This window comes from Alligator mississippiensis, chromosome 1 (genome assembly GCF_030867095.1).
Source record: "Alligator mississippiensis isolate rAllMis1 chromosome 1, rAllMis1, whole genome shotgun sequence".
In the NCBI taxonomy this organism is placed as follows: Eukaryota; Metazoa; Chordata; order Crocodylia; family Alligatoridae; genus Alligator; species Alligator mississippiensis.
This window is the reverse complement of record NC_081824.1, coordinates 28,773,192-29,061,549: the sequence shown is the minus strand read 5'-3', so window position 1 is coordinate 29,061,549 and position 288,358 is coordinate 28,773,192. Positions and strand designations below refer to the sequence as shown.

Genomic DNA, 288,358 nt, shown 5'->3' with positions numbered 1-288,358 from the left:
GGTGAATGTTAAGGTCCAGAAGAGTGTGGGGACTTCAGAGAACCGCCATAGAGATACTGAGGGTGACAGCAAGGTTCCCTCTAAGGTGCGCTGGCCACGCACAACTAAAAGTGTGGCCGTGCACAGAGTTTTCAAGGCCGCACACCAGGAGAGGTTGGGGCAGGAGCCTGGCGTGGGCTCTGCATAAGGGCCGGGGAGTGGAGCACTTCCCCGGAGCCGGCGGAGCCTGCACCAGCCCCCTGCACCAGCCTCCATCCCTGCCTTGCCTCACCTCAGGGAGGAACTGCTGCCTGCCCCAAGTGAGGCTCCGCCAGCTCCGGGACACTGCTCTGCTCCCCGGCCCTGATGCCATGTGCCTCCTCACTGGGTGGAGAAGCCTGCAACCTCTGCTGCAGGGGCAGATGGGACTCTGGTAGGGAGCCAACAGGGCCAGGGGGTCTCCCCTGGCCAGGCCCCCCCAGAGGGGTTCCTCAGCCCCCTCTCCCATCATCAGGGACCAAGGGCAAGGGCAGAGGGAAGGTCTCCTCTTCAGGCTCCTCCACAGCTGGGGGTGGAAAGGGCAAGGGCCCTGCCCTGAAGCCTAGACCACCAACGCCTGAGGGGACCAGGTGCACTACACCAGTCAGCACCCCCACTCAGCCTGGCCCTGGCCCTAGCTCAGGCCCTACCAACATGGTCTCCTGGGGAAGGAACCACAGCTATGCACAGCAGCTGTGGGGAGACCTGAAGCTGGGGGGCCTGGAGCCTCCACTGCCAGCCCTTCCAGCTCAGGCAGTGGGCCCCCTTTCCGGCACTCACCTGCAGGCATGGGGTGAAGTGCCAACTGCCAAAGCTGGAGAACCTGCACTTTGAGACCTGGGTGCAGGCCCTGGCTCAGGTGGTGGGGGCCCCCAAGATTGTGGTGGCATCCCACTTTCATAGCAAGGGGATTTTTCCTTGCCTTGGAGGCCGCTGCACAAAAGGCAGTGGAGAAGGGGCTCATGGTAGAGGGCGAGTACATCCCCCTTGAGCCTCTAGAAGAGCTGGGGACCAGGGTGGTCCTAAGCTCCATCCCTCCCTATATCCTCAGTTGGGTCCCGCTTCCCCAGCTGCAAACCCTGGGGAGAGTTATCTCCCCGGTGGTGGCCCTCTCAATGGGGTGCTGAGACCCTGGGCTCCACCACATGTGCTTTTTCTGTCACCAGGTCATGATCCAGCTGGCAGCAGGAGCGCAGCTGGAGGCTGAGGGGTGCCTGGTAATTCCTTATCGGGGGTGCTGGTGAGGATTTTCTATACACTGAGGGACCTGCAGTGCTTCTAGGGCCATGCCTTGCGTCACTTGCATCATGAGTGCCCCATGGGCCAGGCGGGAAGGGCATCTGCAGGTCCCACTGGAAAAAGGGGTGCCCCTACCACCAGTGCCCCACCCCCCTTAGGCCCACCTGGCACTCCAGCCACAACTACAAGCCCACCCATGAGCTCGAGGGACCCCACTCCCCAACCAAGTTAACTGAGTCCCAGGGAGGGCACCAGCAACCAGGGTGAAAGAGGGAGCAGGGCCCCCCTGCCCCCAGTCATACCTGCATTGTGGCTACCCCACATCCCCAACCCTCACCTTCTCTTCCTGGAGTCTGTCCACCTGAGGACCACCCCAGGGCTGAGTGGGTGCAGGTCCCCTCTGGGTGTAAAGGCAAGAGGAAGACCTGGGCACAGCTGGAGCCTGCTGATGTGGAGGACTCCTCTCCCCCTCCCAAGACCACCACATGAGCGGAAGGAGTGACCCAGCCTCCAGGGGCTTCCCCAGCTGTGCCTGACCCCCCCTACCCCCAGGAAAGATCAAATGGGTGGTCCCCATGGAGGTGGCTTCAGGACCGCTAGATAGGCCTGAACAGGAGCCCATGGGGGAAGCCCTTCACTCTGCTGACCAAGGCCTACCCCCTGAAACCACCGGCACCGAGGCTGAGGCCTGCCCAAAGGAAGGCCTGGGGGCAGAGCCTCCTCCCTCTGATCTAGGTGATCCAGAGGCCCTGGGGCTCACCCCGGTGAGTTCTGAGGGAGGAGGTCCCCTTTCCCAGGACCCCGAGGCAGATGCCAGAGCCACCTTGTTGCCTGGTGGGTCTCATCCCTCTCCATCCCAGGAAAACCTCACCTACAGCCTCCCCCATAGTCCCGCACCAGAGGGGATCATGATAGGGTTCCCTAATCAATGGGCTGATCTCATTGGGGACCCAGCACAGACCCCCCTGGGACTCCAACACTACCCCAATGTCTTGTGGGGGAGCCCCACCCCCACCCTTACCCCCACCCCTGTCCCAGGGGCTGCAGAGCTCTCCCAATCCCAACCAGAGCATGGAGTTTTAGCAGACGGGGGGAGGGGGGGAGGTTCAGATGGTGCAGGAAGAACCCTCTGAGCTCCAGGTCCAGGAGGAGGTTGCCCAAGAACTAGCAGGCTCCATGGAGCCTGCAGACCTCTTGATCCCAGCAGTGCCCAGGGATGAGCTACTTGCATTTCTTAACCGTGACTACACCCTCCTGTCTGCCAGCAAGGTACAGCTAGCCTTGGATTGCTGGGGTGATTTCTGACAGCATCCTTGACACTGCGAGGGTGCTGGTGAGGGAAGGCAAGGGGCCCCAAAGCTGCAACACCTGGATCTATAGGCAGGCTGGCAGTTTCACAGATGCCCTCCATGTGTATGGGAGGGTGCTATGTGAACTGGCAGGCCCCCACACTGGGTGATGAGATGCGTGAGGCCCCTGCTGAACTGTCTACTCCACCCCTGCAGCCATGAGGTCATTTAAGATCACAACCCTCAATGTCCACGGCTGTAGGAAGGGTCTCCGGAGATACCGGGTGCTCTCCTTCCTTCAGGAGGGAGGGTACCCCATGGTATTCTTGCAGGAGACCCTGACAACTCCAGTCAAGGAACCAAATTGGTGGCTGGAGTGATTCATAGATGTTAGGGTCGGAAGGGACCTCAATAGATCATCAAGTCCGACCCCCTGCATAGGCAGGAAAGAGTGCTGGGTCTAGATGACCCCAGCTAGATGCTCATCTAACCTCCTCTTGAAGACCCCCAGGGTAGAGGAGAGCACCACCTCCCTTGGGAGCCCGTTTCAGACCTTGGCCACTTGAACTGTGGAGAAGTTCTTCCTAATGTCCAGTCTAAATCTGCTCTCTGCTAGCTTGTGGCCATTATTTCTTGAACCCCCCTTGACATCTTATGGTGAATTCTATTATTAGGTGATCACTGTCCCCCAGATGGCTACCAATCTGTAGGTCCCCTACCATGTCATCCCCTGTTGCCAATACCAGATCCAGTATAGCATTCCCCCTAGTGGGACCGTGTACCTCCTGTGTCAGGTGGAGGTCCTGTACACAGGTTAGAAACCTGCGTGAGCGGTGGGACTTTGCCATCTGTGTCTCCCAGCAGATGTCCGGGTAGTTTAGGTCCCCCATGACTACCGCCTCTTTAGCTTTTATGGTCTCCGTGAGCTGCCTCAGGAGCCCCGCATCTATTTCTTCCCCTTGATGTGGGGGTCTGTAGCAGACCCCTACCACCAAATCCCTTTCTCCTTGCCGCCCATGTAGCCTAACCCACAATCCTTCTACTTCCTCATCCTTGGATTCCGTCTTGATGAGGGTTGACGTATATTGCTCATTGACATTGAGCGCAACCCCTCCCCCCTTTTTCCCCACCCTGTCCTTTCTGTACAACCTATAACCCTCAATATGTACCGCCCAGTCGTGGGACGAATCGCACCAGGTTTCCGTTAGCCCTACTAAGTCGTAGGTGTTTTGTGCAAGCAGGAGCGCTAGTTCATCCTGCTTGTTTCCCATGCTCCTAGCATTAGTATATAGGCACTTGAGCCCTGCGACAGGTGCCTTTGCTGCCCCCCTGCTCTGAGTGGGGAGGCAAGGTCCTTTTTAATCATCTCTCAGCCACCTCATCTGGGGTGGCCACCCTGTTCTCCCCAGGCCTGCAGCTGGAGGTTCTCCAGGACATTGAGATGGTGCTGGGCTGCCTGCTGCACCTCCGGGTCCAGGTACGGGGGCTGGTCCTGAACCTTCTGAATGTGTACACCCCTGAGAAAGACCTGGAGTTGGCGGATTTCTTCCACCAGGTGGCCATATACATCAGCACCCTCAACCCTCGCGAGTGCCTGGTCCTTGGTGGGGACTTCAACATCACCCTAGATGCGAGAGACCAGTCAGACAAGGAGCAGAACCAGGCCAGCATGTGTGTCTTCAGGGAGATCCTGATGGACTACTCCCTGATGGACGTCTAGCTTGCCTGTCACCTGATTGAACCCCCTGCCTTCACTTAGGTGAGGGTGGGGGAGGAGCAGGCATGCCACTCCCGGTTAGACTGAGTTTATATCTCTTTGCTGCACTTTGCCTGGGCCCACTCCTCTGGCATCTGGCCAACCCCTTTCAGCGATCACCACCTTGCCTGGGCTCAGGCCATGCCAGGGTCTGGGCGTCCAGGTTCAGCCTACTGGCATTTCATTGCCAGCATGCTGGAGGATGTGGGCTTCAGCAAGGCTTTCTGGGAGTTCTGGCTGGCCTGGCAGGAGCAATGGACAGCTTTCCCCTTGGCTTGGAGACGGTGAGATGTGGGGAATGTGCGCATCTGGCTTTTTTGCTGCGGCTACACTCGGGGCACACCCGACAGAGAGAGGCGGTCTGGGAGCAGCTCGAGGGGGAAGTGTTAGAGCTGGAGAGGCAACTGGCCACTGACCCAACCAACCTGTCCCTCTGTGGAGAGTGTAGGGAGAGGCGGGAAGAGCTTTGTGCTCTAGATGACCATTGCGACCACAGTGCACTTATTTGCTCACGTCCAGCTCCTTCGGTAGATCTCAGCTTCCGCTTCTTCTATGCCCTGGAGAGGAGGAGGGGGCCCAAGAAGTACATCACCTGCATTCTGGTGAGTGAAGGCACCCCCTCACGGATCCAGGCAAGATGTGCCAGTGCGTGTGGGCCTTCTATGAAGAGCTCTTCTCCCTGGATCCAACCGATGCAGAGGCCTGTCAGACCCTGTAGGAGGGACTCCTGCAGGTCAGCGTGGGTGACCTGGACCAGCTGGAAGCTCCTCTCACTTTGGCTGAGTTTTCGACCACCCTCCACCTGATGCCCGGAGCCTTGTTGCCAGTCATTGATGGGCTGACCTCAGAATTCTACTGGGTTTTCTGGGACGTCTTTGACTCAGACCTTGCTGCAGTCTGGGCCAAATCTGAGGGAAGTGGGGAGCTCCCCCTGTTGTGCCGGAGGGCTGTGATGGCCCTCCTGCTGAAGAAGGGAGATCCCCGTGACCTAAGGAATTGGTGTCCTGTGTCCCTGCTCTGCACGGACTACAAGGTGGTAGCAAAGGCCATCTCACTGCACCTGTGGTCCGTGCTGATGGACATGATCCATTCTGACCAGATATACATGGTGCCCAGACATTCCATCTTCGACAACCTGTACCTGGGTCAGGACCTCCTGGAGCTAGCATGCCAGGAGGGCCTGTCTTTCGCCATCCTATCCCTGGACCAGGAGAAGGGGTTTGACAGAGTGGATCATGGGTACCTCATAGGCATGCTGTGGACCTTTGGCTTTGGGCCCTGCTTTGTGCAGGCCCAAATGTTTGGTCAAGATCAACTGGACACCTTGGCCCTGGAGCCCTTCTTCGCTCTCCTGCAGAAGCAGGTGGCGGGGTTGAAGCTCCAGGAGCCAGCAGTGCAGCTGGTCCTGTCAGCGTATGCTGACAACATACTCCTCATGGTGATTTGGTGGTAGGGGTCTGCTACAGACCCCCACATCAAGGGGAAGAAAGAGATTCGGGGCTCCTGAGGCAAATCTCGGAGACCATAAAAGCTAAAGAGGCGGTAGTCATGGGGGACCTAAACTACACGGACATCTGCTGGGAGACACAGATGGCAAAGTCCCACTGCTCACGCAGGTTTCTAACCTGTGTACAGGACCTCCACCTGACACAGGAGGTACATGGTCCCACTAGGGGGAATGCCATACTGGATCTGGTATTGGCAACAGGGGATGACATGGTAGGGGACCTCCAGATCGGTAGCCATCTGGGGGACAGTGATCACCTAATAATAGAATTCACCATAAGATGGCGAGTGGGTAAGGTAACTAGTAGGGTGAAAGTGCTCGACTTTAGGAAAGCTGATTTCAATGAACTCAGGCGATTAGTCAAGGATGCACTGCAGAGTAGGAGATTTGAAGAGATGGAAGCCCAAGAAGGGTGGCTGTGCCTTAAGGAAACGATCCTTCGGGCACAAAGCAAGACGATCCCCGAGCGAGGAAAAAGAGGGAAAGGGGCCAGGAGGCTTCCCTGGCTGACCAGAGAAATCCAGAGCAGCCTAAGGGACAAAAGGGGAGCACATAAAAAGTGGAAACAGGGAGAGATCACCAAAGATGAATATACCTCCTCTGCTCGTGCTTGTAGGGAGGCAGTTAGACAGGCCAAAGCTACCATGGAGCTGAGGATGGCAACCCAAGTAAAAGACAATGAGAAACTGTTTTTTAGATATATAGGGAGTAAAAGGAAGGCCCAGGGAGGAATAGGACCCCTGCTAAATGGGCAGAAACAATTGGTGACAGACAGGGGGGACAAGGCTGAACTCCTCAATGAGTTCTTTGCCTCAGTGTTCCTAAGTGAGGGGCATGACAAGTCTCTCACTGGGGTTGTAGAGAGGCAGCAGCAAGGCGCCAGACTTCCATGCGTAGACCCTGAAATGGTGCAGAGTCATTTGGAAGAACTGGATGCCTTTAAGTCAGCAGGCCCGGATGAGCTCCATCCAAGGGTGCTCAAGGCACTAGCCGACATCATTGCAGAGCCACTGGTGGGAATATTTGAAAGCTCGTGGCACACGGGCCAAGTCCCGGAGGACTGGAAAAGGGCCAACGTGGTCCCCATTTTCAAAAAGGGGAGGAAGGAGGACCCGGGCAACTATAGACCTGTCAGTCTCACCTCCATCCTTGGCAAAGTCTTTGAAAAAATTATCAAGGCTCACATTTGTGAGAGCCCAGCAGGGCAAATTATGCTGAGGGGAAACCAGCACGGGTCTGTGGCGGGCAGATCATGTCTGACCAATCTAGTCTCTTTCTATGACCAGGTTACAAAATGCCTGGACACAGGAGGAGGGGTGGATGTCGTATACTTAGACTTCAGGAAGGCCTTCGATACGGTATCCCACCCCATACTGGTGAACAAGTTAAGAGGCTGTGACTTGGATGACTACACAGTCCGGTGGGTGGCAAATTGGCTAGAGGGTTGCACCCAAAGAGTCGTGGTGGATGGGTTGGTCTCGACCTGGAAGGGTGTGGGCAGTGGGGTCCCGCAGGGCTCGGTCCTTGGACCGATACTCTTTAATGTCTTCATCGGTGACTTGGACGAGGGAGTGAAATGTACTCTGTCCAAGTTTGCAGATGACACAAAGCTATGGGGAGAGGTGGACACACCGGAGGACAGGGAACACCTGCAAGCAGATCTGGACAGTTTGGACAAGTGGGCAGAAAACAACAGAATGCAGTTCAACAAGGAGAAATGCAAAGTGCTGCACCTAGGGAGGAAGAACGTCCAGCACACCTACAGCCTAGGGAATGACCTGCTGGGTAGCACGGAAGTGGAAAGGGATCTTGGAGTCCTAGTGGACTCCATGATGAACATGAGTCGGCAGTGTGACGAAGCCATCAAAAAAGCCAATGGCACTTTATCGTGCATCAGCAGATGCATGACGAATAGGTCCAAGGAGGTGATACTTCCCCTCTCTCGGGCGCTGGTCAGACCGCAGTTGGAGTACTGCGTGTAATTCTGAGCACCACACTTCAAGAGGGATGCGGATAACCTGGAGAGGGTCCAGAGAAGGGCAACTTGTATGGTCAAGGGCCTGCAGACCACGCCCTACAAGGAGGGACTAGAGAAACTGGACCTTTTCAGCCTCCGCAAGAGAAGGTTGAGAGGCGACCTTGTGGCTGCCTATAAGTTCATCACGGGGGCACAGAAGGGAATTGGTGAGTATTTATTCACCAAGGCGCCCCCGGGGGTTACAAGAAATAATGGCCACAAGCTAGCAGAGAGCAGATTTAGACTGGACATTAGGAAGAACTTCTTCACAGTTCGAGTGGCCAGGGTCTGGAACGGGCTCCCAAGGGAGGTGGTGCTCTCCCCTACCCTGGGGGTCTTCAAGAGGAGGTTAGATGAGCATCTAGCTGGGGTCATCTAGACCCAGCACTCTTTCCTGCTTATGCAGGGGGTCGGACTCGATGATCTATTGAGGTCCCTTCCGACCCTAACATCTATGAATCTATGGTCCAGGACTCGGGTGACCTGGCATGGGTGGAGGTCTGCCAGGCATTGTACTCAGCAGCCTCCTCTACCCAGGTCAACTAGGTCAAGAGCAACTGGGTGACAGGTGGCAGGTGGGCTCACACCCACACATGCTTTGCGGGATCCACTGGGGCATGGGCTCACTGCTCTACTTGAGGGTCTACTCAACAGATCCCTCCCTGCCAGAGAACTGGCGCCAGCTGGAGGCAAAAGTGGTGGAGTGGCTCCGGGTATGGGCAGGGCTCCTGCAATGTCTCTCCCTGTGTGGGAGAGTGTTGGTGTTGAACCATCTGGTCCTGTTCAGCTACGGCCAGGAAGGTGCCCGGAGACTGTGGGGCCACTTTCCCCTCACTTGTCCATGCACATCTCTGGCTGGAGCACCAGTGGGTGGCATCCACTGGCTCCTTGGATGCCTTTGAGGACTTGTGGGTGTGGCCTGGGGAGCTCTGCTCGGTGTCCCCCTCAGGTGCACTTATTTTCACACTTTGACCCTTTGACCCACACAACACTACTATCCTGTTTTTTGCCTTATTTGTCCTAAGAATTCTGTTGTATCTTTCACCCATTGGCCCCACAGAGCAGGGGCTATTAGTTAGCTAGGTGGGCCTTAGAGCCCACAATACTTGAAGGATACAAACAGACAGGAGCTTGTGGGGCTCAGCCAATTGGTACCTGGGGATACTACCCCTTGTGCCATCTGGACTGCTGAAGCAGCCCTGAGAGTTCCCTGCACCCTTTACCCACTGCCGCAGTCTGGCAGTGGGGTGGGGACTGCTACCTGGCTGTGACCCAGTGTGCACCTGCCAGACCCAGATGGGGACAGCAGAGCCAGTAGAGACATCTGCCCATCTGGACCAGCTGCCAGTGGACTGTGGTTGAAGGGTTGGCCTTTGTGTGGCACTACTGCCATGTGTGCCCCCTACCTGGCCACCTGGGCAGCTATGGCCCGGAAGATGTTCTGGGTGTGGTGGCCTGCTTTGAACTGTCAAAGCATGTTCTCCTGGCCCCAACTGGCCAGGTCAGCCACAGCCAGCTGGGTCCAAGGTGCCAGCTCTGAGCAGGCAGGGTCCTGCCACTGGCCTCCCTAGCAGGAATTCTGGTGTTCCCTATTGAAAAACTGAAAAGTCCCTGATAAAAAAAAAATTCCAAAGTCACTCTGTAAAATACCCGCAAATCCATGTTCTTCCACAAGTAAAACAAGAGAGAAAGAGCGATCAGTTGGACAATGTTTTATTGATATATCTATAGTGTTAAAGCATATCTCTTATCATAATAATAAAGTGAATTCTAAATACATATTTCATGAATATATATTTTGCTGCCCCCACACAGGGGTTATGGCCCCACAACAGGAGGTTTGCCAACCCAACAGGAGCCACCACCCCCCCTGCAAGGCCCACATGCCCCACCCCCCACTCCCCCAAAACCCCCAGTGGCTGCCCTGCCCAGCCCCACCCTCCACTTGCACCTCCAGGCCTCCATGACTGCCCCCACAACCCCAGGCACCTTCATTTTAAAATAAGAAAAAAAGAAGAAAGAAGAAAATGGAAAAAAAGCCTTATTTACCCTAGAACCAGGGGCGGGGGGGGGCCTCCAGGGCTCCTGGCAGAGCCCGCCTGGGCAGCAGGGCCCAGGCTGGGGCTGCTGGGGCTGTCCCTCTGCCTGCACTGGGGTGGGGGGCAGGGATCAGGGGGGCTTGGGGGGATGGGGCCAGGTAGGGGGTGGGGCTGGGCATAAAAGTGATGGAGGGGTCAGGGGGGCTGGTGGGTGGAGGGGCCAGGCAGAAAAGTGATCGGGGGCTTGGGTGGCTGGCAGGGGGAGGAGCCAGGCAGGGAAGTGATAGGGGGAGGGGTTGGGGGGGCTGGTGGGGGGTGGGGTTGGGCAGGAAAGTGATCAGAGGGTCAGGGGAGCTGGCAGGGGGTGGGGTTGGGCAGGGCAGGGGTCGGTCCCCCCCATGGTCCCCTCCCCCTCCTCCAGCCTCCCTGACACCTTACTCACCAGTACTGGAGCCCGGGTGCTGAACACACAGCCTGGCCTGCTGTGTTTTTCAGCACCAGGGCAAGGGGCCAACCACAGAGGCAGCCAGAGTGTCTCTGTGGAGGACCCAGCCTCTGGTTGCCTGCCCTGCCTTTTTAAAGGTCAATTTTTCTAGACCCCTGGATATCCAGGGGTCTAATTTTCTCCCCACACTGCAAACTTTCATTCCTGCACGTGCCTCTTGCCCCGTCTCAAAGGCCATGTGAGCACTCATCTGGACATGCCCTATTAGGCTACTGCCTGAAATAACTGCCTGCCCCTAGACTAGAAATATCTGCAAAGTGGCTATGGGAAATGGTGCATCATATAGAGCATCGCCTCCAGGGCCTCAAAGAGTTCATCCATGCCAAAAATTGGGAAGGCCAGATTGACCATTTGTTTTTACTGTTTTTCTTTTGTTTGTTCTGCTTTTTCTTGTTTTGCTTTGTTTGCACTAGATATGTATTTTAAGCTTTTTATAGTGGGAATTGTAATGCAATATAGCTTCATTAATTCCCAGAATTTGTGCAAAGATTTGGAACAAGAAGTAAAATGGTGGCATCCTGATAAAGACCAAGTGTGCTGTTTGCACACGAAGGGCCTGACCTGTGGCATTTTTCTAGCCTCTTCCAGGATGAGGGACACTGGTGGTGCTAACCATGGCATCAAGCTATTTGATCAGTCCAGCTGGACAATGAGGAAAGCATGACCTATTGTATATCCCACTGCTCACATCTGATATTCAAGAAAGAACCACAGGGTGAAGCTTGCATACTGGCCAGGTGTACTGTCCCCCTGTGAACCCTGGAACTAGTAGATATAGAATTATTGGGGGTAGGGGGTATTTTGTTTGCCTTGCCTGCATTACTCTTATCTGCTATCGCCATGTATCAATAAAATGTTCCTATTGTTGAATGGAAGTAGTCATGGCTGGTCTGAGGGTTTGGGTTCACCTGGAACAAGGTATCTGGCTCATAAATCTAGTGCCAACAAAAATAGGTAAAGTATTTAACAAAAATCTTTACTACCCATGAAGTTTCACAGATACCAGAATGAACTGTGTTGTATTTAATATAGATTTTTAAAATGCTATTGAATAGGTTTAGTTAAGGTAGCTTTATAGCTAAGATCAAGAGATCTTCCAGCGCTAATGAACAGTACTGCATTTTTACAGAAGAGAGAACCTCCAATACACGTGCAGTCTGATACCACTGATTATCTTTACTTATTTAAGAGTTTCAGAATGCTTAGAAGTTGGACTATGGTACATCAATGAAGCAGAGTGAATTATTTAGTTCTGATACAGAGTCAGCAACTTTACAGTATCTTGCCACTGGAGGGTTATCCAAGTGTTTCACAACATGAACAGTAAGAACAGGCCCATCCTGGAGTGTTCATAAGTTTTCAAGATCAGTGATGGAACTGAAAGAGGGAGGAGGAGAGGAAGAATAATACAGTTGATTAGCCTCAGTAGTTAGAATGGGGATGTTCATGCTTCATAACCTATTGTACCTAATGGAAGTATTACAAGGATTCAAGCTTAATACTTGTACTGGCAGTTTGGAAATATACAGTGCTGTGTATTAGGGCACAATGGTATTTTGCCAAGTAATATTTGCAAGAACAGCTTGTTTCACAGCCGGTTTCCTTCATAATGAGTTCAAGGACTTTAGTTTAAAAAAACAACAACTGTATTTCATCTGCGTAGACTTGCCAGAGTTAAAAACTTTTATCCCAAGAATAGTATTTACTGGGATAACTGGACATGACAGGAGGCAAAGCTGCTGTTAATTTCAGAGATCACTGAACTGGACTTAGATTTAAAACTATGCTAAAACATTTCAAAACTGGTGCCAGTAGGGCATACGGTATAGAAGCTGAAGCTATGATTTCTGGCAATAATTTTAAATCCAGGTATTCAATTGTGCTCTCTCTGCTATTGCCTAGAGGGCATCCCCTGTAACTAGGCAGGTTCACTCCTTAATGTTCATGAGATAGAGGCAAGAGAACTAGCTTTCCATATTTTCCCCAGTGATATATATGGTAAGCCAAGTCCTGAGCTCCACCCAGTTTCAAGAAAGCTATTATATACATTACCTGAAAGGTAGTCTGCATTGTAGTGCCAGATGCATTGAGATTAGTGGGACTAAGCTTACATGCCAACTATTCAACATTACAGCATCAGAGTTCAGACTTTTATGTTTATACTTCACATTTATAACTTAAGATGACAGGTTAAAGATGTTATTTTACCACTGAATAGGATTCAAATATGAAAAAAAATATAGATATATAAGGAAAAAAAATAAATATTTTTTTCAATCAATAACAATGCTTTTGTTTAGTCTTCCAGAAAAGGGACACAATTCTGTACTTTTTTACTTTATTTCAAACAATAGGGTAGAATTACCTTACCCAGTCTGAATGCAAGAAAATTGTCATGTATTTGTACCCAAAGGAAAAATGTTATACTTTTATATATATATATTAGTTATATATGTGTATAAGTCACCAAGAATACTTATGAAACAAAAGTCTGTATTAGGATAAATACATCTGTTTTACATATTTTAATATCATAGATCTAAACAACTGAAGTTTAAAATGCAAAAAATGTGTTCTCGTCTCATCTGGTTAAAAAGCTGTCTGTTGCTGCCCACATGAACATTACTACTACAGCTGAGTGAATGATTGCATTGAATAATTTATAGCATGCATTTATCATCTTTTTTCTGCTTTTGTGAATCATCCAACTGAGATTATTCCTAATAGGTTCATTACTCACAATTGTTTCAGTATTTTGAGTGAATACGTTTCACGCTATGGATTAACTGTTTGCTGCATTTGATATTTGAGCTCACTGATTGGACACCTAAGGCACATGTTTGCCTCTATCCTTAATTAGATGACCTTACCTTTATAACCCGGAGCAGTATCTGAATAAATCAGGCTCTCAGAGGCCGTGTCCAGACAAGCATAGCTGTGTAGTATTTGATGCTGCAGACATCTGCAGCACCACATACCACACATTCAACTGTTCTCCATGCTGCAAGCTACCAGCTCAGGGGAGTGTTTTGACCCCAGGAAACGACAGGGTCAAAAAAACCCATGCAAAAAAAGAAGTGGGGCAGTGCACACAGGGACAGTGCAGGACACCCAAAACTGGAGCCTGGCCGGCTGTTGCCACACTCCAGGGCTAGGGTCAGACATTCAAAAAGCCTGAGCCTGAATTGATTCAATCTTTGCAGGTTAATCTAACCTGCCTAGGTTGAACCAGTTTGCAACTGAACAGATATCCACTCTGAACTGAAGAAATACAGGCACATGCCTGCAGTGGCTCAGGCCAGAAGCCAGGGGGTACTAAAGCAGCCCTCCTTCCCCTTCCACATTGCCGATCTGAGGGGGGGGATGGCCAGGCCTCGGCAGAAGGCTCTGATTAGGGAGGGGTGTAAACCCCCACCCTGCCTGCACCATCCCAGGCTTTTCCCCTCTTGCTGCTCAAGTGGCAGGAGTGTTGCCAGACCCCAGACCCCAGCTAGCACTCTGAGGCAAAGGGGTATGTGCAGTCCATGCATCTGTTCATGATACTGAGCTTTTCAATCTCCCTCTCCCTGCTTCCTCATACTGTCTGCCAATCTGACAGGCAAGGGATCCAGCAGGGAGTTGATAACTCAACACTTATCAGCCCATCAATAAAACAAAAGCCACTCTCATTAGTTCACGCTCTTCTTAAACAGCCTGAAACTGGTTTATGTGCACTGAACTTATGTTCTGTTACAGGTTTAAACCAGTCTTTGATCACTTAAAACAGTTTACGTGCAATGTCTGTCCCTAGCCCAGCTGCTAGCCAGGCCCCAAGCAGCAGGATCACCACTGCTGCAGTCCCAGGAGGCCTCCAGAACCCCAGGTAAAGCTGCTGGAGCCAGTACAGTGCTGGCCTCAGCCTCCCCTACCCCACCCAGGGTAACCTACTGCATGCCAGAGGGTGCATGACATAGATGTTCCCCAGAGACAGCTAGCAGTGACATAAGGTATGCTGCTTCTTGTCCCCAGGGAAACAAACATCCATATTCATGTGGATGCAGCCAGAGAGAGCAAGCAGGGTGTACTTCAGGGACAGTGAGAAGCAAGCTTAGGGCATTTAAAAGTCTTTATCCTTCCTTTTCTCAATACATTTTTGTGACAGCCCCTCTGACCAACTTGGCAGCACGTTAATGGGTTACCTGAAATTATGGTGAAGAGAAATGTTAACGATACCTTACCGTGGAGACTCTTGAGTCCAGCAATATTCTGTCTCCCAAGAGCTGTCTATTGCTGATAATGGTTTGTATTACCATAGTGCCTCAAGACCCCATTTTGTCAAACACTGCACACACACAGAATATGGTTCAGTGCCTGCCCTAATGAACTTATAGCTAAATAGGCAAAGCTCAAGAAAATATGAAAGGGAAGCAAGCTTCAGCAAGGTGAAGGAACTTGCCTAAGTTTGCCCAGCAGGTCAGTAACAAAGCCAAGATGAAATCCAGGCCTTGTGAGTCCCAGTCGTCTCTTGGCTGACTCAGCAACCAAGTCTTTCTTCCTTTAAGGAAGCAGTTTTACTTAAGCAAATTAAAGGGTTGTGAAAATAGTTTTGCAAGCATTTGTAAGGAGTACCTTCACTGTCCCAGGGACTCAAATTCATGTTTTATGATGCTGTAAAAGTTGCTGGTATCACTAGTTTACAAATCTGCACTCTTTTGAGCCCCCCAGATGTTAATAAACTGGGATGAATGGAAAGTTAATTCAGTCTAGCATTAACAACAGAGGCTGGCTGATACATTAAGTCACCTTGGCAGTAAGAGCCTGGGGGCACAGTGCATTTTAATAAAATTATGAGTCCTAATGTTGGCACAAAAGTTGAAAAGAAAAGACTTCACCCTTCTCAGGAATGATGGGGGCTGACTCACAGGCACTGCCATTTCAGTGTGCTCTCCTTCATCCAAGCTTTTCCTCTCTTTCCTCTGCCCCAGGAACACAGGAGTGATTTTGTCAGTTCAACAGCATCAGATTTACAATAGCTGAAGTAAACCTAAACAGTAGGGGTATGGAAAGCGGATGCTATTTGATTCAGATTCAGCCTGAATCAGGGACAGTGATTCAATTAGTTGATTCAGGTCACTGTCCCTGATTCCATTTGACTGAATCCAAATCCGAAAATTCAATGCTGATTTGGAGAATAAGCAATTCAGACACAGACGCAGCTTTAAATGTTTTTTCTACATACCTTGAGGTACCAGCACGGCTTGTGAACGCTGGGATGCTGGGGTGCATGGAGCATCCCACAGGAGTGCGGGGGGAGGTCCTTCGCATACTCGGCAGTGAACCCAGAAATCCACCAAGGTGCATACACCCCCCCCCACGCTCCCCTGGCTCAGCAAACACCTGTGGGGAGACCCTGGGTGCCCCCCCAGACCCAGGAGGCACCAGCCACTGAGCAAGAGGGTCATGTCGGGGCCCCCAGCATGCTCCTCAGCAGACCTGGAAGTGGCCCGGAAGTACTTCTGGTCCACGTCCGGGTCTGCTGCCCAGCACACTGGGGAGCCCCCCACGCTCCTGTGGGATGCTCCATGCGCCCCAGCATCGCAGCATTCATGAGCTGTCTGCTACCTAGAGGCATATAGAAAAAACATTTAAAGCTGTGTCTATGTCCAAATTGCTAAATCTCTCTGAATCAATTTGGAGGGTTCCAGTTTGATTTGGAGAGAATAAAGGATCTTCTGATGTGGTTCAGATTCAGAGATTTAGCCACAGAATTGAGCCAAATCCCTGCCAAATTGAATCAGGGACCAAAGCTTCACACAGCCCTACTAAACAGCAGCGATGTTTCATGGATCATTACTGAGCCAATTCCCACCCCCCAAAAAAACCCCCTAGATCTTGTCATTAGAAAATCTATCCCTTCTTCTGTTTAGTTGCCTATTTTCCCTGTTGCACTCCTCTGCATGAGACAAGCACCTGTCAGGAACAGTTATAAGTCAGGACTTATAAACAGCATCCCCGAGGACAGGATCAAGCCCACCAATTACTACCCCATGGTCCTAGTCCATGTGAGTACTAATGATGCGGCCAGGAGAACCCCCGATCACCTGATGGCGGACTACAGTGCTCTGGGCGGCGTGCTGAAGGAGTTTGGTGCACAGGTGGTTTTCTCTTCCATCCTACCAGTGACCGGACGAGGAAGACGGCAGGAGAACTGCATCTGAAAAACCAACTGGCAGCTTCGGCAGTGGTGTCTCGAGGCAGGCTTCAGCTTCCTGGACAATGACCCACACATCACGACGAGGGACATTGTCAGCTGGGATGGGCTTCACCTGTCCCCCAAAGGTAAGCATGTGTTTTCTTCTAGGTTGGCGGATCTCCTCCGGCGGGCTTTAAACTAGGCTCGTCGGGGGGAGGGGAGTACGAGGGCAGGGGAAGCTGTGGACCACCAAACCATGTGGCACCCACAAGGACAGCTCAGCCTGAAGAAAGAGAGCATTGGAAACCTGAAAGCCATGGGAAGACCAGCACTACAGAACAGGTAAAAATCAAGAAGGTAAGAAACAATGGGCCCCTTGGGACTCGGAGCGGGGGGGCAGCAAAGGCACCAGTCGCAGGGCTCAAGTGCCTATATACTAATGCTAGGAGCATGGGGAACAAGCAGGATGAACTAGCGCTCCTGCTTGCACTAAACACCTATGACTTAGTGGGGCTAACAGAAACCTGGTGGGATTCATCCCACGACTGGGCGGTACATATTGAGGGCTATAGATTGTACAGAAAGGACAGGTCGGGGAAGAAAGGGGGGGGGTTGCACTTTATGTCAGTAAGCAATATACATCAACCCTCATCAAGACAGAATCCGAGGTTGAGGAAGTAGAAGGATTGTGGGTTAGGCTACATGGGGGGCAAGGAGAAAGGGATTTGGTGGTAGGGGTCTGCTACAGACCCCCACACCAAGGGGAAGAAAGAGATGCGGGGCTCCTGAGGCAACTCTCGGAGACCATAAAAGCTAAAGAGGCGGTAGTCATGGGGGACCTAAACTACACGGACATCTGCTGGGAGACGCAGACAGCAAAGTCCCACCGCTCACGCAGGTTTCTAACCTGTGTACAGGACCTCCACCTGACACAGGAGGTACACGGTCCCACTAGGGGGAATGCCATACTGGATCTGGTATTGGTAACAGGGGATGACATGGTAGGGGACCTCCGGATCGGTAGCCATTTGGGAGACAGTGATCACCTTATAATAGAATTCAACATAAGATGTCGAGTGGGTAAGGTAACTAGTAGGGTGAAAGTGCTAGACTTTAGGAAAGCTGATCTCAATGAACTCAGGCGATTAGTCAAGGACACACTGCAGAGTAGGAGATTTGAAGAGATGGAAGCCCAAGAAGGGTGGCTGTGCCTTAAGGAAACGATCCTTCGGGCACAAAGCAAGACGATCCCTGAGCAAGGCAAAAGAGGGAAAGGGGCCAGGAGGCTTCCCTGGCTGACCAGAGAAATCCAGGGCAGCCTAAGGGCCAAAAGGGGAGCACATAAAAAGTGGAAACAAGGTGAGATCACTAAAGATGAATATACCTCCTCTGCTCGTGCTTGTAGGGAGGCAGTTAGACGGGCCAAAGCTACCATGGAGCTGAGGATGGCAACCCAAGTAAAAGACAACAAGAAATTGTTTTTTAGATATATTGGGAGTAAAAGGAAGGCCCAGGGAAGAATAGGGCCCCTGCTAAATGGGCAGAAACAATTGGTGACAGACAGGGGGGACAAGGCTGAACTCCTCAACGAGTTCTTTGCCTCAGTGTTCCTAAGTGAGGGACACGACAAGGCTCTCACTGGGGTTGTAGAGAGGCAGCAGCAAGGCACCAGACTTCCATGTGTAGACCCTGAGACGGTGCAGAGTCACTTGAAAGAACTAGATGCCTTTAAGTTGGCAGGCCCAGATGAGCTCCATCCAAGGGTGCTGAAGGCACTAGCCGACATCATTGCAGAGCCACTGGCAGGAATATTAGAACGCTCGTGGCGCACGGGCCAAGTCCCGGAGGACTGGAAAAGGGCTAACGTGGTCCCCATTTTCAAAAAGGGGAGGAAGGAGGACCCGGGCAACTATAGGCCGGTCAGTCTCACCTGCATCCTTGGCAAAGTCTTTGAAAAAATTATCAAGGCTCACATTTGTGAGAGCCCAGCAGGGCAAATTATGCTGAGGGGAAACCAGCACGGGTCTGTGGCGGGCAGATCATGCCTGACCAATCTAGTCTCTTTCTATGACCAGGTTACGAAACGCCTGGACACAGGAGGAGGGGTGGATGTCGTATACTTAGACTTCAGGAAGGCCTTTGATACGGTATCCCACCCCATACTGGTGAACAAGTTAAGAGGCTGTGACTTGGATGACTACACAGTCCGGTGGGAGGCGAATTGGCTAGAGGGCCGCACCCAGAAAGTCGTGGTGGATGGGTCGGTCTTGACCTGGAAGGGTGTGGGCAGTGGGGTCCCGCAGGGCTCGGTCCTTGGACCGATACTCTTTAATGTCTTCTTCAGTGACTTGGACGAGGAAGTCAAATGTACTCTGTCCAAGTTTGCAGATGACACAAAGCTATGGGGAGAAGTGGACACGCCGGAGGGCAGGGAACAGCTGCAGGCAGACCTGGATAGGTTGGACAAGTGGGCAGAAAACAACAGGATGCAGTTCAACAAGGAGAAATGCAAAGTGCTGCACCTAGGGAGGAAGAATGTCCAGCACACCTACTGCCTAGGGAATGACCTGCTGGGTGGCACAGAGGTGGAAAGGGATCTTGGAGTCCTAGTGGACTCCAAGATGAACATGAGCCGGCAGTGTGACGAAGCCATCAGAAAGCCAATGGCACTTTATCGTGCATCAGCAGATGCATGACGAATAGATCCAAGGAGGTGATACTTCCCCTCTATCGGGCGCTGGTCAGACCGCAGTTGGAGTACTGCGTACAATTCTGGGTGCCACACTTCAAGAAGGATATGGATAACCTGGAGAGGGTCCAGAGAAGGGCCACTCGTATGGTCAAGGGCCTGCAGACCAAGCCCTACGAGGAGATACTAGGGAAACTGGACCTTTTCAGCCTCCGCAAGAGAAGGTTGAGAGGCGACCTTGTGGCTGCCTTTAAGTTCATCACGGGGGCACAGAAGGGAATTGGTGAGGATTTATTCACCAAGGCACCACCGGGGGTTACAAGAAACAATGGCCACAAGCTAGCAGAGAGCAGATTTAGATTGGACATTAGGAAGAACTTCTTCACAGTTTGAGTGGCCAAGGTCTGGAACGGGGTCCCAAGGGAGGTGGTGCTCTCCCCTACCCTGGGGGTCTTCAAGAGGAGGTTAGATGAGCATCTAGCTGGGGTCATCTAGACCCAGCACTCTTTCCTGCTTATGCAGGGGGTCGGACTCGATGATCTATTGAGGTCCCTTCCGACCCTAACATCTATGAATCTATCTATGAGTCTCTTGCAAAGAGGAAAAAAAGCAGCACCAAAGCATCTTTGGGGACCTCCAAGGCTTTAGACAATGCTGCCAAACCAGCAAGCGCTGGAGACTCCACAACATGCTTAAAAATTTAAACAGGTTTAAAATGCTAGTGTAATGTTAGCATTATATGCCCCTATGCAACAGGACGAGCACTGCAAGTTGCTTCTTCCTCCTCAGAAAAGGAATTGAAAGTTACCTCATTCTTCACGCCAGCGGGAGTTCAGGATTTATGGCAACTTATATGTTCTTCTCTCAGCAATATCCAGCCATTGTCTTTCATAACCTTCTGTCAGCCGGTGCTTCCTCCACATCCCACACCCCTGTGTTTTTCCTGGGGTCACAGACCCTTGTCTGAGACAACCACATGTGAAGCAGTTTGCCACGGATCCTACTGGGACCCTCTGTAATCTTCCTACTTAAGCCATTTCAAACACTGGGAACCTTTCCAGACTCACCAACACCATGGATTCTCCCTCTAATCACATCTTCAAAAATTAAACCCTTTCTGCTGCTTTCCTGTGCTAACATGATAAAGTCTAGTAAATCCTTCACAAGCATTAAAACCCACCAGCACATCTGTACTCATTGTCCTCTAAACTCTCTTCTGACCCTTTTCCCTCCTGTCCTCAATACTTTTTCTGGCACTATTTCCTACTTCTTCTCTCCTTCCCCATTAAAGTTAAATGACAGCCATTTTACTGTGTTTGAACCCCCTTTGACCTGATCCTCTAAGGAGCATGGAGTGGCTGGAGCGTGGAGCTCAGGTGGGCAGCATGTGGGTGTGAGGGAGGGTGGGAGGTGTGGGGTCCCCCACATACTCCACCCCATGGTGCACAGCCCCTGCCACCAGAAGTGCTAGCCCTTGGGGCAGTTCATGGCCCGCAGGGGCCTAGGTATGGCTCCAGCCAGCGCTGCATGGTCAGTGAAGAACACAGCCCCACTGGCTGCCTTTCTTGCCCCAGGCTCTGCGTGGCACACACGTGACTGCACAACTGAAGAAAGCCTGGAGCCAGCTGCCGTTCCCGCCCCCTGCCATGCAGGTTGTGGGAAGCAGGGGGTGGGGAAGGCAGCCGGCGGCAAGCTTTCTTCAGTAGTGCAGAGCTGCATGTGGGCTGCGTGGAGACCAGTGCGAGAGGTGGCCGGCGGGGCTGCACTCTTTGCCGCCACTGTGCAGTGCTGGCACCACCGTGGGTGGTGGAGCTCTGGTGCCCACCCAGGCCCTGAGGATGGCTACAGCCAGCGGCGGGGGCTGTGCACCATGGGGGAGGAGTGTGTGGGGGATCTCCACATCCCCAACCTCCCTCACACCTACACCCTGCTCCATACCCCCCTCCCACATATACACCCCAACATACCCGATTCCCCGCATGCATACAGCCACACTTCCATAACCCTCCCCCACACACCTCCCACGCCCCTCTCTTTGAAATGTGTTGGGCTTGTTTTGGGTTTGTTTTTAAAGGCAGTGCTGGTTTTTTTCTTGCAAAACTTGGCAACACTGCTCCAGGCCCCGCTCCCTGCAAGTGGCAGTGCCGGGGTGGAGAGGGAGGTCTTGCCCAGTTTAGGGTCCACAAGTTTGTTTGCCTCGGGCCCACCAAAGCATTAATCCAGCCCTGGCTGTTAGAAAGATTAGATCCATTAACATGTGGAAAATACTTTGTGAGCCTCTGAAGGAAGGCACAATAGATCAATCATTTTTATTAGAAAGTTTCTAAAGTATCTGTGAGGGTCCTTCTCCCCAAAAGATGCATCCCACAAGGGTATCCACTTGTAGCACTGTGTACATCCAAGCAGCTCTGGGAGCTGAGAGCTCCCAGAGCGTGTTGCATGTTTTAAGTGACAGCTCTGCCATCCAGAGAGCTGGTTCCAGACAGCCTGAGACAGTGGGCCATAATGCAACCGTTTTCTGTGCTCAGCAATACGCACCATGGATGATGCAGCTGATTTGCCCAACTTCAAAAAATCCTGATGGAAATCCACTCTTGGTACTTTACTGCAGTCACAGACTACTTCATAACGGAGCTCCACCAACACAGAACCTGATCATCTTTGACCTTAGTATTACTTGGCTACATTACAATACCTTTTTGACAAAGCTATGCAGATAGAGGGTGGTAAAAAGATCACATGCCTTAGTGATCTTTTATGATCTTAATGATCTATAGCTCATCTGTTAAACCTCCTCTTTGAATGTAGCTCTACCAAAAGAAAATGGCTTCTGCTAACTTTGCCAATGTTATCTGGTGAGATGGCATAGCTAAACTGGCAGAAACTCACCTCCCACCAGCATACAATACATCTCCAGTAGGGGCTCTGCCATCATAGCTATAGTGGCAGCACCTCTATAATTACAGATGATCTGTATGTCTCTCAAAAAACAGCTTTCACAAAAATAAAATCAGTTGAAGTAAGCCACAAGGCAATATTTTATCTTAAAAGCCATCACCACCACTGCTGCATGCTAGGTTAATGAACCCATTTAAAAAAAACATTTAGTCCTTCAGAAGATATAATGCACCCAGAATATTGTAAATATCTATTATTACTACAGAGATGCAGTTTAAAACAGTATCACCACCAATTATTCAGTCTTAGCAGGAGTTTTAGTGCCTGTTAATGACATGATAACATGAGTGCTTCCTGGCTACAAAGAAAAAAAGATAATTGACTGGAAGGGCAAAAATGCTTGAAGTTCAGTTTGAGCACAAATTATATTCATGGACTATAAGTGCATTAGAAATGCATGTGCTCCCGACCCATCATAGAAGTTCTATGCAAGTATTATTATTATTATTATTATATAGAATTTGGCAAACTTTTTAAAAGGTTTTACCTTTCATGCTGTACTTACAGTTAAGCCTGGATCACTGGCCTCACAAACTATAGGGCACATTATAGAAGTCATAGAACTATTTCTTAGGGCCTTGAGTGGCTGATGCAAAGTTTAGGTGATGGATTATTACTTGTATTCACTTCGATTTGGCTGATTCAGGGGGAAATTATTTGATTTGGTGATGAAGCATGGGGCAGCGGGGGGCAGTGAGAATCACCCCCACATCTGGCAGCATCTGGTGAGTTGTGGCTTTTTTTTTTTTAAAAGCCAGGAACTGGGGCTGGGTGGGGGCAGCCATTGGGGGGGGGCTGGAAGAGCGGGCAAGGGTTGTGGGGCACTCAGGGGATGGGGCCTGGCAGGGGTTCCCCCATGGTTCCCTCCCCCCTCCTCCAGCTCTCCCTCCAACTTACCAGCATTGATTTCAGGTCCAGCTCCCTGCTGCAGCGAGTGGGGACTCCCCAAATCTCTGAAGCTCTCTGAATCATTTCTGAATTGATTCAGAAAGCTTTGAATTGATTTGGACCTTTAATTGGTCTCCAGATTCAATTCAGATTCGGAGGAGAGGAATAGCAAGAACCAGTGGCTGGAAGCTTGAGAGAGAAATTACTATGAGAAATACAGATTTTTTTTTTTTAAAGAATGATTTTTAGAATGATTCACTTCTGGAAAAAGTTACCAAAGTGTTAGATTCTCTAGACGTTAATAAGGAACAGGATGTTTTAGCAAACACAAAATATGGGGCTATCTGAGTGAAATTTAATATCACTAGATGATTAACGGTATACTTTGGCCTTACAATCTATTAACCTAAAATTCAGATCTGTATTTAGACTTGTATCTTAATCACCCCAGTGTCTGGGAGTGTTTGGATCTAAAGTTACATCTCACGTCTTTTTAAAAAAATATAAAATAAAACAAAGCCATAAGTAAAGAGAGATCTTTGTACACAGCTATTTTTTTTAACGGTAACCAAAAGTAGTCAGTTGGAAAATTCCTTTATTCCATCCATGGTCAACTGGTGCCTCCTAATACTGGGGGGGCACCAGTGGCCAATCACCAGCTGGGGAGCCGGGGGCAGAGGGAAAAAAATTGAGAGGGGGATGAGCAGCAGCAGGAGATAGAGCCCCTGAGACCCCTGTCCTGCCCCATCTAAGTCATCCCTGGGAAGAGCCTGGCAGGTCCTGCAGAGTCATGGTGCTGAGAAGCCAAGGGAGGCACATGGCCTCCCCTGATTTTTTCATGTGGCAAGGGCAAGCTGCACCTGCAAGGTGAGCTGGGTTCTACCTGCTCTGCACCCTTTGAAAGCGGCATGGCACCATATGTGTCCTGCTGCTGGGCGGGCCAGGCAGTGAGGCACATGGCCCAGCTTGCCTCACACCTGCAGCTCGCCCTTGCCCCATGCAAAGATTGAAGGGGGGGCATGTGCCCCCCTTATCTCCCTGGCACCGTGACTCTCCAAGAGCCACTGGGATCCGCTTGCCCCATGACCCAGCCCAGCCCAGCAAAGGCCCCATTCACCATGAACAGGGCCATGACCAGACAGGGTCATGGGGCAATCAGAGCCCAGCGGCTTCTCCAGGGCTGGAGCCAAGGGGTTCAGAGAATGTGCCACCCCTTCCCCAGCTATCCCACAGTGCACACAGCGGTAGGAGCCACCAAACTCCAACTGCCCCACCACCCAGCCTGGCCAGGGCCCCATTCTCTGTGCCCCACAGTGCAGGAGGGAGTAGGTCAGGGGTGGGGGTGAATGATTTGCCCCTGCCCCACTCTGTCCTGCATTGTGGTGGTCTTGATCTCCCTCCCCCACCCAAAAAGAAACCATATCTATCTGCCTACTGTGCTGAGCCAGCTGCAAACCTGGTGCACCCCTCCCCCTTGCTGCAGCAGCCTGCAGCAAGATTGCCCAGAGGCAAACCCAAAAGTGCCACCAATGCTTCTCTCAGGGGAGGCACGGCCAATCCTAGGGGGTGCATCTGCACCAACATGTACCCCGTATGTGTTGCCAATAATCTCATCCTCTGTAAAATATAACAGAGGATGAACAAGTATAACAAAGCATAAGAACAACAAGAAAAGGAGGAAAATGAAAAAGCAAATAACTGTCTAACACAGGGGTGGACAATTACTTCAGCTGGAGGGCTGGTTAATGAGTTCTGGAGAGCTGTCAAGGGCTGCATGGGTAGCCCCACCCCTTGACAGTTGCCCCCCTCTGGTCACAATATTGGAACCAGAAGTCCCACCCATAACTCCTGACATTTGCCACCAGAAGTCCCTCCCCTTGTCCCCTGGCAATACTCCTCTTGGCAGGGGAAGGTTGCCATCTTGGAACCAGAAAAAACAAAATCATACACTAAAAGTCAAACACCTACTATAACATATTTTAATTTTATTATTAAAAAAAAATTGTCATGATTTGTGTTTGTGTACTGTATATATAGAGGTGACTGCATAATAACTCAAAAATAAAGTCTTACTCTTGTATATAGTGTGGGGGGGTGATTTGGGGTGTCAGTGTGTGTATGGTGGGATGTGGGGGAAACTGTGTGTGTATGGTGGGGTATGGGGAGTGTGGGTGTGTGAGGTTTGTGGGGTGTGAAGGAGGGTGGAGGATGTGGGGATGCCCCACACAATCCCCCCCATGATGTGCAGCCCCTGCTACCAGCAGCAGCAGGCAGGGGTGCTCAGGGCATCTGTGCCTGACTCAGGCGCTGGTGCCCGGCAGCATGCAGCTCCAACCAGTGCTGTGCGTGGGGGGGGGAAGAACAGCCTGCCCAGCTCACCTCTATCAAAGCAGCTCCACATGGTGTGCCTGCAGCTCCCCTGCTCATCTGGCAGCAGGGAAACCCCCATGCTGGAGCCAGTTGCTTTCCACCCCCTGCCACCTCTGCTGCCACACAGGTCCTCGGACTCTGCCAGAAGTGGAGGGGAGCCCCAGCCCCTGCTTCCCTGTGGAGTACCGGGACCTGTGCAGCAGGAGGCAGGAAAGGCAGCCAGATCTAGCATGGGGCTTTCCCTGGTGCCGCATGAGCACAGGAGCAGCAGGCACACTGCATGGAGCCTCCACAATAGAGGCAAGTCAGGCAGGCTGCACTCCTCACCCCCACTTGCAGCTCTGGCCACAGCCATGTGCCTCCAGGCACCAATGCCTGCTCTGGGCACAGGCACCCCCACCTCCTGCTGCTGGGGGCAGTGTCTGTGCATCATAGGTGGGGAGTGTGGAGGGGGTCCCCACCCTCCCTCACACCCACACCCTGCCCAGCAGAGCTCTGTGCTCCCTTCACCACCCTGGGTGTGGGCTCCACACTGCCACCAGCCCCAGCTCCACCATCCCTGGCCCAGCCCAGCTGCAGCTCACCTTCACCTCCAACACTTCCCTACCTACTCCCCAGTGCCTGCAGCAGCAGCAGGCCAGGCCCTTCTGCTCATGATGGTGGGAGTAAGACACAACAGGGTATATTGGAGGATGTGTGTGGGCACTTCGCTCCCAGCCACATGAGCAGAAGGGCTGAGTGGGGTACATTTTATTGTTGGGTGTCCATGGGCCAGATGAAGGTGCCTGGCAGGCTGGATCGAGCCCATGGGCCATATTTTGCCCACCCATGGTCTAACAGCTGAGACTGAATTTGTAATAGGAATCTTTGCGTTTTTCTCCTCCCTCCTCCCCACCCCAGTGCTCTCAAAATAGGGAAATAAACAAATTAACTAACAGAGACCTGAACCAAAAATCATTTAATCTCTTTGTACTTGTAGCCTGGGTACACCCAGAAGTGTGCCCTGTCCACCAGTGGAAGGGATGGGGCGATCAGGCCAGAGTGCTAAGAGAGGGGCCTGCCACCGGGGAGCAGTTCCCTCTCTTCTTTACAGAGCCAGGCTGAGACAAAGTACTCAACTATATACAAATTTATTGCTACAATAAATAAATATGAATAAGAAACATTAAATATTTACAGTAAAATTAGTATGCGACACCTGACACCTTAGACAATAACCTGCAATCAACATATTGCACCACTTTGAGGGACTGAAAAAACATGAACTAGGTGACTCACAGCATATGCAATAATTAACCCCCTTGCACAGAATAAGCATTAACACTTTGGAACAGGTAAGTCAAGGCATCAACACAATAAACACATATGAACATCAACTTAGATAAACCCAGGTAAGTTAAGGTAGCAATACCATAAACGTACACAGGCAACCATACAGGTAAGTTCTGATAATAGACAATAAACACATATAGGCAATGAAGACAAATAAACCCATATAAACTCCCTTAAGCTGTACCCATAATTATATTAACCTCTACAGTACGAAACAACAACAATCACAATTATATGGGGGTGCACTCAGCACCTCTTGGGGTGTTCCCTGGAGCCCCTCCCCTTTAGGGCCACGGGATGTGGACATGCCACCTCCCACAATGGAGGAGGGTGGAGGCCCTGTGGGACCCACTTCTCCAGCAACTCACACTTCCACTCTGAAGTAGCCAAGGCTCATCCCCTGGTGGCCAGTCCTGTGAGGGCCTTCCTCCAGTGGTGCCTCTGGCTCCTCTTGATGGCCTGGTGCCCTGCACTGGGCACCCAGAGCACTCCCACAGGAACCAAGACCTAACTGGCTCTGGTTCCCTGGCCTCACACCAGGGGGTCTTCCCTTCCCCGGGCCCTGCTCTGGGCATCAGGGCTCTTTTAGTTTAATGCAGAGCCACACTGCGGGGCTCTGGTTACTTGGCCTGCTAACTTGAGCAGCCTCAAGCTGCTCCCAGTGCCAGCTCTCAGTGCTCAGACCTGTACACCATGTGAGGCCTGAGCAGCCTCAAGGTGCTTCCAGGGCCGGTTCTCTGTGCACCGATCCACTCACCGCCTACCCAGCCACTTGCCGGGTTTGCAGGCTCAAGCCACCTCAAGCAGCTCCTAGACTCTGAGCACCGTGTGCCAATCTGGGCACTGTTGAAGCTCAGGCGGGGTCCCGAGGATGGTAGTCTCTGGAGCTCCTCTCTCCTTGCCATCCCTCACCATGTCTCTCCCCCCAGCATGCTGAGCACACTCTCCTTTTATACACTTCAGGGGCTCCACCCCCAATAGGTCTCCAGACCTGGCAGGGTGCAGTCTCAAACCAGGTCCAGACTGCTCCTTGCCACCTCTCTTTGGGGAAAGGGCGTGGCCTTGCTTACCCTGGCTTGCTTCTGATTGGCAGATGGGCTCTGTGGAAGCAGAAAACCCCAGGCCTTAATTTCTGCTGACTTCTTGAGTTAGTGTACTATTTGCTAATGATTGCTTTTTCCCTGCCTATTTTGCAATCTGCTCTTTCTCCCACCCTTTTCCCTTGTTGAGCTGAGTAGATCTATGAGGTCAATATGTCAAACCACAGTCTATGCCCTCTTGCAACTTTCTGGTTCAAACCAGTTTCTTTGACTTGTTATATCTTGTGTCATGTGACCAGAATTGAAAGATATAAAAGGCTTGCTTCAATTGTCTGTTGGGGGGTGGGGCATGTGGGACTGATAAGAGGAAGCTCTGTCTGTCCAGTGCTCTCCCCAGCAGCTGCTTGTATAATAAAGGTCTCTGACAACTTTGTGACCAAACAATAGATTGAAGCCTGTTTCTTCCACAATTCTTGGTGCCGTGACTTGGATGGCAACGCCCAGCTGACAGTACCGACCCCAGGCGCCAAATCAAGGTAAGAGACCTTTTGAAATCTCTAAAGGGGTTAATCGGTGGAGGACTGCCCGTGAGGAATGGAGAAACCAGTTTGAGCTTATGCCATCCAAACTTTTGAAATAGGAACTTGTCAGACACTCTAAAGGGTTTGTATGAAACTGGTTTACAATTAAAAGAGCAAAAGGAAAAGTCTAGACTAGGAATATAGAAACCTGGAGAATAGTGTGAGTGTTTTCCATGGTGTCGCTGACCAAGGCTGGGACTAAAGAAATCTTCTTGAACCCCGTGCCTCAGCGCAGAAGTTCCCTTGTGTGAAAGGAAAGAATATGAGCCGCTGACCAGGTCTGAGACTAAGGTTGGGTCTAGTCGCCCCAAGGCTGTCTAGAAAGGCAGACTTGAAAGCAAGAGGGCCCAACTGGAACCTCATGACCCAGCGGACAGGTTTATCCTTTCCCCATCCATGGAAACTGTCCAGGTAACCAGTGGTTGATGTGACCAAATAACTGTTAGGACACCGCTTCGTGCACTGCCCTCAGTTCAAACTTGGCACATCAAGTCCCTTACCCTCTTCCCTGTGTGAATTGAGGGATGGGGGGCTCTGGGTCGTTGGATGTCCCAACTCCGCCAAAAGGAACCCCAGCAGGTTTTATGTATGCGCATTATGGTCAAAAGTCATGTAAGTTTTTAAATAAGTGGAATTGGTATACCAGGGATAACCCTCCAAAACAATTTCCTTCAGAAGGAATTTTTGATCTTGATAAACTGATCCACCTCCGAAAAATTCTAGAGTAACGAGGTAGCAAGACCCCTCAAACTCAATGGGATGTCTATTTTGACTGGTATGAAGAAGGTAGTAAGAGGCAACAAGAATCCCGGGTAAGGAGCCTTAAGGACTCCCAAGAAAAACTAAAAGCAGAAATTAAGCAATTGAAAAATGGATATAGCCCTGGCCAGGCTAATCTTCCCTCAGCATCTCCTACCCCTTTATATTCCCAACTAACTCATGAGACTGAGACCAAGAATGAGTCTGTAGAAGATATTCTAGAAAGTACTTCTTGTTTGGCCCAACCACCACCTTACCCCGAACACCTTCCACCTGAATTGGAAATTCCATCTTGTAGTCTGGAGGTCGCTTCTGCAGGATCATATTCCCCTGTGGGTTTAAATAACAGTCGCCCTAAAAAGGGCCCTATTATTCAAGTACCGTTGCGCCAATTACCAGGTGCACAAGGCTTGGTAACGGTACATGCCCCTTGAACACCTGGAGATTTAAGAAATCTAGTTAAAGAATTTCCTAACATCAGAGAAAAGCCCCAGAAGTTTAAAGACAAGCTCCAAACCATTATTAACTGTTACAACCCTACATGGTCTGATATGAACCAACTTTTGCGTGCCGTACCTCCTTCTGAAGTCCAACAACGCCTAACAGATGAGGCAGAATGGCCACAGCGAGACCCTGGTCATGGGACAGATCTCGCAACTGCCCGACGCCATTTACTAGAAGCCATATCTGTCGTATGTCCTAAGAAAACTGACTGGGCTAAAATTAATAATTGTAAACAGAATAAAGGAGAATCTCCAGCAGACTATTTAGACCGACTCAAAGAAGTTTATGAAAGATATTCAGGAATAAATGAGGCTACCCAAAACGCTCAGGAAGCAACTGCAGCCACATTTGTCCAAGGCCTACATCCTAAATTAGGAGACCAATTGCGTAACATCTGTGTGGGCTAGCAAACAAAACCATTAAACGAACTAGTTACGATTGCCAACCATTGTTTAGCGTGTCAGGAAAGAAAGAAAGAAAATAATGAAGCCCAATTAATGGTTTTGCAACTTCAAACTTATCACCCCAGAGGATGAGGACGGGGAAAAGGGCATTCACAAGGCCGAAGAAGGGGATGCAGGTGTTGGCAAATGAATATTTCCTCCATTGACCATTCTTCCTGTTTTTACTGTGGTCAAACCGGTCATTGGAAAGGAAAATGTCCCAACAAACCACATACCTCTACCCCTTCAACAGGAAACTCTGCAGATCAACAACATCAGCAATTCTCCCTGCCTCTTCCCCAAAATTCTTTATCTCAATATTAGGACCGCCTGAGGGATAGTAACTTCATCCTTTCACCACTCTTACCCATTGATCAGTCTGGACCCTTTGTAGAATGTACCATAGCAGGGAAAAGGGTAACTTGCTTTGTTGACGCAGGGGCAAGCCGTTCCACTTTGCATCTTTTTGATCTTCCCGATCCACCTCTTTCTAATGCTGTACTTAATGCTGTCGGCATTTCTAACCAAGTAATTTCTCATCCTGTAATTCAACCCTTGTCCGTTACTCTTGGTCCCATCTCTGACCACCATGCCTTCCTTTTAAGTCCTTTTACCCCTGTTAATCTTTTAGGTCGTGACCTACTTTGTAGACTTGGTTGTACTATTTATTGTACAGCAGATGGAGTTTTCCTTGAAGTACCAGCAGAAAATGAATGCACAGTTCTTGCAGTTATGATTGAACCAGCAACCCCACCTATTTCTACAACAAACCCTGATTTCAAAGAAAAAATCCTTAAACAGGTACCCCCTGGCCTATGGTCACAGCATGCTAATGAAGTTGGGCAGATGCACACCGCTGAACCTGTTAAAATTCATCTAGATCCACGAAAGCAGCTCCCATGCATTTCCCAGTATCCTCCCAGCAAGGAGGCTGAGCAAGGAATCGCGCCAGTCATTTCTTCCCTCCTTCAACAAGGTATCTTGATCCCCACTTTTAGTCCTTGTAATACTCCAATTCTGCCAGTTAAGAAACTGGGCAAAACTACTTATCGTTTTGTGCAAGACCTGCAAGCCGTTAATTCTGATGTTTTACCTATTTTTCCTGTAGTACCTAACCCAGCTACTATTCTTTCTTGCATCCCACCAGAAGCTTGTTTTTTTACTGTTGTAGATTTGTGTTCTGCTTTTTTTTCAATTCCTATTCATCCAGCTAGTCAGTTTTTGTTTGCATTTACTTATAAAGGCTTACAATATACTTGGACTAGACTCCCACAAGGGTATACAGAGTCCCCTTCTATCTTTTCACACATTTTGAAGAATGATTTAGACGATCTTCAGTTCAAAAACTGTTCTGTCCTTATCCAGTATGTCGATGATCATTTGCTTGCCTCACCTTCCTTTGAAGCCTGTAAAATTGATTCTCTGCACCTTTTGACCTGTCTTGCTCTAAAAGGCCATAAAGCTTCTAAAGAAAAACTTCAGCTCTGCTTACCAAAGGTTCATTATTTAGGCCATGATATTTCCGCCGGAGAACGTCACCTTTCAACTGCACGAGTTAAAACAACTCTAAACATCACTCAGCCCACAACTCTCTCTCAAATGCATACCTTCTTAGGCATGGCCGGATATTGCCACCAATGGATTTTGGGCTATGCCTCAATTGTAAAACCCTTGCAAAATTTTACCTTAAAGGACACCTCTGAACCTTTGCAGTGGTATCCAGAAGCCAAAAATGCCTTTTCTGTCATTAAAACTGCCCTTTCACAAGCACCCGCACTGGGACTTCCTGATTATTCAAAGCCTTTTACACTGTTTTGTCATGAAGAAGATGGTTTTGCTCTGGGGGTACTTATTCAATCCCATGGAGATAAATATCATCCTACTGCCTACTATAGTACAGCCTTAGATCCTGTAACAACCGGGTTTCCACCATGCCTTTGAGCAGTTGCTGCTGCTACCATTCTTGTAGAATCATCTGCAAATATTGTTTTAGCTTCACCCTTAACTATTGCTGTACCCCACTCAGTGGCTGCACTTCTTTTAAAAACCAAAACCCAACACCTTTCAAATGCCCATTTAACTAAACAGGAAATTCTGCTACTTTCTGCGGCCCACATTACTCTAGTTCAGCGCCCTGTACTTAATCCTGCTTCCTTGTTACAGGCAGCACACCAATGAGAAACCAATTATACAAAACTAAACCAATCCCATCACATGTTATACAACATATCTATAATTACGATAACAATCTTACAAAATATAAGGCACAGTTTTACATGATGTAAGGTGCATCTACCCCTGGATCTCAGCTAGCAAGGGGTGCTTCCCCTCCTATGGGTCTAGCTGGGAGGGAACCTTTCACCCGGGGTGTCCCTCCAGCGAGAAGGAGGGCGCTTATTTCAGCAACGCCTCCCCTGCGGTACCTGACTCCTCCAGCAACTTACAGTTCTCTTCGAGGAGCCATGAACCGGGCCTCGGGGTCCCCTGCTCAATCAGAGGCCCCTCCCAGCACCATCTGCTTCACAGCGAGACCTCCCCTCTGCGTCCCGTGCCCCGCTTTGGGCACGAAGGGTTCTTCCAGTTCTTGGGGGGATCTAGCTACTGCTGGCTGGGTTTACCTAGCCTTATGCCTGGGCCTCCCCTTTCCTGGGCCCTGCTCTAGGCTCTGGGGTTCTTTTAGTTTTTTTGGGCTGGACCACACTGCAGGGCACCGGCTATGCGGCTTACACAAGGGCTATCCTGAGCAGTCTTGGGCTGCTCCCAGGGCTGGCTCTCCATGTCCCGGTCTGCACACCGTGTGGGGCCCGAGTAGCCTTAAGCTGCTCTTAGGACTGGCTCTCTGTGCTGGTCTGCACACCACTCCGTCCAGCCCCCTGCTGGGGATGCAGGCTTGACCTGCCTCATCGCGGCTCCCAGAGCCTGAACCCCATGAAGCGATCTGCACACCACTAGGCAAAAGAGAGATCTTGGTGGAGGCTCTTCCCTTTCCAATGTTGCTCGCCATGCTGTCCTGTGTGGCTCATGCCACTCCTTTTATACCCTTGGGGGGCTCCACTCCTTGAAGCCCAGTGGACCTGCAGCATGCAGGTCCGAACTCAATCTGGGGGCTTCTCGCCTCCTCCCTGCAGGAAAGGGGAGGCACTGGCTCTTCCCCACTTTTCTCCCGATTGGTGGATGGGCTCCACCTACTCGGCATTGAGAATTTTCGAGCCCGGGGTGCACCGAGGCTTGAGCAGGTAAGTATGCCACATGCACATAAAACTCTTATCGAGGTCCCGCTGAAGTCTCCCAGTTACTACAATGGGAACTTGGTTGAGTCCCTGAAATTGTAAAAACCCACATTTGGGGGAACCCTGCTCTCCATCTGTACAGATGCTGATTGATGCACTTGCAACAAAAACAGCTGAATTTGTGAGGTAACACAAAGGAACAGAGGCAGGAGATTCCTGTGCTAGAGAGTGGCATGCTGCCTGTGAAGTCACAAAATCAAGACATGGTTGTACACTGATACAGAGGATGATGTACAGTGCTTATAATATCATTAGGATGTGTATCCTCCTGTCATCTCCTCTGACTATGAATCATTGCTTTAAAAATAGTCAGAGCTACAGGATGTTGGCTAAAGCCTGATCTAATCCATCTCTGACCCAGCAAAGTCCATAAGTGCCTTTACAGAGAGAATTAGTTTTCAGAACAAACAGAGAGTAGTTAAGATCTAGCTCATGTAAAGCTCCTGAGGACTTAAAGCAGATTGGAAAGGTTGAGGACTTATGTCATGCATTCTCTCCAAGTGATTTAAGATGCTCTTCTCAAATGCAAGAGAAGCCAATATACAACTATAGCTAAACTAGCCCCTTATTCAAAGAATTCACATAGTCATTTGCTCTTTTCCTCTGTCACTTACAAAATGGAATTAGTAACCAAAGTTCTTCTAACTTTTGTCAGTTGAAACTAAATCTGCTACCTAAATTTCAGTAGCTGATAGAAATGTAATTAATGAAAATATAAAAAAAGAAATATTAAATTTATGGAGAATACGTCTGATCTAGTTAGGGACTGAAATGCTTAATAGATTATGCTAGATATTAAGAACATCCCAGCTGAATCAGTAATGTGTTGGCTTGTTAAATACCTAATAAAACTTTACTGCTGGTTTAGTTTGGGCAAGTCTTCTGGGTTCTTCATCTGATTAATTTATACTTGCTATAAATTGCACACCAGTTGCTTTCCCTAATGAGAAGACTGTTATAGGGCAGATGTTTTGTCAATATTTGGAACTTCCAAAATCAAGTTAGGACATGAAATCAATAAATAGCTGTCTTTTAACGAGATATTGATATTTTGGAAAATGTAATTTACTCCTCTGTAGTTGACCCAGAGGGCTGACATTAGGAGAACTTCAAGTAGCCCTGCATAAATGAGTCATCACGAGATGCTGGGATAACATCAGAGACCGTTGTAAAAAGCTGGCAGCCATGATGTGGCCAAGTTGCCAGTGGACTTCCCAGTAAGAGTTTGTTATGGCTCCAAAGCAACAAAGCCACGTTAAGATGCGAGGAGGATGAGAAAGTTATAGGGTATAAAAAATTCTCTTCAATTAATCTTTAACAACACTCACTATATTGAAGCACAGCTGGTTTTATATGGCAGATGAGTCTGAGCATCATCTAAGGACACCTCTTTCACAGGCCAATGGGAATCTGACTCAGGTATCACAATGCCAAGGTAGAAATTGTCAGCGTGAACTGGTCTGCACCTCCAAGAAAGCCAGGCTGAAACACTCCTGAATATAATAAAACAGCTAATGTTTCCTAAGAGATCCAAAAGGTTAATGCATGGGGGTCAAAGAAAGTAGGTTTAATAAAAGGGATGGCGACTACTTGTGCTTGGGTGCCTAGACATTCGCAGCAACAGAGGTTTATCATTGCATAAAATTTCATTGCAATGACAGCTATATGATCCCAAGTTCAACCCTTCAGTGTGGTTTAGCCCTCTATTTCCTTCCCTTCCATCTAAGACAATGGAATTACTTCTATGAGGCAGGGTTCACAGGATCTGGGACCGTCTTCCAGAGAAGTGTTTTCATTTTACTGAAAATTCAATCTACTTTGTGTATTCATAGACAGACAGGCAGACAAAAATGACACACACACAATTATAAAGACTATAATTAAGACTGAGTTTTAGTTTAACACTGGCAGTCTCAGTCACCACTCAACTTGCCTGACACCATCTACTAGTGACACTAAGTAATAAGAATATCTCAGAAAGTTCTATTTGATCACTGTCTGATTGGTCTTAAGATTTAGTTGAGCATCTAAAAGTTCATGTGCTCAGTTGGATTTGGGCTTTTACTAGATTTCCACTCCTTTCTACCTCAATGAAGTCAACATGATTTTGACTATTTCAAGTCATGCTCAAATATCTGGAGTTTGAAAGTTTAGTTCAGATGACATTTATTAGGTCCTGTTCCATGTAAAGCAGAAAATGAAGCAGCACAGTGAGGAAAAAGGAGGCAAGAGGAAAAATACATCTCTAATGAAAAACTGGACCCAGAATTGCATATAACATTAACTACTTGTAGCAGCCAAACTTCTGTGCAGGGGTTTCCCCTTCTATAAAAATGTGCCCCCTTGTTTTAATTCCAATAAAAAGGGGGCTTGAGCACAGTCAGTGTTCCTCAGGATAGCTACCTGCCTTTGTTTGTAGATGCCCAAAAGCAGCACTCAAGTGAATAGTATGGGACAGTATGGGACAGAGGTACTCACAGTTTTGGCCTTGTGGGCCAGATGAATGGCATGGGGCCAGGATCAGGTTCTGGGAGCCCTATACCACCCTTGCCCAGCCCCATGCACTGCGATCAGGCCTTGTGCTGCCCAGTCTAGTACACAGGGCCACAGACTGCAGGGCTCCCTACAGAGCTGGGGCAAGCCCCAGAGGCCTGATGATACTATGTGGTCAGATCTGGCCTGCGGGCTGTGGTTTGAGCATCCTCAGCATGGGGCATAGGTAGTTTAACAAACAAAGAACACAAGATCAGGTAAGTCCTTAGCATTCAAGAAGTAAGCCTGTGCCAGGAGCATCATTCCCTTCAAACTCAGGGGCTGAAACATTTTATTTCAGAAAGGAAATTCCTCCAGTAAGAAAACTGAAGTTCTGTTGACAGGGTCAGTCGATGCTAACAGCATTCGAGGTGTGATATTACTTCTAGCCACTGAATATGACCTAAGTTCAGCCAAGACTAACCTTTCTAGCAAGTGCACCACAAGTTAGCCCTGCACCCTCTTCAAGTGCCACTCCAATCCCCTTCCTCTGCCCAATCTGCTGCTCTGCTTTCTACTTCCCTCCCTACTTGCCAGTGTGCTGCCTGTCCCTTTCCTGATCTGCCATGTGCCACAAACAGAGGCTGCCCCTGGCAGTTGTGAGCAGGTTGGCCACACCTGCTATAGTCAGTCCTTCAAATCCAGTGCTCAAGCATGTATGTCATTGTGCCAATACTCTCTGAAGTCCACTCAGCTGTACATGAGCTTGTGTCATGCTATACCTTAGCAAAACCAAGTTAGAGTAGAAAAATGACTGGCATTTGCCAGTTCTGGTCAGTGCCGAATTCTTTACTTTCCCATGCGAACGGGGCTACAAAACCAGATTATCATTCTCATATCCCACACCTGATGAATGTATGGGAAGGACAAAAAGAAAACCAGCGAATATCTTCGCTACTTGGTCACCTGAGCTGGCTTGCAACAATTTACTGTCTGTTCTGAGTGAGTGGCCCTGCATTACACCAGGAGCAGTGGTGGAAGAGGCATAATCACTTCCCTGCTCCCTTCACCTCAGGCTGAGTGAGGGAGGCACTGAACACTTAAGGGGAGTATTTTATTTCCTCTTTCACTGCATAAACTATGCTAGGGAAGTTCAGCTAACTTGCTATCTCACTCCCTCACAAGAGGAATTATTAGGCAACCAGGCCCTGTTCTCCCTCACATTGCTGCTTAAAGGGCAATACTTTCCCATACTCCATTGAACAGAGAAGTAAAAGCAACACGAATCTAACACAAGGTGAGATGGGTAACAAAAGGAATGGCAAAGAATTTTTAACATGCATCACACTTTATCCTTTCTGAAATCTAATTTCTTTGGGCTTTTTTGCCTCCATCCATAAAACCATTTTCTCAGGCATCTGGCCTCTCAGCATAGCAAGTTTCTTTACTGCCTGTCACTACCTGATTACAAAAATAAGGGGTTTTTTGTTTGTTTTTTTAGCAGCAATCCTATCAAACCTCACAAACTGAATAGTAAGAAAATTATAATAAAATAAACATAAATGAACACAGCCTTCCTAGAACTGAAAGGAATTTAGTTAACTTGACTAGTAGTTTTACTAAAACAAGCATTTTGCCCTAACTACAGCATTTCATGGAGTGAACTTCCCAGTGGTTCCTTGGGTGTGGCTTGTGATAGCATGGTGAAATGAATTTGTCGTCTGCAAAGGGTTTTCATGAAGTCAGACCTATGCATTAGAAATCAGACTTCACTTGAGTTACACATTTAGGGTGCAGACAGAAGTGCAGCTCCCAGCTGTAACTCAGAATGATTTTTGCAAAGTGATCTGAGTTAGACGGTTACCCCGGATCAACCAGAAGTTCACTGCTGCTTCCAGGGGGAGGGGAATCCAGCTGGGGCTGGGAGCCTGCAGCCAGGTTCCCAAAGCAACATGCAGGGTCTTTGCCAATGCTCACTGTTTTCAGAATGGGAAGGGGGAAAGGCAGCATAGGGAGCTCATTCCCCAGCTGGTACTGAAGGGTGGGGTGAGTGAATTAGAGCCCTGCACCTTGGAAAGGCTGCAATACACCCACTCCACCCTCCAGTGAGGGCTGAAAAACCCCAGACTGAACTCCCTCCGCACCCTGTCCCCCATCCCATTCTGAAAACAGAGACAGGCTGGGAGCTCCAGACACAAGTTACAAAAGACATTTTGTATCCTCTTTATCTGATGCCTGCAATAAAGGCATAAGATTCTCACCTGACTAGCCATTTTTTAAGCCGTTTGCCGCTGTGCACTTGTGTTTGGTCACATCTATGAACTGCTTTTTGGAGCCAGATCAGGCAAAAATTGTCACTTCTGTCTGCATCTTTTATTATTCATTTAAAATTTCATTAATGGGAAGACATCAAAAATGGAAGAGTGGCAGCCTCAATATGGCAAATATTTATGCAACAGGTATAACCCAGAAGCACTGTAAGGCCAGAAGAAATGACACGCACCTCTCTCCCTTTTTAGATTCATAGATGTTAGGGTCAGAAGGGACCTCAATAGATCATCTAGTCCGACCCCCTAATAATAATTTTCTTCTTTAATTTTTCACAGTGGATCCTGTGGCCCATTCAGAAAACCTAAAATGCTTCTTTATGAGGCAGTCCCCTTTTTATTATTTACTTGTAACACAGCAGTACTTTCTGCACCTGTGGCAGGCTCACTGCTTTTGCCTGGCAAACCGGGCTTGGAGAAGGACACTTCAGATTGGTACAAATGTTCCACCAATCACGTAACAGCTGGGAGGGGCTTGCCCTGCCCCTGCTCGGAGGGGGGTGGGGGCAAGGAGCCCCTGGACCTAACTGAATACTGCACTTTGCAGGTGCAGCAGACTTCAGGGGTGGGGCCTCCAGTGTGGATTAAATCCCAGCATGCTCATGGAGAGAGACATTGGAGAGGGAAGAGCCTCCACGGGATCGCTTCTTCACCCCAGCAGTGCACAGGCCAGCGCACAGGGCTCAGGCTCTGGGAGCCGTGTCGAGGCATCTTGAGCCTGCATCCTCAGCAGAGGGCTGGACAGAGTGGTGTGCAGACCAGCACATGGAAAACCAGGCCTGGGAACAGTTTGAGGCTGCTCAGGTTAGCCCCAGCGTAAGCCAGATAACCGGAGCCCCGCAGTGTGGCCCAGCCAAGAACTGAAAGAGCCCCAGTCTATAGCAGGGCCCGGGAAAGGGGAGGCCTAGGCATAAGGCTAAGTAAACCTAGCCAGCAGTGGCTAGATTCCTCCCCCCCCCCCACCTCTATGAGAGCTGGAAGAACCCTTGGTGCCCAAAGCAGGGCACAGGGCCAGGAGGGGAGGTCTCAGAGTGATGCAGCCAACACTGGAGGGGCCTCTGATTGAGTGAAAGACTCTGAGGCCCAGTCGACGGCTCCTCAAAGAAAAATGCAAGTCGCTGGTGGAGTCGGGCCCTGCAGGGGAGGCATTCCTGAAATAAGGCAACTCTCCTCCCCCACCCCAAGAGGGAATCCCAGGGTAACAGTTTCCCTCCCAGCTAGATCTATAGAAAGGGAAGCTCCCCTTGCTAGCTGGGATCGAGGAGTAAACACACCTTGTATCATGTAAAATTGCCCCTCATATTTTGTGTATTTGTTATCATAATTATGGATATGTTGTACAAAATGTTATGGAATTGGGTTAGTTTGCTAACCTATTTGTTGTTGTGCTGTGGTTTGGTGGCCCCACCAGGAAAACTTTCAGTCTCCATTAATTAGGAAAGCAACTGGGGACACAACAACTGATTTTTGTGGGACAACAAATGTGAAAAGAGGGACGGGAGTGTGGGTGAAAGTTAATAACAAGTGCTCTAAGGGGAGACACCAAGCAGAGCACACTGGCCAGCAGCCCCTGGCCCTGAAACAAGTCCAAGGAGCCAGTGGACACCCCACAGTGAAACTCTGCTTGGAAACACAAGTGGATGACAGACTGACAGATGGCCCCATTCACCAGGGGTCCGCTCAGCCAAGGCATCCTTCCTTCCCAGCTTAGCTAAAGCTAACAGGAGGTTGACCAGGAGGTCCGGAGACTTCATGGGGTAGGGTTGCCACCTCCGAATCTATTCTAGGAGGTTTCATCACATGATGTAATAACATTAATGACTGCTCTACTGCATTGTACTCAGGAAGCAAATGTACATTACAATTACATTTAAAAAAAACCCACTGGACTACTGTATAAATTGGATCCAACATTTAATATTTATTTTAATGAATGCCCTATCTATCATTTATCTCCCGAGTGACTCTCAGCAGTCTCCTGGAGATTATATCCAATTCCTGGAGACTCCAGAGCAATCCTGGAGGGTTGGCAACCCTATGGTGGGGCCATGGCCAGGGAGTACATACAGGCAGTCCTCGCACTTAAAGTGGGTTACGTTCCTCAAAAAGGCTCCAAGTCAAAATGAGGTAAGTTGAATCTGATTCTCCTATAAAAAACAATGTTATAACAGGGAGTTACATTCCTGACCGAGGGCCTGATGCCCAACTTTTTATAGAAATGACCATAAACACCACATTTAAATCAACCATTTAATTTTACTTAAAATCAGAAGGTGAAGGAACACCTTCCCCAGGATCATGGAATGGGATTCTTTGCGGGGAGACTTAGGGCCACTTGATGGCTTTTTGAGAAATTGATCCAGGAACGTTGGTTTTGCTGCCCTCTTTTTCTCATTGTAAGTTTCCCTGTAGCACACACAGGATTTAGAGATCAGGTTGTTGGTCTCTGAGCTGCGTTCGAAGTTGGGATTCATTTTTTCAAGAACTGCTATTACAGCTTCCAAATGCTTGAAGGCCTCACTTACCTGCTTTGCTGTCATGGTACCTTGAGCAGGACTGTCTTGAATCTGGGCCTGATTTTCTGCCTTCCTTGTCTCCTCAAGACAGACAAGCTCTTCAATGGTCAGTTCCTGGGCATGAGAGGCCAGCAGCTCCTCAACATCTTCTGTTTCAACTTCTAGCTGTAGCTGGCCAGCCCTCTTCACAACATCAGCAGTGACTTCATCCACTTGGTCTTCAAATCCTTGGAAATCAGAAATGAATTCTGGACAAAAGTTTTTTCCAGACACCATTGAGGTTGGATTCCTTAAACTCCTTTCAAGATTCTCCAATGTTCTTCACTGTATCCAGGATGTTGAAGCACTTCCAGAATTCCTTGAGGGTTGGCCCACCTTCCTGGTCTGTGATACCGATGGACCGGGCAAAGGTTCTTCTAAGGTAGTAAGCCTTAAAAGATTAAATGACCCCCTGGTACATCGGCTGGAGGAATGATTCATAGATTCATAGATGTTAGGGTCGGAAGGGACCTCAATAGATCATCAAGTCATAAGCAGGAAGGAGTGCTGGGTCTAGATGACCCCAGCTAGATGCTCGTCTAACCTACTCTTGAAGACCCCCAGGGTAGGGGAGAGCACCACCTCCCTTGGGAGGGAATGATGTTGCGTTGAGGGGCAAGAAAACAACCTTGATGTTAGGGTCTAAATCTGCAAGGTGTGCAAGATGTCCAGGGGCATTGTCTAAAATGAACAGTGCCTTATGCGCAAGGTTGTTCTTCTCACAATAATTCTGAACAGCTGGCACAGAATAGTCAGTGAACCATTCCTCAAAAAGGGCCCCAGTCAACCAAGCTTTACGATTTGATTTCCAGATGCCTGGAAGGTTGCCTTTAACATAACCCTTAAGTGCTTTGGGATTTTCAGAGTGGTATACAAGCTCGGGTTTGAGCTTGAAATCACCCTCAGCATTTGAACCAAGCAAAAGGGTAAGCCTATCTTTAGCTGCTTTAAAACCAGGCATAAGTTTTTTCTTGTTGGGTGATGCACATCCTGGAAGGCATTCTCTTCCAGAACAGCCCAGTCTCGTCAACATTGAAGACTTGCCTAGCACAATAACCTCCCTTTTCAATGATTTTAGCCAATTTTTTAGGAAAATCTTGAGCTGCAATCTCATCAGCACTAGCAGCTTCACCTTGCACCCTGATGTTATGCAAGGCATACCTGCCTTAAAACACTTGAACCAACCTTTAATTGCACTGAATTTTTCATCCTTGGATCCCTCACCATGTTGTTACTTCACAGCAAAGACTCAAAGCCTTGGCTTGGAGGCTAAACTCAAAAGGCACACAGCGCTGAGTTTGATCCTGAATCCACAAAATCAAAAGTCTTTCCATCTCAGCCACAAGTCCAGCACATTGCCTTAAATTAGTGGATTACAATGAGACCACGCTTTTAATTTCACCACTTATTCTTTCCTTTTCTCTAATAATAGTTTGCACAGTAATGAGCTAGGTCCAATTGCCTACCAATTTCAGTTTGGGACAAACCACTCTTGCTAAGCTTGATCACGTTAGCTTTGACCTCTACTGTGATGGCTTTTCTCTGTTTCTTATCAAAGCTGTCACCATCGCTAGAGCACCGCCTTTTTCTTTTATCAGCCATTTTTAAGGACTGAATATAAGAAACATCAGGAAGCAGAAACCCCTGCACTAAGAAACATCAGCTGAATATACAAGAATCCAAAGAATACAAGAATACAAGAAACTTATGCGCCAGAGCACATCAGGAAGCAGAAGCACATGAGGAGCAGAATGACTGGATGACGTACGGTGCTGGCATGTCATAAGTGAGAGGATCCAGCACCATAAGTAATGACATAGGTGTAAGCGGCAGAGCGCCGCAAGTGTGGATCACCACAAGTCGGAGCGCTGTAAGTTGAGGACTGCCTGTATATGAAAAGGGTGCAGGGGGCAGCGGAGCTAGACCCTCAGCAGGAGGTTCTGGATGAGGTGTTAAAGGAGCTGCAACCTGGTATACTCAAGGTAGGTGTGCGCTAAGGTCTCCCTCTGCATTGGCTCTAGAAGTTGGTGTCAAAGCCAGGATCTCAACCAGGTCTCCCAAGTCCCAGTTGAATACCATAAGCTCATCCTGCGAGATATCTGTGGCTGAACTCATACCCATTTTCCAGCAGAGGGGGCATTAGCTGCCTGCCTTTCTTTTTCTTTCTCTCTGGATGTTTTCCTGCTTTTCTCTTCAAAATAAAGTGCCTCATTTCATAGGTCTAGATTTCTCATTATCTTCCTTATCCTTTTTTTGCTATTGATTTCCCAAATGCTCTTCTTACCCCTTAACCTGCTACCAAGACAGAAATGTCTCTGTGAACATTCCTGAGTAACATTGCATGCTTGAATTTTATGCCCATTTTTTCCACAATCTGTCTGTGCCCCTCTTTCTCCGGTGATCTTGGCAAGGGTCCTTTCTTTCTCCCTGTGATCCTGCCTCTGTCTCCTTTCTCCTCTGAAGCTTCCCACTCTGTGGGTTCTTCACCAGTCTTCTCATGTCACCAATGTCACAGGACAGCTGGGCACTGTGAGTGTATCAATTTTATCACAGGCCAACTGGGCTGTTTGATTCAGTTTCGGATCGAGGAGGCAAAGTTGGGAGTGAGGTAAAGGCAAATTTATTATAGCTTACACACACACACACACACACACCAGTTAACAGAAAGATAAATGTGATAAGCAGATAATGCAGTATTAAAGAGCTAATAGTAAATAACAGATAATAACAAACAGATAGATCAATTCTGTCGCAGGTCAACTGGGCACTGCAAGGGTATTAGCCACTGGGCTGTTCAAAACAGATAGACAGGCAGACATGGGTTGGCAACTCATCGGTAGTCCTTCAATGCCAGGTACGCGTCAAGTAATTCCAGCGAAGTCAGGCATCCCTGATAATCGACGCTGTCGGAGGGATTACTGGGGATGGTCCCTTGATCAGGATCTGATCCTCACTCCACCGGGAGACTGGGGTCTAGGCGTGGAATAGCAGTGACCATTCTGTTCCCTCCTTCCTGCTGATCACCTGACGCACACACTTTTTATACCTAGTCTTATGCTAATCTGTTGGCTTTAGAGCCACTCACAATGTTGCCCTATAGCTGTTACCCTATGGGATTGAAAGGTGTTAAAAATTATCATAAAAGGTTACTACCCAAACTCGGGTTTATCCAATAAGCAAATTATAATGCAGCACCTTTAGGTTTGACATTAACATTGCTCTGTCTAAGCCCCAACCCCTTTTAGGTTTCATTTGAATATGTTTTCTTGGGATGTGCTTTCCTGGAATGTGTTGGGTATGCCAGGCGGTTGGATCCAGTTTATCGTCAAAGCTGAACCCCGAGCAGAAACAGTTAAGTCAGCTAATCTTGTATCTACAGCTTTGCCTATGGGGCCCAGTCAGTTCCACGAACAGTTAATTTTATCATTTTGGTTAAATTTATGACAGACAAATTACATTTGCAGTTTACAAACTTACAAGCCTTATATCAACTAATATTACCTGTTTAGGCAAAATACCAAATGCCTCTAAGAAGCACATATTTATTGCTTTATTAATCCCTCTGGTTCTGGCCATCAAACACCAATTCTGCCCTTACTGATGGAGCTTCCTACCATGATTAATCTACTCCCCTCTATTCATTAGTAGAGAAAGAAAGAGAGAAGGGAAAGTGAGGATCTGGTCAGAGAAGTGCCCTCACTTATTAGACACAGCAGGCGGTCTCAGACTCAAAAAAGTCTTCCCAAGTCCCCTGCCACAGCTAATTAAAATGTTTCTACTAAGACATCCATTTCAACTCAACAAGTTCTAATATTAAAATGTTGTCTGACTAATTCTAGCTTCCCAGTTTGCCATGAGAAACAAATACAGCCACCAGCCAAAGCAATAAACTAAGTAGTCATGTACACTCATGCAAGGCATCTACTTGCAAAAAAGAAAGTACTTTATTTCCATTTTTTCTCTGGTGGCACTTTCTGTTTTACCCTGAGGTCAATCCTGCAACTTTTGCATGAAGAACTTGGTATGCAAGAGGTTGCAGCCTATGGCCCACAGGCTGGATACAGCCCAGGAACCTTTGGATCCAGCCCATGGACATGGTACTTCATGGTGGCAGCTGGTGCCTATTTCAGGTACTCTCTCAGTACTGCCGGGGAGATTGTAAGGACTGAGGCACAGATGGTCTGGCCAAGTGGGTAGGCCACCCAGACAGGGCCAAAAAAATGGGAGCTAGTGTGCAAGGTACCCAAACCAAGGCAGAATTCCAGAAATGGAGTCCAGGGCACAGGCTGAGATTGGGTCCTGGGGTCAGAGATGGAATTATCAAAGCCAAGACAGATTTGCAAAGAGCCAGAGCCTAGAAGTATTGCTAAGCAGGGTCAGAAGTCAGAGACCCAAGAGCACAGGATCCCAGTAGAAGACCTTCAGGCAGGCAGAACGGTTGGCTAGCTTGCAGCCTGCTGCCACAGGTGGACTTAAACATGAAGGCTGCTATTCCCAGAAGCTAGTCAGGAAATCCCAACAGTGGCCAGCTGGTTAATCAGCCAGAATGGGACTGAAAGAGCTGCAGTCAGCTGGCCAAATCTGTTCAATTAGTCCTGGCTGGGCTGACTCTTAGGGTCCCTGACACAGACACAAGGCAGGGGCAACAGGGCCCCAGCTCTCGCCCACCTCCCGGCCTATGTCTCAGGGTAGGTCATTCCCACTCCTACTCTGTGTGAATTCTTTCTGAGGGGTTCCAGTATGTGATCTTCTGTGTCCAGCTGTGCAATGAACTCTGTACATGTGGACCCTTGCATTTCTGAAGATGCTGGTAGAAGTCCTTTTGCATGCAGCTCATTTCAGGATTTGAGTCTTAACCTGTGCAACTAAGGAAGAGACTGTGACTTTCTTTAAGTTCTTTATCTGCAGCTCCAATTGGCTTTCAGCAAATCAATTATATATTATAGTTAGGGCAGGAATTTTACTTCTTACTCTAAAACTAAATCTTTAATCTTCTTGACTTTTCTGTTTCTGCATTTGGTTTACATTCTTGGGTTTTTGTTTTTGTTTTTTAAATACTTGACTAAAACAGCAAAACTGGGCCCTTTGTTTCACTGCATTGCATTTTTTTTTTTAGCATAGATGTGGGGTCAATATTTTGAAAAATCACAAGCTAATCAATCTTAGCTTCTTAAAGTTACTAAACTTGCTCCTAGCGACACATAGTTTCAAGGCAGAGTGACTGGAGAGAAAAGTGAAAGCATATTATACTTTATGCTTCAAAGTACCAAGCTTAAAGAGATATAAAGCTTCAGGGTGCCCTCTGCTGGCTAACCTGTAAATGCAATCTGAAAAAGTAGCCTTACACATGAGCCATGGAAACACTTTTCCCTAGGCAAGACAGTTTTTTTCCAGACTGCCCATTTTTTGTGAACAGAAAACTATGGAATTTATATAATTTCCAAACATACATGTGTGAATCTGAAAGTTATTGGTTGCATATGACAACTTAGCTTTACCTATATACTGTCCCTAGGCTAGGTCCCAAAGTGACCATGATGAACAACTATGACAGGTACTTAACTCAAACCATAACCTTGAGATCCTTGCTCAGATGCTAAATTTGTTTCAACTTAAACCAAATCAATAGCTTCCAAGAATGAGATCTGGAAAAATATGGGTTTGGGGCTCCTATTGCAATAATACTTAACATTCTTTTGTTAAGAAGTTCTCTTGCTCCCAGATTTGTAGGCAAAGACTAGAAGTTTTGCAGGGGGCGGGTGTTGTCCAGATGTCTGGGATGTGCATTTTGCTGTCCTCATTAAAAAAACAAGACCCTAAAATTTAGCAAAATAACACTTCAGAAAAATCATAGCTCATGCAAGCTCAGCAGAGATTTCTTTAGAGTTTGGCAACTAATTCTCTGAGGTAGCAATTTGCAAAGGGTGTGCTCCGAGAGCAATGAAAACATGGCATAAGATCCCCAGGTGTGAGGAGGTAAATGCTCTCCTTCCCCACCTGGCACCCTGTACTTGCCCCAGCTACTCCAGCAGTGCCTGCAGTTGCTCCTCTGCTGCCTTACACCATGCTTCCCCACCCCCAGGCAGCCCCTATGCTGGTCCCACACTGCTGCCAGAGGGTGGGCAGGAAGATGTACAGATGGAGTTGTGCTTTGCAGCCCAACTCATCCCTCCACCCTCCCATGCTCCCAGGGCCAGCAGGGGTGGTCACCAATGTGTGAGACCCTACAAGAGTAGCCTCAGCAGTAGGTGCTGCCCCCTGTCCTTGCCCCCTGTGGTACAAACTAGAGGTTGGCACGGAGAACAGTGGAAAGAGCAGGGTACAGCAAGGCATAGGTGGCAGAAGGCTGGGGCTAATGGGGCCCAGCTGCCCTTAAGTCAGGGCAGCAGATAGGGCCCTAAGGCAGCCCAGCCACAGGCTCCAGTTGGCTGCAGCAGGGGTGGGGAAGGGCACACACACAGCCAGGATTGTAGCCTGGCATGTCCATCACTGGCTGCCCAGCATGGCAGGCAAGTGTCAATCTATTCTGTGAGGGGGAAGGAGCCCTGGTATTGGGGACGGGAGTGGGGGTTGAGAGGGTGGGGCCCAAGCCAGGCTGGGTGGTGGAATGGGCAGGGATCAGGCAGCTCATCCAGGGATGCAGGGGGGTGGGGCTCCTGCTACTGTGCATGCCCCCACAGCAGATCTGGGGGGGCACATGCCCACCCATCTGCGTGGGGCGGATGCAGCTGCCGCTGCACTTTGCTCTCTGCTGCAGCTGCCTTGAGAGTGGAGTGGAGCAGCACAGTGCCACATACCTGCCGCCGCTGGGCTGCGCTGTGCCCCCTACCTGCCCCATGGCTGGACACGTGTGGCATTGTGCAGCTCTCAGGCCAGCTGCAGCAGGGAACAGGGTGTGGCGTGCAGCAGTGGCCACCTCCACCCCACGCGCAGATGGGGAGGGATGCGTGCCCCCCAGGACTCCACTGGGGTACACGCAGCAGTGGGAGCACCCCATGCCCCTGAACGAGCCACTCAAGCTCTGATTGTCCCACCACCAGTCCTGGCAGAAGCCCCGCTCACCCTGGCCCCTGCTCTTGCCCCCACGCCCTCCCTCACTGGGGATTCAGAAAGCTTAGGGCATGTATAGATGTGCTTTGGGGTAGAGTGGAGCTCTGAACACTGTTCTAATTAAAGCACCTGCAGCATCACGCATGTTCAGCATCCCATGCTTTATAATGGCAGCAGGGATACTAACTAAAGCTCATTGAATGAGCTTTAGTTAAAGCACCTCCACCATCATTTTGAAACATAGGGACGCTGAATACATGCGACATGGAGATTGCCGGAGCATGCTTATTAGCATGCTCCAGACGACTCACACCAGACTTGATTAACCGAGTCTGCTCCTACTTGTGCTAAGCAGACCTGTCACATGTATAGGTGCCCTTTGAAGTTATTTTTTTAATAGTATCTCAGCATGGGTGCTATTTTCTCTGGCAGGGGAATTTATTGTTTATATGTTTTAGAAAAGTGAGTGCAAGAGAGACAGAGACCCACACTTTTTGGGTCTAAGGGTGAAGTGTGCTGCCAACTTTAAATGAAAAAAAAAAAATAGGTGTGTCTGATACCAAAACTTTGGGAAACACTTTTCTAAGGGTTCTGTCTCCCCTGAACATAATCTATTGCTTACTGCTTTCATGTTCTGCCAAGGTTGTTATGTGCACAGCCTTGTCAAAGAACTGTCCAAAATAATCTAGTAGAACCTTCTTTCCAGGAAGGCAAAGATGCAATAACCTGCCCTACAAGAATGCATTTGTTTATTTGATCCTACAATCTTCTTTCTAGAGAAGTCCCACCTGTCTTCAATGTCAGCACCTCAGAGGGGGCTTGCAGGAATTGGGGTTCTGACTGCCCTTGGGCATTCTCAGAAAGCAATTGTATCCTAAAGCAATAACAGAAAATCAAGGGCATTTTGCTTTTATATCATTTTCGGCTTCTAACTTGATCTTTGCTACCAAAGAAAAAAATTAGAAGTTCTTTCATTGACGTCAGTAGAACTAGGTGTGGTGTTTTAAAAGTCAGGAAAAGTGCTCAAAACCCAAGGTACACAGAGGACTTGTTCCTAAGAGATTTGATTTGAATCAATTCTCAGACTACAGAATTAAAGTAGACTCATTTTTTCTGGCTCATAGTAAGAAAGGAAGCAAGAGCCAGTCTACATTTGTTTGTGTTATTATTCCCATTAAATTATGCATGCCCTTCAGTATAAAACTCTTAAAACCTTTAAACACAAGGGAAAAATGTGAAGTAGAGACACTTAGATGTATGCTTCTTTATGCATTGTAATAATAAAAAATAAATAAATAAAAACATTAAAAAAAATAAATGGCTGCATGGCCATGTAATTAAGGATTGTATCAAAAAGCATTAACACAAGGAGGCTGTATTAAAGGTGACCTTAACTCTGATATTTTCTAGGTTTTGAGCGCTTGACATAGCAATTAAATCTACTTTTTTGGGGAACAATGTGTGCGCACACATTATATATCCATCAAAATATTAAGATTTCACAAAAATGGTTATTTTGGCCAACAAATGGAGTTCAGTCTATTCTATTTCTAGTCAGAATTTAGAGTTCGGTGGAGTACAAAATAATGCTAACCTTACTTATGAAGCACCATAAGGAAAGAAAACTACAACCATACAGAATACTGTTATATTTATTTTAGTAGTTTTCAAAATAAATTCTCATGTCTAATTATCAGTTCATACACATTATTTCACCAGCCCCTAGTCAGCACAAGTTCCAGGGACCAGCCAGGCAGTTGGGCCCACATCCCAACTCTTGAGTAGGTGCTAGCCACCCATAGTAGAACTACGCTCCTCAAGAGAGGGGCTGCCTCTGCTCATACACAGAGCGTGTGCTTTGGGCACCTAGGCCCAAAGGACGGGGACTCCAGACACCCTTCTCTACTGTTTGTGTCACATGACTGATTACATTATTCTTGATGTCAGGTCGATTAAACTGCATCTGGCCTACTATACTATTTTCACTGCTCTGGCACTAAGGAAAGCAAGCTATCTGGGGCAACTCATCTAACCAGCCCTGTCAGAGCTTAGTTTAAATTGGTGGCTTTTTTAGTACCAAGGCCCTTCTGTTGATCCCCTGAATGGTCCACTGCCATATAAAAGTTGGACTGAGAGTCAAAGGTTAAAAAAAAAGAAAAAAAAAATTCTCACCAACATTATAGCTTGGCAAGCTGTTTGAAAACCTGAAATGTGTTTCATTTTAGCATAATGTAGAGATTTTTGTAGCAGGGAGATTATTCTGTAGTGATCATGTCTCCTTCAGGTCAGTAAAACATATCACTGCTGTTCTAACTCTTGCAAAGCACTCAAGTATTAGGATGATAAGCTCCAATATGAGAATCCAGATAAGAGAAAACAAGAAGTATTCATTTCAATTTAAGCTGAATTCAGTCTTAGTCAGAAAAAGTCCAAAGTTCACTCCAACATACAGAATTATGTAGTGCACATTCTGGGTGAAAGATATTAGCTACTGATCTCCATCACAATGACTTTAAACCAGCGCAGCTCCACTTAATTGAAAGCAATCGATTCTGGTTTGCAGAGTGTTGAGATCAAAATGAAGTTCAAAGAAGTTCAGTTATTATAGCGTGGGGTACATAATGCCTTGTCTAGAGTTAATTTATAAAAGCCAGTATCTTTCTGAAGTTGCTAGGCAAACTAGCCTTTAACATCAACCAGCAGAATCTCTCACACTGATGTCGAGCTGCCTGCAACATGAGATCCTGCAGCCTCTCTCTCACTGGACCTCAGTGAGGCACTTAATTATAACCTCACTAACCATAAATTGACAAGGGCTAATTTTCCTGAATTTTGCTGTTCTTTTCATTTTTACCTGTATAAATGATGTTTCTTAGAGAAAACACATGAAATTAAAAGAATTGAAAAAGGTGGTAACCGCCCCTGCCAAAAAACTGCGCAAACCATGCCAAAGAGGCAGGCACCGGGCCAAACACAGATTGGGGAGTCCTCACACTGAGGCACAAGACAGGTGCCCAGAGCTGCCTGCTCCCCCAACTCAAGGTACCCTGCACCCCAGCCAGCTGACCCACAGTGGAGCCCCTGTGCTGAGGCATGAGGAGGCTGTGCTGAGGCCCAGGGCTGCCTGCTCCCTTATCTCCATGTGCCGCTTCCTGGCTGGCCAGGGCACAGCATGCCTCAGTGGCTAGCCCCTGCCGAGACACCTGGTGCTCCAGCCAGTGTCATCGTCCCCTGCAGCATGTGAAGCAGCGGTGTCCCACTGCAAAAGTGCACGGGTAGGGGCATGCATTGCAGCACAAGTAGCAGCACAAATTTGTGCCACTATTATTTGTGCTGCTGCAAAGGCACAGGCCTTCTTGTGTGGACCCATCCCTTAAGCACATACTTATTCATTTTCTATCCAGCAAAAAATGTATGTTTCTTATTGTCTAGAGTTGTCCGATGATATAGCAGGTATTGACAAAATTCTGTACAACACCAGACACGAGTTCAGCAAAGACCAAATAATTATAACATCTGATGCTGTTTGTGGGAGTTTGTTAAGAAGATCAATAAGGACAGGAACACTTTGCCTTTTCTTTGTGTAGTTTCTCTGGCAACCGAAGGAAATAACATAGGTAAAATTATAGTCCCATCACGCTCCATGTACTGACAGTAATATATAATTGCGCATCTCTCTGACAGGAAAGCTTTCTTAGTATAATCCTATACAATCTTCTCATTCTGTTTTAGGTGTTTCATGATTTCTACAGTTTGCAAAGCCCTGAATAATATTAAAGAGTACTTGAGCTGGCTTTGCTATTGTTGCCAAAACGGCTAGTTTCGTTCCCCTGGAGGCTTGTTCAATTACCCTCAAGGAGAGAGTCACACATACAGGCTGGGTCCATCTAGGTTTATTGTTTGCAAACAGTTCGACTGGGGAGCAGAGAGCTCAAATCAGGGCCGACGATGAGTCCGGCCTGGAATTACATTTTTATAGCTTACATTCAACAGAATCTTGACGTACTAGAAGTTTATTGGCTGGAGTACCAGTTCCTAATTGTGACGTCTTATCTTGTAGGCTGTACTTAACTAGTTATTGGCTAATGTGACTTATCAGGGTTAGTACGTGCGCACTCAAAAGGTAGAATTGCAGCATGCTCAGAAGAAAAAGAGCAATTTCAACAAAGTTAGGAAGTTAAAGTTTAACTATCTTAACATAACCTTAAGGCACTGGACACAGATGATTTCAAAATGCAAGGCAAGCAGTAAGAACTACAGACCACAGCTTGGACATTAGACCTCCTGATCTTTACACAAAAGGGTCATAAGATGGTCATAAGACACTTCTATCATATGGTTGTTGCTCAAGCATTACTGCAAAATTATGGGGGCTAACGTCTTTTTACTACACTATTGAAGCCCTGGTTTTGAAAGTACATGGCAGGAGTACTTCTGCATATCTAGCAGCTATAATCCTATAGGCCAGGGACAGAAGTTGCATAAATTGGTTTAAGTGATCAGAAACCAATTTAAATCTGTAATATAACAGAAGTTCAGTGCACATAAACCACATTCAAAGTGGCCGAAACTGGTTTAAGATAAACCTGGTTGAATGTAGTATCAGACTTAACTGATTGAGGTCAAACTGGTTTACAGAACTTCTGTCCCAGACCCCTTCCTGGTTTAAGTTAACTCAGAGTCCCCCTGTATCCCAGCATGCTTTGCAGCCCTGAGTTAGGCTGCGCTGTTTGCTCTAGTGAAGCAGGGCTGGCCCCACACCTGTCCTCCCTAACTAGAGCACTATTCACTTCTCTGGCTGGCTGAGAAGGGGGTGGGAAACCCTGCTCCAGACTGCTGGTAACCTGAGGGGAGGCGGGTGGAGTTTAATCTCCCCCCGGAATCCCCTCTCCTACCAGCATGGGATCCTAGCCAGGGTCTGCCTGGCAAGGGGGCAGCAACCCTTGCCAGGCATCCCCAGCCTCCCCCCCCCCCCCCCCAGGGCACTGCTCAAGCAGCAGGAGCTGGGGGGGGTGGAAAGGAGGGAAGACATGGTACTTCAGCTTCTTGGATTTTTCTTTCACTGTCTTTAACAGCTGTTCCTTTTGTTGCATCTCTTTAGTTAAAGCTTGCATGTCAATAGTAAATCCTTCCAGAATGATTCATTTCTTTGTCTTTTTATTCACCCAGGGTTTATGTCCAGAGATCATTTGAGAGGACCACTGGTCACAAAAATTGTACAAATGCATCTGGTCCACAGAATACATCCTTACTCCAAAAAGCTGGAGCTGTTTTTCTTATCATCCACTTTTGGTGAGAAAAGAGCTATTGGAACTAGAAGACTGCCATATCAAGTCAATCCAAAAAGGAGGAAGTGCTCCTGATTTCCAGCTTAATCCTTGCTTCCTCCCTTCCTAAACTTGCCAAACTGGTTTAAGTGACTGAGCCTCCAAACCCCTGGAACGGATTTTGCAATCCTCAACAGCTCTAAGGTCAAGCAGCCTCCAATTTCTAAGTCCAGCAAAATGTTCAAGTGTTGTGGCACAATATAGTCTCTCAGTCCAGGCAAATTCACTAGTGCCCATCCAGGAACGGCCAACACCAGCTGCCTGCAGCTTCTGGGCTGCGCCATGCCCCGAACCCCCCAGGGCTCTGCTTGTCCACATTCACCCCAGCCCCTGGTGCAGCAGCCCCAGGAGCAGCCAACACCACGGCACGGTGCAGCCCAGGGGCTGGGGTGTGTGGGGACAAGCAGAGCCCTGGGGGGTTCAGGGCATGGCACAGCTCAGCAGTTGCAGGCAGCTGGTGTCAGCCACTCTTGGGGCCACTGCAGCAGGGGCTGAGGCGAGTTCAGACAAGCTGCACTGTGCCCCGTACCCCCCAGGGCTCCCACTCCCCCCAGCCCCTACTGTGGCGGCCCCGGGAATGGCAGATGCCAGCTGTAGAGGGAACTAATCAGTGGGTGTGGGGCTGGGGGAGTTGTGGCTCTTGCTGCTACCTGCACTCCAGGAGGGCTGTGGGCAATGCCCCTTTTTGCACTGATCATGGAAGCTGCCATTTTTCACACTTTCCAAAAATCACAAAACCGTGATTTAAGTAGGTCCCTTACTATAAGACCTGTAGATAGACTATAAGTGTAGATGCTTTCTTCTGCATTTCTTCCAATGAATATAGCGCTTAGTTTCTGACCAGTTCCTCCAGGGATTAGCCACTTTAAAGAAGGCAGATGGACATCAATCATGGTTAGGCATTTGAAGGATCTAACATGAAAAGAACAAAGCGATCTGTTTGTTCTGGGAAAACACCTTTTGAGTTCTCCTGCTGCAGTCAGGTTTCTGCCTTTAAAAAGATTAACTGTGTGTATCCCCTTCTGGGAGCTGAGGTACCTTTAGAGCTCATCTGAGTGCCAGACAGACAATCTAGAAGAGAGGTTTCACCCCTGGACAGTGCTGCAGCCATTTGGGATCATATAAGACAAGCATTCAGCACACTGTTAAGCCTTTTTGATAGTTTTCCTGTCCCTTCTTCCACAGCCACAAGAGTCACTGAACCATTTCCATCAAGCCATCTGTGCTAAGAAGCATTTACCCTGGTGAGATTTGTTATGACAAACCAAAGGAATAAGCTGAATATCAAGAATGATTTAAGACCAGCTTATGCTTAAAGTCAAAGCATGCAAGAGTAGGCATCTTTGAATGAAGCTCATCCATCATAGTAAGAGGAGGACAAAAGAAGGGATGATTCATTCTTATCCTAGTAGTGAATTATTCTATAGGAGTGAGCAATTATTTGGGCCCAAGGGCCACATGGGGAGTTTTGGTGAATTGACGCAGTGGCTGGGGTGGAAAAGGAGTGCAGACCCAGCCTATGGCAGCTCAACAAAACTCCCCATGGGGCTCCAGGTGGGTGGGGAGCAGTATTCAAGAGTGGGAGGGGTGGGTGAGGCTGGGATCATTGGGTTGTAAAACAGTGACAGCCCTGGGGAGTGTGGGGTGCGGGTGTGCATGTGTATGTGTGGGAAGGGGCCTGCCTTGGTGCTAGGTCCTGGGAGCCTGCCCTAGGTTGGGGTGGGGTGGGGAGGGGCAGGGGGCACATGCAGAACTGAAGCCAAATCCCCATGGGCTGGGGCAGGATCCATCCAGCTGAAGCTGGCCACCTACCCAGGGTGGTGCAGTATGGCAGGGGCAAAAAAAAATCAGGAACAGCTCTCACCAGGGCTGTCCACGGTGCAGCTGCAGCCAGGTGCTGCTCTGCTCCCCCTGCCTCTGGCAGGCGGGCAGCTTCAGCTGAGCATCTCCAGGGGAAGGTGGCTGGGAGCTAGAACTGGAGCCTCACAGGCTCAAGCAGGAGCCACCCCACTGAAGCTGCTCCCCTGAAGTGATGCAGCACAGTGCAGCAGGGGCAAGAGCAGGAGCCACTGCTGGAGGTGGGGGGAGGACAGCAGAACCGAGCTGCAGCTGCACCAGGACCAGACCCATGAAGCTGTGCACACTGGCTGGGGCTGAGCTGTGGGTGCTGGTGGGAGCTGGGCATGGGATGCCCCAGTGCATGCAGGTGCAGCTTGACCCCACATGGAGCACTGCAGTGGCAGCCACAGACCAGATACAGTCGCCTGGCAGGTCGGATCCATCCTGCAGGCCGTATTTTGCCCACTCCTTTTCTATAGCTAAACTACAAATAAGGATGTGCTTTCAGTTGCATTCAGCAATATTCTGATCTATATTTAGTGTCTGAATAGAGAAGACTGAATAAGAAACACAAAAGCTTTCACAAACAGATGCAGAAAGCCTATTACATGTAGCTGAAACTGGATAAAAATATTAAGGTTGCCAGGAACAGAGATCTTCCATTTCCTCAAGCAAGAGCATGACATGACAAAACAGGAACTGATGCCACTTGCTCTATTCTACCTTGCCATCTGCTGCTGCTTTTCTATCCAAATTACTGCTGTTCTAGAATTCCCAACAATTCCACGCCACCCATACTTTCTCTTTGCCTAACCTCAGCTTCTGCGTATGAAGCTTGCTAGGATTTGTACGTCAGATCAGTCAAGGAAGTGTCAGGAGAAATTAAGCTAAGCTGAACATGGTTTGGGGCATGTATTGAACTTGGGAACAAATACAAAGAAGAAAAGCAGTCCTTCTAAATAACCTTATCAAAGAGGCACCAATCCTTCAGCAAATAAACAAAGCTTCAGTTGCTTTTGCTTACTGTGTCTGACTGGATTTTTTTGCTGTTATTGCTCACTGAAGGAAATACTTAACTGATGCAAAATGAAGGCAGTCACGTTTATCACTTCTCAGAGTAGTCTCCCTCCTTGGAGATTTTGCATATCTAGCAGATGATCAGCATATGTACTTGTTTTCCATTACCATCATTTAATAAATTCTTTAAATCAGGCCCATATGGGTTACCAGGGACTCAACATTTTTGGAAATAAGGCCACTTTAGACAGCCGTTTTTTGACCCCTACATCAACATTTAAGAGTCTGTCTAGATGTACAACCTTATCTTTAAAATGCACAAACAGCACTGGATCCTATTCCAACTTTTTTTATTGGCCTCAGTGGGGGCTGCTGCACGCACATAACTTTTCACAGTCAGGCTGCTTTAGACCTGATCTTACACCTGTTACAATCACTGGTAAAGGTCCCATTGTGTTTACTGGTACAACACCAGGCTCTAGATGGATGCCTAAGGTTCAGCTGGTAAGTCTCCGTGTCTGAAAGTGAGTTTGGGCAGGGGTGCTTAAAAATCGCCAGCTTGCAGACCAGATCTAGCCCCCAAGGGTCATCACATGTACATGGGGAGCCCTGAAGGCCATGACCCTGCATCATAAATCAAGTATGCAGGCCCTGATCCTAGCGGATGGGGCTAGGGAGGGATGGCATAGGGACCCAGTTCCAGCACGTGGGGTCTGATCTGGCCTACAGACTGGCCCAGTACCATTTATCTTAGCTGTGGAGCCAAGAAGTTGATCTCCACTAGTTCAGGGCATCTGTGGATGCCTAATAAGTACTGAATGGGAATTAGCAGGATGAGGACAGGTCTACTAAAGGAGAAGGATGCCTGTGGAGAAGGAAGAGCAATACAAGCAGTGGGTTGCTTCCTTGAGGGACACAGCTATGGGATAGATGTGGGGAATAGTTTAAGGAGTGTGAGGCTTCCTCAGCCTGGCAAAGGGTTTTAAAACCTGAAAGCTTGCTAAGAAAAAAATGTTTCCAATTACTTAAGTTGGCATAATAAAAAAAATATATAGATCAGATTCACCCAAAGAACCTTGTCTGCCTAGGTGCCTTTTGAAATATTTAAGGTTTTTCCATCAAAGAGTTTAAAGGTGCTGTGACTATTCACTATGTACCTTTACACTGTGAGCCACAGGAAACAAGTTGTTTACTGGTGTGTCTATATGTGTGTGCGCGCACACACACACACACACACACACAATGTGAGCAAACATTTTGAAAATATAAACATGCTTTTACTAGGATTTGTTCCATTACTTTTCTAAATGATATATACACACACACTTATTAGGCAACAACTGATAGAACTGATCTCCTTTCCTATTTCTTCTAAACTTACCTTACTGGTCCATTTTTAAAGAACCTGGTCTGTTAAAGTAAAGATGTGTAGCAAACAAACTTAATGCTTTCTACTCCCAAACATTAATAGATAGATTCTACTTTCCATTTCACTCCTTTATTTTCCATACATGTGTTTGTTTTTTTATTTCAGCTCTTTTGGGAAAGTTACAATTTTAACTCTCTACCTAGCAAACAAAGCAGGTAGGACACAATGATTCCAAATGTTGGACATAGTCGTCATGCAGAAGACTCAGAAATGCTATGAGATCCTTAGCTCCATGATTCTTTACTTCTGACATAGACAATTTTCAGCAATAAAATTTAGCAGACAATGGATTTGTGCGGAACTCAGTTAATTCTAGATTTTAAAAGAAAAGGGGGAGAGGGGGGGAGCGGCAGTTGAGCTGTGTGGGAAGCTCCCGTGAAGTTGCTACTAGCTTTGCCTTGATGCATTGTTGCAAGGATAATGGTTTCTATAGTAGCAATAATGACACAAGCTTTCTGACTTCCCTCTACTCACCTAGGTGATCTTTACAAGGGTTGAAGAAGTCCACAAAAGCGGTACAAAATGTGGTCTTATTGTTCATGTTGCACAGGGAAACTGAGCAAACCATATGTTAAAGGAATTGTGAGCTCAAACATGAACTTCAAGACTGACTGAAAGATAGCTTGAAGATGGCTCTTTTACCCTAGCTAGAAGTCCTTCTGCTCACTTATAAAGCAGAAGTATTCCAACACATGCATTTTTATTTTGCTGACCATGGAAAAGTTCTGTTAGCAACAGAAGAGAGCTGATCTAAATAAAGTTTGATTTTTTTTAATCACTAAGCCTGGGTTGCAAGTGGAAAGCTGTTAACTGGCTAGTATTGAAATAGCTTAAGCACAACATTCGGTGTGGCATGCTAAGTTTAAGTCTTTGTTTGGAGAGTCAGGTATAAATGCAATGTAAGTGAATGATATTGTGTAATTTTGTGATATCTATTCACCAAATTATATATACACAGTTCTGCCCCCATATCAACAATCAAGATAATAGGGGTTCAAAAAGGCTGCTTCACCTCAGTCTTCTTATACCTCCCAATGACCTTGGTTTGGCTGCCTTCAACAAGGTTCAAAGGAAGCCAACTGAAGGGCTTGAATAAGTAAGCAGCGTATAGGCATTAAATTTAGGAACAAAAGGCTTGTCAATTTGAACGCTAGACAAAAAAAAACACCACACTGCGCAACAGCATCTCAACTATCAGGCTCACTGAACTTGGCTCTGTCACCTTGAATGATAATGTACGTTTCCCTGGGGACAAGTGTGTATAAGCATGTCCTTATACTGCAGCTAGTTGTCTCTGGGGAATGCCCCTGCACACATGCTCTGGCCTGCAAATTACCCCAGATGGGGCAGGGAAAGTTGGGGCCAGCACCTGGGCTGCCCAGCAGCCTCACCCGGGGCCCTGGGGACTTCCTGGGGCTGCAGTAGTGGTGATCCAGGCGCGCACAGCCTCACTAGTAGCTGAAGCAAGGCTCTGGCCAGCTGGGCTGCAGTTTTAGATGGCATATGCTGCTGCCATGTGCAGTGCTGCTGCTTTTTTTTTTTTTTTTGGGTGCTCCCCCTTCAAGACCCCAGGGATTTCCTGTATCTAATTTTACCCCCATGCTGCAAATATGAATGTGAACTGGTCCCCCATACTGCACTGTATGTGTTTTGCAGTCAAGCACCACAAAGCATATTCCTGCTCATGGGGATCATGGCCAGAGTTTCAGAAATAAAAAAGTCTGGGAAGAGGTTGATTAAGCATCTACTTTTAAAATTTCTAAAGCATGCAGATACTTGCAACTGTGACAGACAGCTTTATAGTTCATGGCTTTATCTGTCAGTCTCTACCCAAATAAAGCTTCCAGTTTAGTCAAAAGGATGTTTCTTATGTGAGGGCTGCAGGATCTGACCAGATGTGGGAACCAATTCAGTTGGGATTTTCAAGAACACTCTGTGGGCACATCCCCATGAGTGCACACATGCATTTCCCTGGGGACATATCTGTAACACTGCTAGGTGTCCCCAGGGAGGGCCCCTGTCATGTGCCAGAATGCATGCAAGTTGCTCCGGGTGGTGTAGGAGAGGCTAGGCCCAGTACTTGGACTGGCCCCAGAAACCTTACCCAAGGTCCTGGAGTCCTCCTGGGGCTGCAGCCATGGTGATCCAGGCATGCAGAGCCTGGCCAGCAGCTAGAGCATGGCTCTGGTTGTCCAGGCTCTGGTTTCAGATAGCACACACTGCTCCCTGTGTGCCACTTGCTTTGAACTTAAAAAAATAAAAAACAAAAGACAAAACAAACAAACAAAAAAGAAGCAAAATGAAAAGAAACAAACAAACAAACAAACAAACAAACAAACAGGATTTCCCGGTATCTAAATTTTGCCACCATGCTGCAAATATACAGTGCAGCAAACCAATTCACGTATGCCACATGAATTTTGTGGCACCTCAGAAGCCTTTGAGATGCTGCAAGCTGCACATTCCCCACCCATGGGGACGCAGCCTGCTGAGCTAACTTTGCTGCCATTAAGGGACAATAGAGTTCATAAAGATTTTAATAGGAGCAGACACAGTTAGACTAATGCTAAGAGAACTTTTAAAATTTCAGCCTTAATTGCGTCTAGAGTTGCTGTGCCCATCTCCACAATTAAGTTGTAAATTGCTCTTTCCTACTAAATGGGCATCATTTACAGACACGTTCTTTAAAAAAAAAGAAAAAGAAAAAAAAAACCCCAACCAACGAGTCTTCATCACTTTATCATTTAAGCATTGGTACCAAGTTACTTTTCAGTGGGCCTTTATGATGGTACTTCCATTATTAAAACCAACTAATTTACAATTTTAGAAAAATCCCTCATAACATAAATATGCTTTTCTTCAAATGTTATGGACAACAGAAATATATTTGAACTGTAAACAGTAGAGGGTTGCCATGGTGTGATCTTTTGCTCAAAGGCTATTTAGTATTTAGCTCTTTGTGCTACCAAGGATAACCACAGTGGAATCCACAAAGCCCAAAATACAGGAGTGAAACAAATTTTATTAAACATGGCTCAACAAAGTTCTTATTTTCAGAAAAATAATTTGACCTTGCCGGACCAAAAAGGAAGGTATGTACAAACAAGTTCTCTTTGCTACTGTGGGGGGGGGGGGTTGTTTTTTCTTTAAGTTTGCAAACAAAAGGTATAGGCTGCTCATGTTAGGATATACTTTCCAAACAAATATTTGCCATGTATTGGGTTAGAAAAAAAAAAATAGACCCAAAGCTGTGTGGGCAGAACAGAAGTAGAGATATGACTGATTTTCACATTTACTTTACACAAATGTATGGTTGCCAGCATTTCATTGGAATGACAGCATTTAACAGTGCTATTTAGTCTTGGCACAGTCTGAAAGTTTCTGCAGTCGCAATCAGCAATTCTTCTGCTGTACTACCAGAAAGAAAAATGTAACAGTGGTACTCATGGTGAGTTTCAGGTTTCAAAGCAACTATTTTTCACAGGAGTATGTTATCACTAACTAGAAGACATTGCTGAAATAGCCTTATCCTGTAGCTAGAAAGAAGCAAAATAATTTTCAGTTTTTAAACTGTGCTTGTTCTAGATGTAAAATGCAAGAAAGATGCTGCTTCTCAGTTATGCTCATTAATTGATAAGCAGGTATGTCAATAAAACCAGATATACAGAAGTACAGTAAATATATTTCATTCATTTAATTTCAGACACCCAGGTTTTCAGGTTACTCCTATAACATTGGTTAAAATAAAAACTGGTACTTTAAAAGCTAGTAAGGAAGTTGCTTCTAATGACAACTGATGATTTGACTCGTGCAGAAAGAAGCATTTAATTCTACAAGGAGTTGCACTAATAATGCAAAGAGCTGAATTCTCTCTTTATTTACCATCACATCCAAAGAAAGAAAGACAGAAAAAAAAAAATAAAAAAATTCAAGTGTGCCAAAAATTTGTTAGACAGAAAACTGATAAGAACCAACAGAACAGACTTATTATGTAAATAGAAAATACTGCCATGTTTTCTTGCATACAACATCCCCTGAAATAAAATGCAGCTTGTTTTTGAAAGCCAAACTTAAAAAAAAAAAAAAAAAAACAACCTGTAGAAATATTGTTATGGCTATATAGAGCAAAGATGGAGCTTAATCTTCAGATGACTCACCCTCTCTTTCCTGCTTAACTAACACCGAAACCTTACCTACCTTTGAAGCCTGGTCTTCAAGGCTAGGGACAGACATTACACAAACTGGTTTAAGTGATCAGAAACTGGTTTAAACCTCTAACAGAACAGACATTCAGTACACATAAACCAGTTTCAAAAGCACCAAAGCTGGTTTAAAGATAAACCTGGTTAAATGTTGGCTCAAGCCAATTTATGTAATGTCTGTCTCAGACCCCTTCCTAGTTTAACTTCAGCCAGGCTCCCCCAGCACCCCAGCATGTTCTCTGGGCTGGGCAGGGCTCTGCTCCAGCTGCAGGGCTGACCTTCTTGCTCTATATCCCAAGCAGGGCCCTGCCCTAAAGCAGACACTGGGCAGCATGGCCCCGTTAAAGCAAAGTGGGCAAGGAGGGGGTTAATTCTTTCCTCCTTTCCCCACCACAGCTGGGGTCAGCCTGTCTGCCAGGGAGCAGAGGGGAGGGGGCTTCAGTGGTGGCCCCTGGAGCTAGCAGACCCCAGCTGCAGGGAAGGGGTGGAGGAATTAACCTTTCTCCCTGCCCTGGCATTGGTCCCTGCTGAGTTGGTTTCCCCACAGGGTGGGAAGGTGGGGCTCTCCTCCCAGGGTGGGGAGGGGGACTCTGTGTAGTGCTGGATGGCTGCCCACAGGGCTGGGGGGGGGGGGGGAAGGGGGCTCCATGTGATTCTGCCTGGCCCCTGGGATGGGGGAGGCGGGTGAGTTTCAGAGAGGAAGTGGGAGCATGAGCTCAGCTGGGCAGGGTGTGGATGCGAGGATGGAGTAGTGGGGTATATGGACCCCTACACACTCCCCCCATGGTGTGCATCCCCCACTGCCTGGAAGCAGCAGCAGGCAGGGAGATCAGGGTGCAAGCACAGTGCTGGTCAGTGCTGCACAGAGGGAAGTGGGGGGAGCCTGCTTCCCCCCCCCCCCCCCCCCCCGACTCCCTGCTGTGCAGGTCCCCTGCACTCTGCTGGGAGTGGCAGGAGCCCCGCTCCTTACTTCCGCACCAAGTCCAGCATGGGGCTTCTCACTGTGAGTGCCGAGCTGCAGGCATGTGGTGTGAAGCCCTGGTGATAGAGGCAGCCGGTGCAGCACTGGAGGTGAAGAGCACAGCCCCGCATAGCACTGACTGCTTCTATCCCCAGGGCTGCTTGCCACACATCTGCAGCTCCATACTCACAGTGGGGAAGCCCCAAACGAGACTCCATGTGGTCCCTACACCCCCTAACCTCATACCTACACACTGCTCAAGTGAGCTCCATGCTCCAGCTGCCTCTCTGCAGGGAAGGAGGAGGGGAAGAGCTCCCCCTCCCCCCCCCCACCCATCATGGAACAGAGCTTCCCCTGCCTGGGGGGGAAGCAGTGGGAGGGAAAAAAAGAGTACCCCTCTGGGGCCAGGCAGCCTCACAGAGCCCCCCCCCCTCCCACCCTATGAGGGTTGGGGGAGGAGGAGGGAGAAGAGCCCCCCCAGCACTGAATATGGCCCCCACCCCAGCCCCACATTGGTGGGGGAGAGGGAGGAGGGGGAAGAGTTCCCCTCTGGGGCCAATCAGCCCTGTGTGCTAGGACTCCTCCTGGCTGTCAGGGAGCTGCAGGGGCCATACCCCCCAACTCAGCTTTCCTATGGAAGGCAGGGCTGCTTTAGCACCTCTGGGCTTCTGACTTGAGCCACTGCAGGCATGTGCCTGCCTTTTTTGAATAGAAAGGGAATGTCTATCCACTTGGAAACTAATTTACTCTCTGCAGGTTAGACTAAACTGCAAAGATTGAATCAATTCAGGCTTGGGCTTTCTGAATGTCTGTCCCTAGCCCAAGGGTGGGTCTCTGATTTTGAGAAGAGCTAGAGTCTCCAAGCCTTTAAAAATAGGAGGAAAGAGACTAGGAGCAGCTAGCAGACAGCAAGATTGCCCTGACAAAGGTTAGCTGGATTAGTGAAACACATCAAGACCATTAAAAAGGAGAAACTATTAATACCTCTGGAGTGAAGAACAACGAGCCATTAAGTCAACAGGCTTCCTCAGCTGCCTGAATAGTAATGCAACAGCTGTACAGCAGAACAAGAATCAAAGTAGGGTGCTTCTGTTCTGGGCAGAAAAATCAGCTTCCCCACTTAATGCACAAACCCCAATTTTAGGGGGGCTGATTTTTTGAGGGGAAAGGTGTTGTATGCAAGAAAATATTTTTTCTTTTCCTGTGCAGAACTAAAGAAATAAGCTGCTCCTCTTCTGTAACACCTTCTGAATTGCCTTTTTCTCCACTGATTCCTCATTAAAAACTAGTAATCCATTTTAACCAAGAACACTAGGCAATTTGATTTATTTAACAACAGACCACATTCAACAAGATGTGAAATGCCCTTAGCTCCCCTTTATGCAGAGGTAAAAGTATGCTGTACAGGCAAAATCAGGCCTAACAAACATCCATTAGTACCGAATGTGAATTTCTGGCCTTCTGAACTCAATGGGAGTTGTTCCAGGAATTTTCAAAACCATGATTTTACTCTAACAACCATATGTTCATTCCAACCAAAAAGAATCAAAACCAAAGTTTACTCCTGTGTTACCAGGGGCTGTACTGAGATTTACTTAGAGCTTTCTCATTGCATAAGTAAAGAAGAAGAAATGTGAAACAGGAGTTCTGTTCATATTTCACAGCAGTCATAATAATAATCTAATGAAGGGCTTTCCTCCAACAGGCAGAATGGGACAATACTTAAATGATATATTTTGTACATCAATGTCATCATCTTGGGCTTATATATGAAATAAATTTAAGAATGTCTGAAACAGGAATGTTCAAAAGACAGATAAGCTAATACCCAATACCTCCAATTATTACAATTTAAAACATTAAATGTCATCTTTTGTCACTTACAGCTTTTCCCTCCCCTTTAAAAAAAAAAAAAAAATAGCAAATTTCTCTCAGGCTTCACTTCTATAGGATTTTTTTTAATTTTGGAAGCAAAAATGTAAGAGGTTAAGACTGTTTCTACAATGCTAATTTTTGGGTCAAAGTTGAGCTGTATTACCAATACAAAGTGAAATTACCACTGCTACCACCCTCCATGCCACTGCTGGGAGCCCCTCAATGCCCTGGCAATGCACCCCTTGCCTGCCCCACAGCAGCGAGGGTCACAACCCCATGCCACTGCCCCAAGGCAGACAGGGGACACTTTGCCAGGGCAGCATGGGGCTTGTAGCAGCAAACAGCTCCCCTGCCTGGCCCTGCTGCACCAGGTCCTGCCTACTGGGCTGCACAGGCCTTGATTGAGGGCAGCAGAGTGGGGAACCCAAGCCAGCAGCAGGCGGCCCACCCTCATCCATAGATCTGGGGGGTATGGGCCCCCCCTTCCCTCTCCGGGAATTTGCACAGCAGCGAGGAGCCAGCATCTCCCACCCCTGAGACAAGCTGTCCATGGCCCCATCCTGCTCCCACATGGGCCCTACAGCTGTGCACTCCCACCTGGGCATCATGCCCCAGGCACTGCTTGGCTAGGCAGCAGCCCCAGCCCTGCCCAACTTCCTGCCTATTGGGACTTCAATCTGCCCCTCCCCCCAGTTTACCTGTAGGAGCTACTCTCCTGATTTACCTGTAGGAGCTGCCTGGCATCATGTGCCTATGATGCCCCCTGCCTAACTGCCATCCTCCTATTCCTCTCAGCCCCTTGTTGCAAGCTGGACCTCTGCTAGTTTGCAGAGAGCTCTATGCAAAAGCACAAAATCCACATGTTTCTCCATTAAAATTAAAAGCCCATGTTTTTCTCAGGTAAAAAGGGATATCCACATTTTTTTCTGTTTCTCTGTGGGAAACGGAAAACCTGGATTCCTAGTTATGAGTCCAGGGCACAGTCCCTTACTTCTTAAGTAAGTCTCATGGACCAGTAATGAATGTACGCTGGAGACAAGGTTAGACAAAGGTATTATGGACCCAAATGAGACCACTGGACCACCTGGTCCAGTGTCTTAACAACAGGGCCCACTATCAAAGGATGCAAGGGACTCCACAATTATGGAAAACTTGCATGTTGAAAGAGCTTCCTCCTGACTCTCAATATTTAGAGTTAGTTCAGCTTAAGCCCTGAACCATGAAGATTTTACATGACAATTTGCAGGCTTAACAAGCAAATTGTATATACATCATATTAACAGAAAAATATAGTGGAAACATTAAAGAGCTTTGCTATAGAACAAGTAGAACTTATGGTGAACATTTTTAAATTTAATTTCCTAACTTTCAACTCATAAATTGATATTTAGGTTCCTAAAGGGACGTTATACAACGTGACTGGCTAGTGAAAAGAGTTCACAAGAAAATAAATAGGTTACTTGAAAATTAAAATAAAACCTGGTATACAGCTGAAATATACTTTACAATGCAACAGGCCAACATGAATACTATACTACATAGAAAGAGAAACAAAGGGAGAGGTACCAACACCAATCAGATTATCTGTAGTACATCTGAAGTAGATCTCCTCTCAGCTGGTGTAATTTGAACACTTGCCAGTTTGTAGCGACTAATTGTGTTAGTGGGTGTAGATAGACTACATTGCCACTTCACTATAGTTTTGTATTAAATTGATATCAAGTGTAGTCCCTTCATAACTGGGTGATTATGTCATTCCCAGAACTAGGAAAGTTCCCTTAGAATTATTTCAGCAGACTGTGCAGGAAGAAATGAAAAAATAAAGTAATGTTCCCTTATTATGTAATTGTATAAGCTCCCTCTAATGGTGGGAATGTTACTTAGGCAATTATGAGCATCAAGTGCTGAATAATGAAGCCTTGATGCTCATTCACAGTCCCTATGCCTTCACAGGCACTGGGCTGATTTAGTGTCATATGCTTCTATAGGACATCAACTACAAAGAAAGTTGTTTTCAGCTTATGACTACAAAATTCAATCTTGCAATAGCACAGCAATACAACTGCTCCAGGGCCTTCACCAGTAGGAGTTCACAAGCCAGCATGCTGCCTGGAATTCCTCACACACTCTAAAATTATCTCTCCTTAAGGCAAGGCTATCCAACCAGCAGCCCACAAGGGATTAAGTTGCAGCTCCTGGGTTTCTGCTTGCCTGTTGCTTCCCTCATCACTCTGGCTGCAGGGCTCCCTCTCCCTCCTTTGGCTTTCACCACCTGCCCCTACCCCAGCATAGGGCAGCACCAGCTGAGGGTGAGCCCAGGGCTGCACACAGTGCAAGGGGGCAGACATGTGGTGCAGCAGTGGAGGGGGCATAGGTGCCTAGGGCAGCAGTGTGGGAGGGTACAGGCATGTGCAGGTAGGTGCACAATGGGGCAGGTGGAGTAAGGGCACGAGTGTACAGTACAGGAGGAGGAGGTTTCTGTGTGGTGCAGGAAGGGGCTAAAGTGGGGAACAGCATGCAGCCCAGGGCAAAGGCTCTAGCTCACCCCAGTGTGGCCCATGGAGTTGCAGCCCCTAGCCACTTACAACCTGAACAGTGCTACTTTCAGTAATAAGGGACTATAGCAGACCTCCAGGGCCCACTATTTCCCCATGTCTAATCCACCTGCCAGCTCTCACCCAGCCCCATCTCACCTCCAGTCTCTCATCTGCCATGAGATTCATGTTATCTTGGTTTGTTGGAGAGGCAGTCCCTGGCGCTAGGGGTAATCTTACTGGCTTCCTCCATACTCATCTCTGTCTTCACTGCTAGTTCCACCCCACCTGGGGCCTGTGCTCCCCCCTCCAGCATTTCCGCTTGAAGGACTGCTCCCTCCAGCTTCCAAGCACATATTGAGCTTTGGCAGTTACAGCCTTTGGTTCCCTTTTTCTTCTGGCCATACCCTCACTCTTAGCTCATGGTCTAAGACCTCAGCTCCCAGGCACTGGCTCTGACTTAGCAGCACCCCACCTAGGGCTCCAGTTGTACCCCATCAGGCTCAACCCCCCTGGTTTGGACATAGGCAGTGGAAGGCCAGGGTCGATAGGGCTCAGCCCCCCCCCTAAAGACATGGTAGCAGGTAAGGCTGCAAGGCAACATGGCTACAGGCTCATGCATGTGCTTAGCACCCCCCAGTAATTCTTTCTCCCTCCACCTATGGGCTTGGAGCTAGCTTCTGTCACTGATAGTGGGAAGTGCCATCCAGGCACCCCACTTGTGGCCTTCTCCTCTCTCCTGTATCCATAACCTGGCCCTCTGGGGTCAAGGCCCAGACGAAATATAAACACAAGCAAGCTACCACAAAGCAAAACATCTCCTTGGCTCACAGTTAACGATGCCTTCAGGCCATATCTTCCTTGGGGCCAGCAGCCCTTTTCTCCTAGGTGCTCCTCTCTGCTAAATGCAAGGGTAGATTCCCTCTTTCATAGTCAGAGACTGAGTTTGTATGTTCAAACCTAGCCTTCTTCCAGCCATAAGACTGCATTCCCTCCACCCAGGGGCCAGATTTAGCTAATTGCCTCATTAGCCACCTGGCCTTTTTAGTCTTTGGCTCAGTCAAAGACTTGCTGCCCTTCCTATCCTTCCTAGTACTAGAGCAGGTTCCCTGTTTCAGGGACCTAATGAACTATCATTTTAACTTTGCCTGTTATGGCAGTTAAGGGCACTGACAGCGGAAGTCTTAACCTCATTTTATTCAGTCCCAAGATAGATGCTGTCCTTCAAAGGCACCAATTCAGCCCCATCGTGCTTTCTTCCTCAAATTCTGTAGCCTGTGCTATTCAGAATATCAGAGTACAGGAACAATAATAAATATTTAAAATATATTCTAAATACATAAACAGTATTAAAAAGAATATTGTTTGTCCCCTATGGGGTATTATATGGAATGATTTGCTATTTAACAGCAGAAATAAATGTGTTCAAATAAAGGAGTATTTTACAGAGTATGTAATCATAGCAGTTGCTATCAGTTTTTGTTAATACTAGCATCTCCATTACATGTTGAAAACATCAGCTTGGATGTTCCTTGAGACAGGAACTACTGTATGTGTGTGCTGACTAAAAAAAATGGGTCCCAAACCTGGAAGGCCTCTGTGCACTAGAATGGTAAGTAATAGGGATGTTCAGTAGTAATGTAGTATTAAAATTTAGCAGAGGAAGGATGAGATATTCTTCTAGGCCTACTTTCAAAGAAGTATTAAAGTCCAGATCACTGGAGAAAGGTTTTGTCTTAAATTCATTGTCATGATCTATCATCACTTAATGCTCAGCATTTTTAACATATATAACAACATTTCTAGTGTTTCTAGTTCTGGGATCCTCATACAGAAGGATACCCTGTATCATCAAGTCCATTCTCAGATTATCAAACTTCACTCTAAAACTAGGTTTCTTGCCTTCTCTACTAGTACTGGAGATTGGTCCCAGAACCTTATTCCTCTGATTGTTGGACACCTGCTATTCAGCAAGGACAAATGCAAAGTCCTGCGTTTAGGATGAAATAACTGCATGCATAAATATAGCCTGGGGAATGTCTAACTAGGCTGCAGTTCTGCAGAGAAGGACCTGGGGGGTTCAGTAGACCATAAGCAAATATAAACTCTTGTTACAAAAAAGGTAAACAACATGCTAGGTGCTGTTAGCAGCAATGCCGCTTGCAGATCAAGGGAAGTGATTCTTCTAGTCTATTCAGCACTGATAAGGCCTCACCTGGAGTACTGCATCTGGTTTTGGGCCCCACACTTCAGGAACAATGTGAACAGATTGGAAAGAGCTCAGCACAGAGCAACAGTAATAATTAGGGGCCTAAGAAGCAGAGTTATGAGGAAAGGCTGAAAGAACAGGGTTATTTAATCTGGAAAAAAACAGATTTGATAACAGCCTTCAAATACCTGAAGGGGGATTATAAACTACCAATTTCCAGTACCCCAGAGGGCACTGCTCCCAGGTGGACCACCTATCATGATTCCACTGCCCTGGATACCTACAGCTGGGAACAACTGGGCAACAGGTGGGTGAGGATGGGTGCGGAAAGGGAGGGAAAAGGGATGAAGAGGGGTAGGAGAGTCAGGGAGAATAGGAATGGGTGGAGAGCTACCAGGCTGTTGTTCCCTCTGCCCTCCAAATTGCCCCCCTTGGTTATATCCTGGAAAGACTCACAATATCAAGTCTTCAGTCTTCTATTGAAGTTTCATTATTTTAACACAGTAGTATTAAAGAATGATGTTGTAGCCAAGATGGCCCAGGAATTATTTAAGAGCAAGGATTTCTTTGGGTGATATCTTTTATTACAGACCAATTGCACTGTTGAGAGAGAATTAAACAAGCTTTTCAATGCTCCACATTCTTCACGCCTTCACCCTTCTTCTCTGGGGACTGAAATTAAATCTGAGCCTTCTCTTCTATGAGCTCTATCTCCGATGATATTTCATACGTAAGCAACTTCTCTCAGGTACTACTCTAGAATAACATATATCCTTTAGCTTTTGCATTTATCATCATTATCTCTATTTCTCTTTAGGTCACTTCCATTGCTGTCTCAATAGCTGATGTTGTCTTCTCTTCTTAGCCCCTACCCTTACAGAAAAAAGGGACACCCCTGTCTAAACTTCCCTAGCTACTCCCACACAAACTTGCATTTCTCAGTTTTGGTCACTGGGCTTCTCTTGCCTTTGGGCTTTTAAGTTTTGCCTGTCATCCATCCATGTTTCTCATTTAAGCTTGGCAGTTAACTGCCCATAAACCATAATCTAAGTGTAAAGGCGATGAAGGGTTTCCTCAGAACTTGCAAGCTCAATGAGTGTGTTTGTACTCTTGGGACAAGGATCTGCAGCAGGCTGTGCACACACTGCTTTCTGCTTCAATTACTGACATAGCAAATTTTTTTCTGCAAACCATCTAGGGCTGTGGCTCTCAACATATTTAGACTCAAGGCACTCGTTGGAAAATGATAGCTGTCACCAGATTTGCCTGTCACTTCCGGCTGCGCTCATTTATTAGGGATACATTTCTAGGGTCTTTGTAATTCTACAACATGCTGCTTGTGTTACTTGTGTTTCTGTATGGAGCTGTATCTCTCCCTTCTGCAAGTCCTCACCCCCAATGGAGCTATCTTGCAGGACTCAGTTTCAATGGGGCTGGGTTCCTCCAGTCACCAAATCAGTCATAGACACAAACACACAGATTAATGTGACATGCCTGACCCGGCTGGGTTGATCAACATGGACAGGCTGACACCCTCATATGCCAGGAATCAGTTCATTAAGGTAACAATAAAATGCAGTCAGACACAAGCACCCAGGTAAACAGAATACCTCTGAATCCAGCTGGGTGTCTATCTGACACCCTCATGGGCCAGCATTCAATTCATAAGGGCACGTCTGAGCCAAACTGGGTCAATCAGCCTGTTCAAGCTGAACCCTTATGTGTTTCAAACTCAGCACATCCCAATCTTTTGCCCTAGCTGTCCTAGTAGTGGTAGCCTCTTGAGCAGACCCCACAGTATTTCTGGGCATCACAGGGATCTTTAGCTTAGGTAAAAGAAGTGTTGCTGCAGAGCAAGTGGGGAAGGAAAGTAGAAGGAAAAATATACCCAGTTACAGCCAGTTTGACTATAAACAGTTATTTATTGCTGCCTATATGAAATGTATAATGGTACTAGTAATAATAGACATGCAAAGGAAAACTATCAAAACAATTATAATACTACCCTGGTTTCACTAAGTATTTGGGGAAACTTAGCTCAAGCTTAACTAATACAATTCAGGTTCAGAAATCTATGCCTAGAGAGAAGAAGAGAAAACAGAGAGAGAGCGAGAACTAGGGTCTCACCAGTCCAAGGCACTCTGGTTCCAATGCTGACAGGTAAAGTTCTTAGCACAATCCTTGAAGGGAAACAATCCGTTTCTTCCAGCTTCTCAAGAACAACAGTGAACGGTGTCAGAGAGATTTCTTCTCTTGAAGCTCACAGGTTGCTGTTTTTACAGATTTTTATACCCTCAGTTCAGCTGCTTCAAAGTATTCTTTTAATTGTGTAAATAATTGTCTTTTCTATTGACAAGGGATTATCTGGTTTGGAACATCTCAAGAAACTGATCAATAAGCAGGAAAAACATAAGTTTTTAAGAAGTAACCAGACACTTAGGAGCCAGCTTGAAATTCTTATGGATAGCAGATATACTGGATGGGATACCTCCTTGTTTCTTCAGAAACAATAGATAGCTGTCAGGGTTTTGTATTTTTACCTGTTGTGAATAAGCCTCAGCTTAGCATGACTTTTCCAGATCTTACTGTAGTCTTTTAACAGACTTAAGGGGATTATTGGAGTGTTCATAAACTTTGTGGGGAGGACTTCCACCAGTCATCCCGGGAAAAATATAACAGCATTTGTGGTCAGGACTCCAATGGTCTGGACACTGTGATAAACCTTTACCATTGTTCAAATGTTGCCCATACCCTCTCTGACTTGGTCTCCTGCCTCAGCATTCCTTAACCTGGCAACCAAGTTTTAGTCAATCAAGTTTAAATAGGCCTCCCATAGTGGGACTGAGGAATGTACGGCCCGAGATGCCTATTAAACTTTACTTCTGCTTAGTTCTGGTTAGATGGTGGGGGAGAAAAAGTCCATTGTAAATCCAGCAAGCTGGGTGCCAGGGCTCCCTCAGGAACACAGAGCTGACAGGTGACACAGCTCATAGTTTTGATTTGATTTGTTTTGACTATAGAAACATAACTGAGCAATATTTCTTTTGCAAAGAACTCAGACCACAACTGGTCAGAGTGTTTTAACACTGTGCTATTTGAAATGGATTTCCTATTTAGATTCCTATAGATTCCTATTCTATAGCACCCTGATTGGGAATCACTGATCTAGAAAAACACTAGAGATAATTGAGTTGGTCTAATAAAAGATATCAGATTTACCCAAAGAACCTTGTCTGCCTAGAGATAATTGAGAATGTACCTGTTTTTTATGATTGTTTTTTTCCAGTGGAAAACATTTATCAATTGAAACCAGGGTTTTTCACACACATGTATGTTCTAGTTTCAGCAGAAAAATTTCTCAAATTTTAATCCTTTAGAGTTCTACAGTCCTAAAATGGAAGTAACTCTACCTTTCTGTCCAGCCCAAATAACCTGGTGGGAAGACGGACTCTCTGGGAAGATGAGAGGTATGAGGGTCACAGGAACTTTCTATGTGAGATCTGTGAGTCCTTACAGTTCTGATATATTCCTCTCCATAGTGTTAGTTTGGGGGGTTGTCCACCTGCAGCAACCCAGAAAACCTTGTCCATGGATGGTCATAGCTCATACCCATGCTCTGTAATTTCTGTTCTTATTAGGTCAAAGGTACTCCTGATCCTAGCAGACCTTAGGACTAAGGCTGACAAATTTCTGTCCCCAGTGGCTCATAAGAAAGTCATGTGGCTAGCATGTCTAGCCACTTCTGACTTCTCAGCCCAAATGACTAAGGTTGAATGAGAAGTCAGTCCTATGAAAGGGAAGGGAAGGGAGGGTTTGCTTTAGTACCCCCTAGCTTCTAGCCTGAGCCACTGCAGGCATGTGCCTGCATTTCCTGAATACAAAGTGAATGTCTAACCACTTGCAAATCAGTTCAATCTATCCAGGTTAGACTAACCTGCAAAGATTGAATCAATTCAGGTTCAGGCTTTTTGAATGTATGTACTTAGCCTTGGGATGTCAAATAAGAGTCTCACCAACTTTGACACAGCTCAGCCTGAACACAAGGATCCAGCACTGCAGTTCTGTATACAGGATCAGAACCTTAGGTTGGAAAGAATTTTTTTTAACTCCATATGCCAGTACCTTCTGACTTTTCACAAAGTGGACTTCATAATAATCTTCATTCCTTCCCTACACCCATAGTCCAAAATCTGTACTGATATTATTTTCCTTCTAGAGTAGAAAAATTAAATGATTTTTTGTATTTTTCAAGTGATTTCCATTAAATATTTTAAAAAATGATGCTTTCTAATTAGTAAGTTCTTACTCTTCCTATAAAATCAGTGCAGGTTCCCTCTTCTCATTCCATCACCATTAGAGGATGAAGGTCCCAGTGACAAATTCACCAACCAAAATGATCTCTATGAAATGCAGATCAGAAATTGCTGCTGGATCAATAAAGCAGATGCTGATTTAAAAAATATATTTCTTCTCACTACTATGTAGTTTAAATGATCATTTTGGAGAAACTTATGTACTAGAAGTAAGACAATGCATGTTACAGTTCATCGGTTTAAGTTCTGCATAACTTAAACGACAATACCCTCTTGTGGTCAAGTTAAAATTACCTGTAGGGAAAAAAATTTTTTTTTTCTTTAGGGAAACAGCAGTTTACATACATTTGATTTTTCCAGTAATATTTCACTGTTCAAATCACCACTTGTTGGATAACTATTAATAAAGAACATAATGTAAAATCTTCCTAGGAATTAATTATACTGCCAGTATCTAGATACAGGACTGCTGAAGGAACCACATGCAACAGACCCCTGAGTCATTTATAAAAATCTCCCCCCTTCCCCAGCCAAAAATACATAGGCACATTAAAATCAGGTCACATTAAAATTCCTAGCACATCAAGCCCCAGCAAACATCAATATAACCCTATAAAGAATGCCATAAAAAGAAACACATGCTATATCAGTCAGTCATCTCCTTCTACAGGAATGTCCACTGCTTAGCAATCATAAACATTACAAAGGCACGTAATAACTGGGAGAAAATAGGGCACTATTTGCAAGTATACCTTTAAGACATCATTTTTGTTAAATGGCACTACTGAATGATTTGGGCATGCAGCAAGAAATTTCAGAACAATATCCAAAACAGGATGCTGAAAATTCACCCTGCTACATATTAATGGTATATAGCTACTTCCTTTTATGACTTCCAAGCCCTGTTCTCCCAGTCCTATACACTGGGCACATCTACATGAGAAGCTGACTGCTCAGTAGCCTGATACTACTGCGCAGTAGCATCATGTAGCAAAAACCGTGCCGAGACACTACTGTGCAGCAGTATTAGGCTACTGCCCATTAGCATCTCTTGTGCAGTAACTCCGGGTACTGTACATTCATTTAGTACTTGCTTATACAAGTACTAAATGAATGCACGGTAACTACTGTGCAGTAGTGTCTCATGCAGACATGCCCACTGCAGTGGCGACGCATAGAGGGTGCACAGGGGTGCATGTGCACCCCCTGAGAGCACCGGTGCACCCCCTGACTGGCCATGCTCACTGCTTAGGCAATAGGCGGGGGGGGCAGGCTGGAGCGCCGGTGCCTTGCTGCAAGATCTGATTGATCACTGCAGCTGCTCCCAGAAGTGGCCACAGCGATCTCCCATGGCCCACTGTGTCCTGAGAAGCAGCATGAATGCTGTAAAACATCTACCCTTCCATGTATAGTCCTGCTCTGCACTGGAGTAAAATTGCAGTCTACTGTTTAAGCCTACTAAGATCTACCTTCTCTTCTCAGTTACTGGGGTCATAATACTACAGACCTTCCTTTGACTTCCGGTTTCTCTTTAGTAACAGGATTCCACAAGGTGCAGAGTTTGAGCATGTGAATCTGTGCAGGATGCCACTTAAATGGGATTCCACAGGTACAGAAGTTTGCATAAGTTTACCCAGATTTGAGACTAGAGTCGCACTTCCACGGAGCACAGCCAAAGGCTGCCTGCTGATATAGAATTAGCAAGGGTTACAGTTTAACAATAACTCCCCCTATGAGTACCATATTGACTTGCATGCTATACACACTATTTCCCCTCAAAATGGGGTGCATATCTTAAGTGGGAAAGCTGATTTTCTGCTCAGAACAGAAGTACCCTGATTTGCTTCCTGCTTCACCTGGCAGCAGCGGTGGCATTTCTGTTCAGGCAGCTCAGGGAGTCAACTGGCTCTGCATCCTACAGGCGTTAATGATTGTCTCTTCTTTTTAATGGTCTTCATGTTTCCCTAATCAAGCTAACCTTTCTTCAGGCAATTTTGCTGTCTTTTAGCTACTCCTGGTCTCTCTTCTTCTGTTTCACAGCCTTGCAGACTGTTTTGATCTCTTTTCAATATCACAGATGTACCCATGGGAACTAGTCTTCAGCAGTAGCTAGGGTTTCAGCTTTGGTTATTCAGGAAATGGAGGGTCAGTGATTTGAAGTTTAGACTCTGTCCCTGGTCTATGGAGCCATAACTCTGAAAAACAAATCTTTTTTTTCTTTATCCTACTGTCATCAAAACAAGATGCATGTCTTATTTGGGGGAGTGCGCTATGCAAAAAAATACAGGGTTGGGTTTTTTTGGGTTTGGGGGTTTTTTTTACTTATTATTAACTCACTGAAGAAATGAGGGTGAAAAAGTCTCGAATGAAGACCAGCTAGCGGCTGACAAACCAGCACTGGGAGAATACATAGGAGTGGCACAAAAATTATACTGAGTTGTCTGAGACTCTATTCTAATATTTCAAATGGAAGTCAATGGTGGTCTGCTAGTGAAACCAAAAAAAAAAGAAAAACTTATTTGGGGTCAACCACAAACCCTTCTTTTTTTGGCTTTTCCCAGGAAAGACAAAGTTGCCAACCAACCCTAAACTTAATTTGACCTGAAATGAAATATTTTGTTTTGCTTTCAGTTTTTTAACCTTTTAAAAAAATTAATCTTTTTGCAAGTTTCAAAACAAGAACATTTAGAAATTAAAAAATCATTTTTTTTAAGTGAAACAATCTGACTTTCTGAAATTGTTCATTTTTTTAACACCATTCACTGAATTAATATTTGTGTATACCATGAGCCCCCCCTTATTTTTCATCCAGTGAAACTATTCACTAGGGGAAATATACAGCGAATTCTTTACCAGGCAAATAAGGCAGGAGGCAGTTGTATGCTTCCAGCTTCCAGTTAAGTGTATTAGCCACAGCATGTCCAGGGACTTTTAGCAGCCACTGTCCTATTTTCTCAAAAAGCTATAAGAAAGTAATATCAGTTCTCCAGAACAGATTATTGATTGTCCAGGGCTGCTACTCAGTTGTTTTCTTTCTTCAGCCTAAAATTAAGAGGCTTTCAAAAGTGTAAAACTAAGGCTGATTCACAGAAGGACCTTATCTTAAAGCAGATTAGGAGTATTGAAGCTGTGATGATCCAGAAAATATTCGAGAAGGGGTTTCTTGGGTAATATCTTTTATTGGACTAGTTAGGAGAGATATTAGAAAAGCATTTAGACACAAAGTGAACTTTCTCAGGTCTGGAAAAGAAGTCCTTGCTTATTTTAAAGAAAAGGCAACTCTGTCTTAAGAAGAGTAGCACAGAGTCAAGATCCCAATAGCTGCTTCCATTAGTTTCTACTCCCTTATCAGTGAATATTCATGAGCAAGCCTGGTTTCCAATGGCAACAGTAAACACACTGGGGAAACCAGCAGTCATCAGGGGGTTTATTTCTGCTGCACAAACAGAACAAAAACCTAAGCCTGACAAACTCAACATCATTCTCTACAGCAGACTTTGCTGCTAGCTCAGCACCTATCCTGGGGACTGGGAAAGCAACATGGAGCGTGGTCTCAACTGCACCCAACGCTGACTGGTCTCTCAAGCTGAGCATTAGGATTTGCTGTTTACAGCCAGGATTTTTATTCTTCTAACAAGTGTTCTTTGCAAAGTTCTTGCTATAGTGAAGCTACTAGTAGAAAGTGCTGCTTAACCAAAGGGGAAATAAAAATAGTACACAGTCACAGTTGGAGCTGTGCTTTTACTTGCCAAGGGTGAGAGGAGAGAAAGCAGCAGGGTGGATGAATCTGGCAAGCATCTCCTCTTAACCTACCTAGTGGTGACACCATCTTACGTGAGAGTAGATACACACACAATGGGGAGCAGATCACCTGGATTCAGAAACACCTCAGCTGGGTACCAGTTATCAGCAACCAAATCATTGGTGGAACTGGCCTCATCCTCATCCTCATCTCCTGCTTTCAGCAGCACCCAGCTTGGAAGAGCTGTTACAGCCACCAAGGCAGCCCGGGCCCGGGAGGAAGAACAAGTAGCCCTGCGGCAGGACCAGGTTCGACAGGACAAAATTTGGAGGGAGTTTGTGGAGGCCGAATGGAGGGGAAGAAAGTGTTGGTAAGTACTTTGAGTCCAACATCACATTCTCCTCTTAACAGTGCTACTGCAGCTCCCCACAGACCAAGGGCCTAATGCAAAGCTCGATATATCAATGGAAAGACTTGCACTACATAGGCTTTTATGAGGCTGTGAATCCAGCTGCTGCTAAGACCACATTTCTCCTCTGTTTTCTTCATTTTTCAAAAACACACAAGTAAAGTATCTCCTGGCATGTCAGGCTGGAGCTGTAATGGAGGTGCAAAGGGACAGCATGCTGGATACTACTCAGCTTTACGTGGAGGTCCACAGAGCCAGGATATGTCGTGACGCATTTGTAATTTATCACAGAGAGTGATATTATTGCATGTCCTCTACTACTTGGAAATGGCTGAAATGGAGCCTGGACAGACTGTCCTGCCAAAAATTACTGTATTTCAAATCCGTAAATCTCTTGCATGCCACAAACCCACATGCAAACATACACACAGGGAAAATCCCATTGTTACGAATACATCAGCAGGGTGTTCAGCACATGCAGGTCATAAACTATGCTTTGACAGGCGGTATACACTGCTGAGTTGAAAGAACCAAGCATTAAGATGCCTCTCAGAATATCTGAATTCAAATCTCTGATGTGCAACATAAACAGGCTGGTTACAAGAATGTCCGTTGTGAAACCAAGATTGGCTTGAGTTGTAATTGTATGCCAGCCTTACCCAGCTACCAGGGAGGAAGGAGAGGAGAAGGCGCTCAGATGGATTCAATAGGAATGAGGAAATACATCTTCTGGTAACTTATCTTACTCCTCAGCTTCTTGGAGTAAGTAAAAACCATGTCAGTATTTCTTTTTTCAGTGACATACTTTTAATTTTTTTGTTATCTCTCCTAGAGGCAGAGCTGAAAGAAATATCACCAGCTGTTCCAGATCCACACCCCCCACCTTCTACATACATATACATGTGTGCACTCATGTACACACACACACAGAACACTTAGGATAAGAGAAGTCCTTTGCCTGCTAGTGGCCTGACAAGAAAACCAGACTGCAAGTGAATGGGTTAAATTGCAGAGGCCCAAGCTTTTCTCTATTGCTAGTACCTCTGGATACAGATATTGTATATATGCCCAGAGCAGTGGAGACCCATAGTTGGGGCCTCTCTCAGTACAGGAATGCAAATACATATCATTATCATTGCTATTATAGTAACTATCATTGTTATTTTATCAATGCCATAATAGCACTTTCCCTCCATAGCTGTTGTAGCACCTTACAGAAAGGTAAACTTTCACTGTCTCCATTTTCAAGATGCAGAAACTCCACACAGTCTGTAAAGGGATGTGCCCAGAGTTATATGGCAAGTTGGTAATGGAGCCAGGGAACAGAATCCGTTTCTTGATTCTCAGTACTAGGCTTGTATCTCTACTGCTGGCTGCATAAAACATTGTTGCAGGTAGTTGCCCTTACTTGCTCATACAGCTTGGTCTAGATCTATATTAGGGGCTTCTGCCAACATAGCTGGGTTGGCCCACACCAAGGAACCCAGGCCAGAAAGACTTCCTGGATCATGGAAACCAGTCCCCAAGTACAGAAACAGGAGCAGAGACCAGGTTCCCGGCCTTCTGCTACTTCAGCTGAGTGGCCAAGCTACTTGGCTACAGAATCATGCTCCAAGAGAACATAAACCTGATAGCTGTGCTGGCAATAACCCCTAGTTACTGTGTAGGCATAGTAATACCACCAATATTACACTTGTACCAGCGTGGCTTTTTCACTTTAGAGAGGATGCTTGGGGGGAGGGGCTGGGCAGGGGAGAGGCAGGTAGAAGAGGAAACACGGTCATAAATTTCAGGGCTTTATTGTAGTGTTTCCAACAACTCTTGCAATGGGATTTTTATCACAAATCTGAAAACCTGGCCCTGACTCAGCATCAGGTAATGTCTATCAAGAGGACACATCAGCACATTGCCTGGCATCACACAAATGCAGCTCTACTGCTTCTGATGCAGGCGGCAACTGTCCCTTAAAAGACCAAATTCCCTCGTCTGCCATGCTGTATTAAGGCATCTACACTAGCTGGCACCAGAAGTGGCAAAGTCTAGTTTCATTGCCTGTCTGTAGAGCATCCAGGACAGTGTCCCATATTTTGCTTCCACAATGTTGCTCACTTCAGATGAGCATGGTATAAGAACTTGAATGATTAGCTTGCAATTAAGTTGAATACAAATTCAAAATCGGATTCATTCTAAGATGAAATTGTAGTTTGGTTCTAAAAAAAGAAGTCTGATTTTATTATAATGGTCAGGTCCTGTGGCTTAGGTAAAAGAACCTGGCATTATGAGAGAAGACAGAGGGAGAGAGAGAGGGGAGGAAACAGCCTCCAAAATATGATCTATACTAAAGGCAAAGACACTATCATCATTATCTATTTCTGTGGAATGAACAGTGTTTCCTCATAACATACAAGTAGAAACTCTTCTTTTTATTATTCAATACACGTACTGTCTCTTACTATGCATTTGTACACTGTGACTGGGGTCTTCCATTAATGCACCCTTCTTTTCAGTAGGACACACACAGGAATGGCAAGCATTTATAGTTAAAAAACTAGCCAATTCTGACACTGCATCTACTCAATTCTCTTTTAGAAAGAAAAAACAAAAAGTAATGGATTGTTTAAAATAAAACTGCAACCAAAAAAGAACAGCGATTCTGTGATACAGCATTCAGTTGATTTACAAAAATAGAACATAAAAAATAAAGTACCTAATAGGATCATGTCACTAAAGTAAAAATCTTGGGTTCTATTTCTAGGTATCAAAATTGGAGTTTCCTGAAGGACTATGACCCATTGGTAAGTTAGAGATAAACTACTAACTGTAACACAAGTTCTCTTTTGGTTTGTAACAGTTTGAAGTAGGCTAGCTTTTTTAATTGAAACACCCTCGAATATAATTTGTCAACTGCTTTAAGATTAAGAGCTGGGAGTAAATATGAGATGTGAAGTGCCAGTCATCTGCTATATTTGTACTAAACAGATTAAATGCAACGTGTGGGTTCTAGTTCTCTTTTAAATAATTAACAAAGCCCATAAGTGGGTAAGCATTTAAAAGGAAGCTGAAACATATAAAAAAAGAGAAAAAATCACTGCCACAATATGGCCACATTCTCTTTTGACTGATAGCCTGTGAAATGCTGAAGTCAATGAATTTTCCTGGAAAGTCTTGCTCCCATGAAAGTCAATGGTAAAAAAATAACACTGATTTCAAATGGGGACTGTAAGTCCTGACTGCAAACAGAATTGTGTATTTTAAGGGGAAGGGGGTGGGGTGGGGAAGGGGGAGGTATTTTTACAAAAGTGCATCCCAATTATTTTGGTCCCAGTCCTTCAGCCCTTCTTACTCCTCACTGGAATAATTGAAACCTCCTTACTGAAGTAATTGGGAAACTGCCTACGTAAAGTCACAGGACTACCCGCCTTTATACTTTAAAATAACGAATGACAACACAATTAACCAGTGGACAATTCAATGAGACAGTTTGAAACTGCCTTCTGATGAAAGCTGTGCATAAAATGCTGGGTACTCAATTTAATATTTAGAAAAACTGTCCTCTCTTTGCTCTGTTGGAGATCATTGTTTGGGATTTTTATTCCTTTCAACAGTAAATACGGGTCAGTCTTCTCAGAAGATGATTGGATTCTCCTTGATTTCAATTAATGATAATTAATTGTACTGCATCTACACAGCATGTTCACATACATTTAGTGAATAAGACATAGGAGAAAATTTCCAAAATTCTTAATAACTTTTCCAAAGTGATTTGGGCACTGCAAAGCTGAAGTCTCTTTTGAAAATGGAAGATACATGTTTTTGAAAACATAATCTGTAACACTCTTTTTATTTATGTTACCTAGGGCAAGAAAAAGGAGCAGAAACCACTGCCAAAATTTGTTTCTGTGTTTTCCGAAACAATCCCCAACACCACCAACCAGGCTATCGGCAGCAGAATGAACACTGAATTGGGCAGGATGCTAGTGAACATGGATTACTTCATCAACAGTGGAGGACGAAAGAAGAAACTTGAAAATGAGCTTCAGCCTTGTTAGTGGTAGAAAGAAAATGCCACCAACATTTTTTTGCAAGAATCCATATTAAGGAATGTAGTAGGTGGAGTAATAATGCATCAAATGTTTCCCAGAAAGACTGGTATCATTGCTCCACATGACATTTTTTCAAGAGTAAAAATGAACCTTGTTCCTGAAAGCCTTTTGAGGAAGTCCTGTTTTCACTTTGGGGGAGAGGTCAAAGCAGATAAACATATGTATTATTAATACTACAGGGCCCAATCTTGTTTCTATCACAGTCAAATGGTAATTTTGCCATTAATTTCAGAGGGAACAGGAGCCAGAATGCATCTTCTGCTGCATGTTTTTATCTGCTGAGTACAAACAACAAAGGGAGATCCTAAAATAACTAAAGATCACAACATCTTGCAGAATCATATTCCTTTTTTCATTTTCAAAAATCACTGGGCTGTAGTGAGGCAAGTTGTTGTTTTCTGTCTACTAATTTTAACAGGGAGCTGGGGACTGAACAATGTACAGGAGAGGCCAGTCCATAGAAGACTGATAGGCTGCAGGAACCCAGTGCAGAACCAGAGGCTCTGCAGTAAGGCAATAGGGCAGAATACTTATGGTGGTGCTGGTAGCACACCAAGAATACCGTAGGACAGAGTTCAGCCTGGAGAAGAGGGAAACTGCTAGTGCAGAGAACACCTGCACTGGATCAAAAGAAAGTACATGATTCCCAGGCTCATGGCTTGGTCGATATATAACTCCAGGCTGAGGCCAGAGAAGGAGGTTGGCTCTGCAAGCTGCCAGGAAAGGAGCTCTGCATGGCAATAACTGCAGCTGAGGGACTGCTGGGGAACTCCACTGCCCTGCTGACTGCAACTGTGCTGAGCACTTCTAGTTGAGTTACAGCTGGGGGGTTTACCTTTTTGTTGTGGTTATTACAGGTGGACTGTGTTGGTACTAGCAAGGGGAGCTGGAGGTCCAAATAGTGCCAGGAAGGTACAAGGAGCCTTGGGCTTGCCATGGCAGGGAACAAGCTACAGTCTAGCCCATAAGAGGCAGAGGTTGGAGTGGGCCACATGTTGACCTAGGGCTGCAAACCTACTGGCACTTTTAAAGATACAGAGGCCATATTGAGCAGGGACTGTGACCCTGCTGCAAGCCTGCTATGCCCAATTAGACATTAACAGTTAACACCTGCAAGGCATGGGTGTGGCTAGATGGGAGGTTGGAGACCATGAAATTGACCCATAAGGCTTAAGTTTCTAGTACACTGACCAAAAGCAGATCAGAAACTACTCTGGGGCCTGGGCAGCCTCCCTGTTTCCAAGTTAAATAATTCCAGCACAGCATGGCAGGAAAGAGAGCTGCAGATAAGACTAGCCCCCAAAATCTAGTCTCACACCCCTATAAACATTCATCCTTGGATTAAAGAGATTCATAGCTCTGGAGACCTTGGCTGTAAAAGTAGACCATTATCACAGTGAAGGTAACATTTTCTATAATACCTAGAGCCGTTTCCTTAGTGGCCTTTGAAAGTAAAGAGCAAAACTTTGGTTTTGACCTGGTGTTCTATAAGGATTCAGAGTTGAGCAGAGCATTGGGGTGATGCAAGGAAGATGGCTGTTTTAGAAGCCAATTTTAGCTTTTTACAGGTAGAATGATCAGCCTGGTAGCATAACGAGGGCAGGGTGAGTGAGGTACCATCCCCAGATGCCAATTTAAAGGGGGTACCAACAACACCCAACATTGTACCACATCCCTGCTCTCTGGTGCTTGGCACAACCCTTCTCCCCTTGCTTTGCTCAGGGCATTGAAATTGCTTATGACTCTGGCTCAGCAGCAGTGAAACAGATTAAATCTACTGAAGACCAGGAAGCCATGTAATACTGAAGCATGGTTTATCACCTGAAGCCATGAAGTGCTCTAGTCAGACTTAGGTGCAAAGATTTTTTTTTTGCAGTTGCAGCTATTTCAGACTGTAGCATGTCAGAACTTAGACAAACTTGACAACAAGGAGCCAAGTCTCATAGAAAGTCAATGGGACTTCAGAGAGATGGGGGAATAGTTGGCATATAATGTTCTCTGTGTTAGGGGTAAAGAAACTGTAGACCTGTAGTAGGTGACACTGTCACCTACTGCCATTTAAGGCTCTGCTGGATCTAACAGGTTCCCTAATAACTTCACATGTTTTAAGGGTGGAGGAAAGGAATGAACCTTTTAAGATTCCACAATAATGCATTCTGGAGATGGAGGAACACAACACTGCAAATAGACTGGAAGGAGGACTGCACCATTCAAATGCTTTGCCATTACCCCTTGATGGGACATAGTTCTTATTCAACCTTCCGTAACATCTCAGTTATAATTTGTGAGGATTTTGTAATTCAGTATGAAAGCATTTAAATTGATATGGCTAGCAACCTCCAGATGGCACTCCAAACCCAACAATACTCTGGAAAAAAAATGGTTGCAGCAAAACACCATTAAGCAATGAGTGGTTAAAACAACATTAACATAGATAGTGGATATGTCTACATGAGATGCTTTACTGTGCAGTAGACTAACCTACTGCACAGTAAAGCATCACTATGTAACCATGCACTGAGCTACTGCACAGTAGATTAGTCTACTGTGTAGTTTTATACTACCTGTAAATACAGGTAGATTTACTGTGCAGTAGCACATGGTTACATAGCTAACCTGGAGCAAATTGCTCTGGGTCAGCCCAGACAGCAGAGGGAGGAAGAACAATCCCTCCCTTGGGAGCTGCCTACTGCCAGGGCCAGCTCTGATCGCAGGACAAGGCGGAGACAATGTCCCCTTGCTACTGCAGTAGGCAGGTCTGGCCCCCCTCCAAGGTCAAAGCTGGGACTGGGACATTGCCCCTGCACTGGGAGCTGCCTGCTGCTAGGGCCAGCCCTGGTCAGTGAGCCAGGCCAGGACAATGTCCGCTGCCTCTGCAGCAGGCAGGTCCAGCCCCTAGCTTCAAGATCAAAGATGGGAACTGGGACATAACCTCCTGCAGCAGGCTGCTCCCTGGGCAGGGGGCAGCTCCCAGAGTAGGAGGCAATGTTCTTGGAGCCAGGGGCTGGACCTGCCTGCTGCAGGGGCAAGGGGACTTGTCCCCTCCCAGCTCTGCAATCAGAGCCACCCTGGTACCAGGAAGCTGCCAGGAGCAGGGAGCAATGTCCCAGCCCCCAGCTCTGATGATGGAGCTAGGGGTTGAGAGCTGCCTGCTGCAGGAGCAGTGGACATTGCCCTGGCTCAACTCCATGATCAGAGCAGGGGTTGGACAGCAGGCAGCTGCCTGTGGGGATGGAAAGGCAGTTGCCCTGAAGATGAGACAGTTCCCCCCACCCCCTAAAGTCCAGGCCTGACACTGGTGCCACCTGCCAGCCCAAGGGAGTGTAGAGCTCCCTGTGGCTGCCATATAGCAGCCAGGCAGGACAGGAGTATCCCTGCCCTGAACTGCTCCTGCCAGGAGCAAATTTGCTCCTGATGGGTGCACACTTACTGTGCAGTATTTTACTGTGCAGTATTTTCCTGCGCAGTCAGTTTTCTGAGTATTATTTGCACATGTAGACATGCCCAGTGAATCATATTTTCAGTTCAATGGAGTTACTCTGGATTTATGAAAGCTTACTGAAAGAGTAACTTCAGGTTTACTCTGAGCACAGAATATTTTTTTTTCTGAACTGGATCAAGCAAAATAATGTAAAAGTAATGTCAAGGGATTTGCAGCAAAAAGTCAGATTTGTTTGTCATTTAATTAAAAGTGTTAATGGGTTAAAGTGTTTAGCTGGTGAAAAGATGTAAGGCCTTTTCAGAATTATTTAAATTTACTGCTGGAATGAATAGTTTCTCATCTTCAATGTATGTCAAATCAGGCTTCTTTATTCCAAAGTTTTGGCATGATGGAAGTAGGTGAAAAAACATTTTATATCTTTGCTACTTGCCAATGAGAAAATTCCAAAGCTGTTTGTGTCTAATAAGGGAAATGACTTTTCAAGACTATCTAGTATCAGAGAGGATGTGGAATTTGAATAGATATAAGAATTAATCCTAAGGGTTCTGCTTTAGATGAACAGCTGCAACTCCCACTGAAATTCCGTGCACAAGTACAATGAAGTATGTAGAAATCAGATTAATCTAGTTAGTATACCCAAGAGCGGATTTGGTCCATAAAAGATTTTTGTTTTTATATAGGTGTCAAGGAGAATGGAAGTTAGATCTGTATAAAAATAAATTTTGTTTAAAAAAAAAAGAAGAAAGCAAGCAAGACTTGTTGTTTTGGTATTCTAGCTGAAATTAGACTATATCCCTAAATAGCATATTAGTAATCTCCATAATTTTTTTAAATTTTGAAGTCTTCTATTTGGCTGTAAATGTAAGAATAGCATCTCTAAGAGCGTGATTGTGCCCACATTCTCACACAGACCTCCTGAAATCAGTAACTCGTCTGAAAAGTTTGTTCCAATACACTGTGCCAGCAAGCAATGAGAACACTTCTGAAATGTCACACTTAGACTTTCTTTCTGGGCATATGGCTGCAAGTCACTGTAATTTTCTTCCAACAAATGTTTATGTTGTTTTCACTTACAAATAGAGGGCCTAATTCTGCTTTCCTGACCCAGGCAAAGCTCCTGCTAAAATAGACAAGGTCCTCTATATCATACTTATGATATAGAGCATGTTTACATGGTATGAAGAAGGGTCCTGATTGTATGCAAGTAGTTTTACTACTATACTGTACTTTAATGAGACTACTCACTGTTGTAAAGTTACCCCCGTATGTACATGTTGGCTGGATGAGGGCCTAACTTACATTTCGCTTCTTAAAACCCCTGGTAAAAACAAGTTTTACAAAAATCTTTGACCAAGTAGTTCACAAATTTGTAAGCATGCCTGAGTTTGTGCCAAAACATACAAGAATTTTCAGCTTAATCAGGAAAGTGTACAGCCATAGAAAAATAGAACTGTGCAGCCCAGTTTCAATGTGTGATCAAGTTAATACCTTGATTTTATGATTAAGCTAACTGAAAAGAAGATTAAAAATGGCTTTGAAGTGCTGGTAGGCAACAATTGGATATTAATAGCTTATTTTTCCCCAAAGGTGCTGAGTGCACACAACTCCTATTGAAACTGATGGGAGCAGCAACTTTAACAAAAAGCAGGCGATCATGCTTTTCCATTAACAAATGTTTCCATAAGGAAAATGATTGTTTAGAAAATTACACAGACATATCAGTTACAGTGCAACCTGAATAATCTGAATGAGTAAGAGGTTGCCTGGAGCTGGAAAATGATTTCTTTTTTTTTTTTTTACCTATTTCACCAGGGCAAATTAGTCTTCTCTGGGCCTTGGGCTGTGGTGACGAGTTAATTTAAAACTACTTGGGGTGTTTACACTCTAAGTTGCACTATATACAAAACCTAAAAGTAGTGGGAGATCTAACCAAGACTGCAACTGTGTTTGCAAGTAAGAAAAGGCAGGTGCAAAAGCATAACTGTAATCATCATCCAGTTGCTTTCTCAGTCTAACAGTACCACTTCTGCTGAATCTTAAACTTTAGCCAACTAAACTTCATTTATAATAATATACATTTTTATATAGAAAGTCAGACTAGATGATTAGGACTTTAAAAACTATGAATAAGCCATGGAAAAATAATAACAATATATCTTGGACATCTTGAACTGTATTGTGAACTTTTGTAAAGTGTTCTTATGGTACACAATTTTGCAAGCTTTGTCATCAGATCCCAAATGTTAAACATTAGGACAATTATTTTTCCATATTTTGTATATGTATATTATTTGTATAGTTACAAAACAAATGAGTTTAGAGTAGCTGCATCATTCTTCAGTCTGAAAAGTATTTTTTGAGCACTCTTACATTAGTTCTACCAGGTGCACTCAGAGTTTTTTAGTGCTCCAAAACTACACATTGTGTAGGTTCTCATTTCAGGGCCTGCTCGTAGACAAATAAAGAAAATATTTTTGTGAAATGTACAGTATATATTTAGCAGTACCTTGCCTACCGTATATGTCCGGATTTGTTATACTTTGCCACTTTATAAGGGTAGAAATATAATTCTCCAAAGGTATTCGTTGAAGATTTTCCATAAAAAGTTCTAGTTTAAAGGATTTATTTCCCCTGTAGCTCAAAATATATAGCAATATTGGTGATGACTGCAAATTCAATCATGTTTCTTAGAAAAGCCACATAACTTCCACTCTTTCTGCCTTCTAAATTTCTAAGTTTCAAACTAATGAGATCTACTTCACTTCACAGAAATCATTTCAGTGGGCACCATTATGATATGATTTATCATGGCATGACCAAAAAAAAAGGTTACATGTCAGCACTCAGATGCCAAATTGCAATGGTCTGTGAATGGACATTACATATCTGACTCTTTTTGGCTTGCCACCCACCTGTATTCACTACTGCATGTAAAAGTATAAAGATCTGAATTGAAGCTTACCTTCTAGCAGGCTATGATCTTAGTCATTTGTGCAAAGATTTGTTTTGTTTGGGATATTTTTGGTTGTTTATTTTAAAATTGATAACTTGCCATGGCCCAAGCAGCCTTTTAAAGTCCCACCCAGATATGACATCCCTAAAATGTTTAGGTAATCCAAGGGTTTCTAAGTTAAAAACTCTTCTAGCTCTTTTAAATTATTTAATTCTATTTAGTACCCCTGCTCTCTGCCAGTCCTTCACAGCACCTGACGAAGTAGGCTGTCAGTTTAGAAAGCTTATGCATTTCTAAATGAGTTAATCGCTAAGGGTGTCTATACTTGTGCTCTGGGTTAGGAGGGGGTGCTTTAAGAATGGCTCCCAGATGGCCATTTTTACTTTTTTTAAATTTTTACTTGATGTTTTTGCACATTAAGTTCTTCTCACAAAAACAGCTGCTACTTAGCAAGCCATGTTATTTCAGATAACATGTCCATCCTTAGCATGACTTACAGATGCCAGTGTAACTGCTCTGGTGAAGATGAATGAGCCATATCACAAAGCAAATACTGAATCAACGATTTATATTTTTGCTTACAGTACTTTCATTCAAGCCAAGCAAAGTTTTTTTTCAAACTAAAATTCCATAGGCCTTTCATAAACACAGCAATGTTTTTGTTCTGCCATTAACAGAAGCATAGGGCACACCGCATGCATCAAACCATTTAATCTGCATGCAACCTTCAGTGCTTCTTTTGCCTTCCTGTCAGGCACTGTTTCACATGAAACAAATAAAAATCTGCAGGACAAGCCATGGGGTACCATGCATGGGGACCAGGTAATCAAAAAAACAGGCATTCTACTCAACAGCATACAGGCTGGGGAGGGCTTTTTATTAGAAAGCAATGCACTAATTTCATAGATTTCATAGACATTAGGGCTGGAAGGGACCTCAGAAGATCATCGAGTCCAGCCCTCTGCCCAAAGGGCAGGAAGTCAGCTGGGTTCATAGGATCCCAGCAAGATGAGCATCCAGTTTGCTCTTGAAGGTGTTCAATGTAGGCGCTTGAACCACCTCCGGTGGCAGGCTGTTCCAGGCCTTGGGGGCTTGGACAGTAAAGAAATTCTTCCTTATGTCCAGCCTGAAACGGTCTTGTAGTAGTTTATGACCATTCGACCTAGTCGTCATCCCTTGGGGCGCTCTGGTGAACAAACATTCCCCCAGATACTGGTGGTCACCCCTGGTAAACTTATAGGTGGCCATCAGATCACCCCTGAGCCTGCGCTTTTCCAGGCTAAAGAGCCCCAGGGCTCTCAGCCTGTCATCGTAGGGTCTGCTTCCCTGACCTCTGATCATGTGCGTGGCTCTTCTCTGGACTCTCTCAAGCTTCTCCACATCCTTTTTGAATTGTGGAGCCCAAAACTGGACGCAGTACTCCAGCTGCGGCCTCACTAAGGCCAAGTACAAGGGGAGAATGACGTCCCGGGATTTGCTTGAGAAGCATCTATGGATGCAAGCCAGTGTTTTGGTCCCTTTACTAGCCACAGCATCGCACTGCAGGCTCATGTTCATCTTGTGGTCAATGATGACCCCCAAGTCTCTTTCTTGCATAGTGCTAGCCAACATAGCACTGCCGAGCCTATAAGGATGCTGCGGGTTTTTCTTCCCAAGGTGGAGAACGTTGCCCACTTGCTGAGCCTGTCCAGGTCAGCCTGGATCACCTGCCTGTCTTCTGGTGTGGATGCTTTTCCCCAAAGTTTGGTGTCATCAGCGAACTTGGCCAGTCCGCTTCTGACTCCAGTGTCCACATCATTAATGAAGATGTTGAACAGTATCGGTCCAAGGACAGAGCCTTGGGGGACCCCACTCATCACAGGACACCACGATGAGTGACTTCCATCAATTACTACCCTCTGGGTCCGACCCCGGAGCCAGTTTTCCAGCCAGTAGATCGTGGAGGACCCAAGGCGACAATTGGCCAGTTTCTCTAAGAGGTGATTATGGGAAACCAGGTCAAAGGCTTTTTTGAAGTCAAGATATATGACATCAATCTCTTCTCCCTTGTGCAGGTGATAGGTCACCTAAGATGAAGGATGTTTCCTGGCTTTCCAGGAATTTCCCCGGTTTAAGCGTTTGTGCTAGCTTCCAAGTACAAACAGCAAAACAAACCCTTTTTCCCCAGTTTTGGCTGGGCCTTAGCTGGCCTGGGATATTTGGTTACCAGCCTTTTCTCTCCCTTTGCCTCCTCTGTTGTTCTTGTACAGACAAATTTCCAGTAACTACCTGCAATGCAGTTCCTACTCCTTACCTTTCATTAATGATCTGGAAGACGGGATGGACTGCACCTTCAGCAAGTTCACAGATGACACCAAGCTGGAGGGGTTGGGGGAGGAGGGAAGGGGAGATGTAGTAGATACACTGGAGGGTAGGGCTAGGATTCAGAATGACCTAGACAAATTGGAGGACTGGGCCAAAAGAAATCTCATGAGGTTCAACAAAGGACAGGTGCAAAGTCCTGCAATTAGGACAGAACAATCCCATGCACAACTACAGGCTGGGGGCTGACTGGCTGGGCAACAGCTCTACAGAAAATGATCTGGGGGTTACAGTGAACAATAAGATGGATATTAGTCAGCAGTGTGCCCTTGTTTCCAAGGAAGCTAACAGCATACGAGGCTGAATTGGTAGGTGTGTTGCCAGCATATCAAGGGAAGTGATTATTCCACTCTATTCTGCACAGGTGAAGCCACAGCTGGAGTACTGTGTCCAGTTTTGGAGCACCCCCTACAGAAAGGATGTGGACAAGTTGGAGATAGTCCAGGGGAGAGCACGAAAATAATTTGGGCACAGAGGTACATGACTTATGAGGAGAGGCTGAGGGAACTGGGTTTATTTAGTTTGCAGAAGAGAAAACTGAGGGGGAATTTAATGGCAGCCTTCAACTACCTGAAGGGGGTTCCAAAGAGGATGGAGCTGGACTGTTCTCAGTGGTGTCAGATAAACAGAGCAAGGAGAAATGGTCTCAAGCTGCAGCAAGGGACGTTTAAGTTGGACATTTGGAAAAACTCTCACTAGGAGGGTGGTGAAGCACTGGAACAGGTGACCTAGAGAGATGGTGGAATCTCCATCCTTGGAGGTTTTTAAGGCCTGGCCTGACAAAGCCCTGGCTAGAATGATCTAGTTGGGGAGCTTTGAGCAGGGTTTGGACTAGATGATCTCCTGAGGTCCCTTCCAACTCAATTATTTATGATTCTATGATTCTTCCTCTTCCAAAAGTTTGTCACCTGGCCTAGAGCAAACAGTGGCTGCTCTGCCATATCTGCCTCCCTCAGAACCCAGGGCCAACAAAGGGACAAAGGCATGTGTTTAAGGTCCCAGAGCTCAAAGACCTTATGATACCATCAGCATAAGGCAGGGGTGGGCAATTATTTTGGCAGAAGGGCCACTATAATGAGTTTTGGGGAAGCATCAAGCGCCGCAAGGATAACCCCACGTCTTGACAGGTGCCCCTCCCCCTGGTTGCCATTTTGGGATCAGAAGTCCCACCCCCTAACCCCTGACCTTTGCTACTAGAAGTCTCTCCCCTTGCTCCAGAAGTAGTCCTTCTGCTGCAGGGGGGGGGGGGGTTGCCATCTTAGAACTGGGAAAAAAATCATATACTAAAAATCAAACATCTACTATAAAATAGTTTAAATTAATAAATAATTTTGCCAATTTACATGTGTTTGCATAGAATGTGTATGTGCATGTGTGTAGATAGATAGATAGATAGATAGATAGATAGATAGATAGATAGATTTGGAAGCGATTGCATAATAGCTCAAAATCAAATCTTACTCTTGTATATTGTGTGGGGGTGTGGGGGGTGTGGTTGGAGTATGTGTTTGGGGAGTGTGTGTGTGTGGTGAGATATGCGGGGTGTGGGTATGGTGGGGATAGGGTGTGTGCATGGGTATGTGATAGGGTGGGAGGTCTGAGGGCGGTGTGTGTAGGCTGTGGGGGAGGATATGGGTGTGGGAGTGTGTGTGTGTGTGTGTGTGTGTGTGTGTGGAGAGTATGGTGGGCTGTGGGGTGTGTGGGAGGGTGTGAGTGTTTGCAAGCTTGTGGGGGTGTGTGAGGGTACGGGTGTGTATGGGGGGTATGGTGGGGGTGGGGTGTGTGGGAAGGTGTGGGTGTGTGGGTGGCGGGGTGGGTCCCTGGAGCCACATGTGGCAGCCATGTGTAGGGGACAGCTCCTTTTCCCCCGGTGGGAGTCCCTGGCCCTGGCCCAGTGGAGCCCTTACCTGAATTACTACTCTCACAGGGAAGGAGAGAGGGCTGGGAAACAGCACTGGGGTCACCAGGCAAAAGCCTCTGCCAGGAAGAAGCTTCTTGTCTCCAGCACCCCCTACCTTGGAGCTGGGGGCGGTGAGGGTCAGGCCAGGCTAGGGTGAAGCCAGAGCTGCCACTGCAGCAGGTGCAGGTGCCTCCACCTCCTGTATGGGGATATCGGGTTGCAGAGGGCCAGGACCAGTGATAATTATCTTTTGGCTTTTGGAGGGTCCCCGTGGGCTGGATGGAATTGCTTGGTGGGCTGAATCCAGACCACAGGCCATAATTTGCCTGCCCCTGGCATAAGGTCAAGTGTAGAGTGCCTCATGTAGGGCGCAAAAATATCCAGCACACCTACTGTCTTGGAAGTGACCCTCTCAGCAGCACAGAAGCAGAAAGGGATCTTGGAGTCATAGTGGACTCCAAGATGAACATGAGTCGTCAGCGTGATGAAATCATCAGCAAAGTCAACCACACTTTATCATGCATCAGCAGATGCAAGGCAAATAGATCCAAGGTGATACTTCCGCTCTATGTAGCATTGGTCAGACCGCAGTTGGAGTACTGCATCCAGTTTTGGGTGCCGTACTTCAAGAAGGATGTTGATAGACTTGAGAGGGTCCAGAGGAGGGCCACTCGTATGGTTAGGGGCTTACAGGACAAGCCCTATGAGGAGAGACTGAGGAACCTGGACCTCTTCAACCTCCGGAAGAGAAGGCTGAGAGGTGATCTTGTGGCTGCCTACAAATTCATTAGGGGGATGCAGCAAGGGATCGGAGATGCTCTGTTCATCAGGGCGCCTCTTGGGGTAACAAGGAACAATGGTCACAAACTGACAGAAAGCAGATTTAGGCTAGACATCAGGAAAAACTTCTTCATGGTAAGGGTGGCCAAAATTTGTAATGGGCTTCCAAGAGAGGTGGTGCTCTCCCCTACCTTCGGGGTCTTTAAGAGAAGGCTGGATAGGCATCTGGCTGGGGTCATCTGACCCCAGCACTCTTTCCTGCCTAGGCAGGGAGTCAGACTCGATGCTCTGTTGAGGTCCCTTCCAACCCTTGCAGCTAGCATCTATGAAAGGTCATCAGTCACACGTTTAGAGACTGTATTGCCTAGCCCATGCATTTAAAAAACACAAGTCAAACTCCCCACAAATTAACTTAGGGCCTTTTCTTGCCTTCTGGTTTTGAGCCCTTAGAACAGGGGCACGGTGTGGGGCCAGGGTTTCCAGGGAGACCAGCAGGACGCGTAGCTGGGTGGGGAGCTGCTCCAGCATCAGGATCTTGCAGCAGCAACAGCATGGTCCAGAGCTGGGGCACAGCTGCAACCCACTGCCCACAAGCCCCGAGCAGGGGTGCGCAGGCAGTGGATCACAGCTCTTCCCTGGCTCCAGACCACACTGTCACCACTGCAAGGTCCCAGTCCCAACCCTGGAGCAGCTCCCTGCCCAGTCTTGTGCTCTGCCAGTGCTGCTGGGGCTGATCTCCATGGAAACCCCATGCTCACACTGTCAGGGCTGCACCACTCCTGGCTCTCCCTGGAAACTGGCCACAACAAGGTGGGCAGGGGCTGCTGGGAAATGGAGTTCGACTGCCAGCAGTATCTGCCATTTTGCCCACCCCTGCCTTAGAATCTATATTCTCAAACCTGCTCTCCAGAAGCACAAGGGCCAAAATTTTACTCCGATTTTAAAAGAAAATTTGTCCACAGACTTGAAGAAAAACACCAACTACCAAAGGAGTTGCAGACACTTGTGTGAGGGATGAGGAATGGAGAGCCCACTTCAGATCATCTGTTTCACAGGCAGAGAGAAGCAGAAGCTACAACTTCATCCTGGGGAGGAAAAAGAAACCTGGCAAACTCAGAGCAAATGTCTTAACGCGACTTCAACGTGTAACACCAAAGCCCTGCCCTGATGGGATTAAATTACCCTGGGAAAACAGGGTGGCCAAACCTGCACAGCCCGGTGAGGCTAGAACAGGAGCCTCCTACCAATTGTGCTTCTGCCCTTCAGAGCACAGGAGCCCCAGTCACCTGTGCTTCCTCTAGGATGGTGGGTGCACAGCCGAATCTGCCTGGCTGCTGCTTCTCTTCAGGTTTGGGTGCAGACCTTTGTGTTTGCACAGTAAGATGGGAGTCTCCGGTGTCTCCTGTTGCCACGGGCAGAGGCTTCTTCCTCGCAGTCTCTGATGATGCCAGTTCATAACTCCCACAAGAGCGTGCAAGTGGCCAGGGCTTACCCTCACTGCAGATACCTGGGTCCTCTGCAACGAGGGTACGTGCAGGCACAAGAAAGCAGCAGGGGAGGTGCGGATGAGGGTGTTGTGGAGGGGACAGCTGTGTGTGCCACCCACTTCCCCCTGCTGCCCTGGGTCAGGTCAGACTTCTTGGGCTAGGCCCAACCTTTTTGTGAGCCATATCTGGCCTGTGGGCTACCAAGCTCTGATTTAAGAGGTGGTTTGGAAAGAAGGGGGCCCACTAACTGGAAGACTAGTGCACAATTGCTGTCTGCCACCACAGAAGCCAAGAGGGGTTGGCTGACTGCCAGCCTCTCCCCACCACGTGTAATAGGGCAAGAGGCTTTCTTACCCAGTAAGCACCCCGCTTCTTTGACAGGATTGGTGAAACCCATATACATACTATGTTCAGCTCGTGCTGAAAGCAATAGAAACTGGGTCTTCAAAAGGGGCACTCAGCACTTCACAGGATCAGGTCTCTACAGTAATGATTCTTCTCATTAGCAACAAACTCCATTCTGCAGTAATTACATTTGCAGCGTGCAGCCTAAGTGTGCTCATCCTTCTCTCTGCCAGGCTTCTGTTTACTGCTCTGAGCTGGGTCTGCTCCCAGAGATATTGATAGAAACATACCCATTTGATTCCTGTGGAAGTACAATCAGGACCCTCCACCGTCCAGCAATGCTATGCTATGCTACTTGTGAGGAAATGCTAGAGTCAAAGGCAAGGCCTTTGTCAGAAACTAGTGACACATTAAAGCAAACCTGGAAACAGGGACTATTTAAAGCAGGGGTGTCAAACTCATTTAGCCCTCCGGGCCAGAACTTGACTGGGGTGGCTCCTGGTGGCAGCAGGGCAAGTGCTGGCTATGTTATCCGCTGCAGATGCCTGAGCTGCTGTGTTGGCTCAGGGACTTGCAGGAGTTAACACAGCTGTTGTTTGTGCACTGAAATGAGTCCCCAACAGGGCTCTGTACTGCAGAATTCAAAGACAGATCCCACTCCCAAAATCCCAGCCCCTCTGGGAATCGTGGGGGCAGACTGTTTGACATCCCTGATCTCAGGTAATCTACTGCCCAGGGACATATAAGAGCCAGCTACTATTCTCTGGTGCATGCTTAACTTCTCTTGAACATTAGAAGATACCAGAACAAAACAGGGCTCTAAATTTGTGGCTTCAACAAGGTAATAACACGTATTCCACATTTGTGGCCATTTTCTTTATTTAACCCGGGTGCAAAATTAGACTTTTTTTTTTTTAAGAGCCCCTGTCATGCTAGGCCAAGGGACTTTCACTGAAATAAAAGGTAGATTTAATTCCTGTTGAAAAAAAATGTTATTTCCAAAACATCATTTTGGTCCAGAGAAACAATGAAAACAATCCTAAGTCATTATCAGAAAAATGAATGTTGTTCCACTAAAGAAACATATTTTTTCCATTTTTTTTAAACACAGCAATCAACATTTGCATTCCTATTTCAAGTGTGATGTTGTTTAATCAATGGCCATCTGCTACAAACCAGGCAATCTGCAGCTGAAGATTAAATAAGTAATGAATTCAAGCGTGAATTGCTATTTAAAGAGATCCTACATTTTGCTGCAATGTATTGATTCAAGAATCCTGTTTGGTACAAAATGGAATACTTTGACCAGAAAAGCAGGAAGTCCAGGTTAAGTGACTGAAATAAGAAAAAAACGTCATTGCTATATAGTTACCTGAATTTTTTTAAATTCTGCATTAGAGCAGTCTAGCTTTGTGATGCATATTCTTTTAACTTGTAATGAGAGCTTCAATAAAAGTGACTAGTTAACAGATGTAAAGCAATGCCACATAACACAAGGGCTGAAAGTAAATCATTTTGATTATTCATTTCCTGTCTTGGTAGGAAAGTTGGCCATCTATCTGACCAGGAAGGGGCTCTAGCTGGAGAAACCTCAATAACTGTGGAGGGGTTTATGGTTTGTGATTAGACCTAACCTACTGACTGCTTGTTTAACAAATAGACCACTCTTGGAAGGCGAGACATTTAAAAAAATCTGCTGTATTTTAAAGGTAAACGGCTATGTGTACTCATTTTATCTAAGAGAGTTAAATAAAAATATGCCGGTAAAGGTGTATACATTTGAGCTTAATTAAGATCCTTGATCACTTTAAATTTTGTAATTTTCCAGCAGCATTAGATGTTATCATGCACACTGTTCTTTTGAAATGCTCACGATCTATTTTTGAGACTCCCATCTGCATTGTCATAGTCATGCAGATGATACTAAGTCTACCAAAAGCAACTTTTTATCAGACTCAAAAAATCCTCAGAATCTCTGAAATGCCATGCTCATCTATGTCACTATGTCTGCGTCCAGACGAGTGTGGCTGTGCACAGTATGTGGCACTGCAGACACGCCTGTGGTGCCACATACCGCACATTCAAGCATTTCCCAAGCTGCTACCTTGCAGCATGGGTTTTTTTTTTAACCCTGGAGATCCAGGGATCAAAAAATCCCGTGCAGAAAAAGCAAAGCTGTGATGTGCAACAGCACGTTTCAGCCAAAACCAGAGCCTGGCAGGCCAGAGCCATGCTCCAGCTGCTGGCCAGGCTCCAAGCTGCAGGAGTGACGCGGCTGCAGCTTCCCCAGCCTCCAGGTAAGGTTGCTGGGGCCGGTAACTGTGCTGGCCCCCGCGTCCCCTATCCCACCTGGGATAACCTGCCATGCATCAGAGGGTGTGTGGCACTGGTGTTCCCTGGAGACAACTGAAAGTGGCACAAGGTATCCCTCTGGTAGTTGTCCCCAGGGAACCAAACATTTGCACTTGTCTGGATGTGGCCTGTGAGTCTAGTTTTCCAAGGTGCTAAGTTGACTTCAAACATAGCAGAGGCTATAAAGCACTTTGAAAATCAGTCACTATCTTATATAACAATATGTGCTTCAGACTAAAAACTCTATTTAACAAGACCTCTCTGCAATAACTTATTTTCATTTATCTTTATGTTTAATTTCTTCTGTTCCATTTTTGCCCCAAAATAAAGTAACATATCTTCATACAGGCAAAAAGTTTCAGTCTCATGAATTGCTCATAATACTCTGTAATTAAAATTGGTTTTGTTTCTTTTGAAGTTTTTTTTAAAGACCCTAAATACTTGATATGGTATATCCACATTTATACTTTTTCAGTTAAAAGAACTATTCTACTCAAGCTCAGAGCTGTGCCTTCTCTGCTTCTCTTTTTTACCACTGATTTATGTGTTAATTAAGTCCTGGAATGTTATTGCTTTAAATCATCAGCAATAGCCAACTCGAAGTAACTGGAATGAATGCAAGAAACCTATTTGCCAAACTAATTCCAGGGGCAACAGGAAAATGTGTGTAATACACAAAATGCACATGTAAATTGGAAAATGATTATAGTGCTAAACAAATATGTTTTTAGCAACGAGAGAAAAAGAGAGTGAGAGAAAATTCATGCAGATGTTCCCTAACTACAAAGTGAACCTACTCCAGGTAACAGCTGATTTGGTTAGATCGGTCGGCAAGGCCACATGAATGAAAGAACCAGAGCCCCATACGTTATGGTGTAATTAGTGTTGGTGCCAATTCCCTGGAAAGGCAAGGTTGATAACCTGTATTGGACTAACGGCACAGTTACAATAGAGCTGGACCCAAGTTTATGAACCCTGGTGTCACAGTGACATCACTCTGACACTCCCATTGTTTGAAGAGTCCACCTAGCCACATGACAAGTTGAAAAAGATTGTATCTAACAGTGCACTACTTCTAACACCTTTTAAAAAAATTCTTTTCTTCAGAACCAGAAGCGACACCATCCAGGTTGACATTCGTCACGCTGATGCCACAAAACAGTCCCAGTGTTACATTCAATCAGTTTTTGTGTGGGAAAATCCCAGTGGGAGCCAAGTGCTGTAGTGCTCACCTTGATGTCCTCACTCCATGGCAGGCTCAGCCAAGAGTTCCTACTGAGCTAGCTGCGCAGGGATTATTCTTTGAATAAAGACTGTTAAGAACTTCAAAAAGAGCAAAACCTGCCATCGTTATGGCTTTCAATGGTGACTGTGCCCAAGCCTTGGAAGGGGAGTACTGGACACACTGGAAACATGGCACATGTTGTCACGGGTGGATCTAGAGTTTTGAAACAGAGGGTGCAAATGGTGAGGTCCTTGGCAATCCCTTGACTCAAGGGAGATCTTTATCATGGGTCACTGATGGGTCTGGAGGTGACTGAAGAGTTCACAGCCCTTGAGCCAGAAACCCGTCTGCAAAAGTTGCAAAGAGTTTCCACAGGGGAGAGTAGGTTGCAGGCTGGGATTCCTCTCCTTTTCCTTCCTCTGCTCTCTCTTCTCTGCTTTGAGAGCAAGATGCTTGACCTCGAAACTGGCTGCTGCTTGGTTGAGGGTGGCTGCACCACTGGCATCAGTCAGCAGCCAGCTCCTCCCAATGATACTGCATCATCACATACATCCCATGGCTCTTTTTTTCCAGTTAAAAATGAACTAGCTTTACTAATACACCACTGACCTAGAGCTGCATTACTCCATGTAAAGACTGAAGCAGCTAAAAGATAAACAGAACTTCCTGGGAACCAGCAGTAAACACTGCCCAGGGCTCTAACAGGAGCTTCATCATCACCTGGCAGGGGAAGTCTCATGACCACTAAGGTGGTTTGCTTACTGGCAGAGGAAAACCACTGTCTTGGCAGGGGGTAGTACCTAGTAAGGCACAGTTTCGCTCTTTCACTTCCAGTGGGAAGATCTTGGCCGTACACCAACTTTACAGAAATGGGAGACTTCTCCTTAGCTTGCTCCTGCAGCCATATGGTCGAGGGCAAGTGAAACTCGGGAGCACCTGAACCCCAAGCCTTGAGGCTTGGGCCTGCACGTAGGATGCCTGCCAAAGGGTTTGCAAGCATCTGAAGCCCCGGGCTACGGTGGAAGATGTCCTAGATTTCACAGACATTAGGGCCTCTGAAGATCATCGACTCCAGCCCACTGCCCCAGGAGCAGGAAGTCAGCTGGGGTCAAAGGATCCCAGCAAGATAAATGTCCAAATGTTTCTTAAAAGAGTCCAGAGTAGGTGCTTGCACCACCTATGGAGGAAGTCTATTCCAGGCCTTGGGGGCTAGGACAGTAAAGAAGTTTTTCCTTACGTCCAGCCTAAAACTGTCTTGGAAGAGTCTGTGACTGCTGGACCTTGTCTACCCTTGGGGTGCTCTGGTGAACAGGCGTTCTCCCCGATCCTGATGTACACCCCCTATATACTTATAGGCAGCCACCAGGTGCCCCCTGAGCCTGCGCTTTTCCAGGCTGAAGAGTCCCATGGCTCTTGGCCTCTCTTCATAAGACCTGTTCTCCTGCCCTCTGATCATGTGCGTGGCTCTCCTCTGGACTCTCTCAAGCTTCTCCACATCCTTTTTAAATCGTGGAGCCCAGTGTTGGATGCAGTACTCCAGCTGCAGCCTCACCACGTATGAGTACAGCGGGAGGATGACGTCCTGGGATTTGCTTGAGAGTTTTGTTCGCTTTACCAGCTGCGACATCGTGTTGGTGGCTCACATTCATCTCGCGGTCCATCATGACCCCCAAGTCCGTTTCAGCCGTGGTGCTAGGGAGCGTAGCACTGCCGAGCCTAGAAGTGTGATGCGGGTTACCCCTCACTGAGGTGGAGTACCCTGCGTTTTGCCGTATTGATGCTTGCCGGTAGTGGGGCCACATACAGTTCTTGAATGACTCACGGATTTGGAATGGATTTGGCTGACCTGACTTGACCTGAGATGTGAAAACTGTTCCATTAAAAAAAAAGCAGCAAACCCCCCAGGAGCAGCTAATGGCAGCAGGGCAGAAGACAGGGGAGCACGGCTGGCCCGTGGATTACTGGGGCCAGAAAAGCAGGAAGTCCAGATGAAGCGACATAGGAAAATAAGCCATTGCTATATACTGGTCGGAGTCTGCACGGAGGCCCGTGCACAGACGAGAAGCGCTAGCCCCCGCGAGGGCAGAGCCTGGCAGGGAGCGGAGGAAGTCCGGGGCGGGGCAGGGCAGGGCGGCGGCAGTTCCGGGCGGCGATGGAGCGGGCGCTGCTGGGCCTGGCCCACGGCTCCACGCTGGTGCTGTGCGCTCTGCTCAAGCTGCCGCAGCTGCGCGCCGTGCTGGCCGCCCGCTCTGCCCGCGGCCTCAGCCTGCACAGCCTGGCGCTCGAGCTGGCCGGGTGAGCAGCCGGGCGGGGCGGGGCGGGGCGCTGGAACGTGTGTGCGCACCGCCGGAGCGCTGCAGCGGAGCTCCTGGCTCGCCTGCGCGCGTGGCGGGGCCACGGGTTTTACCTGTGGCAGGCGAGGCGGCGGGTCCGCCTGGTAGTCCGCAGGGTAATCCCTACCCTGTGCTGGGGGGCTGGCCGGGCTGCCGCTGCAGCCTTTGCCCCAGGCAGTCTCGTCCTTAGGGGGGCACAAATCAGGGCAGCTGCCCCAGGCCCCGCGCTGTGGGGAGCCCCACGGAGTCGGGCTGGCTTTGTCTCTGAATGGCTGCCGCCCCTCCCCCACCGCCGCTGCGTCCAGGCCCGCGCCCTGCTACAGTCATCTCCGCCCCGGGCACCACGCTTCCTTGCCACGACCTGAAAATAGGCTCTCCTTTACAGGAGGACACGTGGGGAAGTGCGGCTATCCCTGCAGGCTGGGGTGAGGGGCGCTGGGTCGGCGCTGCCCATGGGTGTTTACAACTGGGTTCTGGCACAAAAAAGGTTGAGAGCCACGGGACTAGGTGACCTCCGGGGGTCCCTCCCTGCCCCACTTCATGGCTTTCATGGACATTCGGGCTGGAAGGGACCTTGGAAGATCACTGAGTCCAGCCCCTGCCCCAGGGGCAGGAAGTCAGCTGGGGTCAAAGGGTCCCAGCAAATGAAACATCCAAATTTCTCTTGAAATAAACATTCAAACTTCTCTGACTCTCTGCTAGGTTATGTATATTGGCACAGTTTAGCAGTAAACTGCTCATACATTTACACTGGCCAGACCTGTAATGTAATTATCCCCCAATTAATTACTGAATCCTGCAATAAATTTAGACCGGCCACATGTGCAGAGTAAGGCTGGCCACAAGCGGGGAAGTAATTATCCCACAATTAACTGGTGAATCTGACACTACATTTGGATGGGCACATGTGCAAATCATCACATGATAAAAATGACTGTTCAGCTATAAAAACACCAACCAGCTATAAAGTTAGTGCTTGAAAATGTGCAACAGCTCTATCGCTGGTTTCTAGCCAGCTTTGATCTGAACATGCGGAGGACCCTTTGGCTGTAACAGCACTTGTTGCTTGTGAAGGGAGCAGGTGCCACCAACTGAGGCACAGAGACCTCCCCCACCAGCTTGCAGCACTGCTTTTCCAGCACCTGCGAGAGAGTGTTTATGACTTTAAAATGATCTGCTTATCTATATAGGGAATTCATAATAGCGTGTGGTATGGGTCATATTTTATGGGTAATATTTGGGAATAGGAAGAGGAGCTATAAAACCAAGCTGCAACCATGATACTGCTCACCGTTATCAGGGGTTTCACCTGTTGTACCTCTGAGATGTACGTTATTTGGGGAACATTTTAAAGAGCCTTCTTTTTTTTAAAAAAAGTCCATTTGGACTGTTATGCTTCCACCATGATGCATCATCTAGACTCTACCTCAGAGTACCACCACCCTGACGGCACAGACCTGACACCCTCACCCGCCACAAGCAAAGCAGGGGAAGCATGTCGATCCCATTTTCTCAGCCTAGGCTGACTGAGAAGTCATCTGAGGGCAGTTTACCTCTCTCAAGTCAAGGCTGGAACATGGAGCTTAGTCTGCTCCATAAACCAAAGTAGGACATATTCAACAGCTTGCCCACCGAGTTGGGTATTATGCAGGGCCTGTGACATTTGTACAGGAAGAATGGTATTAAATACATTTCTAGGTGGAGTTTAGGTATTTAAGTCTGAAATGGTTTAGAAGCCAGTTATCAATGGAGCTAGCTGCCTCTTTCCACCTCGGACTTATTTAGAAAACTCTTATCAGGGAAAGCTGTGACAAAAAGATGTAGAATAAAAGTTGAAGATCATCTCTTATAAGAAGTGCTATCACTCAGCACATTTAAAGCTGGACTTGACAGCAGGCCAAGAAAGATGCAGTAAAAAAGCACAGTCCTGCAGTGGCAAGAGCTGGTCTAGATGCCTTCCCACTACTAGTTATAGGAGTCCATGTTTGTTCTGCTTCATAAAACAATTTACAGCCTGGAACAGTGTAACCTGCTAGAACTTGAGAAATGGGAACTTGTCCCAACATGAGTCAGGAAAAACTGTTAACAAATTATGGCTAGGATTCTTTTTTCCTTTACTTGTAAATAGTAATTGTTTAAACAGTTACTGGCAAGTTGTATCATTAGCACTGACAAATCTACAGCTTTCCAGTTTAAGGATAAGAAATAGCCTGTAAGATCTTCAGCACTTTATCTTAGTGAATGTTTCTACAATTTGCACAATGGGGAGAGATGGTCCTGACCAGGGCTGTTGGCTGTTCCCACTGCATGGTTTTCAAAATGAAATTGTCAATGAAGTTTTCCTTTCTGTGTTGCTTTCCTCAGCTTCCTTGTCTTTCTGAGATACCAGATTTACTATGGCTACCCCCTGCTGACTTACCTGGAGTACCCCATCCTCGTTGCACAAGGTGAGGTTTCTCTCTCCCCCTTTAGATTTTTAACAGGCTATAGTTTCCTTTCCATAAACCACTGCTTCTTATTTTCCCCTCCAGATGTCATTCTCTTGTTGTGTGTTCTGCATTACAGTGGAAAGATGGAGCATGTTTTGCCTTACATTGCCATGTATCCTTTGATGTCTAGTTAATTCTCTTTATGCAAACACTTCTGGCACTTCTATTCAGAAGACTCTGAATATCATCTCCCAGCACCCTTGTAAACAACAGTCAGCCACCGTATAACATGAATTTCTTGTTCCTTTCAGATTTTTTGGATCACAGTAAAAACTTGCATCTTTAACTGATTTTACAGGGCCCACAACTGAAGAGGAATGAGATTAATTCCTAATTTACATTTGCGTTAGAGATGCATAGTGGAAAATATGAAGCTCCTTGTTACAGTTACTTTTATATGTAGATTTTACACACAGGAATTAACATCAACAGATAATGGGGTAATGCATGATAGAAGAAATACAGCTTTGGGTTCAAACTGGGCACTGGAGACCTTAAAGCTGTGCTTGAAAACCTTCAGACACTGATTGCCTGGATATAACATGAAAAAAGAGGGGAGAAGGGCATTTGCAAAGACGGGATCAGTGCCGCTCTGTCCACCAGGCTCCACCTTTGGATCCTGTTTTGGGGATCCATGTTTCTTAACCTCAGCTTGCAGGTGTTTGATAAAGGTGGTATTCCAGCCCCTCTGCCTGTTTTAGGGAAGAATCTTTTTTAATTTCTCCCAATTCTTGTATTTGGAAAGTAGCTGATCCTCCTCCTCTCCAGATTTCATGACTACAGAAGAATGGTGACTTTCTTCTACCTTATACCTTCCCCTCTCCTTGGATTACTCCATTGTTAATGCTGGCCTCTCCTTTACATAAGAAGATTTTTCTTGAATTTTACTGCTATCCATTCAGGTTTTTTAAATGGTAGCTGCAACACCGACCATAATGTTTGTAATCTCTTGTTGCAGCTACTGCTGTTTGCCAAGACTTCCTGCCGGTTTGTGTAAATGCAATTTTAGATTAAAAGCTGTAATAAATTGTAATGCAGTGAATTTTCAAACATCAGAGCTGTTAGTCATCTTTTGCTTATAGTTTTGTAAAAAAAAAAATCAAATGAGAGAAAACAAAGGTCTTATTTCTGAAACATGTTTGTAACTTTGCTCACACAAGTAGACCCATCAAAATCAATGGGATTACCAAAATGTGTAAAATGAAGTGTGCCTAGGTAACTGTATTTGTGAAGTTTCAGGTTCTGTGAGCAGAGTCATTATTCTAGAATCATGGACATCTTGGAGCCCTATAAAGTCATTGTGGGATAATGTCTATTCAGGGAGCTATTCCAGGATCTTATTGTGTGACAGCTTTCTGGTAAACTTATAGATTTTTGTGTCATTATAGACACCCATCTTAATAAGCTTAGTGCTCCCATCCAAGACTGCTACTGAAAAAGTGTATACTCTCCAGTAGTGTATACTCTCTGCTACCACACACCAACTTCTGTACTGCCCAAAGGCTTCTTATAGTGGTTGTGATTAAAATATTGATAGGTATGACTATAACATTAGTTTTTCCTTCTGCTCCTTCTAAAGCTTTCCTGCACACAATGTTGATCTCATTAATTTTTTTACTTAGAATTGTTCTGTTTTATGCAGATTTTATAGGAAGCTTAAATTACAGCATTGCTGTGGCTGTTCTTGGTTTACAGTAGGGGAATGTAGTTAATTCCTTGACTCAGGTACTTTTAGCATTATGAAACTTAACCCAAAGTAAGATTTGTAGGGGGTTGGTACCTTCTAACGCTGCAGAAGTGGATAATAGACTTGGCAATGGTAAGTATTAACATGTTAACTGAAAATTCTCATGTCTATGAAACCCTCCCTTTGCAGATCCACATTCAATTAAAAAAAATAATTCTTTGTATTGAAAACCAGCTGTTACTGATCATTTTCCAAATACTGTCAGGTTTTTTTTATCTCATCACAGTGAGTACTTTGAGAGAAAAAGGCACTACAACATGATACACTTTCAGTTTTAACGATGTTTAAGGTATATGTATGCAGTATTTAAATTTGATGGAGCAAGTGGACCCACTGAGCCAGGTGCCAGTAGTACCCCATTGTTGTACAATCAGACAAGTTTCAGGATATATTTTAAGATGTTGGCCTGCATACTTCTATTATACTAACCACCATTATTTTTTTTAAAACCTTTTATAAGGTTTTTAAAAGTTGTACAGGAAGAAAGGGGAAATAAATAAATGAATTATGTAAGGGATTAAGTTTCTGTCTCTGGTGACTCTTGTAACCTTGCTGCTGGGTAAACATAGGCACGGCAGTTTTATTATCTACTCTGAGACCTAGTGAATATCTTCCACTGTCAGCTGTGTATAGACATTACTTTTAGCTATCTCAAGTGGTTTTGACCTTGCAGCAGTGTTAGGAGAGAGATTTAGAAAGCTAAGTCAAACTCACACTAAACAGAATAAAAAGAAAAGGTGGGAAAGCAGAGGGAAGGAGCAAGAGCAGGAACCTCTCTAAATCCAGACTATCACCTGGAATAAGACTACATAGCAGTCAGGTTTTCCTGGGATACATGTCAACGTCCACAAAAGCCCCAGGATAGATGCAGTTGTACAGGGCTTTTGCTGACTAGCTTATTTTGTTCAGAGAAGCTGTATAGCTGTGCCAGTATGGAAACACTCCTGCCAGCACTTGCTGTATCTCAACTCTAGTGGCAGAGGCTTGCTTGAGTAGAAATGTGCTTAGCTGAGATTAGTGATGTCACCAGATCTCTGCACTGATTCAGCAACCACAACCCATCTCTCATGATCAGGGTAATGAAGGACCAGTGGGGCCCTCCAGGGTCCCAGTAGACCCTCGGCCAGGGAAGCAGCCATGACATGATGATAGTTTCTTTTGGTTCCATTATACTCCCCATGTTATGATTCAGCCTCATGATGCCTTAAAAAAGAAAGAAGTGAAAGAGTGGAAAGGCTTCTCATTATTTTGCGCATCAAATTGGACAATAGCTTATACCAATTTCATCTTACATTCTGATTCCATTTTCCTTTTGGTTTCCCTAATGTGATTTTAATACAGCTTGTGGGTGGGAGACTATTTTGTTTGGAGTAACTCAGTCTTCCTTTTGTGCACTTGGAGAAACACTTGTGTGGAAGGCTGAATACGACTTGGTCCTATGTTTCTAGGCTTCTGTACCACTTCCAACTGATTGCAATAACTGTTTTGCCACAAAACTAGAACAGCCTGTTTCATTTCTGTTACACAGTTACTTAGCAAGTTGCTGTAACAACTGGGCTACAAACAGTGAAGGGGAAGATTTTTAAACTTTAAAATAAAGACTTTTTCTTTCTTAAGTGATGCCTCAATTTTAGGGCTGAACTAAGCATTCTTTTGTTTGGTGTTACTATGAAGACAGCTGTCCTCTCTTGGTGTCCTCCTCTGCAGAATTTGTGCACATTAATCAGTGCAGCCAGTAAACTTGCTCAGCTGCGTTGCCTGTGGCAGACAAGAGATTCTGGACAAGTGAGTGCCCTAACCTGGAGTATGTCTGCATTCACCTGTGCAAGTAAGCAGCATGCAAACACATTGACTTGTAAAAGCTCCTGCTCCAAAGATTCCCATTCCCACAGTATCTGTACCTACAGCAGTAGTCTTCTCTAACCCATAGCAAAGATGAGTCTTGCCTAGTGTAGCTTTCTGTATTATTTTCATAAGAGTAAGGATGAAGTCCTAGTCCAAGTGAGCACCACAGATTTTGCTGTTGACTTCAGTGTAGTCAAAGTAACCCTATTTGCATGTCCTTTTATAAGGATAAGGTCTCAACACCTTTAGGATTTAGTAAAAGTTTTAGCAATCCAAGGGGAGGGAAGGCAGCTATCAGGAAGGCTTGCAGGCTTCCCTGTCCCCATTGCTGTCCTCCTTTTGCAAGGAAAAGAATAAGGGAGGGATAGAGAATATTTAAGTTCTCAAAATATGAGCTGATCTCACTGGCAGTTTGATATGGAAACAAACCAGATGACAGACTCGGATCAGCACGAAGAAATTAAAGAAAGAGTTGCACTTGAAAAGTGGGAGACATAAAAACAACAAACAACCTTTTGCCTCAGCTCACCTTGTAGTGAGTTCTTCAGTTATGTTGTTCTTCTTTCAAATAAATAACCTAAGCTGAGTGTTGGGGATTTATCCTTGAGAACAGAATAAATAGGGCTGAAAAGGAGCATCAGTTTAAGACATGGTATTTATAAGGTTCTTAAGCTCGATTCTTAGCTGTAAAGCAAAGGCTTTGTTTGTTTGAAAGCATCAGTACCATCTCTACTATACTAATAACAATTCCTTTAAATTTACAGCAAGAATATTTACAACTGTAATGACCACAAATGATCTTATGGGTGAGTAAACTGAAATTGAAAATAAGATAGTAAGAGACAAAGATAACAGCAAAAAGGCAAAAGATAAAAAGGCAAAGATAACAGCAACCTGTACTGTTTTATCCTGTTGGCATTCATCCAATAGAATAAACGACAAAAATGAGTACTTTATCCCAGCAAGCGAATTAGATTACTGCTAAGAAAACAGTATAGAACTACTGTTATGACAACAATTTCATAATACCTTGGAATGCAATGGTAAGAAGGAAAAAATATGTGGTCTTCATTACATGGAACGTTAGTAACTTAATGGGCAATTTTTATTGTTGAGAGAAAATATTTTATTTGTTTAATTGGGAAAGCTAATTATGGCCAAAAAAATTCATTCTTTCTTAACATAGCTGAGTAGTGACTTTTCCAAATTCCGTGACACATCAAACATATTTCTTTTTATTGAACGTTGCTTAAAAAACAAAACAAACCTTGTTCATTAGCTGTAAAACCTCTCATGCTATATTCTATTTTTTTAAATAGTACATTCACAAAGAAACTTAACTTGATAGTTATGTGGGGAGATTGGTGCAGTACTGTTACCAATAGATAGTTGTGCAATCTAAACTTTGTAATAACTGACAGCATCCACAGAATATTACTATAAAGCTGGAAGTTAATATTTTTATCCTAGAGCCCTGATAAACTGAATAGCCTAGGGGTTGTCACTGGGGGTATGCATACCCCCAGGACTTCTTGGAAAGGGGCTAGGGGGTACGTGCAGGTGGGCAGGGACATAATGCTGCCACCCACCACCCTGCACTGCCGCCTCCCAAGAGCCCGGGGAGGCGCAGTGACTCCCCTCTGCAGGCCACACAGGTGCTGGCTGGGGAAGGTGGGGAGCAGAGCTCGCATGCGGCAGCTGTCACTGCCATCTACCACCCTGTGCCGCCCCTCACCCCTGAGTCTGGCCACCGTCACATCCCCTGCCAGAAGCATACCCAGAAGGGATACACTCCTTAAAAAGTTGAAAAAACCTGGCAAAGCCTATTTTGGCTACAGTGTTGTAACGCCTGATTCAAATCTTATTTTTATTTTAAATGGGTGTATAACAATCTGATAGCTGAAATATATCAACTTTCTACCAGAAAAAGCTGTCTGGCAAATACAGAATCAAGCATTTTTTTAATAGAAAAGTTACTAAACTTGCATTAAATATGAAATTATTCAAGTATGAAAATGGGCAAATTGTAACTTTTTGATTTCTTAACAGAATGAGTTAGATGATTATCCACAGTTAGATGGTGTCTTTTTAAATACTGATGCAGGGTAAACCTCCACCCACTCATAATATAGCATAAGATGTTGCAATATTACATAGATGAAAATGAACTCTGGCATTAAACAAAATGTGGCCTGTTAACGGTCTTGTGGACTGAGGGTTCACACTGGCATGTAGTATTTTCTTATTATTTGAGATGGCTTGGGAAGAACAGTGTGCAGTATACTGAAACTCACAACGATCACCTGCTCTGGGAAAAGAATTCTTGTGTATTCCACATGCTTCCTAAAATAGGTCAAATGGGATATAATTCAAGTGTTCAGTGTCAGGAAAACAGAGGAACAGATTGCAGGTTTGGTTTCCAAATAAATAGATTCTGCTTTATTTAAAAATCTTAAGAGGTGAAATAGACACACTGTGCAAATACTATTTCTTCCAAGTTTTCAGATTTTGGCTTGTTAAAATTTTACAACAAATTTCCAACCAAAATATTCTCTCACAAACCTGAACATAGCAGGCAAGTGTGGCTATTGAAATGAACTTTCACTTTACTTTTGAGCATCGTGACAAATGTTTTCCTATCAATATGAGAAAAAACTAGATGTAATTGTGTAACTATCAATCAGATTTAATTTGCAAGAAACTGTATGTTATTTTCCATATCACAAAATTACTCAAAGCAGCAGCTTTGCGTTAGAGACCCTAGAGGTGTCGACAAACATACCCTTTCACCATTTGAAAAGGAGAGCAGGGGCTTGGGTGTGCATATCAGCTGTTACAATTTAACTGTGACATCTGCATGATCCAAGTTAAATAAACTGTTGTCAAAGCTCCCACTATTTTACTACATTTGTATCACTATGGAATTTTTAAGTCTTTTCTATATACTAGATTTTTTTTTTTTTGATTTTTTTTTTTAAGTCTTGAGATACCACTTAACTTTTCCCTTCTCCAGGGAAATATGAACATTGAACTCCATTCAGAACTCTTGTTTTGTGATGCTTGGGTTCCTGTACTTGGTAATTTAAGAAAGTTTATTAAATGAATTCTTAGAATGTAAATTCTCTAAACTGTACTCTAGTAAAAGTTTACAAGCTAATGTGTTCTAGGAAAATGACAGCAGTGATTTTTAAAGCATTTATGCTTACTGCATCTCAGTATCTTATTAATATTTTCCTTTTTAGTTCTTGTCCGTTTTGTGATTATGCTAGTTCTCAACATATGGGTCACAACTACAATACTCCGCTACAGGAAGACTGAAAAGACAGATTAGAAGACCAGTTCTCCACAGCATATGGCACGTGTGCTAACAAACCCCACAGTGAAATCTGAACAGCGGACCACAGTTCCAGGCAGTCTTCTTCCTCCAAGTTTGTCTCGTATATCCCTAAAGATATTGAACCCAACTTGGCTAGGTTTTTATTACCAGTAATACTAATAGTAAAATACACTTCAGTTGAGCAGTATGTTTTTATTGGTCACTTGCAGCAAGTTTTACTTACCGTATTTGGGATTTTTTAATTGATATTTTATACATTCATATATCTATTTTTGTAACTCCACAATACTTTTTACTGATTAAAAATAACACTTTTCAGTTTCCTTTCTATGTGCAGAGTGGAATTGTCTCCACACAGTTCATCCTCTTTCTGCATCTCATGAGTAGTGGCCCTGACAGCAGACTTTTCTCTTTACATTGGTAGACCTCTCTCATGATCTTACCCCTCTCTCTACGATCAGTAGTAATTAGAGGTTAGCCATGTGCACAAGGTAAACAAATAGAGACAGACGGCAGTGTCCTTACACTGCATTGGTTTGTATAGCTGACACCTGAAGCAGAAGCAGTATAGCTGCATTTACAAAGCATACAGCACTATGGTTCAGCATTCAGGATTGAAGCACCTATGAGTATTTCAAATGCACACTTTATCCAATTAAGAAGTCTAGATCAACCCACACAACACCTGCAGATATCACTCATTTCAAGTTACTCTTTGTCTAAATAAAAATGACTACATTTCATTCTTTTATTGGCTTTCCAAGCCTATAACTGTAACCCCCCACTTGCTGACTGGTGCTTTTCCCCCTCTAATGCTGGTTAAAACATTTGTAGAGGCTGACAAGCATGCTACAGCTTTGACTTGGCTGAGATCAATAGTAGAGACTCATGTTTTAAGATCCACAAGTTCTAAATTTGATCTTTGCTGCTGATGGACTCACCTCATTCAGAGTGTAACATGACTTGCGTATGTCAGCTCTGCTGTACTGAATTATTCTATAAGCCTCACTGTATTGTGGGATGTGAAAACTGCACTTGAATTTTACTTCAGACATTCCAATTATAACTTGGGTTTGTGGTGAAACAAAACAGCAGGTTTATTAAAAACAAAAAATGTATTTTAAATAATGGCATTGGCTTATGACTGTTGGAAATACTATGTATGCTTTTTTTAACTGGCAATTGTTATATATTACTCATATATAAAACTTACTTTATTTTTCCACCATGTTCTTCTTGTGGAAAACAGCGCCTTCCCTAAAAAGTTTTCACTGTAAACCTATCTTATTAAACTGCCAGTAGTGAAATCTTGGCCCCACTAAAGAGGCCTCTCTCCCCTGCTTTATTTCAGTAGGGCCATGATTGTGTCCCAGTATGTCAAATCACAGTACCATACAGCAACTGGATCTGCAGATGTGGACCCTTTTAAGTATAATCCCATTGACTTAGTTCTGTGCAGAGCTGAGGATTTTGCTTGTTCATGCCAGACTGCAGGATCAGGGCCTTAATACCAGAAAGCATAGATGAGTTTAAGTAGCCTCCACCAACCTTACAAAAGTGGCATTCCAATACACCTCCATGTATTTTGAAGTAAACATTACTTGATATTGACTTAATGGAGCACAATACAGATTTGTTTAGTTTTAATAGTCTATACAGACATTCAAGATGTCTAAATGTTGGCTATGTCAAAAGTAACTGAAAAAAGTATTTAATTTTATACTGCTAGGTTCAAGCTGTGTAAAACACTGTAAATATCTAAATTTGGTGGCATGAGTGGTCTTTTTTAGACATTTATATCAATATTGATAATAAAAGAGTCTTATTCATGTAATGCAAAATAAACAAGTTGCTTTTTTTTTTTTTTTTTTTTTTTTTTTAAGGATGAAGCTCTTGATACTGTAACTTACATGCCGAGTGAAAATTAAACATTAATTCCAAATTGCAGTTACCTTTATCCCTGGCATCTGAAGTGCCATATAGTATCTTCACTGAAGCAGTTAGAGGACTACAATCAGATATCTTAAAGAAAACATATGCAATTCTTGTTGTTGCTTATTTTTAAACTTATGCTTACCTTCAATGACAAATTAACATTGTGAGGAAAGGATAACTTTACAGATTCCATACTCCCATCTCTTCTACACATCTTCCATGCTTACAAGTGTCTTTGATACAGTCAGGAAAGACCAAACTTGGTATATCTGATATTATCAATTTAAAAAACAACAACCAACCTATTCTCCGATATGTAAAATTTCATTTTCTTCTCCAGTGTGGTTAAGAACATTTATAGACAAATGAGTGGTGAAGAACTCTTGTTCATGCTTTCATTCAGAACTATCACTATAGAGACAGCCCCAGTATTTACTAAGCAACAGGCCAGATAACAAAACAGAGGCGGTGGTTCAAAATCACTCCAATATTTGGAGGACAGCAAGCCACTTTATGTATTGGGTATGAAACAATACACTCATCTGATGGAAATGTGAAAGCTGGATTCACATTCGTTATCCAATTCACCTTTTTTGGCCTGTCTGTTCTATTGGTAGGCTGTGCATTGGGGTTCAACTGAGTCTTCTTGAAGTATTAGCATTTCATTTTCTAAACTAAAAGTGCTGTTAACAGTCTGAATTCCAGGCCAACCTATTTAAATATGGGCATGTTACAAAATACTCGTCCATCAGGGCCGAGCAAAGCTTCAGTCCCAGATTCGATTTGGTGGAGATTCGGCCCAATTCAGTGGCCAAATCTCCACTTCTGAATCAAATGAGAGGACCTTTTAATCTCTCTGAATCGAATTGGAACCCTCCGAATCAATTTGCAGAGATTCAGTGATTTGGACATAGACACAGCTTTAAACGTTTTTTCTACATGCCTCTAGGTAGCAGACGGCTCATGAATGCTGCGATGCTGGGGCGGATGGAGCGTCCCACAGGAGCATGGGGGGCTCCCCAGTGCGCTTGACAGCAGACCCAGAAGTGGACCAGAAGCACCCCTGCCCAGCTCAGCAACTGGTGCCTCCTGGGCCTGGGGGCGCATCTGGGGTCCCCCTGCTGCCGATCGCTGAGCAGGGCGGGTGGGGAGGGCCCCCAGCATGCTCCCTGGCAGACCCGGAAGTGGACCGGAAGTACTTCCAGGTTCACCGCTGAGCATGTGGGGGCCCTCCCACGCTCCTGTGGGACGCTCCATCCGCCCAACCATCACAACATTTACAAGCCACACCTGGTACCTCGAGGTATGTAGAAAAAACATTTAAAGCTGTGTCGATGTCTGAATTGCTGATTCTCTGAATCAGCATTGAATCTTCAGATTCAGCTGAATCGAATCGGGGCCAGTGATCCGAATCAACGAATTGAATCACTGTCCCCAATTTGGGCTGAATCCGAATCAAATATGGCCCATTTCACACACCCCTGTCCGTGTATGTGCCAAACATCTACTTATATGAAAGAAAACCTGCCATTTCAGTCAGGTCTTTAGTGTCAAGCTGATGAGAGGAGTTCAAAGAAATCAAAAAGCATTTTATTTTGTGCTTTACTGTTAAAAGGTGGAAGAAGGGGCACAGCTATTTTGTGACAAACTGGTTAGATAGTGGGGAATCTGAATATCATCTATATATAAAATAAGTCTATATTTCTGATGTTTTCAACAAACAGGAACATTGCATGCAATCGAGCTGCCCAGTGAATGCTGTTTCGATGGTGGCATTTCATCTGAAGCACTTTCTTTACCCAAGTTGTGTAAGTGCTGCTAACACTTACCATTGTATCACAAAGCTGTTTTTGCTTGGCATTGCCCCTAGGAATACCGAAGGTAGCCAACCCCCACTGCATTCCTTTCTTTTCAGGAAGTTTGCCTTGAGGGTGAAGTCGTTTTCCAGATGTATTTTCCTGGCCCTATGTATGTTCCAAATGAGCTAACCCCTCACAGGAAGTAAGATGGCATTCCTCACACCACTGTGAGGTCAGGATGACTTATTTCTCAAAGTATGTGCTGGGATACTGTTGAACCAGATGAGGCATTTGACACCTATGTACTGATTTAGTAAAAAGAACACAAGTACCAACCTGAACCTTGTGCAGAATTTTGACACGTAAGCTGAAAAACAGCAATCCTGAAAGCCTCTGCTCAGCTGTTACCTAGCCCAGAAGTTGCCAAAGCTCCACAGGGTTCTTGGTTGTAGCTGTGTTGGTCTAAGGACATAGGCAAGCAAGGTTTTTGGTGTGTATTCATTCTGGTATGCAGTTGTTGTTTGGTTTCTCCTACATATTTTACATCAGGGAATTTAGTGCACTGGATGAGATATATTACATTTCTGGAGGTGCAGGTGTAAGACCCTGGAATAGTGATGGTTCTGTTGCAGAGTGCAGTTATTGTGGGGGTGGTGGAGATGTGTTGGCAAGTTTTAAATTTTTTTTGTCCTGGTATGGTATGGATCTATTTGGTGTGGTTTGGGTCATAGGGAGTTTGCTTCTGGTGATGAGGTTAGTGAGGTTTGGTGCTTGTTTAAAGGCTAGGGTGGATGGTTCTGGGAAGATCTCTTTAAATATTGGGTCATCTTTTAGTATGGGCTGCAATTGTTTCAGGATTTTCTGTGTAGGTTCCAGGGAAGAATGTCCTAAATATGCCATAACTAATGGTGTGCGATTCATGGGTACTGCAGCAAATCTGAACGTAGTATCCGGGTCGCTCTTTCAGAAGTATGATCCATCTGTCTGGAGAAGTGTCCTTGTTAGGTAAAAGCCCTTTTGAGATTTGCAAGGTGATGATTCTGGGTGCTTTCCTCAGTGCAAATTCGGTGGTATCGGAGGGCTTGGTAGTATATTACAGCTTTATTGGTGTGTTTAGGGTGATTGCTGATTCTGTGACCATGCTAAGACAAAAAGTGTAAAACCTGCCAACACATGTCCACCACTCCTACAATAACTACACCCCACAATAGAACCATCACCATTCCTGGGTCTTACACCTGCACCTCCAAAATGTAACACATCTGCATCCAGTGCACTAAATTCCCTGATGGAAAATATGTAGAAGCCAAACAACAACTGCACAGCAGAATGAACGCACCAAACATCTATCAAAGATAAAAATACCCAATTACCTGTGGGTGCACACTTCTCAAGACAACCACTCTCACTCCAATCTCTCAGTTCTAATCCTCAAAAGGAATTTACAAAACACCTTTTGTAGACAAACCTACAAACTTCACTTCATAAATCTACTGGAGACAAAACATCATAGATTAAATATAGACACTGGATTATCCTCATGGTACATTCTAACCTTCCTGCCGCTGATAACCCCAAGTAACCTGTCTGCATTTTACTAGCTACATTCTATCACCAGTTCAGCACTCCCCCATCACCACCTGGCTCACACCTATTGTTTCCCATTCCCTCTGATCCTCACTGCCACGTATTTGCATTTTCACAGACCTGCATTTTGCATATTGGCTTCTATTCAGGAGAGTACACAAAACAACAGACTCTCCCTATGCCTGAAGAAGGGTGTTTGTGCCCAAAAATTTGCAAAGAACAATTTTTCCAGCTATTTAGTTGGTCTAATAAAAGATATCACATCTACCCAAAGAACCTTGTCTGCCAAAGCTCCATATGCACCTTACTTTTTGACTTAAACATTTCACCAGATGCCTGGAGTTTTTCCTCTGCACATGTCAAGAAGTGCTTCAAGTCTCATGAGGACTGAGCAGCTTACTAGTGCCTGTTTCATGCTTAGACACTACTGGGATATAGCCACCAAGAAACTTAGGGTGCCTATACATGAACATGAAGGCTGCTCTGACACCCTGGAATTCCAGTGCATCAGAGCAGACTTGATTAATGAAGTCTGCGGGAGTGTGGCAATTGCTGTGCTCCAGCAACCTCCTCTGTTTCATGTATCAATGTCCCTGCACTTAAAAATGGTGGTGGGAGCACTTTAACTAAAAGTAGTTGAATGAGCTATAGTTCAAGTGCCCCCACTGCCGTTTTTAAGTGCAGGGACGCTGATACAGGAGATGTGGTGATGCTTTAATTAGAGCAGCTCTTGGAGCCACTTTAATTAAAACACCACTACCCCTACCCCAGAGCATGTGTAAAAGTGCCCTGAGATTTCTACTACTTAAGTCCTTAGGGATTTTGTTTCTAATCCTTACCTGAGAGCCAAAAGAAACGGTTTTCACAAGTCTGCTTGTTTTTTGCCTGGATGAGGAAGAAGAATATTCATTCCCTGATCCACATGGGACAGTGTTTTAGGTGCCATGGTTAGCACACGGCTATCATCCACAATACTCTTCCTGGATCAAGGTTGGGGGAAAACCTCAAAACACTTTAAAACAACTGTGAAAATTTTTTCAATGTAACATGGTGTTAACAAAGCCCTTCAGAGCTATCTTCTTCTGAATTAATAAACAATTGTTACATGTTACATCTTACCACTTGTTCACAGGAAAGTGGCTGTGCAGAAAGATCAAGTTTGCAACAAAGGTAAGAATTAGTATTGCACAAACTCAGTGGGGTTTTGTAAGCATTCATGAAACTGACTGAAGCGGAACTGTCCAACTAGCAGCCCATGGGAATGCACTTTATTAGTTGTAGGGCTTGCACCTTTACTATTTAATAGCACATCTTTATACTGCTCACAAACTTTTTAGAAAGTCTTTGGGCAGAGACTACCCTGCCGTTCATCCTTTCTACTATCAGAAACAAAGAGTCTAGGAAATTAAGTACATGTTTTTGTCCCTTTTAAGTAGACCAAGGCAGGTCTTGTATCCAGGGTATAGAGCAACAAGGTTTGGGTAAAATAAGGAGTGGTTTAGGTCAAAGGTTCCCAAGCACCAGGCCATGGCCCGGTACTGGGCCACAGTGGGTTGGCTGCTGGGTCATGGCACAAGCCTCCTGCTCAGATCCTCGTCTGTCCACCCAGGCAAGTGGCTTCCAGGGTTAAAGTGGAGCTTCTGGGGTTAAAGCCTCGAGGTCGGGCAGCCCTGGGGAGGGAAAGAGCCAGCTCGGTGCACCCCACCCTGCTCCCACAAGGCCACAGTATAAAAAAAAGTTGGGAACCACTGGTTTAGGTAACTGTTTAGACTTTGTCAAGAATTCGGGGGAGTCCTTAGACAGACCTTGTCCACATGGAAACCTGAATTGGAGGGACAGCATCAGGGGGCATACCTCAAGATGGTAATAACAATCAAGAAGGTAACCAAGAAGATAAACAAAGCAGGGAACAGCTTGCCATTGGCTCAAACAATGGGCTTGGGGAATTACTACTTCAAACAAGAAAGGGGAAGAGATTGGAATAGGGCTTCCCATGTCTGTGATCTGGTTTGTGAACCTGGTTGTGTCCTCCTTCCCTGGAGACAAGTGTAGCTCGGAAGAGATATGGGACAGCCCAGGCCATTAAACTAGAGCCCTTGAGACCCAACTCAGTAGTTTATCTTTCAGTTGCAAGGAGCCCTGGTCAATAAGGCCACACAGGCATGGATGCACAAGGCTTCTGAAGTCAAGATACCATAAAACATGGCCCATGGGATGAGCATCTCACATACCAATGTGTATCCTGGGATGACAGGTTCCCTGTGGAAATCAGGAAGGGTGGACAGAGCACTCTGAACCCTGGCTGTCTTATCATCGACAAGGAGGTAGTGAAAATGAGTGGTTTATTTTTATGGACATTGCTAATGGCATCATTGCCAAGAGAAAATCTTCAGGAGTTCAATGTTATCAAAGAAGGCAGACAATAGCAGTTTCAGACTTCTACAGCATGTCTGGTGAAGCCATCTGGCAAGTGCTATTGATTGTTCTAAAGCTAGACAGTGTGGTGGGGTCATCATCTCCCCTTTCATTTGTGTTGGTGTCCTAAGCTGGTGGCTAGCTGTCTAAGTACAAAGACTGATTTTGCCAGAGGGCTAGAGGACTTTTTCTGGTGCCATATTTGCAAGCTCCTTAGCCTGATGCTTTTGGTGGTATGTTTTCCATATTGTGCGTCTGCAGCCTTGTTAAAAACTACTCCAGACCATGAAATTTCATTAGCAAATGAGCACAGGGCTGAAGATTTCTTTTTAAAAGAGTCTCTTATGGGTAACCTACCCCTAGAACTCCTCCTATCCTTTACCTCAGATTCTAGGGTTTATGGTCTAATTTTGATGCTGAAGATTGCTAACTAGAGCTCTCCGGAGGTCCCCTGGAAAAAAGACTCTCCTTGACCAAGGCTTCCCCATTAATTTGTCTAGGTGGTAAATCAGTAGATTTATCTCCTTTGCTTTTGCAGGCTTTGCAAGTGAAAGGCTTTTGCCAAGCTGAGAGATTCTCCCAAGCAGTAAAGGCCCTTAACAGCTATCTGGTTCCCCATCATTTCAAGGCAATACTTAAATCCAGGCAAATTCAACATCCATTCTTGCATTTTTGGTCCAAGGAATCTTCTCTTTTTCTTTTACAAGCAAGAGAAAAGAAAAAGAACTCTAATGGTCTAATCAACTAACATTTAAGGAAGTAAGAGTTTACTGTAGTCTGCTGGCTAACAGCAAAAAGCTCCATCTCAAGCTGAAGGGCAGTTAAGAGGAACAGGGGGTATAGCAGGCATGCTCTGCTAGGTCCTCAGTGCAAGGTAGAGTGGCAGGGCTCTTTGATCATACAAGTCTTGCTGACTAAAACTGTCTCTGAGCTTACAAGCCCAAAGAATGTCTGCATCAATAGTGGAACATACATACGGCAACTCAAAGAAGAACTGGGGAATGTCATAGTAATACTGGTTACTTGCAAAGACAAAACTAAATGCAATTTAAAGTATATATAACTATATATAATATATATACCTTCATAGGTAGAGGTGAACATAAGCATCAAAGCTGCTGCCAGCATCAAAGATTAAGTTTCATTATAAAAACACTAAACCCCAAATTAGAGACCCAATCATACAAAGCCAAAGGAAAAGTAATTTTTTAAAATTAAGCGTTTTCCTAGAAAATGTACTTCTGGAGATTCCCTTTAATAGGAAAACCAGTAGTCATTTCAATGGAGACACAGGAGTGGCTCTGGCCCTACGCAGCTCTTGGATCCCTGCTAATGTAGTAATGTACAGGCACCATCCACTCGATGCAGATTCCTGTGAGCTTTCCCATTACTGTCGAACTTCTTGTCTTCCGTGTATATGTATATATATATTTTTTTCCCAATTAATTACCAGCTTCCCAAGTTGAGGAACTGTTTTACCTTACTCAAGTAGTTTATTTAAAAATAGATATATATTTTTATATATATATATATATATATATATTTCTCCAGAATAGGATAGAACTTCCCACAATATAACAAAATCTCTTATATAAAATATTTACTCATTCAGTGAATGGAAACAGTTTTACTATATACATTTTTAAACTGTTTTATATGCAAATATGCATTACCTAAAAACATGCTGTACTTATGTAAATCAAAACAAGCATGGAAAGGATAAACAACTCTTGCTGTGTATAGGTCTAATTCTTTAACAGCAATGATCTACCCATTTTAGTATTGAATGTAAGAACGCACAAACAACACTAAATTAAGGGTGCATAAACAAAGCTGAGGACATATCAGGTACATTTCCCCATATTAGAAATAAAAAAATAACTATATATATTTCCATTACCTATGGGGTTCAAAGTCCACTTGTCATGATAGTGTTATACAAGTTATAGTTCTACCCTTCCAAACATCTCAACACTGTTTCTAAAAAAAGCTGAAGTGAAATGTCTTCCTTCATTGAAAAAGTAGATCCTATTTTAAATTACCACCCCCCACTATATATATATAATATATATATAAAAGAGAGACCAAGGAGGAAGCTACATAGTTCTTTTACTGTCAATATGTTTAACATAGCATACTGTAGTTGTATAAAACATGCATTTTCTGGGATAGTTATGAACACACCATGAATGAGCCCACATAAATTATATTTTTGTACAAGTCCAAGTAAAAAACAAAATCAGATGAAATGTCTCTGAGGCCCTCTTTCCCAGCTATAAGTTCTCAAAACACACTACTGAAATACTTTCTATCCCTACAGCTATGTGCTAGAGAACTGGATTCTTAAATTTAAAATACATCTACAGTATGTTCCAGCCTCCTTTAAAGTTTGTGACAGTCCTTGGGTATTGTATTGTGAAATGTAAAAATAGTCACAGATTTTTTTCCAGAAATAAAAACATATCTAGGAGTATGTAAAACAAGGCAAAATGAAGTTTCATAGCACTTAATTAAGGGTAATATAAAGTCAGTGACTAATATTGGGGTTTGTAAAAAGGGCTGGGTGGCCAGTTACATGTACACATGAAAGATATATTAGTTCCAGTACTATCAGTTAATGTTTCTGTAACCAATACATCCCCCCTCCCTCAGAACCATTCAATATACATTCAAATTGGCTGACATTGATATAATTATGTGTAAAAATAGTGCACTATTTTTTCTGCCACACAGCAAATTTGTGTCCTAAGAGCTGGTAAACGTTTTTCATTTTTTTAAATATAGAGAATGGGCAAAGAACTTAAAAATTAAATTAAGGCATTCAGATAGGTAAAACAGAACTGCCCATTATGAAATAACTGAAACCAGTATATACTTCAAACTTTTCATTATACTAGCTGCTTAACACCAGCATGCAGCTTTTGATAAACATGTATGGATGATATAAACTTCAACATTATGGCTTTGTACAAGTGCATAGTTGCAACTGCAGTAAGTAATGGTATCTGATTAATATGCATAAAAAAATAAAGTGGAAAGTTTTTTTAAAACCCTCTTGCAGTATTACAGTACAATATATATACACAGTATAATGGTCACTTCTTGAAGATGAAAGTCCATACCACTTGGTGGATCTTTCTCCCATTCTTGCAAACATGCCAATGACATCTGTCTACAAAAGGTGAATCTTCTCAGTTTAAATTTTCATTCTTTTCAATCCTGTATGAAATGTAGTGTGCATGTATGTGTCTTGACAAGAAAGCTTTTGTGGAAACAAAGTCTAATGGGTTACCTAAAAGTATCCTTATACTATTACCAACCGTTCCTCATTTGATCAGTCACCCCAAGGGATTACAGGAAAACCCTCAGACATTAGTAATTTATATTGCAGCAAAAATTGTAAACCTCTGATATATAGAGTACAGTCTCTCAGGAAAATATATATTTTAATAAATTTTGGGATATGTTTCAGTCTTATTTTAATGGGAAGAAAATTATCACCTTGAATTGTGACTGCATTCACAGAAGGCAGTTAGCTGAAAAAGAAGAAAAGAGAGTTTTGTTCAGGAAATGCAACACATTTCAATCTGCTGAAACTTGCTTAGAATTTTTATTTAAACTTTTATTTACTGCTTTTGCACACTTGAAAAATATGCTACTCGTCTGCAGTAGGCAGCACTCTATTAAAACTATTGCTTCCCTATGCATTACAATGTCAAATGTAGTCTAATTTAAGGACAGCCACATTATATCACTAACAGAATTACTCAGTAAATGAAGCACACAGCTGCAGAAAAGCTGACTATAGCTGTCATAGTCCTTTTTATAAAAGTAAATTACACCTAATAATTAATCAATATTTTAATTTATTATTTTCTGATGCCAATCTACTATATTCACTTGGTTAAAATTTGGTCTTGCAATGTAAAACAAGATACTGATTTTATGAGATTATTAAATGCATTTCCCAAGACAACATTTATACTTCAATAAGATGATATAACTATTCCAGTTAATAGTTTATTCTTAGGTTGAATATTCCAAGAAGCAATTCAAATACAAACATTACAGTTCATTAACAACTAACTCATTTCACTGAATTACAAATGAAATTGCTGTATATTTACTATAGCATTCAAGGGATTCAAATCACTACATTGCAAAGGCAATTTATTATGCTTTCTTCAGGTGCATTGTTAGAAACTCCAAAAACACAGCACTGCAAAGGAAAGCCAAGTCATAAATATGTATTTTCACAGTACTGGTAGGAAAAACAAAATATAGAGATTTGCGGATTTCATGTCTGCTAGCCATAAACAAATCATTTCATTTTAAAAGGGTATTTTTACTGAAAACTGATACATCTTCAACACTACAAATAAAACAATTTTGAGGAGTAAAAGTGATCTCATGAGCTTGTCAATTTTTATTTGTAAAGATTAACAGTGCTACCACTGCTTCAGTTTTCTCCCATACAAGTAGGGCTGGCAGACATGAATTTTGAAGAAAGAGTTATAATTAATGGCAAAGACTCATTTAGGCTTAAAAGTGGCTCCTTTGAAAATACATATTTTTCAAACTGACCAGAATCTCATTTTTTAATGTATGAAAATATTAAAATGAGATCTCCTGTTTTCTCAGCTTTAGGAATCAGAATCCAAACAGCATGCTTTTTTAAAAAAAGCAAACAATTCACTCCTCACTATTTCAATTTACCCCTTTTACTTCTTCAGAAATCAAAAATATTGTCATCATCATCATCAATATCATCAACATCATCAAATGACCAATCCCAGTCTTTAAATGCCAAATCAAGCAATCTGCAACAGGAGGTTTGATATTTAATATGGGCCACACTTTATAAAAATATTCCAAAGTGCAATGCTGTCATCATGAAAAAAATACTTTGCAAACATCAGTGATTCTCAACCATAGAAAAGCTGTCACTTAACTTGTGATAATCATTTATTCTATGAGCTATTCTACAGCAAGTTATTATTATAATCTGAAGAAAATAAAGTTGCCACTCATCTGGTGAGGCTAAGGTTCACCACTTCTTCCTTGTCACAATTCAATGCCCCAATTAAACTGGTAGTCAGAAACTTGATGGGCTGTGTGTGGAAGCTGGTCTGCTTACTTTTAAATTATTAAAAGCAACAGCAGCAATGAAAAACTTAGGGAAATATCAGGACATTCAATTGTTATAGAGCAAAATACTTAATGGCTTTACTGGACAACAACTGAACTCTTTTTCTTATCCAAATATACAGTGGAAAAATACAAATTCCTGATTGTGAACCTCTACATAAAACAGCCATGAGATGCATTAATTCATCACAGTACTCACAATTATTCACCAGAAATCCACGCTTTGCCTTTGATAAATATTTAAAAACTTAATCAAACTAATTTGACAAGCTTACACTAATAAGATGATGGATGGGATCAGGCTTTTTCATCTTTAATACCTATGATACTACAATACTGTTCTGCACAATTATTTAGGCATGAATAAAATGTTTAAAAGCACAGGAAAATAAAGAATACTATATGATTTTTGTTGTCATTCTGACATATTTCTCAGAATATATTTAATTACAACATCCTAGCCAAATTCATTCCTGGTGCATCTCTCTTGAAGGCAGTTAATCTGAGCAATTATGTAGTTACTTTAGCTGGCAAAAATACTAGATTCAGGTTTTAAAAAAAATACAGCCATATTAGAGCAAACATTATACGTGGGTTATGTATGAAAAACGTTTATAATGGCAATACACAAGCATATAGAAAATCCAAAAATGACAAATTAATATGTGCCTACTGTCAGTCAAAAAATATTTTAGATGAATTATTTCCAGCTTTTCAAAAATAGTTACCCAATTCACTTTTGTATATTGTCATTTACAGATTTTTAGTTAGTTTACATGGTTAGTAGTAACCACATGCATAGCTGGATGAGACCCAGGTCCCTATTACTTACTGTTGCTATCGCAAAATATACAGTATAGAAAAAAAATCAGTGAAGAACGATTCGAAGTGGAGGACCAGAACTAAAAAAATTAGTAACAAAAATGTAAGAGAAAAATTTCTACATGTCCTGTATTATACAAAAACATGTAAAAATATCACAATGAAGATGGAAGTAGATTGTTATACAAAAGGGGAGGAATCTAAAATCTAATGTCTGAAAACTATTGTGTGAAGTCACAGTCTATACCGCTTCAAAGTTCAACAATAGTAAGTTATGGAATGATAGTTGTTCATTAGATTACAAATGATATGCAAAATGAGCACACCTTACTTAGTTTGTGCGCTCCAATAATAGTATTACCTGCTCTAGGCTTCACTCCAATTATATAGGCAAAACGTTGTTTCCTGATTGGTTCAGGAAAACATTTATCTTTTTTTTTTCTTCTTTTGCCTTTTCTTCTTTGTCTATCCATTAAAATGTTAATTTTAAACGCATGAATTTTAAAGCATTATTAAAAATAAAATCCCTCTAAATATATCTATCTATCTAATCAAGCTCTTGGAATGTACATAAAAGCTTAAAGACCTCAACTTATTACCCCATTAAATATTATTTTAAGATTCCTCTCAATCAATATTTATTCTCAAATAAAAATATCAGTGTTTACTTAGGTAGCTAGCCATTAGCAGTTAACTAAATTTGGTAAATAGACACTCCTAGACATGACTGTCAGGAAGTTACTAAAAGGTCCTTTTTGGCACAGTTTCTCTAGAAGCAACCTTAGCTTTAAGGATTTAGAAGGGAAGTTTGATTTCAAAGATAATTTACCAGATCTATTCAGGTGCTAAATGATGGATGAACATTCTGCTAACATTAACTTTAAAAACTAGAGCATCAGCAGTAACAGTTCTCTCTGTTTTCTCTCTTTTTAAAATTAGGATAATTCTTCAGAAATCAGCTGCCTCAAGGCAATACATTTGCCATCTCTCCCTCAATGTCTGTGTAAGAAATCCATAGGCTGTATCTAGACATTTATCATGATGACTACTCATGTTGTACAAGGCTGTTTCAGAAACTAATGGCAAAACCACTGTCCATGATATAGTCTGTGACAAAGTGGGAAACTACACAGAAACTGGGAACAATGATGGCATTATTGTTTCACCAAGCATGGATTCACTCATGGCAAGTCACGCCTGGCCAACCTGACTGCCTTCTATGATGAGATGACTGGCTCTGCAGATGCGGGGAGAGCAGTGGATGTGATAATACTTTAGCAGTCTCCCACAGCATTCTTGTAAGCAAGCTAAGGAAGTACAGGTTGGATGAGCTAAGGAAGTATGGTGGATAGAAAACTGGCTGGATTGCAGAGCTCAAAGTGCAGTAAATCAATGGCTCAATGTCTATTAGCAGCCACTATCAAGTGGAGTGCCCCAGGGGACAGGCTTAACTCTGCTACACAGAACTATATACAGTGCTAAAAATGATAGATTTGTCGAGGGCTCTCAAGCAGCACTGTATTTGAGAAATACTATATTTAGTTGAATAAAGGGTGACCCTGATTATAAAATGACCCGCCCCCAATAATTAGGTTCTATATATGGAAAATGTATAAATTTATCGCTTTCCAGACAGTCTAATTATTGGAAGTTTGCCTTGAATTTGTTCCCTTCCTACTGCTACATCAGGGAAAATGAATCTGGGGGGATAGATAGCCCTTCGCTCTCTGCTTCTTCCCAATTTTTTACCACATAGTTCATTGGGCTGGGCTCCAGCAGAGTCAACAGCATTTCAAGCCATCGCAACCCTACAGTTCAGCACTGCTCAATATGTATGTGTGTGTACTCCGGATACCCCTCACAAAGTATCCATGTGCTAATTAGCCCCCCACTCACGAGTGGAACCAGGTTTTCTTGTCATGAGATCAGGGATCCTTTAAATTATATGTAGATAAGGCGCAGGGCAACTTGGTCTGCCTTTACTTCATGGAGGGTGGGGCCACATTAATCATATGCACCAGACTGAGAGAAGGGCCAACAAAAGGATTCTAGGTGAACTGTAAGCAATGTCGTGGCTCACCATGACTTGAAAGAGTTAGTGGTGAGGGGGACTACGCGTAACGGGCACTACCATATGCCTTATTCAGAACTACACTAACCTAGTCTTGTGGTAGGTTCCCATCAGCATGTTCACCCAATGTTGGCCATGTGTTTTATAATCATGCTTAGTGTTGGCTGCATTTAAACAACTTCACAGTTGGTTTCCATTGCTGAGCAAATGCTGCTTTTGGCAGCAGCTTAACAACAGACCACATATTTAGTAATATTTCCTTGTATGTGATTATAAGACGAGGAGCTTTTTTTACCATGCCAATAGGAGGAAAAAATCGTGTCTTGCATTCAAGTAAATATGGTAATGTGATGGCAAAGTTAAGGATCAGCATATTGTATATACACAGGGGGAAGATTAACAGTATACATTCAGCTAAAAACTTATGTTTCCTGACTTGAGTCCTTAGTGTTCTACTTTCAACCTTCAATGTTCTATTTGACCTAAATGTGCTATTAACAGAGGCATTAGGTATTACCTCCAAGATACGGCCTTTTATCAGAATATAATTTGCATCAGTAATAAAACCTGAACTGAAGGAGTATACAGCTAGTTGGAACAATTTCTATGCAACTGGAATCAATCAAAGAGAGAGGACAGTTTGTGAAAATGAGGGTTTTTTGGGGGGGGGGCAGGGAGAGAAATAAACATTCATTGGTACTGCAAAAACATCTTGTTACAATTCAACTGATAGTGAAAAATAGCATTTAAAGTGTGTTACAAATTAACTTATTTCTTTGGTACCGAAATTTGACATAACTTAAAACTGCTCTGTAATATGGAGATATCCTTCTGAGTGGATTTGCAATACTCATTAAAATCTATCATTTCAGTACTTCAGTACTGAAAAAGAAATAATTGCTACTATTTTGTCTCATTTCACACCAAAATACATATCTAAAATTGGCTACAGTGTAAATATATATTGTCACATATCTTAAGACTGATTCTTGCAGCTATGTATCCCTGCACAACAGGTAATCTTACAGCTAGGCAGAAGGCAGGGTAGAAGTGCACCTTGTATAGACAAACTAAATCAGAGATGCATAAGCCTTCATGTGCAACAGCTACTTTATCAGATGCTGTCAGTTCTTGCTCATGATATGTTATATAAGGTGCATTTCTACCCTGCCTTCTGCCTGACTTCAGATGAACATGGCCAAACTACCTTTCTCTGTTTTATCGATAGATAAGACATACATACATCTGAGCAAGGCTTGCCTCAGTGCAGCATCTACTAGCAGGCAAACATGGAGTATTTACCCTGTTTTGGGGTAGATTTTGAAGGTTGCCCTAAAGTCCTTGGTGTTACAGTTGACTTGCTACTAATACCCAAGTAAGCTAGCTGAAGTTAGCTAATGTCTCTATTGCATTAAAATATAGTGCAATGGAAACATTCCTTAATTAAGCTAAAAATTATCTTCCATCTCTTATGTGAAGTTAAGTAGGACAGACCTGAGGGGGGCGTCTAAGATGAGGAAATGACCTGACGCAAATTTTACTTGCATGTAGACAGACAGAAGATAAGGCAGGACAATCTATTATTTACAGTTGTTCTTTAGCAGGGATAGATAGCACTAACAGGGTACTTTATATATTCAAAAGGACTCTAAACCACACAAACACACACACATATATAGTACATACAAAAAGTTATATTAAAAATATGATTACAGTTGGAAAGTCTATTACTCGAAGTCACAAAATGCAAATCAGTAAGGTTGCCTATACAACATTCAGTCCTTTTCTTTGTGGATACATTCATATTCAGTATTATTTTTTCCCAATGAACTGCTCTCGGAGGCCAGACAATGCTCTGGGAATCAAGGCTGTGTAGTTTGTGAAGCTGTTGTCTGTAAGACCAATTATTTCATCCTCATATCTCATTTGAAGAAGCGCTACTTTTACAATCATAATATTCTTTTCAACTGAATTTGTGGAGAATTTCGCGCTCTCTCTCTTTTTTTGAAGGCAGGCTGCAAATATGGAAATTCTCTTTTGCAGAATCTTAGTAACATTATTGGCAGCAGGCCGGGAACATTTAGCTCTACAGCACAGACTTCTTCTTCTATCCCAGGCTCTGGAAGGTAAGGTAGCACTCTCTATTGATCTCCAGCATGCTCTGGCTCCTAGTCTCATGTGTCCCTTCTTAGACTTGTAATAGGATCCTGCCTTCAGGGGTTGCTGTGTCACCCCTTGGTGTCCATGTGGCTCCAGACCTACTTGGGCTTTTCTGGATACCCTCCCTTTTCTCTCTCCTGCCACGCCTCAATGTCATCAACTAATGTATGAAAAAGGAGCTGCCCCCATGCCCCAGGTTATGCCCTGGCCCTTCTTTCAAACAGTCCACCCCTCTTGGATATCACAGTTCCCAATCTCACTTTTTGAGATCTAAGTGAGCCTTTTGGGCCCATCCAGACCTTATGGTTTCTGTTACCTCAAAGGCTAAATTTGTGGCCTCCATCCATCCCTTTAGCTATACCCATACCTCACAAATGTTACCCATTATAACCTCATTAGGCCACTTCAAGGCCAACACACCCTTGTTGGGGTGTTTGCTTTCCAGGTTTGGTCCCTCTTATTTATCTGGATGCCACCCAGTCTAGGTCCACTACGTTGAACCTGGCTTCTGTGTCCCAGACCTGATCATGCTCCTTGGGCACTAGGTCCCTCACCCTTTTCTCCACCTCTCTTGAGCTGCTGGGCCCCTGGCCCTTTTCTTGTCCTCCAGCAATACAATAGCTTGCACCCTATCCTGGTAGGCTCAAGCCTTGTGCCTCCCTGGCACCCCAGGACTTCTGGTCCTGGCAGCACTTTGAGCCCAACTCCTGGCAGGGCTCAAAAGCAACCACGTGCCCCTTGGGACCTCCACATCTTGCCTTTTTCATCCCACCCAGTCCACTAGTTTAAACCACGAACCAAAAATTAATCTTTCTGGCTGTAACAAGACTCTGCACTCACCAGCTATACCGAACTCTACTTATCCTGTGTCCTGGCTCCCAGTGAGCCTTCTCCTCCTTGTCTGTAGGTCCCCATAGCAGCACAGCCCTTTGGCTGGAAAGCTCTTCACCCTTCAGCCTCCCAGGGCAGACTGCCCTCTTGGCTCAGACTCTGAGTTTATATGCCCTCCAAGCTCTGCCCCCTTCTGGTAAGGTGACCTATTATCTGGCCTGACCACAGGGCTGTTTATTAACCCCAACCTTGCTGGCTGCCATTGTGTGGTTCACAAAAACTCTTCCCTTAAAAGGGCCCATTTCATTTCCCTGTAACAGGGTAAGAATTCCCTGTTACAGATTCCTCATTCAAGTCTCTTAGCTCGTCTAATTCTAGTCACCCTCAATTCACAGGATGCTTATGAGATTCTCAGGTCTCTCCATCCCCACCCCCCCATTCTCCAATCAATTCCAGTCTTCCCCCATACCACCAGCAATCATTCCCTGGTGTTACAACAGGAAGCATTAAACAGCCTTAAGTATAGATGGTGCTACCTGCCTACTAGGTTTAGCAAACAGATTAAATATGGGAAATGAAATCCATTTCTTCACATAGCTTACTTAATGTGATGGTGGAAGTTCACATTTTAATGATCATAGTAGAGATAAAAAATGCAGCAAAACATATCTATGAACTGACCATATTCTGAATTATACAATCCAAAATACCAAATTGACTGTGTTTAAAATCATTATATTTAATAGCACTTGTTGCATCACCTTGGTTTGTTTGGAGGAAGCTGTCGGCTTGGCCGTCTGACAGACTGGTTTGGCTGTACCTTCATGGAAGTTCTAGGAGAAGATCGAGCAAAAGAGTCCGGGGCTGGAGGCTTTTTTGGAATCTTTTTCACCAATCGGCTGACCCATTTCTGCTGTTCCTCCGTAGAATTGGCTAACAGTAGTAGATTCTTTGCCGTTGAAATATCATAGTAAACTGTAATGAGAATTTTAAAACAAAATCTACATATTAAACATTTTTATGGGGACTAATGTTAAAAACTAATGGCCAGAGCCTTGCATTCCCACAAGCAGCAAATAATTGCTATCAAGTGGTAGAACAAGAAACTGGGATATAGTAGTCAGCTGAACCACCTTGATCACAGTGATGCCCTGAGCAGAGTTTATGACAGTGTACTTTCAGCATGCCTCATGGCATGACAACTTATGATAATGCATCTTCAACATGCTTGCAACAACCAAGGAGTGTTTCCGTATGCCTACAGACCATACCTGTTCCCGACTAAACAGTCAGCTAAACACAGTGCTTCCTATCTTCCCAGCTTGGAAGTCTTTCTAAGATGCTGCATGTTTCTCATGCTACTAAGGAAAAAGTCAGTGTGGAACAAACATGTGCTGTTACAGTCTTTTCACTTGCCCCTGAGTCTGTGATACTTGAGTACAGAGGATTATGAAAGACATCCCAGAAACAGCAAATTTCTTCCCATAGGCATTCACACATCTATCCCACACTGCTATGCAACCCAACCCACTGCACAGCAACCCTTTGGGTAACCACAAGCCCTTCCCCATTATGCTCACAGCACTAAAAATATGTGGTATATATGTTCCTAACGCTGGATGTATGCCACAGCACTAATGAGCTGATCCTTCCCAGGGGCGCTCTTAGCAACAACGTTTGGTTTATGCATAATGGCAAAGAGCTGTGAAAAATGCACCCAAACCACCTACTACTTTAGGCTGTTACTATCTTTACTTTAAATATTGTTATAAATTTTAGATTTTTTTGCTTCATGTTGTTAACAGGTAACCATTCATTTTATTATTCACTATTTACCTTTGCAAGGTGCTATAATATCTTCCTTTTTATCCATGTGATCTTTGTGACATTTGATATGGCAACGACGGCACTCTAGGGCAGGAGGAGGTTTAAACATGTGCCACAGTGGCTTCATACAAGCCTCACAGTTGGTTGGAAAATGATACAGAGTAGGTATGAACTCGTGTCCTTTGTGGCAAATGTAATTTGATTTCTCCCCCATGGGCTCCACAGGAAATTCTTGTTCCTTTTTGCTTTCCCCTTCATTAGCATACAAAATCTAGAGTCAAAGCAAAAGAACCACAACATTTTTAAACAAGGCAGACTCATTCAGACCAACTATTTAATCAAAAAGGTTGAGGAATAAAGATGATACAAATAGTATACCAGAATACTTTGATGTCTATTTCTGCAATCTACTTTTTCTCATTTGGTAATAGAGTCTTATTTAATAAAAATATGTTAAAGCGTTTTTGAAGCATCTTGTGCTATTTGATTAAGAAATCTTACCCTTTGGTTACTCTGCAAACACTGACATATAAGTCCATACCTGGAATATCCTGGGAATCTCCTTAGAATCTGCTCTGTACACATCGGTCTGTGTGACTGGCCGAACATGGAACAATTTGCTGAAGAAGGAAATTATTTTAGTAAAGACAAAAAATGACATCCAAGAGTGTTATCTTGTTAACAAAGTGTACTGATTTAGCATACACATTAACTGTCAATTTATACTGAAACTTAGCCAACAGGATTCAATCTGTAAATTTAGCAACAATAATCAAAATCCCTAGTCAACTTTATTGAATTCCTATCCTCCTTGCCCTGTATACTAATTTGAAATACATTTAACCAAAGAGGTAAAGCAGCCAAATTAAGTTTCTAAAAGTGCAACAGTTTTAACAACTGCAACTGCTTTATCTCAAAAGTTTACCAGAAAAATCTTCATATACATAAAAGCTAGACTTCTCATTAGCCAAATTAGGTATTTGTTAAGCAAGGACCTACATTGCACTTGAATCCCACTGGTGTGTTACAGGTCCTCCCTCCGTACCAATTCAATTATATGACAAATCTCCCCATTCCTCCCCATCCGTGTCTTTTGTGTTCAAACCACCCTCTTTATTTGATAACCAACTCTGTGCAGGTCCTTTCATGGCATCTGATGAAGTCAGTTCTGAAAGCTTAGGCATCTTGAATTTAGTTAGTCTATAAGGTGCATCTCTACCCTGCCTGACTTCGAATATAGCTAATTCTCTCTTCTCAGGCATAGCATCATGCTCACCCAAATAAAATGGACTGCAATCCATCTACACAAGAAACTTGCTCAAGAATGCTCAGATATCTTCTTTCTGACCAGATGCAAGCAGATGTAGATCATACCCAAGGGACTCCAAGTGACTAATCCACTGTGTTCTACCTGCCACACAGCCTTTCCTGACAGGTTGTGCTTCACTCTCTCCGAGAAACTGAGGAACCACCTCATTATCAGCATTACAGCAAACAGGAGCAGCTCAACAAGAAGACTTGCAAAACTAACAAACAACATACAGTATGCTCAGACATAACAGCCATTTACCAAGAAGAGATTTCTGCATCCTGGCACAAATCTATCACAAACACCTTTGCTCCTTAAAGACAATGAAGGAAACAGAACTCTGCAAACTTACATGCTCCAACAACAACCCTACAAATCAACTGTAATGTCATCAACCTATCCAACCACACTCTCAGCCCAGCTGAGGTACTACCCCATGGTCTTACTTTCTGTCCCATGATGGCTATATGGAAACCTCAAAGCCTTTTTCTGCTGCCTAAGACAAAGGAAATGTCTTGGTGGCAGGAAGCCACATAGCAATCAACCCACCTATGCATTCCAAAAAGGACAGCTCCTGGACTCCGCACCTGAGGGTCACAGCCCTACTCTAAACGTGTATATAAGCTGTTTCTGCCTCTGTAGCCACCCTAACATTGCCAGAGAAACAACACTAACATTACAACCTTAGTCCTGCAGAATGGAGAGCTATATGCAGCCTTAAGAACAACCCTGGTATTTTCATACAATGGGCTGATAAGGAGAGCTGATAAGGAGCCACTATTGTCATAGAGAAAACAGCATACATACAGGACCTCAAGAGACAACTTTCCAACACAAATTTTAATAAACTCTTAACTGAGGTCCACACAGCACAATACCAGAAGGAATGAAACAACCTCTTAATGATGCTGCTGCCTCTGAAAACATTGGAAAGGATTACTGCTTCCACCTCCCAGGAACATAGAGCAGGCAACTTTTACTTATTACCAAAGCTCCACAAACCTGACAACTAAGGAAGCCCCACTATTACATGCACCATCATGGAGGGGGTTTCTGGCAACAATCACTTTATCCTATTTCCATATGCCACTGGAACTGCCAGCTATTTGAAAGATCCCAGATTTGGGGTCCACTGACAAGATTCCAGAGAACACTACATTACTGACCATGGATGTCACATCTTTATACAACAACAGTATCCTTCATGAAGACAGATTATAAACTATAAAGAACATTATTCCCAATGACGACACTGCTTCCGTTTCATTCATTCTCTCCGGCTTTATCCTCACACAGAGCCACTTCAGATTTGTGGACTCCGTATACTTATAAGCAAATGACACCACCATGATCACCTGTATGACTCTCTAATATGCCAATATATATACACGTGTCAGACCTTGATGTCCACTTCCTCCAATACTGCCCGCCTCATCCCCCAGGTATACCTACAGTACAAGATAACAATTTCATCATATGGACACATGGGAATGAATCTCTTGAGAAATTCCACAAGGACTTAAACAACTTCCACCCCTCCGTCAAACTGACTCTGGAATATTCTGCAAGCACATTCATTACCTGGACACCACAGTGAAGGTTTGCAATGGCCATATCATCACCACGTTGTACTGAAAACCCATCAACTGCCACAGCCACCTTCACACTATTAGCTTTCATTCTAAGCACACCAGTTTATCTATCATCTACAGTCAAACTACATTAAACTGTAGCTGCTCTGCACTGACTCAAGTGTAAGGATCTGTGTCATGACCCAAGGGTATGATTTTGTGTGCGCTTCGGCACTGCAGAATTATTTCCCGCCACGAGGAGCTTTCTTTGCACGGTGCAATTCTCAGTTGCATAGAGAAAATCCCGGTGCAAAGGAGTTCCCGCCACTCGCATGCAAATTTGTTTCCCACTATTGGCTGTTTCTAAATTATTCCCACGTGGTGGCTAGCAATTGGCTTGCTAGCCGTATAAGAGGCTTGAGCGGTTTCCGCCCACGTTGGAGGACTCCACAACCATCTCGTGAAGGAAGAGAACTTCACATCCATCTCGTGAAGAACTCTATGCGCTGTGGAGCTTAACAAACCTAGCGTGTGCCTTAAGGAGGATACAGGGGCCTGATCAACCTCTAGCCTCTCCCCGTCGCTGCCTGATCCCTCGATGTACCCTTCCCTGCCCGCTCGGTCCACAGAGCCTAGCAAACTTTGCGTGTGTGTATCCAGAGCTCTTTCCGGGTTATTTCAAGAGGCTCGAGTTTTCTACAGGTCTTGTTCGTGCAAGTTTTCTTTTCGTTTGTAACTGCAACTTAAGCGAAGTTTTTCCTGCCTGCACCGCGACCATCTACGGTGTAAGTAAAATAATCTTTAATCAACCGCTACGCGTCGGTGCCTAATTCTAGTCCGCCATGCAGAATTCCCCAACCCACGTGCCAGGGCTGCTGGCCACAGCCCGCCGTGCACCCCCGAAAGCCTCGGACCGCTCCTGGCCCGCACAATCTGGAGCAGGATTTCCTAAAAGCCCAAAACTACAGCCACTCAAATCAACAAAGACAAACTCAGTCCCCAGTCTGACCTGCTACAATACCAACCACAAGACAAAGACAACAGAATTCCTCTAGCTTTCACCTGCAGCTCTCAGCTTGAACACTTGGACACATAATGACCTCTGACCTCAAATAGTCTCTTTCAGGCACCTAACTCCTATTCTCACAGAGGTACCAGGCTTTGCAACAGACCCAGATGCAAGCTGTGCCTCCTCATCAATGCACACACTGTCATCAATGGACCAATTAAAATAGATTAGAACAGCTGAGATTCATTCATCTGCACCTCTACCAATGTCATATATGCCATAACCTGCTTACAGTACCCCACTGCTGTCCATATTGGACAGAAGGGGCAAGCCCTACATGAAAGAATGAGGGGATTTTTATTATTTGCTTGCCTCTCTCAGCACTTATCCCTCTCCTGTCTTTTGAATTCAAATCACTTAATTTAGTATCCTGGACTGCACATGTCCTTTCTTAGCATCTGAGGAAGTGAGCTCTAACTCATGAAAACTTATACCACCTCTGATTCAGTCAGTCTATAAGGTGCTGCATCTTTACCCTGCCTTTCGAGACATTATCTAAGTTGCAGCTGTTCTCTACAACCCCCCAGTTCTTTTGCTCAAACTGTAGCACCTCATGCTTTTAGCTGTAGAAGTTGCTGTATATGGGAGTAGGTGTGTTGTCTATGGGAGCAGTCATCACATATTGACTGACCTCAAACTGTAGTTTAAATACAAAAGAACAGCTATCATGAAAAATATTTTCTATGCTGTTTTCTGTGCAAGATTCTCTGCTAACGTTCATTTGAAAGTTTACAAAAACAATACAATGAACAATCTCATGGCAAAATACTTACTCTATATCTAACACCATGTAAGGGTTAGATTGTTCTTTATCTTGTTCACTATCATAGAATAGAATCTTCTTACTGCTTACAATGACATACTGTTAAAAAAAAAGATTATAAGTCTTTAAAATCTCCTTAAATCTTTTAAATATTTTACTTTCCTTGTACAACAGTCAAATAGTTCCATAACAGTATTTTTTCATGTTTCTCTTCAATAGTTAAATGAAAAACAACAGAATGGTGGTTTGAGTCCAATTTTGCTAAAAAAAGTTGTCATTTATATCACAGTTAACATAAAATTGTGTTAATTTGGTAATGAATGAAATCTGTAATTTTAAATAATAATTAAAAAAGAGGTAAACAATTGAACCCAGGGGCAATGCTAACAGGATACAAAGGCCTGACATTCTTTTATAGTTGACTCATATTAGTAGTGACAAGTACAGCTATGCAAAGCTTTGGTAGCTGATTCGATTTGGAGGAGATTCAGCCCAATTCAGGGACCAAATCTCTGAATCCAAATCAAATCGGGAGACCAATTAAAAGCTCTGAATCGATTCGAAGGATCTGAATCGATTTGGAAAAGATTCAGAAAAGATTCGGCCACTGCAGAGATTTGGCTATAAACTAAAAAGGCAACTGACACAGCTGTCTCCAGCTGGTAAGTCTGTTGGGGTTGGGGGGCGGATTGGGGCTGGGACAAGCTGCCCAGGTAGGGTGGTGGGGCACGCTGGTTGCGGGCGCAGCAGACCTGGGAGCTGGGGCTCTGCTTTCCTGCCACTTTCCCAGCTGGGGTGGGATGCGGGCACGGCTCACTCCAAGCGGAAGGAGGCAAGCGGCAGCAGGGCATAGCTCTGGCTCCCAGCACTGCTGTGCCCACATCTTATGCCTGCCAGCAAGCAGTGACAGGGCAGAGCCTGTGCTCCCAGTGCTGCTGCGGGCACGGTAATGCTGGGAGTGGGGGCTATGCCCTGCTGCTGCCTGGAGAAAGCTGTACCTGCATTGCATCTCCCCCCCTCCCCCCATGCAACCTGGGCAAGCAGCAACAAGGCATAGCCCCCATGGCACCCCCTGCCAGGGCACAGGTAGGCACAGCCAGAGGAAACACAAGAGAAGCCCACATGGCTGCCCTGCCCGGCCCCATTCCCCTGCTTGGGTCAGCCTCCCAGCACTTAAAATTAAAAAGCCCTGTAACTCACTGGCTCTGGCAGCAGTGATCAGGGCCTCTGAGGGCAGAGCCCCCCCACATGCAATGCGGGGCAGTGGAGATCATCCCGCCTGTTGGCACCTGCACGGCAGCTTCCCCATGGTGCAGGTGCAGCGTGGCTCAGCAGGGTGCTGCACGTTGTCTGTGACCTGGGGCGGCTTCACGTGTCAGCCAGAGCCCAACACCGCTCAGCCCCAGTGGCCCCAGTTTCCAGCCAAGCCGTGCTGCACCCGTGTGATGTGACAGCTGCTGTGTGGGTGCCAAGCAGGGATGGGGCAATCCCCACGGTCCTGTGCTGCGTGGGGGGGGGCTCTGCCATGAGTGCCGAGAGGCCCCAATCGCCACTCCTGCAGCTGGTGAGTGTGAGGCTTTTTTTGTTTGTTTGTTTTGTGCCGAGACTAGACTGGCCAGGCGGGGAAAGGGGCCGGGCAGGACAGCCATGGGGGCTTCTCCTGCAGCACCCCCTGTCCAGGGAGAGGCACGCACAGCCGGAGGAGCCACGGGAGAACCTGCAGCTGCCCGGCTGTGTCTGCCTCTCCCCAGCCAATCTGAATCACCACCAAATCTTTCGAAACCATTTTGGCTGAATAGATTCAGGATGGTGATCCAAATCTGTCCTCCAAATCGGCTGCATCCAAATCCAAATCGAATACTTCCCTATTTACACAGACCTAGTGACAAGTATCTAATGATGCCTGTTTCAGATGCCTAGTTCATAGGATACCGATGTCCCCACCATAATTAGCACTTGTGTTATGAGTCTCAAGAAAGGAGCCAATGAATTAGTAGATGAAAAAGAAAATCTCGTACTTAGAAAATATTCAGAAAAGGCAGGTAGGTGAGGTAATGAAAAAAAAACTTGGTATCACCAGTATCTATGCTCTATCTTTTCTGTAGAGTACCATCTCTCTCATGGACTTAAGCACCAGCCATACAAAGAGACATCCATGTCTCACTCCTGGGTATCATAATGCCTTACCAAGATCAACAGTTGGATGATTCCTTTTACTTGCATCCTGCACACTAATTTCCACTTACCAAGTGCTTTTGCACCTAGATTAAATCAAATTTATAGCCTTGGGATCCTGTTGAGATTGCTTACTGCTAGATTCCTAAATAGCCACAGCTGCATGCACTGCCCCCTCCCCTTTGCAGCTGAACAGCAACCTAACAGATTTTGATCTGGCAATTTTTTTTGAATTCTGATTAAAGAACTCTTATTTAAGAAACAAAATTACACACTTTGACATAGATGTATAATATAAAAACCCAATAGCCCTAGTACTGAAGTCAGCTTTCTCACCTTTTTAACCCATCCAAATTTCTTAGTGTTGTTCCGGACTGGGAGTGATAACCAGCCCTCTAATCTTGACTCTGTAAACAAATATTAAAGCAAATCAGTATCTGAACATGCATGGAGGCTCAAAAAGAATGTATTTGAAACAGTCTTTAATTTGAAGTCATAAAGCAGACACACAAATGCCATGGCCAGCTGAGGGGATGGGGAAAGAAGTCTTCCTAAAAAACAGCAAGTTTTTAGGAAACCACATCTTACATGTAGCAACTAACAGCACATAACGCAACTCAAATTAAGTAAAGGACCAAATATCTAATAATAAAATTATACTATTACACGCACACACACGTACATTCACATTCCTTTTTAGTAAAAATAAAACAAAGACGTTTAGAGATTAAAACACTTATAGTCATCAACCTCCAGCAATGAAAACTGCTTATATAAAAGCATTAATATAGAATATACAACAGCCAGTTCTAGGGAAAAGTTTCAGAATATGAACATACATAAAAGTACATGAAATGTAAAAGGCTGCACATAAAGGATTATATTTAATGGCTATCGTACATATGTGTCTATATACAGACACTTATTACGTAACTTGCATATTACTTACATTTTGCTATGGGAGTAGGCAGGCAAGGTTCTTTGAGTAGATGTGATATAGGGAGTCTCTACTGGTCACTCCCTATGCCTGAAGTAGGGTGACTGTGCCCGAAAGCTTCCTAAGAACTTATTTCCAACTACTCAGTTGGTCTAATAAAAATATCACATCTACTCAAAGAACCTTGCCTATGTCCTTAGATCAACACGGCTACAATCAAAATCCCAGCAGATATGGGAGTAGAGGATTTACAAATAAAACTAACTGTTCTCTGTAAAGGGAAAAGCAAAATGTCAAGTTCTGCCAGTATAATCTGAATCCCTTGCTCTACTACCTTTTCCCTAGAACCAACATATATCACCATAGCTTTCTAATCTGTTAAAAACCACCTCTGGCTAATTCTCTGGCCTTTTCATGCATACAGTATACTGTCTCACTGAATTATTTCATAAGAAATACCATATTTGCTTGAATTCAAGGTACGGTTCCTCCCTCCCCCCCTCAGCTATGGCTGGAAACCTTGTCTTAAATTTGAGTCCTAAGCCAGGATAGGTGGTGGCTCAGCTCCGGCCAGAGCTGACCTGCTGTCTGCCCCAGCCTGGGGTGGCTTGTGTGGTGGTGGAAGAGAAGGTTTGCAGGAGGAATGGGGGGGCACAGGGCGAGAATTCAAGGGAAACAGTGCGGTGGGGAGGGAGTACGGGGGAAGATTATGCAGCTTGGGGGGAGCATGGTGGAGCCAGCCCTGGCCCCAGCCTGGCTGGAGCTGCAGCCATTGCTTCCACCTGGCTGAGTCAGGCCAGGTTGGGGCTGGAGCCACTGCTGACTGGCCTGGAGCCAGAGCTATCGTCCAGAAGGTAAGCCGCAGGAGCCTGCGGGGGGCAGTATGCAGAAGGGGGAGAGTCCACAGACAGGAGACATGGGCAAGGAGTGGGGGGGGAGACAGAGGGGAAAGATGCCATAGGGGTAGGCACAGGCAGTGCTCTGGGGGTACAAATTTAAGACAACCCTCCAATAATTAGATCATATACATGGACATTTATAACAAATGTATAATTTTCCATGTATAAAATCAAATTACTGAGGGGCCACCTTACATCTGAAGATGTTTTGGATTCAGGTAAATACAGTAGTTTCTTGTTGCTAGTTTCACATAATAGGAATATTTATTCCACATTAATAATGCTTTTGAGAACTTAATAAATGAGATCTCATATTGGATTTATAAATATCAGAATATCAACAGTAGTTAGAACATAAAAGCCAAATTGGGATCAGACCTTCTCTGTGCTTGGTACTGGTGCATTAAAATCTCACCTGCCTCTTGTTAAAATCTAGTTTAAGGCAAGAATTTGTCTTTGCAGTAATGCAAGTATTGGGCAGCATTGTTTACCTGGAGTAACTGCTTTCTCATCAACAGATCACAATCTTAGATCCCTGCCACTGCACAGAAACTAAGTTAAAAAATCCAAGACATTTACATACACTTTCCAAGAACATGGGGCAAGAATTCATGTCTGTCCCACCTACTTGTCACATTACATTACTGTTCTCACTTGCCCAGCATCAGACAGAACACACAGAACGTTAATCAAAAGACTGAATCCCACAATGCCAGACATGCAAGGAACACAAACTACTTGTTAATAATGTCACAAAGGATGTTTTCATTACAAAGAACTAGTCCCATCCTACTTACTCCATCTCCCTTGCTTCATCTTTCTAAACTCCAAAAATTCATTTTGACAGAAGAGAGAAATCTGATGGGAAGCTGCCCATCAGATTACTTCTGGGATTCATTTTTAACTAGGAGCAGAAAAAGGCCAAGGACTACATCATAGCTTTCCAGAACAGCCATGTCAATCACGAGTGTGAAAAAAGAGAGGGAGGGAGCTGGGAGAGTATCAGGAAAGGAAGAAAACATGTTTGCTAAGAAAATGCAGTCATGGCAACCGCCTATATGCTCAGTAGACATAAACATGGTCTTGTCCGCCCTGCAAGAAATGTTACATACTAAAATCGGTCTACAAACTATATGTAATTTTTAAAGACACACTAATTTGGTGAAAACAAGAAAAGTAATAAAATGCCCTAGAATAGAATAGTACAGCTATTATAAACAGAAGCTAGAAAAAAGCCCCAAATCTACACTGTTTCCTGTAAAATGGGCATCAGTATATACAAAGTGCATGCTGTAGAGAAATAAAGATGCTATTTTTCAGTATTATGACAATAATACTAACTAAATTTTAACCTTTTGTGGAAAATTAACTGACCAAACAGATCCATATTCTAAGAAGCTTTTAGTCAAATGCTAAAATGTGAAAATGGCAATAAAAAATTAAAACTTTACATTAGTCCTAAACATGAGTTTTGTTCACTGCAGTATGTATGTATTCATACAGAGTTTAAAGTTTGCAAAAATGCACGACACATATATAGAATTTTCTTCATGCTGCTGGAAAAGTAAAATTCTAAAAACTTGATACTGCCCTCTACACTACCAAGGAGCTATAATTTATGTGTACACCTAGGGGTGCACCAATAGAGATTTTGGGGGCTGATACCGATAGCCAATATTTAAAGAGGCATATTGGCCAATACCGATCCGATACCCGATACAGCTGACATTCGCTGGTAAGCCCCCTGTTGTGGAAGAGGAGGGAAGTGATGTGTGTGTGTGTGGGGGGGAGGGGGGGGCAGCAGATCAGTGCCCCCACTGTGAGGGAAGGGGTAGGGGCAGGTACTGCCCAGCCAGAGCGGGGCAGGGGACGGAGGCGCAGCTCATGGGGTGGGGGCAGCTCCCGCCACGGCTTGCACACCGGGAGGGCGGGGACGGCATGTGCCCCCAGATCTGTATGGTGCGGGCTGCAGCTGCGTGGTGGAGCTGAAGCTGCATGGGGCTTTTCTTGTCGGGGGACTGGGCTTGGAGTGGGCTCCGGCGGTACTGGGAGAAGGCTGCAGCCAACCCACATTTCACCGCAGCTCCGCTCCCAGGCCCGTAGGAGCAGTGCCTGGCACAGCCCTGGCTGAACACCTCACCTCCACCCAAGCGCCACGAAAAGCCACAGCTGTGCTGGGCGGTGGCACAGGAATGGGAGCAGAGCTGTGGTGAAATTTGGGGTGGCTGCAGCTCCGGAGCATCACCAGAGCCTGCTCTAAGCCCACCCCTGGCAAGAAAAGCCCCGCGCAGCACTGACTCTGACTTCTGCCCACAGCTGCAGCCCACGCTGCACAGATCCAGAGGCACACACGCTGCCCTCCTGCCTCCCATCTGGGTGCAAGCACCAGAAGGAGCCGGCTCCATCATGAGCCATGCCTCATTCCTATGACCCCCACGACCTCCCTCACCGGGGTGGGCGGGTGGTGTTGATCTGCTCCCTACCCCCCTCTTCCCTCCCCCTCCGACTTACCAGCTGGAGGCAGCTCTCCATGCTGCCAGCTCTGCTCTGTGCTGCACTGCAGCTGTGTGCAGCATGGGTATTTATCAGCCAAATTATCGGCCCCATAGGGCCCATATCTGATACAGGTTTCCCTCGATTTACGCAGGTTGTTTATATGTGAATTCGCTTTTATGCAATGAGTATATTTAGACCCATAATTTGTTATATCCAAGGTAAATTCACTCTGAAGTGATCAGCATATATGCCCCACCCCTGCCCAAGCAGGTAACTCTGTGGGGGGAGGAGAAACGCCCCTGGCCCCACTCACCCCAGCCCCGGCTGCAGGGGCCCAGGAGTGGCCGGCACCAGCTGCCTGCAGCTGCTGGCTGTACCGTGCTCCACCTGTCCCCCTGCGCCTGGGCTCTGCTTGTCTGCACTCATCTCTGCTCCTGGGCTGTGCTGTGCCCGGGGCCACTCCAGCATGGGCTGGGGTGAGTGCAGACAAGTGGAACCCCGGGTGGTACAGGGCATGGCACTCACCCCAGCTCCTGCTGCAGCAGCCCCAGGAGTGGCGGATGCCAGCTGCCTGTAGCAGCTGGGCTGCACCATGCCCTGGTGCAGACACCCAATGTCAGCTGCTCCCAGGGCCACTCCAGCACAGGCTGGGGAGAGTGCTGCGCCCTGTGCCGCCCATGGCTCCACTTGTCTGCACTCACCCCAGCCCATGCTGGAGCGGCTCTGTGAGCAGCCGACACCAGCTGCCTGCACCACAGCACGGCGTAGCCCAGTAGCTGCAGGCAGCTGGCACCAGCTGCTCCTGGGGTTGCTGCAGCTGGGGCTGGGGTGAATGCTGCTCTGTTCCCACTGCTTTGCTTCCTTGTGCAGCCCCAGGAGCAGCACCCCTCCCCCCACCCCTCTCCTAGTCCCAGCTTCACTCCCTCCCTCCCTCACCGCCATGGGAACCTATCCCTATATGTTACATTGTAAAGTAGGTTCGCTTTATGTGAATTTGTTTTATGCGCTGTTCTCCAGGAACGCATGTACCACATAAATCAAGGGAAACCTGTATAGACAATTTTCTACATAATCAGTACTGATCCGATATCTGACCAATGTATTGGTGCAACTCTATGTACACCTAACATTAAAACCAATTTTAGGCCCTACTGATATGAATTTAACATTAGAGAAAAATACAATTATCCAGAGATTGCATTGAAAGATTACATTTGTGCTCAGAAGGTGAGCATCTAGATAGTTAAGTGTTCAAGAGGAATACGAAGATCAGAGTTCTTGGACATTCCAAAGCTTAAGCATATGTATTTAGACAGGCATACTGCATGGAAACTACTCTGAAGCTATGATCCTAAAAATCACCTTTTAAAAGGCTTCTGTAAAGTGATGTTTTTAAAATATAGCTATTTTGGTTGCAATCAAAAGTAAAGATTTAGGGAACACATGGTTCAACTCTTAGTTCATGCAACATTTGATTAATGTTTTGGATTATATTTACCAACAGCATTTTTTTAAAAGAGTATTAATAATGTTAGCTTTGGGAAAGGAAAGGTCAAAAGACACAACAAAACGTAAGTGCATCAAATGTTTTTCCGGGATGTCACCTGTGCTATCAGTTTCTGAAGGGGTGAGCTCTGAAGGGGCAGGCTCTGAAGGGGCAGGTACACAAGAAAGAGGTTCCTCCTCTGAGTCAGAATCAGAGTTGAGAAGCATTTGAGAACTGGAAGGCTTAGTGGCAATACTGAGAGAGGTAGAAGAATGTTGGTAGGTAAAAGACATTGACTCCATTGTGTGGGACTGAGTGATGTGGACTAAACAGTACAAAGAAGGGAAAAAAGGTCAGGAAAGATGTTAACACAGAAAAAACTAGAAAGAGAATATTAGTTTTTTACATTTTATCATGTAACACAGTATTTACAAAACAGACACCATAAACAAGAGAAGAAATAGTTATTAGTTTGCATGAGATACAGAATGTATTTTCTTAATTCTTAAAAGTTTAGGAAAAAAACCTCATTTTTTAAAAAACAATTGAAAGGGCAGGGTTAAGGTAAAGACTGTTTCACTTAGTACCTGAATATTAAAGTGCTATCAAGATTTTGAAAATGTACAAAGGAATACAGAAATACCAAGTAAAGCATATAAACCTCAGCAGGGTAGTTTAATACTTCAGCTCCTAAGGAATTACATGAAACTGATGAAAATAGTAATATTACTAAAAAATACATACCAGGGAATCCATCGTCTGCCTCAGCATCCCCAGGGCCACTACCTATGCTACTATTATCTAGACCAATATGTAATGACTGCAGCTGTGAGCGAAGTTGTTCAATGTCACTATCTTTGCTGTCAAGTGTCATCTGCAGTTCAATTCGTATCTGGCTCTCTTCTGCTATTTGCTGTGAAAATGATTTTAAAAGATTTACCGTTTAGTATTAACACTCTACTCCATAATTTACTAAAAATATTTTCTTAATCAAATAAGTACTTTGCAACAAATCTTGAAGTACACAACTACTTCATTTTTAGGTGAGTCATCCTTCAAATATGCAAAATTATAAATAAATATTCTATCCTAGGATATTTATAACCTCTTATCCAATTTCTTCAATAGCTACCGTAATATTCTTATTTTTATTATTTCTGCACAGGTATTCTTACCGCCTGCATCTCATTGATCTCCTTTTGATATTTGATCATCATTTGAGTTAAATTTTCACGTTCAGATTTCAGCTCCATATGCAGCTTCCTGTTTTCCTTTTCTTTCCTCCGCACATCAGTGTCAGCTCCACGTTTGACAGGATTCTTCCGATTCATGATCTCAGCCAACTTGTTCACAGCCTTCAGAACACAGAGCAAAGGAAACCCCCAGAATCAGACTGAGTGTAAATATCCAGTCACTTTTAAAATACTTTTCTCAAAATCTCAAATCATTGTGCATTGCTAACTAAAATGCCAATGCAAACCAGTGCAGTAATTAAGTATACTTCCAAAAAAAAGAAAATAAAGATGATATTTCACTTTGGATAGAATATTTTTTCTGCATACTTCCTTCACATAATCCATTTAGTCAGAAGCCAAAACTATCTTTGAGTGGGAATGTCTAAACAGGGCACTAGGTTGTCTAGAAATTATAAGAATTCAAAATCTGATTCATAAGGTCTAGTTTCCTAATGACAGCAGCATTCATGACCACAGCCTTCAAGAAAGATGAACAAGTGTGTGTATATATAAATCATTTAGACAAAGACGAAGGTAACTAAGAGTTGCTCATAACAGATTTAAATCAAATTATCTCATAATTAAGAACTATGTCAAAACTAGATGTTTTGAATGAAGATACGTGGCTTCAAGTGTATTAGGTTTTACACAGAGGTAAATGACATTGCTGAAATGTCTAATGACGTATATAACATACTGATGTATCTACACTGATGCAAATTTTTCTGACCTATTTCTGTAAAAAGGCATAGTATAAAGATTGCATCCACTGAGTGTATACAGTCAGTTAATATCAGAAAGCAGCCTTTCCATGTAAAAACGCTACATAATTCATGAAAAGTGCGCTGATGAAGTTATTGGGATTATCATCTCCTCCACTTCCATTTATATTTACCTGGGTTTTCAGTGTTCTCTCATTCAACAGCTGTTTCTCAAGTTGTGCTTTAATAGTTGCTGTAGCTGCTGCTTCTTCTTTTAGCATCATAATTTCTGTAATAAAGTAAAAATGCAAATATATAAAGGCTGATAACAGCAGTAAACAACAACACTTGTAAAAGTACAAATTACTTCAAATTGAATTCAAGTTGTTTAATAAGCACTCACCTTCTTGAGCTTCTTTCAGTTTATTATTCAGCTCTTCCTTCTCATTAGCAAGATTAGCCACATCACTAGTTAGTGTCCTATTGGCTTCTTCCAACTAAAAGGAAAACAAAGAATATAGTTACCACACGTTACCACACAACTACCACCACTCCCAGCAGCAGATCAATGGGTTCCATGAAGTGACTTATAGCAAAGGCCAGGAATAAGAGGAAGAGAGGTCCTGGAGCAAGACAAGGAAAAAGAGCAGAGAAGAACAGATTACCAAGTGGAGGTGAGCAGAAGAAGGTGGTGGAGAGTCGAGGGGAGGGAGGAAAGAAAGGGAAGCATAAGAAACTTCTTGTCAGACTAAGTGATATGGAAAAGGAATAATGGAAGAGCTAGGCAAAGTCCAGAAGCAAACAGAGGGCATGTATAATGACAGCTGCCCAGAGAGACTTGATGGAGTTCAAAACAATGAGAAGGTGAAGGCTGAAATGTTAAGAAAAACTGAGAGCTTAGAACCAAGAAGAGCAGAAGGGAATTCATCACAGCTACTGCAAACCATAGCAATGGAAGGGAACTGAAAACAGAACAATTACTGAAACCCACATAAAGGCAGAGGATGGATCAGAGCACAAACAGGTGAAGAGAGCCAAGGATAACCATGTATGGAAGTGTATTTTTTTGCAAAACAAGGCCTTATTCCATAGAGTTAAACAGGAGAGGACTGCATTTAAGACCAACAGGGACAGAAGTCCAGATTGAAAGAGTCTGACTAATCAGAGGTAATTCACACTTCATAGGTAGGAAGGAGGGAAGAGGCAGATTTTGAACAGTTGTCTTAGAGACAGAGAGAGAACACTGAACTTGTACACAGGGATCTACCCAAATCCAGGAGGAAGCCGGCCGATTTTGCGGGCAGATCATGGGGTGGCTGGCTGCCATTTTCATGAGTTTATCACAGCAAGCCCCCTGCCCCCCCCCTCCCCCAATTGGCCGAGAGGGATGAGGAGGGAGCCAGCAGTACTCATGGTCGCTGCTGAGGCCTAGCTGTGCAGCCTGCCAGAGGGGTAGGGGGCTGCAGAATTTAAAGCGAGCCCAAGATGGCTGTTGCCCCCACCCCTCGCCACTGATTCATTGCAAGGGCTGTCTATCATAAGGCTCTGCCCCTCGAGGCTGACTGGCCAGGAGGGCAGGCCATCATGTGGCCCCACCCCTCACTGCCAATTGGTGGAGGGGGTGGGGCCACATGACAGGCAGCCCTTACAACCAATCAGCAGCAAAGGGTAGGGGCAGCAGCCATCTCAGGCTCCCCTTCATGCCAGCAGCTGCCTCCCCCTGGCCGACTGCACAGCAGCAGCTATGAGTATTGCTGGCTCCCTCTGTGACAACAGCACTATTTGTGTGGAAATGTGCATCTCAAAATATAGTTTTATGGAAATAAATGTATTACCCTTTGGTACTTTACAATAAAGCACCAAATTTGTCTAACATTATTTTCGAGGGATTCTTCTAAATTAGGTTTATAAACATGATTTCCAATTTAATCCTTGAAAACCTATACAAAACAGGAGTATATTAAGCCATGATAAAAGCCTTAACAAAACAGGATATACCATTGCATGCACTTCTCCCCTGCACAAACTTCTCAGGAAGGAGGCTGAGAGAGGAAACAACCTGTGACAGAAGTTAGGCACATTACTTAACATCTTGCTGGAAGGTGGTGGGATCCTATAGTGATGAGTGCAGCGTAGAGTCTATATAGAGTAGAATGCCCTTAAAAACCTTCCTCTCCAAAGAGATCCTTTTTATTTAGGTTTTTATACACCTAGAATGGAAAGCCTAACAAAACTTTGATTAAATGAACATGGACTGGACCAATTATATGTAGATTTTGTTTTATATATTTGGTTTGGTCTCCACAAGTCCACAGAATAGAAAACTGTATTTTTTCAGCCAAATACAGGAAGTATGCAAACCACACATACTAAGGAATATTTGCTATGATTTTAAAACTTCATTCAAACATAGGAAGGCATGTAATGGTTTTACCCCTTCTCCTGCCACCGTGTTCATATAGAGTTTACTTCTAACTCTTCTAAGCACCAGAAACAATTCAAGCTGTGTGTTTCTGTAAACATACTTGAAATACATATTTGAATTTGTTAAAAATAAAGAATTTCTAGCACACACAAAAAAACAACTACAGAAGTTATTGTGCAAATTACTTACAGAAGCTATGGTAGCATCTTTTTCAGTAAGCTCCTGTTTATGCCTAGCCATCATTTCTTTAATCTCCAGCTCTTTCATGATCTTCTCTTTTTCCAAATCAGAATATTGCTCTTCAGCAATGGAACGAGCAAGTTGCTCTGAATCAGCTTTTGTCAAAGTGATCTCAAGCTGAGCAGCCAAGGAGTCTCTGCAAATGATAAGTAGTTATTCAGAAACCATTTTTTAAAACAAGTTAAGCATTCTGGTTTTCTGTACGTTTAATAGTACAGCCCATAAACCCTCACCTCTCATCTTGTAACTCTTGTATCTTTTGCTGTATTTCTTTACAGAGTTTAGTTTTTTCTTCACATTCTTCTTTTAGCTCTCGAACCTGTGTCTTATACAAGGTCTAGATTTAAAAAAAAAAAAAAAAAAGAGAGAGAAAGAGAAAGGAAATGACTTGCATATTGTAGCTGAAAGAGACCAGACCTTGAGGTCCCCCATGCTGGGGAGAGGCTGGGGCTGCTGCCCAGCCAGGCAGTGGATGGGGCTTGGGGCCAGGGGCTGCAATGCAGGGTCACAGGACCCTGGAGGGGAGCGGGACAGGGCCACAGGCAGCTTGTTCAGGGGTGGATTGGGTGGGCTCCCCACTGCTGTGTGCACTCCCAGGGGGCAGGGAGGACTCGTGCTCCCTAGATCTGTGTGTGGGGCATGGGTGGGCTGCCCGCTGTGGGTTTGGGTTCCCACCCTGCTGCCCTCCCCTAGGGCCTCTGCAGCCCCGCATGCGAGACCCGGCACTGCAGGGAACAACAGAGCCACGCAGGGATCTCCTTGCCGCTGCAAGCTCCCACACTGCACTGGCAATGCATCCTCCAGGCATGGGGGCAGCAGGGGAAGCAGTGCAGGGTTGTGCCACTCACTGCAGCCTCGCATGCAGAGGATGTGTCGCCAGGGCAGCATGGAGCTTGCAGCGGCAAGCAGCTTTCCTGTGCAGCCGCAAGCTGCCCTGCAGGGCCATGTCGCACCCACCAGGTTGTGGAGGCCCTGGGGGAGGTCAGCAGGGCAGGAGCCCAAGCCCACAGCCATGCCCACCCCATACACAGACCTGGGGGGTGCAAGTCTCCCCTGCCCTGGCAATGTGTCCTCCACATGCAAGGCTGCAGTGATCAGCACAACCCCGTGATGCTTCCCCTCACACACAGAGGATGCATTGCCAGGACAGCACAGAGCTCACCGTGGCAAGGAGATCCCCATGCAGCTCTGCTGTTCCCTGCAGTGCCAGGTCACACATGCTGGGCTGCAGAGGCCCCACAGGAGAGCAGCAAGGAAGGAACCCGAGCCCGCACCTACCCCGGGGGCATATCTGGGGAGTGCGGGTCCTTGTTGCCCTCCAGAAGTGCACGCAGCAGTGGGCAGCTGGCTCCCCCAACCTGCGCCTGCAGCAGGCAGGCAGCAGGCAGCGTGGGGTTAGGGGGAGCCGGGCTCCGTGCTCTGCTCCACTGCAGCAGCTGCAGCCTCCTGCCAGGGGCAGACAACTACAGACCCAGATCCCTGGTCCTGTAGCCCTGCCAGTTGGGGCCCCCTCCAGCAAGTCTGATGAGGGGCAAGGGGCACCGAGGGAGGGGGTGTAGAATGTAGGGGAGCTTTTATTTTAATCATGGATTTGGGGTTATCAGAGAATTTGCAATTTTTCTTATCAGGGAAAACCAGGATCCCGGATTATGAGACTTGAAAAACCTGAGCAAATGTTTAAACTATTGATTAGTAAGATCAAAGGAAAAATTAGTTAGTATTTTCCTCTGAACATCCAATGGGAGGAATGGACCCTTTGCAAGAGCAGGGACATTTCTTGTGTTCCCCAGTACAAGCTCTTCCCCTTTCTTCTTTAGGCTACTCATCACTTGCAATCAAATCAAGTCTCCCAGAAGAGAAGCCAGGGTTGGGGGCACTGATCTGGACACAGGTGACTAAAGAAAGATAACAAGCAGCCCTTTTCAACTCTACATTTATAAAAAAAGAGCTAAAGCCTAATGCTCTGGGGGAAATGTGAAAGATGATATGGTCCTTAAAGAATGGAAAGGGGTAATCAATAATACATACTGAGAAATATTGTTCAGCTTCAAGCTGGTCTTGAAGCTCTTTCATTTGTCCATCTGCATCTTGACGTTCCCTGTAAAGTCAAAAACAATTCTTTTAAGAACAGTGTTTGCGCTTTTATGAGTGTGTACATACACATATAGATAAACTGTATCCCTGTCTTACTATTCCCTTACTAAGGTATGGTCCACATCAAATCCTGAGGATTTTACTGGTCATTAGCAAGGTTTTTTTTCTTTTCAACATATACAGCTGTGGATACAGCTTTCTCCTCTCTTTAGGGATTAGTTAGTGATCAGTCAAACTATTCCATGGTTTTGCCAGAAAGAGAACTAAAGCAAACAATTAACATCTCTCATTCTCATGTTTACACTGATGTTTGAGGGGTTTCCCCATGCGAACTGAAGGGCAAGGCACGAAAGTGCTACATGTCCAATTTGTGGTGCCATACAAACAAGCCACAAAGATATTCCACATTTTTGGGGAATAACTTTGTGGCTGCTTTGATATTTTATGGCTACATAAATCAGATGAATGTGTAACACTGACTGTTTACAGTGTGATTAATACTTTAATTGCACCATAATTGTAACATGTGCCAGAGGCCCAATAAGTCAACACCCTTTTGTGCTACGGTGAAGTTCCTGTTTCTGCCAGGAACAGTTTTGTGATACATCTACCAAATTTTTAGCTCAGCAAAATGCTCATCTGGTCACTCAACTTATAGCACTAACAAGGGAGTTTGTAACATTACAAATATAACATTTAACCATGGCCAAAGATGATTCGTTTGAAGTCATGCCAGAGCCAGGAATAGAAATGAGCCTTCTCTGGCACCTTGCTAACTTTGCTTTTTCAGTCACAAGGCTGTTCTTGATCTACTACAAATTGATAACTATAGTAACTACAAAAGGTATCAATTAATATACAAAACATCACCAAAGATGTTGGTCTTCTTATTTTAGCATCATTTTAAGGATTCCTTTCAGATTAGGGGTACCTAATTAATATTAGTAAAATATTTACTTTAAAGATGCAAGACATTCTAAGTACTTTAAAGAGCTAACATAACTCATATACTAAGACTCAGTCTATTTAAATACTCTTTTACACACAATCTATACATATGATCTCTGAACTATTTAGCTGAAAATTCAGCAGACTTGTGTTACCATTTTTAAAGTCTTATTCCAGTGTAACCTTTCAGGGACAGTTAATGTCAACCAGCTTTCCATTTCATTCAACTTGCAGTGTTCCCTTATGCACTCATGTCTATTTTTGGAAAACAGCATTTAGATTAGCTTACTACTTAATATAAAGGTTTATCCTTGAATCCCTCCCTACATGTGGTTATGAAATTATTTTCTATTTCCTAGCTACTTGTGGTAGAAATTATGACCTCAATCCTATTCAGCCTCTAAGGGCTGGCCCTTAAACGGTTTGTAAGTGTTGAAATCTCCAAATGCAATCCTACTCCACCCATTCAGAGTCCCTGGAAAACCCAGCCAAATACAAACTGCTCTTGAAAACTTCCAAGGATGGAGATTCCACAATTTCTCTAGGTAGCCTATTCTAATGCTTGATCACTCTCATGTTCGGAAAGTTTCTCCTAATCTCCAACCTAAATTTCCCATGCTGAAACTTGAGGACATTGCTCTTAACCCTAGACCCTATGGCCACAGAGAAAAGCCATTCTCTATCCTCTATAAAACTGCCCTTCAGGTATTTAAAGACTTATCAAATCCCCTCTCAGTCTTCTCTTCTTCAGACTGAATAACCCTAGTTCTTTTAGCCCAGAGGTGGGCAAAATGTAGCCTGCAGGCTGCATGCAGCCCGCCAGGCCATTTGGTCTGGCCCACGGGGCCCCTAAAAAATTTAGAAAATTAATATCTATCTGTCCCCGGCTGCCTGTCATGCAGCCCTCGCTGGTTGCCAAAACTCAGTAAGAGGCCCTCCACCCAAAACAACTGCCTGCCTCTGTTTTAGCCTGCCCTCATAAGTCTTGCCTTCCAAGTCCCTAATCATTTTTACTGCTCTGCACTGAATTCTTTCCAATCTGTACGCAACCTTCTTGAAGTGTGGGTCACAACACTGGACACAGTACTCCAGGTAAGACCATGTTAGCACTTGAATAAAGTGCAAGAATCACATCCCCTGATTTGCAATGACGTATCTGCTAATACAACCCAGTATGCTGTTGGCTTTTTTTTGCAATAAGGCCACTCTGTTGCCTTATATACAGTCTATAGTCTATTGTAACTCCATCTTGTTTGTTCTTTGTACAAATCTTGCATTCCTTTACACTTGGGGCCTATCCATTTAACAAAAAGAATAGAGGAAGCCCTCAGACCTCTCCTGTATCTCAGGTGTTAGCAATATTTTGCTACCAAGGGCCACTGATTGCAACTCAACCCTGTCATGGGTTGCAAATGTTTGTTCCCTCTCTGCTGGTAATATATAAAGGGTTAAATTGGGGGTGTCAGACAAAAACAAGAGAGAGGGCTGGGCAGTCAGCAGATGTTGCTGATTTTAGTCTATTCCTCTGCAGGTGGAAGGACACTGGGGACATCCTCTTTGCTGCTCAGGATGCTGCAGGCAGAGGGAATAGACCAAAAGTAGTAAGCAATAGGACCCTGGAGAAGCCTTTTCTATTGCTCAGACCTTGCCACAGGCCAGATATGATCTCTTAGCAGCCCAGGTGTGGTCCATGGTAGATGAGTCGTAACTTGGTAGTTAAGCCATTTTCCTGACAAGTGGTAGAATGGGAATAGCATATCCCATAGGTAGTCCACTACACAACAAGCTCCAGAGGCACATAATGCTGCCTGCTGCCAGAATAGGAAAGCTATGCACCTCTGCAGGCAAAAAAGGATCAGCATCTGGAGGCAAACTAGGCTGTCACAAAGAATGAGAACACTCTGCGTCTCCCTGGGCAGAAAAGGATCACTCTCCTGAGGCGAGATGCACATTTCAATATCTAAAAGATGGAATAGGAGCTGAGCTTCTCGCTTATTATGCAGCTATACTGTGCCCAACTCACTGGGGACTGATGTCATCAGGCTATTAAGTACCTCTGTAATACAACAAATAGCAAACAGCAATTATTTGTAATTATTAGATTCAACACCGCAGGAAAGTATATTAATAGAGTCAATTCTATATGGCAAATATTTAAAATAAATATGGTTCTAAATTTTTGCAGAAAATGAAAGTACATTAGTGTCTCTACAAAAAACCCAAAAAGATATTTTGGTGCAATTCTGCTTACTTGCGGAGTTCATTATTTTGCTTTTCCAAGCTCAGTTTGATTTCCAGGAGATGGTTATTCTCTTGTTTTAGCTGCTTTTCTGACATTTTTAATGAGTTGACTTGTTGCGTTTGCATCTTTAAGTCATTCTGTGTGAGGCAGCGTTTCTGTGTTTCCTGTTCTATTTTTAATGTTAAGTTTTTGATCTGCAAAACAAATCAATTCTTATTTGTACCTAGAGGAATTTACAACCCATGTAGCAAAGTGAGACTTAAAACAGTATTTATATTTGTATGATGGTCAACTTTTTAAAAATACATTATTGCACATAATGCAGATGTCCTTTTTGAAAGCAAAGGATCGATCAATTCTAAATGCAAAGAAAAAAAACAAGCTCTTTGCCCCAGCATTACACAATTTTAGATTCTATATGAAAAACTCTTCCAAAATTTGAGTGCTCAGAAAAATAACGCTTAAACTAGGAGGAAGTTTTCCCACCAGTGCAGATATTTTTACTGTTATTTTAAGTAGCAAATATTTATAGATACTGCCCGAAATTAAGAGCCATAACTAAACTGAGCACTAATACAAGCTTTTCAATCATCAAAAAGGTTCCATATCAGACTACTGATACAAATATAACTTACTTCTTCATTTAATTTATCCTTTTGCTTCAGGAGTTCATTTATTTTCTGCTGTGATTGTTTGAGATCACAGTCCAACATTGAACATCGCTTCTCAACTTCTAACATGCAGTTTTCTACTTTTTGCTTTGAAACTCTTTCTTCCAAGAGTTTCTTTTCCATTTCTGTGAAATAAGATCATTACGGTTAAGTCAATGCAAGTTGTGAGCATTCAACATTTCTAAAAAATCGGGACCCTTGGTTAGGTTCCTAACTGTGGCCAAATGTAAAAACCTCGTGTCTCTTCAGTTTAAAATATTGTGGGGTGTTTTGGCATTAAAGGTGAAATGAAGTATTAATTAAATTGATAATTAAGGATGTATATGCCTTTAAAACGAAAGAGGGGTTTTTATAAAACTGGCACAAAATACTGGTCGGTTAGCTCACAGCTGAAAGGATGAATTGAAAAGCTTTTTCAGAATGTCTCATAAACCTCCACCTGATTGTCAGCTATTTTCTACTTTTCTGCTCCAGGACAAGTTCCAGCTCATCTGCAACCCAACCTCGGTCTTAGAACCTGATTTTTTTTTTAAAAGTGTTCTCTTTGCTACATACACACTGCCCAAACTTTTTCATATGCTGTCTTTTGCTATCCTAGTTTGGAATCAACTGTAGACTATAATTTCAACTGTCCAGCAATCTGTTGTATTATCTGAACTGCATGTTACTACTGAATCATCATTATTCTTGCTTTCTGAATACCTGCAAGCCTAGGCTCAAATTTTTTTTATTCACATTCTTGGTTTTTCAAACTAATGCACTGGCTTACAACTAAAAGGGGTAAGAAAGCTGTTCTTATCACAAATTGACTGAATGATCACTGATATTTGCACACATTGTCCTCATAGCTTAACATTATGTATACATTTGATTTCACTAAAGATGTAAAATGTGTAAGTTAAAAGGTTTTTAGACACCCTGATGATGAGCATAGTTTAAGAAAGAAAATATTAAAACAGAGCTAGCTGCATCATCTTCAAACTTTCAATTAAAAATACTGTTTGGAGTTCTTTTTCACTTTGCCAAGTTAACTGGGCTTAATTTTTTCATGCTGCATTTCTGCTTCATGCTGCATTTTCCCCCCAGCCAAAATAAATCAGAACCATTTCCAGGAACAGGGCAAGAGAAAAAAGACATCTTTTGTCCATATTAAAAAAACCTAACAAACTGGTTTTGGGGGGTTTTTTAGCTTTGCAGCCCTAAGTTTTGGAGCTTGAACCTGAAATTTGACAAGGAGCTTGCCTTTTTGAGAGACACGTCTTGTCATACACAAAAAAAAAATCCCCCCACCTTCCCTCCTATCCTGAAAAATGCAGTTCATATAAGCAGTTCCTCCTTCAGGAAGCTGTAACATTAAAGCCAGGAAAACAGCCCCACAACAGCTGTGGTCAATCAGGATAACTTCAAAGAATGTATTGGAGGTGCTTGTGAAGAGAAAGTGGATGAAGAGTTTTCAGTTTTCTGGTATTAAGCGGATATATTTTATCTGGTCATCAATTTCTGCATATAATGTACTGTTTGTTCTCCAGAAGTTCCCACACAACCTTGGTGGAGCATCCATAAGAAGGACTTCAAGACCAATAGCAAACAACAGGGTGGTGCTGGCAACATGAAAAGTGGGACAAGATTGTACATGATATGTGAAAAATAAAAAGTCAGTTACAGTTGCTGTTCCTTTTCAATGAGTGCAGTTGCTTTGAAATGAGCAGATGGTATACATCAGTGGTCTCCAACCTTTAAGTAGGAGATAATCTTTGGCAATTAAAAGCAACCCAAGATCTTCTGTGCACCACTGTACCCCCCCACCCACCCCCCAGCAGGTTAGTCTGTGGGGAAGGAAGGGGATGCAGATCAAGGCAGAGCAAGAAAAAACTTATTTGAGGGCACGCCTCCCCAGCAGGTAAGTCCCACTCGGCTGGGCCCCACTCAACTTACCCCTGCTCCTGCCTCTGCGGCACTGTCCCTCACCGTGGGGCCCTCAATCTAACTCCCACCCCTCCCCTCCCCAACAGATTGACCTGCTGGACTGGGGCACGCGCATGAACGCACACAGGCACTCAGCCCTCCACCCCAGCCTCGGATCAACTCCAAGAGGCTCTGAGATCTACTGCAAGAGGCTCCAAGATTTACTGGTGCATTGAGATCCACTGGTTGGTAACTGCTGGTGTACATCCACAGGCTGTATGATGGATATTTAAAATCACCAGTGGAAACAAACAAGTGGAAAAATGGCAGAAGTGCAGGGTATGGCCACTCAGTGTTTGGAGACTTAGAAATGTTCATTTTTGTCATTTACCCTTTCTTATCATAATGTAGTATATTGCTGTTGATCAGTAACTCCTAGGCCCCATTTAACATAATACACACACCTTTCATGGCTTCTGATTTTGCTTCTTCAATAGATTCATAAATCTTATTTTTGTCTGCTAATCGTGCTTTTGTAGCTTTATGTTCAGCTTCTTCCTGTTCCAAGTTCTGTTGCAAAACTTTGAATTTGTATGTCATGTCTATTTCCATGTTGTTCTTCTCCTGTTAAAAGTACAGGAAAAAGGAACTGACTTATTTGACAAAACAACTGTATATCACGCTAAGGTAAAAACAATGTATGGATAATAACAATGTAGAGCTCAATTGAAATGCTGGATGGTTTATTAACAGTAGAACCCAACCTACACTAAAGGAGCTGACATGTTAATGTCTGAATCCCACAGTTGTGTTTTTTTACGTGGATACAATGAGGCTCTGCACAATTCCCATTTCCATACAGTTGTGTTAATACACTGGGAACAGTTTAGTTGTCTTTAAAATAAAGCAAAATATAATATAACACAAGATTGTACAGCACTATAGTTTCCCATGGTTCTTTACAAAGGTTGAAAATAAGATGGTTGCCAGTAAGAATCCCAGAGAAAAGGAAGAGTGAGGAAAAAAGCAATAATGCCTATGCTACAGCAAGTGAAAAAATGTTGAGAATTTTAAATAGGGACTACAATGTTAACTTTGGTGTGTTTTCAGTCTGCATGACAGAACACTAAGTTAATCCATAAAACTATAAAAATTTAACTGATAAAAAGAAAATAAAAATTATATTGTCATTACAATATTCTGTGAAAAATGCAGCAATAGATTGCTGGCCTGAATAATGAAAAAGTTAGTCAATTTTTACACCAGATTTAATTTTAATTTCTCAAGGTGTTGCCAATAATATTGACAAAGAAAGGTAAACTTCCAAGTGGGACACAGAAGTTCAGATTTTACTAGACGGATTCATTCATTCAAACAGGAAAAAAGGGCCAAAGAAAGAAACAAGAAAATATCTGTAATTTGAAATAGGTTTTCCTTTGGTGGATTAACAAAAGGGGAAAAGGTGATGAAGTGTACTATATGCATACTTATATATTTCTTTCCCTGCTGAAAATAAATTCCCACAATATGCATTTGACTAATAAGGACATTTTAATTGCCATACACTGGGACTTTTTAATGTAGTTTATCTGTGTACTAGGAGAAAAGTAATGTAACTTGTTGGTGGTAGGGAGGAGAGTTCAAAAGTAGCATCCACCACTGTGTCGGCTGACCATACTGCCACAGCAGCAGCTGGTGCTGCCCAGTGATTAATGGCTGCCCTGATTGCAGAACCGCCCTGCTATGCCTCTTTATGAGAATAAATTGAATGTATTTCTCTATCTTAAGGTGAAATATATTGATTAATGGCACCTGGTGAAAATTCTTTAAAGAGCAGCAAATGAAGGAAAAGAGAAACCAATTAACATATAAGTAGCAATGCAGGCTGATCAAATTTGGCACCTGAAGATGCCATTTTACCTTCCATAATGCAATCCAGTTATACGTGATGTTTTAAGCAAGTAGTTACCTTTTCCAAATCTGTAAGCTTCTCCTCCAATTGCCTCTTCTCCATTTCCATTTTGGCTAGTGTGCTCTTTCCAGTTTTTACTTCTTCTTCCAGGCCAGATATTCGACCTAAAAATGTTCAAAACATCAACTAGCCAGAAATAAAGAGTAAAACTGCTTCACAACTAACCTATTACAATTTATCAGTTAAGAAATTGTAGCTATTAAAAAATGTCCATTTTCTAGTTGATTGGAAGTTCTTAGCAACACTTTGTATTGACATGATGTTTCCCCCTCTCAAAATTTCAGCTTGTACATCTTACTAAATTAGTTACAAAACCCATTTCAAATAATGCCACTAAAACCTGTTGCACTTCTGAAACTTGAATCAATGCATAATTTCAGGCGTATCTGTTGAAGTACCTTGCAGATCGCTAATAATCTCAGATCCATGGCTTCGATCTCGTCTTTCTGATTCTAAAGCTGACTGAAGATTGAGGAAGTCCTTCTCAAGTTTGAGTTTAGCATTCTCTAGCATGCAGTGTTTATCTTGCAGTTCACGATTATTAGCTTCCAACTGCTGGATCTGTTTTGTACTTTCTGTCTGATTCTTCCTTAACCTGGCTGCAGTATCAGACTCTGTACGTAGCAAAGCATTTGCTTCATCCAGCTAAGGGTTCACAAAAACAAATTCCAGGCAATTAAAATTTAAAACTATGACAAGTATCTGTTAATCAACATGTTATATATCAAAGAAACAAGACAAAGAATGAAGTGATTTTAATATGACATTACTAAACCAAAGTGTAAGGAGTAATTTAAATTCTTAAAGAATTAAACATAAATCTCATGTAGAGTTCATATGCTAAGGACTTCAATCCTGAACTTCAATAACTTATTCTTGTGATTATAAAGTAACTCACATACTCAAATATAACTTGCCTGTCTTTGTAACTGATTGATTTTCTCATTTGATATTTGAGAGTTCTGATTTCTCTTTTTCAAATCTTCAAGCTGGTCTTTCAAACTGTTCACTGTAAAATAAATAAATAAATAAACACAATAAAATTTTATATAGATATATATATATATATATATAGAGAGAGAGAGAGAGAGAGAGAGAGAGAGAGAGAGAGAGAGAGAGAGAGCGAGCAGTGACCTCTACCATATTGATTAAAATGCCTTTAAAAAAAACTGATCCTTACAAACAACTTAGATATTTTATGTTAAAAGAATTCCCTTATATCCTTTTTTAGATTCTGCTCCATATACCTTCATTTTCCAAATTGCGTTTTTTATCTGCTTCATATTCCGCTTTCCTCTGATACTCTGCATTCTTGTGCTGAAGAAGTGCCTTCTCTCTTTCTAGGAGTCTTAATGAAGATTCTACATTCTTCCTTGAGGTTACCTGGAAATATTTATATAATTAAGTTAAAAACAAAAGAGCCATAGCTACACAGAAAATTGCTTTAAAGAACAGCTCATGGATTCCAATTAACTTACAAACAAACAAATGTGTATTGCATCTGTTTCCTATAAACATGTGGCATAATATTTCACAGCTGTTCTGGCAGTTGCATACAAACACAACAGGCAACAGAGAAATAACTATAGTAATAAAATGTTATTTCTGATGGGTCTGGATCCTTCAAAAGATCAGTAATGGAGGAGGTCCAACCTGAGCATGTCTTAGTAACAGCATTTGGCTGCTGACCTCTATCTGAAGGCTTTCAGTAGTTTAGAGTCAATTAATTTGGTGGTCTCTATCTAGTTTCTAGGGAACAAGCATGTACTGAACAAAGAACATCAGCAAAAATAAATGTGAAATTTCAGGAGAAATTATTAAATGGGCATGTACAGCTTAGCTGTAATGGCCCCTCCAGAGGTGGTCCCAACATATTTGTACTGAACCAGAGGAATGCTTGAATTGCTGCAACCTGTACAAGGATCTGTTCTATGGAAAGAGAATTTCTGCCTACACTGTTATTACTCCTGCATCTTAAACTGCTATTAACTTCATAAGAATTTAAATGCTACTTTGTCCTCCAAAGTAGTGGGGTAGCATAGAAGTCATCATACTCTCCTTTCACCAAGATATTACAATATGGGCAACTTCTTATGCTAATGGTACTGTTATAGTTCCACTGTTACTTAATTGCAAAACTGTATCCCCAGGAAAAGAAAAAGAAAAGTAAATACTTCACACATGCACTTAAATCAAAAAAAATACATCAATTTACCTCTTCATCTAGTTCTTTCACAATCTTCTCTAAACGAGCATTAGTAGACCTAAAGAATTTGAAAATAAATATAGGAAAAAAAGCATCAGTTATAATAAAAAACAGAATAATATGGATGTTCTTGTGTATTTTGTATAGTTGATACTGTTTTAGATAAGCAACAGAAGGATACAGGGGAAAAAATCATCATTTGAATAAAAGAGGTAACCTCATCTAAAAAGATGAAAAAAGGGTGGCAGAAGTCAGATTACTTAATTTTTTTCAAATGAAGTCTGTTTTTTGAAGCTGGGACCCTTAAAATACACTTTATTGAATTTGAAGTTTTCAAATAGGAAAACTATTGAAGTGTTTATTAGTGGAGCAAGTAAGACACTGAAACATTCTTACCTGTACTTCAGTTCTAATTCATCTTTGGCCTGTGCTTCATTGTTGAGCTGCTCTTCTAACTTGTTTAGCTTTTTTTGAAACTGCAAATTGTCAGAAAAAGCATGGCCAACATGTAAAATACTGGACCATAAAAATGAGTCTAGATCAGTTAAAGAAACAGGATGGATAAGCAATGAAAACTGAGTACCACCATGCAGATAAATAAAAATTCTCAAGCAGTCACAACCTCTAGACTGAGAAATAAAAATACATTTCTGCAAAATATTAACTTGATCCTTCATGAAGATATCCATAGTAACAAAACTTGTTGCATGTAGTATTAAAATAAATCTAACCACCACAGAATTATATGCCGCAGATGGTAAGCCACAAAAAGTTCTACAGAAAAAGAATGTTGTTTCTGGCCGCTGCCTTTATTCTTTCTAACCTCAGCCCTCTGGATCAGATTCTTTGGATTCTCCAAGTAAGCTAAATAAGGCATATGATCAAAATGGATGACATTTTAAGAATACCACTGAGCATGCTCAGAGGGTTTACCTTATGAAAAAAGGTGAAAATATTTAGGACAACATTTGCCTAATGTCCCTATAACATTTGGGAAAACACAGTATAGCCAGCATCAAACATTAAAAAAATAAAACAAATACAAATAAAAAATAAAATAGAAATAAAATAATCATCATCATTAGTCAGTCCTGCAAAACATGTTAAATTGATTTCAAACGACTTCAGAGAATCATTGTCTGTTGTGCTTTTGGACACTGAAGGTTCATTCTTTCCAACTTCTCGGGAACCATGAGGGCTAGAATTTTTTTTTTTTAATGAGGTGTGTCATGGTCATGGTTACAAGACTCTAGAAATGGAGGCTTTACAACAGCTATGAAATATTGGGAGATTTGTAAGAAAGAGTTGACAGAACTGAATATAGTTTTTTACTAAACTGAAATCTTCAAGTCAGAAATATATTTGCTGTTTTTCAATCTAGAACTGAACAGATGGTGTGGATGTTGCACTATAAACACCACTGAAGAATTCAGCTGAGACAGCATGCTATCTTCAATATCTATAACTTATTTTAAAAAGGAAACACAAAACCTCCTAATGTGTGCATTAATGGCCTAGATAACCTTCACATAAATTTTTTGGACTTGCCTGCATGTATCCTGAGATTCTTTGTAGCTTTTAAGTTTAAAAAAATATATATTAAAAAAAATAAATAAATAATTAAAAAAAAAATCAGCAGATTGACAAAATGTTTAGTTAATGAACAAAGTCTGGGAAACACCCTTCTTGTCAACACGGTGGCAGAAAGGGATCTTGGAGTCATTGCTGACTCCTGGCTAAGTCCCAACATCATCACTTCAAGAGGGATGTGGCTAAGCTTGAGAGGGTCCAGAGGAGGGCCACTCACATGGTGAAGGGGCAGTGGGGCAGGCCCTGCAAGGAGAGGCTAAAGGGCCTAACCTATTCAGCCTCCACAAGAGAAGGCTGAGAGGAGATCTAGTGGCTGTTTACAAACTCACCGGGGAGCCAGCGAGAATTGTGGGAGGCTCTGTTCCCCTGGGTACCACCCGGGGTTACTAGGAATAACGTCCACAAATTGTTAGAAATAAGGTTCAGGCTGGACATCAGGAGACATTACTTTACAGTTAGGGCTGCCAGGCTCTGGAATGGGCTCCCAAATGAGGTGGTACTCTCTCCTACCTTGGGGGTCTTCAAGAGGAGGCTGGACAGATATTTGGCTGGGGTGATATGACCCGGGCACCCATTCCTGCCTGGGGCAGCGGGTCAGACCTGATGATCTGTTTAGGTCCCTTCCGACCCTAAGCACTATGAAACTATGAAAGTCCTTTATTATTTAGTCACAGGTATTAAGATTACTAGTGTATAGCTTACTTATTTTGATGCATAAAATTTCGAACTTGGATAAACTCTCCTGTACTAACAGTTTTATGCTTACAAGTGTTCTTTCACACATGTGAATGAAAATGAACTTTCATGTTCTTGACAAATTAGTAATGAATCACTTGTATAAAATTTGGAGATAAAAATCACAAACTTCCCTTAAAAATATATTTTGTGATGAAGAGTGTTACACATTAATTTGCAAAAGAAAAAATAAACTAGCTGCCAAATAAGAACTGAAAAAAGTGTTCACTCACATATTCAGTTTTATAGAGTAGTATTTTATACTTCTTCATAAATGCAATTTTAAAAATTGTTTATTCACAGACTGCTCTTTTTACCATTAAACACTTAACCTAGTTAAGTTGTTACAATATAATTTCATGCTAACACAAATAACGTAGCTACCTTCATTTCTTCCATAATTCAAGATACTGGACCTACCTCTTTGCTGTCCTGTAAAAGGAAAAATAGACATATTTTTATTGGCAAGAATTAAAATGACAAAAAACAAAAAACATTTCCTGCACACCTAACTCGAGTGTCATTACTCTTAATAAAATTTCACATTTTAACATACTTATTTTATACTTTGAAGAAATTTAATGGGAGCCTTATGCTGTAATTATAAGGCAAACAAATATTTGTAAATCTATTGTGATAACTTCCATAGGAAAACACATTTTCAAGACGGACCTAGACATATACAACCCTTGCAGTCATTTCTACAAATGTTATTAATTCCACTATATTTTAATTTCTAACTGAAACTATTATCCTTCTGTCTAAAATATACACTATTGAATAACTACTTGTAAATACAGACAAATAGACTAAAATTAAGCAAAACAATCTACATACAATATTCATACAATATTCACTCCTGAATGCAAGCCTTTTCTTAACAGACAGCAGAATAATTCAAACAGATATTAAAGCACTTGCCTCATTTTTGCTAAGTTGCATGGATTCATTTTCTCTACAAGACTGAGGATAGTCACTTAACAACCTGTTAAAAAAAACCAAAAACTAACTGTTATTCATGTTTTCAACAACTCTGGCAACCAAACCAATCAACTCATTTTAATCAATTCACTCAGGCCTTAATCTCTCCTGGGCTAGTCTTAGAATAAGGCCAGTTTTTTCAGTACAAGTTCTCTTCCTTTTCATTTGAATGCTCTCTTGACTAAAGGGAATGTTCAGACTTTTTCAGTTCAATGCAAGGTTACAATGAATATTTACAACAGTTGCATAATGACAAACATGATGATATATACAATTACAAATTAAAGAGAGACAGCTTTTACACAATATGCCTTAGGTGAATACTCTTTCCAAAATTACTACTCCAAGAAAAGTGAGCTATAACCAGTCTAGATGTTAAAACACAAAAGCAGTTAAAATACTATAAATTTGCAGCATGTAGACACCAATGTCTAATCACATAAGTATCAAGTATTCCCTCCCCACCAAATCAGAATGTTTTGATAAATACTACTTAAACTCTGCATTTCAACACGAGGCACGTACTAATTATGGTACACTATACATAAATCAATTGTATATTTACAGCAAAAAGAGGAGGATGTAATAAGAATCTTCAAATATGTTTCTAAGGATGCATATTTTAATGTCACATACAAATTGTCTCTGTAGTAGGTAAATCCTATAAAAGGCAGCTGGTTTCCCACAAAGGCTTTGGGAATTGGAAAGGTTTCCACATCTCCTTTGTCATCCTCAATGTCATCAAAATTACTGCTGTCTATGTCACTGCTAAGTTCAGGTACCACAGGAGCAGCAGCTACAAAGAGGGAGAAAAAGTCAGTTTCATAATAAAAATTCCACATCCCTAGTTGTAAATCCCCCCCCAAACCCAAAACATTTTATAATGCAATATAAACTGTGGTTTATAGTAGCTTGCTATACTATTCCATGTAGTAGACCAAATATTATGTATTATTAAAGATTCATTTCTTTGCAATGCCACATATGACCAAATATTTTTAAAGGCTCTAGAAACAAAAGCTCAACAAAAATGTATCAGCTTGCTAAGGCATGCAGGTTTTAATGAAAAAGCATACATTTTTAAAACATCTACATTTTTGGTCAGGGACTAAATCCCAGTCATTGTTTAAGTATTTTAATAAGTTTCAGCAAATGTTGGATTAAAGTAGTTATGATCAAACTGGTAAATAAGCAGTTGATTTTATCTATGGCAACTGAATTCAAACTGCCTTAAACTATATACATAAAGTAGTATACTTAGAGAATGTTAATTTATAAGATAATGGGACTTTTACCTTTAGGAGGTAGGCAAGTTAAGATAAGTAGAACTGAATATATGCATATTTGTAAAAATACTAAAAGCTCAAAGAAATAAACACAGTACATTGCAGCATGGAAATGTGTATTTATAATAATTATGCTTTTAGTATAAACAGGAATGACCAGTTTAAAAAACAAAACAAAAAGTTGCTTATGCAAAACTCTGGTAAACAGAAAAAAATACTTTACAAATAAAACACTAACTTTACAAAAATGTTGTCTTTTTCATTTTTAATTACACATTTAATGTATTAGGAATTGGTTTATGCAAATATAGAACATGATAAAAAAAAATAAAGTTTTAGTTAAACTACTTACTCTCTCGAATATTCTCCCAGTTCCACTGATCACTCTCAAAGAAAGGGTGCTGTTTAATTTCTTCTACCCCATTCCTCCCAAGTCGCACCTCCCTAAACATAGCAATTAACCCAAATTTCAGGTTAGGAAAAACATCACTTCTTTTTGTTTAATTAACAGTTGTCTTCATGTAAAATGGCACAGAAATTTTAAAGCAAATGTTAAAGTGAGAGCAGTTGGTGAATGCTAACCTGAATTACATTAATAACCAATTGATTTCTCATACAAAGTGTCCCCAGTTTCTTAGGAGGCACTCTCCCTGCTAGTACTCAGTTTGCAGTCTGCCACGTGGGGAGTAAAGCATTTTTCCACTGAGAGTCTGTGTAGAAAGGGAGCACACAGGCACAAAGTTTTAAACGAAAAAAAATATCAACTGAAAACTTACAGAATCTGCCAAACCACACAATAAACCTTAGGACGCAAATGAAAGGAGGTTTGGCTTAGTATACAGAACAGTTATTCAAGCCCCACTAAAATAAATATTTAAAAAATTTTCTCGTCTTCTACTAAAAAAACAACCCTTACACATCTTTTGATTACACTCGCTATGAAGTCAACAAATGGTAAAGTTTTAAGAGCAACAACAACAATTCTAGGTCTTTACATAAAGACCGTCTTCTAGAGCGGTCTATAAGAACAGAAAAACAACTTGTATTCTAGAACTAATATGCCACACAAGAGATGAGCATTCCTTCTTGTCACTTTAAGTGCTTCAGTAGTGATCATCCACTACAGAAAGAGGGCATCTGTTTTAAATAAATCCCTTGAACACCACATTTTAATATAAACAGGAAGACATACACACGTGGGGGAAGTACTCCTGGCCACATTTACAGTATTAAACTCTTCTCATATATCCCCTCTCTACCCTTCAACCATTCCTTGGATGCAAAGAAGGAAAAAAATCCTACTAAAACAGTTTTCTCATGAATGGTACTTCTTTAGCAGCACACTTACTCAACAGGCTACACAAATGCCCTTTGAAATGCAAAACTAAGTTTAACTGGCATGTACTTTAAAAACATATATATTTTTAAAAATCAATCATTTCACAAGGTTATTGGGCAAGGTTCTCTACTGAAATTCTGGTCAGTGAAGGACAGTATGACATCTGGAAGCTCCCAGTTGACTCTGCATGGTCTAGTCCAGTCTCTTTAAACAGTCTGGGGGTTCTCTAGCATATGCCAATAAGGAATCAGCTAGCAAAGCACATGAGTGTGTATGTATGTACATTTGGTGGGGTGGAAGGAGGGAGTGGAAACAATTTAGTATCTGCCAGCTTAATGTCAACAACAAGCTCCCCTTGTTCAATGGGAAATCTCTCTTGGCAGTTTATATCCAGAACAATTGCCCCTTTCTGGTTCATTATCTATATTTGCAAATTCATACGTCAAAGAGGTTAAAATAATGATTTTTTTTTAAAAAAAGCTGTATAACTCAAGAAAGAAAACCCAACTGTATAAAACTCTTCACTTTTGGACACAAGTACCACTGAGCCTGCTAGATGTCGTCGACATGAAGTGGACAGATATACAAACCCAAAACCAGTTTAAAGCAGCTAGGAACTCTTCAAAAGTTTACCTGGAAAATCAGGTGCTCTTTCAAACCAACATACTGTGAACTGGGTACATGCTTTGTGTGGACACCAAGGCTTCTGTGACATTGGGCTGGTCAGACCCCAAGGCACCCCACACTCCTTACCCCCTTTAAGTGCTACAACTAGCTGCTCTAATATATGACCAGAATTCTACTGTGCCCTCTCATTTGTTGGCATTTAAAAAAAATGAGGTACTTTGCACTGCTTGTTCAATAAACAGTTATTTGACAACCAGCTGTGAACTCATTTTCTACTTAACTGTGTTCCCTTGTTATCACCCCTTGGCTTTGGCAACCCCACCCTGCCAGCCACCCCAAATCACGCCGCAGACTTCAGTCAACTGCACTACTGAAATATACCGAACTCGAGTTTAGGAGAGAAGGGCAAGAAGAAAGTGAAAGTACCCCCAGCCGCAAGTCATTCATCCCCTCAAATGCCCAAAGCATGGGTGCAAGCACTCCTCCTCCACCCCCCCTGTGAGGCATGCTAGACTGGGTCCTCACTCCTACTCCCTGGTGTTGGAGCCACAGCACTGAAAAAGTGATACTTCTACCTGGTATGCATGGTCACTCTGTGTGAATACCTCTGACCCATGACAACCGTGAACCAATTCCCAATCAATGACATTTGGAAATGGTTCAATTATTACATGTCACTTAGTCTGAAGCAAATTATTAAATAGAGGATGAGCGGCAAAGATGTTTTCTGCAGTTTTTTTACTTCAAAGGACACTGCTTCTCCACTCAGCCAGGGCACATCAGTGAATACTGATCAGTAGCTGTTTATTGTGGCCCTGTCTTCACAGAAGGCTGAAGAATCTAACCCTCTGAAGTGTCTGGTTCTAGTGTGTTTTTCATAGTTATGCAGTGTACAGTATTTAATGAATGAAAGTCAGATTGTAAGTTACCATATTTAAGACCTTTTTGTAGCAGGGATTTTTATTAAGTCTGAACACTGCACTGAAGTTGGGACTTGAGGTTTTTAATTGCAAAACTGTTCCATAGAAGGAGGTGCCAGAACTGCTCAGAGAATCACTGATTTTACCTACACAATGTGCAAAGCTTGCAAAAAAAGCCAGCAACTATGAAGCAGAGGTAGGCTTAACTTCTCAGAAAATGAAGGTGATTTGGGGAGTACAATTAAGAGAAGTAGCCATTATGTCTAAAATAGATATTGTACCAAAATAGTACACACACATACCTGTCAGTTAAAAAGGCACAGATGAGATTCTTTGCGTGCTTAGAGATTTCCACTTCTTCTGAGAAAACTAGTGAGTTTTTGTGATCCATGATTTTACTGTATGTTCCTACTAATGAGTCTGCATAAAATGGAGTATCACCTAAAATTTAAAAAAATTAATTGGCAAGATTTATTTTAACAGAAATCTTAAACAGACCAATATGCAAGTGGAAGTGTGAATGCACTTTTATTCTGTAAAGCAGTTCTTTAAAAATGAGACTGATCCCACATTCACTGCATCTCAGTTAAAAACAAAACAAAACTAAAGCCAGTCAAGTCTACAATGGAGAGCAAAGTGTTGGCCCAGAATCAACCAAGATTTTTCCACATTGCACATCACTGCTAGTCCTGAAGTTGCTGCACACTATATTGTCTTTTGTCACAATTACATAGTTCCTTTATGTCTGCTGATTATACCCTCAGTGATACCTCTAAATCCACCAACTTCAAGAGGCTTGCACAGGTATAACTGATTTCACCAAAGAGAGAACACGCATTCTGATTAAATGAATACAATCAGTTCTGACCTGGAAAGGTTAAAAACCCCAAGAACTCTTCCTACAAATTAGTATATATATTAACATTTAAATCTACTATAAATTCCTAATGAATACTATTTTGGTTCTGCGCAGATTTCATGGTCAACCACTCTTCCCCTCTTATCCTCCTTCCTTCTATTTTTCTAGCACCCTGAAAAGAGACTAGTATTAAGAACATTCTTCATTAACTTTACCTGGAACTGGTAAACTAAAGCATCCAGAAGCATCCACTCCTCCAGCTAACAATTTGTACTTCAAATCTCATCATTAAAATTTCATTTACTGAAGCACCTTTGTTGTGAGTTGCATCCCCAAAAGATTTCTTGCATTATTTAGCACAGACAATAACAAATTGAAAAAAATAGAGAGAAAGCAGTTGAGAAGTAGAGGTAAGAGAATAGATAGTTAATAGGAGTTGTTAAAGAGAAAACTTTAAACCAATTTGTGCAAACTAGAATCAAGCAGATTTCAATTAAGAGAAGGAATGGAAGGCAACATAGTAAAAAACTGAGAGGCTTCTGCAAGTCCGCTGGAGTTTCAAAAGCAAAATGAGTAATTTTGAGTTGGATTCTGGAATCAATGAGGTGGCTCTGGAGTTTTTTTTAGGATGGGAATGACATAGCTGCTTCTCTCACATAGTATAGGCACCCTCTGCATGCACTGAAGTCTGAACACTGCACTGAAGTTGGGACTTGAGTTTTTTAATTGGAAGAAGGAATCTGCCCCAGTCAAAGCAAGGCAAGATGAAAACATGAATGAAGATTTCAGCAAAATGGCATTCAGCCCATATTACAGACACTGAAGGCACACTTGCATACAATGCAAACATGAGAAGAATAGTTCAGAACCAAGTACGACATCAATTGTGTATTTTGTTGGGTGCCAAAGACACTGCTAATGATCTTACTTGGTGGAAATCACTTTTTTAAACATTTAATTTACTGAAGTTAAACTGCAGCTCAATATAAGGGGAGATGGTGCACAAGACACATTAAAGGTGACAAAGCTGGGCATAGTTTAGTATAATTATAGTAAAAACACACAAACTACCCGGACATCTGCTGGGAGACGCAGACAGCAAGGTCCCATCGCTCACGCAGGTTTCTAACTTGTGTACAGGACCTCCACCTGACACAGGAGGTGTATGGTCCCACTAGGGGGAATGTCATACTGGATCTGGTATTGGCAACGGGAGATGACATGATAGGGGACCTCCAAATCGGTAGCTATCTGGGAGACAGTGATCACCTTATGATAGAATTCAACATAAGACGGCGAGTGGGTAAGGTAACTAGTAGGGTGAAAGTGCTAGACTTTAGGAAAGCTGATCTCATTGCACTCAGGCGATTAGTCAAGGAAGCACTGCAGAGTAGGAGTTTTGATGGGATGGGTGCCCAAGAAGGGTGGCTGTGCCTAAAGGAAACGATCCTTTGGGCACAAAGCAAGACGATCCCCGAGCGAGGCAAAAGAGGGAAAGGGGCCAGGAGGCTTCCATGGCTGACCAGAGAAATCCAGGGCAGCCTAAGGGCCAAAAGGGGAGCACATAAAAAGTGGAAACAGGGTGAGATCACTAAAGATGAATATACCTCCTCTGCTCGTGCTTGTAGGGAGGCAGTTAGGCGGGCCAAAGCTACCATGGAGCTGAGGATGGCAACCCAAGTAAAGGACAACAAGAAATTGTTTTTTAGATACATAGGGAGTAAAAGGAAGGCCCAGGGAGGAATAGGACCCCTGCTAAACGGGCAGAAGCAATTGGTGACAGATAGAGGGGACAAGGCTGAACTCCTCAACGAGTTCTTTGCCTCAGTGTTCCTAAGCGAGGGGCACGACAAGTCTCTCACTGGGGTTGTAGAGAGGCAGCAGCAAGGCGCCAGACTTCCATGCGTAGATCCTGAGGTGGTGCAGAGTCATTTGGAAGAACTGGATGCCTTTAAATCGGCAGGCCCGGATGGGCTCCATCCGAGGGTGCTGAAGGCACTGGCCGACGTCATTGCAGAGCCACTGGCGGGAATATTCAAATGCTCGTGGCGCACGGGCCAAGTCCCGGAGGACTGGAAAAGGGCTAACGTGGTCCCCATTTTCAAAAAGGGGAGGAAGGAGGACCCGGGCAACTATAGGCCGGTCAGTCTCACCTCCATCCTTGGTAAAGTATTTGAAAAAATTATCAAGGCTCACATTTGTGAGAGCCCGGCAGGACAAATTATGCTGAGGGGAAACCAGCATGGGTTTGTGGCGGGCAGATCGTGCCTGACCAACCTAGTCTCTTTCTATGACCAGGTTACGAAACGCCTGGACACAGGAGGAGGGGTGGATGTCGTATACCTGGACTTCAGGAAGGCCTTCGATACGGTATCCCACCCCATACTGGTGAACAAATTAAGAGGCTGTGATGTGGATGACTGCACAGTCCGGTGGGTGGCGAATTGGCTAGAGGGTCGCACCCAAAGAGTCGTGGTAGATGGGTCGGTCTCGACCTGGAAGGGTGTGGGCAGTGGGGTCCCGCAGGGTTCGGTCCTTGGACCGATACTCTTTAATGTCTTCATCAGCGACTTGGACGTGGGAGTGAAATGTACTCTGTCCAAGTTTGCAGATGACACAAAGCTATGGGGAGAAGTGGACACGCCGGAGGGCAGGGAACAGCTGCAGGCAGACCTGGATAGGCTGGACAAGTGGGCAGAAAACAACAGGATGCAGTTCAACAAGGAGAAATGCAAAGTGCTGCACCTAGGGAGGAAAAATGTCCAGCACACCTACAGCCTAGGGAATGACCTGCTGGGTGGCACGGAGGTGGAAAGGGATCTTGGAGTCCTAGTGGACTCCAAGTGGAACGTGAGCCGGCAGTGTGACGAAGCCATCAGAAAAGCCAATGGCACTTTATCGTGCATCAGCAGATGCATGACAAATAGGTCCAGGGAGGTGATACTTCCCCTCTATAGGGCGTTGGTCAGACCGCAGTTGGAGTACTGCGTGCAATTCTGGGCGCCACACTTCAAGAAGGATGCGGATAACCTGGAGAGGGTACAGCGAAGGGCAACTCGTATGGTCAAGGGCCTGCAGACCAAGCCCTACGAGGAGAGACTAGAGAAACTGGACCTTTTCAGCCTCCGCAAGAGAAGGTTGAGAGGCGACCTTGTGGCTGCCTATAAGTTCATCACGGGGGCACAGAAGGGAATTGGTGAGGATTTATTCACCAAGGCGCCCCCGGGGGTTACAAGAAACAATGGCCACAAGCTAGCAGAGAGCAGATTTAGACTGGACATTAGGAAGAACTTCTTCACAGTTCGAGTGGCCAAGGTCTGGAACGGGCTCCCAAGGGAGGTGGTGCTCTCCCCTACCCTGGGGGTCTTCAAGAGGAGGTTAGATGAGTATCTAGCTGGGGTCATTTAGACCCAGCACTCTTTCCTGCTTATGCAGGGGGTCGGACTTGATGATCTATTGAGGTCCCTTCCGACCCTAACATCTATGAATCTATGAAAGACTGAAGTAAGACAACCCATGAGAAGACACACACACGCGCACACTGAATTAAAATGACCAATGAGAAGATAAAAAAAACATGACTGGAAAATTATGGGATCCAAGTGAGTGGTGATCATGGTACTGAGATGCAGCAGAGTTAAGCATCTGAAAAACACTGTCTGGATACTGGATTACTGTGAGTTCAGGAACAAACCATCCTGATGTGCAGGAAGACTAGCAAGTATGGCAGAAGACCACCTTGGCTTAGCAGGGAACTCTTTAGTAAACTAAATCACAAAAAGGAAGCTTATAAGTGGAAACTTGGACAAACAACTGGAAGGGAGTATAAGAGCATTGCTCAAGCACCCAGGGATGAAGTCAGGAAGGCCAAAGCGCAACTGGAGTTGCAGCTAGCAAGGGACATGAAGGGTAACAAGAAGGGTTTCTACAAGTATGTCGGTAACAAGAGGAGGATCAGGGAAAGTGTACATCCCTGACTGAATGGGGGAGGCAACCCAGTGACAGATGATGCAGAAGAGGCTAACGTGCACAATGCCTTTTTTGCCTGTCTTCACAGGCAAGGGCAGCTCCCAGACTACTGGGCAGCACAGTTGAGAGAGGAGGTGAGCAGCCAACTTTGGCAAAAGAACAGCTTAGGGACTATTTAGAAAAGCTGGACACACAGTTCATGGGGCCAGACACGATGCACCCAAGGGTGCTGAGCGAGTTGGCTGATGTGATTGCAAAGCTGCTGGCCATCATCTTTAAAAACTCATGGCAATCAGGAGAGGTCCCGGATAATTGGAAAAGGGCAAACACAGTACCCATATTTAAGAAAGGGAAAAAGGGAATCCATTTCTAAACACTTGGATAAGAAGAAGGTGATTAGGAACAGTCAGCATGGACTCACCAAGAGCAAGTCGAGCCTGACCAACCTGACTGCTGTCTACAATGAGATGACTGGCTCTGTGGATGTGGGGAGATCAGTGGATGTGGTATACCTGGACTTTAGAAAGGCTTTTGATACCGTCTCCCACAACATTCTTGCAAGCAAGCTAAAATCTGGATAGACTGTAAGCCGGATAGAAAACTGGCTGGTGCACTGGGTGCAAAGGTCTAGTTGGCAGCCGGTATCAAGTGGAGTGCCCCAGGAGTTGGTCCCAGGGCCAGTTTTTTTCAGTATCTTCATCAACAACCTGGAAGACAGCATAGAGTGCACCCTCAGTGAGTCTGCAGATGACATCAAGCTGGGGGGAGTAGCAGATGCGCTGAAGGATAGGGCTAGGAGGATTGGGCCAAAAGGAATCTCATGAGGTTCAACAAAGACAAGTGCAAAGTCCTGCACTTAAGATGGAACAATCCCATGCACTGGTACAGGCTGGGGGCTGACCAGCTGGGTAGCAGCTCCGCAGAAAAGGACCTGGATGTTACAACGGACAACAATCTGAATATGAGACAACAGTGTGCCCTTGTTGCCCAGAAGGCTAATGTTATACTGGACTGTATTGGTAGGCATGATGCCAGCAGGGCAAGGGAAATGATTATTCCCCTCTATTCCACACTGGTAAGGCTACATCTGCAGTACTGTGTCCAGTTTTGGGCCCCCCACTAAAGAAAGGATGTGGACAAATTAGGCAGAGTCCAGTGGAGGACAACAAAAATGGTGAAGGGGCTGGGGGACATGACTTACAAGGACAGGCTGAGATAACTGGGCTTACTTAGTTTGGAGGAGAAAAGCCTGAGAGGGGATTTAATGGCAGCCTTCAACTACCTGACAGGGGTTCTAAAGAGGATGGAGCTGGTCTGTTCTTAGTGGTGGCAGATGTGAGAACAAGGAGCAACAGTCTCAAGTTGCAGCAAGGTTAAATATTAGGTTTAGGTTAGCTACTAGGAAGAATTTTCTCACTAGGAAGGTAGTAAAATACTGGAACAGGTTACCCAGAGAGGTTGTGAACTCTCCATCCTTGGAGGTTTTTAAGACCTGACTAGACAAAGCCTTGGCTGTTGGGGATGGTTCAGCAGGGGGTTGGACTAGATGACCTCCTGAGGTCCCTTCAAACCCTCATTTTCTATGATTCTGTTTCTATGACAGAGAAGGGCAAATCTACAACAGAACAGAAAATAGAGAGGCTTGCTTAATTACTGTATGGAGAGGGATCCAAAAAAAAATATTCTAAAATCCTTCACTAAGATCATGAAGAATGAAGAGGGACAAATGAGGAAAAAAAATATTCCTAGAATTTAAAGAACCGAAGTACATCAAACAACTTTATAATTAGAAAAAATAATCTTTGTAAGTCAAATTCTCTTCAAGCTCAAAAGGTACTAACATTTCAGTAACTGCATGCATGCAAGTATCTTTCTCGCTCCAGGAACCCAGAAAAATACGTCAGATTCTTCAGTGTTCCCAGAACACAATGCTCTAGACAAAGTAATCCAGAACCAGGTTTCTAAATCAACACTCTGCTACTGGACTATGATGCTGACTTCACATGCAGTTTTAAAAACTGAGGCTATGGGCAGACATAACACATAAACCAGTTTAAGTGATCAGAAACTGGTTTAAACCTGTAAAAGAAGAGATATGCTGTGCACATAAACCTGTTTCAAAATGGCCCAGTTAACTGACTGAGCTCAAACCGGTTTATGCAATGTCTGTCCCAGATCTCTTCCTGGTTTAAGTTAAACCAGAGTCCCCCCAGCATTCTGCCTTGCTCTCTGGGCTCTCTGCTCTAGCAGAGCAGGGCTGGTCCTGCCGCTCCACTCTCCCCTCCCTACCACAGCAGCTGGGATCTGCCTGTCTGCTGGGAAGCAGCAGAGATGGAAGGGGCCGGGGCTGGCAGACCTCAACTGCAGTTCCCTGAAGCAGCAGGGAATTAACCCCCTCCCTGCCCCATTCACCTTAACAGGGTCATGCCCAGCCCAGCCCAGCCATGCGGCTGTCTTGGCCAGGGCTCAGCAGGGCCACTGCACAGAGCTGCCCTCCTCACCTTGTGGCAGCGGGGGTCAACAAAGAGGAGGAGGAAGGGGAAAAGTCCCCCTCCAGCACCAAACAGAGCCCCCCTCCTGGGGTGGCGAGGGGGGAGGAGCAGGGGGAACAGTCCCCCTCTGGGGCTGGGCAGCCTTGCACTGAGTCATCCCCCCCCCCCCCCCCCCCCGTGGCGGAAGGGGGCAGGAGGAGGGGGAAGAGCCCCACCCCCCAGCACTGAACAAAACACCCCACCCTGCAGGGAGGGGAAAGAGTCCCCTTCTAGGGCCAAGCAGCCCTGTACAGAGTCCCTCTCCCTACCCCTCGCCAGCGGGGGGGAAGGTGGTGGTGGAGAAGGAGGGGGAAGGGTTCCCTCTCCCCATCCATGGCTGTGGGGGGAGGGAGGAGGGGGAAAGTCGTCCTCTGCATCCGGGCAGCACTCTGTGCCTGGATTGTTCCTGTCAGTAAAGGAGCTGCTGGGGTGGGCAGAGCTCTCCCCTCCTCCTCCTCTGGCCCCCCCGCCTCCCCCAGGGATCTGACCATGCTCCCTCTTCCCCCACCCTCCAAACCCCACAGGCTAAGGTGGAGGTTTAAACCCCTCCTCAGTCTTACTCAGGCCTGCCAAGGCCTGGCCACACCACATCCCCCCCACTCCCCCCAGCTCAGCTTCTCTGTGAAAGGGAAGGAAGGCCTGCTCTAGCGCCCCCAGGCTTCTGGCCTGAACCAGTAAGGCATGTGCCTGTATTTCCAAAATGTAAAGATTGAACTGGTTTGCAAGTGACAGCCATTCCCTTTTCATGTTAGACTAACCTGCAAAGACTGAATCAATTCAGGCTTGGGCTTTTCGAATGTTTGTCCCTAGCCTGAATGCAAAAAGTCTTCTGTAATGAATGCAATATTCAAACACTAGATAACTTAATGGTCCAGTGTATTACAATAGAAAAGCCTTACTCGAGAATAAAAAGCAGAGTCAACAGTAGAACCAGAAACAGAAGGCTGTCTTCATCTACCCATATATCTTTCTTGTAACTATAGCACTATTATGACAACTCAAATGAGCTTTCTAAAACAATGTTGGAAGAAGAAATTACATTAATGTAGTTTTACTCACCAACTAGCATCTCAAAAAGAAAAACTCCTACAGACCACCAGTCGCATTCCCGCCCATAGTAGCCATCACCTCCTTGTGACTTCAGTACTTCGGGTGATATGTAGTCAGGTGTTCCAACAGCTGTATCACAATGCACCATGCCTGTCTAACAAAATGGTAATAATAATGACAAAAACTATCAAAATGCACTTAAAGATAAAATTAATAGATTCATTGTTTCAACAAAACAACATTTAGTACATGTATGTAATTTTGAGGAAAATAAATGATTCAAGATGATTAGCTCAGAAAATATTTACACCATCTCAAACTGTTTCTATTACAGAAGTGTTTTAGGATAGGAGGGTTGTTTGGTTGTAGCCACGTTGGTCTAAGGACATAGGCAGACAAGGTTCTTTGGGTAGATGTGATTTCTTTTATTAGATCAACTAAATAGTTGGAAAAATTGTTCTTTGCAAGCTTTTGGGCACATCTACCCAAAGAACCTTGTCTGCCTTAGGATAGAAGGAAAATTCATGACATTGCTCATTAATTCTTTTAAAAAGGAGGAACTTCTCAGATCCGTAAAAAGAAAAAGAAAAATGTGATTTAATTTAAGTTCCAATACATAGGAAGCCAAGCACATGCACTATGGGATTGAGCCAAAGCCTGCTGAAGTCAACAGCAGTCCTTCCAGAGATTCTGGTGGGTTAAGGCTATTAAGCTTTTCCTGACCACACAGGTTAAGTTATGAAGTCCAGTTGTGGATCAATAGCATGTTTTTATTTTTAAAAACTGCATTTAAAAATCAAATAAAATCCATATTAGAAGAACAGGAAGGCTATAAAAAGTACAGTGTTTGAGTTAAGCAAAGTTTTAAAATGCTTGCTCAATTAATACAGCAGCAGGCAGGGCCTGTTTCCAGCTGACAGACCAATAAAAACAGATTGCAATGTCAGGTTTGCTAGTGCCCTGATTCAAAGAAGTTACGTAAAGCTCAACATGTAAAGATGGAGAGAATGAAAGGAAATCAGAAGAGAGATTTTATTCTAGGGAAATGCATTTTTCTCATTCTCTCAATAGACAGGATATTGTGCTTCCAACAGCACAATATGGGAAAATGGGAAGCCTTATGCACATCTGCGAGTCACCTACAGACAGCCTATAGGAAACATGAATTCCTACCACTTGGGGTTATACTTTAGGCATCTTTATCTATTGATCCTATTCTACCTCCCACAGATGACAGCAACAAGGAAAATGACCCATATACTTTCTGCCCAACAACCTGGTTGCTAGGGCAATGACTTAGGAGTTCGGAAACTTAGGTTTGAAGTCTCACGCAGCTTCCAATGCTGTTAAAATAGTGACTGGATAATGTGCATAAACAACACTCAAAAGCAGAAGCAAAACTCAGGACTGACTCCTTTCCAAAGCAATGTCTTCCTCATTGTCTCAGAGTCAAACTCTCACTTGCTTCCTCTCACTCCTGCCTCAAGAATTGTATTCTTTCCCATCCAGTGCCCAGCTTCAAAGAGGGGAAGACCCACCTATCACATAGCCTGGTGCGTAGGGCACTTTTGTGAAAACAGAAGATGTGGGTTCAGTCTGATACAGGGCCTGTAACCTAGATATCTCAGTTCCTGAATGAGTGTCCTAATCACTATACAATATGTGGGCAGAAACTCCCTGTAATGGAGGAGCATAAGACTAAAACAAGCTTGTGTTACAGAAGCAGAGATGCTAACCATTTTCCAGGTATTCAGGCAGAGTGAAACAGGATCACAGTTAGTAACTGAAATAAGTGCTACGTAGACTTCTAAAAGGCAGTACAGAATCTGGGTCCAAGCATCTAGGCTGGTTTAGAGAACACTGCTTTGAATTCCTCAACAATTTCTCAAACAAGGAAGTTTCCTCTCAACTGTTCACCCCTTTGTGCTGCTATTTTTCTTTTTTGTTTTGTTTTGTACAGAAGCAGCTAAATGCTTATGTGTACAGCTGCAAAAAGAACTCAAAGTCAGAAAAGAAAAAAAACCCAGAAGTTAAGGTGGCATATTTTCTCTAGAGGTCATTTTTTTAACACCAATATAGTATTTACACAGCAGGGATTTCTCCATCTTGTATAGGAAATAGAGCAGGAACTGGAGACAATCCAGAACTCTTTCAATATCAGTGTGTCCATTTCTACAGTTTCCCATATAAAATATTTCCTCCATTTCATTTAGTCTGATATTCTAGGTTTATGAAACCTCATAACCTAAGCTGCTAAAAAATAATATTAATAAAACCCCTCAGTTTAAAAAAAAATATTGATTTCCAATCTTCCATAGTTTCATATACTGTTATTCCTCACAAGAACACTGCATATAAGTAAAACTAATAAAGTCTTATGTTTAGTTCAAGTTGATTAAAAAGGAAAAAATGGAGGGGTTTAGTATTCTTAGCTTTTGTGGTTCCCAAAGAAATCACTAATGACTTTCCAAAGTCTAGAGGACAGTATAATCTTATACCAGGAAGCACAACGACATTTTATTATTGCCTCTAGTTATGAGTTTTGTAGTGATCGCAGCAGTTTTATTACCATATTTACATGAATTTAAGATGACTCTGAATTTAAGATAACAACCCAATAATTTGACTGTATATATGGAAAATGTATACATTTGTCATCATTTTCCACGTATAAAATCTAATTATTGGAGGATCATTGTAATAGGGATTCAAGCAGGAGCCCTGTTACTTAGACAAGGTCGGGTCAGACTGACCCCTACCAGGTGGGAGAAATCACACACCCAAGACAAGAGTGGGTGATTAGCCTGCGAAAAAACGGCATAAAACTGGCAGCAGGAGACAGACTGAGTGCCTTCAGGCACAAGAAAAGGTGGGAGAGACAAGGAACCTGTCTGACAACCTGGAAAAAGATGTCGGGACTACGGGACCTGAGACGAAAGACATGAGGCAGGCTGCTTACCGTACTCCTCAGACTATCCTGGTGAGTGTGAGAAAAGCTGAGACACAGCATAGTGGCTTGGCGGGGGAATCCCAAGTAGTGATAAAAACCCTGGGACAAGGGATGGGCAAGGGGGACCCAGGCTGGACTAAACCCTGACCCCAGATCCACAGCTTTGCCATGTGTAGTGGTGCGGAGAGCCAGAGGATAACCTAGACTGCTCCCAGCACTCAATATAAGCTAGAGGTGTGGGGAACGCGCCTTGCTAATAAGACAATCAGTGCTTAAAATGTTCAGTTCAGCGCTACATTGTAACTGGAGAGGCATCTGGTGTTGCAAGATCTGCTCAGCAACTCAGACATGTCTCACTAATGAGGTAATTGGCGAGACTTCTGTTTCTGTGCTACTTTTCTTTGGGAAATAAAATTGCATAAAGTATGTACCATCTGGGTGGTTTTATTCGATCCTTAGCCATAAAAGACCACAGTACATGGATCAAACACTATTTCTATTTATTTTAATGAAAGGAAAATGAGGCTTGTTACAAGGCTGAATTCAAACTCAAATGACTAAACGAAATTAACTAATCACAGTGTGCTTGCCACCTGTCACTCAGGGCTCTAAAAGTCACCAGTCTAGTAGGAAAGCATCAGAGAAGGGAAGATGGAGTGCATTAAACCAGAGCTGTTGAACTCATCTGGCCCCATGCACCATGAGAATCTCTGAGCCTGCCTGGGGCCAGACCAGGACTGATCCACCGTGGAGCACCTGCAACGCTAGGTCCAGTCTGCATGCTGCATGTGCCCGGCCCCAGGACCAGCACGGGATACATGTAGCCCATGGTGTGCAGGCTAGATACAGCACTGCAAGCAGCATGGGGCGTTGATCCAGGGTGCTGCATGCAGCCCACACCCTGGATCCCCTTTGCTGCTGCTGCCATGCCAGATCCAGCCGGTGCACTATGGGCAGCATGTGTCCTGTGCTTGCCTCAGGGGCCACATGTAGGGTGTACCCCAGGGCCAGTACATGTTGCACACTGCATGCAAGGTTGGATCATCCGCATGTGCTGCACACAGCACAGGACCAGCACTAGGCACTGGCTCCAGATCTGGCAGGGCACTGCATGCTGTGTGTACACCATGCTGTCCCCTGTGCTGCCTACAGCATAGGTGGCTAGTCCAGCCCTATGCACCGCATGAAACACACACTAGCCCTGGGGCTCACTGTGCACATGGCCCCTGGGCCGGTATGGGATGCGCACAGCCCACAGTATGTGGGCTGGACTTGGCACTGCACATAGCATGGGGGCCTGAGGCATGGTCTGCATGCACCGCCCTGGAAAGACCCCCTTCTAACCTGCAAGCCATGGGCAGCGTGTGCCCTGTGCCAGGCCTGCAGGCTAGCACACAGGGCACAGGCTGGACCCGGCACTGCTTGTGGCACAGGGGGTCCAAACCCCTATACTTCCTGCAGCACATGTACTGCATGCAGTGCACAGGGCCAAGGCCAGGGCCAGCACCACCAACCTGCAAGCTGGATAATACAGCTCCGTGGACTGGATTCAGCCTATGGGCCATATGTTTGATATTATATAGTTTGTGCAGTGAAAGTAGCAATAGAACCTGAAGACATAAACCATTATGTAGCAGCTTAGTTAATATTCAGATAGACATAAATGTGCAGTAGGACTTTAACATCTATAAGGCCCAAATCATTTATTTAGATTTACCAATAAAAATATTGTTTACTCAAAAGCTGAGCAGCCTGGCTATACACTTACAGCATAACAACTCAGCTGCTTAAGTCACTGACAAGCCAATAAATTAACTCTTCCATTCAGCAGCCCAGAATCAACGTAAGGGTCAACAATTTGCCTACTAACAGAATAAAAATCAAGGTAGCATTAACAAAACAGAAGTTTGTTGATGCTCCAAGTAAATGCTATTAGTTTCTCAAAAACTTGATGATTTATCGTGAGCAGGAAAAAAACCTGTATTGCAGGCTACATTTACCCTTGTTATAAAAAGGCGATAACTCAAAATAGCACTATAGAAAAAATAGTGCAAAGAATAAATGAAAGATGACAAGGAAAGGAGGGAAAAAAGTATAAAATATTACTAGCTCAATACAGCCAAAGAGGATCCCTCAAGCCAAGATATCCTACTCCTAACACAGAAATGACAAAACAAAGAAAAAAGTTAGGGTCAAGAGCTTAACTACCTTTACAGTCATAGGTAGTGCATGGCAACTTCCTACACTTTTGTCAACTATAAAACCAAGTATATGGGGAATTATAGGTTTAATTATGAACTAATTTCACTGTCCTTATTAAGTGAAGGGAAAACTATAAACAAAGTACAAAATTAAAAGTAAAAATAATTTTTAAAAGCCTGCTTTAGTTATCTAAATCATTTTAACTATACAAGCTTTATTGCAACAACATCCCCTGAAAGAATGTGGCTCATCAGGCAGGACATTTTAACACATGGACAATTAAAATGCATTGTTCTGAACAAGAAGCAGCAGCAGTCCCATACCACATTTCACTGGGTTCTCTACCTTGCTCTAACTTTTCAGTGTTACTAAATGCCACTAGGGGGTGCTATAGGAGTAATGATATATAGCAAAGACCACATGAGTTTGCTGCCTTCTCAGTTACAATTTCATTTACAGAAAAATGTCAGTTCATAAATTACTCCAGGGTTACTAATGTTGAAATGAGGTGGTGTCTCATGAGCTGTTCAGACATGTGACTAAATAATGACCCTCAAAGATTCATAAATATATTCTCTCAGAAATAACAAAAAATAAGTTTCCTTCTTTGCCATCCCAGAGCAGTTTATTATGGATGCTGTTCTACTACATTAAGTCCCCTTCTGTTTAAAAATAAGATGGCAAGAAACACCCCAGCAGCTAAGTGAGTCAGTTAGCTGAGCTTTCATTCAGGTGTCATAAAACAAAATGTCAACGCTGTATATTTTCCTAATGGATAAAAAACACATAGCAGCAAACCTACTTCATCCATTTTCATACAAGTGCCAAAATCTGCCAGCTTCAGGTGCCCATGTTTATCCAAAAGCATGTTGTCAGGCTTCACATCTCTGTGGATCAAGCCCATGGAGTGGATTGCATCCAGAGCAAGAACAACTTCAGCTGTGTAGAATTTAGCCCATTTTTCAGGCACATCATAATTGCTCATAAGGTTTACAAGATCTCCACCTGGCATGTATTCCATTACCATGTACAGGTATTTGTCATCTTGAAAGGCACAAAACAGCTGAAACAAAATGGAGAGCAGATTATTTCAGAAAGGTATCTTAAGCAAGGGAAAGGGAGACATGGATGGATGGTATTTTGCATTTGTGTTTTAACAAACTCCAGATCTGAGATTTTTAAGGTTATGGTAAGGCAACATTTAGATTTTCGAGTTTTAGGCATTTCACATAGCATCTCAGTCTCAGAAAACTTAAAAGATTACTCATTCATTCCAATGACTAACCATCTAGCCCTGTTTCTCAGCCTAAATCCAGCATAAAAATACATTATAAATTAGTTTTCTTGAGATGCCAGCATAATTCAAAGTTCTTGAAATAGCTAAATGATGACTTGTATCTCAAACAGTTTTAAAGATTCATGTATATATTATTCAGATATTTAGAAGCTATGGCATAACTGCTATTTAAAATTCAACAGTATTTATTACATCTCACTTCACCAGTCTGACATGACAAAAATAGGTTAAGTGATATAACCCTGAAGTGAGGAAGCTGAAGAATCTAACTTAAATGTTTAATTTTAATACCATTTTGGATCTAGTTACATTTACTATTTTAGTTACTAGCAGCATTAAAGTAAAATTATTTCTTTACAAAAGTATTTCAAACTTTTTTTCTGAGTAATATACTCCAGGCATTTTCATTTTTAAGTAACCTCTGCTTTAAGGTCAAGGGCATTACCATCTGCTTCCTCAGCGACTGGCATGCAACAAGTCTCAGAAATGGCTGCTCAGCCCATTTCTCAGAGAACAGGTTTAAACATGATGATAGTCATATTTTAGGCTTGCTCAGTGACCTACTATTACATAGTTTCATAGTTGGTAGGGTCGGAAGGGAACCAAGCAGGTCATCAAGTCTGACCCCCTGCCATGGCAGGAAAGAATGCTGGGGTCAAATGACCCCGTCTAGGTGATTATCCAGGTAGCTGCTGGCAGCCACAGAGCCCAGACTGGGGGGCAGGGGCTTTGGGTGGGGGGCAAGGGGCACAAGCAGGGCATCCTGCCATGTACCCCTTGCCCTCATTTTGTTTTTCTGCCATGCCAGCACTTCGGCACCTTCAGAGGTAGGCATTATGGTGTTTTTCGGCACTCCGGCCAAAAAGCATTGCCTACCCCTGCTCTGAGCTATAGCAATCCGTGAGCGCGCCGCTTCAATCCTGCCTCTTAGGGGGAACCTTGAGGGCTACACCTTAGCGGGAACATAGCTGGTGAGCACCTCAAACCCACCAGTCCTCCCTCCCTCTGGTTTCTGCACCAAAACTGAGAACCTTTCACTTGCCCTGAACCGAGACTTTTCTGCTCAGTGGCTTCAGTTCTTCCCCTGAGGATGAGATTCCTCTTCATAATCTTAAAACTCAATCTCTCCTTTAAATCCTGAGCCTCAGCCCTGCCCTGAAAGCCTATGCCCTCTGAGACCTTGGCCTACACAGTACTTCTCAGCTGTTTGTTAATGGAAAGAACAGCCAAATCCCCTTTGCCCGAGGGTGAAGCTGGCAGTGCTCGTGGCAAAGCTTGCCCGAAGGGGCTGGGGAGCGGAGCAGTTCCTCAGATCCAGTGGATCCTGTGCCATGCCCAGCCCCAGCCCCCGTCCCTGCCTCGCCTTGGGGGCTGCTCCGGCTGGAGCTGCACTGTCCCTCCCCGCGGGGATGCCAGTGTGGCGAGGAGCGGAGCGGCCCCCGCTCAGCCGAGCAGTAAGTGTACCGCGGTCCAGGGGCAGAGCCCAAAGTTTCTGGGAAGCCACAGCCCTGCTCCTCTCTGGGAAGGTCCTTGGTGCCAGGGGCCGCTGTCCCCGAGCCACAGCCAACAGTGGAGCTCCTCTACGGCCCCGGCTGGAGCCCGGCTCCTCCAGCTGTGTGAACAACTTCCACGGTGCAGTTGCTGCGTGGCAACATTTTTTATTGTGTGCAGCTGTGCACTCGCACAGCTTAGAGGGAACCATGTATGCAATTATGTTAGTTGTGATAAACATGCTAAAACTAGCAATTCTCATGTTGTAGGAAAGAAACTGGTTATCAAAAGGGGATTGAAGAATTTCTCACTATAGAATTATTCTGATAAGTTAGGTGCATCATATGTATTTAATGTCTTCTTTGAAGGACTCTATCAACGTTTTCTGAGTTTGCTCATCAAACAGACTACTTAATTAGCAAGTCAGTTGCTCATATATCACATAAAGCAAACAGCTTTGTGCTCACATTTTAATATTTAAAATCAAAGCCACAAGATGAAGATTTTAAAATTGTAACTTTTTAATTCTTATATTAAAGTACAAAGAATTTTTCATGCGTTCATGTTTTTTGTCACTGAAGATTATAAAAAGTATTTATATAAACACAAGTTAAATCTACTCTTCCCTTACCTAATATATTCCGTAACACACTTAACATTTGTAATATTGTAATTGTTCCTACTGCCTTAACAGTGAATCTGGCAGAACTAGAAAAGATAGGTAAAAAAGGCATGTCCATTCCAACATATATCTGCAATCACTCTATAAGTTAGACCCCAAACTGAAACAATTTTTTAAAAATAAAACAAACAGTTACAAAACAAAATTATAAAAACGATCCTTACCTGAACAACCCATGGACTGTTGGCAAAGGCCATGATATCTCTTTCTTCCCAGAAAAAGGCTGAATCTGATCTTTTGATCATTTCAAATTTACTAAGAAGTTTCATTGCATAAACTTTCTGTGTCAATTTATGGCGAACCTATTGATTAAAACAAAAAGATGAGGGGGAGAATTAAAAATTCCAAAACAGACAACATCAAGGAAAGTAGCAAGTAAGCTTAGTTTGTTTTCCATTGATACGACTAACTCCCTTAAAATAATAGATCTGTACAGCCATGAGCTCATACAAAGTGAGAGAGTGCTAAAATGGAAGTGGGCAAAGTAACAGGAGTTACTGTTACGGAGATGCCTGGAGATATCTGGAAGGATAAGGGGGAGAGAGAGTTGTGGGGGGTCTCTACCATGCAATAAGCAAACTGTATATTGTGTATGCTCCACTTCCGAGGGACTCATTTGATCCAGAGGCTCCCTCTTGCAAAATACCTTCCAAGTAACAAAAGAAGAATCAGTGCATAAATATGATTATTCCAAGAGAAACACAGTACATTCCTCTTTCCAAGGAATGAGAATGTCTCTGTGTCCATTATTACAGATACAAACATTTCAGGATATGCAGATCATGTAAATTTCCCAAACTTTAAAAGCTCTTACCCCAACCACCATAAAAACCAATACCAATTACATCTCTTTCACCCCCCCCCCCCCAAATAATGTTAACATTCTAATCTTAATTTGCATGCAATGATTAAAGGAACAATGAAAGTTTTCTTTCCGTGTCTTGACAAAACTTTGGAATACTTCTCTCCCTGCTAAATCAAATGGCCATATTACAGCTAAACAGCAGATAAATACATTCTTCTAGGTAAAGAGTTACAAAGTTTCTCTCTTTGTGGAGGAGAATGGCGATCACATGCATGCATACCAGATTTTTCCATCTCTGAGCAAAGGCAACAGCCAATAAAGAGGTTTCTTTTGGGGAGCAGGAGGAGCGGTTATAATCAATAGTTCAAGGGCATCTGAACACAGCATTTTCAAGGCTAGGTTGAGACTCCAGGGATTTGACTGGCAGTCATCATTGGATACCTTGACCCTATCCACTTAAACTCTTCTATTCAACTCCAAAGCAGGTGGAAGTAAGAAGTTAACGGGTTGAGGAAGCTACTTAAGAGCTCTTTCATTAACAAGCTTCATTGAGCTTCAAGGCTATCATATCCAGAGGATTTTCTTTTGGTGAACAGTCTATAGATAGCTTCTGTGGTGCAGACAGATCAGACTTTAGAGCAGTGATTCTCAACCACAGTGTCTTGGAGTGCCTCGAGTTCCTTTCAGTGGTGCTGAGGTGTGCCACGCAATGCTAGCACTGTTCGGTGTGCGACCATAATTTACAGGATAAACCCTGAGGTTTCAAATAGGAATCTATAACATTAAAAACATTCTTCCCTGTTGATTGTGGTCTTTCCAAGTATTTTGCAACAGAAAAATTGCACTATTATTTTTATATAGTCACATGAGTGAAAACTGAGAGCTAGCATTTTGTGAGGAGAACCTCAAATCTAAAAAGGTTGAGAACCACTGCCTTAGAGTATGCACTGGTGGTGTTGGTCTTGAGGAAATAAGAGTATTCACCACCTATCCAATCTACCCTTTTCACCAGCCAGTCCACACAACTGAACTGCAAGACTGAGGTGGAAGAGGTCCCTTTTGAATGAAGCCCTTTTTCCTAAAAAAAGGGCAAAGCAGAGAAGGTCTGAACTGGACCCTCACCAAGCCATTCTAGAGACAATGGCCCCTAGGACCTTCATGATCAAAGGGAAGGTGATGGTATAAACCAGTGATTCTCAACCAGGGTGCCATGGGACCCTGGGTAACTTGAGATCATTTCAAGGGTGCCATGGGGTACCACACAAGGTTAGTAGTGCTAAGTGTAAAAACATGATTCACAAAATAAACACAGAGGTTTCAAATAGGAACCCATGGTGATAAAAAATATTCAGCCCTATTGTGGTCTTTCTGAGCTCTCTACAACAGAAGAATTGTTGAATTATTTTTCTGTAGTCAAAAAACAAGTGAAAACTAAGAGCTGGCATTTTCCAAGGGCTGCCTCACACCTAAAAAAGTTGAGAAACACTGATATAAGCTATATCCCCTTCCACAGAACAAAAAAGTCCTTGAGACCATGTTTACAGACCTAAATGGGTAGTTTCTGACAGTACCTGAATAAATGAGGATAAAATTTAAAACTGTTCATTTTTCAGAATAGTAAGAATTTGAGAAGACTTTGATATGTTAGATGAACAGGAACTTGAGGACATGCATCATTTAAGCTGGTTAAGGTAAACGGTAGTCTCCCTGATCTGGGTCAAATATTTTATTAATTAGGAATCATATCTAGGATTGAGCAGTTTCTTGATATGTAAGAAGTACCTGGAGAAAAAAAAAAAAGGAGGGAAGGGGGGAGAGATGGGGGATGGGACATGACATAACAAAATCTTGTATTCTCCCAGTCTAGGGAACATTGGTGCTCTCTCTAATTTCTGTCTGGAAGTAAGAGATAAAGGAAAGATGGAAAGAGGAATTCTACAAAATAAAACCCACTCAGAACCACTATCAAGAACCGCCTCTGATACTTGGGTTCTAAATAATGTATCGAGTCAACAAGAAAATTCTGATCCCCTTTTCAAAAGTCCAGCTGAGGGGGAATAAGTTTCTTTCAGCCTTTTTTTTTTGCCCTGCAAAGACTTCCGTTTTGGACTTATGAAAAGTTCTACTGTAATCTGCATTACTTGGGCTCATGTCACTGGACATATCATATCTGCACATTTTCCACAGAACAACCACTCCTTCTCTGACCTCATAATCCTTGTGCTCAAACAGAATTTTACTAAACACCTCCAAAAGATGGGACTGGGAGCAGAAGTTCACAACTATACTGTACAGTAAAAAAATCTGGTCTGAATATAGACAGTGGCTTCATCATTTCCTGACAAAAACTGCCAGTGATCGTCATGCACTTCACAGGTAATAACTAACCCCATCTTGAATGGCTTGGTTCTGCCATAAACTAGATTGCCTCCTCTGCTATACTATTTGGGTACATTCATACTTCTTCATTCCTAGTTTACAGCCCTCCTCTATCCCTCTAAGCAGACTGCTTGCTTTGCACGGTCTTTTCTCTGATAGTTAGATCAACCTGTCTCTGCTTCTTCTTCAGACCTGACGAAGGACACTTGATACCAGAAAGCTTGTCCAATAGCTCTCCAACAACACAGTTAGTCCAAATAAAAGATATCACAAAAAAGCCTTGCCTCCCTGGAAATTTCTTTGTAGGAATGTGAGGCTGATGAAGAGAGACTGATGTTGAGAATTTATATTTGTTCATTTAGAAAGCTGGAGTGGAGAGATTTCTTTTGCAAGACCTCTCCTAGTACAGAACATCAAAACAAGATGAAGCTCTTCAAAAGAAGGGAGACGAGATGGAGTTTAGCCAAAATACCCCCCGCCCCTCCCCAAAAGGCTCATTGTTCTAAGTCGGAGAATCCCAGGAAGCTGGCTTCTAGTCAGAATGACTGTTATGTTGACTTGCTGAAATCATTTACTATAATAAGAGAGATTTCTGAATACTGCATGTTCCACAGTCCCCAAGAGTGATGGTTTCAACTGATTACTGGAACAGAGAGAATGCTGGCTTGTATGAAAAAGGCAGTAGGAAGACTGAACACATACCAACTATCTAAACCAGTGGCAGCCAAATGCACACTGTACCGACAAGCAAAGCTTTTCAAAAGTGCCCAGATCTAGAACAGACTAAAAGTAAAATGTATCCACAATGAAATATTGTCACTGCAAATTTACAATATCAATGGCAACGCTGGAACCTAGAAAAAAAAAAATCACTGAAACGTCATTGTCAGATATGCATTTAGAACACACACATGTGCTCTGCTGAAACGAAAAAACCAAGAGGTGAAAGTTATCTGGGGACCTGTGGAACAAAAGCATGGCAGAAAACCAACTGTTTGGGGGTTTTAGATGAGGTTTACAATTACTATGCATTTTTACTCTAATTTGTGTAACTCCATAGTTTAATATTTATTAAAGAAAAGTTTCAATACTACCAAATTCTTTGGGAATAATACTTTGGAGCAAACAGTTCAAAGCTTAAAAATAAATTATGAAAAAGATACTGCCTTTCATCTTTTAAAATGTGATGGTTTTTACGGTCAACAGGGTCATGTTGCTTTTCTAGCACCAGAAACAGTAACAATAAACTGGTTCAATGTTTCAACCTTCTCAATAGTTGTCATTATTTTATATATCATTATTCTGTCACTGTCAACTGTCTGTTGATGGAGAAGGAGATAGTCTATTCAGGAAGGACAGTTGGGGGAAAGGAAGAAAGAGGCATTCCTTTGTAAAGAAGGGATGTATGTACCAGCGCTCAGATTCAAAATTCAGTGGGAAGTAGCTCTGTTTGAGAGTCTCTGGGTAAAGATAAAAGGGGAGAAGGAAAACTAACAAAATCAGCCCAAGTACAGGACTTGGTGCATGGCATCTTTATAACTAGCCAGATACTGACAGGAAAGGATACAACAGGACTAACACTTTGCACAATTGATCTGGAGCGTGCCAGGGTCATTTTTTTTATTTTGGAGAAAACTAGAAGAGAGGCCCTTCTAGACTTGATGCAGGCCAACAGTAAGGGACTGGTTCAGAGTATGAAAACAGAAGACAACTTGGATGACAGTAATTCTTAAATGATAAATTTTATCATTCTTAGAAAGGTTTTATGATTCCAAAAGCAGCAAGCCTAAGGGAGAAAGGAGTTCAGAGGAGTTTGCAGTTTCTTAAAGAAACAACATCAAGGGTAAAAACACAAAACTATCCCAGTATGAACAAAAGACGGAGGCTAGGTACAGACATTCAAAACCCCCCGAGGCAGGACTAATGTAAGTTATACGGTTTTCTGTAAGTGGTGTAGTTTAGATGGGTAGCAAACAGAACACGTATTCACCTGGGGGGGAGGGGGGGTGCTGCAAGGGGCTGGGAAATCTTAAACTGGGTTCCCCTAAACTTCTGCTCTCTTATAGGTATAGACTGGTTTCGTGTGCCCAACGTCTGTTCTGTTCTATTACAGCTACAGACTGGTTTCCGATCACTTACACCAGTAAAAGCGTAATGTCTGTACCTGGCCAAAAAGTGTAATAAAGACACCAATCTGGATAAATCATGAGCTATTCAAAAATCAGAAAAATCTCAAGAAGGAAATACACAAAAAGCGAAAATTAGGTCTAATTACCAAGCCTGAGTATAAAAAAAAAACAAAAAACAAGAACATGCAGAGACAAAAATAAAAAAGATTATAGTACAAAATAAAGTTCAACTGGCACAGAACATAAAAAGTAACAAAAATATTTTTGTAAATCAAACAGTAGTAAGATGAAGTCCAAGTAAAAAGTCCACTACTCAACAGGGACAAAAAATTAATGAGAAATTATACTGAAACGGCCAAACATTTTAATGTTTTTTGGGTTTTTTTTGCTTAATCTTTACTATGAAAACTTAACTTTAACCAAATAGATAATTAACACCAATGATAAGGTAAAAACTCAGGCTAGACTACAGGATAAACATGTTAGAGACTATTTAGACAAGTTAGAAGTCTTCAAATCAGACAAGCCCTATGAACTTCATCCTCCTGATACAGGATGAAGCAAATCTCAGAATCTCTGAGAAACTGTGGAAAACAGGTGCAGTTCCAGGAGACTTGAAAACGGTTAATATAATGCTTCTTTTTTCAAATGAGATATGAGAAAAAAGGATGACCAGGGAATTATACACCGGCCAGCCTAACTTCAATTCCTGAAAAGATACTGGAACCAATAATCTAACAGTCTATCTGTAAGTACGTAAAAGGTTACGTGAACAATAAATGCCACAATGAATTTTTCTAAAACAAGTCGTGTCAAACCAACCTACCATTCTTTTATGACAGGGCTGCAGGCCTTGTCGATAGGGGAGATATAGAAACAAATTCAAACAATATAGTCTAGAGAAAGGTACTATAAGGCAGGTACACAACCGAGAGAAATGTTTTCAAAAGTATGGCCAGATGTATCAAACGGAATTCCACAGGAGTCTGCCTTAGTCCCAATACTATTCAAGATTTAAATTAACTACCTGGATAATGGAATCAAGACAATGTCAAACTAGAAAGGGTTGCACACCCTTTGGAAAACAGGATTAGAGTTCAGAATGATCTGGACAAATTGAAAAAATGGTCTGAAATAACCAGGACAAGTGCAAAGAAGTACAGTGATGTAGAAATAAGTACTGCACAAATACAGTAAGGGAAACTGGGAACAACTGTGAAAAAAAAGGATCTGTGGGTTATAGTGGTCACAAATGGATCGTGATTCAACACGTCATACTGCTGCAAAACGGTCAACGCTACACTGGGATATACAAACAGGAGTACTGCATGCAAGATGTGAAGTAATTCTTCCACTCTACTCGGCACTCACTAGGACACAGTTGGAATATCATGCCCAGTTACGGGCACTGAACCTGAAGAAAGATGTTAACAAAATGGAGACTCCAGACAAAAGAAACAAAAATGATCAGAGGGCTAGAAAGCATAAACCAAGAGGAAAAATTGAGAGAAGGCTCACGTTTTGTGGAGAGAAGAGAAAAACGCCAAGTAATATATTTGAAGGCATGAAAACAGTTGTCAACTATGGAAGAAACTATTGCAAAAAGGAAGGTTACTATCTGTTCTCCATGGGCCAGATTAAAAACAACCAAAGTGATACATGCTATGCAATGTCCTGCCTAAAAATTTAGGAACATGTGCCCACAGGCAAAATGAAACAAAAGCACAGCTGATATTCCTGGGGTCTGGAAACCTTGAAATGGAGACACCATGGAGCAAATCCTCACCAATCGTTTCGGCCAGGATTCACAGCAGCTACCACACTATGCAGAGCAGGGTGCAGACTTGCCGAGAGGAAGTGCAGAAAAGATGGAGCTATCTGGGGCCTAGTTTCCCATCTGGACTTGGAAGATATCTATGCAGTTTCTTGCACCCTTGACTCGGGCATTGCCAACAAGTTGGGTTTGGAACTCAATGCATTCCCCCTGCATAGTGGTGATTGTTTTGTTGAACTGGCCATAAAAATTATACACCCTGATTAATACTTTTGTGATCCAAATGCCTACCAATAACAGCAAAGGAGAGCCCCAGTCCTGAGCACTCTCCTTTCAACTACTGTGCTGTCCCAAATTACTGTATTTTTCCTTCCAGAATCTTGTATCCTTTCCTACTTTTCATTTTCTTACACTTGTCTCTTGGATTACCTACCCATTTGGGGGGGGGGAGCATGCCGCAGGGGGGGAGAATGGCAAAGACTACACTTGGGAGTTCTCTTTCACAGTTCTGTTACTTCAGCTTCCTCTGCCCCATCACTAACAACAAATAATAAATCCTGATAGCAAAGAATCATCTTTAAATACTTGTATTTTATGGTCAAAATAAAGTCAAGATAAAAGGCTCACTTGAGCCTAGATGTCCTATCAAACTGGCATGGTTAAGGCATGCTGGTTTCTGTAGCCATCAGAACCAGGGTTAGCAAACATGTGGTAAACATGAATCCTGGCCACCTTTGATTCTCAATCGTAAATGATTTCTGTATTTTCTCACCTATAACCTGGATCTTTTTCACCAAAATCAGCTACTGAAACTTAGAGTGTGCATTATATACAAGGAAATCAGAGCCCAACAAGACTAGAAATTCTGTAGCAGGGAAACAGCAGCAGCATTAATTGCCTTGACTCTGGGAGCCATAACAATTAATGTCACTACCACTCCCCTGCTGCCAAATTTCCAGACTCCAGAGGGACGCTCTCAAATGGATAACATTGTCCTGCACATTGGACAAAGCTCAGTGCAAAATGGAAAGGCAGGACACATGCCCACCTTCCCTCCTCCCCAGCCGCATGGCCGGAGCAGAACTGAGTGGAGCAGGTGCATATGTGGGCTGCACGCAGCAGGCTCCCTGCCCTGCTGCCTTTATCCTGGGCATCCCACACCGGCCACACACCCCATGCCTGTCCAGCAGCAGCAGGAGGCACAACTCCATATCACTGCCGCTGGCAGGCAGAGGGTGCCTTGCCAGGGCAGCGCAGCCAGTGCGGCCCCCAGGGGAGGGCAGCAGGGCAGGGAGCCCCAAGCCCACAGCCAGCATCTGCCCCTGTCCTATACACAAATCTGGGGACACATATCCCCCCCCACTCCTCTTAGGGAGTGCATGCAGAGGCGGGGAGCCACCCCTTCTCCTCCCCCCCCATCCCCTGGACAAGCTGCCCATAGCTCTGTCCCGCTTCCTGCCCAGGGCTGCATGTACTGCCCTAGCTAGGCAGTGCCATGAGCCCCAGCCCCTGCCCCACTCCCTTGCTCACTGTGGGGGCCTCAATCCTCCCTTCTCTTTCTGTGCCCCCTCCCCCCAATACAGACTTACCTGCAGGGAGCTGCTCTCCATGCTGCCTGGCTGCTTTGATGACCACATGCACGTGTGCAAGCGTACACGTGCATGTGGCATCCCTTGCATCCCACTCCTGGCAGCCCCAAACAGCCCCTTGCAGGCTGGAATACTGCCAGCCTGCAAGGGGAAATCCGCCACTTCCTAAACCTGGACCCCTGTAGGATACTGTGAATCCGGGACAAATGCTGTCCTGGGACCAGGACTTGAGGTTCCTATTTTGGGACTGTCCCACCCAATTAGGGATGGATCTTTACCCTAGGTCCCTGCTAGACACACAGGGCTGGCAGTAGGCTCAGGAGCAGGCTCAAATAGCTGCTACTACTCTGTTCCTTGAAAGATGTTTTTAATTCACCCTGCCTCTTAAAAATTAGGCTATGTATATGTATACACACACACACACACACACACACACACACACAGAGGAGGGGGAAGGAGGCATGCTGTATGAATTACAAACAGTATTTATAGTTGGATGTGCTGGGGAGAAAGCCTTCAGTAAGTCTGGATCAAGGACAAAACTTGCACTCTCTCTCAAGATGCCTTAAGCTCTCTGCCAACACATGCCTAGAATGGACTACTGTATGCTATTCCCTACTAACTCTGCTGAGCCAAAACCAGGAGAGAGCAAACACATAAGACTTGAACCCTCACACTGCCATACAAAAAAAAAATTCTAAGCGCAGCTTACATGAATCACATTCAAAACTTGCAAGACTTACGAGTCATGCAAATGGCATCAGGGTTAGCATTCTTCTCTTTCTTATTTATCTTTCAAGCTACTATTTCATTTTGGAAAGCACTTAAGACATTTTGCAAGCGAGATACTATACAAAAAGTTTCCATCTTTTTTTTTTAGTAATTTTGGCTACATACATTTTGGTAAATAACTTAGATTTACTGTCTTAATTAAATACTATCAGACTAAGTAAAAAAATAGGGAATGCAAACTTCTAATTTCATTCATTCAGTATGAACATGTTTATTGGTCAAGGTGTGTTAAATCTTGTAAGACAACGCTTTTTTTTTTTTTTAGTTAAGTTACCCAGCTTAGGTGCAAATCATTATTGCAGGGAAAAGTCAGTAATAAAAACAACAAACGTTGTCATAAGCCTCATAGGCAATGCTGTTTTTCTTCAACATGCTACTTATTGAAATATTCTGTTCATTTTCTTGGCTTTGTTAGTATAATTTCACCAACCTTGACAAGGGAACTGCTAGCAATTTTAAAAATGGATTGTAAGGTTGTCTTATTTCACTGTAACTTCTGTAAGCATTCCTAATACTTTACTGAACAGGGTTATTATTTGGAAACTGTTCTCAGCAAAAGGCAAAAATATTCATATGTATTCTGCAAAAGCTGTAGCGTATGAGCAATGTTTCTGGAATTTGCCAATAGGTGGCCCCAAAAATACTTAGAAATACTAAATTAACATTAAAAAAAGTACACAAAATAATCCGTAATGCACATATTCATAGCTGGGACAAAGCAAATTCTGACAAGTAAGGCTTACAGAATAAAACTCGGTAAATTATTAGACCAGGTTTAATATAGGTATCTTCAGTGGCAGCAGCTGTGCTCATTCAAATTCAGGTGTATATTATCAAATGCACTTGTGGCAGAAGCTTTAACTTATTGTTGCTGCTGTGGATAAATAGATTCAGATAATCTAATACTACAACTCGCCTTTAGTAGAATATTTCATGTCATCCCTGGCAAAATGGGTTCTCTCAGCCTGTTATATCTGTTTGAAGGGGGGGCAGGGGAGGCTGTAGCATATTAAACATTCACTCATTCATCATGTTTAAAAACAGAAGGGAGAAAAAGAACTATATACTGGCTTAAAATAAAAAAACTGAAAATGACTATAACGATTCCTTTTGCCATCATCACTCAAGTGGCTCCACTTGTTCAAAGCAGGGTACTTTCAGCATCAGTTGCTTCTGCCAATCCTTTACAATTACAAATTTCCTGATAAATCTTTGCAAAAATGTCCCAAGCTACTAGTTCTGAGCACTCACAGGATTCAATATTTTAGCATTCACATGAATGTCACTGTCAAAAACCAAGAGACACTGGAATTGCACAATAATTTTCACAAAGAAAGCAGCTTGTTGATCCAAAAAAGAATCTTGCATTGATTTACTTCTGGTCTAATTTCAATATTCCTAAAGATTCATGATCATAAAACCCAGAAAAGCTTTCTAAAGAGTATTTGTTTTTCCAGTTGTTAGTACACTTTATGCTAGTCCTTTTAACATATTCCTTATGCATTGAAAAGTGCACTAAAATGCAGATTAAGGCGTTGGATTCCTCCTGAAGTCAATAGCTTTTGCCTTTTAGAATGAAAGAGAATGATAAATCATTGATAAACCCTGGGGCATACGGGAAAGAACCCTCAAACATAAGCTTCTTTTTAAACATCTTCATACTGTGACATTTATGTGCGTACCAGCAAGCTTGGTAAAATATTCCAGCTACTGGTTCAGCTCTCAAATGCAATCTATGCAAAAAATCCCCAACAAACTACCCAGTTTAGCCAGGGCTCACAATCTGGTGAATTTTAACTTCTGGAACATCTTGAAATTTAAGGAGGATCTCCCAGGGCACCTCCAGATGAGCTCGCACATGCCTCTTGCCCTGCCTCAAACCCCTTTGAGGCGGGGCAAGAGGCACGTGCGGGAATGAAAAAATGTTCCCTGTGCTGCAAATTTGCAGCACCAAGAGAAAAGTAGACCCCTTGATATCCAGGGGTCTAAAATAAATGGAACAAAAAAGAACAGGGCAGGGCACGGTGGAGGCTGGGTCCTCCAGGGAGGCACTCTGGCTGTCAGAGAGTCTCCATGGTTGGCCCCTCACCCTGGTGCTGAAACACACACAGCCAACCAGGCTGCATGTTCAGCACCAGGGCTCCAGTGATGGTAAGTAAGGGGTCGGGGGAGGGGGCAGGGGCTGGAGGAGGGAGGAGGGGACCATGGGAGGGACCCCTGCTGGCCCCACCCACTCCCCCAGCCCCCCCGCTCCCTGCCCTGCCCAGACCCCCAATTCCTGCCTGGCCCCTCCCCCTGCCAGCCCCCCAGACCTCTGAACCCTGCCCAGCCCCTCCCCCTGATAGCCCCCAAGACCCCACCCAATCCCTGCCCAGCTGGGTCCTGCTGCCCGTGGGGCCCCTGTGCCACCTGCACCAGGTCCTGCTGTCCTGGGCCTGGCCCAGCCAGATGGCACAGGGGCCCTAAGGGTGGCAGGGCCTGGCACGCGGGGACCGTGCGTCGCGCCAGGTCCTGCCACCAAGGACCTGGCCTGGCCAGGAAACAGAGGGACCCCAGGGCCAGCAGGACCCAGGTGGGCCCATCACGCAGTCCCCATGCACCGTGCCAGGTCCTGCCACCAAGGGCCCAGCCCATCCAGTTGGCAAAGGGGCCCTGAGGATGGCAGGTCCTGCAACCAAGGGCCCGGCCTGGCCCGGCAACAGAGAGGTCCCAGGACCCATGTGCCACGCCAGGTCCTGGCAGCAAGGGCCTGGCCCGGTTGGGCAGCAGACTGTCCCCAGGGCCGGCAGGACCCGGCGCGCAGTCCCTGCATGCCACACCAGGTCTTGCTGCCATGGCTCAGAGCGCCCCACTCCGCTGCTGCTACTAAAGGTAAATATGGGCCCTGGGTGGGGAGGATGGGGCCCTCCAGGGTGCCTGGGACCCTGGGCAGCTGGGCTGAGACCCTGGGCAGGTGGGATGTGGCCCTCCAGGGTGCCTGGGACCACAGGCAGCAGGGCTGGGGCCCTGTGGCAAGGGGCATTCCATGTGCTGTGTGCGGGGGCTGCACCCTGTAGAGGCCAGGGGACCCACCCCTCCTGAGCAGCCCCCGACAAGGTCCCCCACACCCACAGTCCCCCCAGCAGTCACCCCACACCTACCCACATCCCTTCACACACACACACACACACACACACACACACACACACCTTCCCACCCCCTTCCTGCAAACACCACATCCCCCCATCACACACCCACCATGGGCAAAGAAAACCAAAAGTACACATCAACAAATACAGGTATTTAGAATTTATTTTTTCATGATAATAGAGTCACTGGTAAGCTTCCACATTGCTTTAACATTGTAAATATACCAATAAAGCATTGCCCAACTGATTGCTCTCTCTCTCTCTCTGTTGTTGTGCGTACGTGTGTGCGGAGCTGTCTTGTCGGCTAATTGTGGAAAAACGTGGATTTGGGGATATTTTTAAAAATGGATTTGGGATGCTGCTGCAGCAGTCCAGCTGGCACAAGGGGTAGTGTCCCCAGGTACCAAGTGGCTGGGCCCCAGAAGCTCTGGAGAGCGAGTAGCCCTGAGCTGCTTGCCAGGGCAGCTTTTTGTATGGATGGGGCCAGGACAGGGCAGCTTTTTGTACTGCTGGGGACAGCACAGGTGCTGGCCCCAGGCTCTAGCTCCCCCTGGCTGCAGATCTGAGAGGAGCCAGGCAAGGTTATTTTGCCCCAAGTGGCACAATTTGCTCCACAACAAAGTGCATGTCCGAGCACATGCGCTGAGACAAAAAGCCCCGGTTCAAATTTGCACCACTTCTATTTTAGCTGGTGCAAGTGCACATGCTTGCATGTATGGCTGCACCCCCAGTGTCTGAAGCTTCAGCTGAAATGAATATAAATTATTAAAACTATACCTTCTAACACAATGGAGGCTAACCTTTTTGGCAGGTGTGCCACAAATTAAAGCACTGTACCTGAGTGCCAACTACAATCTCCTTCCCCTGCCCTATCTGCTATTCTGCTTTCTGCCCTGTGCTCCCTACCCAAACTGCTACTCAGCTTTCTACTTCCTGACCTGTGCTCCCTACCTGGTCTGCTGCTCTTCTTTCTGAGTCCTGCCCAATCTGCCAACTGTGCTGCCTTCCATCTCCCCAGTCTGCCATGTACCACATATTAGAAACTGCCTGTGCCTGCCCTGGAGCAGGGGTCTTAGTTATAGAGTCCTAAAGAAGTAGGACTGGAAGGGACCTCCAGAAGACATCTATTCCAGCCCCTTGCCTGAGGTAGCATCATCCCTATCCAAACCATCCCAAACAACCATAATCTAAACATAAGACTACTCTTATCCCTAACATAACATAGACCAAACACCATAACCTGCTACTGGTAAAGAAGGGGAATCAGAGCAGCCAATGTCCTTCTTCTATAAAATGTGGACAATATAAGCTCAAGGGCTCCCAGGTAGAGGGCCATGCCACCCGCTACAGAGGAAGACAAAAACCACCACAGTCCATACCTATCTGACCATGGTGTAGAATTCCTCCCTGCCCCAAATATAGTGACTGATTTGACTCTGAGCAGAGGGTCAAGACCCTCTAGCCAGGAACATCTGGCCTTGCTCCAAGTAGGAGAATTGGCACACCTCAGTCAAAACCCCAGCCTTAGCTGTAGCCAACACCCAATACCTCTGGGACGGCTTAAAAACACCTTGACAAGTAGCAGGGGGAAAAAATAAGTGTGTGTGTGTGTGAGGGGAGGGGTAGGGGGAAGGGGGCCAGAGCAACAAGCAAAACCCAGAAGCATGGGAAATACATGGTATTTGGTAGAAAATATGCAGAGCTACACCTAGGTCATCCCTGACCAGTAGCTGCCCAGCCTCTTCTTGAACACCTCCAGTGATGAATAGTCCACAACTACCCTAGGTAGCCTATTCCACTGCCTCACAATTTGCACAGCAAATAAGTTTTCCTGGATATCCGATCTGAATTAACTTTGCTGCAACTTCAAGCCATTGGTCTGCATCCTTCTCTCTGCAGCAAGAGAAAAGGTACTTTCCCTGTTCTTCATGGCAGCTCTTTAAGTATTTGAAAACTGCTATCATGTCCCCTCTTGAGAGCCTTTTCCGCAAGTTGAATGTGTCTAGCTCCTTCAGTCTCACCTCACATGACTTGCCTTCCAAGCCCTTTGTTGCCCACCTCAGGACCCTTTCTAACTTTCCCATGTCCTTTTTAAAATGTGGAGCCCAGAACTCCAGATGAGGCCTAACCAGTTTTTTTCCATAGAGCTGCCATTCAGCTAGGTGTCCCCCATTTTGCATTTGTGTTTTAGACTATTCCTCTTGAGGTTTAGCACCTTGTATCTGTCCACACCGAACTTCATCCTATTAGCTCTAGGCCAGTGGTTCCGAAACTCTGACTGTGCACCACCAATTTAAAAATGATACAACCTTAAGTACCACCAACACATTTTTCAGTTCAACCTTAAGTACCACCAGCAAATTTTTTTCAGATAAAGTCATTATAATAAGTCTGTTAATGTGTACCACTGACAGGCTGCCATCGTACCACTGGTGGTACCTGTACCACAGATTGGAAACTCCTGCTCTAGATCAACTTTCCAATCTGTTGAAATCCTTCTGAATTGTGCTCACATCTTCAACTTCTTTGCAGTCCTTTCCAGTTTTGTGTCATCCACAAACTTGCTCAAGAAGCTTTCTATGATAGCACCCAAATCGTTAATAAACATATTGAACAGCACCTGGCCTAGGACAGACCCTTGTGGGACTCCACAGAAAACCTCCCACAATTCTGACACAGGCCTATTAATAACAACAACCCTTTGCCAGCAGCTATTGAGCCAGTTATCTATCCACCTTGGAGTAGTCTTTTCCAGCCCACATTTCTCCAATTTGTTTACAAGAAAGTCGTGCAAACCTTTCTCAAAAACCTTGCTGAAGTCCAGATACACTATATCCACAGCATTCCCTTCATCCATCCAAACAGCTACTTTGTCAAAGAAGGAGATCAGGTTAGTTTGGCATGATTTGCTTTTCATAAATCCAAGCTCATCTGGCCCTGCTGACTTTGAATTCATTTAGGCTCAGCAAAAGCTCTATAACCATTTCTTTTGTTAATCCCTCCCTCAGCTAGCCCTCTTCCTTACCTAATAGGATTATCTGGACGTCTGACAACTTAATTGTTTTTGTGAAGTCTGAGGCAAAAGTAGCTGTTGAGCAGCTTTGTCTTCTTTGCATCTCCAGTTAGGAGTTCCCCCTGGCTTGTTAACAGAGGACCTAACTGAAGATGCAAAGGCAAAGCTACTCAACAGCTTCTCAGTCCTTCTTTTCTGGCCAACATACTTATAAAGCTTCATATTGTTGTCCTTAACCTCCTTTGCAAGGTACAGCTTGTTCTTCATCTTTGCTTTCCTGATTTTGACCCTTCATGTTCTTGCTATTTCCTGGTATGTGTCCTTGGTCACCTGCACATATTTCCATTGTCTCCATGCTTTCCTTTTGCATTTGAGGCATTTTAGAAGCTCCTTGTAGAGCCACATTGATCTCTTTGCAATTCTTCTTGTGCTTCCATTGTGTTATGACAGTTTCTTGTTGGGCTTCCAATACTGCACCCTTCAAACTCCCAGCCCTCCTGGGTGCCTTTATCCTTCAGTCTATCCTCCCATGACACTATGCCCATTAGCTCCTTGAGTTGGGTGAAATCTGCCTTTTTGAAATCTAGCATCCCGATTTTGCTGACCTCATGCTTTCCCCATCTTGGGATCTGGAATTCTATTGTATAATCCCAAATTACTTATCAACTTCGCATCCTCTACCAGCTCTTCTCTGTTGGCCAGGACAAGATCCAATATCCCCTAAGTGTGTCCTCCAGTTTCGGGAACAGAAAGCTGTCCTCCACACAAGTTAGGAACCAGCTTGACATTTTATGTTTGGCTGCAGTATTCATCCAGCAGATATATGGAAAATTTAAGTCTCCATCAGTATAGTACCATCCCATAGCTTTTGGACAGATTTGCCACCTGCTTGAAGAGTACTCATCCACCTCCTCTTCCTGTTTAGGTGGCCCATAATAAATCCCAACCATTATATCGGTGCCACATCTTTCACCTTTCATCTTTACCCAAATACATTCTTCTTACTCCTGAACCAGGGAACAAATGTATGCATTTTTGATATACAAGGCAACACCACCTTTTCTCCCAACTCTGTCCTTCCAAAACAGTGTAAACCTCAATGTTCCCATTCTAGTCATAAGAGCTGTCCCACCAGGTCTCAGTGATGCCTACTTTTCACAGGCTGCAGTTTCCAGCTCATGTTATTCCCCATACTTCTCACATTTGTATACGTGCAATGGATGTATTTTGCATATTGACCTCCTTACTTTCCTTTTGTGCCACTTGTCACAGTCCTGTAGCTCTCTGGCCCTCTCTCAGGGTTGAGTTGCTTCTTCAAGTCCTTTCCCCTCTAGACTGAATGCTCTGTTGCTGAAGGGTTTTGATCACCATATCCCACGGAACCTAATTTAAAGCCCTCCTTTATTAGGTTCACCAGACAATGCCCAAAGACACTTTTCTTCATTCTTGTCAGATGGATCCCATCTCGATAGCAACGTTCCTCCCAAGAAAATCTGCCCCTTGTCAAAGAAGATGTAGCCTTCATGTCAACACCAGCATCTCAGCTATGCGTTCACTTCTACGATATGACAGTCTCTGCCTGGACCCCTGTCTTCCATGGGAAGAATTGATGAGAATACCACTTGTACTCTAAGCTCCTTAAAAATCCTGCCAAGAGCCTCAAAGTCACCTCTAATCTGGTCAGTTTCGTTACTGGTGGTACTGTGGGTGCCTATGAAGACAAGCAGGAAGAGATAGTGGCCTGAAGGATGGATGAGCTTTTGCAGACTCTCTGTGACATCCTGAGTTCAGGCTCCAGGCAGGAAGCACACTTTCTGAACTCCCAAATCTGGATGACAAATTGGCACCTCTGTTCCCCACAGAAGGGAGTCACCAACCACAACCACTCTTCTCTCCCTTGTTGGTTCAATGCTCCTGGAGCCCCCAACCTTGGGCCCTTGCACTTCCTGATCTCTAGGCTACTCCCTCTGCCTCATGCCTTCAGATGTCTTCTCTTATGCTTCTTACTCAGCAATTCCACCACAGAGTGCTTGATAGGGTTGGCAACCTATGCCTACAGGGCAGATTTGGCCCATTATGAGAATGGATCTGACCTGCAGCAGCTTGAGGAATCAGCACCACACTCCAAACAGAGTGACAGAGAGGATGTCCCCATTGTCCTACTGCCTGTGTTCAGTTTAGACCCTGTGCGGCATCAGAGGTAGTGTCACCCAGGTTCAGCTGCCTCACTTTTAACATTTATTCCCTCCACAGATTCTGCTGATAACCATGGGATGTGGAGCCTTACAGCCCATGGTGGGGTTGCAAGCAATAGGCTATGGTGGAAGAAGGTTGTCAGTCTTAGCTCTAGAGATATGGACAGTACTTTGCAAGAATTTGAGCTGCTAGATGACAACCTTCCAAGCCAAATCCTTTTATAGACACTGTGATACATCTTTATTTGCTCCCACAACTGAATTCATTGTATTTGTGCAAAATTTCATGAGGTTCCTGGAAGGCAAATCTCTGGAACTCAAAAAATGTAATGTTTTAAGTTAATTGTTGTCATTATTGATCCCTCATGATCTAGGACGATCACTCCCGTGGGTCAGGTGAAGGATTGTAACTGAGTCTGTCGATGGCTAGAACTGCAGACTCTCTAGCAAATGCCATAGGTAGTGGTTAAAAGGAAGGTTGGACCACAGATTTCTCAATTTTGTTTCCTTTACTTCCATTTCTGTCTTTTTTTTTCTGCCTTCAGGACGAGATGGCTTTCCTCAAAGTAAGGTGTACGAAGGTGTCACCATGTAAGCCCTGCCCCAGGCTGGTTTTTCCCAATTTGTGGTGTCAATGCCAGGCTGCTTAATGTTTGCCTTGAGGATGTTCTTGAAACATTTCCTCTGTCCCCTGTGTGTCCTCTGTCCTTGGTTGAGTTGGTAGTTGTTTTGGTAAACATACACCAGATATGGGCACACAATGCCCTGTCCATGGCAACAGATGTTGAATAATCAATGCTTCCAACTGACAGCGTTAACGTCGGTGAGGACACTGGCATTTGTGCAATGATACTCTGACCAAAGATCTTCCAGAGGTAGCACTGGTGATGGTGTTCCAGCTTTTCAGGTGGTCACTGTAGGTCACCCAAGCTTCACAGCCATAGAAAATAAATGGGATTACCTACTTATATAGTAGGAACTTTGTTCGAGTCCTGATATCGTGATCATTGAACACATGATGATACAGTCTTTCAAAGGCAGAGCTGGCACACAGGATCCTATACTGGATCTCCTTGTCGATGCTGGCCTTCTTTGAGATATGGCTGCTGAGGTATGGAAAGTGTTCAACAATTCTCCAGCTCCTGTTCATCAATGAGGATATTTGCCAGGGAAGTAGACTGGCCCAGAACAGGCTGGTGAAGCACCTTTGTTTTTTCGATGCAAGGATTAGTCCCAGGCACTGGCATGCTTGAGAGAAGCAATGAAGGGCAATTTTTAGGTCCCCCCCACACATGTACAACGACAGCACAATCATTGGTATGCTGAAGTTCCACAATCAAGGCCAAAGTAACTTTGGTTTTGTTATGGAGGTAGGAGAGATTGAAAAGGTTCCCGTCCATCCTGTACTAAATGCCAATTAGATGTAGCAGACAGTCATGGATGAGCATCTGGGCCACAAGAAAGATGGAAAAACAGAATCAATACAATCACGCAGCCCTGCTTGATGCCAGTTTGAATGGCAAAGGGCTCTGTAGTGGAGCCACTGCATAGAATGGAGGCAGTCACCTGGTCATGAAGGAGTTTTAGGATGGTGATAAATTTCTCTGGGCAGCCGATAATATCTTTCATAGGGCCTCATGGTTAACAGATTTGAATGCTTTGGTCCAAACAATAAAGGCCATATACAGTATCTGCTGCTGTTCTTGGCATTTTTCCAGGATCTGCCAGTCCACAAAAATCATGTCCATGAAGCCTCTCAATGGTCTGAAGCCACAATGAGACTCAGGAAGGATTTCCACAGCAAGACGGAGCAGTCAGTTCAGCAGAATTCAAGTGAGCACCTTCCCAGTGATGGAGAAGAGGGTGATACTTTTCATAGTTTCCAGTCAGACTTCTCTCCCCTTTTAACAGTGGTGACAATACTGCCATTCCTTAGGTCAGTGGGAATTCCCTCAGTTGATTTTGAGAAACAGTGTACAGAGCTTGTTGGTCATAGTGTCCCAATCAACTTTGAAGACCTCAACTGGTATACCATCAAGGCCAGACACTTTGTTATTCTTCATCTGTTTGATTGCTTCATGGACTTCTTCACAGGTTGGTAGACTGGCAAGTGCTTCCCTCACTGGATGCTGAAGGACAGATTTTATGGTTTCATCAGCCACCATGGATTCTCAGTTCAGGGGCTATTGGTAGTGCTCCTTCCAGTGGTTTTTGATGGACTCGTCATCTTTGAGGAGTGTGCTGCCATCTTCAAAACTAAGCAGGGTGAGTCCACACGAGCTTGATCTGTAGACAGCCTTCATTACACTGAAGCAGCTCACATGTCATGATCGTTCACTAAGTGTTGGATTTCTTTCCCCTTCTCTTCCTGCCATTTGTTTTTGATTTCTTTAATCTTCCTCTGGGCTTCAGCTTTAAGCCGTCAAAAAGATCCCTGCTTGTGACTTGACATAGGATGGTTTTACCAGTCACAAAAAAACTTTTCTCTTCTGATCGAGAAAGGCTTTGACCTCGGTACTGTTTTCATCAAGCCAGTCTTAATGGGTGATAAAGCCAATTGATTCTGTGCAAACCTCATGGATGGTCTCCTTTAGAGCTTGCCAATCTTCCTCAACACAAGTATTATCATTGTCAGTCCTAAAATTCGTGAGTTTCTTGCTGAGATATGTTCGGAGGGCTTCACAGTGTCTAGAGTCTGAAGGCATTTGATGTTGTACGGTCTTCGGACTGATTTGGGTCGCTTTTAATTCATAACCCTAATAGCCATGATTAATCTAAGTGGTGATTGGTAAAGTAGCCATCAGCTCCTCTCATAACATGTGTGATACGAGTGTCTTTTAGATTACGTGCTCTTACAATGGTGTAGTTGAGATACCATTGTTTCAAGCAAGGGTGTTGCCATGTTGTTTTGTACCTATCACGTTGACTGAAAATAGTGTTAGTAATGACAAGGTCATGCTCTGCACATTTACTCAGTAAGAGGATGCCATTGGAATTGGCCTTGCCCACACCTTCCTTCCCAATGGTGCCCCTCCACATGTTAAAGTCCCAGCCAACTCTCAAATTGAAATCTCCAAGGAGGATGATCTTATCCTGTTTTGGGATTATAGTCAGGATTTCATCAAGGTCAGCATAAAACCATTCTTTCTGTGCTTCCTCATCATTGAATACTGAGGCGTATGCACTGGATGACAGCAGCAAACAAACTGTTGGTCAGTTGGAGGTACAGATTCATGATCGCTCGTTAATGCCAACAGGGAATTTGGCCATTCAGCTGATAATCTGGGTCTTAATGGCAAAACCACTGTTGCATATTTGCCTGTCATTTGCAGATTTCCCTTTCTAGAAGAACACATAGCCACCCCTTTCCTCCCTCAAATGGCCTTCACCTGCACATCTGGTCTTACTGAGAGCAGTGATATCAATGCTGCATCATGAGAGTTCTTGGGGGACAATAGCTGTTCTATGTTCAGGTCTGTCGCTATTCAGTCATCTAGTAGGGTTCATACATTTCAGGATGCAAAGGACATTTTTGTGTTTTGACCATAATTTGAGTGATCCCCCTAGAAGCCACTATCCAGTCGGACAAGATAAGGTGGAACAGCCTGCTTGTGGCACCTTTTCTAGCATCTTTCCTATGTTGGGTGAGGAGTGGGGATCCTAAAAAGGACTGCTCAGTCACAATCGCAGCTGCTGAATCACCCTTCTGTCCCATTCCAAGGGTGAAGCAACCAACACATGACCGCCGCCTGAGTGTGGATCCATGATTAAGGACTCCCAGCGATCACTTTGTCCCCACTGCCGCTCATCCATCACCACAAGACTTTGTAGAAGTTATGGGTATTGGTAATTGGTTATTATGGTAGATACTGGATCCAGCGGAAGAAGGCCATGCATGACTTGTTTGATGTGAGGAGACCATTGAGCATCAGCAACCAAGAGGACAGTGGTTACTCTTCCACTGCAGCCTTCAAAGCCATTGAAAAGTATGCCTTCTTCATCTGCCTGCTCCACCATTGAGGTCTTTGTTAAACTAGTACACATGGATTGTAGAGTTGAATCTGGGCACTCAAATTCAGTACAGTAAACTTCTATGGTAAGATCTTCATTACCAAACAGAACACCAACAGCTAGATGCTTTCTATTTGCAACATCTATAATTTCATTAATGATTGCACAACAAAGGACAGACCTTTAAAATATTAGTCAACTTTTTATTGTAATAATTAGCCGATATTTCTTATATTAGGTGCCCTTTGCTCATGTTGCCTTTGTCTGTAACATGTAGATTTTTAAATACATTCCATAAAAGTCTATAATTTAGAAGTTGGCAAGTCTCTCTCAATCATGAAAAAAACAAACCTGAGCTTCAGAATTCCTTGTTTTAACATCAAGAGTTCTCATCAACAAAGTAATCACTGATGGGCCTTATGTGGTCTGAAACAGCCTTCATATTTTGTACACGAAACCTGGTTGTCAGGGCTTGGAGTGCAGATTTTCCAGCTTTATCTATTTTCAGAAACTTAGGACATGCTTTGCAAAGCTAGGCTATAGCTCATTTCTTGACTAGCCAATCCTTAAAAGCAGATTCCTGAAGTGAATTACCACAAGATGTCTGGGAATGTTTCCTTCATTTTCCTCTGAAACTAGGTGGGGTTTGAATTTCAATTGCTTTAACATCACTGTCTGACGTGCCCTATAGACCACAATGACAACACTTTATGCGGTTACCTACCATACTCACATTCTCAGATCCTTCTGCAATGCATGAACCAGTTAGACCACCAATTCAAAGCAGACTGAAAAGGCAGAAAACTACTGGAGCAAAATGAAACTTTGGGGGAAAAAAACACCTGTAATACTTATTAAATATACATGTATACTTGCAACGAAGGAAATAACCTCAGATATACTGAAATATCTAGATTAAGAGACAAATTACCTGAAAGAGCCCTCTTCCTCCCCCTTGTTCAATAAAAGCTAAAATAGATTTCAAAAACTGAGAAGTGGAAACACTGAGAAGGAGAATATTTTCTTATTTTCCCTTCACCTTAGAAACAAATATCATAAGGCTGTTAAATGCATAGACAGTTTTCAACATTAGTTCAATTGGTTTTACATGTACTACATGCGCAGCACATTTTTTAAATGAAAAGTTGGTAAAAATCTCTCTCTCTCCACACACACCCCGCAATTTAAAAAAAAAAATAAAAATGTATAATTGTTGTCTTATCTTGGAACAGCACTCGGGAATCTTATCCAAAACAAAATAGCAAAGGAAACTATGGATGACTAAGATCAGGCCAGTAGATGGAGAGTTTGGGGGGAGGGGGTTAACCTAGAAAAAAAATATATTTTAAATTTAAAAAAGTAACCCATTCTTAAATAATCATCCAAATGCAGTTTTATACCTTGACCACACACTATTTTAAATTAAAAGCAAGAGTTAAGAAAATTAATTCTTAATTAAAAAACTTGTGTACTTAAATAATATGAATTAAATATGCAATAACCACTGGACAAATTGTCAAGAGCAAGAGAGAACTGCAAGAAAAACATTGCTGGTCTTCTACCAAAAAGGGGGTTTTCCTGACACTAACAACCTTCTATGGCCAAAAAAAATCATCATGAACAAAATCTAAACACCCTGATTTTGATCAAGGCAATCTTTCAATTCTTTCCTTTTCTTCCATATCTTTCCTTTCCTTAACCATCATGTCCAAGTATTTTAGGAGCTATAATATTTTATTATCTTAAATACTTAAATATATTTATGTTATACTTCAGCACAGGAAACAGTTAAAGCCACTGCTTGAACACACTATTTCAACTTCAACAATAAATCACTTTGGTTACATTTATATCACAAATGTACTATTTAAAACAAGGAATGTGATACTAATTGCTATAAAGCAGAGATAACTAAATCCGTTTTTCAAACCTTACATATTTCCCATTACAATGTGTGACAGTGGAGGAATTTCTTGTTTGAACCATAAATCTCACTGATTTAATAAATCAGACGACTCAAAGACATCCTTACCAGCTGCACTTCTCCAAAAGCACCTCTTCCAATCACTTTAACAACATCATAGTCTTCAGCTTTCATTTGTAAAGCTCGAATTTTTTTCACAATTTTCTCATCTAAAACGAATTAAAAGAATGGTGTCATAAAATACACATACAACGGAGTGCACATGTTTTGGGGAAAAGATGTGGTCACATAGTTACAACCAGACATTTGAACACAAGCATTAAAACATTCAAAAAGCTTCTGTATTATCTTGATACTGTTTGCTTGGAACTAAAAGCCACTTGTCCATCTCAGTGAAGAGTAGTTTTCCCTATTTTCCAAAGTGAATACTGTTTTGTTTTCAGTTGTATTTCACATAATGCTTTCACAGTAATATAAAATTGACAAGCTTTCAAAAAACTCCAGCCAGAGAGTCAATGGGCCAAATCTGTGATGTCAGACTTTTAATGTACTGCCACCATCCACTAACCTGATAACAGAGGAATGGTGAGGAGGACCTGGTACATTCATTCAGCAGCTAAGCAAGTGCAACCTACTAGCATAAACCTGCACAATTCAATAGTACTTAAGTGGTTAAATAAAAAACTCAGTAAACCTTTTTTTTAAATTACAACTCAAGGCTCATTTATACAGGGATGTTACCTTGGATAAAAAAATTAGTTAATTCTCAAGGTTGCAATCAAATTACACTGAATTAATGTGTATGCAAGTGGTGTACACACCACTTTGTTTTGCTAACTCAGGATACTTTCCTTGATGATTGTGTCCACACAACTCTATACGTTTGAATAAAGAGCACAGCATTCTTTGCATGTAGTCCATAATGCAATATTTCATTGCTCTGCTCTACACACTAATTTTTCTTGAAGTGAATTATGGGATGAGTGTTCAAAGCCAAGAGAATCTGGACTATGACATGTGATAAGGCATTAGGGAACAGTCATAACTTATTGACTGTATTGTATTATTGGTTTAAATTTTAAGTCATGGGCATTTTAGAGATTGGATTTCTCATTAAACCTTAAAAACTACTTCTTGCAAGAAATGAAAAAAAAAAAAAGGGAGCTATTAAGGCAAATCCTCAAAGCATCTGTTACATGCAATATGTCAGTTTTGAAGTTTTACCTGTTCCAGCCTCCCACTCGCCTCTAAGAACAAGAACAGAGCCTAGTTTGACCCAATTCAAAACACTCTTGACAAACAAAACATATTAAACTGCATAAAATAATGGTTTCCTGATCAAGAGAGGGAGATGCATCTGGGAACAGATAGGGGCAAGATTGAACAACAGAACCAGGTCAGATGGGAAGAGCTGAAGTAACTTAGACTTTCCAGGGAATCTGTGTGTGACCACCCATTATAGTAAACACAAACAGAATTTCCTTTGGCTTTAAGGTATATGTTTTCTATTAAGTGTTTTTGTCCTGAATAAATAATGTCTTGTTTTAAAGAAAAAAAAATAGTGTTCTCTTTTCCTGGCCCAGCAAAAACCCCTCAACTCTCATATATTTCCTGGACCATCACAGATATAAGACCACTCCAACCCCATTACAATATACAGAATTGCTAGTAAGCAGTAATAGAAGTGAAAGCTAGTAGTGCAGAAATGAAAATAAAGCACAAAGAAAAATCATGAAAGATGAGTCATGAGCAAATGAAAAAAAGCTGTCTGGTTGAGTATTGCAGATATAGCTACAGTTAACCTCTCAAGCAGACGAAAGCAGAGGTGACGAACCCATTATCTTCTGAGGACTGCAAAAGAAATGATACTCCAAAGCTGTAAAGAGCATTCAGATCTGCAGAAGAGATGGTAAAAGCGAGAGTGATCTTACTTCCTGGAGAACAACAGGAATTAGGCCAGCATCCAGCAGTATCTATACTACTACTCCACAGTGGAAAAGGCTGCCATTTTAAGGAAGAAAACTACAGACAGAGAAAGACTGAGCTTGGAGGCTCAGCAACCACCTATACCCAAGACAAACTGCATCAATACAAGCAAGAAGAGAGAATAAAGCAGAAGCAGAAGGGGGATGAAAGCGAGAGAGAAAAAAAAAGAGGGGGGTACCAGCACCTAGAGAGAATGCACCAGCATCTCCTGTCTTCAGTAATGGGTAAAGACCCTTTATTATCTGCTTCCTCAGGTGGCAAAGACTCCTTATTGTAGCCTCTCTTTAGGGCTAGGGTTGACTGATACATTTGCAAGTGATATGCACTGTGAATTAAGTACACCCTGGGGAATCATGCAATTATGGGCCCATGCAAATTTGCACATAACATGCATGATCATGCATAATTTTACATAATTTAACCCAGGCAGGCTCTGTGCCTCCACCTCTGCAGGGCTCCCAGCACTCCAGCTGGAAGCCCCATGTGGAGGTACCGAGTGCAGTGGCACATGATTGGAAAGTTGGTAAGTGGGAGGGAGCTCCTGCCTGAAGTGGGGAAGGGGGCCGGGGATTTGTGGATGGGTGTAGGCCATTGGACTGGGTCGGCCAGCTCTGTGCCTCCATGTGGGGCTTCCAAGCACTCCAGTGGGAAGCCACATGTGGAGGCAAGCAGGAGCCCATCTGGCCCAATGCCTTCATGTGTAGCTTCCCACTGGAGTGCTGGAAGCCCCACATGAAGGCAAGGAGACGGCCCAGCCCAATGGCGTGCAGCTCCTGCCTGCAGTGTCGCAAGCCCCACATGATGGTATGGAGCCAGCCTGGTCTGGTCCAAGGGCATGTGCCAGCAGGTCAGGCCAGCTCCGTGCCACCACGCGCAGCCCCCAGGACTCAGCCAAAACTACACGCCAATGTGGGCTCTGCTTGCCTTAGCCATGAGCACCACAAGGATGCACCACCTACTGTTGCTGAGCCACCAGCAGCAGAGCCTGTGCACCACTGGGGGGGGAGTGGGGGAGAAGAAATGTGTGGTGGGGTGCTCACATCCACACACAAACCCCACACCAACCCACACACACCCCACACATTCCCATACTCTCCCACACACCCTCAAAAACCCCACACCTTCACAAAGCCCTCCATACCCCTCATATGCCCCCTTCCACTTGCACACCCCACACCCACCCCCAACCATATAAAGTACATGCATACATTTCTAAAGAAGGTTCAAATAGTATTATTTTTAGTTTAATTTGTAAAAAAATTAAAGTAATTAATTTTGCAAATTTTTTATTTTGTGCGTGTAAAATTTTGATTTTTTCTGTGCATAGTTCCCTGTGGTGTAATAAAGGGTGATGTTACAGCGGTCTGGTACCTTATTGGTTTCCATTACCAACAGGAGAAGCTTTAAAACACTTTAATCCATGCGGCTATCTTATCTGAGATACAAAACATACATGCAGCTGATGCTTGCACCCCAGATGCATGTATATATTTTACAGCGTATAAATTCAGAACAACTCTCCCCTGCAGGGGAGAGAGGTTAAGTTAGTGGGAGACCATTAAAAGGACAAAATTACACTAATTGTTCAAACTGTAGTCCAGTGGTTCTCAACATTTTTAGACTCAAAGCACCCCTCAGAAAATGTCAGTGTTCATTTGTTCTTTGCAACAGAATGTTCTGTAGTCAAAGAGCTAAGAAACACGCAACGGGCCAGAACGTTTTTAACACTACGGCTATTTGAAACCTCTGGGTTTAATCAGGTGAATCACATTTGCACATCTACCAGTGCTAACCTTGCCTGGAATCCCACAACTCCCTTGAAAGGATTTCAAGGCACCTCTGGGTGCCATGGCACTCTGGTTGAGAAATACTGCTGCAGTCAAACAACATGTAACAAAATCATATCAAATACTGAAAGGGTGTAACACCAGAGAGTAAAGGTTACAAATGTGAAAACATCTGCACTACCTACAGCTCAGGTTTCTGTACTGACACAGGAGAGATCAGGAATGCTGGCTAGTGGGAGTGTTAGAACATATACCTATGAACTATTTATTGCTTGGAAATTGCATTAAAATCTGGAAAAATCTAGCTTTTTCTTATGAAAGAGATGCATGTTTGAATTGGACTCTGACAGCAGACTACAAAAATACACATGAAGGTTATAGTGCATGGAGTACCTGACAGAAGTCATCCTCTCCTTTTTGCCACAGGTAGGGGGAAGAACTGTTACACTCAAGTTACCTCCTTAGGAGTCTTCGCAAAAAAAGAAATCAGAAGTAGGGAGGGCAGGGAGATACTTTTACTCCTGGTGTGGCTATGTAAATTAGGTCACTGCCTGCCTTTATATTTGTACCTTACAGGCCAAATAAATGAGAGATGTGTAGGCTTTCATAAGCAGCAGCTTATAAAGTGAAAATCTCCCCTTGTCTTCTGCGTGACTTCAGACTAAAATGGCTAACTACCTCCCTGCCTTTATAAAAGACAACAGCTATGGACAAATATACATCTCAGCCATTTTCAAAAGGGCAAGAGAGGGTGCTGCTTGGGAGCATGCAGCAGTTGTTTCTAACTCAGTGGTTCTCAACCAGGATCCTGCAAGACCCTTTAAGGGGTGCTGCAGTGCAGGCACAGCCAGATTAAGATGCCCCACACACCCTATGTGGAGCCAGATCAGCGGGTGCAGCAAAAACAGGCACTTGTACTTGCATTAGGTAAATCGCTTTGAGGCATGTGGGGCAGTTCCTCCTGGCCTCCACGGCAGCAGCACTCCAGATGAGAAGCAATGCGGAAGGTGAGGTAGTACAATTGTGATTCTCAACTGGGATGCCACTAAATTCAGAAGAGTTATGGAGAAGTACCTTGAATCTAAAAAGGTTGGAACTACTGTTCTAACAGTTGCACTCTTGTGAGTCTGTAGCAATACAAGCTAGCTAAGTTGTCCTAACTCTCACCTTGCTTTGTTCAGGGTCAAAGCTGGAGTGGTTTTACTACACTTATATCACTAGAGCAGGGGCATCAAACTCATCAGGCTCAGCAGGTTAAATGACTGGCACAGGGCTGGTCCACAGGATAGATGAGTGGCATCCAGCACACAGGACTGGTCCAATGTGGGCCTTGTGCTCTGCGTGCAGTGAGTTGGGCCAGTCCAGCACATGCAGCATGCAGATCCAGTCTGAAACCCACACATGGCACTGCAGGCCAGATGTTAGGGCAGGCCTCCATGGGCTAGATTCAGACTGTGTGTACCATGCATCTTTGATAACTCTGTACTAGATAATTACACAGATGTTACAATTGTATCAGAATAGCTTGTAGCAGTATCCTCTGCTTAGTCAATGCAATTGTTATGTTTATCTATACGCAATGGAGAGCACTGTCGTAGCTGAGATTCCTATCAGGTGTAGGAAAACTTAAGACAACTGTTCCTGCCACAGCTGCTTAACTACCCCAGACTGAGGAAACTAAGGTAGTTAGAAATACTGCCACCAACATGTACAAGAATGAGAAAACCCTAAAAAAAATTTAAATAATTGCTTAGGAGTTTGTAGAAGGACCAACAATCAAGGAGGAAGGGGATGGTCCATGACAGCCTGAGGTCTGTGAAAATGTGGATGACTTTAAGCAGGATGAGAGAAACCCCCCCCCCCCCCAGAAACTTCTCATCTCATCTCAGCTGGGGAGGAAGACAACTCCATAACCCTCACACACACAAGAAATAAAAACAGTTAGGAGGGGTGGGAGATGGCTCACTCACTGCCTCCTCTCCCCAAGGAAACTCTTAATGATGCCACTGGGATTTCCTATACCCTGACCTACAGGGTAAAGAAGGAGTTTTGACCTTCCAGAAGGATAAAAGATACTCCTTTGTCAGTGGTTTGGAGTCATTCAAATATTAAAAAGTACCTTCAGAGGAACCTGGCATATTCCAGTTTCTCCAGATGACCAAGGAGGAAACACCTAAGCTAGTCATGGCAGCTCAAAGTTTGACGGGAAAAAAAGTCATCATCTGTGTTTTGTATCAGACAGATGAGAGATGGGAGTGGAAGGACTAAGTCTCAGTTTTGTACACAATGGTTTTGAGATCACAGAAGTAAAGGGGGTTAATGTCCACATATTCATACATGGGATAGTTTTCAAACAAGTCAGCACTATTCAGTTTTACTGATTAATACACGAATTAGATGACATTTAAAATTATGATAGTAAAAAAAAAAGTAGTATAGACTTTCCCAGAATACTGGACTCATAACTCATTTTAATACTCTACATGATTTGTAAGTTTGTTTTTTTTTCTCTTACTGTAAACTGCCTTGTTGGGAATATAAATCTATAAATAAATAAATAAATAGTAGACAGTCTTTCCTATGTCCTCCTTGAAAGAGGGAGATGCAAGAAATGATGGAATCGTGGAATATTTGAAGACTACTGTGTTCCCTGTACAAATACTACATGTATCATTATAGACTTATTAATGATTGTATCTCTAGCTAAATAGTTAAGAAAAAATGGTTCCTGACATCTAAAAAAAAGACAGTGGGAAGTAATGAAAGTAAATCTCCAGCACTGGCACGTTACATACAACAAGTGTTTTGGCATTTCACCTTTTCCCGACTCCCTCCTTTCCCGGTGCTTGGAAGGGGGACAGAGGCAGTAAGTGTGGCCAATGGTCATGAGAAATAAAACTTTAAAGCTTTAAGTCTTTGCCACAGATGCTATTTTGAGCATCCTGGTGAGATAGAAGATTAAATACTGAGCAGATGGAGAGAGTCTCCTAGCTCAGCTCAACTTGGCAGAGGACAGACAGTGCCTGGAATAATGTATCATAATACATAATGCATGGGGGATTTAATTAAATTTCTCATAATGCTTTCTGGTACAGCTCTTATCCATAGCATTTTCATGTTGGCTGTTGATGGAGCTTCCCTTCAAGGCAATTACACAAGGAGCCATCAAAGCAAACAGCCATATTGGAATGTCTGAATCTGCCAAATTATATTAGATCTTGGCTACCAAAAACAAGCTAGTTCTTCTTGACCACTACAATACATGTGGGATCATAAAACTTACCCTAAGGCCTAGGACACCCACTTTATCATCCCAGGTACTTCATCACTTACAAAAATACAGTCCCAAGTAGTCAGAATTACAGAGTTCACACTTGTCTTCATGTACATCTGCTGGATCTCCTTTATTCTGACTTAGTACTAGTAAAGTTCAAGTGTGTCCCCTCTTCTTCATTAGCTTTAGCAAGTTCTCGTAGATTACTGCATTAGTGACTTCTCCAGAGGGAGATTGGTTTTCTTGTCTAGAAAGCTATAAGTCAATCCAGGAGCTCTACAGAGAGCTATGAAAGAGGCCTTGCACACGATGACAGACAGGGCTGCCATAACATGCAACTGAAGGTGTACGAACACATTACTAGCTGGTATCAAAAAAGAGCTAGCATTTAACCAGACAGTCAACATCTAGGCAAGGATGAATGAGGAACAAGCAATGGAAGGCACACCAGACAGCCTGAGATGGGTATGAATCAATGCAGTGTAGTACAGCAGCTCAAAGACCGCTGTATAGTAATTATGAACACATCCATATCAACCCTAAAGCAATAAATGCATTGCAAAAATTAGTCACTCCTGTTCCAAGGAGAATTACTTACCGCAACTTAAAGAAGCCAAATAAGTCACTTTAAAAAAAGAGTGTGTGGATGCAAGTTACAGTTAATCCAATTCAATGGACATAGGCACAGAAGTGTTCAGTAAACTCCAGAATTGTGTTCACAATGAATTTTTGGGAAAAATTCTTTAATGTGGACAAGACCTCAAAGATGCATATTGAACAGAGCTTGTAGCCAAACTACGGGGCTTTGAAAACTTTTTGAATATGGTAGGAGGACTCTTGGCATAACCAAAAAGATAAATATAGTAAGATTTCATAATAATATGTCACTTCATATACTGGCATTCTATTTACTACAGAATACAATAAAACCTCAGTAATAACAACTGAGAGATACGTAGGGGAAAAAAAGTGTTAGATGGTACTTACAAATATTTTGTTAATACAGGTTTCCCTTGCCAACCACGGCTTTGCCAACCATGGTTTTGAGAATTTACACTTAATAGTCCTTATAGAATTTTGGCTACCACGGTATACAGTTCTGAGTAACCATGGTTTTCTGTGGCTGTGCACCACCTGACACCTGCTATTTTTCCCATAAGCCTTTTGTCTTGCCAACCACGGTTTTGCTAACCACAGGAACTTTCAGGAACCTAACCCCAGCGGTTGGTGAGGGAAAGCTGTATACTAAAGTTTTAGCAACAAAACAGCATAAGAGCAATCGGATATTAAGCCTGTACTGAGAAGATTTTTTATATGTACAGTATACAGCTCAGGGTGATGGCAAAGTGTAAATGAGTAATATATTGTATTTCTGGTCATTTAGCTTCAAAGGCTGTTTTACTAAAGTCATATCAGCATCAGAGATGTTTAAAAGCAACTTACATCTATTTAAGAAATTATCTATGTTCTTGTTTTTCCTCAGTGCTGGATAATCCAGATCAAGAACCAATGAATTCAGGCCATCCTGTAAAATAAATAAATAAATAAATAAATAAATAAATAAAAATTCATTATAATCACGCATCTGGAACTTCCAAAATTAAAAGCTATCCAAATTATTGTAATAGCTGAAGTTCTATACAACTCAAGCACAGACTACAAACCTATCATGCAAATCAAATTACCTGGAGGGACTTATTGCCACAGGATGCTATAGAAGAGAATATAACTAGATTAAAAAAGTAATTAGGCATACTTCTAGAGGATACGCTCATCAAGGACCAAACCTAACAGTCAGTATGAACTCCCAGCTCAGTAGTTCCCTAAACTTATGACTACTGGTAACTGAAAAGGTATGGCAAGATACAGAAACTTGAGCAGTCTACTCCTACCCTATTTCTAAAATCCACTGCTTTACAGTATAAGCCTGTGGTCCATGGACCCCCTAGGTCTAGGGTGTTCATGAAAGATGACTCTGATCAATAAGACGTATGTGAATATACCACAGTTACAATTCAGAGTGGTCTACACCTCCATTAGAAAATTTTTAGGGGTGCACAAACAAAAAAAGGTTGAAAACCATTACTCTAAAGAATATGCAACTTGCCAAGGTCACAGATTGGATACAGGGCTGGATGGATCCTTGGTCTCACCCAGTATGTCATTTCTTAAATTACACCCTGGGGAATTATGCAATTATGTGCCCGCACAATTTTGTGCATAAAAGGCATGAATGCACATAATTGCATAATTCAGCATAATTTAACTACAGCAAGTTCTGTGCCTCTACCTCCATGATGTGGAGCTGCGCGACTAGACAGCTAGGTAAGTGGGGAGGGGAGCTCCTGCCTGCAGCATCCTCCCAGAGCCCCCAGTGCCTGCTCTGAGCCCACCCCCCACCAAGAAGAGACCTAAGCAGCCCTAGCTGCAACCCACCCCATACAGATCTGGGGTGCACATGCCCCCCCCCCATGCCCTCCTGGGGTGCAAACAGCAGCAGGAGCTGCTTCCCCCATGAGCTGTGGCTCCGCGCCCCCCTGCCCTGCCTAGGCAGCCCCTGCCCCCTCCATAACTGCAGGTGGCATTGATCTGCCCAGCCCCCACACCTCTTCCCTCCCCCCTCCCCTTCCACCACACCAGACTTACCAGCTGGAGGCAGCTGTGTCAGAAATTGGATTGGTATTGGCCAATATGCCTCCTTAAATAATAGGCTAATCAATATCAGCCCTAAAAAGCTCCATCAGTGCAACCCTAGTCAGTAGGTACGGGCTGTGCGCCATCAGGCCAGGCCAGCCAACCAGCTCAGTGCGCCTCCACCTGGGGCTGCCAGCACTTTACCAAGAAGCCACATGTGGAGGCCAGCAGAAGCCTGCCCAGCCCTATGGCATGCAACACCATGCCTCCATGTGCAGCTTCTCACTGGAGTGCTGGAAGCCCTACGTGCATCTGGGAGCTGCGCAACATTGGGCCAGGTGGGAAGCCACACATGGAGGCATATAGTTGTGTGCCATCAGGCCAGGCAGGCTTCTGCTTGCCTCCACATGCAGCTTCCCACTAGAGTGCTAGAAGCCCCATGTGGAAGCATGAAGCCCACCTGGCTTGATGACGCATGGCTTCTGGTCCACAAGCCATAGGGCTGAGCCAGCTGGCTCTGTGCCTCCACATGGGGATTCTAGTACTCCAGCAGGAAACCGTACATGGAGGCACGAAGCCTACCTGGCCCAATGCCATGCAGGTCTGACCTGCAGTGCCACAAGCCCCACAGGCAGGCATGAAGCCAGCCTGGTCTGGTCTGAAGGTGTGTGCCAGCAAACTGGTCCAGTTCCATGCCAGGATGTGCAGGCCCTGGGAATCAGCCAGAGACATGCACCACCAAGGGCTCTGCCTGCTCCAGCCATGAGCAACCTAAGGACCCGCTGCTGCTGAGCCACCAGCAGCGGGGGAAGTGCACCATAGGAGAGTAGTTGGGGGGCCCCCACCTTTACAATCCCCCCCCATACATATACCCCACCCCCCAACAATACAAAGGTACTTGCATTTATTTCTAAAGTAGGCTTAAATAGTGTTATATTTAGTTTAATTTGTAAAACAAAATTTTAAAAAGTAATTAATTTTGCATAATTTTGAGTTCTGCACCCAGCCCGCATGCTTTGCTCCCACACTCATGCGCGGGAGGGCCCTGGCCCTGGCCAGCACACACCGGGCAGGGCCACTGCCGCAGTTGCTGAGGTACTTGTTCAGCTTGTCCAGCCCCCAGCAGCTCCTCATTGACTCCAGGTAGCAGGCAGGGAAGCTGCAGCTGGGCAGGAATGCAGAGTGTGGGGCTGGGGCTGGTGCTGGCAGGAGTGGCAGGAGCATACAGCTCAGGTGAGCAGGGTGCGGGTGCGTGAGGGAGGGAGGGGGGATGTGGGAACTCCCCCATATACACACACACGCACACACACACACACACCCTCCCATAGGGGACAGCCCCCACTGCCAGCAGTAGCAGGCAGCTGGCCCCCAGGGTGCTCATGGCCCGCGTAGGTGCAGCTGACTGGTGGCATGTGGCTCCAGTCAGTTCCAGGAGCTGCACATGGTGGCAAGGAGCAGAGCCAGGCCAGCTGCTTCTATTGTGTGGGGCTCACATGCAGCTTCCGGCTCTTGCGCACCACCAAGCGATGGAGCTGGCTGCCTGGCCCTGCTCCCTGCCACCACACCTAAGTCCCAGGACTTCACCAGGAAGCAGCCCTGCATTTCTGACAGAGTACTGGTGGTGTGCGAGTATTGGAAGTTGCATGTGAGCCCTGTGTGATACAGGCAAGCTGGCCTGGCTCAGTTTTCTTGCCACCATGCACAGATACTGGAATTGGCTGGAGCTGTGCGCCACCAGGCAGCTGCACCTGTGTGGACCACAAATACCCTGAAGGACTGCTGCCAGATGTGAGGGCTGTGCGCCATGGGAGGGTATGTGGGGGGATCCCTACTCCCCTACCCTCCTTCACACCCCACACCCCCATCCTGCCCACACCCCCCCCCAAGATATACACACAGCTACATCCCCCAACATACCCTACATCCCCACACAGCCATACAACCTCACATCCCACACGCGCCCCTGACAATACACCATACACACAACCCACACCCCACATACTCCCCTCCACACAAAATTACAAGAGTAAGAATTTATTTTTGAGCCATTATGCAAACACACTAGGCAAGCACACATAAATCAGAACAAAAATATTCTTTTAAATAAAATCAAAATATGTTATAGTGGATACTTGAATTTTAATACATGATTGTGTTTTTTCCAGCTCCAAGCTGGCAGCCCACCCTCCCAAAAGGAGTACTACTGTGGACAAGGGGAAGAACTTCCAGTGGCAAAGGTCAGGGGCTAGGAGGCGGGACTTCTGGTCCCAATATGGTGACTAAAGGGCAGGGCTACCCTTGTGGCCCTTGACAGCTCACCAAAAAACTCATTAAGCAGCCCTCCAGCCAAAATAAACCCCCGACCCCTGACCTAGAGAATCAGATCACCCAAATCTCCATCCATAACAGGAGCTGGAAGAATTGAAGTACAGATGAGGTGACAAACAACCAAAGGATAGGGAAAAGTAACTTTTGTACTGTGATAAAGAGGTACAGAAGAACCACAGTCCTCAGCATAAATTGGAGTGTCAGACTAGACTTTTAGGAAAATGATCCAAAATTTGGCCATACCAGACACCAAGAGAACCATCAGGAAAACGTCAGCTATATAAGGCCTGCAAGAAGTCCTCTGAAAAAACTGATTTGGGAGTAGAAGATCCTCCCCTATTTTTACAATTTTGTTCTAAGAGTGGGGAAAGCATAACCAAACCACTCCCCTACACACCATCAAAAAAGGAGAGAGCATGTATCTAATGCAGCTAAAAGAGACAGAAAAGAAAACAGGAACTACTTGGGGGGGGGGGGGGGGAAAACAAGCAAAAAGCTATTACCTATCACTTCATGAATATTCAATAAAAGGAGAGACACTGGCTGAAGAGGAACAAAGAAGCCAGTCAGGACTCAGCTAAGGGTTGTTGAGTGGGTCTAGGAAGGCCTATGTGTTGAGGGTAGGGAATTCGGGTATTTTGAGAAAATACCTTGACATTAATGAATTGGTACGCAGGTCATCACTCAGGCATCAGGAGTGACAGGTACAGACCATATGACCGCACACAGCCCCAAAGTATGGAACAAGCTAGCAACTCTTGCTACATAATATTGCTCCCAATTATACAATTTTCGTAACCAAATAAGAAAATATGACTAAATTGCTCTGTGTGTGTGTGTGTGTGTGTGTGTGTGTGAGAGAGAGAGAGATTTATTATATATAATAATGATAAAAAACTTGTATCAGTCATTTAAGTTCTTCTTAGCACTGGCCACATCTCATAGCTAGTATGCATACATGAATTACTGCCATTACAGAACACACAAATACATTCACTATTCTGCCTGAACCATAGATCATTTGGCATTCAGGAAAAAACTTTTTTCCCCACTCTTGTAACTTTTTTTTCTTTTACAAATTGGGCTTTAATATGTAATCTCAGGTCCTGAGAAAAACAAAATGTGTTTGTCTGGCTAAAAATTATAAAATAGAGCCAAACCACTAAGACATAATCCAGATGCTGAAGGCTATTAAAATACACATGTGCATGCACACACAAAGCACAACATGGGTATCTACAGATTTAACTGCATTAGAAAGTGTAAAAAATTATAGTTATTTAAATGGCTTTGGTGCCATTGGGTTGAGAAGCAATTTTATATTCCTTGAGTGCAATAAAAAAAAAAAAAAAAAAAAGTTATCAATGCATTCCTCACTGCATGAAAAGACTTGATAAATTCCTGAATTTTACCAGGTGGGTACACTTAAAACGGGGGCAGGTAAATTATGGCCCACGGGCCAAACGTGGCCTGCCAGGCCATTCTATCTGGCCCACGAGGCACATACAAAAATTAATATTTATTTACTCCAGGCTGCCTGTCAAATCTGACAGGAGCCCAAGTCAATAGGACCCAGGGGAAGCCGGCAAGAGTCAGGAGAAAGGCCAGCCCCCTCCCCTCCCCAACCTGGAAGTGTCTGCCTGAGGCTGATTTCCCTGCAGTAACTGCTCAAGCACCACGTGGCCCTGCTGGACCACGGGAACAGGGGAACGGGTACCCCCGGGGCTGGGGGCAATGAGGGAGAGGGAGAGAAAGAGCAATGAGGCAAGCACACAGTGAGTGTGTGTGTGTGTGTGTGTGTGTGTGTGTGTGTGTGTGTGTGTGTGGAGGGGGGGAGGCAAGCACTGTGTGTAGGTGTGTTCATAGGGCGAGTCCTGTAAGCCCCCCAACCATACACATCCATCCATACCCCTCTTTGCACTGCCACATAGCCAAACCCCCACAGCCCAGCCATACCGCCCCCCACAAACCCCATACCTACCCACACCCCACATATCCACACATGCTCCCTCACTCCGTACCCACTCCACCACAAACCCCCCACTCACACCCACACTGTCCCCCACATACCCACACACCTACAGCCCCCCCTCCCCCCACAATTTACAAGAGTAAGACTTCATTTTTAGCTATTGTGCAATCACTCCTATGTACACTTCACAAACGCATGTAAATCAGGACAAAAAGATTTTTGAAATCAAATTAATGTATGTTGTAGTTGTTTGATTTTTAGCATATAATTTGTTAGGGAAGGACTTCTGGTGGCAAAGGTCAGGGGTTAAGGGGCAGGACTTCTGGTCCCAAGATAGCAACCAGGGGGTGGGGTACCTGTCAAGGGGCGGGGGTACCCATGAGGCCTTTGACAGCTTGCCAAAACTTGGTAAGCGACCCTCTGCCCAAAATTATTGCCCGCTCCTGACTTAAAATAACTGATCAACTGTACAGAGCTGACCTACTAGATCATAAACAACCAACTACTACACCTCCTTGCAAAAAGGAGATAATGCAAGAGTTTTTTTTTTTAAAAGACAGTTCATGCCCTAAACCAGCCTTTGTAAACATTGTGGTCAAGCCTCAATATCATAAAATGTGAGGTGATAAACATTACATTAAAATACAGGAGGAAACTTAGGTCGTATATAAAATGTACTAGCATCTTAGTATAAAAATGCAAATTGAATGAAACATAATGCTGAGATGGAGGCATTGTGAACTCAAGAGTAGGCTGGGATATCAATCTGCAATAATGAGCTGCACATATTTGTTAAGGACCCTCAACCACCCAAATACTACTAGTGCAAAGCTCTGAGCCTCAGAGAGCTGAAGAGGAACATCTGAAACAGACTGAAAAAGCAGGCCGTTCCACTCCTTAAAATATCAAATGCTATGAAGATATTACCAATGTATTACCATACTTTTCAATGAAAGCTAGCTACTTACCAAGTCCTTGAAAGCATTGCAGATTATAAATTAATCAGAAATTCAAGTAGATTTAAAATGCAGTGGAAGAGAGAAAATTCCTGCATTAACCCTTTGAAACAGTCATCTGAAAAGACCTTTTGAAGAGTCAACTGAAGAACTGGGCTACTTGTTATGGTAAATTCAGTGATCCACAAACACACTATCCTTCAACCTTCATGGAAAACACCAGAGGAATCTATACACATCCAGAGAGAAGCCCATCTTGGAGCCATAGTGACAAGGGAGACTTTCCTAATGAATGTTGTATTTTGAGGCCTTGCATCTTTAAAGCTGAATTTGAGACCGTCTTACATGATTCACATGACACTGTGTAGAACCTGCATCTCAAGTGTATGCAAAGTTTTTGTACTGACACCTGGAAAGCAAGCAGAAGAACTATGTGCTAACCACATTCAAATACTGGTTTGCACTGGATCTAACTTACTGGTTTAATGCCCTTGCACGGAGAGCAGCGTAGGTGGGAACAGAGGAGAACAAACATTTCAAGGATTTCCATGCATCAGTGCTTTTGACCTTATCTGCAGAGGTACAGTAAGCTGCAGGCGTACTATATCTCTTGGAGGTCTTTTCTGTCCTTTTCCGTCTGTGACATTTAGATAACAAACCTCTCTCTCTTGTAACACTCTGGGGGATAAAAGTATTATTAGAAATTCATCTATTTGTGAACTTTGCACAGCACCCAGACCTTGCACTACAAAAGCCTGCTACTTCTACGTGGTGCAATATTTGATTGATTAGAAAGGCAATGGGATAGGAGAACAATAAAATCGCTTTAAGACATTATTTTTTTATGCATCAAAATTGTTTGTGCTGCACAAAACAGAAAATAACACTGATCTACCAGTTCTTGTTAGAGAGCTACTTCAACATCAAGCAAGTAAAAAAAATAACAATTTTAACATTAGCCTCTTGCATATTCCTTTTGCAACAATTCATCAGCTAAATGAGTTTTAATAAAAATTAGGCTACATGTTAAATGCAATTGTATGACCTCAATTATGTGCTATTTCCAGGATCAAAGATATACTAACAAAATTCATAGGAAAGGTGATTTTATTCTAAACAACTCTCATCCCTCAGCCACTTAGAAGTTAAACTGCCTTGCTGTAAGGAGTTAGTTGGAAGAATAAAACCAGTATCATCCTGACTCATGAACAAAGGCTGCTAGATGCAACTGTGGTACAAATGAACAACAGCAATGATTTCAACATTGGCCATTTTGTTTTTGGGAAAAGCACAGCCTAGCTCTTAAATTCTCCACTGGGTACTGAGCACTTAAGTCATTGATTTCTAATGAGAGACCAATCAAACAATCCTAAACTGAGGAACTTCAAAGGAAGGGAGAAATATCCCCAAAAACATCAAGGAGCATTTTCCACAGAAGAAATGGAAAAGTTCCAAGATGTCTGCTTGCTCCAAGACATCGTTTAATACTGTCACCTCAGCCCTTAAAAAGCTTATTCTAAAATTTCAGGAAGCACTTTTGGAACAACCTGCAGACAAATCCAATGTCATTTTTGGCTTACTTCCATTGTGAAAAAGTCTATAAGCAATCTTAACTAAATATAAATATAACCTATGATCACACACACACAGGGTTTTAAATTCAATTCAATTTCTGCATTAAAATAGAGAGGGGAAAGGGGACCAATGCAGTACACTAGACCAAATGGACTATGGGTCCCACCCACCGTTAGTTCCTACCTCTAAAGAGTGCTTTTGGAGTACTGTACTAGTGCTCCAGGGAAAGATGGAAGAAATCCTATCGCTGGCAAGATATGGGACAATCAATAATAATAAGAAGAATAATAAATTTATCACCGTCTACTTCTTAGCCATAGCAATATATCTCATAGCTACTAGTAGCAATATGGTACCACAGCTCACTTGTATAAATTAATGAACTATGTTGAATGTAGTTCTATACACGATCAATGAAAGTCGAATTAAGTTACAAACAATCAGATTTAAAACCTGCATACAAGTTATTCGGATGAGGGCAATTGTGTGAGATGTGGAAGAGAGAGAAAAGAAGTTATGAAGTTAGAACTAATGACTGGAGTATAGTGGGATTGTCTCCGATTTCATAATACTTGGCACAATGGGATCCTGTCTCCTATTAGTAACCCACAATAGAAACAAATCAACCATCACCAAATATGAACTGCAATTACAATCGTCATAAAGTGGGTTAATGATGATGACTATGGCTTATACCATCATCTGGGTTTTTGTCATCCCCCAGAACCCCTCAACAAAACTGAATTCATAATCCAGCCTCAGTGTATTTTGTAGGTGGACCAAAGTTCTTACTCTTATTGCACAGATTTAACAGTAAAACTTGCTCTTTTCCCAAACTCCACTAGCTCTCTCTCTGTATTCTTCCCTAGACAGACCAATATCTTACTTTGTAAATTTCCTGCTAACTCTTAACCACTATTTTTATGTCTGCTCTAACAAGTACACGAATGACTACCTTGGGACAAAAGCACTGGAGCGCCTCTCTGGTTGTTATGAATGGATCAATATGTTTTTTATCTCTATATTCAGGAAAAAAGGTATCAAATTATCATCTCCCACATCATTGCAGTAAAGTAGTATATTAAAGTCAGACAAAAATTAAGCAGTTCAATGCTAGTTAGTTAAAAGTGACATTGTCATATTTAAAGTATCTATTATTTCATTGTGAATCACCTTGGTTGTGGAAAATTTATGCTGGTTAAATTCGAATCATTCTCCCTTCCTAGCTTGCTGCAATTTGTGTTGGTAATAAGAAACCAATAGCTTTTATGTGTAGCTGTCAATGGGCAGTGACAGAAATTAAAGATCAAGTTATGCTATTTTGTCTGCACTAGACCACTTGAAAATTTCCTAACTTGTGACAACAACTTGTAATCATTCTTTGAAAGACAAGCAGAAGCTAGGGCTGGGTGGCATGTAGCTTTGTCTGTTCCAATGCACTGGAAATCCAACACATCAGAGCAGAATCGATTAAATTGAGTCTACAGAGCACACAAGTTGACATGCCCAGTGCTGCATTGCATGCACTTGTATAAATGGCGAAATGTGCATCAGCACGCAGAAAATGATGGCAGTGCACTTTTGAACTAAAACACCTTTGATGTGTTTTAGTTCAAAATTGCGCTGTCACCATTTTCTCAGCTCTGATGTGCACTGCACCATTTGTACAAATGCATGTGCTGCAGCACCGGACATGTTTCAAAGCACCCAGCGCTGCAGAGCATTCATGTGTTCAAATGCCCTTAGAGATTAACTGGCTCAGAGGCATGAGCTTTTGTAGGCAACCAGCCTACTTCAGATGCTATCAACAGAATGCAGAAAGAAAGGTATTTAAATAGTAGGTTAAGGGACAAGGAGAGGGAACACTGATGAGAGAGGCAAAAAGTGGGCATATTAAATCAGTGGGGACCAATCTTTTTGGTAGATGCCCCAAATTAGCCCCAACCCCTTCCCGAGAGCCACTTCAAACCCCTTCTTCTGCCCAATCTGTTGCTCTGCTTTCTGCTCTTGGACCTATCTGCCACTGTGCTACCCATCCCTACCCAGATCTGGTGTGTACTACACAGAAGCTGCTGTGCCACAAATTGGCTACCCCTGGACTAGATGACTAGGGATAAACAAAGCAGTTAACATTAAGGGACACTGGAGTTAACCACTGGATTTAAGAGCTAGTCCAGGTAATAGAATAGGAATCCATAGTCTTTTCTAATTAATGCAATCCAGTCTGTGAATGATTTCTGCCATTTCATGTTCAGGCTGGTTTTTGAGTTTTGTTTAATGACAGCTACTCATGTCAGGAATGGAACATCCAGGAAGGCTGGGATCTTTCTGGAAATGATATCAGATCAATGCCCTTTCATTCTTTTTTACATTGAATGGTTACACACATGCAGAAAGCAGACTTGATCAATCCAGTCTGCTAGAACACATAAGTTGACGCGCTCTAGCAGCCTTGTGCGTCATGGGCATCAGCGGCGCAGCGCACCTCATGCTGAGAAAGTTCAATATGCTTTATATCAAAGCACACTGCCACCATTTTCCCAACATGGAGGTGCACTGAGCCACTGATACGCTTGATGCGTGGGGTGCTTTTAATTAGTGAGGAAAGCACCAGTGCTTTTAATTAGCGTGGCTCACTCATCAGGAACATGTGTAAAAATGCCCATAGGGATTGTTCTGTCTGGCCAACATAGACAGCTGAGGGGCACTGTAAGCAGGTGATGGGATAGGTGATACTGATAGAAGAGCAAGTGAACAAACCCCAGATGTTATAATTCACGTTGTTTGGGCTAGTGATAAGTAAAAGGTAGGCTTAAAATGTGGTTAGCCAAGTGAGCCATTTCAAAATGTTCTTTATATTTGCTATAAGAAAGGCTGAAGTACCTTACAGTTTAACTCTTTACCAACATATGTTTAAGCTCTAACTTGTTGCATTCACCTATAGGTAGGGACCTACCTAAATTGTGGTAGAAGTTTACAGCATAGTGGCACCTTTAATCTCACTCTATTTGCCACATGCCACCCCCCAGCCACTAAGGGGCCGAGAGGCAGAAACCCTGGCATTAACTGCCTCGGCCACTCAGCAGCTGGAGAGAGGTCTCCAGTGGTATCCCCCAGGGATTGGTGCTCAAGTCTGTGCCATTAACATCTTTATCAATGACCTGGATGAGGGGGTGGTTTGTGGATGACACCAAGCTGTGGGGAAATGCAGGCACATCAGAGGATAGGGTAAGGATCCACAATGACCTGGACACACTGGTCCTATGGACTGAATGGAATCAGATGAGGTTCAACAGGGATAAGTGCTGGGTCCTTCATCTGTGTAGGGAGAACCTTCACCATAACTATACAATGGGTAGTGGACCACTGGCTGGCACAGCATCTGAACGGGACCTGGGGGTGACAATTGACCAGAAAATTAACAAGCCAATAATGCGATGAAGTTGCCAACAGGGCAAACGGGACTCTGGCATGCATCAGCCAATGTGTTGCCAATAGATCCAGAGAGGTGCTCCTCCCCCTCTATTCAGTGTTGGTGAGGCCACAGCTGGAGTACTGTGTCCAGTTCTGGGCACTGCACTCCAGGAAGGATGTGGATAAGCTCGAGAGGGTACAAAGAAGGGCTACCTGCATGATCAGGGGCTTAAGGGATGGGCCCTATGAGGAGAGACTCTGGAAACTGGGTCTGTTCAGTCTAATTAAGAGAAGACAGAGGTGACCTGATAGCTGCCTACAAGTACGTTAGGAGTGAACACCAAGATCTAGGGGAGCAACTCTTCAGAAAGGCACCCCTTGGGAGAACGAGGACCAACAGGCATGAGCTAACTGAGGAAATATTTAGGCTGGACATAAAGAAAAACTTATTTTCTGTAAGGGTAACTAGAATCTGGAACACACTCCCAGCAGAGGTGGTGCAGTTGCCATCCTTGGAGGTGGTCAAGAGGAGGCTGGACAAGCACCTCATGGAGTTCGTTTGAACCCAATTACCTCCTGCCCATGGCAGGGGACTGGACTTGATGATCTTCCAGGTCCCTTCCAGTCCTTTGATTCTATGAAAGGAGTGGGGGGGAAGAGGGGTGGTTCAGTGAAAGGAGTGAAATTAAGGTGTCACTGTCACAAACTTCCACTGCAATTTAGGTAGATTCCTATCTATAGGCAATAGATTTTGTGTTACAATTTTGAACATTGGTGAACATTCCTGGGACAAAAAATTATACTACAGTAAAACAGACCATCCAAACTGAAGATAAGTAATCCAGGAAATGACACATTCTCTGTCTAGGCCTCAAGATATGTCATTCCAACCAGGAAATATGTTATTAAAGTGATTTCACTGTTCACTTCCTTTTTCTGTTATTACAGAAGATTCAAAAGCCAACAGGAATAAAAATAGCAGGATCCAAACAAACAGGTTGTTGCCAAAAGCAAAGGCAACACTTTTGTCTCTGCCCCACAAAATGCTCTACTTATGCAAATTAATTAAAAATATTCTTTTATCAAAATTATATTTCTACAACAGACAGATCTAAGCTAGAAGGATACACACACACACACACACACACACACACACACACACACACACACACACAGATATTCACCTGAACCCAAAGCAAGGATTTCCCAAACCATTTCCCTGGATTTTCCATTCTCAGCAAGCCACTTAAAGAGTTTTCAGATCAGAATCAAGTGAAGGAAAACAAGCCAACAAAAGTCCTGGAAACAAACAAGTCCGCAATGCTTATACTGTTCACTGACAAAAGCCCCAACACAATGAGAGAGGGGAAAAACAGACAAAGACAGGTTGGAGAGCTGTATATCAAATTTAGCTCAGACAAATTACATTGGTATTAGTGCAGCGGTTCCAAATCTGTGGTACAGGTACCACCAGTGGTACACAAGACAACCTGTCACTGGTACGTGTTAATAGATTTATTATAATTAATTTATGACAAAAATTTGCTGGTGGTACTTAAGGTTGTATCATTTTAAATTGGTGGTGTGCAATCTGTCAGAGTTTGTGAACTACTGTATTAGTGGATAAATGTAGACTAAGCTTGTTTAAACCATGTGAAAAAAGCAACCTTTTTAATAAAACTATGGGATCATTAAGAACATATTTCATACTCCTAACTCATTAGGAACAAGATGGGGAAAGGGCCAAAGAACCATACAGTATTGGATACCTAGAATGGCAAAGTAGTTCCTAGGGAGAAATGCCATCTTTTATGTTTTGCCTTTAATTGTGACAGACAATTTTAAACCTAAAATTAGACCTCTGTATTTATTACAGCATACTACTTCTGCTTTCATAAACAAAAGAGAAGGTGTCTAAATAGGCATTAAACTTCCCCAAAGGAAAAAAAAATGTTCCTTTAATACAGGGGTGGGCCAAATGTGGGCCGTGGGCCAGATGTGGCCTGCCAAGCCATTCTATCCAGCCCGTAGGGCCCCTAAAAAATTTAGAAAATTAATATTTATCTGCCCCTGGCTGCCTGTCATGCGGTCCTCAATGGCTCACCAAAACTCAGTAAGCAGCCCTCAGCCCAAAATAATTGCCCGCCCCTGCTTTAATATATTACTCAATGAAAAGAAGTTAAAAAAACTGAAAGGAACCAAAAGTATTTCACTGTTGCAGACTAATCTTGTTACAGACTGATGTCTACTGCTACCATGTTCAAGTTAAATTCTTAATGTTTTCATTTCCTAAGTAGCACCTAGAGAAACAAAATTAAAATCAACAAAGAAAAGGGTTACCATTTGCTCCCCTACAAGATAAAATTAGAAACATACAAAATTTACTAGAAGAGTTGTACTAAACAAATGCTTTTTTTTTTTTAAAAAGAAGAGTAAAAAAACAAAAACAAAACCCAGCTACAGTACTAAACTGGATGAGTGGTGAAAACCATGGAACAGATTTTCAAAAATGTTTAGAAAAATAGGAACCTTACACTTCGGGAATAGATACGTTTTAATATATACATAGATAAATTGATACTCTATTAGGCCTTCCACTAGTGTCCAAACTGTCATATGGATTGTGGAATTGTATACTGGGTTGGAAGAGACCTCATGAGCCCAAGTGCCTTCCTTGAAGTAAGATCAAGTATACAGAGCCTTAAATGGTTTTCCTCTCAATTTATTTAGTCTCTCCATACAATTTCAGTAACAACTGAAAATCAGATTAACATCCACATGGCAGCATCACAACAATGGGCCCTGGGCTCGAGAATGCATCTCCCACCATGCCTCACCAAGCCTGATTTGAATGACTTTCAGGATATAGTAATAATCACTTGCTTTTCTCCTAAAGAAAGAATTATATGAAGAAGGGTCAACTGACATCGACTATTGGCAGATTTTAACATTCTGGATATCTGTTACAAAATTAATAGTCATACATTAATTAACTTAGTGGCAGAAGGCAGGGCAACACCTTACTAGCTGTTTTAAGAGAGTCATAACCTTTCATAAGCTACAGCATTTGCCAAAGTAAACTGTTGCCCATGAAACCTTATGTCTTTCTGAACCAGTTAGACCCCAAAAGGTGCGACACTGCCCTGCCTTCTGCCTAACTAGAGATTAACATGGCCAATGACTTCAACTGACATCCACTGAGGGCCCCCAGTCTTCACTGGTCTATGGGTAACACTAAAGAAGCATGTAATGTACTCTAAGCAATGGCATTGCTTTCCATGCAAAACTTACATTTTTAATTTTCTGAGATAACTAGCAAAAACTGAAGTCAGAGGGTACTGCAGGTCAGATGTTGTCCAGAACTACAGGTTGTAGACTTGTGATACAGAGAATTCATGGCTTAGACCGGTGATTCTAAACCAGGGTGCAGGTATGAAAACATGACAAATCAAAAAGAAAGTATATAAAAACTTTTCATTCCATCCAGGAAGAGCACACACCTGTGCGGGCCGGGAGCGATCCGGGGCCCTTTTTTCGCGCTGCGGGCTGTGGCCAGCAGCCCGGACACGCTGGGTTGGAGAAAGCAGGCGACACGCTAGAATTAGGCACGGACGCTTAGTGGTTGATTCAAGATTGTTTACTTACACCGTAGATGGTCGCGGGGTAGGCTGGACAGTTTCCCAGGTAAAGCTCCGCTTAAATCCCTATGTTAAGGACTCGGACAAAACTCTGACTCACACGAAGTTGTCAAGGCTCTGTGGAACTTTTTGCGTGCAGGGAAGAGGGATGCGTCGAGGATTGCGCTCGGCGACGGGGAGAAGAATCGATAGGTGATCAGTCTATCGATCAGCCAGCCGCAGGTCAAATCTCCGCAGAGGCACTCTGCAGCGTGCTCGAAGTTCTCCAACTTGGGTGGAAACCACCCAAGCCTCTTATACGGCCAGCAAGCCAATCACTAGCCGCCACGTGGGAATAATTTAGAAACAACCAATAGTGGGGGGTCGAATTTAAATACAAATGGCGGGAACTCCTTGCAACGTGCATTTCTATGCTGCAAAGAAGAAATGCATCCTGCAAAGAAAGCTTCAAACGGCGGGAAAATAATTCAGCGGTGCCAAAGAGCACACAAACAAAAATCACACCCTTGGGTTGTGACAACACCAACTGCTGAAACTTCCTTAGCCTGACGAAGGGTTTTTGAACCCGAAAGCTTGCTTAATAACTATTCTCCAACTATTTGGGTTGGTCTAATAAAAGATATCAAATTCACCCAAGGAACCTTGTCTGCCTATAAAAACAAAGGCACTTGACTAAGGAAGAATATTAAATAATAGTACAAAGCATGGTAGGAAAAGGCTCAGGCAAAATGAGTTGCAATTAGCAGGAAAGAAAGGCTCTAGAAATAAGAGGAACATGGAAAAAAAAACCTACAACCAACACAAACCAACACACCAGAAAATTATTGTGTCACTACAAAGCTGAGAGTGGGCATTTCCACAGTGACTGATCCTGAAGTTGGTGCTAATTATATTTTCAGAAACAACCTGGGTGATGAAACAGAAAATACACTTACAAAATCTGTGGATGACACCAAGCTGGGAGGGGTTGCATCACAGAATTAGAATTCAAATGATCTTATAAACAGGAAAAATGGTCCAAGATCAACAAGTGTAAACTCGGTAAAGACAAATCCTTACAAGGGAGAAATCAAATGCACAAATGCTCGATGAGGAATACCTAGCTAGGCAGCAGTAAGCCAGAAAAAGATCTGGGGATTATAGTGGATCATAAACTAAATGAGTCAACAATGTGATGTCATTAAAAAAAGTGTCATTCTGGGTGTATTAATAGGACTGTCATATCCAAGACTCAAGAGGCAATTATTTCTCTCTACTTGGCATGAGTGAGACCTCAGTTGGAGTACTGCCTCTAGTTTTGAGCAACATATTTTAAGAAGTTATGAACAAACTGAAGAGAATCCAGAGAACAACAAGTATAAGAAGCTTTAAAGGATGACCTGTCATGAAAAATTGAGGGAACTGGGTTTGTTTAGTCTAAAAAAAAAAAAAAAAAAAAAAAAAGGAGAGAACACTTGATAACTGTCTTCCAATTTGTACAACATAGGAACAGAAAGGATGGTGGTCAATTATGGCCATGTCTACTGGGGGCAGGACAGGAAATCACCTTAGTTTGCAGCCAGGAACAAATAAATATTAATTTAGGGGCCCCGCAGGCCAGATAAAATGGCCTGGTGAGCTGGATCTGGCCTGTGGGCTGTATTTTGTCTGCCCCTGGTCTAGTAAGATCAGTGGTTCCCAGTATTGTTAGACTGAGGACACCCATCTATAACTTTTGCAAATTGAGTGACACTCCATTAAAAAAAATAATTTTATTATAGTGCTTACATGCTTGAAGAGGGACTGGAAAGGAGGGTGATTAGCCAGCAGGCAACAGCCTACACTGCAGTGAGTAGAGGGGGAAGAGGAGAAGCTGGAAAGAAAGAGCCTGCACATAATAGAACTGGAGCCCAACTGGAGCCCAAGTTTACCTTCCTTATTTTCTCTCTCTCTGTGGCACACTTATAATCTGTCCTGGCACTCCAGGGATGCCACAGCACCCTGGCTGATAACCAATTGTTCCAGGCATATTTGATCCTGCTTCAATACAGGGGGTTGGGTGAGATGATCCCTGGTGGTTTCTTTCAGCCATATACTTCTAAGGAACTTAGTTTTCAGATGGATTCAACAGATAGAAAAGTAAGGGGAATGCAGGGAATGAAAATAAAAGTAATAAGTTCTGAAGGTACTTACCTGTTGAATACAACTAATTTAAATTTCAGATATTAAAACAGTCCTTGTTTTAAAAGAACTGAAACTACAGACTTGAAGATAGTACATCCCTTAGTTAGCAATCCATCTTATTTTTACACTGTATTTTGTATGCTATATACATTTACACCAAAAAATTCACCATTTGCTTCTTCCCATACAATGCGACTGCATTTTCTCCTCAGACTCCAGCAGTGTTGAACAAATGCTGTGTTTACGCCTGGCGTGGCACTGCACCATGAAACATTCAGTCACCTAGTATAATCTGATCTGAGGCAAAGTCACTATATGTTTACAGGTTCCTGAGTTGGATTTAATCTTTGGTCTGGCATTGCTTTCTGGAATTCAGAAAAGCATAAAAATGCATCGAGTCCTAAAATTTAAAAAAGGCTACTTAAGTAGTTAAGTATAAGAGTATTATGGGTAATTTATTTCCTATTGATTTGGTTATTCCAAGGCTTCCAATAACAAATAATACAGCAGGCTGTTTTCCTCCCAACAAGAAGCAAAAGCATTCTGACAACCCTTCTCCCATACTCAGCTACATGTCAGCTCAAATGAAGGCTTCCCAAGCAACCAAATCAAATTATATTGAAATGAGAACTTAAAAACTCTAACAGACTGTTAAAATATCAAACTAGAACTTTGCACCATCAGCCAAAACTAGTATGGTTACTAATTTGGTATCTCATAGAAATAAGAGATAGAAAAATATTTCTGATATTTCATTGATGTCTCTTACCATGATAGGGGTATTTGAACAGGATAACTATAAACAGATAATTAGGACATGGACACACACAACACTTAGAACGGCTTAAATGTTGTTTAAACCTGAAATGGACAAACATACAGGCCTACTAAATTGATTTTTATCTGCCTTGAAGCACTACAAGCAGAACCTCCCTCCTGCCAGGAGAACTATGCTAGTGACAGGGTATGATAATTTTACACCTCTAGCTAACATAATTCTCTAGCAGAACTACAAGCAAAAGTGCAGGCATTTAAAGACCTTGAGAGTCAAACAGATAAATGCCTAGCAGGTTTAGATGCCTCCAGGGTTAGGTGGCTACTGCGTGCAAATGCTTTAGATTGCAGTTTATGGACGGAATGTGCATCAAGCCAACAACCCAAGTCCAGAGCTATGTGTCTTTTTTATAACTAGCCCTTAAACCAGAGTTTTCGCAGGCCCCTGGTTTGTCTCTCATCTTCTAGGTACTAATTAGATGTAGCTGAGGCCTGCAACTGTGGCCACTAATGTTCAAAAACACACATGCATCAAAACTGGTACCTGTGAAGAGAAGAACAATTAGCATGAGAGGAATGGAGAGCCTGGTTAAAAATATGAAATTAAGTGCTTGCTAGTCTTGCAAAGTGAGGGCTGAAAGAGGATATGACTGCTCGCTATAAATACATCAGGGAGGGAAAAGCACTATTTAAGCAAATGGACAATGTTGGCAAAGGAACAAATGGGTATAAACAGACCATGAATAAATTTAGGCTGGACATTAGGAAAAGGTTGCTAACCATCAAAGGAATTAAGCTCTGTAACAGCCAGAGTAGTGCAGGGAGAAAGCTGGGGCAGCAATCAATCTCTGCACATTCTGGGCACCAGGAGGGGCTCTTAGGCTCTGACCCCAGCAGCATAGCGTGGCCCCTTGGTGGCAAGGTTGTTGAGCTCACAGCTTGCCTTTTTGCCCCTCTCTGCTCTTTCCTTTAGGTTTAAAGTTTCTAATGCAACATTCCCTCATTATCTGAATGCCCACAACTGAGTTTCTTCAACGAGGCTGACTGCTTCCTCTTAAAGGGTCACCCTGCCCTGTTACACTCCCATATCCTAGCTGATAGATTTATTAGAAATGCTTACCCCCAGACCTGTATTTTCATGTGCCCATTCTTTTAGGATTCTGTGATGGAAATTATTCAGCCCCTTCCTGAGCACTCTTAAATCCTTATTTTGCTTCTAACCATGGTTGCAGAACTTTTCATCTCTACATCCCCTCCCCCATTATCCATCTTATTTTTACCCACTGTCAACATCACCCTTATTAAAACACAGAGATATGTCATTCAATTTCTTTTGAGACCTAATGCTTGATATATAACAACTACCAACCCAATACTCTGCCATATTCATTCCTCTAAAAGTGAATTATTAAGATGATTAGAAGAACAGTCATTTAGAAGCCGAATGGGTTTTGTTAGCACATCACTAATAATTCAGCACGTGAACAGCAAAGAGTATTAAAGTCCGTGATATTTCTTACCAAATTTTCTTCCTACTTACCTTGTGGATTACAAAACATGATAGTATTGCATCAGTAACATCTTTCCTTTCTTCCCCAAGTCTGTCTCTAAAGGTCTGACTTCTACTGGGGAATTGTTAGCAGGCACAAGGATGGACCTCTTAGAAAGAGTTTCTTGAACCTCTTGGAAACAGTTTCTCAGAGGCCTTTAGAAAGTATCAGTTAGACAAGATACCTGGAGAACAATCTGATTCTTAAAAATGAAGTCTTCCTTATTTCTGATACACACCTGGCTCACCAATAACTATGGCTCCCCAGCCTGGATGGTACTCACTGACCTATATGCTTATTCTGTCCAACACACTAAATACATTTCCCATTAACATGGTTCCAAAGTGAATTAGCACTCTTTTTTTGTGCCTGGCCTTTTAATTATATACTCAGTTATGTGGGCTATACTATTAAATCTTATTGATACACTTAAAATTAAGCCTCCTGAATACATTGTACATGCTATAGAAAAAGCAAATTTTATGCATCAACAGGCCATACTTGGATTACGTTTCATCTCTACTCACCTCTCTGCACAGCAACCATGCCCTTCCTTATATTATTTGTATTTATATAGCTGAAGAACCTTTTGCAAAGTGCAAACTCAGCAGGAGTTTTGATATTCTCACTTTATTCTTACTGGATCTTTAAAGCATTTTATTTTTGGCTGGTTATTTCTTTTTCTAATTCCTTTCTGCCTATTCCTAATATTCTTCTTGAGGTGGTTTTCAATCCAGTCAGCTCTGACATCCTGACTCATCAGTTTTTACCTCCTTTCTTGTAACACTGACAATTTTTTGCCCTTTCTACTTGAAGAAATCCCAGGCTTCCTCCACATTTAAGTGCTAGCATTCTTCAGTCCAGTCAGAAGCTAGTTCATTAACCTGCTCCTAAAGCTTAGCATTTTGAAAGAGAATGAGATCAAATTGGTTTTTTTTTCCACTTAAATGATTATGAGTTAATTTGGTTTAAATTAAGATATTTCTATCCATATCTGACTGGGGGAGGGCCTATAACAGGCTCCTGAAACAATAGGAATAATACAGGAATAGAACCCCCTTCCCTTCCCTATTTTTTTTCACAATTCTTCAAAAATAGATTTTGCCCAAATTCCATGTTATCCCTTCTTATTTCTCTGCAATCTATCACATTATTAACATGTAATGCTAACCCGCAACCTTAACCAAAAGGACAAGACTCGAACCTTATTGAAAAAGTGTTTGCAGGGTATATTTTCCAATGCAGAGTTGCTACAAGTTGGGCCCATTCCAGTGCGATGTAAGCTCTCAGCCTGGGTGTGTCCCCAGATGCAGAGGCATGCATTTACCACAGCACAAATGGCAGCAGCACAAATGTGTCACTGCTCTTTGCTGCTGTGCATGCCCCTGCATGTGGGGACGCTAAAAGGTAAAATGCCCCGCTTCAGGGAAATGGTTTCCCTGCTTTGCCGGGCTCCCAGTGTGCTGGAGGAGCCAGGGGACAACTGAAGGAGGGGAGATGCTCTGGCTGGCAGTCAGAGTCTCTCCCAGGATGATGGAACCTCTATGCTGCTGGTGCATCCTCCTGTAGTGTGTGTCATGCCCCTTTTTGGTCTCATTTTTTTTGCAGCATTTTTTTTCTATCCAGTAGCAAATTTTGCCCCTGTACTACAAATCTGCAGCATGGGAGATGTTTTAATGTGTTGGGCATGCAGTTTGTGGCACTGCAAAAAGGTTTGCAGCACCACAAACCATACATGTCTGCACATCTGGATTTAGCCCATGACTGCAAATAGGACCCTGGACCACACATGAGCATGCATGTGCAAGTTAAACTTGCTGTGCAGTAATGACACAGAGCTCACCGTTCTGCTTTTCAAATATTTTCTTATTTAATACAGTGGTTTAAAACATTATGGTGGGCCACTGGGATTCTCCTGGCAGGCTGCAGCAAAAAAATGCTAAAAAAAGAAAAGAAAGAAAAGCAGTGCGGCACACACCACAGGAGGATGCGCCAGCAGGCACACACGCTCCATCCTCCCAGGAGACATTCTGGCTGCCAGCCAGAGCATCTCCCCTCTAGTTTTGCACCCCTGAACTTAATCTTTTCTGAATAAAGCATCTCCTTCCAATACCTCTTTTCCAGTCCTAACTACTCGTCCACATGATTCTGTAATTCCTGTGCCTACCAACTTCCTTATCCACTGCCATATCCTTGCTTACCTGTGTTTCACTCTCCTGTGCATTTAAATCCAATATTGGAATTGCACGCATTTATCTCAACTTTTTCCCTTCATCTCTTGATTTAAAGTTCTGATCAGTCATGCCAGGCTTGATCCCAAAAAGCTATTTCCAAAGATCAATTTATAAAAAAAGTTTGCCAGTTCATTTCCACTTCTGTGCTCCTGTGTGGGAGTCCTTAGCACCCCCAGCTTCAGACGAAGTAACTGGGAGCTGTGCTTCGCATTTATGAAATGCTATGCAATGCTACATATTCAGAAAGAAAAAGAAAGTAAAACCAAAAAAACAAAACACCAAAGAAATAACAACTTGGGCTGGGAACCCCAAATGAATGGACACTTAACAACCATCTATAAAATGGCAAAAATATCACAGGGGTGCTATGAAGACACACACAAAAGTTTGGGAAACACTCAGGTACTAAAGTGATGAATGCCATAGAGAAACCTATGAAAAACATTCTTTAGCAACTGATGCCATGTTTGGTGGCTATTAAACAATACATGTACTGTCTTGACATAAAAGACCACTTGAAGACTGATAAGTCTTACTGAATGCATGCTTTATAGTTCACTTAAAATACAGGGCATAGTGGACATATATTGGCATTATGCAAAGAAAAATTTTGAACTGCAGTGCATAGTTTTATGTTCTCTTTTGAAAAGCAGGTCTAGCAAATAACAGTACAGGGATCCTGGTTTTCTCCGTTTAAAAAATAGGGGTGCATCAGTAAAGACTTTTTTTGGCTGAAACTGATGGCTAATTATTAACCAGCCATATTGACTGATACCGATTCAATAACCGATATGCAGCTCGGCCGCTTGGACAGCAGCATCTGGCTGGTAAGTCGGGAGGGGAGGGGCAGATCAAAGCCCCCATGTTGAGGGAGGGAGTACAGCTGGGACTGGGGCAGGTGCTACCCAGCCAGGACAAGGCGCTGGACAGAGCTGCAGGCAGCTCGTCCAGGAGGTACAGTGGGGGGTGGGTCAGCTCCCACCACTGTGCGCACCCCCAGAGGAAGGCACGGGGGGCATGTGCCCCCTGTATTTGTGCATGGGGCAAGAGAGGTCTGCCTATGGTGGGCTTGCAGTCATATGCTGTGCCAGCCTGTTCCCAGCAGGGGGGCTGGGCTGTGGCTGTGCTTGGGGCAGGTGGGGGTGACAGCACTGGTAGGGGGACTACAGGGTGGGCTATAGCAACCCCACAATTCACTGTAGCCCCTGCCCTACTGCCTGGCTGGCCCCTGCCCACCCCAAACACAGCCCTGTCCCCAGCGGGGACATGTACGGGGAGCACGTGCACCCACTAAGAGTGCTGGTGCACCCCCTCACAGCCAGCGTTCCATGCTTAGGCAATGGACAGGAGGGGCAGGCAAAAGCACTGGTGCCCCCCCTGAGAGCGTCAGCTAGGGAGTGGGGGCACCAGGAGAAGCGATCCCCACAGTCCCCCTGTGGCTGATCACGCCAACCCAAAAGCACCAGCAGCACGCTGCTGGTGCTTCTGGGTTGGTGCGATCAGCCACGGGGGAACCCCCACCCCGATCAGCCCTGGAGTGACTGGCCACTGGAAACACCAGTCGCCCACGCCTGGCCCAGCCGCTGCCGAGGAAAGGCCAGCGATATGTGCCAATACGATATGGACTGATATATCAGTTCACCTCTATTAAAAATCCCAAATTCTCTGCTAAAAATCCCAAATTCTCTGGTTTAAAAAAACCCAAATTCTGTGTTTCTGCAAAACACACATATATGGTATCAGTTAAGCACAGTATTGATATATTTATAATTTTAAAGCAATTTGGAAGCCTACCAGTGCCTCAATCAATATAACAAAATAAATTCTAAATACCTATAAATTTTGGCGTTTGATTTTGTTATTTTTTTTATCATGGAAAATCAGAGCTCCCCCGTCCCCTTCGCTCACCACAATACAGGTCCAGCTGCTGCTGTCCCCCAACTACTATGCGGCACTGAGAAGCCCTGATATGCTGGTGCCCTGCCCCTGCCCATACTGTTGCCCCTCACTCCCAACTCACAGCCCCCCCTATTCTGCCAGTGCCCTTCACCCCTGACCCACAACCCCCTGGACCTGCCAATGCCCTTCACTCCAAAAGCACAGCCCCCCACCCCCCTAGGTTTCCTCTTATTCCCAACACATAGCTCCCTGGCCCTGTTGGTGTCTCTCACTTCTGATCCACTGCCCCCCACCCCAGACCTCCCAGTGTGTGAGGAAGGAAAGTGGGTGGGTGTGTGGGGATAGGGGAAGGGGTGGGCACAGGCAACATGGCAGGGGGCATGTATCCCCCCAGATTTCTGCACCCATAGCGGGGCACAGGGCTGCAGTCTTGCCAGACCAAGTCCAGGCAGGAGCTGCCTCCGCAGCCCAGCAGGCGGGACCCAGCATAGGAAGAAGCGCCATGCTGGGCTGCCATGGCTACAAATGTGAGATGTCCCCTGCCCGCCCAGCAGCAGCAGGGGGCAAAACTCTGCGCTGTTGCTACCACTGCGCCTCACCTTGGCAGCCATGGCAGCGCAGGGCTCACTCCCATGCCTGGTTCTGTCCGCTGAGCTGGTCCAGCCAGACTACAGACTTGAGCTTCTCTATGGGCATAGAAATCTGCAGCTTCCCACGTTTTTCTCTTTTAAAGAAGATCCCTATTTTTCTCCTTTAAAGAAGAAAAATCCGCATTTTTTTTTGCAGGAAACAGAAAACAAAAATCCCTGGTTATTAACCAGGATCCTTCTACAACAGTCCCCCCCCCCCCCCCTTTTTTTTCCCCCAGGTGTCAGGTAAACAAACATTTGGCCAAATAGTGGAATAGAGCTGATCAGGAATTCCATTACCAAACATTTTTTTTTTCAATCAGAAAAACGCCAATGTATTAGAACTAATATTCTACACAGGAACGTGTCAGTTGTCATTAAACATTTGTCAAGAAAAGTCTCGCAGCTCTAAGCTGGGATTTCTAGTGAGACGCATCTCAGAACAACCAACTTCCTGGTGAGTAGGGCATTCACCCAGGGTGTCGGAGACCTAAGTTCGTTGGCATTATTAATCACCTCATTCATGTTACAGAAGTACCTAGGAACCCTACTCAAGCATCAGGACCCTTCCTCGCAACAGAATAAAACTGTAGTACATTCCCTGCCCCAAGGAGCTTGCAGCTAAGACAAGACAGCAAATGGATACAAACAATTGAGGAAGTATACTGAAATACAACAGTAGGCCAAGCTCACCCCAATTCAGACAGGGGACTTGAACCTGGGTCTCCCACATCCCTGCTATGTGGCTGACTAGAGGGTTAACAGCTATTCTGGGCACATGGTCTGATTCTCTCTTCTTGGAACTGTTCTACATCATATAAATGCTGATCAGGACTAGGAGAAAAAAAATGCCTTTATAGCCCAGCAGTCAGCATACTTACTGTGGCTGTTGGTAACCCCAGCTCACCATCCCACTCTATGAAGAGTATTGATGCAAAGAGGAAAAGCTCTAACAGAAGAAACAGCCACTTCAGAAGAGGGGGGCTGCCATATTTACTTGAATATAAGATGACCTCCCCAATACTTGGATTCTACATATGGAAAATTCATACACTTGTTCCAAGTTTTAAGGTACAGAATCTAAGTATGAAGAGTTGTCTTGAATCCCCCAATGGGTGGGAGGGGGGTCAGGTGGCCCCCTTGCCCTCTTCCCCCTGTACCCCATAGCCTCTGCCCCTGCTCTGACTCTGCCTCTTCCCCCCCCTCCCCGCAAACTCCTCACAGTCTCTGCCCCCCCAACCCTACTGTCAGACGCTGCTTGGGCACAGGAGGTGGAAGCTCAGCCCTTGCCTGGCCATGCAGCAATGTCAGTGCTGTTGAGTGGCTGGGCAGGCAACGCAGCAGTGTCGGCACTGCTGACTGACTGGGCAGGAGAAGGAGTTTCCACGTGCTCTGTGCCTGGGAGAAACAGAATCCAGAAGGGAGCTGCACCTGAAGGGAAGGGGGAGGGATGGTTGAAGGGGGAAAGCAGGAGACTGCTATGAGGCTGACTCTAGCCCTGACTTGGGCTCAGGGCCAGAGTCAGAGTTATAGCAGTCGCCTGTTCCCCACTCCACTTTGTAGGCAAATAAAAGGTATGGGGCTATTTCCCTCATGCTGACTGGGGGCAGAAAACTCATCTTATATTTGAGTAAATAGGACTGGAATGGAATATGTGACTGGGTATGATTGTGGGAATACTCAACTGAGATGTGAGAGCATGGATTTGAACTTCATCTCCAACATCCCAGATGAGTGCCCTAACCATCAAACTATTTGCTATGAGAAGACAGGGGGTTTGAATGAAAACATAGTTGTAGTATTCTTAGTTTCAGCTGTTATGGAATGAAAAGTTTTTGAAATCTCACGGGGTTCCACAGAGTGGCAAAATATTCCTGTGCAGCTCTGCAACAGGGAAGTGGTTTTCTTTTGTGGGTGCAATCTTTTATTGGACCTTCTGCATGATTGGGACTTAGGCAATAAACGGACATTACCAAATGCAGCATATAAGTTGTGCTGGGAGCTGCCTGCATTCTCTTGCCTTAAAAAGACATCTGCTGCAAAACAGCTGCACAAATTTATATTACCTTTTGTTGGGGGCCACAAATTTGGGCATCTGTGATGTGACAAAGGGCATGGACACATGTTTGCTTTTGTTTCATGCTGCCATAACATTTTTTTGATAAACTACATCTGGTACTAGTAGTAGTGAACCAAGGCAGTTCATCAGATCCCAACCACAGAGATGGTACAATAAAAGATATCACCCACAAAAGTCCTTGCCTCTCAATTTCTGGACCCTCATAGCTAGAACCATCGCTCTAACATCACCTGTGCAGCTCTGCTGCTAAGAAATGTTCTCTCTGTTTTTAGCTCCCTGACAATACCATTCCAATATTTATAATATTTACACAAAAACTTAAAGAGTATATTAAGGATACAAAGTGAAGCATTCAGAAATTTGGAAATCTCAGAATAAAGTCTGCCTGTTTACCCTTATTTTGACCTCCTTGTGCACATTTATAACGGCAGTCTTTCACTATATTGTTATATGCTATTTTTTCTAATGAGAAAGCCCACATTTATTCAGAGTGCAGAGTACCTGGTATATGAAAGAGTAACTATACAACTTTTTTTTTTTTTTTTTTTTTTAAATGAATCTTCCTTACTCCTTTCAACCTCCCCTCACGTCCTTTATTGCTAACAATCCAAACCCTGAACCAAATACAGCCAATTTCTACTTGGATAGTTTTTTTAAGGATTCATTTCAGGTATATTCTATGTTCTTAGAACCAATTTGCATCGATAAACAGACAATACAGAAACTGCTCATTCTGCACATTATAAAATATCATGACTGATCACCAATTTTACAGCTGGTTAAACTCTGTCCCAGTTTAAAAAGCTATCTGTTTTGATACCAATGTATGCAGTAATTCTAAAACAAAGTAGGACCCTTGGCATTTGATTTGCATAGTCTATTTCCACAATACTTTTCCATTCTAGCTATTTCTCAGCACTGCTGGTGTCGGATCTCTGCCACATAATAACATTAACATGCTTAATCCTTTCATTAAAAAACAAGCAAAAATTAAGAGAGATTTTAGTACGAGTGCTAGATCAAACCTGGTGTTTCAAAAAGAGTATCCTCAAACTGTATCTTATTGGGAAGGGGTAACATTTAACTCTTTTTCACTTCCTTTTTATTTCTGAAGAAAATTCTTGCTCTTGAATTTCTGAACTACATAAGCAGCAGCAGACTTAGCAGGAGGAAGCATCACTTACACGGACCTCATACAAAAAATCTGGAGATGAAGATGACAGATAAGTGTTCTGCTTTTCATGACGTTACATTTGGAATATTATTGTAGAGTTAAGACATTTAAAGGTAATAAAGTATTAAAGTATAATGTAGTCACTACATTTAAAAGGTCTGATATCGTAATGTATGCAATACAGCTTATTTTATAATATCTTTTTTTAACTACTGATATCACCTTGCACTACGTGCAAATGCAATTCTATATTTATGACCACATCTCCAGGTTTAGACAGCTATCGTGCTCAACAGAAATATTTTCATTAGACACTAAAATAGAACTCCTAGAAATATTAATCCTTTAACTGATTCACTACCTGAAAATGCAGTTGCAATTTCTTCGAAAGTATATACTAATCACTATTGCAAGCTCAAACGATAGAATTTTTTTAAAAATCTGACTTTTTAATCAAAAACATTTTTTTAAATTGTAAATTGTTTAAGGACAGTAAGGGATTGACACAAAACATTAAGTAATCAAAATCAGTTTTAACAAATAGAAATTAATTTATAAACCACAGTACTGTTCTATTAAATTCTGTCATTTAACCTGCTTCTTGGGAGAATGTATGATTATCTGCATTTGATTTGAATAATAAAAAAACTGCTGCATTGGCTATTTAAGGAATTTATGAGGACTTTGCTATATTTGTTTCTTTCACAAAGGAGGTGGGTAAATGAACAAACAAAGCCCTGCCATACAAAAGGTTATACAAAAATAGAAGGCTGAGAATAATTACTACTTTGGGCACAAAATTAGGCAGTTGGGGGCTGTTACATAAATCACGCCCCCCAGAGGCGGGGGGCACATCTACACGTGCCCCAGACACTAGTTGCTTCTGGAGAAAACGACGTTGCAGGGCTAAGGCAGTAGCAGCAGCCCATGTATCTGCTGGCTGCCCCAATCAATCAGAGGCCTGCAGGGCGGGATGGGGGTGGCCGCAATCTGCCCACTAAATTGGAGCCCAGGGCCACAGCTAACCTGCTAAATTTGGCCCTGGGCTCCATGGTTTGAGTACATCCCTAGATATCAACCAAAGAAATCCTTGCCTCTAGTATTGTAAGGACAAGTCAGTGTTAGAAGATGTAACCTAGACAAGTTGTTACAGCACTTGGAGGGACATAGAGGAACTGGGAATGTGCCAGAACTATTTGGAGATGCTTGAAAGATCTCTAAACATTACCATCGCCTAGAGAAAGATATGGACCAAAGGATCCAAATGAAACTATTGCTCTGACCCTTTATTTTGTGCCCCTCCCCAGTATATCTTGTCAGACATGATTTAGCCATAAATCTGAACAATTCCATGAGTGGACTCTGAAATTCAGACTAATTTCTAAGCAAGTATTTATACCCTGTTTTCAGATTACCTCAGATCCCTACATTTGTGCTAGACAGTACCAAAGGGTACAAAGAAACAAACAAACAAACAAAGAAACCCTACCTGCTAATACTTCTGAAAAAGGAACTGGTCTCACATTTCCAGAATAACAAATAATTGGTGAAGTTGGTCTAGATCAGAGATGTCAAATACACAGCCCAAAGGATTCCTGGAAGGGTTGGGATTTTGGGGGTGAGGCCCACTGAAAAAAAATCTAGTGCATGGCGCTCCACTGGGGACATATTTTGGGATCAGCAGGACAGGTGATGGCTGTGTTAAATCCCATGGCTCCTGACCGTACTCACCTTCTTGTCAGAGGTGGTTCCAGATCCAACCTTCAAAGGGTCCCAAGTGAGTTTGACATTGTTGGTCTAGGTTTTTGGTAAGAATCTGAGTGACTCCTTCATTGGAAAGCGAGCCTACCTGTTAGTTTACTAACAAGTTATTAATTTTAATGTAAAACACAACAGAAAAGGTGATTTATTTTTTCAGTTCACGTGTTCATTCAATAAAAAGGAATACGCATTCTTTCTTCAGTTCAAGACATTCCTTGGCACACTTTAAAACTATTATACAAGCAACTAGTCATGGAACATTAATATAAATCATAACTCAGCAAATAAAAATCTATTTCAGTCTTTCTGACCTTGCATCAGAATCCTCGGGACAAGGGAACAAGCATTCATATCTCTCACACTGCCACAACAGTCAATAAAGTAAATATGTTCAGTCTGAGACAAGCAAGTTCTAAAACCAAGTACCCTGAAAACAACCCCTTTCTCTTAAACCCCTCTCAAAACCCCACTGTGCAGGCACTCCTGCCAGCCACTCCTAACATCAGACAAAACAGGTGATGTCTCAGGTAAGTAGCTTCCACAATAATCAGAATAGTAGAGGTCAAAGTCAAAACCTTGAGTTCTACCAGGTACCCAACAGAAAGCCAGCACAGACCCAGCAGTCACAAGAATGTGCTCCCACAAAGGCACACCCCATAATAATTGAGCTGCTAATTTCCAGTGTCCATTTCCAGATCAATTAGACACAGTCCTAGGTAAAGCAAATAGCAGCAAGCTAATTTGCACCTGGCAAAGTAATGAATTATAAATTGCAAAGCCACACTCAAAAGAAACTAGTGCAACATACTGGCTGCACATGAATTTGAGGTGGGGAAAAGATATGGAAAGCCAACATGGCCAATGCTGTTACTTACTCTGAGGAACTAGGAATCAACACACACTCCCACAATATTCACGTGCTCCAAATTCCTTCCTTCAGTCATAGGCAAGACACTATCTCCTCTTTCCCCTCCAGCTGTCAAGTCAAAACACTTCAAGATCAGGGTAGCTGGCAGATTTAATACCAGCAATGGCAGACAAGAATCCACTGATCAGAATGTCTTAACCAATGCAATAAGAGCGGCCTCAATCCCATATCTTTTTATCACCTTGTCCAGTCAAGCAGTTCCTTACTCAGTTCATGTTTTGAATTAGTTATTTAAAACCAGCGGCCAGGAGACAATTTACTTAGTTGTTCTGGTCCGGGGCTAGCTGAAGATGGTCCTTGTCTAACAACTGTATTCAATCTGTTTTTTAAAAAGTGCTAAATGCTTTTATTTAATATAATGATGGAAGGGAGAGAGGGAAGGATGGGGCAGGTGGTGGCAGCACGGGGGGGGGGGGGGAGGAAGCCTACAGCCAACCCAAAATTCACTGGAGCCCCCCTGTAGTCCCCCTCTCCCAGCACTGCCGCCACCTGCCCTGCCTGCCCCAAGTGCAGCCCCCCCCGCCCCCGAACTGGGAAGAGGCTGGTGCCATCCTTGCCCCGAGCCTGCATCAGGCAGCCTACCCTCACCCCACATACCGATCTGGAGAGGCATGGAGGGCATATGTCCCCCACCCAGGGATGCATGCAGCAGCGAGAGCTGCCCCCCTCCGCAGCTCTGTCTTGCGCCCCACCCCAGCTGGACAGCGCCTGCCCCTGTCCCAGCCCAACTCCCTCCCTCCCTGGGTGGGCCTTGATCTGCCCTCCCCCACGCCCCTTCCACCCCCCACAGACTTACCAGCCGGACACTGCTCTTCAAGCTGCCAGGCTACATTCCTGGCCATGTCCATGCTGCAGCTGCGCACATGCATGCAGCATTTATTGGCGGCATTATTGGCCACATCAGCCAAAAAAGCCAATTGCCAATAATGTCAATTTTCCTTTTATCGGTACTGATACAAAATGGACCTATGTATTGGTGCACCTCTATTTATTTCAGTGTTAACAATCAAAACTAGACTTCTAAAAGATTAACAAATTTTCTGTGGACTTTAACATATATGCCAACACTTTCAAAACTAACAGCCTAAAATGAGGTTTTATATTTAGAGTGCATCTACATATGCAATTAGCGTGGAGCAACAAATTCTGGCACAGTTTGCACCAAAGTCAGCAGCTCCTGGGAGCAGCAGAGTACACACATGCACATAGGACAGCAGCAATCTGAGCCAGAACAGAGCAGGCCCAGGCTGGCAGCAGGCTTGGGGAGGAGGTGGGGTCAGCCCCAGACTCTAAGTTATGGCGCTGGATGGCGGAGGGGCTGGCTGGGGTTCATGAGTGTTCAAAGACTGGAGCATTGTGTCTAGGCAGCAGGCAGGGGTCTGGTCCCCTGGTTCCTGGGCTGACTGTGGCCATTTATGCCTGGGTCAGTGTTTACATGCGTGTTTAGGCACAGTTATTTTCACCATCATAGTACTAACTTACGACAGCAAAAATTAGTTTGCTGTGGTCTAATCGTGTTGCACATGTAGACTGTGATGCTTTACAACGCAGTAAAGTAGTCTACTGAGCAGTTAAGCGCACATGTAGATGTACAGCTAAGGGTGGTACTTCAAAAGCATCAAACTGAATTTGGAGAACACTGATTTTGAGCTGCAAACCCTGACAGGAGTGAAGCCTAGCTATAAACATTTCAGCCTTCTTAACTTGTGAAATTTTAGAATACCAAAACTTGTTGCTGTTGCAAAATACAGCGTGTACCATTTGTTTATGAATGTTATGTCTGATGAGTCACTCTCACAACAAGTATGTTAATAAAGCGTAGACTTTTCTTTTTCAGCATAATTGAACATTGTAAGTATAAAAACTCTTAAAAGGAAAAAAACCCTGCTATTAGATTCAAAATTCTGCTAGTAGCAATTTCTAACTAGGCTGAATGCCACTGCATTAAATGATAAGCTATCTGGCCCTGCAGCCCCGATTCCAAGCGCAGGGCTGGTCTGCAGCCCTGATCCTAGGAGTGCTCCGCATGCTGAATCTGACTGCAGAGCAACCCCATGCATCAGCCTGACCCCGTGTGCTGGATCTGGCTGCAGAGTGACTGGCATGATCCAGCGTGCAGAGCCATGTCATCTGGCCTGCAGGGCTCCCTACAGGTCCATAAATTTGATAGGAGGAATCCTGCCACCACTCCCCTGATGCCAAATTTCTGGAATCTTGGGGAACGCTACAGGCTGGATGACAAGGCTCTGTAGGCCTGATCCAGTCTGCAGGTTATATATAGGTTGAGCACCACTAGTTTAATTCCATAATGGTAAAAGTAGCAAAGAGCATACATTTTAAATTTCATTTTTTTTACATTATAAAAAACTATTTTTATTTGCTGTGAATGTTTGATCCTTAAACACAAGGCTGCCCAGCTCACAGCCTGGAAAAAGTTAAAATTACAGCCCAAAGGCTCCTGCCTGGATGCCACTGTCTCCACTGCTCTGGCTGATGCTGTTGAGGTCTCCAGGCTCCCCCACACTCCTCCAGCTTCAGCTTCCTGCCCCACTCCACTCCTTGAGGCAGGGTGGCACAGCCCATTGGGCCTAACAAGCCTATGGCTCACCAAGGTACAGTGCTGGGGGGCAGGGGGGGGGGGGGGGATAGTGGCATAGAGTGGGGCCTACAGAGTCATAGTCTACACAGGCCCACACGAATTGCAGCCCCAGGTGACCCCAGCTGCTCAGAAGTTGGGCGGCTCTGATTAAAGTGTATTAAAAAAAACTAGTTACATCTTATGTATTAGATGTATACCCTCCCACTCCCTTCCCTAGGGATCCACTCATCCTTGCTGCTGTAACCATTCTATGAACTCTGTGTACCTATAATAAAGCATGTTAAGATGTTATAACCATTAGATAAATAAAAGTATACATAATGCAATTTAAAAAAATCTTTTTCCCTTTCCACCAAGAGAAAAGGAGATCTATCTGTCCTTCAGGACTATCTCTAACTGTATTCTACAATGGTGATAACATGACTAGTTAAAAAAGCAAATTCTTTCATAGTACATCTCATTTCCTGATAAGATTCAAAACTGAAAGGAGTTGCATAAACATTGTCTTATTTTCAGTGAACTGCCTATGTTATTCTCCGAGTGAATGTCGAAGAAAGAGGAACCTCTTATGCAGAGCAATTATTCTGCAGATAATATACAAATTATACAAATATACACAATAGATTACAACATATACAACTGAAATACTCAATTTTGCCCCAAATAAACAAATGCCAACATTAAAATACATTTCAATTACACTTGGATGCCTGATGTGTCACTGTACATACATTTACATTCTCAAGACCCCAGGAAGTGAACTTATGTCCCATGATAGCTGTTAAACTGCACCACTCCAAGATAAAATCTTCTTGTGATCAACTTTGTCTGCATATTATTTTGCAAGTAAGTGTATTTAAACCAGTTGTCAAATCTAGTAGTCAGTTCAATCCCTCCATACGATTCATTATATGCCCGCACAATTCAAGCAATGACCTGTATCATAAGATATAATACAATTGCTGCATCATTAGCTTTGTGACAAATATGATGCCACTTCTGTAGATGTGCTGCAGACATGTCTTTCATTGGGTAGTGATGCAGACCAAGTGCTAATGTCATAGGGTTGGACTGAAGCTGACAGTGAAGGTGACATCTATAACAAACTCCACAATTTGCTAACTACTTGTAAGCAAATCAAGGAGCATCTCACCTGCTCACACACTGGCTTCCCTCCTCACATGTAACTATAACTTAACTAAAACATTGTTACATATTGCTGTACCTGCTGTTGTAGCTACATGTGGCAGGGCTCTTTCTTCACCTTCCTCAGAAGCATTGGGTGTTGGCTGCACCCAAGGCTGGGGATTTTGACTGGGGTGTGCCAATACCCAGGGTAGAACTGAAACCCAGAAGTTGCCACCTAAAGGAGCAGACAAATTGCCACATTTGGGATCAGAGGGAATTTTACACCATGGTTGGACTGGTATGGACTGTGGGGGTTTTCGCCTTCCTTTGTAGCAGGGGGCATGGCCCTCTTCCTTTGATGTCTTGAATGCATTTTGACAATCCTTCTTGCAGCAGGACTCTGGCCACCCTTTTCCCCTGCTTTACCCGAGACAGGTTACAGTGCTATGCCTTGTAGTTGTGTGACAACTGATTGTTTTGTTTCAATAACAGGTTAGACAAGAACTTGTATGGAATGGTTTGCACAGGGATGATTCGTCTCCTTGGCAGGGAGTTGGACTAAATGGCCTCCAGAGGCTCCCTCCATCCCTACATTTCTACAGTTCTATGAAATGTTGAACTTTCTCCTTGAAACTTGACTTTTCAAATACTTTGTGTTGTGAGATAAAGATACAGTGATTTCTTTTTCTATTTAGTTGGTGAATTTACACAGTACTTTGTGTATAACTAGACCCAATTTAACTCTATCATCAGTAAGGCACTTCAGTATGGGCTTAACATTATCCACTAGTAGTTCCATTGTCCTCAACAGAACTATCCATATACTTAAGACAAGTAGTTGTTCATGTATCTTCCTGAAATAGAACTTGAGTTCATTTCTCCTACTCACATTCCTTGATCTTTCAATGGGGAAAAGAAACTTTCTAAAGGAACAAGAAAATATGATTTTCCTGACCAAAAATCTCCCCAATTTTTCCTGCATTTGACAATGACTTCAACAAAAAGCTGTCTTTACCCATGGCAGTAACATTCCTACACTGATGCACCACCTGTACTCTAAGGTAAAAGAAAAATTCTCACCATCAAACAAAAAGATGTCATAGTACCCCTGCCAATTACTAGCTGTTCCTTGTTGCTTCAGGTACATTTTAATTTTTACTAAGGCTTCTTTATTTTAACTTCCTCTGGATTTCTTATTCCCCAAATTTGTTTTCTCATCATGTAAAGCATTTCAATAAACTTAAAAAGTTAACTGATACTAACATTAAATCAACTTCAACTCTGAACAAAATATTTTATTGCAATGCAAAATTTAAATAGCATGTGCCTCACAGCACTCCATTTGTATTAATTTTAGCTTTGTCATTTCAGGCTGGCATGTCAAACTCAGCCTGCTGAGAGGAATGAATTGCATTTTTAAACAACAGCTAGGGGCCAGAGAAACCACAGTAAACCCATATGTTATTTTTGATCCACATCACAACTTCCTTGGTGACACTTCCCACTGTTTTGAACATTACTGCCTTATTTAGTCAATCAGGACAAGAGTTTAGCAAACATCTTAGGCATTTTTCTTTTTCAAGTAATAAACATCCCAAAATTACTTTCTAAAGTTAAAAAGCTAGTAAATAGTTCTGGAGGAGGAAGAGCATTGCAGAGAGATATTCCTTAAAAAGTATTTTGGATGGCTCTGTGAAGATATTCTTTTTGTGATCAAACATGAAACCTTTTCCGTAATGATGAACTCTACATAATGCCTTTGTAGTAGGACTGCAGTATCTTTCAGGATGTTCTTGGTGAACTGGAGAAGCAGAGTGTGTCAACTTATAAAGGAAATGTTGGTAAATTCTCTCATGTCAGATTTTAAACATCCACATAGGGCATGTCTACACATGCACTTTAACGTGCATTAGCCTATTTTAATGTGCATTAAAGTATCACAAAAAAAAACTGAGCTCTTTAGCTAATGTGCATTAATATAGGCTAATGTGCATTTTTCTAGCACCTCACAATGGAGGTATTAGATTTAATGCACATTACCTAAAGGATATTAACGAACATATAGACTTGCCCTCTTATGAATGATACTGCTGTCTTACAATTATTGTTTTGAAAAATATCAAGCATAACAGTTCATGTCTGTTTTAGTAAGCTTTTGTTTAAAGCCCTTTTTTGTTCCTATTCTCTGAAGAAAAAAAAAAAAAAGATAAAAAAAATAAGGAGCACCAAAGAATGACAAAAATGGACACAGCCATTATTGCAAACCTCTGTCAATAAATTAATATGTACTATATTTGACATACATGCTACTGAGGGCACTTAATGAAATCTGCCAGTCATCCAGGAGCTCGCATATATTATTCTTCTGCTTGGATTTTCAGGAGAGGTGACTAGTATTTTGCATAGTCACCTCCATATTTTGCATGTTTTATCTATGACCATTTCACCTTAGTGAACTCCATAATCAAGATACCTCTTTATTGGGGGCTTTATCTTATAATTTTGTGCATTTAATTTTAGCAACTAAAATTAACAGGATGGTGCTACATGCTGATTTTATATAAGATATTACACAAATTTCAATGAGACAAGAATGACCTGGTGGGGGACCTGCAGATTCAAGGCAACTTAGAGGACAGCGATCACCAAATGATAAAATTCATTATCCAGAGAAGGGTGGGCACTATACCTAGCAGGACACAGGTGCTAAACTTTAAAAAGGCTGACTTTAATAGGCCCAGGGGATTGGTTAGCAGGGTACTAGGAAGCAAAAGCTTTGGGGGTCCAGGAAGGGTGGTCATTCCTTAAGGATACCATTCTTTGGGCTCAGAGTGAGACAATCCCATGGCAAAGAAAAGAGGGCAAAGGGGCCAGGAAGCCCCTTTGGCTAACGAAGGTCATCCAGGATACCTTAGGGGCAAAAAAAAGTAGCATACAGGAAGTGGAAGCAGGGGGTAGCTAGCAAGGAGGAGTACACTTCCTTGGCCCGCACCTTCAGGGAGTCAGTCCAGGAAGGCCAAAGCAGCTCTAGTACTCAAGCTAGGGGCACGGATAAAGGACAATAAAAAGTCCTTCTTTAGGTATGTTGGGAGCAAAAAGAGGGTGCAGGGTAGGATAGGACCCTAGAGGACGGGCAGCAGGGCTTAGTGATGGATAACAGGGACAAGGCAGAGCTCTTCAATGATTTTTTTACCTCTTTCTTCTTAAATAGGAATCTAGACAAACCCTCAATACGCATCTCAGACATCAAAGAGGGGAACATCAGCCAACCAACGGTCAGTGCCAATATGGTAAAAGGACACTTGGAGGGACTGGACATGTTCAAATCACTGGGACTGGAGGGACTCCACCCATGGGTAATGAAGGAATTAGCAAGAGTCATAGCCGAACCACTAGCAAGGATATATGAGCACTCATGGTGCTCGGGTCAGGTCCCGGAGGATTGGAAAAGGGCCAGTGTCGTCCTGATCTATAAGAAGGGGAGGAAGAAGAATCCGGGGAACTACAGACCATTCAGCCTTACCTCTATCCCAGGGAAGACCCTAGAAAAAATTATCAAGGAACACACCTGTGGAAGCCCGCTGGCTAATGTGATGCGGAGGGGCAACCAACATGGGTTTATAGCGGGCAGGTCCTACCTGACTAACCTAGTTTCTTTTTACAACAAGGCCACCAAATGTTTAGATGCAGGAGTCGAGATGGATGTTATCTATCTGGACTTCAAGAAGGCCTTTGACACAGTATCCCATACCATCCTTATTAATAAACAGAGGAGATCTGCCATGGATGATTATATGGTAGAATGGGTAGCAAACTGGCTCAGGGGTTGCACTCAGAGGGTGGTGGTGGATGGGTTAGTGTCAACCTGGAAACATATGTGCAGTGGAGTCCTTCAGGGCTCAGTTCTGGGGCCAGTGCTGTTCAACATTTTCATCAGTGATCTTGAAAAGGGGATGGGAAGCACCCTGTCCAAATTTGCAGGTGACACTGAAATATGGGGTGAAGCTAACACCCTGGAGAGGAGGAACCAGATCCACGCTGACCTTGACAGGTTGGGGAAGTGGGCAGAGAACAACAGGACGCAGTTCAATAAGGACAAGTACAAGGTGCTGCATCTAGAGAGGAAAAACTGCCATCATACCTATAGGCTGGGAGGCAACCTTCTCAGCACCACTGAGGCAAAAAGAGATCTTGGAGTCACTGTTGACTCCAGGATGAACATGAGTCATCAATGTGATGAAGTAGTTGGCAGAGCCAATCACACCTTGTCATGCGTCCGTAGGTGCTGCACAAACAGGTCCAGGGAGGTGATTCTCCCTCTCTACACGGCACTGGTCAGGCCACAGCTGGAGTACTGTGTCCAGTACTGGACACCACAGTTCAAGCGGGATGCGGACAACCTGGAAAGGGTCCAAAGAAGAGCCACGCGTCTGATTGAAGGCCTGTAAGGAAGGCCCTACAAGGAAAGGCTAAGGAACCATAACCTTCTCAGCCTCTCCAAGAGAAAGTTGAAAGGGGACCTTGTGGCAGCATACAAATTCATAAGGGGGGAGCAACACCAAGTAGGTGATGATCTGTTTACCAGGGCACCCCCTGGAACAACAAGCAACAATGGCCATAAGATATTGGACAGTAGGTTTAGACTGGACATTAGAAAAAAGTTCTTCATGGTCAAGGTTGCCAGGATCTAGAATGGGCTTCCAAGGGTGGTGGTGCTTGCCCCATCCTTGGGGGTCTTCAAGAGGAGACTGGAAAGGCACCTGGCTGGGATCACATGATCCTAGGTTTGGTGACACTTTTCTTGCCTGTCAGGGGGTCGGACTAGATGGCCCACTGAGATCCCTTCTGACCCTGGAATCTATGAATCTAAGACAGATAAAATTAAAATTACAGTTAAAATTATGACAGTAAGTTGGGCCTAAACACATTTTTCTTTAAAACAATTAAATTAAATAAAACTGCATTAAGAGGAAAAGAAATCTAGTAAAAGGATGAAGTGAATCTGACTCTGATAGTATATAAGTACAGTGACCTTTTAATACATCCTCTAGCAAAAAATGTAGGTTCTCTCTAAATAAAGGTAACTATACTGTTACTTCTGTTAAAATCTGAAAAGAAATTGAAAAGAAGACTAAAGGATGCATATAAGGAAGGGTATATTTATACTGTATACACTCTACTAGAGCAACTAGTACTAGGTCAGTACTAGAGCAGCTGTAGTTCATACAGGCATATTCAAGCTAGTTTTACTAGCAAACCCAGCTACCCATATAGCTGCTGCAACATGCAATACAACCACTCATCTGTCTTTCTCTCTCTCTCTGTTCCCACCCCCCAAAACATACTACCAAGGTAGATGCCAAACTGTGTAAGAGGGAGATGCTGTTATATCATGCACATTTAATAATAGTCAGTAATGCCTAAAATAATAGATTTCAGGGCTGGGGGTTAACCACTCAAGCAGCATTCTTCTGCTACAGTTTTAAAGAAACTGGAGGAAGTCACCAGGTAACCAGCTTATCAAACAATTAAACCGGGTTACGACAGTGGTAACTTTTTCTCCATAAGGAGAGAATTTTAGTTCATTCCAAGCTGAGAAACTCATCAGGAAGGGAAACACAAAAGTTTGTTTTCTTTTTCCAATCTATGAATGAAAACAAGGAAGACGACAAGATCTACTAAGTCTTAAAAAAAACAAAAAAAAACAAATTGCTGTATTTACTCAAATGACATCTCCCCATAAGAACAGCATCTTGTTTTTGGAAGACACAGTATGGGAGAGAAGGGAAAAAAAAATTCTCTAGTCATGGCCAAGAGAGGGCCATTTTTTAGAGTGGCTCTGTTGCAAAAATATGGATGCCAACTTGTCTCTTATCCAGCAAACCGGGTGGCTGTGAAAGGTTTACACCAGGCGTGGGCAAAATACAGCCCATGGGCCAGGTCTGGCCCGCCAACTGATTACATCTGACCCACAGGCAGGTGGCCACAAACTCATGGGATCCGGCCAATGGGCAACTAGTGGCTCCAGCTCTGGCCACTGCATGGTGCTGCGCAGGCGGGGCTGTTTCCACCCAGTGCTGATGTGATCATGTCAGCAGTGGACCCCAGTGGATGCCAGGATCCACATCAGGAACCTGCCAGCTGCTTCCACAGCTGATGCCAGCAACCACCTCCCGAGACTGCTTCCTGTGCACCAGCTGAGCCATGGCTTAAGCTACAGATGCCAGCTGGCGTGTTCTGGGTTTGGGTGAGGGAAATAAGGCTTGCTGCCACTCTGGAAGGAGAGATTGGGGCTTACTGCAATTCTGGGCAGGTTTGAGGGGAAGGTGGGGAGGGAAAGGGAGGGTGGGGAGAGAAAGATCCTGGACTTAAGGAGTTTTGGTGAGCTGCTGGAGGGGGGTGGGGGGTGCTGACCTGGTCCATGATAGCTCACCATAGGGTGTGTGTGTGTATTTTAGTCCACTAAGTATTGTTAATACTTTGTTTTTAATTAATCATTCAATTGCAAAATCAGAAAATGTTTTAACAAAATTTACGTTTCTTTCTTATGGATCAAATCACATTTAAATTAATTACTAGATAATAAAAAACTGTGTTGCTTTTCATTTGTATTTTATAACCCAAATGCAGGTTGACATAAATCACAAGTTGAAAGAAGTACTGTGTTATTCAACAGTTCCTAATACAATAAAAGACATACCAAATAAGGACAGAACCCATCTAACACAGCTATATTGTATAATTTAACTGTTTATCTATACAGATTTAGTTATAGCATATGCTTCTGGTTAGCAAAAGAAAGAGAAGCACCCAAATTTGTGTAAAGGCTATATATTTAGTTGCAAATCAATGCGTGTTAACCACTATACCAAAAAGTAAGAAAGAAAACAAGAAAGGAAGAAAATAAAATGTCAGGCAAAGCTAATATTATTTAAAATAAGATGTTGCTTTAAGATAAAACAGAAAATGACACAAAGAGGAATGATTCCATCCTTCAAAAGGATGAAAAAAATTTGATTTTGTTAAGGTTCCCCCATTCCTTATCAAAAAAAAATTATTTATTTGGATTTAAATTAATAATATGAAAGAATGTTCCCCCTCAGCTTTAGGCACTCTGGCTGCATTTTTTTTTTAAATGCGATTAAAAAAAAAAAAGCCCACAACACTACAAAAACAACCAGAACAAACAGAACAGCAGCTCTCCACTCCCCTTTTCCTTCCGGGAAGATGATAACAAAGACCAAGCTAACTCTCAGCTGGAGTACAGCAATGTGACACATGTAGGCATGAAGCTTTAGTGATTAGCAAGCTCCAGCTGATACAGACTGCTGCACCACTGTCTCCACAGTAACACTTGCTTTCACGCACACATCAAACCTGCTCTCTGCTTTGGATGATCTGATATTCTATGGAAAATTAACTCGAGGTCTTCCTCCTTATCCTCAAAGTGCTGAATGGCTGGGGCCTAGTATATCTATAAGACTGACCAGAGCTCCTGGATGAAAACCATACTTGAGAATTTCACTCCTTCAGCACGGGTGGGACACAGACACACACAACAATACAATGAGGATAAAGAACACACACTCAGGAAACAGATTTTGAGGGGGCTGGCTCAACATTGTGGAAAGAACTTCTGCAGGAGCTAAGGTTCCACACCAACTTATCCAGACATCTATTTAACCTTGTATTTTCCAATATAAAACCATGTAGTGTTCCAGAACAAAGTAAATCCATTGCACTTATATCTGCCCTGGACAGTGAATAATAAAACAGACATGTGACAGATGTTACCTATTTGTTGCTTTCGTACTACGAAAAGGAAAACAGACACTAAAGAGATGAGGGAAGTACAAAAACCTAAAGAAGATAAAATGAATACCCCAAATTATTAGTTTTATATTTGCCCATAGAAAAACTCTCCCATACAAAAATTCTCAGTCAGTCAATATTAGTTCTACAAACATTAAGGCCATGATTTGTTTGGTTTGTGTTCACATTTTCAAACCACGTACATAATGCCAAGATGAGTCCTTTAGAGCAGGTTTAGATTTTTAGATTGTTTAAAGGGTGTAGCTTTTCTCAAGTCCTATCTAACATGGGCAGATCCAGGATCACAGGAACAGTGGCACAGCCACACCCCCTTCATATCTGTGTGATGCATGCACAGTAAGGACAGCTCATTGCCCATGTACCACCCAGGCAAGATGGGTATGCTCACAACCCCTCACCATGATCCTGGATACCAGTGAAGTCTTGAAGCTCACTGCATGCCAGCATGGCTCCTGCTGGAAGCTCTGCATATACTGTGAGCAGTATGAGCTCACCAGCATGAGGTCTGCCTTGAGTCTTCACTTTCAAGCAATTTTGGAGCCTGCTGCACTTCCCCATCCTTCTCCCCACCTCCCTAAATTCAGCAGTGATGGAAGGGAGGGCACAGCAGCAGAGGTGCCCAGCTTCTGGGCTTTATAACAGCAAGGGTTGAGCAATGCTGCTTCTGCCTGTCACTTCCTTTGCCCTGCTGCTGAATTCAGGAATGGGGGTCGGGGGGGGGGGGTATGAAGCAGGCTCCAGAGCTACTTTAAAGTAGGGAATCTGGGTAGACCCTGCACCAGCAAGCTCAGAGTTTACAGTGCACACGGAGCTCCCAGCAGGGTCTGTGCAGATATGTCCATGAGGTCTGAAAGCTCACTACAAATGCAGCACATCAACCAAAGGGAGGCAACCACACTGCAGCCCCCTTCTGGATCTGCCCCTGATCTATGCTATCTTATCTCCTGAGCTGACATGCATTTAAACTGTGGTTAAAAAGGAGGTAGGAGAGAGTTATAAATGAGGGGGAGGGGAAATTTTTCATGAATAAAGTCCAGTGCATGTACCGATATCATTATGATGCGGGAAGGGTAAAGAGATTAAAACTGGCTTAGTCTTTGAAAATGGACATCTTCCTCTAAAGTTGCTCTTGAAAGATTAGATTAATAAAAGCTTCAGCAATTCAGACTGAAGCTGAGAGAATACACAGTAAGCTAAAAAATTTGCTTTGGCATTTGATAAAATAAGTGCATGGGATAAAATATTTATCAACCAGTACTCTATGCTGAGTCTTACTCAAAAGACTGAAAGAAAAAAAAGGGTAGCATGCCAGGAGTATATATACATTGTTCTCATTAATGAGAAACAGGAATTATTATTTTAAACATCATGGGTTACCTATTCATGATTCCATAATTAAAAAGAACTGGATGAGTCAAGTGCTTGCTGACAGACAGAAAAAAGAGACTATATTCTAAATCAAGAACAAGAGTCTAATTGACGTCAGTAGTTACTAGAATGTGCTACCACCAACAGCCCTTCACATCAGCCACCTATATAAGAAGCAAATTTGTCAGTTCCTACTGTGCAAGACATCCACATCTAAAAAAAACCCAACCCTTTATCTGTGCACTATTAAACATTTCACCTTTTCTAACAACCTCAGAAGGAAAGGGGAGTATGTATACACACTAGAGCAGGGGTGGCCAACCCATACCACACATGCTACGAATGGCACTAACAGCCTGTGGTGGCACATGCCAGATCAATAAAGGAGCAGGGTACACAGCAACAGATAGGGCAGAGAACAGAAAACAGCACAAAAGATCATACAGGCAACGAGGATCAAAGTGGCATTTGTAGGGGTGCTGGGCTTACCTTGTGCAAAGCCTGCCAAAAAGTTGGCCCCTACTCGAACAAAGATTAAACTATCCCAATGACTGCTAGTCTCAAGAATGGGGTTGAGGCAAGCCTACTTGGTAACTTGAATTGTCCCTGAACTGTTCCAAAAAATTACCTACATTAGAGAAAAATGCTACCACTAGCACTTTTTAAAGTTGTTAATACTGCTATCCCACATGTATCTGGACCTCGAACAAGCTGATTTTTATTCCCGTAACTGCCACAGTAATAAACACAATTTTAAATATCTTCGCTACATTTTAATTAAAAACTACATCTTACATCTGAAAGAACACATATAGTGCAGGCTGGTTATCTGAGGCTGCTTGTGTTTGCTCATCACAGACACCCTATTTTAGAGGGGGACCGGACAGAACATCACTGTAATTTAGAACAAAGGTAGACAAAATTCAGCCTGCGGGCTGGATCCAGCCCAATAAGGCATTTTATCTGGCCTCTGGTGGGACCCTCAACCCTGCCCAGCCCAGGTGTGGGGGGCAGCCTGAGCTCTGACACATGCAGCCAGTCCTGCCACCCGTGGGTGCACAGAGAGGCTGGGGCACCACAGCAGCTGGACTCTACTTCCCAGTAGCACTGGCGGCAGCAGTGACTCCTTCCAATTGCTGCTGTCAGTGCTGCTGCCACTGCCAGACCCAGACCCACTATCTGGGCACCCTGGCCCATCTGTCCAGTACCCACCGTCACCCCCAGTCAAGTAGTCTACCACTTAGGGCAGGGATTTTCAACCTTTTTTGGTTGGTGTACCCCCGGCAGCTGGTCAAGAACTAGGTCAAGGATCAGGGAGACTAGCAGGAGGAAGGGGGTCCCTGGCAGATGATCAACGAGTGGGGGGGCCTCCTCCACAGCAAAACTAGACTGCCGTTGGGGAAACCAAAAGTGCTCCTACTTCTCTGCACCACTGCCGCATACCCCCTGGGGCCTTCCTGAGTAGCCCCAGGGATAGGTTGACAACCCCCGACTTAGGGAGTTTGCGTGAGCTGTTCCAGGTCAGGGGGAGGGGGGAAGGGTTTGTACCCAGGACTCTCCAGCCAAATAATGCCCAGCCCTGGTTTAGGAGGATTATGACTACAAGTTAGATTTTGTATACTAATTTACAATCGGAAAAGGAAACATTTACTACTGAGGATAAAAGAAAAAGGAATTCTCCAAGACTGATTAGAGCAGTGGTGGCCATCCTTTTTGGCAGACATGCCACAGGGGGGCCCTCTTCCTTCTGCCCTTTCAGATGCTGCTCTGATCTCCACTCCCCAGAGGCATACCTCTGAGTCTGCACCCTGGAGCACTGGAACACAGGCAGAGGGGGCTCCAACCTCTGGCCACTGGCAAAGAGTAAAGCAAGGCAATATGGAAGGGGAGGGGTCTTGATCTAAATCTAGGTTAACCCTGACTTTGCAACCACTTCAGTTTTATATGCAAGTGAGGATCCAAGATTCTGAATTTGGCAAGGGCTGCAGGGCTGGAGAAGGGATGGCCTGGCTCTTGGCTATAACACCTGATGACACCTCTCGCAGCAGCACTCTGCCCCTGCTCTGCTCCACAGTTCCCTGCATCTATTCTGGCACCTCCTTTTCCTGAGCACCCAGGGCTCACATGCTACACACAGCGGCTGCCAGTGGCACACATGCTCTGGGCTGGCCACTCCCAAATTAAAGCACTTCCATGTTCAACGCAAGGCATGCAACATCAATTGCTATAAAGAAAATGGAGCCTGGCCAACCAGATCAGCACTCTGGCTGCTGCCCAGGCTCCCAGCTGCAGGACCACCATGGCTGCAGCTCCCAAGGCCCCCAGAACCCCAGGTAAGGCTGCTGGGGTCAGAACAGCTGCTGGCCCCAGCCTCTCCTACCCCTCCCAGGGTAACCTGCCATGTGCCAGAGTGTGTGTGGCACAGGTGTTCCCCAGGGACAAGTAGCAGCGGCACAAGGTGTATCACTGCTACATGTCCCCAGAGAAATAAACAGCCACGCTTGTCTGGACACGGCCTCTGTCTGCATACTGGAGAAAGGACATATGGACAGTTTCCAACTACATTAATACCATTGTTTGTCAGAGAGGCTGCCTAGATAAACTTTAAAATGATTAGCTAGATCATAGAAGTAAAAATAATCCAACACAACACAACACACTTAAACTCCAAAAAATAAGGCCGCTGTTACACCTTCATTATCCTCCCCCTCAAGTTCTTTTTCACACAGCAAAAATATTTTACATTCATGTCAATAACAAACAAAGAATCAAGAAACAAGGCGAGAAAACCCAGGAAAGCAAAGTAACTCTGGTCCCACAGAGAAGAAAACCATTTATTTCAAACCAGTTATCAGGAGAGTTGCAAACTTATGACGTTACCATACCCTCTCCCCCCAAAACAAAACAACCATTCACAAACAAACTAAGAATACATTCAAACTTTAGCACTCACATTTTTGGGGGGGGGAGAAGAAAAAAAAAAAATCCACACCCATATATTTTACTGGAGATTAATCAACTTCAACTGCTTCTTGTCAATTTAAATGACCCTGTGTACTCTAAATTAAGAGAAAGGCAACAAACAGGAATTGTATAAGATATCCTTTTCGTAAAATGAATGAGTCACTCAAATCCAGAAGTGATGTAGGTCAAGAGAACTAAAAAGGAAGCACATGTTTGCAGCCAGAGAGCAGCTGCTGACAAAGGTGACCAAATTCCCATTCCTGCATATACATATGCATACCTAGCCATGCATGTCAGTACTTCCATCCACTTCACTAGAACTAAATATAAAAAGATGTGTGCAAGAGCTTACTGGACTAGGATCAAATAATGATATTTTCTAAGGAAGGTGAAATCTTTAGAAAGTGTTTCAGTAAGACATTTAGGAATTGGAAAGGTAGGGGAGGGGGGTCAGAGTCCATCTCTCCAGCATGTCATTCAAAAGTAACTACCTAATTACCAGTCCTTAGAAACTGAAAATTCATTTAAAAAAAATGAATCCTGATAAAACCAACAGAAAGGCAATAGTAACCTTAAATACAAGAGAACGACCAGCTTCCTTTAAAAAGTGTTTTTCAAATTCATGTTCTAAAATGGATAAAGAATTTGAGTTTAAAAATAAATGTTCTACTTTTGGGTGTTCCTTAAATGTGTGTCCATTTTTACTTTTCAAAGCAAATATCAATGTAACATTTATTAAAAAGAACTTGTATAACTACACTGTACTTCCTTAGAATGCATACTTCTGAGAATGAAAATTTCCTTTGGTATGTCTGACCACATAATCCCGTATCTATAGACAGTGAAACTGTCTCATCTCCTGCATTCTAATGCTTCAAAAATATTTTTTCTTTGTGTTTTTCCCTTCAGTGTGTTTTGCTACTAAAGTAGTGCTCAGAATTACTTAATGCCAAAGATACAAATAGGAAATAAATTAATGTAAAACAGATTGCAGTGTAACTGAAAAAGCTCTGTATTCCCTATCCAGCATACTTGACATACTTTTGAAAGATATTAAAGTGTGGAATTGAGAATGCCAGTTTCAGTATAATTTTAGTAAATGCTTCATTATGCTGACTTACACAGAAAGATTTTTACCACTATTACCAAAGGCAAAATATGTCACTGAGGTAAGTAATCCTTTAATAGCTTAAATATGTCATCCTCTTAAAACAGACCATTATTTTACCAACTCTAAAAGTAATCCAAGCACCATTTTTCAACAGAATATCAGAAAAACTTAGGGGTGCACCAATATATTGGTTGGCTATTGGAGTGGCACCAATAGAAGGAGAAATGATGTTAGGGCTATCGGCTTTTATTGGTCGTTATAGCTGATCATTAGAGCTGCGTGTCAAGAACACCTTAGAGAACGTAATCCAGTCCTTTGCTGCCAGCCTGAGCCCACTAGTCCCTGAGCGGACTACAGCAGGAGGGGGCACCAAGGAGTGGTCACAGGGCACTGTGCTCAGCAACAAAGGGACTATTACTGGCTCCTACTGCTGCCATAACAACACTGTGCGCGCAGCAGGGGCTTGAGCGCCCAGGGCTGACACAGAGATGCTGGGCTGTGTGCAAGCAGGATACAGGACCACGCAAGGGACATTCTGCTCCGCCGGGGACCTTTGAAAAAGTAGCTTCTCCCCAGCAGTTGTGGAAACTTGGCTGTGCAGGGCACTGGCACTGACGCAGTGCCGCTGTCCACACAAAGATCTGCCCAGCTCCCCTGGAATGGCAGCAGAGGTTGTGCGGGGAGCAGGGCTGTAGCTAGGAGCTGTAGGCAAGGGGCCAACACACGTGGGAATAAGGCGGTCACTACCTTCCTCATCAAGGACCAGAGCAGGCAGGAGGGGTGTGTGTGTGCATATAGTAAGAGGGAGATAGAGTGTGTGTGTGTGTGTGTGTGTGTGTGTGTGTGTGTGTGTACGCGCGTGTGCATGTAAATAAACCTTTTTTTTGTTTTGCATTTGACATCAGTAGTTTAAAATGCCTTGGACTATTACTAAATATGGGTTATCTGATTGGCATCAGCCAATATGTTTGGTTAATCATTGGCCGTCAGTATCAGCCAAGAAAATCTTTATCAGTACACCCCCTAGGAAGACTTTTAATTCTGGGGGAAGTGGGGTATGTTTGCCCATCTTTCCTCTTTAAATAACCTAGACTCTTCCATTTGTTTTTAGAATTCCAGGGGTCTTCACATTAACAACATCCATGTCGATCAGGCTAAGTGGTGGCCCACATGCTGCATGTGGTCCATGAGAGGTTAACACCTCGCCTACAGACTCCAACCTAACCCCTCTTCCTCAGTTCTCATGTTACTGCTGCTGCTCCTGGGGAGGAAGGGAACCTGGCAGGTTAACACAGCATTTGGTTTCCAACCAATCAGAAGTTGGACAGCCCTGATGTAGACTGTACTGGATAGACAAAAAAAAATTATATTTAATATTGGTGTGCATAACCCAAGAAAATACCAAAAGTAAGCCACAATGCTATTAACATCACCTTGCATCAATATAATCTGTCTACACTGACATGACTACAGGTCACCCAGGTCAGTGAACGAAAACTCTCAGAGAACCTGCTCAAGTTGGTGAGTTTTCTCCTGGGTGACCCGATACAGTATCAGTTCACAAAGTCATTCACGAAACAAGAGTTTCAAGCAGCAGTTATACAGTCCAGCTTCCATGTAAGCTGACTAAACAATATGAACCTGGCTATATGACTAAAAACTCCTTTTTTACAGGTCAAAATCAGGTACTGGTACAAGTTGCCTCATTTATTCTATCTATTCCTACTGTATATTTCACTGTTTACAATTTCAGGGAAATAACTTCGAAATAAGACATCTTGAAAAGTTATTCCACCCTCTGCCCCACCCCATTTTCAAGTCATGTAACTGCAGATTTGTTTTTTGCTAGTAAATTTCTCACAATTTTCAAAAATAAGCAATGCAGACATCTCAGAAGAGAGCCACATAGTTTTCATAACACTAAACATAGTTTTATTCTGCTTTATGCTGTTCTGAAGCTAATGCTATAGTAATTTGAGGGCTCCTGTGCACACTTATTTCACAAACAGAAGTCTGAAAGGCCAGGTCATCTTGCTACCATCATCATTCCCTCAAACCTTCTTCCTGATTTCACTGGGCAAGATGATGGCAGGATATTGTACTCATTTAAGAAAACAAGCTGTTATTAATATGCATTCACTTGAAAACCAGTCTTTTTAAAGTGCAAAATAGTTATACATGCCCATGTCCCAAGTCAATTTTTTTTTACAAATTCACAAGTCACTTTCCTTTTTTAATTTTGTTTCAATAACTTTGCTACTGTGAAACAGACCCACACAAAGAGAGAAAACTGACTATACAGGAAAGAAAGGAAAACCATGAACAAAAGCACTCTTAAATGCCAAAGTGAACAGAATACAGCAAGGGAGAGAAGGGGAGAAACCACTGTATTTTTCCAATTATACTAAACTTAAGTGCTACTTGTAAACATCAGTATGTGAAAAAGAAAGGAGAAATGCTTAGAACAATCTAGCAAATATTTTATAACATTTCTGTAGATTTCCATCTTCAGTTTCACGGGTGTAGTGTTACAGCTTCCTTATGGTTCTAAAGTATTACATTTTTAAACTCTTATAGCCTCTCTCACTGCTAAATTATATCATGTATCAACTTCTAAAAAAAATCTCTTTGTGAGGCAGGTATAAATGTCTAAATGTGTTACTGTGGCTCTGTGCATATACCAGAATCCGTATTGCTTCCTTAAATGCATGTGGTGATCTCATGCCCATCTTTCTGTAAAAGACAAAACCATGTTTTATTTTTTTCTCTCTTGTCAAATGAGTTCTTCTTTTTTAGGGAACAGGACAAGTTTCAGAACTAGTTCAACTGCTCTCATTTCCTGCTGATTTCTCCTACTTCTGCATCATTGGCCCACTCATTTGATCCAAGGAGTATACTGCCCACTTAAGACTTGTATCTGCAATAACTTAACCTCTTCTCAGTTCAGTCATTTCCCTGCAAAAAGAAGCTCTATACACTGCTCCATTTAAGTATGCTCTTAAATCGTTCCGGGATGATCTGAGAGATGGCAAGATATTATAAAGGTCCTTCATATGGCTGACAGAAAGAGTGCCTCACACAGAGACCAGCATTTTAAAAGGACTTCATATACAGAAGTCTGATAACTTTAAATTTGAATGCATCTTTGACAGTCTTTCTTGAGACAGGACAATGAGAAGGAAAGGCTGCCCCAGGGTGCTGCAAGTTCTGAGCCTGGGTAATGTGAATTTTCTTCTGATATATTTCAGTATTACTTGATGCGTTTGGTTGACCACATGTTGACTGAATTATGAGGTCATTCAGTAAAAGTTACCTTTAATAGGACACCATTAATGTGAAGAAACTGTGTAGTGGCTTGAAAAGTTTATTTTACTTAATGTAATAAACGCTTCCTAAGGTTACTATAAGAACAATTTATGAAAAAAAAGTTAAATTTGTTTCCCCTGTGTTTCATGTTTCTCCTAGTATGGTCCCACCCCTGGCTTTTTTTTGTTTGTTTGTCAAAGTCTGTGATTTGGACACTCTGGGTGGCATTCTATTCTTTTCTGAATACCTAACACAACCAGATTTGGTCATCTACCAAAATGCCAAGAAGCATTTCTGGGACAAACACGACTGAGTCTGGTTGTCTAGGAATCCAGAAAAAAATTAGAATGCCACCCCTGAGTTCCTACCTTTAGAGAGCAAAATCATGTATATCAAGGATACCAGGGTCAGTCCAGGTGTGTCTATATAGCCATTTAGCAAAAGGAGGACGCAAACCTGCCTCCTGAAGAAGCACAGCTAAGCCTCCCATGGACCCTCCCTTAGTCCATCTCAGTCATCTACTTTTCTCTTCCTTCCTTTAGGCAAGTTAAAAAGTAGAACGAATCTAACGTATCTGGTGCCTCCTACAAAGCTCTCCCTATTGAAACCCGCCCTACGCTGAAAATGCCAAAACCCAAAATTCAGCGTATTGTGTTTTTCATCTCACTTGTCCCAAAACCTTCCTGCCACACCAGCTGTGTCAGGAAACAACAGCAGTTCTGTGGACTTGGGTGGAGGGGAATGTGGAGCCACTGAACTGTTGAAAACTTGTGTATTGTTTGAAAAAGTCAGCAACAGTGACTCTGTACAACATTAAAAAAAAAGCAAAATCCTAGTATTTCAGCATATTCCTGCTAAAATAATGCCTCCTTGACCTGGAGCTCCCTACTACTACCATCTTAGTAGTACTGTCTAACCCACATTAGGTTTGGTGTAAATAACAAACAGATGCTCTCACCTTACTATCCTTCACAGAGACCTGTGTACCAAATAAATAAGAGTACCTCATCATCCAGGGAATAGAAACTGAAGAGAAATTAAGCAAGAAATAGGACAGGTGGACAATTTATTCACTTGTCACTCATACAGTATTTCCAAAGTAACTAAGATAAAAAGGTGGAGGCAGGGAGGGGCACTCTTTTGTCTTTGACAGTACACTCACAGATTTAAATATGTAGCAATTCAGCAATTTGTCTTTGAGATAAAAACAAACAGATTTATTTTTTAACTAACCTTTTTTGTATGCCACGCCCCCCCCCCAAAAAAAAGCAACACTGGTCAGACAGTATAAGCTCCATGAATATTCTCAATAAAGAAGTCCTTGTCTTCCTTTACCCCCTTCAAAACTACTTCACTGACAATAGAGTGCTTGTGAAGAATACTGTAAGATGTTTGCTCGCTGCATCTTCACTTTCTTCTTGCTCCTAAGAAAAGTATTATTCTTCACAAAGTTACCACACTGTGATCAGTCTGGGAAGATTTTTTTCCTTCACCCCCTCCCAGCCAATAAGCAGTCAAAACATACTACTACCTGCTGAAATCCCCAAAGTCAAAAAGCCCAGCCCATATACATCAGTGGCTTTTAAGAAAGCTTAAGTACAGCATCAGGATCAGAATCCTTTATAACTGCCCTGATTAAAATCAGAAGGCATACCAACTTGAGTTTAGATGTGCCATGTAAGTTTAGGGAAGAGGTTCTTCACTTCAACACCTGAAGACAGATTTTAAAACCCTATCTGACCTTTACAACATGTTTGACATGTAAGCATATGCATTTTATATCTATGGAAATTCAGCTATCACTTGGAACTTCTTTACTGAGATTCCAGCAAATTTACTCACTTCTTAAAAACAAGCTTCTAGTTCTGCCTCCTACTAACTTGGGCATGCTCTAATCTAAAATAGCACTAGACCTGTTCTGACAGAGCTCTTCCTACACTGATAATCTAGTAAAAACTGACCCAACAGATTGCTATTGCATCAGTTATACCCAAGGTGAATTTTATATTTTTATATCCTAAGGAGACAAAATGTTCACCCCTCTGGTTTTTATATAATGTGAAGCCAGCCAAAATTGATGGTGGCAGTTCTGATCTTCAGCTGATCACATCTCCATTGTCAGTTGCATGACCTTCAGTAAAAAAAATCCATGTAGCATCAAAATAGCTAATGCTGTCTCCTTTTCTATAAAAAAAATCAGAACAGAATTGCCCCAATAACGATCTTATGATTTCATCATTTTCCAAAAAAATCTCTAACAGACTTACAATAGTAAAAGTAATCCTCGGATTCTGTACTAGAGAAAACTCCGACTTGTATTAAAGACAATCAAAAACAAAATGATCTTACATCAAGTTGTGACATGACAGCCCTCAAGAAGATGTTTTGATATTTCTGCCCTAGGTATCATGTTTGAAAGCAAGGTAGACACCAATTAGTTAAATAAAGAAAATTAAAGAGGTACATCCTAGAAGAGAATGCACATAAAAGTTTGTCTGCTTCTCCAATCCTTCACTCCAGCATACTACTTTATCTTGGAAAAAGTCCAGTAGTTTGCACATAATTTAATTGTAAAAGTGAATATCCGTTCCATGTAACATGTTGACAGGAAGAAATACAAGCTTAATTTGTACATTACTCTTGGTAGGACATGGACATTAGGCATTTATTTTTTTTAAAGCAAAATAGAACCTCAATGGCTTGCACTTGCAAGTGGGAGACCTACCAAGGATTATCTAATTTTATAATTAGCTAAGGAATGTGATAAAAAAAAAGCAGTGCAGCAGATGTATTTTTGGTGTTGTTGTCTAGACAAAATACAACATGCTTTATGCTGGATCTAAGCTCTACAGCAGGGGTTCCCAAAGTTTTTATGCCGCAGCCTGGCAAACTGCAATCCGGCAGTCACAGCTGACCTCAGCCAGAATTTCTGGCTGAAAGACTGGTAAGAATACCCATCCTTCGGGCTAGGGGAGGTGGGCTAAACCCTGCACTACTGCGGGCCCTGCGGAAGGAGTCGCGGCCTCTGAGGGGACACAGTTTGCCGGTCCATAGCCACTTCCTGTCCGGCAGCCGACTATGCTGTGGACCCATCATGGCCCGGGGATTGAGAACCCCTGCTCTACAGCAAGCCACATGGGTTTTTGTAGCCCTCTAGTGCAGCACAAAATCCTAAAACATATTCTTTTAAAGTGTACAAAAATGAGCTTACCAAGTCAGAAAATAAATATACATATTTATGCATTCAACTTATTTATTTTAAAGTGATTTTCTTAGGGGCAAGAAGAAAATTAAGATACAACCAGCAAACATTAGTTGTCTATGTGTGAAGAAACACACAAAAGATTTGGTAGGTAGGTAAGGGAGCAATTACAGCTCTGGAATCCAAGAAACATGGGAGACATACGTAGGATAAGAACATTAATTGGATATCTCTGCTCAAGTGATTAGCAATGTAATAGTTCATGCTGATATTTAAATAGTCTCATTTAGATTTCATAGGCAACATATTAAAATGGATGAGACTTCACACCTCAGAACTTTTGTTTCAGGTTTCTATCCATACAGTCAGACATGCTGACTGACACTTCATATTTGAGAGGTTTTCTTCAAAATTCTTATATGTAAAGTAAATGTATTATTAAGAATCAGCTTAGGGCCCAAACACATAAAAAGGTTTGCCAATATAGCTATACCTGCACATGCTCCCCTTACCTGAGATACAATATACACTAGTAAAGAAGAGATTTTTAGCTAGTCCAATTTAAACTAAACTATTTTCCCAAATACACTAAACTAATAAAAGGACCTTACTGAGTGAGGGAGGAGGGGTTGTTTGTTTTACCCACACAGCTAGAACAGTTTGAGACAGGATTTTTCTTTCCTCTTGACTGACAGATTATGCTAACAAATCTTTGAACAATACCCAACCATTAGATTCTGGAAACAAAATCTGCAGCCCAGAGTGAATTCTGCAGCAAACTCAGGGACTACAGATTAGAGGTCAGGTTTTAGATGACAATCTATTTCATAATATGATAGCAAAAGATATATCTATAGATTGCTAAAGTACTTAAATTACAGCACTTGCTATTGAACATTTGCTAGAGTGGCAAGACAATGCTATATTTCATCAAGATAATGCAGGTTTGCATATTTTCACTTCACTGAACAATAAAGTTCTACCATATGAAAATCTGGCACACAGTTTCCAACTACACTCTCCACCTAAGGCCTAGGATCTGTTTCAAGCACATATCACATTGATATGAGTATAGCTTAAAAAGTAAATCTCATAAAGGTCTATCGTGGGCCCAGGAAAAAAATACTAACAATAGACCTGCAAAAAAAAAAAAAAAAAAAAGTAAACACAGATGACTACGCTACATGAACAAGCTGTTAGCACCTCCCAGCTACATAAGTAAGTTCATATGTACCTAAACAAGTTGACAAATATACTTAAATATTCTAATATTATAAAAGCCTTTCTCTGTCTGCCTGTCTGTCCATAATGCTTTATTTGCACTCTGACTGGTTGTCTTGGCAGCCAATCACAATGCTTACTGAAATAACCAGAGTGCTCTGCACAGACAGAAGTGCCACCATGACAGCAGGGAATGAGGGACAGGAGCACAAGGGCAAGACCAGCAGTGCTGCCCTCCCCCCTGCCCCAGCCCTTCAGTCCCTACTGTCAGGACAGTGCCAGCCCTGCCAGCCCCCAGCAGGGCTGGAGCAGGGGAGTGAGGACAGCAGCGTTGACCTCGCCTCCCTCCCCAACCCTGCTCCTTGGAGGCAGAGGGGGATGGAGAGTGGGGGAAACAGGCCTGGACCCGACACAACGGGGGGAGGAAAGGGGACTGGGAGGGAACAGGGCTGGATGAGAAGCAGGGATGGGCCAGATGTGCGGCTCCATCCCTCCCCCCACAATAACAGCAGGGACTAAGGGGCTGGAGCGGGTGGGTGGGGGCACACAGAAGCAAAGAGGCAGCAGCGCAGGGTGTTTGGTGGCGCTGCTCCACCCCTGCCTACCCCCTGTCATTCCTGACAGGAAACTGGCTAGTTATTAATAAAATGATCCTTATTAAGGATTGCAATTTAAGGCCTGGATAGGTGAACCCTTATTTCCATTGCAGAATTGAGTTCCAAAATGCCCCTCTGAATTGAAACAGATTGTGTAACATGTTCACTGGAATGATCTTTGTATTGCTCACAAGCAGCTTCAAATAATAACAGTAGTATTTGATTATCCATGCATTTCTTAAATTCTTCTTGGCTACCACCTTGTACAAGTTGATGACAATTTAATCCCAAACTACTTTAAAAACTATAGATGTATTTAATTAAAAACTCCACTGAGTCAAAATCAAAGTTCCACAGTAAAGCATTCAAAAGTTCAAGGTACACAATCTAAATTTGCTTGGTTGGACACATTTGCCATGGCATGCTTGCATTACTTAACCAAGCACTGTTCCTCCAATACTATGTGTTATCAAATAATTTATTCCAAATATTTCAGATGTACACACGTAAGGTCTGGCACGCAGTTTAACTGAAAGTGTAGACTAGAACTACCATATTAAGCAGTTTCAGAAATCATGATTACAGCCTACTTAAAGTTATTGTTTCTGCATGTAAAAAGCAACATCATTTCATTTTCACAGGACAGACAAGCCTTCAAATATGCAAAGTAAATATACAGTAAAATATAAAAGAAACTATGTTCAATGACAATTTCATTGGGAGAGATGCATATATTACTGCATGAACACAAAACGTACCAATACATCAGTCTGATATTGGATCGGCACTGGTATAAAGAAAATTATACGTCTATATCGGAAATCAGCCTGATGTGGCCAAAAATGTGACCAATAAATGGCCCATGCATGTGTGCAACATGCAGCACAGCTGAGAGCATGGAGCTGGTAAGTCTGGTGTGGTGGAAGGGGAGGGGCATGGGAGTGCAGATCAAGGCCCCCACAGTGAGGAGTGGGGCAGGGGCTGGGGTAGGCACTGCCCAGCTGGGGCAGCGGGTGGAGACAGCTCCCTCTGCTGCTCCCACAGCTTGTCTCGGAGGGCATGTGCCCCTAGATCTGCATGGGGCAGGCGACGGCAGCAGCACTAGGAGGGGGGCTATGGGGTGGCTATGGCAATGTTTAGGGTGGCTGCAGCACCCCCATCCCATATTGCCCTGACAGCACCACCGCCACCTCCCTGGTGCTGCCCCTGCCTCAACCCCAGCCTGCAGCTGCAGACCACCCCACCCATATCCAGAGGGCACACTCCCTACCCCTGTGCCATCCCAGGGTGCACACAGCAGAAGCTGCCCCCATCCCCACGCCCCCCAAATGAGCCACAGCTCCGTCCCCTGCCCTACCCCAGCTGGGCAGCATCTGCCCCAGCCCCACTCCTTCCCTCACCACAGGGACCTTGATCTGCCCGCCAAAGCCCCTTCCGCCACAACAGACTTACCAGCTACACGCAGCTGTATGGGAAATCGGATCGGTATCAGCTGATATGCCTCCTTAAAAATCAGCTATCAGTATCAGCCCTCAAAATCTCTATCAGTGCACCCCTAGCACAATGACTACAGATACTCACACAATCATTCCTTGCATAATACACTTGGTAAAACCACCTCGTTGAGATGTGTCACTAGCAGCTGACACACACACAGTATAATTTTTCAAACCTGGTAACTCATTCAAATCAAAAATAACTTTCAACGGAGCAGTCAAAGGGTCTTCCCATCAATATCACAAACGGAATAATAAATCATGGCTGCCATCTCAACAGCATAAATTTGACAATATGCAACCTTCAATTACTGATCCACAGATTTAGGCCAACACATGATCTTAGCCAAAAGGCTAAGAAGCAATTGAAATAGAACTCCAACCAGTGGCCGTGGGAGGTTTACATATGAAAGAGTGGTAGTGTGGGTTTTATGGAGCTGTTAAAATGTTGGTTGAATTTTAGAAAGCGATTTTCTAAATAAAAGAAGGGAAAGGCTGAACACTTGAAAACCCCATCTCTAACTCATTTTTTCAGTAACATTTACTTACCATTCATATAGCATATAGCATGGCTCAGTGATTTCTTTTTTTGTTAAGGTCAGCCTGTTTTGACACTATTTCAATTGGTTGTCGTCCCCCCCCACCCTCCATGCTCTTTCTTTGCACCCACTTCTTCTCAGCTGCACACTTGCTTCTTCTACACTACTTTCCCTGTAAAAAGATAGGAAATTCCAAAATTTAGGTGGCCCATATAACCTTAATTCTTTCCCCTTGTGGATACAAGTTATGGTATAATGGCCAGGAGTAGAGAATTATTTCAGCTAGTGGGTCACTTACAGAGTTCTGGTGAGCTGTTGAGAGCCGCACACAAAATCTTTCAGAAGATACAATTTTAACAAATTTTAGATTAAAAAAAACAAACAATATACTAAGAATCAAATTTCTACTATATTTTAATTTATTTCAAAAAATATTTTTGTCCTGATTTATGTATTTTTGAATAGTGTATATAGAGATGATTACATTTAACTCAAAATAGTCTTACTCTTGTATAGTGTTGTGTGCGGAGTAGGGAGCACATGTGGAGGGAAGAGGAGGAACTGCACACAAGCTAGGTCCTGGGAGCTGGCTGGGAGTGGGGGTGGTGGGGGCACATGCATCAGATTTCACCAAGGCAATGTGGTGCAGGTGCAGTCCACCCCCGGCATCCAGCCCACGGTGCTCTGCATGGGGCCAAGCCCCACCTGCTCCTGTCCAGGACAGCCTACACCGCGCTCCCGCCCACCTATAGCCCTGGTCCTAGCCAGAGTGCACAGCTTCCCAGCAGGGCTGCTCCCGGTGTGGGTGCAACTGCCCAGGTACTGCTCAGCACCCCTGCCTCCAGCAGCATCTTCTCCTGCCCCTACGCCGCTCCAAACAGCAGGTAGTGCCGGGAAAGGCAGCAGCCGTGGGGATGCATGCTGGGCACCACATGCCCAGCTAGGCAGGGGGAACCTGCAGCCAAGCAGACCTAGGCCAGATACAATCAACTGGGGGGCGCCTGCCTACAGGCCAGACCCAATCAGCTGGCAGGCCAGATCTGGCCCATGGGTGTATTTTGCCCACTCTTGGTATAATCTCTTACTAGATGTTCCCATATTACTATATCTTAGGTCACACAGGAAATAGAACTCCTACCTTACATAGTACTTCAAATGGTCAGCATTCAAAAAAGAGAGGCAGCTGTTCAATAGTTTTACCCTCATCATTCAGCATAAACCACTCTGCTTTATTTACAGCACATCATGCAAAGCCTGCAATAAATAAAGTCTCCAGGGCAGCTAGGTGCCTGCCAATTATTAATGCATTCCACTCCTCAGACAGAATGCCATATTTTACCGTTTTACAAAGGAAATGGCTGAGATGGAGACTGGCAAGATAGCACAGGGGCAGAGCCAAGATTAGAACTCAAAGCCTCCAGGTTATTAACTTTGTGCACTTCCCTCCACGCCACAATGCATCCATCCCTAAAGACTGCAGTTTTACTTAAGAAACGAACTAGAACTAGTATCACCAGGCCTAAAGTACCACTTATAGTGTTGGATTTAGCCAAAACCAAGACTATTTCAAATTTAAGACATACCTCTCCTCCCCAGTAATTAGACTCCACACATGGAAAATTATAAATTTGCTATAAATTTTCCATGTGTAGAATCTATTTAGTGGAAGGCTGTCTTAAATTCACCACCCCTACTTGTGCAGCACGGAAAAGCAGTGGTAGAATGAGGGCAGCAAGGAGCCAGTCCCCTGCCCCTTGTCCCTCCGTGCCTGCCCCCTTCTTTCTATCTCAAACCACATGTGCCCATGCCTGTCCCCATCTCCCCTTTCACCTTCTTCTCCAGCTCCAATCCCTCCAGCCACAACTCAGTCTATACAGGAGCTTCTGCTGCCTCTCCCCTGCCAGGTCTGGGCTACAGCCTTGGCCAGGGCTGCTGCCACCATCTGCCCCAGAGATGGAACAGAGCTGCAGCAGAAAATAAAAGGGAGTGGGCAGGCATAGGCAAGACGGGGCAACAGAGGGCAGGCATGGGCATAGAAGGACAAGGTGGAGGGTCAGCTGGAGCTCCTGACCAGGCTGGGTCAGGGCTGCCAGGATTGGAGCTAGAGCAGTAGGTAAAGGGGAAAGGGGGCAGCTGGGGATCACGGGGACAGGCTGAAAGTTCCCCCTCACATCCTATGGTCTCTGATGAGCTCCCCCTGACTATGAACCTCCTCCCCTGCCAACAGAGTTATCACAGCCCAAGGCAGGTGGCAGCTCAGCTCTGGCTTCAGCCCCAAACCTGGAGCCAAAGCCTGAGCTGAACCACTGCCTGCCCTGGGCTAGTACTCAAATCCAAGATGAGGTTTTTTTTTCCTTCCCCATGCTGACTGGGGGAACAGGGGGACACCATCTTTCATTCAAGTAAATATGGTATTACAAATTGGCCCCAAGAGCAGACTCAGTGGTCATCGACTAGGTTTGTGTGAAGCTTCGGTAGCCGATTCGATTCAGAGGAGATTTGGCCCAATTCAGTGGCTGAATCAAATTGGGAGTCCCATTAAAAGGAATGAATTGATTTGGAGAGATTTGGAAGGCTTGCAGCAAACAGAAACTGAGAAGAGGGAAGGGGATGGGGTGATCTTCTATATATCGAAATGGCTGGGGGAGGGGAAGACTGCTCTGATATTGACATGTGTAGCTAGCCAATCACTGTGATCTCTCTCTGAGGCTGCCTTAACACACACAAGTGATACGAGTTTTGCTTTCAACAGTTTGAGATGCACTCTCACAGAAACCTCTGCACCTATCTCCTTGAAACCGAGCAGGCTTCATGCCCTCAGAAGGGGCTACCATCCCTGCTGTTTTCATCTGAATCTGCAAAAAAAAAAAAATGATAAAGTTATAGGTATTTTAGTGATTCCCCATTATAGTCTCTGGCTGAATCTCTGAATCGGCGCCAAATCCCCGAATCCGAATCGAGACAGCAATTCGAATCACCAACTCAAATCACTGTCCCTCCAAATCAGCTGAATCTGAAGCCAAAGCAAATACTTGCTGCTTCACACAGGTCTATCATCTACCAACATTTAGTTTAGGTAACTTCCTCACCCTCCTATAGATGGGAGAGAATAGCAATAAGACAGAACCATTTGTCTACAAGAGCCATATGCTTCAACCACAAGCCTTTTCTGCTCAAAAGCCTTGCTACTTATGCAACAAATACAGCAGGGACCCTACTAACAGCCTCCTTCACTACACAATTCATTTTTGTTTCCCAAGCACCATCCATCCATCCTGTGCATGACAGGAGGCCAAGTCTTGTAATTGTCCATTTAGACTGTATCCAGGGTGGATAAAAATCAACTTTTTTTTTTTAATTTTTTAAGATGCTTTTAAAAAAATCCTATATAAAGATAGTTTTAATTTAAAATATGTTAACTCTCAAAGATATCTTCATGTAATAGGGATTATAATTTCTAATGATATATTATTTGAGACAATACATTCATGTAACCTTTTTAGAAAATGTTTATGAATAGATCACAATAGGCCATGGCCTATATTAGGGACCCAATCTTATGGGGTTCCCAGAGGGCCCTCTATAGATTAGTAAAGATTAAAGAAAACCACTCTTCCCAGAAAACCACTCTACCTAATGGGACTCAATGCTCAGTCTAGAAGATCCCCATTATACATCTCTGTGATGCTTAGTTTCAGTTCTCAAACTGGACTTGTGTCTCCAAAGACAATATCCTTGTTAACAGCAGTATATGGAGATGAGAGATAACAGATCCAATTACCCACCCACCAGCCCTCTTGTCTCTCTGCAAGTCTGTATACATAGAGTCAAGCCCTTACCTCTCTAGAAGTGTGAAGTTTCAAAAAGTTAAATGAATAAATGATATCAAAAAACAAGAGTGTACTTTTTGTGGAAAACAATGATACAATGGAGGCTTCCTGACCATGGATTTAAATCATGATTATACTGATCGGATTTAAATCAAATCCACCCTATCATAACACAAAAGAAAGCACAAATAAATTAGAGGTATGTGCAATCTAAATTCTAATGCTTCCTAACTTCTGGGTGCTTTTCACCTACATAAAATTTGAAGAAAAGTTTTTTTAAAGTGTACACTGAGGAAAAGGGTAAATTCTAGAAAAGACAACAGTTAACTTTTTCAACATGGGAGGTGAGCACACTATTTTCCATGCAATCTAGGTGGTGCTCTATGAAGCTCTTTCCAAATGTGGGGTCCAGAGAAGTGGCAGGGACACAGACCACTGAGACCACATGCTGGCTTGGAAGGACTGTTAGGAAAAGTCTGGCTTGGCTTTTTCACTGACCCAGAGATACCTACTCCCAAGGTTTGCAGTGGAGTATTTAACAGAACTGCAGCATTGGCCCAGCCTTAGATTAGAACATCCATGTTCAAGAATTATTTGTGCATGCAGTAAATATTTTCTGAAGACAGAAGTAACAGAAAGGAAATGATCATTTTCAAAAGCGTCTGTCAGCCAAACCCTAAATGGAATTCTGTCGCAAGGGCAGGGGAGAAACTGCCTCCGTCATCTATAAGCTTTCTCCCTGTCAGATTTCAGAAGAATGCTGCAAACAAAAAATACTAGAGCTTGTCAGGAGTTTCAAGAGTCTTTCAGAATAGAAAGCATTAGGGAACCTAGATATCATGGGAACTGGTAGTGATGCATATGAAGACTGTCCAAACCACTGACATTGTATGGCAACTTAAAAGGCATTTTAAAAGGCTTAAAACAGGAATTGCCAGCTTTTCTACAATGTTAAACAGAGTTTGTTCCATCATCAAGGCAGCACTAAACTATCAACCATCAGTGGTAAGTCAGTTATAAAATGCATGTTAATATGCTAAACTACGTTCCCTCTGTGCATAACAAGGCATGTAGAGTATTTCCATTTGCACTTTATGCTATTGGATATAAATGTTTGGAACAAGTGAACTATTTCAGTAGTTTCATTACAGCATGTGCCTTCCAAAAAAAATGGGGGGGGAACGACACAATGACACGGATGACTACAAACCACACACCCCACCGTAACTGAAAGAAGCTCCATCTATACCAGGGGTGTCAAATTCACCTTGTGCCCCAGGCCAGATCTTGGCTGGGCTACCATGGGGGCAGAAGCAGGCAGCTGCCTGCCGCGGGAGAGGAAGTAGAAGCAGCAGTGTGCCAAGCGAGGGCTGTGTTTATCCCTCTTCTACCAACAGCCATCTCCACCAGGGCCAAAGGGCCCTGGATTCTGCAGTATGCCATGCCCACCAGCAACCTGGTATGCTATATGTAATAGCTCATCAGGTTGTTTGACACCCCTTATCTAGGCTATGGGAAAATTTGGACAAAAAAATCACCAATAGCACCTCCACACAGGCATATCTGTGCAGACTGAATAGTGGCCAGTGCTAGTTTAGGTAAGCTTATTTACATGGCAGAGCTAATCAATGCAATACTCAAAACAGTAAAAGCATCTTTTACCTCCACAGGAGTAGGATTCCCTGCTTTGCTAATCGGGGAACTGAACTGCTGTTAGCAATGTAGGGAATTTTTGTTTTAAGCTTTCTTAGTGTAGGAAAGGTCTGTCACACAGCTCTTCTGATGGAGGAATGAAGCACTACATTCAGTGTTTTGTTTACATAACTAGAGACTAATTAAAAAGCCTTATACCCAACAAAGGTTGTAAAAATAAACATAGTACTCTTATTCTTAAATAGGATGCATACCACTGAAAAAAAAAAATCTATTACCAAATATATATTTATGCTCTAAAAGCTTAAACAAAGCTTAGTGTCCGCATGAATCAGGAGTTTAAACTTAATCCAAGATTTTTCATCTTTAGTGTGCAGGCTATGTCATCAGACAATCATTTACATCCTTAAAATTCAAGGACAGCTTCCTCATGTGAGTGATATAATCAGGGATCGTTTCTACAGATTGTGTTAATAAGTTAGAAGCTAACATTTAAAATGTGAAGAAGCATTTAATAATTTATTTTATGAATATATATTTTAACTTTCCATTTGGGGGGAGGGAGGTCAAGCATAAGTAAAACAGCTCTGAATTTATGTTAATCTATATTTTAAAGTGGAAATCATCTGTTATTTCACAAAATTATACAGCTTGTTTTTCTTTCTTTTCTTAAACTTTAAACCATTTCAAATGCTGAATAGAGAAAGGATTCTAAGGCCCAAAATGAAGAAGCCAATCTATTTAGGCATAATCCTGCACCCACATACAGACCCCCCACGTCAGTGGGGCAGCACAGGAGTCCACTTGCATATTTCCATTTGCAAGAATGAAACTGAAATGAGCAAGTCTTTCCTGACCAGGGCAGAGGGTCAGACTTGACGATCGGCTGAGGTCCCTTCCAACCCTGAAAATCTACTAAGTCAAAATACAGTTTTCTAAAACATAAGATGTGTTTTCATACTGCACTAGAACAAAAAAAAAATATTCCAGAACTTCCACAGTTGCCACAAAAGGAATGCTCACATTCCCAATGGCTTGAGAAATTCACCTTTAAGACTACAGCAAAAGTCTGCCAACAACACCACTATCAGACTCATCATCATCATCAGGTATTTAATAGAGCTTCCAGAATTATTTTTTTTAAAGAAAGATGGAATAGATTTGGGATCAAAGAAACAAGATTTAAGAAATGCAACACTATCTCTAGTTAGTTCTATGCACTTTTACCAAAAACTGCATTCTTGATATGAGGGGAACACAGGATCACTTGGTCTCCCCACTGTCTTATTGCATCTCTTCAAATGAAAATCTGCCAGCTACTACATGATATCAAATTCACCCAAGGAACCTTGTCTGCCTATGTCCTTAGACCAAAACCCAAACCCCAGCTACTACATGTGGAATTCTTGCCAGTGTTTGATGGTGTAACTAGCAAGTGGACTAGTGTTACTCATTTGGAATTCAGTAGCAGAAAAAAGAATAGCAATACAACAGCTTTTCTAATGAAAGAAAAAATGGGAATGGTTTACTTCTGCAAAGTCATCCATCTAAGCAGACCCTGATGACTACAAGAAGCCCCCATGCCAATGATCTGCTAATGCAGGCCAGCTTTCAGGACTGGGGCCCAAATTAGCAGAGCTGGAATAAAGCTGATATCTATTCCGTTGATGGGATTGCTGCAGATAGACACAGCTAGCATTCTTTCTCTTTACCTACTCCAGTGTGCGTGTTTCATATCCCACAAGCTTCTGCTTGATATTGGACACAGATTTCATGTTTTACCAGAAAGTATTTGTTTTCTTTCTTCATTCTACCATTCACTGCAGTTCAACTTAAAAATGTATAAGCCAACTTTACTATCAAAGATAAATTAGTTTTAATTAAGATTAAGTGAGCCATTTTAACTCCTTAAATACTGCAGAGATGCATGTGCCAAGAGATTAACTACTATTATTTCCTTTTAACTTCTTCTTTGCCTCAAAACACATCTAAAGCACATGCTTAAGTCCATATTGTGCTGCTGAGGTTTAAATTTCTCAAAACCTGGAGACACTCTAACATGATGAAATTATACAGCCAAAGTGAAGAGAACAGCCAGCCAGCCTGCATTGCCCTAGCTATCCCAGAGTCTTAGAACATGGTGTTAGCCAACACCTATCAGAGCACCTTTAAGTCAACACAAAAAGGCATTCAAGTGTTGCAGGGATAAGCTACACAGCTGGCCAAGCTGGGCCTGAAGGGACTAGGAACTGGAGCAGAAGGTAAAGGGAGGAGGAGGCAACTTCGGGGAGAACACATATGTGATGTATTTGAGACATTACCAAGGTCCAAAAAGTAACTAGCAATGGGGGAGCATTTTCCTAAGTAAGGCTTCCTAAGGATTCTTACATGACTTGATGCCATCCAACATTTTCATTGATGTTACAGAAAATGTGCACTTTTATATAAATGTGCACTTTATAATCACATTTATAAGTGATTTTATAAATGATATAAAATCAATGCTAATAAAATTTGTGAGGAACACAAATATTGTTAGAATGGAAAATGATAAGGATATGGCAGATATACACAGTAATCTTGATCATTTGATCAGCTGGGTGCATTCAAACAAAATTCATTGCAATACATCTTGTTACACATCCGGGAACAAAGAATGCAGGCCACACCTACAGCATGAGAGACTACATAATGTAAAACAATGGATTTATGGGTCATAGTAGGCAAGCTATTGAACATGAGTATCACATGTCCTTTTTCCAACATCACTATAAATTTAACAATCTAATAAATTGAAGCCAATAGAGTAGAAGGTGGGAAGTGATTTTATCTTTGCACATGGTACTGCTAAGACTATACAGTATTCCTGTATTTTATTTCCTTGAATGTGACATCAAAACTATAGCACTTTTTTTAAACACAGTAAAAGTAGTTAACCACCAGGGAAAACTACCAAGAGAAGTACTGGATTCTCCATTTCTTGATGTATTTAAATGAAGACTGAATATTTTGCTCCTTTAGACGTACAAATTATTTGGCTCAATACAGGGATTCTGAGTAAAAAGTTAGGGTTCCGTGATACATAGAAGGTCAGACTAGATCAGCAGTTCTCAGCTTTTTCACTGACTCAAGGTACCCCTTGGAAAATGCCAGCTCCTAGTTTTCACTGGGTTTTTTGGCTACAGAAAAAAAGATAACAATTCTGCTGCAAATAAATCAGAAAGACCACAACAGGACAGAATGATTGGGGGGGGGGGGGGTGTTAACACTGGGAGTTTCTATTTGAAATCGCTAAGTTTACCTTGCAAATCATGTATAGGTTTTTGCACACCTAACAGGGCTAATAAAACATAGCTCTCCACAGCACCCTTAAAAAGATCACATGGCACCCCAATGCATCATAGCACCCTCACTAAGATTCACTGGACTAGATTATCCAACCACCTCTTCACATAAAAAGACAGAAAACAGAAAGAAAAAAGAAAATCAAGGCATTTGTTTTGGAACTCCTCAGACTCAACTTGTGTTCCACTTCAGACAATACAGATTCATCCATTTAGAAGAATGATTCTTAACCAGGGTGCCTGGGAACCCAGGGCTGACAACACAAGATCCTCTGAAGGGTATCATGACTTGTGAAGAGATATGCAAGGCATGAAGAAATAAGCATTCACCACACCCCCAATGCCCAGACTCTCTGCAAGGAGGTAAGTATTGTACTAAGCATGTTATTTCTTTTTAATCAGTTGCTGCTCCACTCACAAAAGTTATGAGGGGTGCGTTGAGTCTAATGGTTGATTTAGAAGCTATCAAACAGTATAGCTTTGCTGGTCAGTGGCAGGGATATCTAGAGCAAAACTGTTTTTTTTTTACCTCCGCATTTCATTTCTTTCAAATTTCAGCATATGTTGCAGATTAACACAATTACTTTTCCCTCTTTATGGCTTACCAAAAATAACACACACATACAAAATGCAGAACAGCAGCTGTTTTATGACTTATTAGAAGTACAGTGAAAGGAAGTAAATTCCACTTTGAATACCATTCTATATTTTAAGCTCTAAACGCTTCCTACTCAGACAGTAATTGGCTACATTATTTTTGGTGGATGAACTAATAACATTCTTAATGTAATTAGCCTTAAGACCCCCTCCCCCCCAACTGACTCCCAGGTTCTGCTACTGTATTTCCACCTCCATTTCTTTTTATTATAATTTGACCTAAAAGTGACCTATTTATAAAGAAATCTACTTCACAACTTGCATTTCATGTTTCTGTGCTCCAAAAGTTAAGCTTTGAGAAAAATAAATATGGACACACAATGCCACTTTTAACCACATCAGTTTCATAAAGCCACAATATCAAAATGCAAGAGTAAGATACTTGGAGAAAATTTTCTCCAACTTTCATAAACACCTGAAAAAATATACTAAATGCATTCATTTCATAACAAAGGAAATACATGGTTTCAAAATTTACACACTAGTAATCTGCCTCAATAATTACACAAATGGATCCAACTGCCTTACACTGTTGTAAGCTGACAATATATACAATTTTTTTTTTTGTCAAGCAGACACTGGTCTTAATTTTGCATTGAATATCTTTTCTTCAAGATCACATTAAAAGCTTCATTTTTACTACCTCTACCCATCCAGACCCCAAAAGCCTGTACTAACAGGCTGAAAGTGTGAAAAAAAAAAATTCAGTCAGGGTTAAGTATTAACCTGATGAATTTTTCAGATCTGCTGTACTATTTTTAACTGCTCTTTCTGGCCGTAGGTCAAAGTTTTCCTAACAAAATACCAAAGTGAAAATGCTGGGAGTGAAGCCCAGAGACAGCTCTCTTTGCTTTGGCCAAAGCTAGACCCCACCAGAGCCCAGAGCACCCTTTAGCACCCTTTCCCACTCCCTCCGCCAAGCATCTTGGGCATCAGTAAACCTCAGTGCCCATGACAGGAATGGCATAATGCTCAAACCATGACAGGAACTTCATGCCAGTTACAGGAGATCCCTGTAACCCCCCCAGCACGATTCAGTCAGTTCCTGTACTTCGGCCAAATGGGACTGAGTCATTTTTGTAACGACTCCGACGGCCTCTCAGGGTAATGAACAGTTTGAAACCCGGAGCCAAAAAAATCCCAATGCTCCCCTGGGGCGGCAGAGCCGCTCTGAACCCCAGCAGCGTCCCCCACAGAGAAGGCTCCCCCAAACTCGCCCAACGCATCCCCCAGTGGCCTGCCAAAGGGGGTTTGCGGTCCTTCCCGGATCCCATGATTCACCAGGCACATCCAAAGGCCTGACAGAGAAACCTCCCAGCTCAAGGAAAGCGATGTGACACTCTTTTCCAAGCCAGGACATCTTCCCTCCTTCCTCCCATTTCCCACAGAGGAAAACCGTCACTCGACCCACCCACACAGGAACAAACCTACCCCGCCAGCGTCCCCGAGGCACGCGCCGTTTCTCCATCCCGCGCAGCACGTCCCCACCTGGGCAAGGGACCAGCCGGGCTTCACCCCCCGGCTTGCCCGGAGGCCCCCGCAGGATGGAGGGAAAGGAGAAGGGGAGGCGGCAGGGAGGATTTGTTTCCTAGCCCTCGACTAAGCTCCAAGTCAACCCCTGATCCCAGCAGGAGCCAAGGATAAAGCCCAGAGCCGCGGGACGCTGCCAAGCAGCAGCAGCAGCTCTGCCCCAAATCCAGCTGCAGGCGCTTCCCCGAGCCAGCCAGGCCCCGACCACAACGATGGCTCCCAGCCCCCCGGGGCTCCCAGCCCCGGCGGGGGAAGGGAAGGGGAGGGGGGGGGCCTTTGTGCCCGCCCGCGCTCACCAGCAGGCTCTCCACGTTGACCGGCGAGCGCGGGTCGCGGATGAGGGACTCGAGCTGGCGCTGGCGCTGCCGGCCCTCCGCCGTCCCCTCGCCCGCCGCCGCCGCCGCCGACGACATCTTCCCCGCCGCCGCCTGTGCCGCTGGCTCCGGCCCGCCGGGGCTGCCCTAGCGGCGGGCGGGGCGGGGCCGCGCCGGGGACGGCCCCTGCGCCTGGGGAAGGGCCGCGCCGGGGCCTAGCGCCGCGGAGGAGGCCGGGCCGAGCGCGGGCTCCCACAACCCCCCCGGCCTCCCCTCCCCTCCCCTACCCACAACCCCCCGCTCGGCGCGATGGCCGCGGTCCGGTCCGGCCCGCGTGCCGCCCCGACGTGCGGGTCAGTGCTGCCAGCATGGAGGCCGAGCCCCCGCCACCGAGAGATCATCCGCCCGGAACAGCTGTGCCAAGAAAGCTGTACGTGGATGCGGTGAAGGCGCACAACCCAGCCTTGAACTCGCAACTGCCTGGCCCAGGCCTGGGCACGCAAACCCCTAAGCCAGGGAGGAAAAGCAACATCGTGCCTCTTGCTTCTGATGTGTGCGGTGCCGCAGCGGGGTTTTCAAATGTCGGGGTCGGTGCGGGTCGCCTTCCCCGATGTCACCTCGTCCGTGGCGTGGTGAAACCTGGAAGAGATTCATGCGGCGCCCCGCTTAGGGTGGCCATCACAGAGGACGGTCTGGTTGGCGACACGTAGGGGGTGCGCGTGGGTGCACCCCCTGCGAAAAAGCTGTCGCTGCTCACCGCTGCCCTTCCCCCCGTGGCGGCGGTGTCTGCGGGAGGTCCGCAATCACCGCTGGCCGCTGGCAACACTGCCAACAGCATCTGCGGGTGGTTGCCAACCACAAGTCGGTGCTTGGTGTCACTGACAGCGCCGCGACCGCCAGTGGGAGCTCTCCACTTACCGCCACCACACTCCCGCCACCGACAGCACCGCCACCGCCTGCAAGAGCTCACCGTGCCCCCCTCAGCCTCCAGGGACACGCAGCGTTCATGGTCCGGTTGTCCTCTGTCCTCCATTGACACGAAACCCAGACCCCTTCATGTCCTCTATTTTTCTCATCAAGAGAAAGATAAGAGGACATAAAGGACATCTTTCTCTTGAAGAGAAAAATGAGGACATAAAAGGCACTGGGTTTCATATCAATAGAGGACAGAGTGGCAGAAAACAAGAATGTCCTCTATGATGGCCACCCTAACGCTGCTGCCTCCCACGGCCCAGGGCTGCTGGGGGGGAAATGCCTCCTGCCCATGCCCTTGTGGAAGAGGCTTGGGTTCACTGTAGCGTGTGCTTCCGCCTCCTTCTCTCTGTACATACAAGAATCATAGAAAAATTAGACTTGGATGGGACCTCAGGAGGTCTGGTGCAACGGTTCTCAACCTTTTTTGGACCAGGACCCATTTGTAAACATCAGTGGCCAGTGTAGGGCTGCCAAGCATCCAGGATTGCCCTGGAGTCTCCAGGAATTAAATAGAAGTCTCCAGGAGACTGCTGAAAGTCACCCAGGCGATAAATGGTAGGGCATTCATGAAAATAAATCATCTGGCTTACACAGTCGGCCAGTGGGTTTTTAAAATGTGATAGTAGTGTGCATTTGCCTCCCTGACATAAAGTCTACGCACGGTAGTCTGTAACTGATACAGGCAAGCACATGGGCATTTTCGTATTGTGTGTCACGCGCATATTGGCATTCCGGAAACCTCCCAGAATAGATTTAAACACAGTTGGCAACCCTAGGCCAATACAGCCCAGTAAATAATTTCAGTAGAAAACAGCCCCCTGACCATGCTGGTGCCCCTCCTGGCCCACTGGCCTCAGCCCCACAATGTGTTGGGCAGGGGCTGGGCCCCCAAGCAGCCCCTTGCAGGCTGGAGCTCTGCCAGCCTGAAAGGGAAAAGCCTGTTTCCCATGTTTTTCTCCTTTAAAGGGGAACCCATTATTTACACTTTCTGATCCATTTTTAAAGTTTCTACACAACTGTTTCATATATTCCTACAACCCATTTCTGGTATGCAACCCACAGGTTGAGAAATGCTGGTCTAATCCAACCCCTTGCTCAAAGCAGGACTGTCCCCAATTAGATCATCCCAGAGCTCTGTCTATACCCAGGGTTTAAAAATCTCTAAGCATGGATTAAAAATCTGTAAGGATGGAATAGATACCTATATGGATACACGCACACACACACATCTTTATTTAGTCTGTGAAGATGCGTGTCCAAGCATGTGGTAGTCGCTGCAAACCTGGTTGATTTTAAACAGCAGAAGAAATTGTTAGCATCTCAGATTTTCACAGGGAGCTGCTCCCAGGCAAATCAGGCCACACATGAGGGAAGAAGATCAAATGGGGTTTGA

General features: G+C 43.8%; 3 protein-coding genes across 5 annotated transcripts; 2 read left to right on the top strand and 1 right to left on the bottom strand.

Moving 5' to 3' along the window:
* The first annotated feature begins 76,928 nt into the window (after nt 1–76,928).
* On the top strand, nt 76,929–81,868 carry C1H2orf50 (chromosome 1 C2orf50 homolog). The gene is made up of 3 exons (XM_019492664.1): nt 76,929–77,618; nt 80,413–80,452; nt 81,515–81,868. Exons 1-3 carry the CDS (start codon nt 77,362–77,364, stop codon nt 81,704–81,706), a joined length of 489 nt encoding a protein of 162 aa, XP_019348209.1. The 5' UTR covers nt 76,929–77,361; the 3' UTR covers nt 81,707–81,868.
* An 18,660-nt stretch (nt 81,869–100,528) lies between these two features.
* On the top strand, nt 100,529–112,214 carry SLC66A3 (solute carrier family 66 member 3). Of its 3 annotated transcripts, none has more exons than XM_019492718.2 (7): nt 100,538–100,900; nt 103,303–103,385; nt 103,470–103,539; nt 105,189–105,246; nt 106,849–107,002; nt 107,784–107,825; nt 110,262–112,214. In XM_019492718.2, exons 1-7 carry the CDS (start codon nt 100,758–100,760, stop codon nt 110,348–110,350), a joined length of 639 nt encoding a protein of 212 aa, XP_019348263.1. In that variant the 5' UTR covers nt 100,538–100,757; the 3' UTR covers nt 110,351–112,214. The 3 variants fall into 3 exon arrangements, with proteins under 3 accessions (XP_014452793.1, XP_019348263.1, XP_006258940.1); XM_006258878.4 differs by having other exon boundaries at nt 100,544–100,900; nt 106,882–107,002; XM_014597307.3 differs by lacking the exons at nt 106,849–107,002; nt 107,784–107,825; nt 110,262–112,214 and having other exon boundaries at nt 100,529–100,900; nt 105,163–105,246.
* A 7,970-nt stretch (nt 112,215–120,184) lies between these two features.
* ROCK2 (Rho associated coiled-coil containing protein kinase 2) lies at nt 120,185–286,159 on the bottom strand. The gene is made up of 33 exons (XM_059729599.1): nt 285,973–286,159; nt 217,034–217,115; nt 208,652–208,752; nt 184,969–185,106; nt 182,137–182,397; nt 176,192–176,336; nt 168,076–168,214; nt 165,240–165,331; nt 164,238–164,397; nt 163,542–163,605; nt 163,041–163,052; nt 160,692–160,771; nt 160,305–160,353; nt 159,337–159,472; nt 159,007–159,098; nt 158,488–158,734; nt 158,087–158,193; nt 156,582–156,741; nt 154,177–154,337; nt 153,551–153,735; nt 150,286–150,355; nt 148,491–148,594; nt 148,207–148,393; nt 145,996–146,089; nt 145,787–145,881; nt 144,832–145,011; nt 144,401–144,569; nt 138,175–138,245; nt 135,674–135,762; nt 131,493–131,571; nt 130,961–131,222; nt 129,886–130,099; nt 120,185–121,628 (listed from the first exon to the last, which is right to left on the bottom strand). Exons 1-33 carry the CDS (start codon nt 286,087–286,089, stop codon nt 121,625–121,627), a joined length of 4,146 nt encoding a protein of 1,381 aa, XP_059585582.1. The 5' UTR covers nt 286,090–286,159; the 3' UTR covers nt 120,185–121,624.
* Nucleotides 286,160–288,358: the final 2,199 nt, after the last annotated feature.

Bases quoted from the DNA above. Each gene is read 5' to 3' on its own strand.
- C1H2orf50 (XM_019492664.1), top strand. From the start codon at position 77,362: ATGGGGAGCAGATCACCTGGATTCAGAAACACCTCAGCTGGGTACCAG. The intron at 77,619-80,412 runs GTAAGTACTTTG...TTCTATTTCTAG, and splicing joins TGGAGGGGAAGAAAGTGTTG to GTATCAAAATTGGAGTTTCC. The intron at 80,453-81,514 runs GTAAGTTAGAGA...TATGTTACCTAG, and splicing joins TGAAGGACTATGACCCATTG to GGCAAGAAAAAGGAGCAGAA.
- SLC66A3 (XM_019492718.2), top strand. From the start codon at position 100,758: ATGGAGCGGGCGCTGCTGGGCCTGGCCCACGGCTCCACGCTGGTGCTG. The intron at 103,386-103,469 runs GTGAGGTTTCTC...TTTCCCCTCCAG, and splicing joins CCCCATCCTCGTTGCACAAG to ATGTCATTCTCTTGTTGTGT. The intron at 107,826-110,261 runs GTGAGTAAACTG...TTTCCTTTTTAG, and splicing joins GACCACAAATGATCTTATGG to TTCTTGTCCGTTTTGTGATT.
- ROCK2 (XM_059729599.1), bottom strand. From the start codon at position 286,089: ATGTCGTCGGCGGCGGCGGCGGCGGGCGAGGGGACGGCGGAGGGCCGG. The intron at 163,606-164,237 runs GTATGTGACATT...TTTTTTTAACAG, and splicing joins ACCTACTACAGAGACAATTT to GTTGTTAAGTGACTATCCTC. The intron at 131,223-131,492 runs GTATGGACTTAT...CTTTGACTCTAG, and splicing joins AGATTCCCAGGATATTCCAG to ATTTTGTATGCTAATGAAGG.